Raw genomic sequence first — 288,358 nt, 5'->3', positions numbered from 1 at the left:
TAGTTTAAGACGGCCGCACTACTTGTCAGCTGAAAACAATGAGATGCCAGCTATAAAAGCATTATATTCCGTGTTTCCTATGTGTCATCTACTTTTTTGAATTCTCCACAGAAGTAATCTTTAAACTGTAGATTCTGGCATAGATAAGCCATGAAATTAGCATATAACATCTCTGAAATCGGCAGAGCAGAGAAGCAACAGAAAACAGAGGGCTGATAGTTTTTTAATTCCAGATATCTTAATCTTTGTTTTTAACTGTCCCATAAACCTATGTGTAACTGTTAAATAGAACAGGAATAGATTATGTGAAATTGTTTAATTGTAAATAATACCTATTTTTTTTCACTATAGATCTGTTCATTCAATACATTTATGGTTGTTTAAAAAATCTGTATTTGTTTTAAATTTTTTATTTTTTTAATATCACTCCTGAAGTGACAGGAAATCACTTTTTAAAAAAAATGCAAGTGCATTTCTTTGAACCCATCTAGGATTGGGGGCGGGAGGAGAAGGGGACGACAGAGGATGAGATGGCTGGATGGCATCACCGACTCGATGGACATGAGTTTGAGTGAACTCTGGGAGTTAGTGATGGACAGGGAGGCCTGGCGTGCTGTGATTCATGGGGTCGCAAAGAGTCGGACACGACTGAGCGACTGAACTGAACTGAACTGAACCTGTTGGTTCCCTTGATTTTTCTCTCAATGCACCTTTGTCTAAAATGGGCAACTACTGTTACTCAGGCTTTGTAAATGAGAAAATTAACATCTGGGCCTTGACTTAAATTTTACAGAAAGACTAGGAAACAGGAACAGAAGCCTGAAACTTCAGCCCAGCGACACGGAAGCCATAAAAAAGGAGGAAATCAGTGAACACATGACATAAAACAAACCTACCTACCAAACAGAAATAGAGAATAGATATGTGGTCACCAAGGGGGGGCAGGGGAAGGAATGGATCAGGAGTTTGGGGTTAGCAAATGCAAACTGCTGTTTTATATAGAATGGATAAACAGCAAGATCCTACTGTTTAGCACAGGGAGCTATATTCAATATCTTGTGATAAACCATAATGGAAAAGAATATGTACAATGGAGTCACTTTGCTGTATAGCAGAAATTAAGACAGCACTATAAAAATCAGGAGTAGTGATGGTGTACTCTAGTTGGGAGAGGGGTGGCTGATAAAAAGTAAACCTTACTGAAAAAAGCAAACTTTCCAAATTCTCCCTACACACTTCACAAACAGTGCTAAATATTAAGGAATGTTCTGTCTTATTAAGTCTGGTGATTTTCCCTAAGACTAACACGTTTTGTCTCCCTTACTAGAAAAAGGTAAAGATGCTTCAAGTTACTGATTATGAGGTGGAATTTGGATTCTGACAGTCTGGTTTTGAGGCTAGTTCACCAGTGATGAGACCTCGGGAAAATTACATAACATTTCTTATCAGGAAAAAGGGGGTGAGTCAGTAGAAGCTATCTTCTGGCTTGTTTTTCTCCCCCCCATTTATTTTTTACTGAAGGGTAACAGTCCTGGGTGTTCATTGGAAGGACTGATGCTGAAGCTGAAGCTCCAATACTTTGGCCACCTCTTGCGAAGAGTTGACTCACTGGAAAAGACTCTGATGCTGGGACAGATCGGGGGCAGGAGGAGAAGGGGACGACAGAGAATGAGATGGCTGGATGGCATCACTGATTCGATGGAGGTGAGTTTGAGAGAACTCCGGGAGTTGGTGATGGACAGGGAGGCCTGGCGTGCTGTGATTCATGGGGTCGCAAAGAGTCGGACACGACTGAGCAACTGAACTGAACTGAACTGAATTGCTTTCCTAAAAGATGATGCTATTAAAGTGCTGCACTCAATATGCCAGCAAACTTGGGAAACTCAGCAGTGGCCACAGGATTGGAAAAGGTCAGTTTTCATTCCAATCCCAAAGAAAGGCAATGCCAAAGAATGCTCAAACTACTGCACAATTGCCCTCATCTCACATGATAGCAAAGTAGTGCTCAAAATTCTCCAACTCAGGTTTCAACAGTACGTGAACCAAGAACTTACAGATGTTCAAGCTGGATTTAGAAAAGGCAGTATCAGACTTTATTTTTTTGGGCTCCAAAATCACTGCAGATGCTGATTGCAGCCATGAAATTTAAAGACGCTTACTCCTTGGAAGGAAAGTTATGACCAACCTTGATAATATATTAAAAAGCAGAGACATTACTTTGCCAACAAAGGTCCGTCTAGTCAAGGCTATGGTTTTTCCCGTGGTCATGTATGGATGTGAGAGTTGGACTGTGAAGAAAGCTGATCGCCGAAGAATTGATGCTTTTGAACTGTGGTGCTGGAGAAGACTCTTGAGAGTCCCTTGGACTGCAAGGAGATCCAACCAGTCCATTCTAAAGGAGATCAATCCTGGATGTTCATTGGAGGGACTGATGCTAAAGCTGAAACTGCAATACTTTGGCCACCTCATGCAACGAGTTGACTCACTGGAAAAGAGTCTGATGCTGGGAAGGATTGGGGGCGGGAGGAGAAGGGGACGACAGAGAATGAGATGGCTGGTTGGCATCACCGACTCGATGGACATGAGTTTGAGTGAACTCCAGGAGTTGGTGATGGACAGGGAGGCCTGGCGTGCTGTGATTCGTGGGGTCGCGGAGAGTCGGACACGACTGAGCGACTGAACTGAACTGAACTGAGGGGAACCTGAGATCAAGTTGTCAACATCCACTGGATCATCAAAGAAGCAAGTGAGTTCCAGAAAAACATCTACTTCTGCTTTACTGACTATGCCAAAGCTTTTGATAGTGTGGATCACAACAAACTGGAAAATACTTAAAGAGATAGGAATGCCAGATCACCTGACCTGCCTCCTGAGAAATCTGTATGCAGGTCAAGAAGCAATAGTTAGAACTAGACATGAAACAACAGACTGGTTCCAAGTCAAGAAAGGAGTACATCAAGGTTTTTTATTGTCACCCTACTTATTTAACTTATATGCAGAGTACATTATGAAAAATGCCAGGCTGGATGAAGCACAAGCTGGAATCAAGATTGCCGGGAGAAATATCAATAACCTCAGATATGCAGATGACACCACCCTTATGGCAGAAAGCGAAGAGGAACTGAAGAGTCTCTTGATGAAAATGAGAAGAGAGTGAGAAAGCTGGCTTAAAACTCAACATTCAGAAAACGAAGATCATGGCATCTGGTCCCATCATTTCATGGCAAATAGACAATGGAAACAGTGAGAGACTTTATTTTGGGGGGCTCCAAAATCACTGCAGATGGTGACTGCAGCCATGAAATTAAAAGACGCTTGCTCCTTGGAAGAAAAGCTATGACCAATCTAGACAGCATATTAAAAAGCAGAGACATTATTTTGCCAACAAAATTCCATCTAGTCAAAGCTATGGTTTTTCTAGTAGTCATGTATGGATGTGAGAGTTGGGCTATAAAGAAAGCTGAGCACCGAAGAATTGATGCTTTTAAACTGTGGCGTTGGAGAAGACTCCTGAGAGTTCCTTGGACTGCAACGGGATCCAACCAGTCCATCCTAAAGGAAATCAGTCCCGAGTATTCATTGGAAGGACTAATGTTGAAACTGAAATTCCAATACTTTGGCACCTGATTCGAATAACTGACTCATTGGGAAAGACCCTGATGCTGGGAAAGATTGAAAGCAGGAGAAGGGGATGATAGAGGATGAGACGTTTGGATGGCATCACCTACTGGATGGACATGAGTTTGAGCATATTTCGGGAGTTGGTGATGGACAGGGAAGCCTGGCGTGCTGCAGACACGGGGTCGCAAAAAGTCGGACACGGCTGAGCTACTGAACTGAGCTGAATTGCTTTACAATGCTGTGGTCTCTGCCGTACATCAACGTCAGTCATAACTATATGTATCCCCTCCCTGTTGATCGTTCCTCTGCCTCCGTCACCCCCACCCATTCCACCCCTGGTAGATTGTGATACAGTGTTCTGGCTTGTTTTGATGGTTAGATGAGACAGAAAGGACAAAAGCACTTGGCACATAGAAGTTAGCTAAACTGTGAAGTGGGGACTGTTGAACTGAAAAAGCTCTCCTTCCCCTTATAAAATCCATATAAACCTTTGAAGAATTTAAATCAAAGCAAATGAGGTGGGGGTAGGAGGACTCTTCCTACCCCAATAGGACTGTCCCGCTTCACCGCTGAAATTATTTTCTTGAATGCCCCCTACGCCGCCGATTACACGCTCTCGGCCCACCTGGGTGGGCCGGGGCGGGGAGCGGGAGTGAGAAACCGGCGGCCGCATTCAGCATCCCGGGACCTGGAACCCAGCCGCACACGTGGCCGGGGCGGGGACGGGGCGTGGCATGCAGGCATCGGGGCGGGAGCCCACAGGCTCGACTCGCAGTTCCGGATCCCGGCGATCAGGCGGGCCGAGCGGCGCGCAGGCTCCCCCTCCAGCCTCCAGGCTCCGCCTCCTCCTCCTTCTCCAGAGCTCCTCCCGGGCGCAGCGGGTGGCTGCAGGGCCCTGATTGTGGCCGCCCGAGCAATGAGAGCCGCCGGCCCGAGTGCGCGCCGGGCGCTGGCGCTGCTGCTGCTGCTGGCCGGAGCCGGGGTGTCGGCCGCCGCCGCGCCCCCTGCCCCGCCGCTCTTCAACGTGAGCCTGGACGCGGCCCCCCAGCTGCGCTGGCTGCCGCTGCTGCAGCACTACGACCGGGACTTCTTGCGCTCCGCAGTGGCCCATATCATCGGGTGAGCGCGGGCGAGGGGGCGCGGGCGCGGGCGGGAGTGTGGGGAAGCCCAGACACGTGCTGCCCAAACACTCTCCAATCCCCGGGCGTCTGGAGTGCGCAGCGGGGAGGGGCGCCCAGAACTGGCATTGGCCACTGCTCCAGGCCAGCAGCGTCGGGGTTGGGGGTGACCCGGCGCAGCGGGTTTGACTTTCAAGTCCGGTGTCACCAATGGCACCTCGTCCACCAGCCATTCTGGATCAAGGTGGCGCGCGGACTGTCACCCGGGCTGTCACCCCTGCTGCTCAGCTACAGAGTAGGGAACGCACCCCCACGCACTCCTAGAAAGCCTCGAGGGACCCCAGGCTCACTCTTTTGGGAACCACTCTCCGTCGCCCTCTTTCCCGCTCTTGGGTGTTCTTTTCTCTCCTGGACTCCGTGTTCGGGTGATGCTGGCTGGATCTGGATTGTCAGCTCTCTTGGTAAGGGAGACATCTAGAACTCATCCCGAGAACGAAAGCTTTAGGTACCCCCCAAGCACCCCCAGTACACACGCATAGTACCGACCTCCGAGCAGATCAGATACCCTCGTGGTTTTTCCTTTCTAGAGATTATGTCCCCCAGTGGGTCCTCGCATTGATCAGAAAAGTCGTCTGGGACTTGGAACTCTTCCTGCCGAAGCCCTTCACCGAAGAGATACGGGGCATGTGCGACGCCCTGGACTTCAACCTGGTCGACTGCATTCTTCTCAACCTGGCCTACGAGTTCAGCGCGTGAGTGCGCAGCGCTAGCGCTGATTAACTTGAGATTTAGCGGGGATTTCGGCGACATTTGAGTGGGAGGAGATGTACTTTCCGTGTGATAAAAAGAGGGTGGTGACCAGGCTCCCCAGAAACCTGCAGTGCTTCCTCTTTGCTTCTCTGGGTGAGTCTGAGCAGCAGATTATGAGCTTCAAGAAGAAAAGCACCTTCTCTGACCTCAACACTGAACTGTTCTTGGATCTGAAGCCCCCCTTTTCCCCTTCTCCAATCCGGGTAGTCTCCCACTTTCAAAACTCTGCTAACACGTAGTCTCCCAGGAAAGTTTTGAAATAATCCCCCACTCAAGTTAACCCAGTGACTGTCCAACCTTACAGTCAGGGGGTTGTCCCAGCATCCATTCGTTTCTCTGACTTTATCCCTCCATATTCATCATGGCTAGTGATTCTGACTCCTCTTTCTCAGCCCATTTCTTCCGGGGGTGGGAGCACAGGCTACACTGTTCTGGCTAGTAGGGCTAGCCAGTATTCGATACCTGCAGTGGGCATGATTAATGGTTGTGCTGCACAGGGGAAAGCAGTGCGGAGTGTGTGTTTGATCCCAGGCAGAGTGAGGGGGGAGCCTCAAGTCTGTGGGCTCAGTAACAGGTCTTGGAAGTAAGAGAGATTTGACTTGATTTTTGTCTTCAGGACTTACTGTTTTGCTACCAGACCAGCTTCATCTAGTAACATCTTTTAGATACTTATAACTTCTGCCTCCAAAAGATATTAAAAAAACATTTTTTTTTTCCCTTTGGATAATGAAACTTTACTGCTTCTTGGCATCTCCTAGAATACCTAGGCAGGATAGGTTAAGAAGCACTCTGACTGCCATCCTCTTCAGGGAAATGTTTTAAGACACAAATAGATACAAATATGTGAAAGTGCTTTTCAATTGACCTAAGTTAATTTTGTCATTCTTTGTCTCGTACCCCTATCTTTTTCCTATTCTGACATGTGACTTTCTCAATGAAAAAAATCAGTTATTTTCATTTTCCTCTTCTTTTGTTGGAGTCACTGTGTTCAAACCAACTAAAGAAAAGTTCTAGTAAAAAAATTCTAACTTTTGGATTTGATATTAAGGTATATACTGAATTGCCTGACAAGGAAAATCACCATCAGATTCCACTGGCATTAACAAAGGAAATGTTTTGTCCTCATTTCTGGTATAAGACTTTTTGAATAAGATTAAGCAAGACTGTGGTTGTTGTTGTTCAGTTGCTAAGTCATGTTAGACTCTTTGTGACCCCATGGACTGTAGCACGCCAGGCTCCTTTGTCTTCTGCTATCTCCTGGAGTTTGCTCAGACTTAAGTAAGACTAGCTACCTTTTATTGAGCCTACTAAGTACGAGGCCCTGGAGATGGTATTACATTTTGTAATGTGGAAACCAAGCCTCAAAGGGGACAATTTGCTGAAAGTTAGGTGCATGTTGAGTCATCAGAGCTGCTGGTAAAAGCACGTGTCCCCAGTGCACTACAGTGCATCTCCCAGAGCAGAGCCCAGCTCCCTAGTTGTCGCCTGTGCTTGGGGGCCTCTCATGAAAAAACATTTGGCATGACACAGAAGAACTGTTGCCTTCCCAGTTTTGAAAAATCACCTTTGACAGAAAGTCTACAAACTTTATCTACTTTCGGTGTTCTGTCAGTTCCCTTCTTGACATGAACTCTTTGAAGATCAGAAACCTTGATGGTGGTGTTGGTGGTTTAGTCGTTCAGTCGTGTCCAACTCTTTGTGACCCCACAAACTGTAGCCTGCCAGTCTCCTCTGTCCATGGGATTCTCTCAGCAAGAATACTGAAGTAGCCATCCCCTTCTCCAGGGGATCTTCCCAACCCAGGGATCAAACCTGCGTCTCTTTTTTCTCCTTCTTGGCACCAGTGCCAAGAAGGTGCCACCAGAAACCTTGGAAAAAATTAAAACCTGACCAAGCTTCCTTTTTTAAACAATAAAAAAGTAAAATTTGTTTTCTCTTAATTATAAAAGTACTGTGTAATCATTATGGAAAATTAATAAAAGAATAAAGAAAATTAACCACAATCCTGTTACTCAAAAATGACCATCCATCCTTCAGGATATTTCCTCTCAGTTTGTGTGTGTGTATCTTTCCCCACCCTAGAATTGAACATGATATAGTTAAATATTTTTTAAGTAACATTACATATTCTCAGGGAATATGGACATTTAGACATCTTAACAAACCTCTTCCTCTTTTCCTCAAAATACATCTCTCTGACTGGTAGTTCTTAAAAGATTCTTTTCTCTTGTTAGCTCTGTGCAGGGAGCCCTAAGGAGGACTGGAAAAGTGCTAAACCCCTAAACTGTTCACCCCTTTCTCAAGAAAAGAAAGTGAAACAATTTGTGAGGCAGAATAGTTTGCTGCCGTTGTACTTGTTCTGAGAAATTCGGAAGAGAGATGAGCTTCAACCAGCTTTGAATAGCATGTTAAATAGATACATACTTCCAAGCAGAGGAGCAGGCAAATTTAAGTGATCTCACTGAGCCCAGAATAGGTCCATTTCAGATTTAGATTAGGATGAAATTCTCATTCAGTGTGTTTTCAATATCATGTGTGCTGAGAGCAAAGATCTAGTAACACTGAAGAAGCACTAGAGCTGTGTCCAGTTGTCTTTTTCATCTTGAATTATGAATCCTTAGGATTACACAGCATATGTGTTCTTTATAAAAGGGGGGAAAAACACTTTGAGGACTTGTTTTTTAAATAAAAAGCTCGTTTCCTTTTTCTTGTTTTTGTTGTTCACTCATGTTGAACTTTTCCCTTTTCCCAGATTCTGCACCAGTATTGTGGCTCAGGACTCCAAAGGCCACATTTACCATGGCCGGAACCTGGATTATCCTTTTGGAAGTTTCTTGCGCAACTTGACTGTGGATGTACAGTTCATAAAGAATGGGCAGGTATAGTCCATACAGTGTAAGATTCAGAAATCAGACTTGCTAACCGGTTGGCCATCACTTAGATGGTCTGCAGCTTAAGTGTGTTATCAATTTAAGATACAAAAAACATCAACCTCCTGGAAAAACATAACTATGGAGAAATTTACATCAAGTATGCCTGTAGAAATGAGAGTCATTTATTATTATTGAGCACCTACTTATGGAGCTTAATCCCTTTTCCCTAGGGAAATCTCTAAGGAGGTATGATCAATTGTCTACTTGGTTTCTTTTTTTTTTTTTTTGCTGGACCATTCAGCGTGCAGAATCTTAGTTCCCTAACAGGGATGGAACCTGCACCCCCAGCACTGGAAGGCAGAATTTTAACCACTGGACCGCCACGGAAGTCCCAATTCTACTTATGATACTAAGTCAGTTCTTTGCTTTTCCATGTTCAGGCTGCTGCTAGAATAGGGAGGGGCTGGATAGCACAATGGGTGGGAACACCTGCTTTGAGGATCTAACAGGGCTGGGTTTGAATCTTACCTCTGTCTCTTCCTTTGTGAACTTGAGAAATTACTTATACCCATTTTGCAGATTACAGCTCAGAGAGGGTAATGACTACTTTATGGAGACAGTTAAAAAGGTTAAATGAAGTGATGTATGCAAAGCATAAGGTAGATGCTTGATAAATAGTGGCCAAATAATAAATAGTTCTTTACAACTATAATTGACCCATACTACTCTCTTGTTTTTCATATTTAAGAAATTATACTTAAATATTTTTATTTTCATCCTAGTTTCTTTAAAAGTACAACCAAATGTGTACTATTGTCACATTTCTGTGTAAATATCTAGGGATATAATAGTAATCAGTGTTTGCTGAATACCTAAAGCATATCATTGCCATGAAACAGAGCAGAGCATCCAAAAGTCAGATCTTGGCTTTGCAGGGGGGAACACTGTTTAAGAATTTTATTTTATTTGTTCTTTGCATTTAGAGGTTGAGTCACAAGTACTAGAAACTCATTTACTAAAAACTCATTTGCTTTTACAAACAATAATTGTTTGTCATAAACATTCAAACAGTACAGAAATTTAAGGTGAAAGTTTCTCCTTTTCCCAATTTCATTTCTTCAATTAAGCACTATTACCAATTTGATTTGTAGCTGAAGATTTACTTCAAAAATGGTTTCAAGTGGTAGCAATGACAGAATATCCATGAAAATAAATTCTGAAAGGACATCTGCCAAAATGTTAGTAATTATTACTGAATGAGGGGACACTAATTATTTTCATTTACTACTTTATGCTTTTCTCCATTCTTCTACAGTAAGAAAAAATTCTTAAAAATTGACATAAATGCAATAAAAATAATTCCAACTGATCCCTCTAGACTTACCCTAACCAACAGTTGTTTCTGTTACTCCTAGAGCTCCCATGGGAAACAGTCTTTTGGTTTGACTTTTCTCAGTGCTCAGGCTATTATTATCAAATTTAACTGTTTACACTTGGGTATTGTCTTTCTGATTAGGGCTCATGACCAATAAATTGTTTTACTAAATTAAGAACAGGTTATCTGGTTATCCTGAGACTTCCCTGGTGGTCGAGTAGCTAAAACTCCATGCTCCCAATGCAGGGGGCCAGGTTCGATCTCTGGTCAGGAACTATATCCTGCATGCTGCAACTGAAAAAAAAAAAAAAGATGCCACAACCAAAGATCCTGCATACTGCAACAAAGACCTGGCACAGCCAAATAAATAAATATTTAAAAATAAAAGAACAAGTTATCTGCCCAATAACAAGTTATCCACTGAATAATTAAGTTCTTACATCCCTTATGACTATACAGTGGAAGTGAGAAATAGATTTAAGGGGCTAGATATGATAGACAGAGTGCCTGATGAACTATGGATGGAGCTTTGTGACATTGTACAGGAGGCAGGAATCAAGACCATCCCCAAGAAAAAGAAATGCAAAAAAGCGAAATGGCTGTCTGAGGAGGGCTTACAAATAGCTGTAAAAAGAAGAGAAGCGAAAAGCAAAGGAGAAAAGGAAAGATAAACCCATTTGAATGCAGAGTTCCAAAGAATAGCAAGGAGAGATAAGAAAGCCTTCCTCAGCGATCAATGCAAAGAAATAGAGGAAAACAATAGAATGGAAAAGACAAGAAATCTCTTCAAGAAAATTAGAGATACCAAGGGAACATTTCATGCAGATAGGCTCAATAAAGGACAGAAATGGTATGGACATAACAGAAGCAGAAGATATTAAGAAGAGGTGGCAAGAATACACAGAAGAACTGTACAAAAAAGATCTTCATGACCCAGGTAACCACGATAGTGTGATCACTCACCTAGAGCCAGACTTCCTGGAATGTGAAGTCAAGTGGGCCTTAGGAAGCATCACTAAGAACAAAGCTAGTGGAGGTGATGGAATTCCAGTTGAGCTCTTTCAAATCCTAAAAGATGATGTTGTGAAAGTGTTGCACTCAATATGTCAGCAAACTTGGAAAACTCAGCAGTGATCACAGGACTGGAAAAGGTCAGTTTTCATTCCAATCCCAAAGAAAGGCAATGTGAAAGAATGCTCAAATTACCGCACAATTGAACTCATCTCACACGTTAGTAAAGTGATGCTCAAAATTCTCCAAGCCAGGTTCAGCAGTATATAACCTTCCAGATGTTCAAGCTGGTTTTCGAAAAGGCAGAGGAACCAGAGATCAAATTGCCAGCATCCACTGGATCATGGAAAAAGCAAGAGAGTTCCAGAAAAACATCTATTTCTGCTTTATTGACTATGCCAAAGCCTTTGACTGTGTGGATCACAGTAAACTGTGAAAAATTCTGAAAGAGATGGGAATACCAGACCACCTGACCTGCCTCTTGAGAAACCTGTATGCAGGTCAGGAAGCAACAGTTAGAACTGGACATGGAACAACAGACTGGTTCCAGATAGGAAAAGGAGTACGTCAAGGCTGTATATTGACACCCTGCTTATTTAACTTATATGCAGAGTACATCATGAGGAACGCTGGGCTGGAAGAAGCACAAGCTGGAATCAAGATTGCCAGGAGAAATATCAATAACCTCAGATATGCAGATGACACTACCCTTATGGCAGAAAGTGAAGAGGAACTCAAAAGCCTCTTGATGAAAGTGAAAGAGGAGAGTGAAAAAGTTGGCTTGAAGCTCAACATTCAGAAAACAAAGATCATGGCATCTGGTCCCATCACTTCATGGGAAATAGATGGGGAAACAGTGTCAGACTTTATTTTTGGGGGCTCCAAAATCACTGCAGATGCTGATTTCAGCCATGAAATTAAAAGATGCTTACTCCTTGGAAGGAAAGTTATGACCAACCTAGATAGCATATTAAAAAGCAGAGACATTACTTTGCCAACCAAGGTCCGTCTAGTCAAGGCTATGGTTTTTCCTGTGGTCATGTATGGATGTGAGAGTTGGACTGTGAAAAAAGCTGATTGCCAAACAATTGATGCTTTTGAACTGTGGTGTTGGAGAAAACTCTTGAGAGTCCCTTGGACTGCAAGGAGATCCAACCAGTCCATTCTGAAGGAGATCAGTCCTGAGTATTCATTGGAAGGACTGATGCTAAAACTGAAACTCCAATACTTTGGCCAGCTCATGCGAAGAGTTGACTCATTAGAGAAGACTCTGATGCTGGGAGGGATTGGGGGCAGGAGGAGAAGGGGACGACAGAGGATGAGATGGCTGAATGGCATCACCAACTCAATGGACATGAGTTTGAGTGAACTCCGGGAGTTGGTGATGGACAGGGAGGCCTGGTGTGCTGTGATTCATGGGGTCTCAAAGAGTTGGACACGACTGAGCGACTGAACTGAACTGGAGTCATGGTTTTAAAAGTATTTTCAGATACAGGACTTCCTTTGATCTTCATAGCAGCCCTGTGAAGCAGACTCAATACTTCCATTCTTATCTGCCTGATGAAAGGGCAGGGCCTTAGACAGTGACTTGCTCCAAGCAACAGGAGGAGATGAGGCAGAGGTGGGACCAAACCCAGGCCTTCAACCTTCAAGCAGTTTTCTCCACAAAACTCAGACTGTAAATTAGTCTCCTGCCCCAGCTAAGAGTTTATGCAAAATGACCTGTCACAGACAGTTGAAAGCATTCATGCATGCTCAATCACTAAGTCATCTCTGACTCTTTGCCACCCCATGGACTGCAGCCTGCCAGGCTACCCTGTCTATGGGATTTCCCAGGCAAGAATATTGGAGTGGGTTGCCATTTCTTCCTCCAAGGGATCTTCCCAACCCAGGGATTGAACCTGCATAGGCAGGTGGATTCTTTACCACTGAGCCACCTGGGAAGCCCAATTGAAAGCATAGAAATTTAGAAATAAAAGCAATTTTTCAGAGCTACAGGATATAATATCTTATAAATTCTGTCTTATAATTACATATTCTAAGATATCTGGGAAACTGCAAGTGATTTTGATTCTTATAACTTTAATTTTCTGAACTCTTCAAAAGTGACACGAATGTCAGTATATCATGAGAATGAAGTGAACATATGATTACTTTTTTCTTCCCATAGTTACATTTTGCAAGGGCTTTAATAATGAGTAGACTTGTTTCCATTTTACCTCCATGAATGGAAATGGGGAGAATTCATGGAAGGCCCTCATTGTGTCTTGGGTAAAAGGTCATTTAGAAAATTGAGGCCACTGCGTTTTCTCTTGTAATTTAGTCACTTTAAATTGTTTTACAGTTGAACAAGGTGGAAATATATGGCCAAATGAAAAGTTACTGGCATAAAATTCAGCTTTCTAGGAAAAAATGAAGCTATGCCAATTCATTTCTCAAAATACAAAAATATTAGTTCACCTTTATTGAACCATATGAGCTGGGCACTCTTCTAAGTACCTCTTCGAAAATTGAAATCTGGGGACTTCCCTAGTGGTTCCAGTGGTTAAGACTCTGTGCTTTCAGTGCAAGTAGTGTGAGTTCAATCCCTGGTCTGGAAGCTAAGATCCTATATGCTGCATGATGTGCCCCCCCCAAAAAAAAGAAAAATGAAATCTGGTGTCTGAAATAGCTGGTAGAGTGTCTTATTTTTTCCTCAAGGATATAGTAATGTCTTGCAGTCACTGGAGTTCATTTCTTTAATTTAAAGTGGGAGCAAAGCAAAAAAAAAAGAAACAATAGATAAAGTGGGGGTAATCCCTGTAACTCATGGAATAATCAGGGGATTAAGTGAAAGATGTATGTAAAATATTTTTTCCATAATTAAAATTTAAATTTGATTATTAGGAAACAGTCTCACTTGTTTCCCTTTACTTTGCAGAGTTTATAAGAGCTTGATATTAATTTCTTATAATTGCATCAACACAAGTTTTTAAATGGAACCCATTTGCTACCTCTAGGATGGAACTTCTTTTTTTCTGTATGGAGCAGTTTGATGAAGCTTATTGATCCCTTCTTAAAATAATGTTTTATAAATACATGAAATGTACAACATTGTGAACAAAACCAGTTATGTTGAAATACAGTTATTTCTGTATTATACTTTTCTTAACCCATTAGCTAGTAAAATTTAACAGTGGGTCTAATAACTCCACCATAAATGCAGAAGTGATAAGTATGAATGATATTTCAGATATGTATGTATGATGCCATTGTGTACATGAAAATACCTGCAATTTCTCCTGGTGGTGAAACCATAGGCACTCTATAAGTATATGAGTTCTTGCATTTATTGGTTACATAGGGAGTAAAATTTCAGTAGAAGTTAGTGAAAATAAAAATGTATCTTTTATTTTCTTCATCCAAGGTCACAGATCCACTGACTTCTGTCCCTGGGCCCTCAAAGTTAAATCTAAAAGGCTATTTCAGATATTAGGTTGGAACTTAAATAAAGAAATCCATGAAATTTGGGGGCAAAACAGGTATTTCAAAGTACTTTTGGTTGGAGTAGTGAGATAATGTCTTATCTCTTGATTTCAGATTGCCTACACAGGAACCACCTTTGTTGGCTATGTAGGATTATGGACGGGTCAGAGTCCACACAAGTTTACAGTTTCTGGTGATGAACGAGGTACTCAAAACAAACTCCCAAGCATTTTCAGCCCTATCCCTGTTCAGTTTTATCCAAGTAAGTCATTCACTCAACCAACAGAGCACATGGAACACCTTCCATGCTCCGTGCTTCCGTTTTAGTGGGGGACGTTGGGCAGCGTGCCTGTGAGCAATGAACGTGATTCTAGCTACTGATGCGTGCTCCCAAGAAAGTAAACCAGGAAGATGTGGCAGAGAATGAAGTCGGGTGTGGAGCAAGTACTACAGGGGCAGAGTCAGGGGAGGCTTGGCTTACATGACCCAGGTCTGCAGAAGCTGGGGGAGGAATTCCAGAAACAGGAGACTGTAATGGGGCTGCAGGATGGCGTAAGGGGGAGTATATTAGACATGGAGAAGGAGGCTGAGGCCAGGTGTAGGGTTGTGAGGAGGAGTTTGGGTTTTAAGCAAAATGGAAGCCTTAGGAAGAGTCTGGGGCTTCCCTGGTAGCTCAGTTGGTAAAGAATCCACCAGCAATGCAGGAGACCCCGGTTTGATCCCTGGGTTGGGAAGATCCCCTGGAGAAGGGAACAGCTACCCACTCCAGTAGTCCATGGGGCCACAAAGAGTCAGACACGACTGAGCGACTTTCACAGGAAGATTTTAGGCCGGGGTGAACAGATCCGTTTTGCTTTTACATTCTTAACTTTCATTTGGGTGCTCTATAGAGGTTAGATGGAGAAGGAAATGGCAACCCACTGTAGTACTCTTCCCTGGGAAATTCCATGGACTGAGGAGCCTGGTAGGCTACAGTCCATGGGATCGCAAAGAGTCGGACACAACTGAGTGACCCCACTTCACTTCACTTCATAGAGGCTAGATCGTCTAGGGTTAAGATGGAAACAGAAGACTGTCTGGAAATGATTGCAGTCATCAGAGGATTTAGTGATGGCATTATACAAGCAAATCTGGAAAGAGTTCTCTCATTAGACCCTCCCAGCAGTCCTGTTAGTTAGGCCGGGCTGATTTTATTAACTGAATCTATTATGCGAAAGAGGAAACTGAGGCTACAAGGTGAAAGGACAGCTAGGGAGAGATGGTTCTCAAATTGATCTCCTGGGTCCTTGCCTCATTGCTCACTGCCATGCCCCAAGGCTCAGGAGACACCAGTTAGTTACGCAACTTGTGGGAAACCCTGAGAAAACTCGGCTCTGTCCTTGGTCTCTGCCCTCAGGAATTTGCAGCTGAATAAAGGAGAAAGACATGTACCAGGAGTCTCTTTATTTCCGTTGATGTATTCTTACCTTTTTATATAAGCCTGACTGGGAAGCTGCTGGTTGAGGATATATCTGTGTCCATAATAGTTCTTTATCCTCTTATATTTCTTCATTTCCTTAAGTGTCAGCTGTGAATGAGACTAATTCTCAACCAGTGGTACCCAAACCACAGCATGACAGTTACTGAAGTTTTACAGAGAATGAACAAGAGGGGCTTTGCTTCCATCATTTTGTGGTTCAGATTGTTTAACTGATAGTTATGGTATGAGCAGGTTAAAAAAGTAAAAAACAAACCTCTTTTAAACCTTAACCTAATGAAAACTAGTTCTATCGTTAGCCTGCTAAGATTGAGTTAAAATGCCTGAATAATAAAATGTGCCTCTGGGTCAGCAATTCTAGTATGTGTCAACATTATCATTCCTTCCTTGGCAGATAAAGGCTGGTGGTGGGAGAATATGATTGCGGCCCTTTTTCAGAGACACTCACCGGTCAGCTGGGTCATCCGCACTGTGAGTATTTTTACTATTGAGCTCACCTCATCCTGAGGGCTTCCCTGGTGGTTCAGTGGTAAAGAATCCCGCCTGCCAATGCAGGAGATGCGAGTTCCATTCCTGGGTTGGGAAGATCCCCTGGAGAAGGAAATGGCAGCCCACTCCAGTATTCTTGCCTGGAGAATCCCATGGACGGAGGAGCCTGGAGGGCTACAGTCCATGAAGTTGCAAGAGTTGGACATGACTGACCAATTAAGCACGTGGCACGCACAGAGCATGAAGAGGGTGCACTCCAAGGTGCCTGGCGAGAGTTTGGTCAAGAAGGAGCATCTTTGTCATAGGCTCCAGTTTTCCACAGTAGCTGATTGTGATAAGAGACCAAGCTTTTCTAAGGATATAGATGTACCCTTCTTTTAGAATCTCCAACTGCAAATGCATTCATGTCCATCAGCAGGTATCTTAACGAGCAAAACAAATGTGTTAGAAGATAACTCTACACACAACAAAAGGAACATCTGGCTTTACATTACTTATTAGTCAGCAGAGTTCCAAGCCACGTATAAATTGTGGGCTGACCACAGAAAGCACATTTTTCTGGAGCACACCTCTGGCGAAAGGAGCTGGCCCTGCCTCCCTTTTAGGCTTTTGGGCCTTTCCTTGCCCTGCTGTAAATAATCAAGACTCTCTAGGCTTGAAATTTTCCTAAACTTTTTACTTGAATATTCCCTAAATATGTTGATAAACACTGCACCCTTCACATATTTTTAAGATGACCTCTAAAATATTTCATCTTAAGATTAAAAAGCTGCAAAAATCCAGTGTATCGGACATGTTGACGTTTAAAAATAAAACTATAATTTAAATCTTTCCAGGGGAATCTAAATAGCAAGAGTGTTTTTTTTTCCATTTTATAATTTATATACAATGAAATGCAGAAATATTAAGGGTTTTGTTCAGTGTGTTTTGGCAATTTTACAGACTCATTTATCCATCCATGTAACCACCAAACATACACAAAATATAGACCCTAACAACTAAAATAAAATGTACAGTGTAAGAGTTGTGAGTTAAGTTTTATTTGCAGCAAAATGAGTATGGCCAGGGAGTCATCATTTCAGATAGCTCTGAGAAACTGCTCCAAAGAGATGGAGGGAAGGTCAGTATAAGATATGATTTCAGTCAAGGGGGAGTGGGCTGTCAAGCATAAGGAGCAGATGCCATCATTGATGATTTTGATGCTTTTCTAGATATGGGGAAATGAAAGAATTGAGCTCATAAAATCTTCCCCTGGAAGTGACTATTGGAAGGCCCTGTTCTGCCGGTTTTTTCCAGAGCACAAAATGCCTCATTCCTGTTCTCTCCACCTTGAACTCCTTTCAGGGTGTGTCGAAGGTCAGCGACTGCGGTGGCTAGTGACCTGATCTTTGTAGAGGCGCACAGTGGGTGATAGCTTTTAGTGGGCAGATGTTTCCAAATGTCCCTGCAGATTTTCCCTCGTGCTCCTTTCTAGTCAACTTCCAACCTTCTCTGACTCCCCACCTCCTTGCCAGGCACCGCTCTGCCTTCTGTCAGTATAAGAAGTTTTGCCTGTTCTAGAATTCATATACCCAAAATCATAGTACATAGACTCCTTTTCTTTCACTCAGCATATTTTTCAGACTCATCCTTATTGGTTTCACTAGTTCATTCCTTTTTGTTATCGAAGGAGATTCAATTGTACGAGTATGCCACAATTTATCCATTTTATTGCTAATCAATGGAAATTGGGTCATTTCCAGTTTGGGGCTGCTGAGTTGGTTTGTTCTGAACTCAGCAAAATTATGTGTGAGGCAATAGGAGGTGATATCGTGATGGAATATGTTTTGGATTATGTTACCTATAACATCCCCCAAGTGCTAGCGAAGAATTCCTTGCCTCTAACAGAATTCTGTAAGAACAAAGCGAAAGAACATCAGTAAGAAATACTGACAGTAGCTGGACTTTCCTGGTGGTCCAGTGCTTATGAATAAGGCTGCTGTATAAATGCTTGTACCAGTCTTTTTGTAAACTTATATCCAGTTTAGTTGGTTACATAAGTACTTAAGAGTTGGGATTGTTGGGTCATAAGGTGGATGTATATTTAATTGAGGTAATGCTGTGTAATTCATATGCCATACTATTCATCCATTTTAAAGTATACAACTCACTAGTTTTTAGTATAATTCACAGTTATGCAACCATCACTACGGTCAGTTTTAGAACATCTTCATTCCCCTGAAGAGAAACCTGCACCCATTAGCAGTCACCGTCCATTTCCTCTGTTCCCTGAGATAGATACGGAGAAGGCAATGGCAACCCACTCCAGTACTCTTGCCTGGGGAATCCCATGGGTGGAGGAGCCTGGTAGGCTGCAGTCCATGGGGTCGCAGAGTCAGACATGACTGAGCGACTACACTTTTACTTTTCACTTTCATGCATTGGAGAAGGAAATGGCAACCCACTCCAGTGTTCTTGCATGGAGAATCCCAGGGACGGGGGAGCCTGGTGGGCTGCCCTCTGTGGGGTCGTGTAGAGTCGGACACGACTGAGCTACTGAACTGAACTGAGATAGATAAGGTTCCTATCTCTCCCTCAGTGTTCCACTAGGGTGAATAATAGCAGTCACCACTGCCTTCAGTATTTCTTTCTTTTTTTTTGTTTTGACCGTACCATGTGGCATGTGGGATCTTAGTTCCCTAGCCAGGGATCGAACCCATGGCCTCTGAATTGGAAGCACGGAGTCATAACCACTGGACCACCAGGAAAGTCCAGCTACTTTCAGTATTTCTTACTGATGTTCTTTTGCTTTGTTCTTACAGAATTCTGTTAGAGGCAATGAATTCTTCGCTAGCACTTGGGGGAAGATATAGGTAACATAATCCAAAAAATATTCCATCACGTATTCCATCACAATATCATCTCCTATTGCCTCACATATAATTTTGCTGAGTTCAGAACAAACCAACTCAAGTCTCACTACCCCACCCTGACAGCAAGCAATATGCATAAGGCTGGGAAAAGTCCGCAAAGCTTGCCGCGGTTAATGGTTTATGATGCTGAATGATGTCACCTTTGCGGACACCAGTGTTTTGAATTGTTCTTTTGTTTGCCCCTCTCCCTACCCTTGACACTGGGCTTTGGCACTATGCAGGAGGGTGAGATGGCTGTACTCTCTAAAAGTGATGAAATAGTGTTGGTGAAGGTGCAGGTGGGAGGGACTGGCCCTCTAGCCAGGACATTCTCCAGCAAGATCAGCTTGAGGAAGGAGTATATGTGGCAGCAGCAGATTTGGAAAGTGATCCCCTTAACCATCCGTGCTGTGGCCCTGAGGAAGTGTTCAGGAAGTCCAGTTCAGCATGCCACTCTAACACGGCATGCTATCTTTCCTCTCCAGCCCTTTGCCAATCTGTTCCTTTGAGCTGAAGCTCTTCCCCACCCCCACTCCCAACCCCACACAATCACTGCTTTCTCTGGTCTGACTTCTGTTTGTCGCTCTGACCTCAGCTCCTGTGACACCTCCCTTGGAGGTCTACTCAATGGCCTGGGTAAGGACCAGTCCCCTGCTGTGACTTCCGCAGCATCTCCTTCTCTGGTGTTGACACTCGTTACGTTGTGTTGCTATTGCCTGTTGACTTTACTTTCATCTATGGAAGCTTGGGGAGAATAAGGACTGGGTCCATCATATTGACAGCTCTCTTGCCACAGCAGCACAGTGCCTGGCACATAGTGTAGGTATTCAAGAAATGCCTGCTGAGAGAGCAAATCAGTGAAGAACATGGGGAGACCTTTGCAAGGGTGATCTGCCTTGAAATCATACAGCCTTTGTTTTGGTGAGCAGGGTCTCTCACCCAAGTGAAGTGAAGTGAAGTGAAAGTCGTTCAGTCGTGTCTGACTCTTTGCAACCCCATGGACTATACAGTTGATGGAATTCTCCAGGCCAGAATACTGGCGTGGGTAGCCTTTCCCTTCTCCAGGGGATCTTCCCAACCCAGGGATCGAACCCAGGTCTTCTGCATTGCAGGCGGATTTCTTTACCAGCTGAGCCACAAGGGAAGCCCTCTCACCCAAAATAACATGTCAAAGTTCTCTTCTTTTGTGAGAAAAATCCTCCTGCTGTTGCCTTTCCACTGGAGCTTCCTCCATCTCAGGAGCCCTGATGACAAGGGAATGAGGTCAGAGCAGTTCAAGATTATAGCCCTGGGTTCATAGAGCAGGAGTATGTGTTTTGGACCAATTGTCCATCAGCTGGTGTGGGTAAGTGACAACTATGATGATGCTAATGCAGGTTTGTCTTTCTGTTCAGGCTCTGAGTGAATCAGAAAACTTTGAAACAGCTGTTTACAAACTGGCCAAGACTCCGCTTATTGCTAATGTTTATTACATTGTTGGCGGTACATCCCCCAAGGAAGGAGTGGTCATCACAAGGAACAGAGGTGGCCCTGCAGACATATGGCCTCTAGATCCTTTAAATGGAGCGTGAGTAGAATTAAAGGCTCTGGTCATTTTGTATCAATAATGTTTTTTCTTTAATTGATGAACCTAGCTGCTGCTAAATCACTTCAGTCGTGTCTGACTCTGTGCAACCCCATAGACGGCAGCCCACCAGGCTCCTCTGTCTCTGGTATTCTCCAGGCAAGAACAGTGGAGTGGGTTGCCATTTCCTTCTCCAATGCATGAAAGTGAAAAGTGAAAGTGAAGTCGCTCAGTCGTGTCCGACTCTTCGCGATCGCATGGACTGTAGCCTACCAGGCTCCTCCGTCCATGGGATTTTCCAGGCAAGAGTTCTGGAGTGGGGTGCCATTGCCTTCTCCAATGAACCTAGAGATACTGTTTATATTTATATATGTTTTGTTTCTTTAGCTGTGTCCCAGTTGGCCTCAGGTAAGACAAGATGAAACTGCAATACTTTGGCCACCTCATGCAACGAGTTGACTCACTGGAAAAGATTCTGATGCTGGGAAATGTTGGGGGCGGGAGGAGAAGGGGACGACAGAGAATGAGATGGCTGGATGGCATCACCGACTCTGTGGACATGAGTTTGAGTGAATTCTGGGAGTTGGTGATGGACAGGGAGGCCTGGCGTGCTGTGATTCATGGGGTCGCGGAGAGTTGGACACGACTGAGCAACTGAACTGAACTGAAGACAAGATGATGTGCTTTGTTGCAGGTGGTTCCGAGTTGAGACAAATTATGACCACTGGAAGCCAGTGCCTAAAGGAGATGACCGAAGGTAGGCTCTGCACACTGCCTGGTTTGCAGTGTTTTCTTGTGGTCAGGAGAACATGCCCCTCCTGCTCCAGGAAGTGGAAGGACTACAGGTGCTGTCCCCTCCCAGAAGATGTGCCTGGGCCCCCCGGCCGGTGCCTTGGCCAGGATGGGAAAGTGTAGTATGTGGCAGAGAGCATGACAGGAAGCTGGTTGGGAGTTGGGAGGACAAGGTTGATTCTGGCCTCAGGGTCAGGAACCCTAGATTTCACCACTAACTCTGCTGATGACTCACTGGGTGGCCTCTTGAACTTCTGTTGACCCATCTTACCCCCCCCCCCGCCTTTTTATTTTTTATTTTAAAACTTTTTATTTTGTATTGGGGTAGAGCTGATTGACAATGTTGTGATAGCTTCAGGTGAATAGCAAAGGGACTCAGCTGTATGTATACATGTATCCATTCTCTCCTAAGCTCACTCCTATCCAGGCTGCCACATAACATTAAGCAGAGTTCCTTATGCTATACAGTAGGTCTTTGCTGTCTACCCATTTTAAATACAGCAGTGTGTACATGTCCGTCCCAAACTCCCTAACTATCCCTTCCTCCCCGGCAACCATAAGTTCTCTAAGTCTGTGAGTCTCTTTCTGTTGTTGACTCATCTTTAAAAGGAAATGATGGAACAAGATTCATGGTTTTCTGTGTAAGACTATTTTTGGAAGGAAAATATTTCCTATACTTACATAAACTGAGGAATTCCCTGGGGGTCCAGTGGTTAGAACTTGGCGCTGAAAGCCTATTCTGAAATCCTGTGGGGGAGCCTGGGTTTGATCCCTGTTTGGGAAACTAAGATTCTACACATGGCCAAAAAAACAAACATACAAACAACAATATAAATAAATAAAACTGGGTGCTTTAATTTCCCTTCTAATTTTGAAAAACTCTTTAATTATAATTCAGTGTGTCCCCAAAGAGCAAGTAGTCATATACTTTTCCTTGATTTTACTGGCCCATATGTTGGATGGCAACTGTTCAGGTCACAGCAAACATTTTCCCCAACCTGCTTCCTTGAGCAGATGGGGCCACTGGGCCAGGCTGTTGAATGCCTTCTTTTACCATGGTGGTCTGAGACAAGGCAGCACATATGCGTGGGGGCCAGTGTCTGTTTAGAGGAAAGGGAGATTCTGAGGTTAGGTTTGTTTTGAGCCTCCCAAATGAGAGCTGGAGGGACTCAGGGTTTCCTGAAGTGCCAGGTGACCTTTGATCATTGTCCTTACAGAACACCCGCCATCAAAGCCCTTAATGCCACGGGCCAGGCAAACCTCAGCCTGGAGACGCTCTTCCAGGTAACTTGTGTCACAGTGTCCAGCTTTTACCCAGGATGTTTGGTGTCTTTCTCAATAGTGATTAAAAAAATTCTCTGAAATCAAACATTGTTCAAACATTGTTAAAGTTTTACCTGGTTGAAAACATGTAAAAGAAAAGCCAGATGACATTTTCTGAACTTGTAGCCATGTAGATTAACATGTCCATCTTAACCTTTCTGCATGTTAAAAAAAAAAAGGCATAGTTGTAACGTATGTTCATTTGTTTAAAAGAAAAAATAAGAGAAAGGTTTAAAAACTATCACCCCAAGGTAAACCAAAGTTATTTTTTTCCTGTAGATATTCTGCATGTATTTCTCCTAACTTTTAATAGTTTTAAATTTATTGGTAGTATTATTTTATTGACGTATACTTGCTATAAAATACTATATAAGCTTCAGGTATACAACATAGTATTCTTGCCTGAAGAATCCCCATGGGGAGAGGTGCCTGGTGGGCTACACTCCATGGGGTTGCAAAGAATCAGACACGACTGAGCAACTAAGCACAGCACAACACAGCATACAACATCGTGTTTTTAAAGGTTATAGTCTATTTCTAGGCATCATAACATATTGGCTGTATTTCCTGTGTTTTATAGTATATCCTTGAATCTTATTTTATATAGTAGTTTGTATGTCCTAATTCCACACCCTTAATTTGCTCCACTCCTTCCTTCTGCCCACTAGTCTGTTCTCTTGTCTATAAGTCTGTTTCTGTTTTGCTATATACTTTCATTTTTAATTTTTAGATACAATGTATTAGTGATATCATACTATATTTTTCTTTCTCTGCCTTATTTCACTTAGCATAGTCCCCTCCAAGTCCACCCATGTTGTTGCAAATGGCAATATTTCATTCTTTTTTATGGTTAACTAGTATTCCACTGTGAGTGTGTGTGTGTATATATATATATATATATATATATATATATATAGTGTGTGTGTGTGTGTATATATATATATATATTCACATGGCAACCCACTCCAGTATTTTTGCCTGGAAAATCCCATGGACAGAGGAGAGGTCCGGGGGTTGCAAAGAATTGGACATGACTGAGTGCACACACACACATATATATTTATCACATCTTCTTCATTTGTTGATGGACACTTATGTTGCTTCTATATCATGGTAATTGTAAATAATGCTGCCATGAACATTGGAGTGCATGTATCCTTTTAAATTTTTAGTAGTCTTTTTTAAAATTAAATTTATGTATTTTTAACTGTCTTTTAATATGGTTTTTCCCATGCAGGTCTTATCAGTGTTTCCAGTTTATAACAAGTAAGTGGCCTGTTAAGCGTGCGTCATGCATCACCCCAGCACAGTAGACTCTCTCATGCACTTTTTGGCTCAGCAGGGACCTGAGGGCTCCCACAGAGCAGGTTTTCTAGGTGCTATGAACACAACAGTAACAAAGTCTATGTTCTCCTGGGACCAGCATTCTACTGGCAGGAGCAGGGAGGAGGCCGGGAGGGAAGATAAACTCATGTACCATGTCAGGCGGGAAGTCCATGGAGAAATCCAAAGGTAAGGAGGACAGAGTGATCTGGAAGAGGAGGGCATGACATGTTCATCCTAAATCCATCTGCTAGCTGGGGGCCACCCTCCCTGGTTGTGAGCGCCTTCATGTCTCTCTGAGGACTAAACTATAGACACCTTTGGCTTTCCTTTATCTCCCTGGGGAGTTTCTGCTGCCCTCATCCTCATTTCACAGATGAGTCAGTGCCTAAGTGAATGATTCTCTTTTAGCCTGTGCCCTTGACAGTAGCATTCTGTGAGCTATGGCTTCTCGGATCTACAGACTGGGATTTCACCCACCTCCTTTTCTGAGGTGAATCGCTGGGCCGTGTTGCTGCAGCCACAGGAGACTCTTAGTTAAACTTGAAGAGTAGCCCCCGCCAAACTTGCACAGGACTCTCTGAAGGTCCACTGTCACCCTCTTAGCGAGGCTAAATGGGCCGATAGCCCACTCCTCTGGGCCCCCTCCCTCTCCCAGTGATGCCTGATTGCCTTATCAATACCTCAGTCCAGCTCAGTGAGGCAGGGCTTAATTTACTAATATAAAAGAGGAAGCAAGTCAATGCAGAGTCCTGTCTCCTTCTTATACTTCCATTAATTCCCAAGCCCAGCATTTCCTACTTTCTCATCATCCTTGCTTCTTTCTCCAAGGCAAGAATATCAAAATGGTATTCCTCAAGAAATAGTCTAGTACAGATAAAATTTGTAAAGTGAGTTTTAGTTTCAAATACCCAATTGATTTTTTTCTTTGAAAGGATCCTCTCTTACACAAATGTAAAGCAGCAGTTTTCCTGATGGCCTCTAGAAGAACTTTTATAGTATTTGGGTGTTCTAATTCACTTTCACTTTTCACTTTCACACATTGGAGAAGGAAATGGCAACCCACTCCAGTGTTCTTGCCTGGAGAATCCCAGGGACGGGGGAGCCTGGTGGGCTTCCGTCTATGGGGTCACACAGAGTCGGACACAACTGAAGTGACTTAGCAGCAGCAGCAGCAAGATTCCTTAGGTACAATGACACTGTCTTTTTTTAAAAAAATTGTTGGAGTATAATTGCTTTACAGTGTTATGTTAGTCTCTACTGTACAGCAAAGTGAATCAGCTATATGTTTACAATCACATTTTAAAAACTGGTGTTACCCGTCTCACTTTGCACCACAACAGGAATATATCTCTTTGGAATTGTTTTTAAGTATGTCCAGATAAAAAGATAATTGCTAAAAATTTCCTGTAAACATATTCTCACAGCCAAAAACAGAAAAAACAAATTAGTATTTTCCCACTCTAACAAATGAGTTATTTGGGTCACAAGTGACCCAGTACTGTACTCATGAACTAGCTTGTTAAGGGCAGGGAGAGAAAAAACAAAAGACTCTCCTGTTGTGTAGCATGTATTGACTTCCGTGATGTAAATACCTACCCTGACCTACTTCAGGATTACAGTTGGCTCACAATCATAACCATTGATTCTCACCAGCCTCCTGGAGTCAGCTCCAACCCACTTCCACTAGGGCACAATATTGCCCTTTCAATATTCATTTTAAAAATGTATGAAAACCTATTTTTGTGTTCTTATAGTTTTTAAAAGTTATATAAATGATGTTTCTTTTAAAGATTAATAGTATAATCAAATAGTTTTAATATTTATTTTAATAAAGCAGTTTTCATACTATAAACAGCCCATATAATTTTAAATAGTTTCATCGTAGACAATCGAATGTAGTATAATTGAGTTAAAAATTCTTCAGTTGTTAGTTTTCTCTCATTAAAACTCTGAAATAAGTATTATTAGTACATTATTCCCTTCCCACCCCACTTTTTATTATTTTCCTTGGCCTAATTCCCAGAAGTAGGATTACTGAGTTAAAAGACTACAAATGTTTAAATGGCATCTGAAAAGGTTTGTCAAAAGAGATTTCTCAGAAATTCTAAAGTTTACCAAGAAGTATTTTTCTCTCCTGTGTAATTGAAAACCCAAAAGGAACTACATTTAAATGATAATTTTCCCTGAACCAGAAATAACACAGATTCCTGACTCTCAGGCCCTTTACATGTAATGATTACTATCAACTAAGGAATCAAGATTGCCGGGAGAAATATCAATAACTTCAGATATGCAGATGATACCACCCTTATGGCAGAAAGTGAAGAGGAACTCAAAAGCCTCTTAATGAAAGTGAAAGAGGAGAGTGAAAAAGTTGGCTTAAAGCTCAACATTCAGAAAACTAAGATCATGGCATCTGGTCCCATCACTTCATGGGAAATAGATGGGGAAACAGTAGAAATAGTGACAGACTTTATTTTGGGGGGCTCCAAAATCCCTGCAGATGGTGATTTCAGCCATAAGATTAAAAGACACTTACTCCTTGGAAGGAAAGTTATGACTAACCTAGATAGCATATTAAAAAGCAGAGACATTACTTTGCCAACCAAGGTCCGTCTAGTCAAGGCTATGGTTTTTCCCATGGTCATGTATGGATGTGAGAGTTGGACTGTGAAGAAAGCTGATCGCCGAAGAATTGATGCTTTTGAACTGTGGTGCTGGAGAAGACTCTTGAGAGTCCCTTGGACTGCAAGGAGATCCAACCAGTCCATCCTAAAGGAGATCAGTCCTGGGTGTTCATTGGAAGGACTGATGCTGAAGCTGAAACTCCAATACTTTGGCCACCTCATGCGAAGAGTTGACTCATTGGAAAAGACCCTGATGCTGGGAGGGACTGGGGGCAGGAGGAAAAGGGGCGGCAGAGGATGAGATGGCTGGATGGCATCACTGACTCTTTGGACATGAGTTTGGGTGAACTCCAGGAGTTAGTGATGGACAAGGAGGCCTGGTGTGCTGCGATTCATGGGGTCGCAAAGAGTTGGACACAACTGAGCAACTGAACTGAACTGAAGTCTATTTTATGTGTGAGGTTAATAGAAATGTCTGAACAGAAGGAGTTATCTCTATGCTTCCCCCTTGTGCTGTGCTACTAAACTACATGCCCCTGCAGTAGAACACCATCCTCTGCTGTCGCTATCAGCAGAGGAAATATTGCAACAGTGATGGAGAATAGAACTGTGACCAAATAAGTAACTGAGATCCTGTTCTGGGCACCTTTATTACTCTTGGATGACCTCTGCATGTGCTCACAGTGCTGTCTTCAGTCCGGTGTACGATTCAGCTGCAGAGTACCAGCACCTATCTGTAAATAGCCTGGCTCCAGATGCTTTGAGCATGAATCCCAGCTAGTGTCTGGGGCAAGAGGTAGATGAAAGGAATGAAGTGAAGTACATGAGTGTGTGTGCGTGCATACACGCAAGTTATTGGGATCACTTACTCTGCAGAATGTTGAATGAGTGACATTGTACTTTTCATCCTTAGATCTAGGCGAGTGGGCCCCTGGTCTTGATTCTTGAGCTCTAGGGACCCCACTGTGACCTTCCTCTGACTCTCCCATGATGTAAGGTAACCACTCAGAGTCTGACCCAAGTACCTAGGACCCTGGAATTCTTAGCCTGAACAGCACCAAAGCCATTTCCAGGGCCTGTGTGGTCTGCTTCCTGATGGTGGTCTCTTGAGGGCAGTGTGCAGACATTGTGGATGTCCTGTGTCTGGTGGGGGATGGCTGGGTGTTGCAGTTGAAGCCTGGATGTAACAGTGGAGTGTCCACGCATGTGCCACTTCTGGGCCAGGCAGAACGAGGCTGAAGGCCAAAGCCAGCTCTCCCTCCTGCCACGGAGGAACTCAGAGGGATCTGAGAATTTTAAATTTTAACTCAGCCTCCTACAGTGTTATCAGAATAGGAAAGAACATTTTGTGTGGTTGCTTGAATTATAACTTTTAATTATTCTGACATACGTGGATCTCTATTTGTGTTCTTGTCCCTGATCCCAAGGGTTAGGGGAAAGGCTTGGCATTTTTTTTTTCCTCTTTGGATATTAGAGAAAATGATGTGTATATTAAAATTCCTTTCTTTATTTTCAGCTACACAATCTATACTACCGTAATGAGTGCTGCCAACCCAGACAAGTACATGACTAGGATCAGGAACCCGTGTTAAAAGCAGAGGAGAGAGTTCACCTATATTATGAAGGTTTGCTAAAGTTTGTTTTTTTTTTCCCCAAGGGGTGGGGCTAGGGGCAGGTAGATATGTGTTGGTATTTCTCCTGGAAGACAGTGGCATCCTCAACATTTATACATACATAATGTTTTCTGACAGGTATCTGGTGTATGGTTGTCATTTGTGTCAGGTTATTGTTGCAATTGGGCTTTCCTGGTGACTCAGATGATAAAGAATCTGCCTGCAATGTGGGAGACCTGGGTTCAATAGCTGGGTCAGGAAGATTCCCTGGAGAAGGGAATGGCAACCCACTCCAGTATTCTTGCCTGGAAAATCCAATGGACAGAGGAGCCTGGTGGGCTACAGTCCATGGGGTTGCAAAGAGTCGGGTATGACTGAGATGACAGCACGTACTCATTGTCACAATTAGGTATTTATTTTTAATTGTTTGATTGAAAGCTAATCATCTGGTGCCCAGTGACCTTTGCCCTTCATTAAAACCCGCTTTCAGGGCAAAGTGTTACCTCTTCACTTACACAGAGCGGCAAATATCTGGAAGACTTGTGTCTCCAAAGGAACAGGGAGGCAAGCCCAGTTCCTTTGCAGACAGACTCTGAAGGACCAAGGACACTCAGAATTTGTTGTAGGCATCAGCGAGTCCATAGGTGAGAGGAAAGATGTGAGAAAGAAGCAGGAGTCCTTCCTACTGTCCCTACAGTTGAACCATCTTGGCAGCCACTGATGGACAGGACACCTTTTCTGATTGCAGGGATCTTCTGAAGTTTATAAACCTAGCCTGGTGTTTGGTCATTCACTTATGAGGATATTAAAATCAGTTTAAATTAAGCCTATTTTTTTTTCCTTACAGATGATTTTTTTAAATGAAATTTTTGAAGAGCTGCACTTTAAAAAATAAAGTGAAAAGATTATATTTTATGACCAATACAGGCTTCTTCCTCATTAAATTTTTCAACCTTGTGCAGTGGGAGCAGCAGGATCTGTCTGGAGCTTGTCATGGTAAAGTGGGTAATGGGCGTCCTTTCTTCAACGTTTGCCTTGACCTTCTCTGAGATTCTTCTGTGCTAGCTTGAACAACTCAAAGATAATTTTTTTGATCTCAGAGGGCAAGCCATATCCTCAGGCTTTATTCCCAGCTTCTCACCATTATTTATACCTATGTGGTCATATCTCAGCTTATAAAGAAACGAGCAGGAAAGATCTCCTTATTCATTAGGAAGTGTTTCTGGAAATATCTGCTAGCCTTAAATAAAATTAACAGCAACTATTTTTAAGCAAAGAGAAATTTATTAGGGAATAGCAGAGGAGTTAACAATTCAAGACAAGCAAACAATGGCAAACCATAGGCAAGTCTAAAAAACAAAGGGGAAGTTAGCTTTTATTGGAATGTAGGAGGAAATCGGGGAGCACTGTTTTGAATAAAAGTTCATTAGAAGAGAACAAGAGTTCCAGGTTGTTGCAGTTGCATTGGTTGCAAGCAATGGTCAGTTTGCTGTTACTGAGAAATGCAAAAAATCTTTCTTCCTGCTGGCTGTGTAACCATAGATAACAACTTTCTTTTCATGGCTTCCCCACTCTATTTGAAATCAAGTATGCTTTATCTGGGCTTCCCAGGTGACACTAGTGGTAAAGAACCTGCCTACCAATGCAAGAGACATAAGAGATGTGGGTTTGATCCTAGGTTGGGAAGATCCCACGGAGAAGGAAGTGGCAACCCACTCCAGGATCTTTGCCTGGAGAATCCTAAGGACAGAGGAGCCTTGCGGGCTACAGTCCATGGGGTTGCGAAGAGTCAGACATAACTGAAGCGACCTTAGCATGCTCACATGCTTTATTTGTTTTCACATTTCTCCCTTTTGATCAAGACCTTTCTCTGAAAGCACCACTGATGCAGCATCCAGTTGTTTGCTTTGGCTGAAATATTTTTGTCTGCGTCCCTCAGTGCCAGGAAGGACCTTTTCTAAGAGTTGTGCTGGGCGGAAAGAGCAAATAGCATTTGGAAACCACAGGGGCCACATTTGAGCAACAAGAAAGGGAAAGAGGAGCTCTCAGGCGTCTCCCATTCTTGAGTTACGTCTTGTCAAGGTTGTAAGCCTTGGAGTCTGAAAGCGAAGTACTGAGCTGACATCGTACTGTTTGGTGCATCATTCCTGCAGATATTTGCCAGCCAACAGGTACAAAGTCTTAAAATGGTTATGCAAGTCAAAATTAAAAGTGGAATGACAAATCCAGTTTGTATAACTGTCCTAAAGATTGAAGGACCATGGGGAATCAGGTGAAACTTGTTGTAACCAGTGTTCTTGTTCCCTGATTTTGTGTAATTGAGTTTCTACTTCCCCAGAGAAATGTATCCATGAGCAACAAGCAGTGCTTGTTCTGCTAGGAGGTAGCCAAGGGAAGTTTGGTTACCTAACACCACCTTAGCTAAGGAATTGCAGAATGAAGGAAACCTCAGCTAAAACTGGAGCAGAGACAGACCTGTAGGGGAACCACTCCCAACCAATGCATCGTTGATTACAGCAAGTCCCCTATATACGAACCTTCAATTCTCAAAGAGGCAAACATGCATCTTGTTCCAGCAAGGAACCAGAACCTTCGCCATCAGTGTCAGACATTAGTGAAATTGCAGCTTGCCCTCCATCTCCTATTGCTGACCATCATTCAGCTCTAACATCTCCCAACTCCTCTCCCTCCTCCAGTCAATAGCTTTCCTTGCCTGTTCACTTGATTTCCTTGCCAGCCCCTATATGCCAGCTGTTGTACTACTGTACTACTTTTCAAGGTACTGTAAGATTTAAAATGTTTTCTTTCTTTTGTGTGTTTGTTTTATGTATTATTTGTGTGTAAAGAACTATAAACCTCCTACAGTACAGTACTATATAGCTGATTGTGTTAGTTGGGTACCAAGGCTAACTTTGTTGGACATACGAACAAATTGGACTTACGAATACACTCTTGGAATGGAACTCATTTGTGTGTGGGGACTGTACTCCACACAGGAAGAGATATATGCTTACATCTCAGACTGGAAGGTGTTGCCTACTCTACTATCCAACAGGAAGAAGAAAACTCTGGCAACAGCCCAGCCAATCAGACCGTAGCTGTCCAACCAATGAGAAGTCTCCATTCTTTGGACTGCTAGCTTCCTCCAGTGAACTCTTTCACTGATTACACTGCCTCCCAAACCCCTTCTTTCCCCTATAAAAACAAACTCCTCTTCCTGTTCTCTGGATTTGCCTATGGTCTGCCATAGTTTGCGCATCCCAAGTTGTACTCCCGTGGCTATTCCCAAATAAACTTGCTCTTGCTGACAAAATAAATGGCTCTCCTGTTACTAAAGTTGACAGAAATCTAAACCTGTTGTTGAGCAGCTATTGCTCTGGCAGTGAAAAGTCAGCTCTGTTACCTAGGGTAATGGATAGATTTCTAATCATGTGCTCACTAATGTATACTCCAAACAAAGAAAGGAGGAAAGATCTGATGAGGCAAACCCAGAGTCTTGGACCCTGCCAGGCAGTTAACTTTGGGTTCTTTGATGTAGGCTTAATGGGTTGGTCCAGTTTCAGATCAGTTATAAATGGACAGTAGAACAACTAGATGTCCTAGTGAGCATTGTCCTCCCATTCACCAACTATCCTGACATTTATAAACCCAGAGATGATAACATCCTTCACAAACAAAGATGAAACCAGATGAGCACAAAGGACTCCAGCTGAAGTGTCGTTGTTTATTAGTGAATTTGTGGAAATGGAGCTATTGGCATTAGTCAACCAGGGGTCAGTGACGTTTTGAGAGCATTCTGGAAGGATTCCTCCAAGCCAAAAAGACCATTCTCTAACATGACAGCACAGGGTACATGACTTTAAGTTGTTTTTTTGGACAAACATTATAAAAGTAGGGGCTTGAGTGGGGCGGTTGCTGTAGGGTCGTGATTTTAAGTTTATCTAGGACGGTACTGTCATTGCTGTCATCAGTGTGGTGTTCAGGAGGAAACAGAACAGGGGAGGGAATTTTGACAGCAGTTTCACTCTGTAGGGAAGTTGAGTGAAATTAGTGCCATTAAGGATAAGTGAAAAATTGGTCACAGAACAGACTGAAGAGTCACTGCTGTCGTGTACAGACGAGTTTCTGATGGCAAAGCCAGCCATCAGAGGTTTCCCTCTAAGCAGCAGGTTGAGAAGTGTACATTAAGAGCACTGTCTTTCCAAGAAAGGGAGAAAAGACACAGTGGGGAAAAGGTATCCTGGCCTGGTCTGGTCATCTTGGGAAAGCTGTCTCCTTCAGCTGTCATCCGTTTCAATTCCTGGAAGTCTTTACTTCCAGTCATCAGTTGCTGTGCAGGTCCAATCAAGGTTTGGTGCTTTCTTTAGATGTGATATATGGATCCAAGGGTCTGTTCCCTGGATCTCAGCAGTATGCGGCTTGCTTAACAAGAGTTGGTAAGGGCCCTTCCAGCAAGATTGGAATTAAATTTTAAAAAATTCTAATTATTTTATTTCTTGGCTGTTCCACATAGCATGTGGGATCTTAGTTCCCTGACCAGGGATCAAAGTGAAGGGAGAGTGAAAGTCACTCAGTTATATCTGACTCTTTGCGACCCCATGGACTATACAGTACATGGAATTCTCCAGGCCAAAATAACTACAGTGGGTACCCTTTCCCTTTGCCAGGGGATCTTTCCAACCCAGTGATTGAACCCAGGTCTCCCGCATTGCAGGTGGATTCTTTACCAGCTGAGTCACAAGGGAAGCTCAAGCATACTGGAGTGGGTAGCCTATACCTTCTCCAGTGGATCTTCCCAACCCAGCAATCATAATGGGGTCTCCTGCAGTGCAGGCAGATTCTTTACCAACTGAACTATCAGAAAAGCCCAACCAGGGATCAAACCTGCACCCATTGCATTGAAAGCACTGAGTCTTAACCACTGGATTGCCTGGGAAGTCCCCAAGGGATGTCTTTGAAGATGTCTCTTCTAAGAGATGAAATCTCTGGGTTATAAGAGATGATACTGAAGACCTTTGTCTCCAGAGGGCATGCTGTGAAAAAGATTGTTCTACTAAATCATAGTTATTTTCAACAGTAAAATTTAGGTGTTTAATAAAGTATATGCCTATGTGATCAGTTCAGTTCAGTTCAGTCACTCAGTCGTGTCCGACTCTTTGCGACCCCCTGAATCATAGCACTCCAGGCCTCCCTGTCTATCACCAACTCCCGGAGATCTCTCAAACTCATGTCCATCAAGTCAGTGATGCCATCCAGCCATCTTATTCTCCATCGTCCCCTTTTCCTCCTGCCCCCAGCCCAGTGTGTCCAACTCTTTGCAACCCCTCCAAGTTCCTCTGTCCTTGGAATTTTCCAGGTGAGAATACTGGAGTGGGTTGCCATTTCCTACTCCAGAGCATCTTCCCAACCCAAGGATCAAACCCAAGTCTCTTGTGTCTCCTGCACCAGCAGGCAGATTCTTTACCACTGCACCATCTGGAAGTCCCTAAAATAATTGAGTATATATCCTCTTATTAGCTGTAAATCAAAAGAAGCAGGAGCTAGGAGCATTAGGCATCTGTGATTATCTCAAAGGGTGAGAGTTTATGGGTTGCAAAAGGGATAGACCTAAGATTTAGAAGGACCAAGGACAATGACTTTGGGCAGGATATTTGAAGAGTTTCTACAAATATTTGCCTTTTGAGTTAATAGTGCCGTTCATGCATCTGACTGGCCCTGGGGATTTTGACTGGTAAGCACAGTGAAAGTGTAGAACTGGCCAGAGCACAGACTTGTCCAAGCATCTGGCTGAAGTGAATTCCCTGGTCACTATGACGTTTGAGGTGGGGTTTGCTAGGTTAAAGTGAAAGTGTTAGTAGTTCAGTTGTGTCCAACTCTATAAGACCCCATGGACTATAGCTCACCAGGCTTCTCTGTTCAGAATTCTCCAGGCAAGAATACTGGAGTGTGTAGTCATTCCTTTCTTCAGGGGATCTTCCTGACCCAGGGATCGAACCCAGGTCTCCCACATTGCTGGCAGATTCTTTACTGCCTGAGCCACCAGGGAAGCCCTTTCTAGTAGAATCTTAGCCCCAGAAGAGATAGTGGCCTATCTACAGGGGTAAGCTTCAGTTCAGTGAGAAAGCATACAACTGTTGCCAAAACCTATTTATGTCCTTGAAGCTGGAGGAAATTCATTTGCTGAACCTCAGTCTACTAGGTAATTTAAAATGTTCTAGGTGACATGGGTAGGTTTTCCAGGTTTGTGTTTTGGGTGGGTGTGGCCAATAAAGTAGGTACTTTTAGTGGGTTTATTAATATTTTCCCAATATTGACTCATAAAGTTTATAATTTTATCAGTAGATCAATGATTCAATGCATATACAGTATGGTTGACCCTTGAGCAATGCAGGGGTTAGGGCAACAGACCCCCTGCAGCTGTATAACTTATAGTCAGCCCTCTGTATTCAAGATTCTACATTAGCCAAATACAGATCGTGTAGTACAGTAGTATGTATTTATTGAAAACAAATCCCAGTATAAGTGGACCCTTGCAGTTCAAGGATTGTGTTGTTCAAGGGTCAACTGTAGTCAGTAATGGGAATTTTACAGTCTCTGGCAGGACGGGATCATCATTTGGTCCAAACCAGAGCTTTTTCTTTTTACCGAACCAACAGTAACTAGAGTTCCAATATTGTTTTTCCTTTTCTGGAGCCAGTTGTTGGGTATCTCTAGCTAATCTGTCTAGATTATCATTTGGGGGAACATCTTTTTGGAACATGACAGAGGTTTGGTTGTTGGTTTCTGTGACAGCAGAGAATTTTTAGTGCAGATATCAGTGAGGTGGTTCCCTTTAGCTTCCAGAGAGTCAAATTTAAAATGCTCAGAAGTTTAGTAGTAGCCAGAGTGGCTGGTAGAAGCATAGCATCTAATAAATCTTGAATATATGGGACATTTTAAATTTTATCCCCATTCAGTTCAGTTCAGTTCAGTCGCTCAGACGTGTCCAACTCTTTGTGACTCCATGAATCACAGCACGCCCCATTAGATGTAAGGAAATCTCACTACTTCCATAACATTCCAAAGTCATGGGCTACTCCAAAGGAGTATCTACTGTCTATAGAAATATTAATATATATGGTTTTGCCCATGGCTGAAATATAGGATTGAGTAAGCATGTCATTCAGTCTGTAGTACTGAGGTAACCAAAGGCAAAGACAATGTCTTGATAACTTCAAAAGAGGTTACAATTGCATATCCAGCACAATATTTACCATTTTCATCCTTTAAATAAGAACCATCAGTAAGCCATGAAAAATCAACATTTGTTAAAGGGGTTTCTTGCAAGTCATATGGGGAGTCAAGAAACGGTCTATTAAGGACTTCCCTGGTGCTCCAGCAGTTGAGACTTCACACTTTATTGAAAGGGGCATGGGTTCGATCCCTGGTCAGGCAACTGAGATCCCACATGCCATGTGGCATGGCCAAAGAGAGAGAGAGAGAGGTGGTCTCTCGAAGTTAAATAGTCGTGAGGAGTGTTGTACATAGAGGATGAAGAAGCAGTGGCAAGGTTAGGCTTATTACAGTGAGCAAGAGTAATATGAGGTGTGGTCAACAGGAGAATTTCATAGGGAGTAAGATGTCTTGCTGACAGATGTTGGGTATGGTTGGAATTCAGAAGGGGTTTCAATAGTGTGGGGAACAAAGATAGTCAGAGAAGCACTCATGACTCTTTCTTGGTGGCCTTTACTGAAAGGGGAGTGGTAGGAAGGGCCCAGAGGCAAGGGGTACCACAGGGTCTAGCCGTTGACTGTGATAACCTATTGGTGATGGCCGTGTCAGTGTTTCTAAATAAGTACCCTGAGGGCATTTCCTTCCTTTTCATAGACTTCGAGGAAAAAGGAGAGTTGGTAATTAGAGTGTCCAAGGACAGAGAGATTCATTAAGCTTTCTATCAACATTTTAAAGCCTAGATTGTCCTGATCTTCCCAAATAATAGGATCAGGATGGAAACACTGGCAGACGTTATTTTCTTGATTCTCCAAAATGTGATTGCAGCCATGAAATTAAAAGACGCTTGCTTCTTGGAAGAAAAGAAATGAAAAATCTAGACAGCATATTAAAAAGCTGAGACATTACTTTGCCTACAAAGGCCCATATAGTCAAAGCTATGGTTTATCCAGTAGTCATGTATGGATATGAGAGTTAGACAATAAAAAAGGCTGAGCACCAAAGAACTGATGCCTTTAAAGTGTGGTGCTAGAGAAGACTCTTGAGAGTCCGTTGGACGGCAAGGAGATCAAACCAGTCAATCCTAAAGGAAATCAGCCCTGAATATTCATTGTAAGGACTGATGCTGAAGCCCCAATACTTTGGCCACCTAATGCAAAAAACTGACTTATTGGAAAAGACCCTGATGCTGGGAAAGATTGGAGGCGGGAGGAGATGGGGACAAAAGAGGATGAGATGGTTGAATGGCATCTCCAACTCAGTGAATGTGAGTTTGAGCAAGCTCCAGGAGATGGTGTGGAGAAGGCAATGGCAACCCACTCCAGTACTCTTGCCTGGAAAATCCCATAGACGAAGGAGCCTGGTAGGCTGAAGTCCATGGGGTCGCTAAGATTCGGACACGACTGAGCGACTTCACTTTCACTTTTCACTTTCATGCATTGGAAAAGGAAATGGCAACCCACTCCAGTGTTCTTGTCTGGAGAATCCCAGGGATGGGGGAGCCTGGTGGGCTGCCATCTATGGGATCATACAGAGTCGGACATGACTGAAGCAACTTAGCAGCAGCAGCAGCAGCCGGGAGATGGTGATGGACAGGGAAGCCTGGCGTGCTGCAGTCCATGGGGTCACAAAGAGTCGGGCACAACTGAGCAGTTGAACTGTAGTGTTTTTCAACAGTCCAACTCTCTTTGAGGCTAAGGGCTTTGACAGGTGGATACTGTCTTTCTCTGAGGAGTCCTGTGAGGGGAGCAGCGAAGCAAGTCATGTACATGTTACAATAGGTTAGAGCCTCTAGAGAGCATTACATCATCTAAATAAAAATAAGCCTTTAGGATTTGTGAGAAATCAGGACTTTTCATTAAACCTTAAATTACTGTTCAGATGTATTGTTGTCATTTCCAGTTAAAGGCAAAGAAATATTGATGGGCCTTATCCCTAGGGGTGCTAAAAAAGATCAGAAAGACTGATGCTGAAGCTCCAATGCTTTGGCCACCTGATTCGATAAGTCGACTCACCGGAAAAGACCGTGATGCTGGGAAAGATTGAGGGCATGAGGAAAAGGGGATGACAGAGGATGAGATGGTTGGATGGCATCATTGACTCAATGAACATGAGTTTGAGCAAACTCTGGGAGATAATAAAGGACAGGCAAGCCTGGTGTGCCACAGTTCATGGGGTTGCAAAGAGTCAGACACACCAGTGACTGAACAACAAATGATAACAACAAAAATCACTCACAGTGAAAAGGTTGCTTTCAGTAGGAATGGGAGCTGATAAGGTGTGAGGGCTGGGAACAAGGTGAAGAAGGATAACAATATTGTTTACAGTGTGGAGCTCTTGCACATATCTCTATCCACGGCCATGGGTTTCCCGATGGGTAACTAATTGCAGGACTAATGCGAGGGATTATAACCCCCTGGGCTTTATAATCCTCTGTGGTTGGTCTGATTCCCTGTAAGCCCTCCTTATTTGTTCAGTTCAGTTCAGTTCAGTCGCTCAGTCGTGTCCGACTCTTTGCGACCCCATGAATCACAGCACGCCAGGCCCCCCTGTCCATCACCAACTCCCGGAGTTCACTCAAACTCATGTACATCGAGTCAGTGATGCCATCCAGCCATCTCATTCTCGGTCGTCCCCTTCTCCTCCCGCCCTCAATCCTTCCCAGCATCAGACTCTTTTCCAGTGAGTCAACTCGTCGCATGAGGTGGCCAAAGTATATATATATATAGCATGTTGTGTTTTCCATATAACATGAAATATGAACATCTTTTCATGACAGGGGATATTGATCTACATTTTTTAAATGACTACATAGTATTCTCCTATTATACAATAACTTTAACCATTGTACAGTTTATGAACTTGTAAATTGTTTCCTGTTTTTCATGATCAAGAACAATATGGTAGCGAAAATCCTAATCACTTTTTATGTGGGCATGTAGCTTTATAAGATACTTCAAAGTGGGATTTCTGGACCAAAGGATTTACAGTTTACAAATTTGTAATTTAATAAGTTTCAATTAAAATTTAATCTAGTTTAATTTCAGAAAAGTAAGACAATTTATATTTCCACCAATATTGTAATGGAGAGGGCTCTTTTTCACATACTCTCAATAATATAGTATTTTACCCATCTTTTAACTTTTAGTCAATTTAGGGAAAATATTTTAACTGTAAACCACTAACAAAAAGTGAACCTATGTGAAAATATCAGACATAAGAGAATTCGAGGCAGAAAGGATTTGAAAGGGTAGAGTGATATTTTATTTTGATAAATTACCTTCTACCAAGAAAATAGCCATAAAACTTCAGTATTATATAATTTCCAGTGTCAATGTAGTATGGTTCAAACTAATATTTAATTGTAGAGTTTCAAAACATATAATGCAAAGATTCAGAAATGCAAAGATAAATTTCTCAACCTGTACTTATTATAGAAATCTTTAAAACATTTCTTTCAAAGATGCACAGATCAGGAAGAATAAATAAGGATAAAGAGGATTTGGACAACGTAATTAACAAGCTTGACCTACTAAATACAAGTAAGTAAACAGAGTATAATTTTTCTTTTTTTTACAAATTCCCATTTAGTAAAATATTTAGTACCTATTAGCACACACTGGAGAAGGCAATGGCAAGCCACTCCAGTACTATTGCCTAGAAAATCCCATGGATGGAGGAGCCTGGTAGGCTGCAGTCCGTGGGGTTGCTAAGGGTCAGACACGACTGAGCGACTTCACTTTCACTTTTCACTTTCACACATTGGAGAAGGAAATGGCCACCCACTCCAGTGTTCTTGCCTGGAGAATCCCAGGGACGGGGGAGCCTGGTGGGCTTCCGTCTATGGGGTCACACAGAGTCGGACATGACTGAAGTGACTTAGCAGCAGCAGCAGCAGCACACACAGAGAGGAAATGGCAACCCACTCCAGTGTTCTTGCCTGGAGAATCCCAGGGACGGGGGAGCCTGGTGGGCTTCTGTCTGTGGGGTCGCACAGAGTCGGACACGACTGAAGTGACTTAGCAGCAGCAGCAGCACACACAGAAGCATCTTAGATTTATTGAAAAAGTAAGTTTTCTGGGATTAATGATTGATATTTTAACATATGAATAGTTCAGGTTATAACCTTTGGGGAAAGGGTCTGTAGTAGGAATAAGCAAAAAAAGATAGGATATTCCAATCAGGTTTTGCAAACAAAGAAAAGCCAGCTACAAGGAAGAAAGGTTTGGCCTCCTGCGTGGCTCCAGCTGGGACTCCTTGAGCTCTGGGGCCCCCAGGCCCATCTGTCTTGTCAGCACTCTTCTATTTCTAGGTTAAGGAGCTCAGCCTTCTCAGATGTGACTTGAGAAACATAGCCTTCTAATCCAGGATTTAAGAAGACTTAGAAGTGCGGAGGAGGCAGGAGCGAGCAGCAGAGTACCGTCTCCAGGGGTTGGCCCTGGGTGTGAGCAAGATACCCCAACTGAGCAGCGTCCTCCTTCAAATCCTCCCACAGGCCTGATCTGACTGAGATCAAGGGCCGCGTGTTGCCAGGAGGCAGGGAGCCCTGGATGCTTGGCCAGGTCTGTGGACATCTTCACTTGCTTTCTGGGGGCAGGCATGACGGACTAGGCCTGCACCTGATTTATGGGACTCTAGATCTGGAAGAAGTCCGATCAGCCTGGGATCCCTGAGTCAGCTTTGAAGACAAGATGGGGACCATATCTTTGTGTTAAAGAGGTTTCTGCCTCATTGTAACTCATAGTAAAAAATACCAAAGAAGGTAAGAGCTTTCTTTCTAGCCTAATATACAGAAATGGTTGAGACCACGAGGGCAACAAACTTCCATTTCACATGGGAAATAGATGCAGGTTTGGCCTGGGGAGAGAGTCAGAGCAGGCCCCTTTGTTTGCTGTGTGTGTTTCGAAGTCTTCAAGTCCTGGATGATGAATCTTCCATTTCTTGGGTTTACTTAGCGGGCAGATAAACAATCACCTACATTTCAGGAAAAAAAAAAGATAATGTTGGGATTTCCCTGGTGGTCCAGTGGTTAAGACTTTGTGCTCCCATTGCAGAGGACACAGGTTCAATCCCTGGTCAGGGAACTAAGATCCCACATGGTGTGGAAAAAAAAAAAAAGATAATGTCAGCTATAGATAATACTAAGTTAGATCCTAGAAGGCAAGGACTCTCACCCATGCAGTGTAAATATGCCAGTTACCTGAGAAGGTGGCTCAGCTGGGGAATCACCAGAGAGGCATCTTTTAGTCATTTACTGAATGATACTGCTTTAACAGTCTGAGGCCATATCAAGCTCATTTTTCATCTTTGATCTTACACAGTTTTCACTGTTTCAGTTTTTGCCCTGAGAATTATTTTACTTCTATTCTGTGCACTTCCAAAACCCAAACATTTTAGTATACAGCGTGGCTCTATAGGCAAGTTACCAATGATCAAAGCAAGTTGTGACTCATTGGTGGAGTCAGTCATTGTTGAAGTCCCTTCCAGCTCTAAAACTACAGGTATCTAGGTGTATTTTGGTTGGTTTGGTCATAATGGCTTCTCACTTTACCTCATACTCAGAATCTGCTTTCATGACATCCCTTATATCTGGGAACCATTTTGAAGGTTAAAAAGATATAGCTTTTTTTCTTTATTTCTTTATTGTTAACCAACATAAGCTAGGGGAACCTTTCCTTTTGATATGCAAGGGGTGAAGATAACAACTCTTTGACCATCCTTGATATAATAACCTTCAAAAATAAAATTGAATGGGATAAAAGTAAGTGAGGGGAAAAATACAGAAGTGAAATCCACTCTTGATATTTAGTCAGTACATCTCACAGTGCTTCCTGAAGAAGGGCTAGAGAAAGATTCATCTATGTGGTGTAAAAATAAATCTGGCATAAAGTTTATTCAGTGACTTTTTAATGACTCTCCACTCTGTGTCAGGTACTGTGCTAAGTCCTGGAGATAAAAGTGATGAATTTGTTAACATACAGTCTTTACTCTCAAGGAACTCACAGTCTAATGGTAAAGATACAAAATAGAAAACTATAATATGGTGTTACAGTAATGAAAATGTTGACAAAAATTCAATTAATTATCAAGAAAAAAGTTCTTTTTTTTTTTTGAGCCTAAGTGAGGATTACAACCCAGGAAGCAGATTCTCAAAGCTCTGAGTACTGTTCTGCCTCTTGAAGGCACAGTCATATATATCTTGGAGACAAAGGATCATACAATCTGAATTATAGAATAAGTTTCCCATTACAAAGCAGTTTTAAAAATCAAGAGCCATTTGATCTTGCAACATCACTTTCCCATTATAGAAACTTCAGAATTGAGTAAATTAATCAAATGTAGTAAACAAATATGGTATATGCTAAAAGGGAAACATTTTATAGATTAGAGGAACATCTGAAGTCAGTGACAAGAATTATGAGGGGCCTGTTGTTGTTTGGTCACTAAGTTGTGTCTGACTCTTTGCAACCCCATTGACTGTAGCATGCCAAAAATTAAAAAAAAAAATTTTATATCAGCCTTTTATTGACCAAGGAATTGGATGATAGATCCAACCATTGGTTAAATTGTCTCCAGTGACTATCAGTTCAGTCGCTCAGTCGTGTCCGACTCTTTGCGATCCCATGAATTGCAGCACGCCAGGCCCCCCTGTCCATCACCAACTCCTGGAGTTCACCCAAACTCATATGCATCGAGTCGGTGATGCCATCCAGCCATCTCATCCTCTGTCGTCCCCTTCTCCTCCAGGCCCCAATCCCTCCCAGCATCAGGGTCTTTTCCAATGAGTCAACTCTTCGCATGAGGTGGCCAAAGTATTGGAGTTTCAGCTTCAACATCAGTCCTTCCAATGAACACCCAGGACTGATCTCCTCTAGGATGGACTGGTTGGATCTCCTTGCAGTCCAAGGGACTCTCAAGAGTCTTCTCCAGCACCACAGTTCAAAAGCATCAATTCTTTGGCACTCAGCTTTCTTCACAGTCCAACTCTCACATCCATACATGACCACTGGAAAAACCATAGCCATGACTAGAGAGACCTTTGTTGGCAAAGTAATGTCTCTGCTTTTTAATATGCTGTCTAGGTTGGTCATAACTTTCCTTCCAAGGAGTAAGCGTCTTTTAATTTCATGGCTGCAATCATCATCTGCAGTGACTATACTTTGTGACAACTTTAAAGAATTTTCCTTCCATCTGGATAGGAAGGATAGGATTTCCTCCCATCTCATCTTTTCCTTCCAAAAGGATAGCTAGAAGTAAAACAGTAACTTTAACTTTTAGTAGAGAGTTAGAAGGCAATGGCACCCCACTCCTGTACTCTTGCCTGGACAATCCCATGGACGGAGGAGCCTGGTGGCTGCAGTCCATGGGGTCACTAAGAGTCAGACACGACTGAGCGACTTCACTTTCACTTTTTACTTTCATGCATTGGAGAAGGAAATGGCAACCCACTCCAGTGTTCTTGCGTGGAGAATCCCAGGGACGGGGGAGCCTGGTGGGCTGCCATCTATGGGGTCACACAGAGTCGGACACGACTGAAGCGACTTAGCAGCAGCAGCAGTAGATATTTGGTAAATAGTCAACTGAACTAGTATGGCGGGTCTTACAAGCCTGGTCCAGATGCTAGGGTTAGCTATTTGCTACTGCTACCATCTTCTCATCCGAGGCTTGGTGATTCTTGAATTAGTTGAAGTCATGTGCTAGAAACAGGCTCAAAGTCCATTTGGGTGGAGGGGTCTTTTTAAAATGAGAGATTTGAAGGAATTCCCTGACCTTCCAGTGGTTAAGATTCAGTGCTTTCACTGCTGGGGCATGGGTTCTATCCCTGGTTGGGAACCTAACATCTTGCAAGCCACACAGTGCAACCAAAAAAAATAAAATGAGAGCTGTGAATCCATTAATGTCTAGCTGCTTATGGATTAGTTAATAATACCTGAAAAGGTTCTTGCCATCATGGCTACAAAGAATCTTTAATTTGGTGTCCTTTCCAATAAACAAAACCTTTATGTTATAATCCATGATCCTTAAGGTTTTCATATACTAGAAGCTTGCTGTAAGAAGAGTTGGTTACCATTTTTTAAGTGTCTCAATAATGCTCTATAAATAATGTAATAATATTTCTTTTCAACTGCTGTGGGTGAAAATTTCCAAAAATAATGTTTTTTTCACAAAACCATTTTCTTGGATGCCCAGTGGGTTAAAGAATGTATATGTTGGAGTAATGGCAAATGTGCTTCAATAGACACTATAAGGTTTTTTGGGGGAGGGGCGTTTTATCAGGTCTAAACCATATTGTGTGATGGAGTTAAAATTTTCCCTTTTTGTTGCCATACAGCATCTGTTTCTTTTCTTTCATGGTAGATTCCTGAGCCTGTAGAAAAAATTCTTATTTCCTTTGCAGGGTTAATGGAAAGCAGTGAACATTCTCGAGGCTGGGCAGAACCAGTGTTTAAAGTTGCTTCTTTGACTGTAGTATCAGTGAACTGATTTGCTTTAGCTTCCACAGTGTCAGATTTGGAATGCCCTGGTGTTTTCATAATGGCTCACTGTTCTGGCAGTTGTATAAGAATGAGCAACTCTGCGGCCTGTTTTCCATTTTTGCGGGGGAGTTGTGGGTTAAGCTTGGGTTAAGGAAATTAGTTCAGCTTTTTGTGCTGACTTTGTTTCTGGTCAATAAGAGCTCTTAGTTATGTCCATTGTGGGCTTTATTGCATAACCAGCTCAGTCATGTCCTGTTCACCCCTTAAGTAGGATCCATTTGTAAATCAAGATCAGCCTATCAATAGAAGCCTCTAAGTCATTTCTGGGAGCAAAAAAGATAACCTGTTAACAAAACACAGTTTGGTTGTTTTCTTCCTATAGTACTGGGAACAAAACTGTAAGGTTAAGGTTATTATATAGAATCAAGATAGTATGAGGTGCAGAAAACAACAGTACTTCATAAGAAGTTACATACAGAATGGTGCTAAATGTGGTGGGAGTTTAGAAGAGACTCAACTGAGTGTGGCATATCACCCGTTACTATTTCTCCAGTATCCTTATATGGGAGAGCCCTTGCTGAAATAGCCCACGTACAGGGCAGAAGTCCTTTTACTGCCGAGTCTAAGTTAGTTTTGGAGCGTAAAAACAAGTCATCTACAAGCATTTTTGTAAAAGTGTCAGAGTGGGACAGTAGCTATCTGTCAGTGACAAAAGGCTTAAAAAGCACCATTAAAGACCTGATTATAATGCAGTCTTCAAGGAAATTTGGCTATTTCTGTGACATTTGAAATTTTAAGATAATAACTAGAATTATGACTGACAACATACCAGGACACTTTAAATTTTAGGAACGTCCTATAATTTCTAGAACATTTATAGTAATAATGTTTACCCATAGAATATAACTTAAGAAGGTTTATTGTTACTCATTTGACAATGTTTTCCATGTAATTTAGCAGACCAAATAAACTTGATTAGTTTAATATCTCTCTTTGAGATTTTCAGGGGGTCCTTTGAAGGATCCCAAAGTCAATTAGAGGTCAAAAAAACTTCCTTTAGAATTTGAGAAAGTTTGTCAAAGATATCAAAAGGGTTTAAATGTTTGGCAAGTAGTATCATAAGTTACTATGAACAATATTTATTCATCTAACCAAAATGACAATAAAAGATTTCAAAGGCAAGTGCAGAAAGTTACTGGTAAAGAAATTTCACAATCTGTTATTAAAAGCAGATTAAGATTCAAGAAAACCTAGAGAAGAAACAAATTCTAGTTTTATCCTATTAAAAACAATCTAGAGAAAAAATGATCTAGACATTCACCGAATTTTCATCATTTAACTTATCAGACCTCTGAAGTTTCAAGTTGCCAAAAATATGGAGAAACCCTTTTTAGGTAGACATACCATAAAACATCAGTTCAGTTCAGTTCAGTCGCTCAGTCGTGTCCGACTCTTTGCGACCCCATGAATCACAGCACACCAGGCCTCCCTGTCCATCACCAACTCCTGGAGTTCACTCAAACTCATGTCCGTCGAGTCGGTGATGCCATCCAGCCATCTCATTCTCTGTTGTCCCCTTCTCCACCCACCCCTCAATCCTTCCCAGCATCAGAGTCTTTTCCAGTGAGTCAACTCGTCACATGAGGTGGCCCAAGTATTGCAGTTTCAGCTTTAGCATCAGTCCTTCCAATGAACACCCAGGATTGATTTCCTTTAGAATGGACTGGTTGGATCTCCTTGTAGTCCAAGGGACTCTCAACAGTCTTCTCCAACACCACATTCAAAAGCATCAATTCTTCGGTGCTCAGCTTTCTTCACAGTCCAACTCTCACTTCCATACATGACCACGGGAAAAACCATTGCCTTGACTAGACGGACCTTGGTTGGCAAAGTAATGTTTCTGCTTTTTCATATGCTATCTAGGTTGGTCATAACTTTCCTTCCAAGGAGTAAGCATCTTTTAATTTCATGGCTGCAATCAGCATCTGCAGTGATTTTGGAGCCCAAAAAAATAAAGTCTGACACTGTTTCCATTGTTTCCCCATCTATTTCCCATGAAGTGATGGGACCAGATGCCATGATCTTCGTTTTCTGAACGTTGAGCTTCAAGCCAACATTTTCACTCTCCTCTTTCACTTTCATCAAGAGGCCTTTGAGTTCCTCTTCACTTTCTGCCATAAGGGTGGTGTCATCTGCATATCTGAGGTTATTGATATTTCTCCCGGCAATCTTGAGTCCAGCTTGTGCTTCCTGCAGCCCAGCGTTCCTCATGATGTACTCTGCATATAAATTAAATAAGCAGGGTGACAATATACAGCCTTGACGCACTCCTTTTCCTATTTGGAACTAGTCTGTTGTTCCATGTCCAGTTCTAACTGTTGCTTCCTGACCTGCATACAGGTTTCTCAAGAGGCAGGTCAGGTGGTCTGGGATTCCCATCTCTTTCAGAATGTTCCACAGTTTATTGTGATCCACACAGTCAAAGGCTTTGGCATAGTCAATGAAGAAGAAATAGATGGTTTTCTGGAACTCTCTTGCTTTCTCCATGATCCAGTGGATGTTGGCAATTTGATCTCTGGTGCCTCTGCCTTTTCTAAAACCTGCTTGAACATCTGGAAGTTCACGGTTCACACACTGCTGAAGTCTGGCTTGGAGAATTTTGAGCATGACTTTACTAGCGTGTGAGATGAGTGCAATTGGTGAATGACTAGATTAGTGTGGTAGTTTGAGCATTCTTTGGCATTCCCTTTCTTTGGGATTGGAATGAAGACTGATCTTTTCCAGTCCTGTGGCCACTGCTGAGTTTTCCAAATTTGCTGGCATATTGAGTGCAGCACTTTCACAGCATCATCTTTCAGGATTTGAAAGAGCTCAATTGGAATTCCATCAGCTCCACTAGCTTTGTTCGTAGTGATGCTCTCTAAGGCCCACTTGACTTCACATTCCAAGATGTCTGACTCTAGGTGAGTGATCACGCCATCGTGATTATCTTCGTCATGAAGATCTTTTTTGTACAGTTCTTCTGTGTATTCTTGCCACCTCTTCTTAATATCTTCTGCTTCTGTTAGGTCCATACCATTTCTGTCCTTTATCGAGCCCATCTTTGCATGAAATGTTCCCTTGGAATCTCTAATTTTCTTGAAAAGATCTCTTGTTTTTCCTATTCTGTTGTTTTCCTCTATTCTCTTTGCATTGATCACTGAGGAAGGCTTTCTTATCTCTCCTTGCTATTCTTTGGAACTCTGCATTCACATGATTATATCTTTCCTTCTCTCCTTTGCTTTTCGCTTCTCTTCTTTTCACAGCTATTTGTAAGGCCTCCTCAGACAGCCATTTTGCTTTTTTGCATTTCTTTTCCATGGGGATGGTCTTGGTCCCTGTCTCCTGTACAATGTCACGAACCTCCTTCCAGAGTTCATCAGGTACTCTATCTATCAGATCTAGTCCCTTAAATCTATTTCTTACTTCCACTGTATAATCATAAGGGATTTGACTTAGGTCATATCTGAATGGTCTAGTGGTTTTCCCTACTTTCTTCAATTTCAGTCTGAATTTGGCAATAAGGAGTTCATGATCTGAGCCACAGTCAGCTCCTGGTCTTCTTTTTGCTAACTGTATAGAGCTTCTCCATCTTTGGCTGCAAAGAATATAATCAATCTGATCTCGGTGTTGACCATCTGGTGATGTCCATGTGTAGAGTCTTCTCTTGTGTTGTTGGAAGAGGGTGTTTGCTATGACCAGTGCGTTCTCTTGGCAAAATTCTATTAGCCTTTGTCCTGCTTCAACTCGTGCTCCAAGACCAAATTTGCCTGTTACTCCAGGTGTTTCTTGACTTCCTACTTTTGCATTCCAGTCCCCTATAATGAAAAGGACATCTTTTTAGGGTGTTAGTTCTAAAAGGTCTTGTAGTCTTCATAAAACCGTTCAACTTTGGCTTCTTCAGCGTTACTGGTTTGGAGCATAGACTTGGATTACTGTAATATTGAATGGTTTGCCTTGGAAATGAACAGAAATCATTCTGTCGTTTTTAAGATTGCATCCAAGTACTGCATTTCGGACTCTTTTGTTGACCATGATGGCTACTCCGTTTATTCCAAGGGATTCCTGCCCACAGTAGTAGATATAATGGTCATCTGAGTTAAATTCACCGTAAAACATAATTGTTCTTAAATAGTTTACTCAGAAATTTTTAATCTCATTTATCTCTTTCATTATTTGTGAAAATATAATCAGTCCATTAATTTTCTTGTTGACAGATTTTATAACATAGATAAATAAGCTCATTGACTTTCAGGAAACCTATGTGCAATGAAAGTGTTGTATTTAATGTTGTTTGTCTTAACTTTACAGTGAAAGCCACTCAGTCGTGTCCAACTCTTTGCGACCCCATGGACTATACAGTCCATGGAATTCTCCAGGCCAGAATACTGGAGTGGGTAGCCTTTTCCTTCTCCAGGAGATCTTCCCAACCCAGGGATAAAACCTAGGTCTCCCACATTGCAGGCAGATTCTTTACCAGCTGAGCCACAAGGGAAGCCCACTCAACTCTAAAGACATGTCTATATTAATTAAACTGTCAGTTTAAACTTGCTTTTTTTCAGCAAAGATCAATCCTAGATCACGTGATCCTTTAAAATTCTGAGTAAGTCTAAGTTACATTTAGAAATATTTGATTTGTAAGCACTTCTAAATCAATTAAATAAAGTTATTTTACAAATTAATTTTAATAGCACCATCCAGAGGTAGGGTTGTATTGTATTTATAACATATACACAATCATACGTATATCCAGATAGACACAGAGTCTGGTAGCTTTTTTGCTTGATTTTTAAAAAGCTTCCCACCCTCTTTTCCCCCTTTTAGTTTTAAATTCTACTTATTGAGCCAAAGCTGTGGTTTTAGGCAATGTGGGCTGTGTTTACATTTCAAAGACATGATAAGAGTTATAACTTTAAGCTTTCTCCTAGGATTAATTTTGTTCTCTTAGGGTCAGAATTTTGAAAAGATGTTTTATCATGGTGCTTTCTCTCTAGTTTCATAATGTCAGAGGCCCATCCTGGCCATTTAAGAGTTAAGTGCTTGCAAGCAGTGACTTTGCTCTAATTGTCCAGGAAGCCAGCTGGGGTTCTAGGAGTGACTGCCCATCGAAGCTGTTCAGCCTCTGAAGCATGGTTTCTCCTTATTCATTTGGTAGCCTATTTCAGATATAATCTGAACAATGGAGGGCAATGTGATGGATCGGATGTATGCTGCTTCTGACTCCCTAAGGAGTTACCCTTGGGTCCATTCGACTCTCTTACAAGTCTGGGTTTCTCCCTCCAGCAGTCTGAAACTGCCGTGGGTGCTCAGAGCACTGGGTGATCAGCCTTGCTGTGCCCTTGGTGAGCAGAATTTCCTTGATGATTGTAGTGGGATGTCCTGTAGGACCAGTATGAGTCATGAGAATTGATTCTCAGACACTTCTGCCAGCTTCTCAGTCACCTGAAGTCACATCATGGTTAGAAGAAGTAAAGTCCCCTTTCTTCAGAGCTGAGCACGTTCAGTCTCTCATTTCACCAGCAAACAATTTGTTCAGACCATATGAACATACTCTTTCCAATTTAAGCCAAATTTTTAAAGAGGACAGCCAACCCAGTTTACTCCAAAGTTCCTCCTAGGTGCCTGCCTAGGAATTTCCACTTAGGCTCCTGCCTAGGAAATAGACCAGTATCCCCTTAGGATTCCAAGTCCCAAAGAAACAGCTTGAATAATATTCAGGATGTCATTTAAAGCAATAATATCTGGCTATCAGGAGAATTCACCAAAATACCTGAGGAATACTAAGAAATGGACAAGGCTTAATGGGCCCGTGCTGGTACCAAGCACTGGTTCAGGGTAGACTCCAGATGTCACCTGCTGGATGTCTCTGAAGCTTGCTGGCTACCCCAAGAAAATGTCAAGGAAAATTCAGTTATCAAGTTAAGGAAAAAAAATCATTTTATTTTAGCCAAACTGAGGATTATAAACCAGGAAGCAGCTTTTCTGAAAGCTCTAAGAACTTGCTCCACTTGTTAGAAGTCAAAGGCATGGTTATATCCATTTTAGAAACAAAGAATCATACATCAAAATGACATTCTGATATTTTACATAAAGTTCAGCAAGGATACATAGTCCAGGTAAGCACAAGGATACAAAGTCCAGGTAAACACTAGGATACATAGTCCAGGTAAGCACAGTGGTGCAAAGTGAGCTGGGAAAGTGTGCTCTTCATTTAAGAAGTTACACTGTACTAAGAAGACAGAAAAAATATTGCTCTTGACAGTTCAGCGGGTACTCCCACCTCCCAAAAGAGGTCTGGTTCTTGTGGAGGCACACTCCACAGCAGGGAGGAGAGGAGGAGACCCAAAGCAACACAGAGAGAAGTTTGTATTCAATTTTTCTTGTACTGTCTTAAAATGTAAATTATATTTCATCAGAGATGTGACCAGGACACGCAGGAGTTCAGAGGAAGGGCATGTCAAACTGGCTTCTTTAAGGAAGATGATGCCTGAAGTGCATCTTTACTCATTACTTAAGAAACGAGTAAAACTAGTCAAGGGTCAGCTAGGAAGAACACACTCAGTAAAGGCAAAAAACATCCTAGGGGGACTTCTCTGGTGGTCCAGTGGCTAAGACTTTGCGCTATCAATGCAGGGAGTCTGGATTTGATCCTGGTCAGGGAGCTAGATGCTGCGTGTCACAACTCAAGAAACCGTTTGCCGAAACTTAAAAAAAAGCTTCTCCGTGGGGGTGGGGGGAATATTCTAGGTAAGAGCTGTGTTGAACAAAAGAGAAAAGGAGAAGGCTTTTGGGAAGATGAGTTCTATTTGCGTTGCATGGAGTCTGAGGCACCCCAAAGGTTTGCAGGAATCTGGGTTTGCAGGGCTGAGGTTTAGACTTAGTCTGAGATGGAGATGGAGATTTAAGAGGGAGGGAGTAAGAGTTGAAAATTGATTCAGTTATGTAGGGGGCATGTACAGAATGAGAAAGCAGACAGTTGAGAGTAGAATACAAATAAAATTGACATTTAAGGGATGGATAGAAGAAAATGAGCTCAAGAAGGAGAGAAAATAAATAAAATGAAATAAAATTCATATTTTATGGCAAGACAAGAAAAATTTCAATAAAAAAATTTTCTCTGCCCTTGCCTTCCTTTCTCCCCACACTGTGCATTGTGTACCTGCAGTATGCATCAGCCAGACCTCCTCCATTAACAGGAATGCCTGCTCGACCAAAAGAGCAGCATTCTCCTCGCACCAACAAGACGATTCCTTAAAGATAGTATTCCTTCTTAATCTGTAAGGGGCCACATGACCAACCACTCTACACTTGCAGATCTAGATTGTATCAACTGTCAATAATACATCATTTGATGTACAGCCCTCTGTCTCAAAAAAATGTACATAACAGTGCCTTGATTTCTCGCCAGTGGAACAGTTCTCAGAGTTTTCTGAGGTGCTCTTCCCTGACTATAATCCTCAAATTTGGCTCAAATAAAATTTTCCAGTTCTTTCTTAGAGTGACTGATTAATTTTTTGTCAACATACAAAAGAGTAGACTCATGGAGACCCATGGAGTAAAATTTAAATCAAGGCATGACTTAGGAGATGATGGCCTTGCTGTTCTGGCAAGGTCAGGGCTGAAAAGATGAAGCATTGGAGACATCAGCATAAAAAGTTTTGATCAATAGTGAGGATGAAAAAGATGGTGTTAAGAGGAATTAAGGAAGATAAGTGGTCGGCTCTCGATAAGTCTGGATGAGAAGAAAAGAGAGGTCGGGTTATAGCTGGAGGGACAGAGGAGGCCAAAGGATGGTGATGATGAATTGCTCTGAGATGAGGCTTCAGAATGTTTTTAGACTGAAAAGGAGAAGCTAGTAGGAAGGATGAAGACATGGAAGAGATGTGAGATGACACAGGGAGGAAGTTTTCAGGGGCAGGACATCTCGTGTGCTGGGGACGTGGGGAGGAGGGTGCTATCACGTGATAGCTTTATATGTATTTTTATGATGTGGGAGACAAGGCTCATAGATAGCTTACTCTACCTGAACTAACATTCTACCCAAATCTCCCTGTTGCAGGTTCCCTCTTCCTTTTGTCAGCAAACAATTCACTCTCCCTTGGACCTGTTACCTGCGTCCTGCAGAGACATCGCGCTTAAGTTATGGGAAGCGGCACCTCAACCCAACACCATTTTGCTTTCCAGAATGCAGAGAAAGGTATGTGCTTCCTACCTTCAGACTAACTGTGGAGACCTCAGTGGAAGCCTACATTGCATAGGGAGGGGCTTCTCAGGGTGGACAGGAAATCATTATATTGCTTCTTAGGCTGACTCTTGAAAATCAGCTTCTCCTCCTTGTGACATGACCAGAGGATACTCAGCTGAGTATCTTAGGGCTTGGTGGACTATATTTAATAGCATTAAAATTTTCTCAAGGAATCAGTGTTGTCCACTGAGGTTTACCCCAAACTCCACCTTTACAAGTGAATGAAATAAATTGGCAAAAAGGGAATGAAAGAGCATTTCAGGTAGAGGGTACCAAGGTCATGAAGTAGCAAGAAGAAAGGCATATTCAAAGAACTGAATGGCTGACGTGAATGAGATAGAGTATGGCATGGCATGAGGCTGCGGAGGTGAGCAAAGCCCAGATCACTCAGGAGCAGGTAGGATTTAAACTTTATTCTAAAGGCTTGAAGAACCATTCAAAACATATATAAGATTTACATACATACAAGACTCTTCTGGCTTCCATGAAGAAAGGATTGTGGCAGGGATTGAAGTGGGTGGTGTAAGAGTAGAAGGAAGAACAATTTAGAATCCGTATAGTCAAAGCTGTGGTTTTTCCAATAGTCATATATGGATTGGAGAAGGCAATGGCAACCCGCTGCAGTACTCTTGCCTGGAAAATCCCATGGACAGAGGAGCCTGGTGGGCTGCTGTCCATGGGGTCGTGAAGATTTGGACACGACTGAGCGACTTCACTTTCACTTTTCACTTTCGTGCATTGGAGAAGGAAATGGCAACCCACTCATGTTCTTGCCTGGAGAATCCCAGGGACAGGGGAGCCTGGTGGGCTGCCATCTATGGGATCATACAGAGTCGGACACGACTGAAGCAACTTAGCAGCAGCGTATATGGATGTGAGAGTTGAACCATAAAGAAGGCTGAGCACCAAAGAATTGATGCTTTCATACTGTGGTGCTAGAGAAGGCTCTTGAGAGTCCCTTGGACAGCAAGGAGATCAAGCCAATCAATCCTAAAGGAAATCAACCCTGAATATTCATTGGAAGCACTGATGCTGAAGCTGAAGCTCCAGTAGTTTGGCCACCTGATGTGAAGAACTGACTCATTGGAAAAGACCCTGATGCTGGGAAAGATAGAAGGCAGGAGAAGAAGGGGACGACAGAGGACGAGATAGTTGGATAGCATCATTGACTCAATGGACATGAGTTTGAGCAATCTCCAGGATATGGTGAAGGAAAGGGAAGCCTGGATACTGCAGTCCATGGAGTCACAAAGAGTTGGACACAACTGAGTGATTGAACAACAACAAAAGTCATCTAAGCAAGAAATGATAATGCTATGGTCCAGAGTTGGTGGCTATAGAGATGGAGAGAAGAGGATGAATTCCCACAATACTCAGGAGGTGGAATGGACAGAATCCACCTGATTACATGTGTGGGGTTGGGGAGAAGGATGAATCAAGATTGACATCCAGGGTACTTCCTGGTGGTCCAGTGATTAAGAATCCCCCTGCCAATGCAGCCTGGAGAAGGGAATGGCAACCCACTCCAGTATTCTTGCCTGGAGAATCCCATGGACAGAGTAGTCTGGCGGGCTACAGTGCCTGGGGTTGCAAAGAGTTGGACACAACTGAGCAACTACACTTTCTTCTTTCTGCCAATGCAGGGGATGCAGGTTTGATACCCTGGTCAAGGAGCTTGGATCCCACATGCTGCTACAGGGCAACTAAGCCTGTGCACTGCTTTGAAGATCCTGATAGCACGGCAGTTAAGAAAAAACAAACAAACAAGCAAAAAAAAAAATCAGTTTGAGCAACAAAATAAAGTATTAGCTGAGAACAGATTGACACGGAGGTTTCTAGATAGCATACCTGTGCTGTGCTGTGCTTAGTCATGTCCAACTCTTTGCAGCCCATGGACTGTGGCCTGCCAGGCTCCCATGTCCATGGAATTTTCCAGACAAGAATACTGGAGTGAGTTGCCATTTCCTACTCCAGGGATTGAACCCACATCTCTTTCTCTTGGGTCTCCTGCATCGACAGGCAGATTCTTTACCACTGAGCTACCTGGGAAATCCAGCATACTTGGGTTGATGATAATGCCAATTTCTGACATAAAAGTAATGGAGAAGAACCAAGCTCAGGTAGAATGAAAGTGATGATTTATACACATTGGGTTTGAGGTGCCCATGTAACATGTAGGTGGAAGTGCTTTGCATATTCAGATCTGGTTTTTGGAGACGTCAGTGGAGATCATGCCTTTGGAAGGCATCAGAGTATGGTTGATTGTTGAAGCCATGGGGGTCTCTGAATGAGAGTAAAGACAGAGCCATGAAGGATTCTAGTACTTAAGCATCAGGTCAAAGAGAATGAGGCAAACAGAGATGTAGAAGGAAGCAAGGGAAATGATGATAGCACCTTGTTTGTATGGGGCTTCCCAGGTGGCTCAACTGGTAATAAATCCGCCTGCAACACAGGAGACCTGGGTTCGATCCCTGGAGAAGGGAATGGCTACCCACTCCAGTATTCTGGCCTGAAGAATTCCATGGATTGTATAGTCCATGAGGTCACAAAGAGTCAGACAGGACTGAAGGACTTTCACTTTCACTTGTTACTATGAGCTTAAGTATCTTGATAAACTCATGGCCTCCTTTCTAGTTTGGCAACACATCCAAGGCTCATCTTGCATATTTTTGTCTCCAGATTAGAAATCACTATTTCTCGAGGGTTTGGGGTGTTCACTACCAGGTTGGTCATTACTTCCTATACTTTTTCAATGAACAGATCCAGAAAATATGCATTATTTTAATGGACAGTGTATACTTAGGATCCCAATAATTTTACCTAACAACTTTGATATTCTATCTCCTTTCTTTTTATTAAAAATCTTTTCCCCCTAATGATATCAGTAGGGTATTATTTACTTTGCCCTACAGTATATAAATCAGTTTCAGAAATATAATAACAGTACTATTACAACAATATGATTACTGAAAACTCTTTAAGACGTCTTTGCAGTTCTTTTTGCCCTTTGAGTATATCCACTTAGGCATATACAATTCCTGAATTTTCAAGTAATTTGAAAGAACTCCTTTCTACATGGTTATGCCACCAGCACGTGCAAGGTTAGATTCACTTAACCATTTGCTTTCTAAACATTGATTTTTTGTTTTGATTTAAAATTGTTTTATAATTTTATCAAACATTTATACAATTCCCATTCCAATTATCTGGTGCTACATAATAAACAGTCTCAAAACTTAGTGGCTTAAGACAACCATTTTATTCTGCTCATGATTTTGTGGATCAGAAATTTGCCAAGGGCCCGGCTGGGTGGTTTGCCTATGAGCCTCAGAACAGCTGTGACTGGAGGTTCAGCTTCTGGGGTGGTTCTTCACCTGGACCTCTGTCTCCCCATGTGGTTGCCTGGTCCTCAGTGTGGAATTTTTGCAGCCAGGTGTGTCTATAACTTTTCCCATAGGATGTACTCCACACAAGGCTGAGGAAGGGGAACCTAAGTATCTTATATTGCACTGTAGGGAAGGGATGATGGAGTAGAGGTCCTTAAACTATGCTGTACCTCACAGCGCCATCTCACTGAAAGGTAACCCAGGTTCTAGATGGAGGCCTGGGAGAGAGGACAAAGAGACACAGAGTTACTACCTGCCTTCCCTGCCCTGAGCAGCCGAAGCAGAGCTCAGGATATGTCTAGTCGGCAGCATTTGCCTTGAAATGCCTGAGGGAAGGCATTAGCAAACAACATTTTCATAGAAACTTGGAGGCCATGATATTCCTTAGTGTTACACACTTCAGCACAAGCAAGGATGATGCGTGGAGCTTGTTAGACCTGCAGGTTCCTGGTCCCTATAAGAGCTAGGGTGAGCAGCAGATGTCTGTGTGTTTGCCCTGAGTTCCTAAAGAGTTTCTTTAGGTAAGGACCACTTACTCTGAATGTTGTATTCACTATTCTGAATGGAGCTTCACAGAATTCAGTCTTCATCGCTTATTGTTTTGTGAGTGCATTTGATACATAGTGTATGACTTTTTTCCTCATAGAAAATCAAATTCAGTTCAGTTCAGTCGCTCAGTCCTGTCCGACTCTTTGCAATCCCATGGACTTCAGCATACCAGGCTTCCCTGTCCGTCACCAGCTTTGCTTAAATTCCTCTCAAGTTCTATTTTCACACTCACTGTTGGATCTCCTCTTAGGGATATCAGTAAGAATTCCATGAGCACTCTAATGCCAGTTAAATATATTAAATCAATCGGTCTGCTTTTCAGGAGGTTGACCTGAGTGAACCTGCCAGGTTTTCTTTGTAATCCAGCTTTATCCACAAAGGCTCCTTTCATCCCCCAGGGGCACATTCAGGTCCAGGAGTTTAAGCAGAGTCTAGTTACTCCTGCGGATAGCTGTCCTCTTCTCTGGCAGCAGTACTTGACTGGAGGTCTGAAAGGAAGAATGAAACCTACTCAAGCCATCCTGCAGTGCATGAGCACCCAGCCCAGGTCTTAAGTCCACAGACTGCCCTTCAGATTGGGCAGTCAGCACCACCCTGGATGTGAGGTGACGGGGATACGAGCCACAGGGATGGAGTGAATATGGGGACAGCAAGCACTGACCCCCTCCCGACATGATAGTATGTAGTCATGCATGTGTGTGTTTGTGTTCCCCCCACTCATCATCTAGTTCATCTCCTTTTCCAGATGAGGACTCTGAGGCCCAGAAAGTTGACTGGACTGAGGCTACATAGCTGGTCAGGGCATTTCTAGGCTCAGAATCAGACTCCTGACATCCTGTCTATTGCTGTTACGCGCAGTCATGTCCGACTCTTTACGATCCCATGGACTACGGCCCACTAGGCTCCTCTTTTCATGGAATTCTCCAGGCAAGAATACTGGAGTGGGTGGCCATGCCCTTCTCCAGAGTATCTTCCCAACCCAGGGATCAAACCCAAGTCTCCTGCATTGCAGGCAGATTCTTTACCATCTGAGCCACCTGGTATCAAAATATCCTCCCCACCCTGTGACCCCTGCATCACTCCATTTTTTTTCTGAATTTGAATGTATTTATTTTTTTATACAGTTTTCGAAGGTGAATTTCCATTTACAGTTATTACAGAATATTGGCTGTATTCCCTGTGTTGTACAATATATCCTTGTAGCTTATTATATACCTAATAGTTTGTACCTCATACTCCCCACCTCTATATTGCCCTTCCCCATTGTTCCCACTGGCGACAACTAGTTTGTTCTCTAAATCTATGAGTTTGCTCCCTTTTTGTTATATTCCCTAGTTTGTTGTATTCTTTAGATTCCACATATGTGATATCATACAGTATCTGCCTGTCTCTGACTTATTGCACTTAGCATAATGCCCTCCAAGTCCATCCAGGTTACACACACACATACACACACATAAACATGCGGCAAAACTTCATTCTCTGTTTATGGCTGAGTGATATCTGCATCTTCCCACTCTTCAAGTATACTGCAACCTTGCAGCCTCCCCAGTTTACATGTCCTCCTCAGAATCCAAGCTTTCCACCTCTACATGTATAAATGTTTTCATCAAACAGTGGGAATTCCAATAACCCTCAGTGATATGTGTGTAACTAACAGGGAAGACTGGAGGAGGGATGGGAGCCGGAAGGGATACTCGGGCTCCCTGGCCATCAGTGAAGCAAATCCTTCCTATTTGATGGCAAAATGCAGTGCTTTTCCCCATCTTGCCCCCCGCTGCCCTCAGCTCCCCGCTAGGCCCCAGGAGTCCTGTCTCACAAACTGGCTTTTCCATCTGTGTCACAGCCTTCAAGGCAGCGGCCCTGATCCAGAGGTGGTACCGACGCTACATGGCCCGCCTGGAGATGAGGCGGCACTGCACCTGGAGCATCTTCCAGTCAATCGAGTACGCCGGGCAGCAAGACCAGGTCAAGGTGCGCCGGGATATGGGACGGGACCACCTCCAGCTCTGCCTCTCATCCCCCGGGGCAGCAAGCCCCAGGGGTCCAGAAGGATGTGGATCACTCCTGGGTTCCCCTTCTGTCTCTAAAGCCATATCTGCTTGGGTTTCTCTGCAGCTCCACAATTTCTTCAGCTACCTTGTGGATCACTTCACTCCCAGCAGTCACAACGAGAGTGAGTATGAAATGCCACCCGGCAGGTCGTCTGGTCTGAGGATCAGAGACATCAGGGTGAGGTGCACGGGGATCGAAAATGTGCATCTAGTGACGGCCAGGGAATGAGCGAGGAGCTTCTCCTGGAAGCAGACCTGGAGACAAAAGTGTGAGCACAAGGAGTGTATTTGGTAAATACGGGAAGCCCTGGGAGGTGGAGGAGGGGCTCAGGAAAGGGGAGGCACACAAAGGAGTGGGTAACTAAACTGGCAGTTTGTCAGGGAAGTAATGCAGAACACAGCGCAGGAAGCCTCTAGCCTGAAGGCAGCGGGAATTGGAGTCTATATCAACTCCTGAGAGTCACTGGTGGGAGCTGCTGGGAGGGGCGGATGGGAAAGGTCATTCACGTGCGTCCGGCCTCTCTGCTGATCCAGGGGAAGCCCTCAGGAAGCGATGCTGGGACGGCCTTTGGAAATCAATCGCCCAAGAGTCTGAGGCATCTGCCGTACTAAGTACCCCAGAAATGCCTGTGAACTTCCACTTAAAAATTTCTTTTAAGAAAATTGGAGTACATTTACACAATGTAAATGTACATATGTAGTACATATACACAATGGGGTATTACTCAGCCATTAAAAAGAATACATTTGAATCAGTTCTAATGAGGTGGATGAAACTGGAGCCTATTATACAGAGTGAAGTAAATCAGAAAGAAAAACACCAATACAGTATACTAACGCATATATATGGAATTTAGAAAGATGGTAACAATAACCCTGTATAGGAGACAGCAGAAGAGACACAGGTTTATAGAACAGTCTTTTGGACTCTGTGGGAGAGGGCGAGGGTGGGATGATTTGGGAGAATGGCATTGAAACATGTATATTATCACATGTGAAATGAATCGCCCATCCAGGTACTATGCATGAGACAGGGTGCTGGGGCTGATGCACTGGGATGACCCAGAGGGATGGAAGGGGGAGGGATTTGGGAGGGGGGGTTCAGGATGGGGAACACATGTACACCCAGGGCAGATTCATGTCAATGTATGGCAAAACCAATACAATATTGTAAAGTAATTAGCTTCCAATTAAAATTTAAAAATAAATAAATAAATAATTAAAAGAAAATTAAATTAAATGTGCATTAATTTTTTTAAACACCATCCTTGTAGAGAAGGGGGACAAAAAGAAGCAAATGTAGAAAAATATGGGAAACCTATTGAAAATATGTTAATTTCCCCAGTACCCCTTTCCTCCTGCTTACCAACCTAAGCCCCTAAATCTCTGTACTTTCTAGGTCAGTCTTTTAAAATAAAAGTAAAATGGATTTGACATGATACCATAACCTTTCTCCTGCCCATCCTAGTTTCTCATGACCTTGCCTTCTCCTTTCTCCTCACCTGTGTTGGTGCCCTTGCCCAACCGGCTACGTCCCCTTCAAGTTCAGTCCAGGGAATGGACTCTGTATTGCCTGAGCCTGCAGGTCTGCTCTAAGCCAGCCCACCCTTTCTGTGCTGCCTAGGGGACTTCCTGAACCGCATGTTCACTGAGGAGCGATCCCTCCAGGACTCCGAAATGGAGAACTGTGGTGACTATGAATCCATCGAGGTACCAGACAGTTACACAGGGCCACGCCTCTCCTTCCCGCTCCTTCCTGACCATGCAACTGCCCTGGTGGAAGCTTTCAGATGGAAACAAGTAAGCTCATGCCAGGATCCTGGGTTACCAGCAATCCCATGGAAAGTGTAGAAGCTGAGTAGACACAATGCAAAGGGAAGAGCCCTGAATTTAGGGTGTTCGTGTCAGGGATCCACCAGAGAGATCCACTCGCCCTTTTCTTAGCCAGGACCTTGTGGTTGATCAGCCAGTTTTTATGTATTGAATACCCCTCCTCCTAATCATGTAATCTCTTTGTTCATTCATCTCACAGATATTGAGCACTGCCATGGGCAGGCACTGTTCCGGATACAGCACTGAACAGTGAACAAAACAGACACAAATCTCTGCCCACAGAGGGGTAACATTTTAGTGGGGAGACATAATAAATAACAAATTAGTAATATATATGTATAATATATCATATATACATTTTATATATATATATATATAAAATATGTAATATATTAGGTGGTAGAGCTATGTCAGAGCAAAAACTAAGTTCCAGGTGAGAGAGATGGCAGTTTTACAGAGTGATCTGGGAAGGCATTACTGAAAAGGTGATTTCTGAGCAAGGGTTGAACGTGGCGAGGGAGTGTGCCATGTGTACATCTGGGGAAAGAGTTTCAGGCAGAGGGAATAGATGGAAAGGCCCTGGGCAGGACCTCGCCTGGACTGCTCCAGACATCAGCAAGGCCATGGGGGCTGGAGAGGAGGGAACCAGGAAACAACTCTCAGGAGATGGAGATAGAGGGGTAAGTAGGGTAGACTCAATCTTCTGAAGGAGATGGGGAAACCATGAGCACAGAAATGATATAATCCAGCTTTCTTTTTAAAATAATCATACTGTTTGCTGAATAGAGTGTAGGGAGCAAGGGCTGAAACAGGGAGGTGGGTCAAGAGACTACTGTAATATAGTCCAAGCTTGAAAGCTGGGTGGTCGAGGTAGTGAGAAGCAGCCAGATTCTGGCTCTTAGGCCGGATTCCAATCCTTCCCCTTAGTTCACATGAAAATAATTCACTGCCAAAGCTGGGATGATCTTCCCAGTAATGTCAGGATCACTGATACCATCAGTGTATATGAACTTATTCATAAAACAATCATATGTTTCTCCCTAGCTAAAGGCAAGGAAGGGTTACACAGAGTAGGTAGGAAGAGGACATTGGTTCAGTATTTGAAGGATGATGAAAAACATCAACAATGGCAGAAGATGAGTGAAAAGAAACAATCTGTGCTGAGGTCCCAGGAGCAGTTTACTAGGGTCACTTAACGCAGTCTTGGGGTCATTCAGTGGTAAATTCGTCTTCCCTCACGAATATGTGTTATTTTGTCCCCTCCCTGATCTTCTTCCTAGTAGAGGCTCCATGCTCGCTACGTCTTGAATCTTTTGCATGAAGCCCGGAAACACCTGGTACAACTGCCAAACATCAGTCGGGTCTCCACTTGTTACAGCGAGGAAATCACAGTGTGTGGTAAGAGCCAGTCAGAAATGGCTTTATGTGCTAGACACGAACCAGAAAATTCTGCCTGTTGTGGGGGAGAGAGGGGAGGGCTAGAGGGGTCCTGATGGCCAGGTGGGCAGGCCAGCTTCATGCATTCACACTGAATATATTTACATATTTATTCCACAATTACTTAAACTGGGGGTGGGGAGGGCAGGTGCCATGAAGGAGAACTGTGGGCTAGAGGGCCCAGCCTCTTCTTGATTTTTCCAAGAGATTCAGATTTGGCCCCAAACGCATGCTGTCCATTCAGAACAGAATCCCAGCAAATTACTAGACCCTCACTTGTTAGAAGACAGTTTATTTATTGTACCTGAACAGGTCAAACCGGAGAAGGCAATGGCAAGCCACTCCAGTAATATTGCCTAGAAAATCCCATGGATGGAGGAGCCTGGTAGGCTGCAGTCCGTGGGGTCGCTAAGGGTCGGACACGACTGAGCGACTTCACTTTCACTTTTCACTTTCACACATTGGAGAAGGAAATGGCAACCCACTCCAGTGTTCTTGCCTGGAGAATCCCAGGGACGGGGGAGCCTGGTGGGCTTCCCTCTGTGGGGTCACAAAGAGTCGGACACGACTGAAGTGACTTAGCAGCAGCAGCAGCAGAACAGGTCAAAATGCCTGGCAAATGATTCCTTCCGTCTCTGTTTCCTCTTAGAGAGAAATCACGTTAATGACAACTTTCTCCATCTCCTTATATGATCAGTGATGTTACTGTCTATGGGGTCGCAGAGTCGGACACGACTGAAGTGACTTAGCAGCAGCAGCAGCATAGGGGAGACTATAACACGCAGGGGCTGTAAACTAGCACTTCCAGGGCCACATGTAGCCTGCAATATGTCTTGTCTGCTTCAAAATGTTCTTAAATTTCTAGTTTCCAATGTTTGAAAGTTGGGAGGATTTCATGTTAAAATCTAGATTTCCAACTGCTTGAAAAATCTTGTAACACTGACCCACATAAGTGAGTAACAGCTTCTTACTTAAGATGGGGCAAAAATCTCTCCAGTTCTTATCCAGGCTTTCAGCCCTACACCATTCTATCCCATTTCTGCTGTAGTAAAAATATGTCATTTAGTGTTTGTGATAGTCATAGAGAAATATCATGCTTTCTGCTTTCAATATTAACTAACCTTGCAACAGGGAAGCTAATATTTTGTTATTTAGTCATTAAGTCATGTCTGACTCTTTCTGACCCATGGGACTATATAGCCCACCAGGATCCTCTGTACATGAGATTTCCCAGGCAAGAATACTTGAGTGGGTAGCCATTTGCTTCTCCAGGGGATCTTCCTGGCCCAGGGATCAAACCCACGTCTTCTGCATTGGCAGGTGGATTCTTTACCACTTAACCACCTAGGAAGCAGCTAATTATTTGTCCCTGTCTTATATATGGAAAAATGAGTGACCATAAGTTTATCAGGTTTTCCTGGGTATTTTTATTTAAATTGAGTTACAGCTGACATAATATTGCATTAGTTTTAGGTATATAATGAGTGTTCTTTTATAGTGAAAATTAGAAACAATGGTGAAGATCATTCAAAACTGATATTTTTTTCTTTGTTAGGAGATTTGCACGGCCAGTTGGATGACTTAATATTTATATTTTATAAGGTATGAACCCTCAAATTATGTTCCTGTCTTGTTCTGAGGTTTAATTTAGAAGTTCACATACAGTATCTGTTAAAAAATGCTTAAATATTACTTGTATTTTAAAATATTTTAGAGTAATATTTGCTACTATGTAGCATATGCAGAATGTAAAAATGATTATTGCAGTATATTGTAGTGTATTTTTGTAGACTGTTTAAAAAATAGAAAATCTATGGGTAATAAAATCATTATTTGGAAAAAAGAAAATCAGGTACTAAATAGAGAAAATTATTTATTATCAAAGCAACTGAAATCTATTTTCATACCTATTTTTAGTTACCAAATGCTCTGTATAGTGATAAATATTCCACTAATGTAATTAACACAAAGTATTTTCTGATGTATTATCTTGTTAAATCCTGAGAAATGTATGGCAGCTAGTATTATTATTGCCAGTTAGAGACAGAGTGGCCAGAACTTAAAACGAGCCTTGGAATTACAAGTTGAGTGCCCTTGGCACAAACCACCTGACAACACTGTGCGTTTGGATAATGAGCACATTTATTTTGGTGAGCATGTTATAACCTCAGCCTGGCTAGAAAGGAAATATGAGACCAACAGAAAGTATTTCCAATATTTCCATCTTTTACTGACATTTCCCATTTGGAAAAGAGCCAGACAGCACAGCACTGGCTGTCAGACCTGATGTGACTGTCATATGCACAATGGCTTGACCCGATTTCCTATTTCCTTCCTCCCACTGTTTCTTCTTGGACTTGATTCCTCCTTGGGAAGAACGGCCTCCCATCACCAGAGCGGGTCTATGTGTTCAATGGCGACTTTGTGGACCGAGGGAAGGATTCAGTTGAGATCCTAATGGTACTCTTTGCCTTCATGTTGGTTTATCCAAAAGAGTTCCATCTTAACCGAGGAAACCATGAGGACCATATGGTGAACTTACGGTACAAACCAAAACATGCTTGGGGATTTGGTCTTTACTGGTTGCAACTGTGAAGTTATTTTTCCAGAGCTTCTTATTTGTTAGATGCATTTTAAAAGCAGCCTTCAAGTTTATAAAGTGGAATACACAATATATACCATTTTAAAAGATTTTCTTAAAAGTTTACACATTATCCTACTATTCTAATAAAACTATTACATTTGTTTTCACATGGCCAAATACTTTAATCATATAAATGGTAAGGGTTCACTATAGAAAAAGTATAAAATATAGATAAGCAAAAGAAAAAGTATCCCATATTTCTATACACAGATAATGTTATAATTTTAAACAGTTGGCAATTATTTTGCAATGTTTTTTCTATATATATTTTTTATTTATTTTTGATTGGAGGATAATTGCTTTACTATATTTTGTTGGTTCCTGCTATATATATCAACATGAATCAGCCATAGGTATACATATAGAATATGCATTTTTATAAAAATGCAATTGTGCCATATCACTAAATTTAATGTCTGTTTCTGCTTCTAACTCTAGATATGGTTTTACCAAGGAAGTGATGCATAAATATAAGGTATGAAGCTCCTAAAAGCAAAAGTTTCTTTCAGTGCAGATGAATCAAGTGAATTATTTAAAACTTAGTATCATGTTTTCAGATACACGGCAAGAAAATACTAAAACTACTGCAAGATGTGTTCTGCTGGCTTCCACTGGCCACGCTGGTTGATGAGAAAGTCCTGATTCTTCATGGCGGAGTGTCAGACAGGACTGACTTGGAGCTCTTGGCTAAACTAGACAGGCACAAGGTACTGACTGAGCACTAAAATAATGTGGATTTCTGTATAATGCCAGGCGTCACTGCCAGCGAACGTAAAACTGTTGTCATCTTGACTCCACGCTGACTCCAGCTGACTGATAAGGGATGTTAAGAGAATCCGTTAAATCTTTGAACAGAGGATTGGGACTCCACCGCTGGAGCAGGTGTACTGTGATCCATTAACATTGGTCATGGATGACGGTGGGGAATGGCAGCTGGCGCCATCTGTTGAAAGCCTTGAGTCCTAACCACTGGACCTGTCAGGGAACTCCCTAGAACCTTTGCTTTCTAATTTTCCACTTCCAAAATAAAACAGAAAAAAATAGAAACTATTGGGGTATAAGGTATTCTGTTTTTTACACTCCCTCTCCTCCTCCTTGTTTTTGTTAAGTTCCTTTAGGACATGCATTAATACCATCTCTGGTTATTTTGTATTTCTGCTAGCACTTTCCTTGCATATAGTAAGTGCTTAAAACATGGTTGTTGAGTTTAACTGCAGGAATTGAGACCCTGCAAACTGTGCAGTGCAGCCAAAAAAAGAAGCAAAGATTCTGTTTTCTTTTAATCATAGACTCTTACCCTTGAATCATATATTATAGCCTCTCTCCTCCAACTGCCCATCCACACAGGAATGAATCCCTGCTATGACATTCTTGAGCAGTTCCAAAAACAGAGAACTCATTCCACATAAGCCAGTCTACTTTGGGCAACTCTAATTGATGGACAGTAAGTTCTGTATATACAGATGAATTTGGTTCCAAGAACACATTCATAAGTCCAATTTGTTTGTGAATCCCACGTTAGCCTAGGTTCCCAACATAATCAGCTATACAGTACTGTACTGTAATAAGTTTATAGTACTTTTCACACAAATAATACATACATAAAAAACAGACACAAAAAACACTTTAAATCTTACAGAACAGTACCTTGAAAAGTATAGTAGTACAGTATAACAGCTGGCATACAGGGGCTGGCACACACGTCTTTGAAAGTTTGCAACCTGTAGGCTCATATTTGAAAGTTTGCAACCTATAGGTTCATATATACAGAGACTTACTGTAAAAATCTATGCTGTTGTTCAGTTGCCAAGTGGTGTCTGACTCTTTGCAACCCACCAGGCCTCTCTGTCCCTCCGCATCTCCCAAAGTTTGCCCAAATTCATGTCCATTGAATCGGTGATGTCATCCAACCATTTCATCCTCTGTCACTCTCTTCTCCTTCTGTTATGAGACATAAATGAAAGAGTGTGGCCTTAAAATCAGACGGACCTGAGTCAGAATCTGGAAACAAGCACTTCTTGGCTGGTATGGCAGCTTTGTGTACCAGGTTGTCCAGGCGCCAAGGCTTCTTATGTCCTGTTACTCTGCCATCCTTAGAGTGTCATCCCCATGCCCTCATGTGCGTTGCTCAAGATCGCTGGCCACCACACCTGCGTTCCAAGCAACACAGCAGAGGAATGAAGGGAAGAATACCCTACCCTTTAAAGACATAGTGAAGACGTTGCAAACATCTCTTCCACTCTCATCCCATTGGTCAGAACTTAGTGCATTCCTGTAGGCAGGATGTGGTGGCTCCATTGATCTCTGTGGGACCATCTTAACTCCAGTGTGATGGATCCATGGCTTAATTCTCTTCAACTTCACCAGGGAAATGGGTCATGAGTATCATCACCTCATAAGGTCGAGTCCAGCAATGTGATACAGAAATGCACGGTATGTGCTCAAAATAATAACACCTTCCATAAGTTGTTCAGGTACAAGGACCTTGCTATGTCCATTACAGACCCACACTTCCTAGAGTCGGCATTCTGAGAATGGTTAGGACTCCAATCTGATCCCCATTCACTGGCCTTAAGTCTTCAGGAAAATACTCTGGATAGCATCTTATGAGATCCACATCAGTGATCAGGGCCAACACTTGGGCTGGTCTTCTGGATGTTTATTCTCCCAAGATTTCTACAGGATACAGTCTCCAGGACAGCAGTGGCACAGGCGAACATCTGTGGGAAACATTAACTTGCTAGAAGTAAACTTATATAGAGCCGTGAAAGTAGCTTCCAATGATTCTACATACCTGACAGTATCTATGTTCCTTAATTGAACTCCTCCTGGATCTCAAACTATTTCTGAAACAATGGCAGTGTCTCTAGAGCAACATTTCATAGTTGCTCAACTGGTGCCTGCTTCTAAGGCCTGGGCTTCCCTCGTGGTTCAGCTGGTAAAGAATCTGCCCACAATGTGGGAAACCTGGGTTCGATCCCTAGGTTAGGAAGATCCCCTGGAGAAGGGAACAGGCTACCCACTCTAGTATTCTGGCCTGGAGAATTCCATGGACTGTATAATCCATGGGGGTTGCAAAGAGTCAGACACGATTGAGCAACTTTCACTTCTAAGGGCTACCTTCAGCTGGAAGTAGGGCAACCAGTGAGGCTTTATCCCAGGTTAAAGTAATCTCCTGACAAATTTTAGCCATAGTCTTTTTAAGAGTGTGATTCCTCTTCCATTTTGCCAGTAGATTGGGGTTGTCAAGAAGCATGTAATTTCCAAAGAAGGTTTAAAGCTCCAGATACTTCTTGAGATATTCTTGCTATAAAGGCCCTTTTATTGTCACTCAAAATGGACATAAGTAACACAAACCTAGGAATTATTTCTTTTAGGAGAGCTTTAACAACCTCATGCTCTTTCAGGCCAGCAAGGAAATGCTTCTATCCAACCAGTAAAAGTGTTCACAAATGACTAACAAGGGCCTAAGGTTTCCAGTGACTATTGGCATCACAGTGAAGTCACTGATCTTCTCCCAGTCCAGCACCTGGGGTCTGAACTCCTTTGATTAAAGGCAGTGTCCCAGTTTTAGGAATATTTTTAGCACACACCATGCATTTCTGTATCAGGTTTTGAATTGTCCTCCGCTTACTCCTTGGAAGGAAAGTTATGACCAACCTAGATAGCATATTAAAAAGCAGAGACATTACTTTGCCAACCAAGGTCCGTCTAGTCAAGGCTATGGTTTTTCCCGTGGTCATGTATGGATGTGAGAGTTGGACTGTGAAGAAAGCTGATCGCCGAAGAATCGATGCTTTTGAACTGTGGTGTTGGAGAAGACTCTTGAGAGTCCCTTGGACTGCAAGGAGATCCAACCAGTCCATTCTAAAGGAGATCAATCCTGGGTGTTCATTGGAAAGACTGATGCTAAAACTGAAATTCCAATACTTTGGCCACCTCATGCGACGAGTTGACTCACTGGAAAAGACTCTGATGCTGGGAAGGATTGGGGGCAGGAAGAGAAGGGGACGACAGAGAATGAGATGGGCTGGATGGCATCACCGACTTGACGGACATGAGTTTGAGTGAACTCCAGGAGTTGGTGATGGACAGGGAGGCCTGGCGTGCTGTGATTCATGGGGTCGCAAAGAGTCGGACACGACTGAGCGACTGAACTGAACTGAACTGATGCATGTTTGGTCCTGTGTTAAGTTTGCGAATCCACTAGCGGGTACCATCTCTCCCACAGTGGGTACTTGGGTGTGCATACTGTTATACCTTCTGTAAGGTGTTCAGGTACAAGGACCTTACTATATCCATTATAAACCCAGTTTTCCTAGAGTCAGCATCCTGAGAATGACCAGGACTCCAATCAGATCCCCATTCATTGGCCTTAAATCTTCAGGAAAATAGATAGCATCTTTCCAGATCTACATCAGCGACCAGAGCCAACTCTGGGGACCTAGGTGTTCCTGGCTGCTGGCTTTGCTGCTTGAACTGCTAGATTATTCCTTCCAGCAGTCACACAATCTGCTTTCTGATGTCCTGAACAGTGGACATTCATTCTTCTGGCTCCATGACAGTTTCTAATAAGGTTAAAATTTCTTCAGCAGGGTTAAGTTCCTTATTCCCTGCAATTAACAGTCCTCTCTCTAAATGGCCCTATAAGTATGGACCACCAAGAAAGCATACTTTAGAATCGGTGAAAACAGTTACTCTCTTATCCTTACATAGGTGGAGGGCTCTCATCAGGGCTGTTAGTTATCCCTTTCATGCAGAGATTCCTGGGGGAAGGGCTTCTGCTTCCAGGGTATTTTGGTGAGTTACCACCACATACCCAGCTTTGCATTCTTCCTGGTCCATAAAGCTGCCTCCATCTGTGAACATCTCAAGGTCTGGGTTCTCCAGTGGCTGGTCCATCAGGTTGGGATGGCTGGAATAGACTGGTTCAATTATCTGAATACAATCATGCATAAGCTCTTCAGTATTATTTGGGAGCAGAGTGGCAGGATGCAAGATGGAGGCTGCTTGCAGAGTAACAGGATTATCCAATAATATAGCCTGATACTTTCCACATCTTCCTGAAGTTAACCAATATCTTCCCCCTCTGTTCTAGGAGGAGAAATAAACAGTGAGGGGCATGCACTGTGGTAGGTTGTCCTAATATAAATTTCTCCACTTCTGGTAAAAGACCACAGGTCACTGCTACAGCCCAAAGACAAACTGGCCATCCCTTGAGTGAGTGAGTGAAGTCACTCAGTCGTGTCCGACATATTGACTGTGCTGTGTGGCATGTGGGATCTTAATTCCCTGACCAGGAATCGAACTCATGCCCCCTATAGTGGAAGTGTGGAGTTTCAACCACTGGACAGCCAGAAAGTCCCCCTGCAATTGTCTTTTGGTAGTAGGAATGGCAATCCTGACTAGAGCTTCCTCTGTCAGGGAGCAAGTCTGTACTTGTGAGAGTTCAAAACCCAAATATTTAGCAAAGGGCAGAAAAGTGTGACTTTTTCTTGAACACCTTATAGCCTCGTTCAACCAGGAAGTTGAGTCAAAACTGTGTTCTGGTCTGAGGTGCCCTTTGTCTTAGTAGCAATCAGAATATCATCCACAAGCTGGATCAAGGCTGCTTCACTAGCTGCTGCTGCTGCTAAGTCGCTTCAGTCGTGTCCGACTCTGTGCGACGCCATAGACGGCAGCCGACCAGGCTCCGCCATCCCTGGGATTCTCCAGGCAAGACACTGGAGTGGGTTGCCATTTCCTTCTCCAATGTGTGAAAGTGAAAAGTGAAAGTGAAGTCGCTCAGTCGTGTCTGACTAGTAGCGACCCCATGGACTGCAGCCCACCAGGCTCCTCCGTCCATGCGATTTTCTAGGCAAGAGTACTGGAGTGGCTTGCCATTTCCCTCAAATCTTTTGCCAGGATTTCTCCAAATATCGTGGGAGTATTTTAAAATCCCTGTGGGACTACTGTCCAGTGGTATTCCTGCTGAACTTCTGTATCTAGATCTTACTATGCAAATCTTAGGATTCAAAACTCATGGGTATACAAAAAAAAGGGAATCCAAGTCTAATGCAGTTCAGTTCAGTTCAGTCGCTCAGTCGTGTCCGACTCTTTGTGACCGCATGAATCACAGCACACCAGGCCTCCCTGTCCATCACCAACTCCCAGAGTTCACTCAAACTCATGTCCATCGAGTCGGTGATACCATCCAGCCATCTCATTCTCTGTCCTTTCTGTCGTCCCCTTCTCCTCCTGCCCCCAATCCCTCCCAGCATCAGAATCTTTTCCAGTGAGTCAACTTGTCACATGAGGTGGCCAAAGTATTGCAGTTTCAGCTTTAGCATCAATCCTTCCAATGAACACCCAGGACTGGTCTCCTTTATAATGGACTGGTTGGATCTCCTTGCAATCCAAGGGACTCTCAAGAGTCTTCTCCAACACCACAGTTCAAAAGCATCAATTCTTCTGCAGTAAGCCAACACAAATCTCCAGAAAAAGTAGTGAGCAGAGTGTATGAGTTAGGGACTCCTGGATGAATATCTTCTACAGTTTGATTAATATCCCTTAAGGTGTGCACAAACCGATATTCATCTGTGCCTGGTGTTCAGACAGTAAAACTGAAGTATTATAAGGTGACAGCAGGGATGTATTAAATCATGTTCCAGGGTTTCCAGGGGGAAGTGAATCAATTTTTCCCCCTTTTGAATGGACTCAACTTCCAGGTTGTTGCAGCCAAGAAATTTTTCCAAGGGTCCCTGTTACAGTCACCAAAAAGCTGAATCCCCAATTGCCATTAACAACTTAATTAGATACAGATGGACATGGACAAGACCAAAATGAAACCAAAACCCAGATGGGCCCCGAGCTTTTAACTTGGGTATGGAGGTCAGAACTGCCCATCAGTCTAGGTACAGATGAATTTCTTGAACAGGGTTACTCATCCAAAAGACATCTTCTCACTCCAAGATGTCTTCCAACTCCAAATCCCCTCCTAGCTACAAAACTAAGCACTGAATGTTGGCTGCACCTCGCCAGGTAACCCAGGGAATCCTCCCTGGAACAGACGGACTCACCCACAGGCTTTTAATACCAGCATCAGGCTGACCAACCATGGGCAGCAGGTCCTTCTGGATTTATCTCCTGGCTGGTGTGCCGTATTTGTTACCGAACCAGGTTCCCTCTGCCCTAGCTTTGCAGCCAAAATGCTGGGATGCCAGAGTTTACAGCAAAGAGAGGGTTTATTCACAAGGCAGCCAAGTGAGGAGGCTGAAGAATAAATCTCGAATCCTCTTCCCTGAAGGCATGGGTTCAGGGTATTTATGGGAGGAAGAAGCAGGACATCTGAGCTGTGAGAAGAGTTGGGGGGAAGAGGGTAAGGAAAAGTTGCAGTAATCGTGGTTCTGAGCAGGCGTAACCAGGCTGCAGGCTCTGCACCTTCAAAAGGGCACTAATGGAACCCTCAAGCATGCCTGGTTGAAGGGTCAGTGGTCCCATCCAGTCTTAATCAACTCAGCTGGAACTAGACACAGCCGATTCCAAGTTCCCAGAAAACAACTCGGGCAAACATCTTATTTAGGCCATGTGCTGCTTGGAGGACATGCATGTCTTCTGTAGTGACAATTAAACCAGCCTTGATTAGTGAAGGTAGGTTAACAGGTGAAATGGATTTCACTAACGCTTACCCACCGTTTTAGAAACCTAGAGAAGCAGGGGGTCTAGAGTCAGCTATCTAGATTCCATCCCAGTGCAGTCTTAGTATCTCTGTGCCTTGGGGTTCTTACTTGTACTATAAGTGAGGGCTTCCCAGGTGGCACAGTGGCAAAGAACCTGCCTGCTAATGCAGGACATGTGAGAGACTCGGGTGGGATCCCTGGGTCAGGAAGATTCCCTAGAGAAAGAAATGGCAACCCACTAGAGTATTCTTGCCTGGACAATCCCACAAAGGAGCCTGGTGGGTTGCAGACTCTGTGGGATCACAGAGTCGGACATGACTGAGTGAGCCCACATTCTATTAAGTGAGAATGCTATTGCATAGGGGTGTTCAGGCTAATCAGTGTATTCATAAAAGGGCCCTGGATAGCACCTATTTGGAAGAGGCTTGATATATATTAACACTATTATCCTTAAGAATAAAAGTCAGGGACACCTCTTGAAGCAGATAACATCCTTATAAAGTTACCTGAGGACCAGAAGGGGTGGGACTGGTGGACCGGCCCTGACTGTGAGGCGGCAACAGGGAGGGGAGGAGGTGGTTAGGAGTCCATTCACACTCTGTGGACTCGCACTCTCTTCGCCCAGGGCCAGAACTGCCTAGGAAGTAATTAGCACTTGTCCAGTGTTACAGAATAACCTCTGATCTTCTCTTCCATCAGGATCCCTCTTCAAATGTCAGTCAGGTACTGCCGAGCCACGTCAAGTACCCGTCTTTGTTCCCACCCGCAGTGAGTCTGCACGGGGACATGGCTTTCTTGTACTGCAGTCCTTAGATCTATTTGCAGAAGGTTCTCGCTCCTTGATTGCACACCTGAAGAGTTTTCTTTGTGAACCAGACGTTTCTCTTTATATCCCTATGGATGCCGTGGCACTGGGGCATGCTGGGAATGGCTGCTCTTGCCTTAGGCTGGATGCCCCAGGTCTGCTCTGTGGCCTGAGCCAGCTCTTTCTCATGATCAGAATTCCTCCTGCTTGTGTTCTCTACATTGTCAGCTTGGTCCAGTACCACGATGACTGAGGCAGGGAGAGGAACCACACCTGGTCCCTCTGGCAAGAAGAGCATCTTCCCGATTAGGTCCAGGTTGAAGTGAGGTGCTCCCATTCCCTCCCAGTTCCTTCCTCAGCAGGCACTTCCTGTGAATGGCCAGTTATAGCAGGTGTCGGGTTTTTCCCATTCCAGGCATCCTCAGTCAAGGGTGCACTTCCTCCCCTTTGGGTTCGCATCTGTGGAACAAGAGAGTCAATAAGGGCTTGCCTTCTGAGAGGTGCTCTGTCTAAAAATCACTAGGTTTCTAGAAACAGGTCAGCATTTCTCCAATTATTTGTGGTGAAGGACCAGGTTTCATAAATTTTTAATTTGTCGCAGACCAGTACTGTTGTAAAATACGATAAACGTGAATTACTAGAAAAATGAAATGCAAACCGAAAATATAAGCCCACTGATCATGTGTTTGAATGACAGCAATATCAAATTGTGATAAAAGCTTGGAAAGGCTTAGTCTCAGTTCTGTGCTGACCTTGTCACCATCGGGACAATCCATGGGGCCCAACTGACTTGATGCCAAAGTGCTGCTCTGCTGTCAAAGGGAGAACAGTTTCATTGAAGCATCTGTATCTTTTCTGACTACTTTTAGATTGTTTCCACCATGAGGTACAAAACAAGAAAGGAGAATAAGAAACAGGCGGAGGAGAAGGGAAAAGCCAACCAGACGGGTTCTGCTGGGAGACCCTCCCCGTGGTTTCTCCCCCAGAGCCGCTCTCTGCCCTCCTCGCCCCTCCGCCCCAGCACCCACAAGGCCCACAGAGCCGGGCGCTCCTCCAGCGTCCCCTGCGGCGTCCCCCTGGACCCCAAGGAGCTCTCCCGCCGGGTGCGGCGCTCCGTGGACCTGGAGCTGGAGAGGTGCCGGCAGCAAGCGGGCTTCCCGGCGATCAAGGAGAAGGAAGAGCCCTCGGCCTCGGAGTCAGAAGTGGACTCAGATGCCGAGGAGCAGCCGGAACCCACACCGGAGGAGTGGAGGCAGGTGGGTGTGGCCCGCGCCACTCTCTGCAAAAAGCAAGGGTTTCACAAAACCCAGCACATCTCCTCCTGCCTCTTTCCGTCCTCCTCCCTCTCTCTCCCTGAGATTAGAGCACCCAAATTGGTATTTTGCTTGTGTGCTAAATTGCTTCAGTCGTGTCTGACTTTGCGACCCTGCGGACTGGACTGTATGTAGCTGGCCAGACTGCTCTGTCTATGGGATTCTCCAGGCAAGAATACTGGAGTGGGTTGCCATGCCCACCTCCAGGGGATCTTCCCGACCTAGGGATCATACCCTTGTCTCTTGGGTCTCATGTATTGGTAGGCGGGTTTCTTTACCACTAGTGCCACCTGGGAAGCCTGGTATTTGCTTAGTGATGCCTATAGTCTGGAGTTTTATAAAGATGGGAGATGGGCAAGGTGGGCTCTATTGTCTGAGTAAGCTTGGTTTAGTGACTCAGCATCACAGAAGGGAGAAGGTAAGCCACAATTTATCGGATGCTGTTTTATGCATAGCTGACATATGTACCAGATGGCTGCTGCAGCTCAAGGCCAAAAGTGTCATATCAGCAGCTCCTGTCCTCTGCAGGCTGCATCCCATGGCCAGCCCAAGGGGCAAGGGGGAGTGGAAAAGTACATATTTAGCCAGGCACAGTGCCATGCCAAATACCCCAGTCTAAGAGTTCTGTTAGCAAGGAAGAGGGAGGAGAATGGATACTGAGGAGGAACGCACAGTGACTGCCAAAACAGATGACTTTGGCAGCCAAATGGGGGGCTATTTCAGGGCAAGACTGTGGCAGGGAGACTGTAATCTAGGTGGGAGATGCTGCTGCTGGTGATCTCATGTAGTAGAGTTAATAGGACTACTTGGACTCTTTTTTTCCAACCACTTTTGATCTACAAAAATAGCAACTTCTTATGCTTCATTGAATAAAGAAAAGAAAAGGAGAGAATCCAGAATTACTGAAGAGTTAAAATTAGCAGAACTTGCTGGCTGACTGGATGGAGGGTGGTGAGAAAGAGGAGGAATTGCAGGTGATTCTGAGGCTAGAAACCTCCAAGAAAGATGGTCAGTTTGGGTTACACTGAGTTATCAATCGGGACCTCAACATCCTCTTAGAACCGAAACTTTAAAATGCAAGTCTCTCCTTTCGCAAAACATACCTTTTTTTCTCTCCAGGTGGTGGATATACTGTGGAGTGACCCCATGGCTCAGGAGGGCTGCAGGGCCAACACCGTTCGAGGAGGTGGCTGTTATTTTGGGCCTAATGTGACAGAGCGGTTGCTACAGAAGTACAACCTGCAGTTCCTGATCCGCTCACACGAGTGCAAACCTGAAGGCTATGAATTCTGCCACAGTCGCAAGGTGGGTGGGTGGGTGTTTGCTACAGCACAGGAGTGGTCCTATTGGCCCTCCAGGGCATGGATGAGCTAAGGCCCTGGCTCCTCACAAACAGCTGAGCCTGGTATTTGTTACCCACTTGCTCAAAGCAACAAGGCCCTTTACTGTCATTTATCCTTGGCATTTGTAGCCTCTTTAAAACTCAAAATTTGATTGAGGCCACCACCTACCAATACATACCCTGAGAGGAAAGTAAAGAGCAGATAGAGCCCCATTTCATGGATGGAAATATGGCTGGGTATTTTCCCAGCCACCGTGCAATTCTTTGTCACACTGCCCACTGTCACAGGTCTCCAATTACATGACAGGGTCACAGGATCTCTGCACTGCACCCCAGGCAGGAATTCAGGATTGTTTGTCTTCTCGGAAGCATGATTAACATCCTGTCTAAATCTCTGGGCATCTCCAAATCTTTCATTGTTTGCTGGTCTAATACCACTAGGATGAGACTGTTCCCAGGAATACTAACCCTGCAGGAGAATTATATGTTTCCATGCAGAAAACAAAGCTTGAGGTCAACTAAGGTAAACAGTGTTTAACAGGAATGTTAAACAGTTGTATGCATTTCTTTTTTTTTTTTTAAGGTTTTTAAAATAACATTTATTTCTTAAAAGTTAACATGTGCATAACAGGAAACCAGAAAACACAAGAAGCAAAAAACAAAGTCATTCTTACTCACAAGCAGTTACCATCTGACATGTCCTTTTAGGTCTCATCTGTGTATTTTCACAGCTAGGCATCAATTTTAATGTAATTAAGATCATACAGTTATATATCATTCTGTTTCACACATAATGAATATTTACCATTTCAAAGTCCCAAAGCTATGAGTATTTTGATAAACAAGAAGACACTATACCAACTCAATCTGGAAGGGAAAAAAAATGTAATTTTGCCTTTCTTAGCAAAAAAAATTTCAAAGACAAAAATGGCAACAGGCCTCTAGGTAAACATATTGGCAGAGCTATGATTAAAATACTATATTCCCTTAATGTTCAATTAAAAATGAGACATAAAGCAAGAGAGTACACAAAGTATAATTCTTCTAAGAGGATTCATTATCTAAACTAAATAGTTGTATACATTTCTATATTACAGAACTTCTCAGAGCCTTTAATTTCCTATATTCACTGTGAATCCCCAAGAAGAGATACAGTGTCCAGCATTTCCCAATGTATGAACAACAGAAACTTTTTTCCACAGGGCATCTCAGGAGGCTCAACACTCCGCGGTAAACTTTGCTCTGAGGCTTAACGCCAGTGTTAATAGCTGATGTGCCTACTAGCTGTAATGGCCATCCCAGTTTATCAGGCCTAGCTTACCTTTAAGTTGGACCAAATAAAGTGTTATCTATGACCACTGCTATTTTTTATTGGGATAAAAATGTTAAGAAAACATGTTGTGGATGTCCTGTCAGAATTCAAGTTTATGAGTCACAACTCCTGCCCTGCTAGCATTAATGATTTAACATAAATAAACTGGGCTTCCCTGGTGGCTCAGACAGTAAAGAATCTGCCTGCAATGGAGGATTAAAATAGATATAGATATAGATGGGGCTTCCCTGGTGGCTCAGTGGTAAAGAATCTGCCTGCCAATGCAAGAGACCCAGGTTTGATTCCTGGGTTGTGAAGATCCCCTGGAGAAGGAAATGGCAACCCACTCTAGTATTCTTGCCTGGGAAATCCCATGGATGGAGGAGCCTGGAGGACTGCAGTCCATGGGTTGCAAAAGAGTCAGACATGACTTAGCAACTCGACAACAACAACAACACAGATGAAATCAAGAAGGAACAAAAGGAGTAACCACCTCCAAAATTGGGTTGGGACCTATGGGATTGAGGGTGAACAGTTCTTCAGTGAACCTGAATGCCCGTCTCTCTTCTGTTTTGATTTAGGTGTTAACCATCTTTTCTGCCTCCAACTACTACGAAGTTGGCAGCAACAGAGGAGCCTATGTCAAACTGGGGCCAGACTTGACCCCACACATCATGCAGTTTCAAGCTAACAAGGCAACCCACACACTTACCATGAGGCAAAGGCAAGACTTTTCAATGAATGATTTTCAGAAAGAGAATGATAGTGTTTGTGGAAACTGTGCAGTGCAAATGTTGTTAAATTTATCCAGATGCTAAGTAAAAATTTAGCTATGTCAGGACTAGGACCTAGAATAGACTTTAGAACAGGGGTTCTTCTTTTCCTCCAATACACTCTGCCTACCCATCATTAATGGAAGTGACATGTTTATTTCCTGCAGAAATTATTCTCAGTGGGTATGTGATATATTGTTATTCATAAATCCTGCCGTGTTTGATATAAATAATAAATATAAGGAAAACATATGATTATGATAACATACCACTTGCTGAGTGATTTCTACATGCCGGGCTTTCTTCTAGGTACTTTACATGAATTTACTTATTTAATCTTCACAATAATCTATGCATTAGGTACCATTTTTGTTGCTGTTTTGCAGATGGAGAAAATGAGGTACAGTGTATTGGGTGGGCCCAAAAGTTCATTTGGATTTTTCCATAACACATTATGGGACTTCTGCTCTAACCACTGTCCTACACTGGGAAGGATAGCAGCATTCCCCAGATCAGTCCTGTTTGTGCACAACAGGGAAAAGCAGGAGAGCAGTGGAAAGAAGTAAGAGATGGAGCTCTTGGGAAGTTGAGATGTTCAGAAAAAGAGGAGACAGTGTAGTAAAAACCCATGACTATCGATCCTAAAGGAAATCAACCCTGAATAGTCACTGAAAGGACTGATGCTATATTAAGTTCCAGTACTTTGGCCACCTGATGCAAAGAGCCAACTCGTTGGAAAATGCCTTGATGCTGGGAAAGATTGGGGGCTGGAAGAAAAGGGGATGACAGAGGATGAGATGGTTGGATGGTATCACCAACTCAATGGCCATGAGTCTGAGCAAACTCCAGGAGATAGTGAAGGACTGGGAAGCCTGGCGTGCTGCAGTCCATGGGGTCACAAAGAATCAGACACAACTGAGGGGCTGAACTGATTTCTTCTATACTGATTTTTTTTTTTTTTAATGTTCCCTGTCATCTCCTGTACCAGGATTAGCAGAGTGGAAGAGTCAGCTCTGAGAGCCCTACGGGAGAAGTTATTTGCTCATTCCTCAGATATTCTTGTTGAATTTAAGAAGCGTGATAAAGATGAAAGTGGTAAGACTAATCAAGTAAAATATTCCCAGAGGAAGAAAACTGGTCAAAAGACCTGTCTCAGTAATTAGCAAATAAATATTGGCTTAAGGATTAAATGACCAGAAGACCTCTTTGACCACTTCCTCCATTTTATTCAACTTGATCTCCTAGCTATCTTTTCTAAATTTTTTGATTCTAAGCTTTCAACAGAATGTAAACTTGGCTAAATATAAACAAAGATGGTGAAAAGAAATGGAGTCAGGGAAGGGTGATAAAGCCAGAACTAGGCAAAAAGCAATGGGGGACAGGTTAAAAGAGTGGATCCAAGACCAAAAAGCCCAATAATCATGTTTCTCATCAACAAGTGTGTGATCACCTGTTCTGTTACCCAAGCTGGAAATTTTGTCTTTTCTCAACTCAGTAGAATGTCTAATGGACTCTGACTACATGTAGCCCAGTTCAAAAAATAGCAGTAACAGTCCTAAAATCATAGCACTATCTTTTTATATACATAGAAATAACTAATGCTATGTATACATATGTGTGTATGTGAGTGTATATGTATATATATGACATTATATATATATATATATTTGAAATATAGACAATAGATAGTTTTTAAATATAAGTATATCCCAGGCAATATATGGGACATACTTATATTCTGTAGTCTGAGAACTGGATCTACTGGGCACCCTGTATTTTATCTGGCAACCCTACTTTCCAGCCAGCTCTTCCATAACCAACAAGAATAGTGACAGTACTCATCATTGCTGTTACCTACAGATAGTAAGGAGACTGTCAGGATAGGAGATTTATAGGTGATGAATCAACCAGTCAGCTCTTTCCTACAGGTCTAATCACCCTGAGCGACTGGGCTGCAGCCGTGGAGTCTGTGCTGCACCTGGGACTGCCCTGGCGGATGCTGAGGCCACAGCTGGTGAGCAGCTTGACGGATAACAAGCTGGTGTACAAGTCCTGGCTGGAGAACTTGGCCAAAGCAAAACTGAGCCAACAGGTAAGGGTGTAAAAATGGTCGATGAAAGCATATCGTGGATCAGGAAGCCCCTTGAGGAGAACTTTGAATCAGTAACAGCCAAATATTGAGAACCCCAAAGGGAAGATGAATGGAAACAACTCTCTGTTGAGTTCCTGTGTGTCAGGCTTTGTGTTAAGTGACCTATATATGTTGCCTCACAGTTTATTCTCAAAACCATCTCCAAGAAGTAGATATAATCAGCACCAACATACCCAAGAGAACACTGGGGTGAGATAATCTGCCTAGGATAACTTTGAACAGAGTTTCTAAGTTATGGAACTGGAACTCAGACCCAGATATATCCCCCATTTAAAAAGGTATTTGTTCAGTAAATACTTACATGTAACGTATGTGAGGCCTTGGGCCATGTACTTAAAAAAAAGAAGCTTTATTGCGATATAATTCATGTATCATGCAGTTCATTCATTTAAAGTGTAGAGTTCAGTGTTTTTCACTATATTTGAAGCTATGTGCAACCATCACCATCTTGGTGAATTTTACATTTTTTATCATGGGTAGGTGCTTCTTAAACCATCAGGTTATTTAGTAGGCTGGAGGGGGTTAGGGTAGAGGGATCATAAAACACCTTCAGTTCTTTCAGGAGTCTTGTTATCAGGGTTGATGGTGTGGTAATTATGTATGAGGAGAAATGTAAACATAAGAGACAGAAGGAAATTGAGATTTTTTTTCTTGCAGAACATACAGTCAAGTTTGCTGGAAACACTGTATCGCAACCGATCCAACCTGGAGACCATTTTTAGGATCATAGACAGTGATCACTCAGGTAAAGGCACACACCGTCCTGTTACTTCTGACATGTAGCAAGCATTTTACCCCCACCCTTGCATCTTTTAGAGTAAAATTAGTGGCGGTGCTAAAAACAGAAACTAGAATAGTATTTGAGCCACATGAGCGGTCCCTATGGATGCGGGGTTGGGCAAAAAAGAATGAAGACAAACTGAATGAGAACATCTTACAGGAAGAATTATATCAGCTGTAATATCCTGGAGAAGGAAATGGCAACCCACTTCAGTGTTCTTGCCTGGAGAATCCCAGGGATGGGGGAGCCTGGTGGGCTTCCGTCTATGGAGTCACACAGAGTCGGACATGACTGAAGTGACTTAGAAGCAGCAGCAGCAGCAATATCCTTTACAGGTCTATCAGAGATTGCCACAAAGGGATGAAGAGTGTCTAAAACAGAAAAGCTTTGGCACTCACTCCTAAAGTATTATTTAAATTTTTAAATAATTACAGGTTAACAAGGAGTTTACAAAATCTCCTTGGAAGTACAAGGAAGTCTTATATACCCTCACCCTATTTCCTCATTGTTCCAAAGGCCTTTTCAAGTATTATTACTTTTTTTGAGATGTAATTCACATACCATATAATTTACTCATTTACAATGTGCTTCTTTAGTAAATATACAAGCTTGTGGAACTATCATTCTAAAGAGAAACCCATACCCATTAACTGTCACTCCCCATTCCCTGGTCCTTCTCCCTGGCCATCATTAGTTTGCTTTCTTTATCTGTGCATTTGCCTATTCTGGACATTCCATAGAAATAGACTCATGACACATGGCCTTTTGTGTCCAGCTTCTTTCACTTAGCACATTTTCAAGGATTACCCATGTTGCAGCATGTATCAGTTTCTTTCTTTTTATACCTGAATAATATTCTATTGTATGAACATATCACATTTTGTTTATCCATTCATCTGTTGATAGACAGTTGGATTGTTTCCACTTTTTGGCTGTTATGAATAATATTGTTTTGAACAGTCATATACAACTTTGTGTGTGAACATACGTTTTCAGTTCTCTTGGATATATTCCCAGGAGTGCAATTGTTAGACCATATGGTAAAACTGTGTTTAACTTTTTGGGGAATTGCCAGACTGTTTTTCCACAGTGGCTATACCATTTTACATTCCTACTGACGATATATGAGGGTTCTAATTTCTCTATATCCTCACCAACACTTGTTTTTTTTTCATTAAAACTTTTTTTTTCATAGCCATCCTACCGGGTGTGAAATATCTCATTATAGTTTTGATTTGCATTTCCTTCATAACTAACAAAGTTGAACATTTTTTCATGTGCTTATTGGAAATGTATATATCTTCTGTGAGAAATGTCTATTCAAATCCTTTGCCCATTTTTTTAATTGGGTTAGCTTTTTATTGTTGAGTTGTAAGAGTTCTTTATATATTCTGGATATTAGCCCATTATCAGATGTAAGATTTGCAAATATTTTTTCTGATTTTATGGGTTATCTCTTCACTTTTTTGGTAGTGCCTTTGGTGTACAAAGGTTTTTAATTTTTTAAAAGTCCAGTTTATTCTTTTTATTTTGCTGTTTGTATTTTTTTGGTATCGTATCTAAGAAAATGTTATGTAAAGGTCACAAAGATTTGTACCTAAGTATTCCTCCAAGAGTCTTACAGTTTTAGCTTTTACAGTGGGGTCTTTGATCTGTTTGAGTTAATTTTTGTTTGCAGTGCAAGGTGGGGTCTCACTTCATTGTTTCCATGTGGATATCCAATTGTCCTCTACCATCTGTTGAAAAAATTATTTTTCCCCTGTTGAATGGTCTTGAAATCCTAGTAAAAAATTAACTGACCATAGATGTATAGATCCTTAGGCTTTTTATAAGCAGAATAAATTAGCATACGTTCGAGATGATTTAATGCAGGGTTTCTCAGCATGGCATTACTTAACATTTGTGCTTGAGTAATTCTTTGTTTTGGGGCGTACCCTATACATTTTAGGATGTTTAGTAACATCCCTGGCCTTTACCTATTAGATACCAGTAACACCCTACCCCCACTCCAGTCATGACCATCAAAATTGTCTCAAAACATTTCCAAATGTCCCTATAAGGAGAGCAGTCAAATTGCTTCTAGCTAAGAACCACTGATCAAGTGATTTAGTGTGATCCTCTTGGGAATTTAAAGTGGATGGCAGGCCTTGTGTGTCTTTGTTTAACAGTAGAGAACAGGCGTCCTTGAAAGGATATCAGAGGAAATGAGCACTGAAAACCAGAATGACTCACTGAAGTGACTTGCTCTCTCTTGTAAGGGTCCATCTCACTGGACGAGTTCAGGCATACTTGGAAGCTATTCAGCTCTCATATGAACATTGACATCACAGACGACTGCATCTGTGACCTTGCCCGGAGCATCGACTTCAACAAGGATGGCCACATTGACATCAATGAGTTCCTGGAGGCCTTCCGTCTTGTGGAGCAATCCTGCTCAGGGGGTGATGTCTCAGATTGCCCACAAGTCACAAACAGTAGTAACAGTGACTGCAGCAGCCGAGGTGCCCAGTAAGGCCAGCTTTGCCCCCATCGTCCAAGGTGCCTCAGAAGCAATGCCGAGCTCGTTGCTGGAATGTCTCCCTTATTCTCCATAAATTCATGGAACTTTATGCTGAGAATCTGCCTACCAATATGCAACAGAATCACCTGTATATTCAGGTGAATTCTACCAAAGAACTTTTACCAATCTTTCTCAAACTTTTCCAAAAGACTGAAGGGGGGACACTCCTAAAGATCATTCTATGAAACCACCATCACCCTGATACCAAAGTCAGACAGATACCACCAAAAAAGAAAATTACAGGCCAATATCTTTGATAACTATAGATATTTGTATTTATAATGCAAAATTTTTCAACAAAATATTATCAAACTGAATACAACACCACATAAAAATGATCATACACCATGACCAAGTAGGATTCATCCCAAGTTCACAAGGATGGTTCAGCATAAGCAAAATCAATGGGAAACACCACATCAACAAAAGAAAAGACAAAAACCACATGATCATCTCAAAAGATGCAGGAAAAGCATTTCACAGTTCAACATCCATTCATGATAAAAACTCTTGTCAGATTGGATTGGGGGAACATATTTCAACATAATAAAAGCTATTTATGACAAACCCACAGCCAATATAACACTCAACAGTGAAAAGCTGAAAGCCTTTCCTCTAAAACCTGGAACAAGACAAGAGTACCCACTCTCACCACTTCTATTGAACATCATATTGGAAGTCTGAGCAACAGCAATCAGACAATAAAGAGAAATAAATGGTATTCAAATTTGAAGGGGAGAGGTAAAACTGTCATTATAGGCAGACAACATGATATTATATAGAGAAAACCATAAAGATTCTACACAAATACTAGAATTGATAAATCAATCTGGCGAGGTAGCAAGATACAAAATTAACACACAGAAATCAGTTGCATTTTATACTAACAATGAAATATCAAAAAGGGAATGTAAGAAAAAATAATACCTTTAAAATTTATACTTAGGAATAAACCTGACCAAGGCAGTGAAAGCTTTATATGCTGAGAACTATAAAACATTAATAAAGAAAATTAAAGCTGATTCAAAGAAATGGAAAGATGTATCATGCTCTTGGACTAGAAAAATTAATAGTGTTAAAATGGCAATACTGCCCAAAGCAATCTACAGATTTAATGTGATCCCTATCAAATTACCCATGACATTTTTCATAGGACTAGAACAAATAATCCTAAAAATTAATATGGAACCATAAAAGAACCAGAACTGCTAAACCAATCCTAAAGAAAAAGAACAAAGCAAGAGGCGTAATTCTCCCAGACTACAGACAATACTACAGAGCTACCATAATCAAAACAGTGTGGACTTGGCACAAAAACAGACACACAGATCAATGGAACAGAATAGAGACCAGAAATAAACCACACACCTATGGTCAATTAATCATCAACAGAGGAGCAAGAACATAAAATAGGAAAAAGACAATCTCTTCAATAAGTGGTGCTGGCAAAGTTGGAGAATTACAACTTTGCATCAGTGAAGTTTGAATACACCCTAACAGTATGCACAAAAATAAACTCAAAATGCCTTAAGGACTTAAACCTAAGAAATGACACCATAAAACTCCTAGAAGCAATTGTAGGCATTCTCCGAAATAAATTGTACCAGTGTTTTCTTAGATCAGTCTCTCAAGGCAACAGAAATAAAAATGAAAATAAACAAATGGGACCTAATCAAACTTACAAGCTTTTGTACAGTAAAGGAAACCATAAACAGAATGAAAAGATACCGTGTAAAATGGGAGGAAAATCTGCAAATGATATGACCTACAAAGGTTTACTTTCCAAAATATACAAACTCATAAAACTCAACAACAATAAAACAAACCCAATCAAAAATGGGCAGAAGACCTAAATAGACATTTTTCCAAAGAAGACATATAGATGGCCAATAGGCACATGCTCAACATTGCTAATTATTAGAGAAATGCAAATCAAAACTATAATAAGGTACCACCTCACACCTGTCAGAATGACCATCATTAAAAAGTCTACAAATAACAAATGCTAGAGAGTGTGTAGAGAAAAGGGAACCCTCGTCCACTGTTGGTGGGAGTGTAAGTTGGTGCAGCCACTGTGGAAAACAATATTGAAGTTCCTCAGTAAGCTAAAAATAGAATTACTATGTGATCCAACAATGCTACTCCTGGGCATATATCCAGACAAAACTATAATTCAAAAAGATACATGCACCCCTATGTTCACAGGAGCCCTATTTACAATAGCCAAGACATGGAAACAACCTAAATGCCCATCAACAGATAGAGAAGATGCAATGTTTATACACAGTGGAATACTACGCCCATAAATTCCACTCCCAGTGGAATACTTCAGTCATAAAAAAGAACAAAATAATGCCATTTGCAGCAACATGGGTGGACCTAGAGATTATCGCACTAAGTACATAAGTCAGAAAGAGAAAAACAAATACCATGTGCTATCACTTATATGTAGACTCTAAATGAATATATCTACAAGACTGAAATAAACTCATAGATATAGAGAACAGACTTGTGGTTGTGCAGGTGGGTAGACAGGGGAGTGATGGACTGGGAATTTGGAGTTAGTAGATGCAAAATATGACATAAACAATGGATAAACAACAAGGTCCTACTGTATAGCACAGGGAACTATATTCAATATCCTGTAATAAACCATAGAACAGTAATAAATAAAAACAGTAATAAACCAGAAAAGAACAGTAAAAGGAATGTATATATACAACCGAGTCACTCTGCTGTACTGCAGAAATGAACATAACGTAAATCAACTCTGCTTCAATTTAAAAAGTATCACCTGTGTAGTGGGTATGGAGGATGAGATTATTTTTAAATATATAGGTCCTCAGCCCCATCTCAGGATTTTCACAAAGTAGCACCCAGGTGTAAGTATTCTGAAATTCTGAGGTCTACCCCAGTTGCTGCTGCTGCTGAGTCACTTCAGTCGTGTCCGACTCTGTGTGACCCCTAAGACGGAAGCCCACCAGGCTCCCCTGTCCCTGGGATTCTCCAGGCAAGAACACTGGAGTGGGTTGCCATTTCCTTCTCCAATGTGTGAAAGTGAAAAGTGAAAGTGAAGTCGCTCAGTCGTGTCCGACTGTTAGCGATCCCACGGACTGCAGCCTACCAGGCTCCTCCGTCCATGGGATTTTCTAGGCAACAGTACTGGAGTGGCTTGCCATTGCCTTCTCCGAGTTAAGAACCACTAATAATTCAACCCCTTCATTGTTTTCATTGTATACCTTTTATTTATTGTTTTTATAATGTCTTATTGATAAAGTTATAAGAAATTGTGTAATCCCATGACCAAAACATATGTATCCTTTTCCTTATTTTTTCTTGTTATAACTATAATGTTTATGTAGCTCAATGTTCTGCTCGTTTTATAAATTCACATCTGTGTTGTTACATAGTCTTCATGATTATTTATTTAATGGCTGCATAATTTCACATAGATGTAATATAATCTAGTCAGCCATTCGCCAATTGTTAAACATGTATTTCCAGTTTTTCGTTACTATAAATAACACTGGTTCAAAACTTTATGCATATGGCTTGTTTCATAAAAATCTTTCAAATTATACATCTTCTTAGGCTAGATTCCCAGGCAAGAGATCATTTTTGTCAGTGCAGCCAGGCTCCAATACTGCTTATCTAACTGGTTTACCCTGCAATAGAGAAGGATGATTATTTGGTAAGACATTACCTGCTGTTTGCAGTGGCATAACTAAGTATCAACATTCAGAAAACAAAGATCATGGCATCTGGTCCCATCACTTCATGGGAAATAGATGGAAAAACAGTGGAAACAGTGTCAGACTTTATTTTTTTGGGCTCCAAAATCACTGCAGATGCTGACTGCAGCCATGAAATTAAAAGACGCTTGCTCCTTGGAAGGAAAGTTATGACCAACCTTGATAGTATATTAAAAAGCAGACACATTACTTTGCCAACCAAGGTCCGTCTAGTCAAGGCAATGGTTTTTCCCATGGTCATGTATGGATGTGAGAGTTGGACTGTGAAGAAAGCTGATCGCCGAAGAATTGATGCTTTTGAACTGTGGTGCTGGAGAAGACTCTTGAGAGTCCCTTATACTGCAAGGAGATCCAACCAGTCCATTCTAAAGGAGATCAATCCTGGGTGTTCAATGGAGGGACTGATGCTAAAGCTGAAACTGCAATACTTTGGCCACCTCATGCGGCGAGTTGACTCACTGGAAAAGACTCTGATGCTGGGAAAGGTTGGGGGCAGGAGGAGAAGGGGACGACCGAGAGTGAGATGGCTGGATGGCATCACCGACTCTGTGGACATGAGTTTGAGTGTACTCCGGGAGTTGGTGATGGACAGGGAGGCCTGGAGTGCTGTGATTCATGGGGTCGTGGAGAGTCGGACACGACTGAGCGACTGAACTGAACTGAACTAAGTATGAGGAAAACAACAGAATAGGAAAAACAAGAGACCTCTTCAAGAAAATTAGAGATTCCAAGGGAACTTTTCATGCAAAGATGGGCTCGATAAAGGACAGAAATGGTATGGACCTAACAGAAGCAGAAGATATTAAGAAGAGGTGGCAGGAATACACAGAAGAACTGTACAAAAAAGATCTTCACGACCAAGATAGTCACGATAACGTGATCACTCACCTAGAGCCAGACATCTTGGAATGTGAAGTCAAGTGGGCCTTAGAAAGCATCACTACTAACAAAGCTAGTGGAGGTGATGGAATTCCAGTTGAGCTATTTCAAGTCTTGATAGATGATGCTGTGAAAGTGCTTCACTCAATATGCCAGCAGATTTGGAAAACTCAGCAGTGGCCACAGGACTGGAAGAGGTCAGTCTTCATTCCAATCCCAAAGAAAGGCAATGCCAAAGAATGCTCAAACTACCGCACAATTGCACTCATCTCACATGCTAGTAAAGTTATGCTCAAAATTCTCCAAGCCAGGCTTCAGCAGTATGTAAACCGTGAACTCCCAGATGTTCAAGCAGGTTTTAGAAAAGGCAGAGGCACCAGAGATCAAATTGCCAATATCCGCTGGATCATGGAGAAAGCAAGAGAGTTCCAGAAAAACATCTATTTCTGCTTCATTGACTATGCCAAAGCCTTTGACTGTGTGGATCACAATAAACTGTGGAACATTCTGAAAGAGATGGGAATCCCAGACCACCTGACCTGCCTCTTGAGAAACCTGTATGCAGGTCAGGAAGCAACAGTTAGAACTGTACATGGAACAACAGACTGGTTCCAAATAGGAAAAGGTGTACGTCAAGGTTGAATATTGTCACCTTGCTTATTTAACTTATATGCAGAGTACATCATGAGAAATGCTGGGCTGGAAGAAGCACAAGCTGGAATCAAGATTGCTGGGAGAAATATCAATAACCTCAGATATGCAGATGACACTACCCTTATGGCAGAAAGCGAAGAGGAACTCAAAAGCCTCTTGATGAAAGTGAAAGAGGAGAGTGAAAAGGTTGGCTTGAAGCTCAACATTCAGAAAACAAAGATCATGGCATCTGGTCCCATCACTTCATGAGAAATAGATGGGGAAACAGTGGAAACAGTGTCAGACTTTATTTTTTTGGGCTCCAAAATCACTGCAGATGCTGATTGCAGCCATGAAATTAAAAGACGCTTGCTCCTTGGAAGGAAAGTTATGACCAACCTTGATAGTATATTAAAAAGCAGAGACATTACTTTGCCAACCAAGGTCCGTCTAGTCAAGGCAATGGTTTTTCCCGTGGTCATGTATGGATGTGAGAGTTGGACTGTGAAGAAAGCTGATCGCCGAAGAATCGATGCTTTTGAACTGTGGTGTTGGAGAAGACTCTTGAGAGTCCCTTATACTGCAAGGAGATCCAACCAGTCCATTCTAAAGGAGATCAATCCTGGGTGTTCATTGGAGGGACTGATGCTAAAGCTGAAACTGCAATACTTTGGCCACCTCATGCGGCGAGTTGACTCACTGGAAAAGACTCTGATGCTGGGAAAGGTTGGGGGCGGGAGGAGAAGGGGACGACGGAGAATGAGATGGCTGGATGGCATCACCGACTCTGTGGACATGAGTTTGAGTGAACTCCGGGAGTTGGTGATGGACAGGGAGGCCTGGCATGCTGTGATTCATGGGATCGCGGAGAGTCGGACACGACTGAGCGACTGAACTGAACTGAACTGAACTGAACTAAGTATGAGAGGCCAATTCAGAAACCTAATAATTTTAGATTTAGAAGAGGAAACTGCCAGCCTTCCCCAGTGGTGACATCTTAGCCACCGTACATTATCAAAATCAAACTGACAAAACAACTGGGACCTACTTAAACTCAAAAGCTTTTGCATAGGAAAAGGAAACAATAAACAAAACAGAAAAGACAACCCATAGACTGGGAGAAAACATTTGCAAATGATGTGACTGATAAGGGATTAGTCTCCAAAATTTACAAACAGCTCACAGCATGCAGCAACCAAGACCCAGCACAGCCAAAAAAAAAACAAATAAAAATGACCATCATATAAAGAAAAGAATATACTAAGTCTTTTTCTATTTCAAGATTTTTGACATATCATCAAATTATAAATATTTTAGAAGTTTTTTAAAGCAATTATTAATACTACTGCTGTTGGACACAGAATTCACACACAGTTAGAATTCCTTAAACCTCTTAACAATCATTGCTTTAAAAGTGAACATTTATTTCTGTAGAAGTCAAAACCTTTTATCTATGCTTTAATGATTCAAACAAGGTTGTAAGTTTCTTAATCTCTGAGCAAGTGTCTTGAAATATTTCCAGACACAGACTTTAGACACTAACCTACAATCTCACCACCACTTTACAGGCAGGTATGTGCTGGAACGGGCTTCCCAGGTGGTGCTAGTAAAAAACCCGCCTGCCAGTGGAGGTTAGACGTAAGAGATGTGGGTTCGATCCCTGGGTCAGGAGGATCCCCTGGAGGAGGGCACAGCAACCCACTCTAGTATTCCTGCCTGGAGAATCCCATGGACAGAGAAGCCTGGCTAGCTGCAGTCCATAGGGTCACAAAGAGTCGGACACGACTGAAGCTACTTAGCACGTGCGCTGGAATGCTCCAGGCAGGAGGTCCCTGCTCCTAGAGGCCGCTTAGTCCTGTTTTCGGAGAGCTAATAGGTGTTAGTAAGTTTTCCTTGCGTCAAGCATCAGCCTCGTATGAGAATCTGGAGTCAGAAGACACTAGATTTTGATTCCCAGTTGTGGGACTTGGGTGGTCATCTGAGATCCCTGCTCCTGCTCTTTACCAGGTAGGTGGGGCAGGGGTGGGGTGGGGGATGGGGGTGGTGGTTAACATACCCACAGGTGTGTTGGGGTCTAGGGTTAATTAACACAAAATCAGAAACAGAACTGTCTTGACAGAACCCTCATCTTGGTCTGAAACTAAGGCACAGAGCTGAATCTCTTCATTATAAATCTTTATTTTCCCAGATGAAGATAATTTTAGGTGTGTATTTTTTAAACATTAGATTCATTGTTATATATATTGTAATATTAAACTATTTCAAAGGTACTCACTTGGATTTTTTCTTTTTTTTCCTTTTTTACCAAAGTTGTTGTTATGGTATCTTACATTTATAGCAAAGGATATTGATTTTTCAATTAGAGCACTGGGGTAATGTTGTTTTTTTAAATAGAGTCCAGAGTTTGAGAAACACCAGACTCTCAAAGTACAAACTCTGTTACCCAGCCTGTGTCCATCTCTATGGTCTAAAATCTGAGCTGCTTCCCAAACTCTTTCTAGCCACTTGGATCTCGTCCCCCAGTTATACCCTACTATTCACATATTGGCTTCCTGATCCACCCAACCCTCCCCATCTGTTGGCCTGGCCTCATTGTTCAAGACCCAGCTCAAATGCCTTCTCCTCTGTGAGGCCTTCCAGGGAGCCATCCTCTCCTCCATCCAGCTGGCCTGAGGTTCCTCCCACTAGAGATTGACTCACACTCTCACAATGACTGGCTTACATGCTGGCTTCACTGACTCCCCAGTAACATAAGGGAGGGTTCATATCCTATTCTCCCTGAGTCTCCAGCAACCTGGCCAGACACTCCACAGATAACATTTGTTACTATTAATAAGGGTCAAAAATTTCCTTCTTTCTAGGTTTGTTCACCACTAGGATACAAATGGCTTCCCAGGTGGTATAGTGGTGAAGAATCTGCCTGCCAATGCAGGAGATGCAAGAAACACTGGTTTGATCCCTTGGTTGGGAAGATCCCCTGGAGCAGGAAACAGCAACCCACTCCACTATTTCTTGCCTGGAAAATTCCACAGACAGAAGAACCTGGCAGTCTACAAGTCCATAGGGTCGCAAAGAGTCAGACACAACTGATCACAGACACACAAATTACAAACTCAGCATGAAATGTTTCTAGGAAGATTAACAGAAAAACCTGTATCACACAGAACCCAACCTAGTCATGGCAACAACAAAAAAAAGATCAAAATAAGCTGCACAGGTTTGTATTTAAATGATAATGTACTGATCTGAGCACACGGGGCAACTGTACCTTCATACATTGTGGGTAGAGGTGTAAACTGATGCAAAAAATATTTATTCTCTTTGTCCCAGTAATTTGACTTCAAGATTACCATCTTCGAAAACACTCTCGAGAGTATAAAAATCACAAGTTCACAGATGTTCTTGGCAGCATTGTTTGTAATAGCAAAAAAAAACATTTACAATCTACCCCAAAGTTCATTGATGAGGAATAGGGTGAAAAAAATTTATGAAATAGTAGGCAGCTATTAAAGAGAACTATCACCCATTAGCTGAGGCTACTCCTGGGGTGTGGGTTTTGTGGGACTTCCACTTTCTACTCACACAGTGCGCAAGGAAAGTTTTGAGTGAAATTCTGGAAACAAATTTAATTGCCAAGGCTACTTACTATTCAGTATCCTTTAAGATTTTTCTTCTGATTGTGAGATACTTTTGTAATTAAAAAATACAAAATTTAAAACCAAACTACAGTTTGATGTTCCTTCAATAAAGGGCCCCTAGGACCTGGATGGCATCACCGACTCGATGGACATGAGTTTGAGTGAACTCCGGGAGCTGGTGATGGACAGGGAGGCCTGGCGTGCTGTGATTCATGGGGTTGCAAAGAGTCGGACATGACTCAGTGATTGAACTGAACTGAACTGAGGACTTACTTGGCGGTCCAATAGTTAAGACTCAGTGCTTCCGCTGTGGGGAGGCGGAGGAGGGGTGGGGGACTAAGATCCCACTGGCAGCAGTGTTCAGTTCAGTCCAGTTCAGTCGCTCAGTCATGTCCGACTCTTTGCGACCCCATGAATCGCAGCACGCCAGGCCTCCCTGTCCATCACCAACTCCCGGAGTTCACTCAAACTCATGTCCATCGAGTCGGTAAGGCCATCCAGCCATCTCATTCTCTGTCGTCCCCTTCTCCTCCTGCCCCCAATCCCTCCCAGCATCAGAGTCTTTTCCAGTGAGTCAACTCTTCGCATGAAGTGGCCAAGGCAGCAGTGTAGTCAAGAGAAAAAAGAGGGGGGTGCCCTACACCTCAATAAATTGTATATTTAAAGCCACTAGATGTCACTCTGACCAAATGTTCTGTGTCACAAAACTGTAGAAAAAGCTGATCCCTCTGATGATCCCAACTAGCTAGAAATACAGATGTCATCTGGTCTCAGGGAAATGCTGACTTGGGGAAGAGCCCACTGAACTGCAGATGCCATACTCGGTGCCAAGTGGCAACAATCAGGAAAGGAGAGGCACAATCACCCAGGTAGAGGCAGGATGTCTGAGGGAGGCAGGACTGCACCTGGACCCTGACCTGGGACAGGGATCCTCCTGGCAGGGGCTGGTCACACCATGGCCACAGGCAGGCCCTGTCTTCCTCCTGGGCCATGAATTTATGTGTATTGGCTGCCTGGCCTTCACTACTGATTTTGCTTCCAAAATTTCTGCCTTCAGGCAATACTTTTCCAGCACTTAGGAAGGTATTTGGAGGGTTGGGGGAGGACTGGGAATCCAACCCCAATCTGATCAAACTTCTGGATCTATCTACTAAATTATAGGCACTACAGAGCCCAAGGGACAGTATGAAATACAAGAGCAATTTACAGTCAGCAAAACCCAGACAACTGGGGGCAGTATGTGACATATGACCTGGTTTCTTCAACAAATAAATTATAAAGAGACAGACAAAAAGAGATGAAGGGAAAACCCTCAGATTAGAAGAGACTTAAGAGCCATATCAAACAACTGCAACGTATAGAACTTATTTAGACCCCTAATCAAAAAAACTGTTTGGGGAAAAAAAGACAAAGATGTGTGAATACTGACTGGATTGTGCTTTTACTCGGTTGCTAATGGGAAATAGATGGAAAAACAGTGGAAACAGTGTCAGACTTTATTTTTTTGGGTTCCAAAATCACTGCAGATGCTGATTGCAGCCATGAAATTAAAAGACGCTTGCTCCTTGGAAGGAAAGTTATGACCAACCTTGATAGTATATTAAAAAGCAGAGACATTACTTTGCCAACCAAGGTCCGTCTGGTCAAGGCAATGGTTTTTCCCGTGGTCATGTATGGATGTGAGAGTTGGACTGTGAAGAAAGCTGATCGCCGAAGAATCGATGCTTTTGAACTGTGGTGTTGGAGAAGACTCTTGAGAGTCCCTTATACTGCAAGGAGATCCAACCATTCCATTCTAAAGGAGATCAATCCTGGATGTTCATTGGAGGGACTGATGCTAAAGCTGAAACTCCAATACTTTGGCCACCTCATGAGACGAGCTGACTCACTGGAAAAGACTCTGATGCTGGGAAAGGTTGGGGGCGGGAGGAGAAGGGGACGACGGAGAATGAGATGGCTGGATGGCATCACCGACTCTGTGGACATGAGTTTGAGTGTACTCCGGGAGTTGGTGATGGACAGGGAGGCCTGGCGTGCTGTGATTCATGGGGTCGCGGAGAGTCGGACACGACTGAGCGACTGAACTGAACTGAACTGAAGTTGTGTCCAACTCTTTGAGACCCCATGGACTGTCTCCTGCCAGGCTCCTCTGTCCATGGGATTCTCCAGGCAAGAATACTGGAGTAGATTACCATTCCCTTCTCCAGGGGATCTTCCCAACCCAGGGATCAAACCCGCAGCTCCTGCTTGGCAGGCGGATTCTTTACACTGAACCACCAGGGAAGCCCCACTGACTGGATATTTGATGATATTTATGTATTACTGTTAACTTTTTAGGTATGATAATGACACTGAGGTTATTTTGTTTTTAAGTCCTTAGAGAAACACACTGGAATATTTACTGGTATTTGTTTCAAGAGATGGGGCATTGTGTGGGGGTGTAGATAAAATCACATTGACCCTAAATTGATTCTTGTTTGAAGCTGGGTGATTACACGAGTTAATTATACGTTTGTGTTTTTTTTAAATAATTTTCTGTTTGAATGTTACTTTAAAGCATAAAGTTAAAAAAAATTAAAAAAAACAACAACATAAAGTTAGACATCAGTGTTAAGGTGGGAGGAATAAATGACATACTTGACAAAGCACTACTGGAGCCAGATGAGAACCAGAGCAGTCATGAAATTTCTGTGGATGAGGGTTAAACACAGTTTATCAGTTTTGTGGGATTTGGGAGGGGAAACCACCTAATCTCATTAAGCCTCTGTCCTCAAGTGTAAATGCGTATCACATCAGTATTTTCCAGGGGAGTCACAAGACTTAAATGAAAGGAACATATAAAAGAGTATTTTGAAACCCAAGACATACTACCAAGTGCTATTAATAGTTTATGTGATAACACTAATTCATTTAGGGCTTCCTTGGTGGCTCAGATGGTAAAAAATCTCCCGATCCTTGGGTCGGGAAGACCCCCTGGAGAAGGAAATGGCTACCCACTCCAGTATTCATGCCTGGAGAATCCATGAACAGAGGAACCTGGTGGGATACAGTGAGGTCACAAAGAGTTGGACTCGACAGACCCAGTATTTTCCAGGGGAGTCAGAAGACTTAAATGAAAGAAGCCTATAAAAGTATTTTTAAACCCATGACATATTACTTGAGTGCTACATGACATACTACTTGATTTACTATTAGTAGTTCATGTGATAACACTAATTCATTTATTCACACAGACATTCCATAAACATTTATGAAGAGCCAGATACTGTGTTAGGCACTGTGAATACAAAGACGGAACATGAGCCTTGCTTTGTCTAACTTCATGTTTATCAACCGTGGGTACACATTAAAAACACCAGTGCCTGGGCATCCACCCAGACCAATTAAGTCATAGTCTTGGTTATAGGGATTTGTTTGCTTGTTTAGAGCTTCACAAGTGATTGATTCAACTTCGAGGGTTGAGAACCAGTCTTCTCATCAATTTCGATGAGTAGTTCTAAGCAAACTTTTAAGCCTGGGTCTTAAAAAAAAAAGGCACAAATTAATTTATTTACAAAATGGAAGTAGAGCTACAGATGTAGAAAAACTTGTGGTTATCAGTGGGGAAAGGTGGGGAGAAGGATTAACTGGGAGACTGGGATTGACATACACACACTACTATATATAAAATAGATAACTAAAAAGGGCTTGTTGTATAGCACAAAGAAGTCTAATCAATACTCTGTAATGATCTATATGGGAAAAGAATTTAAAAATAAGTGGATCTATGTATCTGTTGTTGTTGTTTAGTCACTAAGTCATGTCGGACTCTTTTGTGACCCCACGGACTGTAGCCCACCAGGCTCCTCTGATGTATAACTAATTCACTTTGCTGTACAGCATAAACTAAGGCAACATTTTAAATCAGTTATACTCCAATAAAACAATTTAAAAAAAAAGAAACCCGGGTCTTGGTTTATGTAATTTTCAAGCAACTTTTAATAACTAAAGACACCCTCTAGCAGTTCAATCTCTGAAAGGACAAGGACTTGTCCAGCTGTGCACCAAATGGCCATCTGGCCATACCTGACTTCCCGGTGGTCGACAAAGTCACGCAATTTCAGGTGTTTGCCATGGAATTTTCCATTGTGTTTTTCTTCCATAGAGGGGATTTATCTTTTCTGATTAAAAAAGGTTTTGCTGTTGTTATTCAGTTGCTAATTCATGTCTGACTCTTTGCAACCCCATGGACTGCAGCACACCAGGCTTCTCTGTCCTTCACTTGATCTCCCAGAGATTGCTCAGATTTGTGTCCCTTGAGCTGGTGATAAAAAGTTTGAGATTGTGCAAGTTTCCCAGTTTCAGACATGAACAAAGGAGACTGGTCAGTGTTCTGACTCACATGTCAAGTCAGACTTTCCAGAGTTTGCACCCCTGAGTCATGCTGAGCCCTGAAACCACAGGGTGTGAAGGAAGAGAGCAGTAAGCCTGGCCACACCAGTCTACCCCACATGGAATTCCTCACAAACACTTCCTGTTTGACCTTCCAGTTTGTCCCAGAAGGTTCTCAAAAGAGAGAAATAGGATCCGCTGAAATGCTTAAGAAAGGTAAGAAAATCAGTTTGAGAGTAAAATTTCTGGAGAAACAAGTAAATTAATGCTCTGAAAGCAGAGGCCCAGATTCTCCAAGTCTCATTACTAGATGCATGAGTTATGTAAAACCACAGAAATATGGATTTAATTGCAGGAGATCTTATTTTACTTCTTCTCTCTACATATCCAAGTATCTTTTCTTCCTCAATGCATATCCTCAAATGCAAGCACCCGGGTGGGATCTTTCTGGGCACAGAGCAAGTCCAGAAGGAAGACAATATATGCTCTGAAACTATAGATACCAAGTGACACCCTAGCTCCACCCCTTACCCACTGTGTGACCTTGAATAAAATGCTTAAAGTTTCTGTCTCGGTAAAGTGGGGCTCATGATAGATAATACCTACTTCAGTAAAGTTCCTGGGAAGATTAAATGAGATTACGCGTAAATGAGATTGAGATAAAGAATGCTTAGCACAGCATCCGCTGCATAGTAAACTATGATTAAGTTTAACACACAATCTACCGCCAGAAATCCCTCAGACCAGTACTTCTTAAACTTTGTGCATATAATTATCTGGAGACTGCATATTCAGGGTACAAGTTTCAGTTTGGGAAGATGAAAAAGTTCTGGAGATGGATAGTTGCACAACAATGTGAATTACCTAATGCCACTGAACTGTACTTTTAAAAATGGTTAAAATGGCAAATTTTCTTCTGTACATTTTTGCCACAATTTAAAAGCACTTTCAGGGCCTGCCCTGGTGGCTCAGTGGTAAAGAATCCACCTGCCAATGCAGGAGACATGGGTTCAATCCCTGATCTGGGAAGGTCCCACATGCCTGGGAACAACTGAGCCCTGTATCACAACTATTGAACCTGTGCTCTAGAGCTTGGGAGCAGCAACTGCCGAGCCCACATGCCTCGACTACTGAAGCCCTTGCACCCCAGAGCCTGTGCTCTGCTACAAGGGAGCAACCCCCGCCCGCTGCAGCTAGACAAGGGCCCTCACAGTAGTGTCCGACTCTTTGCAACCCCGTGAACGGTAGCCCGCCAGGCTCCTCTGATCATAGAATTCTCCAGGCCAGAATACTGGAGTGGGTAGTCATTTCCTTCTCCAGGGGATCAAACCTGGGTCTCCCGCATTGCAGGCAGATTCTTTACTATCTGAGCCACCAGGGATGCCCAATGAAGACCCAGCACAGCCTAAATAAATAAATAGAACGCACTTTCAGTAGCACTTCGAGTAAGCTCCTAGATGAGGCTGATGATAGTTTGCGCACCACACTTTGAGTAGCAAGGTCCTCTGGGTATTGAACCACTACCATCAAATTGATATTACACTTTACAGTTAACATAAGGCATTTCTACATCCCTTGTCTCTGTGATCCCCAGAGTAACAACACACGATACTGTATTCAGAGTGAATGCAATTCTTCCTCTCCTGCAAGCAAAACCTTGATCTTGGGTCGTAGCCCTCTTATATCAAATCAGGGCTGTTTCTCTGTGTAAGCAGACAGGATCTTACTTGAGGGCATCTTCATTTTTTTCCCTGTATTTACTGCTCTTTTTAGGGAAATCTCCCAAGCAAATGCTTCCCGTATCACCTCAGCCTTTCCTTCCCCATTTACATTTATGGCTGGGGTAAAGACAGGTTCTCCAGCCTAAATGGGGCTTCCCAGGTGGCGCTAGTGGTAAAGAATCGACATGCCAATGCAGGAGATGCTGTAGGTTCCATCCCCAGGTCAGGAAGATTCCCTGGAGGAGGGCATCACAACCCACTCCAGTACTCTTGCCTAGAGAATCTCATGGACAGAGAAGCCTGGCAGGCTATAGTCCATGGGGTCACAAAGCGTCAGACATGACTGAAAGACTGAGCACCAGCCTAAACAGGGAGCATCTGCTTCACCCATTGGATGCTGGCCTTCCTCCCAGTCTGACTGGGGACATGTCAAACATCTCCTCTGCATTTACCATCTTACTGACAGGACACATGGAAAACTGCTTTGTCATGTCTGTTGAGCGTGGGACCTGACAGCATTCATTAGAATTCTAGTTTTTGTTCAGTCGTCTCTGCTATGTATCAGCAAGTGAAAACAGAACTGGATGTGCTCAGCTACAGTGTGTGCTTGGCATGACTGGCAGCCCAGAGCAACAATTTTCTAAACGTGCCTGCGTAAGCGAGTGAGAGCATATTTCCCTGCAGAGCTGCAAATGGAGCTCTGATTAGTGCGTTTGCTCACAGCTGTTTCTTGTACCAGGGGTTCACACGGCCTCAGACTGTGGGCCGTCACTATTGTGTATCTCTCCGCGGAGTGGTCTGCAGGAATCCTGCAGTAATGGGTCCATTTCCTTAGCCACTGGGAACAGGATCAAAGTCACTGGGCACAAGAACAAGGTCACCGGGCATCCTTAATTCCACTTGAAAAAGCTGTCCTGTCCACAATCTAATCCAAGAAGAAACTGCTGTAGAGGCCAAAGTGCCTGCCGCCAGCACCCCCAACAGTAGGATTCCCTCCAATCAGCAGCAGGAATTCTCAGGGATCTCCAGTCTCAAAAGGAGAGGAGGTAGGACAGATACCCCAGGGTTCAAGTCCCTGAGAACCTGGTTCTCCATGTTAGAATCATCTGGGGAGGCAACCATTTATTGATGCCAGAGCTTCATTCCAGATCAACATTAGTATAATCAGAATGTCTGGGGGTAGAAACTGGGCATCGACAACTGTTATAAAAAGTCAGTCTAGGGTTTTCCTGGTGGCTCAGTAGTGAAGAGTCCACCTTCCAATGCAGGGGACACGGGTTTGATCCCTGGTTTGGGGAGATCCCACATGCCACGGAGCCACTAAGCCCGTGTGCCCCAACTATTGAGCCTGTGCCCTAGACCCTGGGAGCCACAACTACTGAGCCCACACACCACAACGCCCATGTGTCCTAGAGCCTGAGAAGCCAGCACAATGAGAAGCCCGCACACCGCAACTAGGGAGTAGCCCTTGTTCGCCGCAACTAGAGAAAAGCCTGAGCAGCGACGAAGACTCAGTACAGCCAGAAATAAATAAATATTTTTTTAAAAAGGTCAGTCTAATGTGTGGCCATATTGAAAACCGCTACCTTAGGGGGTTTCTGTTTTTTCAGACTTTAGAGCAAAAATTATGATGACAAAGAGGCAGGAGCCTCTTATTACAAAACATAAGATTCTAATGTCTTTAATGACACAGTGGGAACACTGTGTCTGAGCACGGCAGTAGTTTGGGTGAATGTAATCATGGTGTAAGTGTGTTTACTCCAAGGGTGAGGATAATTCGCTCTTCAGTGAAGGCATAGAACCAAGGACCAGCTCCCACCTTGGGAAGCCCTGGCTGCTGACCCGGCCCCAACGGGAGGACCTTCAGGGAAGAGGCTTTGGTGGGCCTCATTCACACTGGCTGGATGCATTGAATTTTGAAATAAAAGGCATTGTAAACTACAAAAGAATTCCAAAAATTAATCTCTTTATCTGAGAGGCAAGTTTGGAATTAATCATTCCATGAAGTAGACAGCAAACATAGCAGAACTTGGAAAACTACTAACACATTCACCAAATTCTCTTAAAATGAATATGGATTAACACTTGATTTCTGGATTTCCTGGCCACTTTCATATACTCCCCTCTATCAGGAGGAGTATTTGGTTGGACATGCTTTAGAAAAATGACATCTCCAAAGATAAAAGTTTTATCTACAAAATTAGCATTCTAATTTTTAACAGATTTTAATACATGAAGAAACTGAGTCATCTGATACATGACACTTTCCTTTTGATTTCATTAATGACTGAAGTTTCCTCTTTCCTAAGGGAGAGTGAGGATCTGGTGATTTTAGCTTATCTCTTTTGGCTTCTCAATCACTCAACTAGTCAGGATTTCTAAAACACCACAGTGCATGCAGACACTCCTGCCACTTCCTGCTTCATCATCCTTTCAGAAGACTGAACTACCTATGGATCCACCAATGCACCATGTTCTCACTTCCATGTTTTTGCTCACACTGTCCCCTTTGCTTGGAATGTCTTTTCTGTCCTTCCCAATAAGCCTGGGTGAAATTTTGCCATTTGCAACAACATGGATGGACCTGGAGGGTATCATGCTTAGTGAAATAACAGAAAGACAAATACTCTATCACTTATATGTGGCATCTAAAACATAAAACAAATGAATGAATATAAAAAAACAGAAATAGACACAGATACAGAAAATAAATGAATGGTTACCAGTGGGGAGAAGGAAGAGCAAGATAGGGATAGGGGATAAAAGTAGTACAAACTACTTTGTATAAAATAAGATACAAGGATTTCCTCGAGAGGGAAATGGCTACCCATTCCAGTATTCTTGCCCAGAGAATCCCATGGACAGAGGAGGCTGGTGGGCTACAGTCCATGGGTTGCAAGAGTAGGATATGATTTAGTAACTAAACCACCACCACCCACAAGGAATATAGCCAATATTTTATAATAATTTTAAATGGAGTGTTATATAAAATATTGAATCACTATGTTGTATATTTTCAACTAATATATAAATCAACTAAAAAAAAAAAAGAACAAAAGGCACACTGAAAAAATGTGTTACATTCTATTCGAGGTGGCAGTCTGTGCTTCTTTGTGCTGAGAGCTTGTGAATCTTCAAAGGGAAAGCACACACTCCTTTGGGATGCCACACCTCAGGAAGTTGAGAGGTCCACCCCCTCAAATTTATTCCTGAAGGACCAAACTTTTGATCCCCACTGTTGAGAAGCCAAGAGTTAGTGCCTCAATTTTAGGAGATGCAGATAGGATAACAAGCAAGGTTCTCTCGTCGGTCAGCCACCCTTTTGCCAAGGCAGGAGGAACAAGCAGGGTCTTCTGACAACTGTGGTCCTGAGGAAGCAGATTGGAAAAGGTGAAACCTGTATCTTTCAAGACTGGTGGCTTCTTGGAAATGGCTGCTCTTCCTTGGAGGCTGCCACGTTTTGTGATCCTGGCTCTGGCAGGCCATGTTGGCTGTTAATTCGCCCCTCAAGTGAGTGGTGCCACATCTCTCGTGTTCTGTCTTTATCCACATTTTCTGTTCTTACAGCACACCACACCTTTCTTCTTTTTTCTGAATGTAAAATTTCCTCAAGGTTTAAAAACAAACAAGGTTCTCATATGGCTCCCAGACTATCCTGTTTGCTGCTGCTTGGTAAGGTGGTTGGGTCCCCATGATGATAGTCCAGAGGTTTCTTTGACTTTTCTCACTTATCACTATCTCTGTTCCAGATAAGATGAAAGAGAAGAGGGGATACTGCTTTAAAAGGGCTCAATCTGTTTCATCAAACTAGAGAAAAAGAGTGAATTCTGGGTTGCAGGCAATTACACTATTCACATAGTTTCATAGCTAGACATGGGAGGTCTCTGAGGCAAAGTTGTGAAGCTTGCATTTTATTTCATTCTGCATTGAGCTTAAAAGTACTAGAACCTTTTCACAGAACTAGGTTATATAGCCCAATAAAAGACAGCTCATTAGAAAGAAATACTGTGAAAGGAATTGGGTTTGGCAAAGTGATGCCTTCGCTAAGCTGTTGGTGTCCCACAGGTGATGTTATTCAAGACTGAATAACCAAGATTTTGATTTAAAAAAAAGTACTGCAGACCAATTTCAGGGAAGGTAATGGCAACCCACTCCAGTGTTCTTGCCTGGAGAATCCAGGGACAGGGGAGCCTGGTGGGCTGCCATCTATGGGGTCACACAGAGTCGGACACGACTGAAGTGACTTAGCAGCAGCAGACCAATTTACCTGGACCACATAAGTAAAACCTAGAGACATGGAGAGTACAGGAATTCTCCAAAAGGAACTAAATATTTATCCTACCAAAGAATGTCTTTTCTCTGGTACTGAGTTAGCAGGGACCTGGGCTCTGAGATAAGCAGAGCCCTGAGTGTTCTCTGAGGGAAATTGAACTGACCTTCAACAAGTGATGCCAGCACAGGCAGAGCTGAGCTTGGACTCAGGGGCTAGTGCTCCCTCCGCTTACCCAGCTCACAGCCTCTTGTCTCCACGATGAATGAGATGGCAGAACAAGACTTCCTCTGTCAAGGTATGATTCATACAAATGTCAATGGATTTATGTTAAGTCTTTTAAGCTGAAATTCTCAAGGTGTATCTTTCAGCCAAGCTACTAATACAGTTTGGTACTTTTCTAGTTGTTGCAATTATTTGTCCTGATTGTTCATTAGCAAAACCCTAGGTCTCCTGAATTATTCATATCTCAAGAACAACCACAGAAATGTACTCTGATCAGAGACAAGATCTTGTCTCTTGGCCCGGCCAAGAATGACGTATTGGCCCCTGTCCTAGTCCCATGCAAATGAGGGTCATGAGGACTCCCTGTTTTTTAATGTGCTGACACTACACGTCATTAGAATCCACGTATATAAATACCTTTCAGTTATCCAGGTAACCTGGAAACGAGGCGTCAAGGAAATCTCAACCATCTTGAACATTCCATTTTTCCTGGTGTACAAGGTAATAAATTTCCTTTCGATTATAAATTTTATTATTTTATCAAAAATATGGACAACTGGAAAGGCTGAGAATTAAAGAATTTAGTTTAATTTATTGACAATAACATTTTAATTCTGTTTTATAGTCATGTGGCCTATGTTTTTAATTCTTTAAATATTATCCCATGGACTCACATTTTATTTATTTTAAATGTGCTACTCTGATACTTGTTCCAGGTTGTATTAGGGTTTTAAAATAGTGAATGAAAACAAATTACAGAAAAAGAGCAATCACAAAAATCCTACATAAGTAGAATTTTAGACGTTATTCCTATTTCCCTCCTCCATATTTAGAGCAATGAATATATGGGAAAAAAGAGGAGCATCAATCAATAGTTTTAAGAGGGGAACATAAAGGAGGCAAGCTTGCCAGTAGGCAATAATAGTTACAAGAATTTGGTCTTGATATCATCCTCTTGAAGGCTCTCTCCCCATTTCAAATATTGTTTAACCTCGAAGATGGATTTTTTAAAATCAGTCATTGGCAGCTTGTTTTAAGACATATTCTCTTATGGCATTTCACAGATCTAAAGTTATTGGATATGTGTTGTCATTTTCTGTCTTGATTTATTTTAAAATTATATCTCCCTTTGTAAAAAGTATTCCAAATGACAGAATTAGTTTTTATAATAAACATTTACCAAGTGACCCCTCTTACAAAAATGAATCAATTAATATACTGTTGGTAAAAATTATAGCATTCTTATGGAGAAGGAAAACAATTATTTATCTTCAGAATGCCTCATCTCTCCTCTTCCTGCCAAACAACAATAAAGGGCATTTTGTATATCATTTAAAAGATGTTCTAATAACAGTGTAGCTTTTTTCTTGTTTTCAAGAAAAATGAAAATGATTGAAATAAAAGTTACTGTGATATAGTAGAAAACAGAAAACCATGAATCTATTAGAATTTACTGTCACATCAAATAAACCATCTATATCATAATATAGGAGTATAGACAAGACAAATACCCATTTCTAAGTAGATATTATATTAATATCTACCTATCAAAGTCACTGTAAGAATCAAATGAAATAATAACTGTATTTCAGAAACTGTGTTTTTATAAACAGCTAATAGACCAATCGGAGAAGGCAATGGCAAGCCACTCCAGTACTCTTGCCTAGAAAATCCCATGGATGGAGGAGCCTGGTAGGCTGCAGTCCGTGGGGTCGCTAAAGGTCGGACACGACTGAGCGACTTCACTTTCACACGTTGGAGAAGGAAATGGCAACCCACTCCAGTGTTCTTGCCTGGAGAATCCCAGGGACGGGGGAGCCTGGTGGGCTTCCGTCTATGGGGTCACACAGAGTCGGACACGACTGAAGTGACTTAGCAGCAGCAGCAGTAGCAGCAATAGACCAATATTCTTTTAAACTCACTAGGTAAATATTGCTAATAAGTATGAAATCCGCCTGCAATGCAGGAGACCCCAGTTTGATTCCTGGGTTAGGAAGATCCATTGGAGAAGGGATAAGCTACCCACTCTAGTGTTCTTGGGCTTCACTGGTGGCTCAGGAGGTAAAGAATCCGCTTGCAATGTGGGAGACCTGGGTTTTATCCCTGGGTTGGGAAGATCCCACGGAGAAGGAAGTGGCAACTAACTCCAGTATTCTGGCCTGGAGAATTCCATAGACAGAGGAGGCTGGCGGGCTACAGTCCGTGGAGTCACAAAATGTCACACAGGACTGAGCAACTTTCCCTTTATGAAATGTTATATACTGTACCTGAATGTGTGTGTATGATATAGATCTTGAATTAGAGCCACATACCATTCATAAGGGGCTTTCCTGGTAACTCAGACGGTAAAGCATCTGCCTACAATGTGGGAGACCCGGGTTCGATCCCTGGGTCGGAAAGATCCCCTGGAGAAGGAAATGGCAACCCACTCCAGTATTCTTGCCTGGAAAATCCCATGGACCGAGGAGCCTGGTAGGCTACAGTCCATGGGGTCACAAAGAGTCGGACACAACTAAGTGACTTCACTTTCACTTTCTTTCACTTTCACCATTCATAAGGCATGTGAATCACAATCTATATTCCAATTGTTTAACATACTTAGTGACTAAAACAACAACAACAAAATTATCTTCCAGAATCTCTAATCTATACATCCTTTGGTTCCTAATAGCATAAGCTTCAGTCAAGTTTCTTAAGAACGTGCCTGATCCAGGCTCAGGCTACATAAACAGGAAAGGGTTACATATTTTCTAAGTTAAGAATTAATACTCTTGTTTTACTTACAGATAGAGTCTAAAGATGAAAGTGGTGTTTCTGATCACTTTCCTTTTGGTCATGGCTCACTGCACACCAGTAAGTAACCTCTTAATGTTTATTTCTGCAAATCAGCCTTGGTTCACGCATTCTAAACTTTAATACTCAGTCTTCAAAAAAATAAAATCTATCACTGGAGTCAAAGTCACAGTCTCCCTTTTAAGTTTCTTTGGAGCTAAAAGTAGCTCTTCCAAGGTTATTTTTAAAAACCCTGTTAGAGGGCTTCCCTGCTGGCCCAGTGGCTAAGATTCCGAGCTCCCCCGGCAGGGGGCCTGGGTTCGATCCCTGGTCAGGGAATTAGATCCTACATTCCACAAAAGACCCACAGAAGCCAAAAAAATAAATAAAAATAAATATATTTTTTTTAAAAAACCTGTTAGAAAAACAAAAGAAGACTGTCAGAAAAGCAACAGATTTGAGTCAAACGTAGTAGGGAACCTTGCCTGGCCTCAGAGCACAGTGGTAGTTCTCAATCTTGGCTGCACTTTGGAATTGCTTGGGAAACTTTACAAAGTCCTAAGGCCTGGGTCCTGCCCTCCCAAGGCTGACTTAATTGGCCTGGGCGTGATGCAGGCATCAGGATTTTTATCATCTTCCCAGGTGACTGTTCCACTGGGCCGCCAAGGTTGAGAAGTGCTGGTGGAGGAAGGGGCGTTGACTGCTCTGGAGAAGCCCTTGATGAACTCTGAGACAATCGGAAGCCCCATGGTGGTTTACGAAGACTGCAGCTCAGGTTGTTAACTGTGAACAAAGCAGAAAGTGAACACAATGAGACAATTACAGGCTTACCTCGGAGATATGGCGAGTTCAGTTACAGACCACAATAAAGCAACTATCTCAAGAAAGCGGGTCATACGAATTTCTTAGCTTCCCAGTGCATATAAAAGTTATGTCTATATTATAACCTATTATGTATGTATGCAGCAGCGTTATGTCTGCAAAACAATGTGCACCTTAATTTTTTTTTGTTTGCTTAAATTTTTCCTTTTCTAAAATTTATCTTTAAACCATGTGCACTTTTATTGAAAAATAATTTATTGCTAAAAAACACTAACCATCATCTGAGCCTTTAGCAAGTCGGAGTTGTAACATTAAAGATCACTGAGCACAGATCACCATGACAAATATAATAATAATGAAAAAGCTTGAAACACTTGAGAATTACCAAACTGTGACTCAGAGACACGAAGTGAGCAAGTGCTAGTGGAAAAATGGACAGTAGACCTGCTCGTTACAGGGTTGCCACAAACCTTTGATTTGTTTTTAAAAATATGTACTATCTGTGAAGCACAATAAAACCACGTATGCTTATATTTGAGATAATATTTTTGGTACTAAAACAGATTAGTGACTGATGTTAACAGATACAATATTCATTTGCTTATTCTAAAAACAAATGTTTTTGAGATGGGCGATCATGCGAGGTGCCAGAACTACACAGATGACAAAACATAGTTCCTGCCTTTGGGAACTCAAAGTCCAAGCCTCCTAGTTAACTACTATTATCATTACATCTATTTCCTTAGTCTCCATATTCTGTCTCTCAATTTTCACAGGTACGAGAATTTTATCCTGGAATTCACCATGATTACGTCTTAAACTGGAAGGTAATTGTGTGTTTTTTTTTTTAAAAAAACAAAACACCTAAATTAGGAATATTTGTGGTCTCCTAGGAAAATGATTTAAAGAGAAAATATGTGAGACATTTTCAAGAAGTAGTATTTTCAGGAGCATAAAGTATGATTACAAGATTTTCTCTTAGAAAAGGGAACCCTCCTACACTGTTGATGGGAATGTAAATTAGTGCAGCCACTATGGAGAACAGTATGGAGGTCCCTCAGAAAATAAAGACTGAACTACCATATGATCCAGCAATTCCACTCCTGGGCATATATCCAGACAAAGCTATAATTTGAAAAGATATGTGCACCTCTATGTTTATAGCAGCACTATTTACAACAGCCAGGACATGGAAGCAACCTAAATATTCACTGATAGATGAATGGATAAAGAAGATGTAGTATATACACAATGGAGTATTAGTCATAAGAAAATGAAATATTAATAATGCCATTTGCAGCAACACAGATGAACCTAGAGATTATCATATCAAGTGAAGTAAGTCAAAGACAAATGATACCACTTATGTGTGGAGTCTAAAATACAACACAAATGAACTTATCTACAAAACAGAAATAGACTCATAGACATAAAGAACAGATCTGTAGCTGCCAAGGGAAAGTGGGATGGAGGAGAGATGGATAGTGAGTTTGGGATTAGCAGATGCAAACTATTACGTATAGAATGCGTGTGTTAGTCACTCAGTCGTGTCCAACTCTTTACGACCCCATGGACTGTAGCCCACCAAGCTCCTCTGTCCATGGAATTCTCCAGGCAAGAATACTGGAGAGGGCTGCCATTTTCTTCTCCAGGGGACCTTCCAAAACCAGGGATCAAAGTCGGGTCTCCCACACTGCAGGTAGATGCTTTACACTCTGAGCTACTAGGGAAGCCCACACATAAAATGGATAACAACAAAGTTCTACTATATGCACAGGGGACTACATTCAATATCCTTTATTGAAAAGAATATGAAAAAGAATATATATGCATAACCGAGTCAGTGTGCCATATAGCAGAAATTAATACAATACTGTAAATCAACTATATATGAAAAACATTAAAAAATATATTTTCTCCAAGGTAAAAATGAAAAAACTCTAAGGTGGGAAGCATAGGAACCAGCCTCACTGGCATTGCTAGGAATTCTGTGGACAGTTCCTGCCAGTTGGGAAAATCATCTCCAGAGAAACAGACCTCTCTAGGCCTGTGAAAATCAGAACATCAGCCTTGAGTTATCTCTTGTCTGAGTGAACACCACCATTCTCAGTGTGCAACTGATTTAGAGTCTTCTCTTTTGCAAATAAGGGGACAACATAAGTCATGAAACTGCTTTTACAAGTTTAGCGTAATCTGACTTCAATAATCTAGAACCCAGAAATCACCAGAATATTTTGTTTTTACAACTTAATATTATGTCTTTACTTTTCAGAGGATCCATCACAGAATGAGCCCATATCAACTATTCTTGTATCACATGGTAAAAACTCATTTAATCTAATATCTAAAAGTCCTCATTAAAAAGTTACATATGCGATTAATTCCTTTTAGAAGACTTTATCTCAACTGACAAATATCTTTTGTCCTTTTTTTTGCTAAGCAAGCTCAGAGATCAATTTTTACTTATTTTCAGGAATTATGTTTCGTATAGACTTTTTGATCTGTAGATGGCGGCTTCTTGGTATATTGCTTGCTTCTTCGCATCTCCCTGAAGATGCTTGGAACATCTTTGAAAGCTCAGGTTTCTGCTCAGAGAGAACTGCCAAAGCATGTAGTTCTCTGCTCCTCACCTGGCTACTTGACTGTCCTTTCCTTTCATAGGCAGGGATGAATCTCTATGTTTCTATGGATCCTTGTTGCTTTATTTTTTTATGTGAGGCTGCTAATCTCTGGAAAATTTTTGTACATTCTCTTCTCGGCTAACTCCTAACTCCATTCTCTTCATATGATTGTCCAATTAACATTACAATAAGCCCCTTTATTATTCACAGACCTTAAAGTAATTTTTGTAATTTCCTCTTGGAAGTAATTTTTTTTTTTTTGAGAACTTAAAAAAATATCTTTGAACTGAAAATTTCCTAACAAGTGTCAGATAACTGTTTTGGTTTTTCTTTCCCCCCTTACAGTACCTTCAGAGGCTTTATGAACTCTGCAATGCCTATGTAAGTTTTCATTCTTGATTTTTCTATCATTATCAGCACTTGAGAGAAGAGTGAAGGCTCAGGAAAATAAAGAGAAAGACACAGGAAATGTGAAATCAAATTTGATTGATTTGTCATCATAATACTGGCTAATTTCCCATTTATATCTTGTTTTTAATACAACTTTAAGTCACTTATTATGAATTAAGAATGTTCCACATACTAACAAAATTACTAATTAATGGAAGAACTAACACTTGTGAATTTGTTTGAAAAGCTTTAGAATTTTTTGAAAATGTTGAAGACAGTTATTAAGCCAAAGTCCTCTCAAATTTTCATTACATGTATCCTACTAATAATATCTGAGAAAGAACTTCAATTTTTAAAAAAATACATATATTCATATATATAAATATGTGAAACCATTTAATAATAATTTCTTAAACGTATTGTATTTCCTTCCTTCCACTTTTCAGCTCTAAAATGTCCATTTTATGTCAAAGTCACCATCTTATCTTTTAATCCCTTGAGCATTTTAATCATAGCTACTTTAAAGTTGGTGTCTAGTAATTACAACTATTTGGATCTCCTGAGGGTCTGCCTCTCTGCTCTAATTTTTTTTTTCGTTGTCAGTCCAGTCTTGTCCCCCCACTCCCTCTGATACTTCTTTTAAACCTGGTTGTTGTTGACTGAGCAGTTAACATTGTTTTTGAAAACTGTAGACAATTTGAGATTCTAGATGAAACTGCCTTCCTCCAAAGTATTTTTTTTCCCTAGACTGTGTAGACTATGGGTGCAACTTTCATAGGCCACCTTGATCCACACAGAGACCAAGTGATTAGAACAAGTCCCCCTGGTTCATTCTTACTCCCAGGGTGAGGTCTGAGTTCTAGCTGTTTAAAAGTCTCCTTCTCCCTGCATGCTAAATCATGTCCGACTCTTTGCAACCCCAGGAACATGTAGCCTGCCAGGCTCCTCTGTCCATGGGATTCTCCAGGCAAGAATACTGGAGTGTGTTGCCATGCCCTTCACTCCTTCTCCCCAGTAGCCCCTGAACTTGGAACTTTTGTCCCCTAGCCCTGTGAGTTTGTTAAAAGTCCTGCTCAGCTTCCACCCTTTCAGCCACTACTTTTGGGATTGCCAATTGCCTCAAAAGTAAAGTCAAATGCCTCCCTGGGATTCTTGCCTCCCCACAATCTCGAGTCCATAAAGCCTCACTTTCTTATAACTCTACTACCTTAAACATTTGCGGGGGAGGGGGGTCCAACTCTTCCAGTTGTTCTTTCCCAAGGGATTGGCTGGAACAACAGGTTGGAAAGTAGTTGATTTTCTTTGCAATGATCAAATACAAACAATGTGAAATTTCATTAACTCTCCTACACATACAGAGAACTAGAAGAAGCTGATAATTTTAATAAAACTAAAAAAAAAAAAAAATGGTACTGGTTGAAAATTCTCTTATCTATAATAAACTTAACAATGTTTTATTATTCGAGTAGTGGCTATGTAATATTTGTATGTTGAGTGCTTATAGATGCATTCTTGTGTCTTGATTTTTGTCTTATCAGAGGAAACCACCAGTGAACAGACAGACTACCACAGACTCCATGCTACCGTTCTCACCAGTGACAGAAATTGCTCCTCCTCTGACTCCTACTCCAGCAGGCCCCTATACCCCACCAAGCCCCTTTATCCCTGACAGACGGGGAGACATGTGATTCGTGAAGTTCCACAGAGACTTCCAAGCCAAACACAGCATTCTTCCTCCTGCACTGTTTATCACCACAACTGATGATCAAAGACATCATCTCTCTGCTTCTTGGACCACAGCGCACCCTTTTCAGTATCCTGGATAAAATGGCAATGCTTCATTAAAAAAATGCTTTTATCACTCCTATTATTTCTGAGTGGAATGTCATTTTCCATCATTATTGACATTTAAAGATAGATCAGGAAAATGAGCAGAGGAATTTCAGAAACAGGATCTCTTTCTCTGGGAAATCACAGGCCTATAGTTAAGAGCCAGAGGTTCTATGACAAAGGAAGGAAGGAAAAAGAATTTCGGGGAGGGGTATGCAGCCTGCAGTCTCTGCCAAACATGGGGAGGTGAGAGGTGACAGGACCATCCCCAGCCTACATCCAAACCCTTGAGAGACTTATGGGATGCTTTCCAGCAAGAGGAGATGGCGTTTTGATCCTTTTAACTGGGAGGGAAACTGATGAAGCCATGAAGAAATGCACTTAAAATTTCTTTATGTCTTATTTGAGAGGCAAAGTTACAAGTTTCTCCCTGATCTGTTTATACAGATGTACAAAACAAAAAGGAAGAAAGATTTTATGGATATGACTCATTCTCCATCTCTACAAATACCAGGCCGACTTTTCAGGAAAGAGAATGGTTACCTTGGCACCTCTGAATTAAGAACAATGATCACAGTTTATTAGTCCTTTCTGTTCCTCCACAGTGAAAAACCACTACATGACATTCACAGGGAACTCTGGTTTTGCTGGGAAGTTTTCCCTTACACGGGGTTGCAACAGGCTATACCTAGAAATCAAAGGAAACGAAGTCTGCATAGGAAAGGTGTGTGCGTATGCTGTGTCTCTGTCATGTCCGACTCTGCGGAGAGAGCCCGCCAGGCTCCTCTGTCCATGGGATTCTCCAGGCAAGAATACTAGAGTGGGTTGTCATGCCCTCCTCCAGGGGATCTTCCCAGACACTGGGATCGAACACTGGCAGGTGGTTTCTTTACCACTAGCGCCACCTGGGAAGCCTACAGGAGAGGACACAAAATCAAAGGAGTCAAAGTCTCAGACTTGAAAGACCTTAGAGACTACTGACTGAGTCAACATGAGCTGGGGCTTGTTAGAAATGCAGGTGAGATCAGGCTCCACCGGGGACAAACCCAAGCAGTATCTGCATTTAATCAGAAGCCCTGATTAAGTGCTCCTCCACAACATCACTGACGTATATTCAGCTGCCAGAATATCTGTCTATGCAAGAGAGCCATTCCATAGTCCTTTCTTGGCTAACTTTGATCTTGGAAAAAGTCATTCTTTGTATGGAATTAAAATTTGGTTCTAATCCAACTCTTTGTGGTCATGGTGGATAAATCCAGTCTGTTTTCTCAATGTTAACCTTTCAAATAAATAAAAATAATTTCCACAGTCCTGCATTCCTCCAAGCAAAACTTGCCCAGTCTTCCAACTATTCTGTGTGACATGGTTCGATTTTTCCCCACATCCAGGGAGTCTTTGCTAAATATTCTCTAGTTTTTATATTGTCCTCACCCTCAATGGTGGTTTTCAGAAATCCACATAATACCACTGATGTGATGTGGAAAAGGACAAAAATGGGATGATTGCTTCTGACATTCCAGAGCCTACACCTGTTAATATGATCCAGGGCTGTCTCTCTGGGTAACCAAAAAGTCCTTTCTATGCATTGCTAAAAACATGGCAGATGTCTTCTGTGCCTGGACCCTTGGACAGAAGGATGGAGCCTCACTTACATTTACTCCTGTTATCACTTATGTGATTAGACCCAGATCAGCATTCTCACACACAGATATTTCTAATCTAGTTATTTAAATGTATTCTCTAGTCTCTAAATGTAATACTCTAGTGTTTAAATGTATTGAAGTTCACTACTCAGTGTTACGCTCTTAGGCAGCCTGGATAGAAGGAGAGTTTTGGGGGAGAATGGATACATGTATATGTATGGTTGAGTCCCTTCACTGTCCACCTGAAACTATCACAACAGGGTTCAGTTCAGTTCAGTTCAGTCGCTCAGTCGTGTCCGACTCTCCGCGACCCCATGAATCACAGCATGCCAGGCCTCCCTGTCCATCACCAACTCCCGGAGTTCACTCAAACTCACGTCCACAGAGTCAGTGATGCCATCCAGCCATCTCATTCTCCATCGTCCCCTTCTCCTCCCGCCCCCAACCTTTCCCAGCATCAGAGTCTTTTCCAGTGAGTCAACTCGTCGCATGTGGTGGCCAAAGTATTGCAGTTTCAGCTTCAGCATCAGTCCCGCCAATGAACACCCAGGATCGATCTCCCTTAGAATGGACTGGTTGGATCTCCCTGCGGTACAAGGGACTCTCAAGAGTCTTCTCCAACACCACAGTTCAAAAGCATCAATTCTTCGGCGATCAGCTTTCTTCACAGTCCAACTCTCACATCCATACATGACCACGGGAAAAACCATTGCCTTGACTAGACGGACCTTGGCTGGCAAAGTAATGTCTCTGCTTTTTAATATACTATCAAGGTTGGTCATAACTTTCCTTCCAAGGAGTAAGCATCTTTTAATTTCATGGCTGCAATCAGCATCTGCAGTGATTTTGGAGCCCAAAAAAATAAAGTCTGACACGGTTTCCACTGTTTTTCCATCTATTTCCCATGAAGTGATGGGACCAGATGCCATGATCTTTGTTTTCTGAATGTTGAGCTTCAAGCCAACCTTTTCACTCTCCTCTTTCACTTTCATCAAGAGGCTTTTGAGTTCCTCTTCACTTTCTACTATAAAGGTAGTGTCATCTGCATATCTGAGATTATTGATATTTCTCCCTGCAATCTTGATTCCAGCTTGTGCTTCTTCAAGCCCAGCGTTCCTCAATACTTTTGTTTTTTATAAAAAAAAAAACAGTAAAAAATAAAAAGTTTAAAGTTTGAAAAAAAATTTTTAAAATAAGTATCTTTTTAAAAAGCAATAAATAAATTTGAGTTCAGTAGTTCAATATATGGTCTTAACTCTGTTTGCCTATCCATCCAAAAATTTTAAGTATCTCCTTAGTTTCAGGGGAAACAGATGAGAACAGGACATTCTGGGCTTCTGTCCTCATCTGATTCTCACTGCTTTGAAGCAGTATTTGCCATCCCTGGGAGGGTGCTATTAAATATAATGAAATATATTTGACAGTATAGCAGATACCCTAAGGGCTGTAAATTACAGTTTCATGAGCACTGAGAATGAACACAGGAAGGACTTAGTAAAGCAAATATTCACATGGCTAATAAAGGATATGTTACATGCATCTTGACAGCTGGGTCCTGTACGAAAAGGCTTATCCAGAACTACCCAGCCCCGGCTCCACTTCAGAATCATCTGGGGACTTTAAATACACCAAAGTCCCATTCCAAGCCTACTGAATTGATCATTTGTGGTTGGGTAAGGAACCAGAGCATCACCATTTTTCAGTTGCCTGGGGTGGTCCTAACCTGTAGTGGGGTTTGAGACCCACAGCTCTAAACAGATTCTCGGAAGCACAGAGGTCCCTCTGCTCTCAGAGATTTGGTCCAGGACCCCCCATGGATACTAAGACCTGGGAGTGCTCAAGTTCCTTACATAAAATGGCCTAGTATTTGCATATGACCTATACACATCCTTCCTCCCTGAATACTTTAAGTCATTTCTAGATTACTTATAATACGTGGTGGGTACTCAGTTGCTCAGTCCTGTGTAACCCTTTGGGACCACATGCACTGTAGCCCATCAGGCCCCTCTGTCCATGTAATTCTCCAGCCAAGAATACTGGAGTGGGTTGCCATTTCCTTCTCCAGGGGATCTTCCCCACCCAGGGATCTAACTCCAATCTCCTGCATTTGCAGGTGGATTCTTTACTACTGAGCCACCAGGGAAGCCCACTTACAATACCTACTACAACGTTAAGTACTATGTAAATAGTTTTTACACTGTATTTTTTTAGGAAATAATGGTAAGAAAAAGAAGTCTGCCTGTGTTCAGTACAGACACAACCATCCTTGGCCTAACTACATTAGTACAGGTCAAAAACAACCTAACATTTTCTTTCAACACTTAGATTGCTTTTGTTTAATGACCTCAAAGAGAACTACAGAGAATAAAACAATATTTAAAACACAAGTACATATAGAAAATATAAAGAAACTATAAATTCATTCCCTCTGTCTTCCACAAACATATACACTGTTCAGTTCAGTTCAGTTCAGTCGCTCAGTTGTGTCTGACTCTTTGCAACGCCATGAATCACAGCACGCTAGGCCTCCCTGTCCATCACCAACTCCCGGAGTTCACTCAAACTCATGTCCACAGAGTCGGTGATGCCATCCAGCCATCTCATTCTCTGTCGTCCCCTTCTCCTCCTGCCCCCAATCCCTCCCAGCATCAGAGTCTTTTCCAGTGAGTCAACTCGTCGCATCAGGTGGCCAAAGTACTGGAGTTTCAGCTTTAGCATCAGTCCTTCCAATGAACACCCAGGATTGATCTCCTTGAGAATGGACTGGTTGGATCTCCTTGCAGTCCAAGGGACTCTCAAGAGTCTTCTCCAGCCCCACAGTTCAAAAGCATCAATTCTTCGGCGATCAGCTTTCTTCACAGTCCAACTCTCACATCCATACATGACCACGGGAAAAACCATAGCCTTGACTAGATGGACCTTTGTTGGCAAAGTAATGTCTCTGCTTTTTATTATGTTGTCTAGGTTGGTCATAACTTTCCTTCCAAGGAGTAAGTGTCTTTAACACTCACCAAAACCCTGGTTTTTCTCTCCTGATAAACCTAGATAACCATGTCGATGACGCTGAGGACAACTGCCTGTATGGTGCCTACAGTACCCATGTGGACGTGTGGCACTGAGATTTCAGGCTAAGCTTAACTTCTGACAGAACATCAGAAGGATCATCTCGGTGGGAGGAATTGGGTCCTGATTATAGATTATGGATGCTTCAGAGGAGGCTCAGTAACAGCCAGGACCTGTTACAAAACTGTTCCCTTTGGAGGTGTCACTAACTCCACGCTCGTTGAAAAATCAGACCCTTCAACACTTGCACCTGTTGGAAAGCTGCCACAAACTTCTCAAATATCCAAACCAAGAAAATCCACTGTAACAATTCTATCCAAGGCAAACCATTCAATATCATGGTAATCCAAGTCTATGCCGACTGGTAATGCTGAAAAGCTGAAGTTGAACGGTTCTATGAAGACCTACAAGACCTTTTAGAACTAACACCCCAAAAAGATGTCCTTTTCATCATAGGGGACTGGAATGCAAAAGTAGGAAGTCAAGAAATACCTAGAGTAACAGGCAAATTTGGCCTTGGAGCACGGAATGAAGCAGAACAAAGGCTAATAGAGTTTTGTCAAGAGAACACACTGGTCATAGCAAACATCCTCTTCCAACAACACAAGAGAAGACTCTACACATGGACATCACCAGATGGTCAACAACGGAATCAGACTGATTATATTCTTCACAGCCAAAGATAGAGAAGCCCTATACAGTCAGCAAAAACAAGACCAGGAGCTGACTGTGGCTCAGATCATGAACTTCTTATGGCCAAATTCAGACTTAAATTGAAGAAAGTAGGGAAAACCACTAGACCATCCAGGTATGACCTAAATCAAATCCTTTACAATTATACAGTGGAAGTGAGAAATAGATTTAAGGGACTAAATCTGATAGAGTGCCTGATGAACTATGGATAGAGCTTCATGACATTGTACAGGAGATACGGATCAAAACCATCCCCAGGAAAAAGAAATGCAAAAAAGCAAAATGGCTGTCTGAGGAGAACTTACAAATAGCTGTGAAAAGAAGGGAAGCAGAAAGCAAAGGAGAAAAGGAAAGATATACCTGTTTGAATGCAAAGTTCCAAAGAATAGCAAAGGGAGATAAGAAAGCCTTCCTCAGTGATCACTGCAAAGAAATAGAGGAAAACAATAGAATGGGAAGGCTAGAGATCTCGTCAAGAAAATTAGAGATATCAAGGGAACATTTCATGCAAAGATGGGCTCAATAAAGGACTAAAATGGAATGGACCTAACATAAGCACAAGATATTAAGAAGAGGTGGGAAGAATACACAGAAGAACTGTACAAAAAAGATCTTCATGACCCAGATAATCATGATGGTGTGATCACTCACCTAGAGTCAGACATCCTGGAATGTGAAGTCAAGTGGGCCTTAGGAAGCATCACTAAGAACAAAGCTAGTGGAGGTGATGGAATTCCAGGTGAGCTATTTCAAATCCTGAAAGATGATGGTGTAAAAGTGTTGCACTCAATATGTCAGCAAATTTGGAAAACTCAGCACTGGCCACAGGACTGGAAAAGGTCAGTTTTCATTCCAACCCCAAAGAAAGGCAATGCCAAAGAATGCTCAAACTACTGAACAATTGCACTCATCTCACACGCTAGTAAAGTCATGCTCAAAATTCTCCAGGCCAGGCTTCAACAATACGTGAACCGTGAACTTCCAGATATTCAAGCTGGTTTTAGAAAAGGCAAAGGAACCAGAGATCAAATTGCCAACATGCTCTGGATCATCGAAAAAAGCAAAAGAGTTCCAGAAAAACATCTGGTTCTGCTTTATTGACTATGCCAAAATCTTTGACTGTGTGGATCACAATAAACTGGAAATTTCTGAAAGAAATGGGAATACCAGACCACCTGACCTGCCTCTTGAGAAACTTGTATGCAGGTCAGGAAGCAACAGTTAGAAGTGAACACGGAACAACAGACTGGTTCCAAATACGAAAAGGTCCCTCTAGTCAAGGCTATGGTATTTCCAGTAGTCATGCACGGATGTGAGAGTTGGACTATAAAGAAAGCTGAGAGCCCAAGGATTGATGCTTTTGAACTGTGGTGCTGGAGAAGACTCTTGAGAGTCCCTTGGACTGCAAGGAGATCCAACCAGTCCATCCTAAACGAAATCAGTCCTGAATATTCACTGGAAGGACTGACGTTGAAGCTAAAACTCCAATACTTCGGCCACCTGATGCAAAGAACTGACTCCTTGGAAAAGACCCTGATGCTGGGAAAGATTGAAGGCGGGAAGAGAAGGGAACGACAAAGCATGATGGTTGGATGGCATCACCGACTCAATGGGCATGAGTTTGAGTAAACTCTGGGAGTTGGTGTTGTACAGGGAAACCTGGCGTACTGCTGTCCATGAGGTCGCAAAGAGTCGGACACGACTGAGCGACGGAACTGAACAATTTTACCTCATCATTGAGCTCTCAGTGGTTCACGTTGTTCAGTTCAGTCGCTCAGTCGTGTCCGATTCTTTGCAACCCCATGAATCACAGCACGCCAGGCCTTCCTGTCCATCACCAACTCCCGGAGTTCACTCAACCTCGTGTATATCGAGTCAGTGATGCCATCCAACCATCTCATCCTCTGTCGTTCCCTTCTCCTCCTGCCCCCAAACCCTTTCAGCATCAGGGTCTTTTCCAATGAGTCAGCTCTTCGCATGATGTGACCAAAGTATTGGAGTTTCAGCTTTAGCATCAGTCCTTCCAATGAACACCCAGGATCGATCTCCTTTAGAATGGACTAGTTGGATCTCCTTGCAGTCCAAGGGACTCTCAAGAGTCTTCTCTGACACCACAGTCCAAAAGCATCAATTCTTCGGTGATCAGCTTTCTTCACAGTCCAACTCTCACATCCATACATGACCACGGGAAAAACCATAGCCTTGACTAGATGGTTGGTTGGCAAAGTAATGTCTCTGCTTTTTAATATGCTATCTAGGTTGGTCATAACTTTCCTTCCAAGGAGTAAGCGTCTTTTAATTTCATGGCTGCAATCACCATCTGCAGTGATTTTGGAGCCCAGAAAAATAAAGTCTGACACTGTTTCCACTGTTTCCCCATCTAGTTCCCATGAAGTGATGGGACCAGATGCCATGCATGATCTTCATCTTCTGAATGTTGCGCTTTAAGCCAACTTTTTCACTCTCCCCTTTCACTTTCATCAAGAGGCTTTTGAGTTCCTCTTCACTTTCTGCCATAAGGGTGGTGTCATCTGCATATCTGAGGTTATTGATATTTCTCCAGACAACCTTGATTCCAGCTTGTGCTTCTTCCAGCCCAGTGTTTCTCATGATGTACTCTGCATATAAGTTAAATAAGCAGGGTGACAATATACAACTTTGACATACTGCTTTTCTGATTTGGAACCAGTCTGTTGTTCCATGTCCAGTTCTAACTGTTGCTTCCTGAACTGCATATAGGTTTCTCAAGAGGCAGGTCAGGTGGTCTGGTATACCCATCTCTTTCAGAATTTTCCAGTTTATTGTGATCCACACAGTCAAAGGCTTTGGCATAGTCAATAAAGCAGAAATAGATGTGTTTCTGGAACTCTTTTGCTTTTTCCATGATCCAGCAGATGTTGGAAATTTGATCTCTGGTTCCTCTGCCTTTTCTAAAACCAGCTTGAACGTCTGGAAGTTCACAGTTCACGTATTGCTGTAGCCTGGCTTGGAGAATTTTGAGCATGACTTTACTAGCGTGTGAGATGAGTGCAATTGTGTGGTAGTTTGAGCATTCTTTGGCATTGGAATGAAAACTCTCTTCAAACACCCGGAGAAGAAAGTGGGCCCGACACCACTTACCTTCAGATTCTGAACACTCCGAATATACCCTTAATGCAAACTCTAGTCTACCATTTACAAGAGAAAGACTTCTCCGAACTACAAAAGCCAGGCAATAATATTTTGGATTCCAGAATGTCTGCGAAAATCATAAATATACGTACTACGGGATGAAGGCCAGAAGACACTCGGCAAGTTTACATGTTCCACACCTCTTTTAAGTGACGTCATTCTCTAGCTCCTGAGAATAACGAAAAAATCCGCAGGTTTTACGAAGGTGGAAGGCTGAATGACAGCCCACCAAAACTGTCCACATCCCAATCTCTGGAACCTGAGAACATGTTTAGTTCAGTTCAGCCGCTCAGTCGTGTCCGACTCTTTGTGACCCCCTGAACCGCAGCTCGCCAGGCCTCCCTGTCTGTCCATCACCAACTCCCGGTGTTCACCCAAACCCATGTCCATCGAGTGGGTGATGCCATCTAACCATCCCATCCTTCTTCATCTCCTTCTCCTCCTGCCCTCAGTCTTTCCCAGCATCAGGGTCTTTTCAAATGAGTCAGCTCTTTGCATCAGGTGGCCAAAGTATTAGAAGTCTCAGCTTCAACATCAGTCCCTCCAATGAACACCCAGGACTGATCTCCTTTAAGATGGACTGGTTGGATCTCCTTTCAGTCCAAGGGACCCTCAAGAGTCTTCTCCAACACCACAGCGAATATGTTACCTCATACAAAAAAAAAGAAATTTTGGCAGATGTGATTAAGGATTTGAGCCGGAGAGCAGTACTGCAAATTATCAAGACGGCCTTTTAATAGGAAAGGCCAGAGAAATCAGAAGTCAGCTGACACAAGATGCTAACACTGCTGGCTTCAAAATGAAAGAGAGGAGAACAGCAAGTAATTCACAGAGGTGGCAGAGAAAGAAGAGGAAAGTGGAGATTCTTCCCAGGAAAGAAAGGGAGCTGCTGCATCTCGACATTCGACCTGTAAAAACTGATTTTTCTGAACACTTTCAAAGCCGCGGCTACCTACTACATCATCAGAAACTAGTACTTTGAAGATCAGAAAACAAAACCGGCGGCAGCGCTGGGGTCTGACCTTCGCCTCTGCGCACACCCACAAACGGGCGGAGCTAATGACGGCAAACGCGACGCGCGCTTTACTCGCTAGCAGTACTGATGCGAAAAAACAGTTCATGGGAAAAGGATTCTGGGAAAGATTGAGAACGGGAGAAAAAAAAAGGAAACAACAAAAAAAGAAGACTGTGGAAGAGGATCAGCAACTCAACGACCTGTGAACTTAAGAAAATTCCAGGGAATAACTAATCACAGAAAAAGCTAAATGTACTACTAGAAAATCGCAAAACATCAACTTAATACTTATAACAGCCATCACGCCTTAGAAAAAAGTTGAAGATTCGTCACACAATTTCCAGTGAGTAACAAAAAGCCCAAAATTCTATCTTTAAACAAAAAGACCAGGGGAAAGCGCGAACGCAGTCCCCCACTACCACAAATTATGCAGTCGAGTTTCCCACATTTGGGGAAATCGCAGGGGTCAGCACATCCGGAGTGCAATGGATAAGCCTCGCCCTGGGAAAACCACCTTCGTGATCATGGTATCTCCCCTGCCAGGTAAGTATGAGTTGCTATCGCTGCTTGGTACCACACCATCAGATTCCAATCACTCTCTACGTAGGACGACTTTTCTCATGCAGTCTAGACCACTCCCCTTCTGAGGTATAAAGAGTTTCCAAGAGATAATTGCCACCAGCAGCATTTAACATCGGGAAATTGTCTAAACTCAGGAAATATATATGTTGCTTAAGCTCGACCAGCAGTCACTGCGCGCATCTACATATTCCACGCCCCTTTCGTGATCTCATTTAGCGCGCGTCCTGTTCCTAGCATTGTTAGTGGCGCAGTTCCAATAAAAACGTATAAAGGTAAAGACGCTGCACAAACTTAGACAATATAAATTAGCTTCTATCTTGAAAGCCTTGGGACAAGTGACGTCGATGTTGACATCTGGCGCGATTCAACAAGCCGCTGTCCATGTAACTAAAACACAAGTCGGGAAAGTTGAAACTTGACCAAAAAAAAAAACCCTACATTTGACAGTCCAGGCCTTGGGTCGATAAAAGTAGGTTGTCAGTTTAAAGCTTCAAGCCCAAGGACAAAACATGCTTTCTTTCAAACAAGCAGATCGCCCTTAACCTGAAAGGTCAGTTGCGTAAACACTCACTTTGACTCTGGCAAACTAGACGGACAAGCTCAGGCAAGCGCCCCCCTCCCTCGTATCTGTGCAGTCTCCAGAGCCTGCACAGCCGCAGTGATCACACTCCGCCAGTGGAAACCAACTTCGTGATCAGTGTCTCCCTTCCCAACCAAGAATAAAGTGCGTTTCCTTGTGTTCTTAAACCCTCTCGTGCTCAACGCTACAAGCACAGGGTCATCTGTTCTCTTTTACACAGACCTTTGAAATCCAGAACAAGACTGCAGGAGAATCCATCTTGCAAGAAAGAAACTTCCGAGCCCTCCTAGACTCATATTAGACTTCCAAAAGAGCAAATCCTGTCTCAGGCAGCAGTTAGTAATTCATGAAATAAATATCGTCCCCAGTCCTCTACCTCCTTCTGTTAGGAAACAGAGGTCTTGACCTTCCCCAATCAATAGAAATTGACTAGCGGCCCATGCTGCAGGAGCAGACAGAATAAACAACAGGTCCCCTTGATTGCTGGTTCCCCAGAGTAGGGGAGAAGCTTATTCCTTATATGGGGTGAGGGGAGGGGCATATGGCTGGGGGCAAAGGAGTGATTCAGGTGTTTTGCCCACTCCTTCGCGTGGTGCGGTGTCCAAGGTGAATGCTCAATACTCTGCTTTTGCTCCTAACACTCTGTTTTTGCTCCAGGCTCCTCGAAAGAGGAAGTTGGATTTTTTGATCTCTGCATCTTTTGGGTCCCAAAGTTGCCGCAACCGCGCATGCGCACAGTTATTTTTAGGCCCATAGAGTTTCTTTGTATTTTGTTGTTCCAGGATAGGTGTTTCCAGGTGCAAGCATTGAAACAAAGTGTCCCAGGTCTCAGCCTGACTACCTCTTCACTGTGAATTAGAATTGGAATTTACAGGTTTACCTAGCCTGAATTGTCTTTCCTGGGATTGCACTGAAGGAGGGAACAGAACAAGCTCTATTTTGAAAGCAGGACTCTATCCTGGACTCTGAGCTATATGCCCAGTATCTATGGAAACAACATACCAGCTGGAAAACCAGGCCCCTGGAAGCAAGAGCCCCAGGGCTCTCCATCGCCTAAAACAATACCCTAATTATCCGTGTAACCTAATAGACTCATACATTCTATTATGCTTACTGGGGTATGACCACAGGCCTATTGATAATTGTTCACTGTTAACTACCTAGGTTTAAGGCATACAATCACGGATTAACTTTGTATCTTTCTTTTTCCTTTGTTCAGACTAGTTTCAGGGAACCTTATACACTTAGGGTATATAAGGTTTTCACAAAAACTGGTCGGGATCCTTGGCTAAGAGGAGACTCTGCCTTGGGCCCGCCGGTGTAATAAACTGCACTCCACTATCTGTATTGTCCTTCTGAGTGAGTTTGTTTCCCGGATTGCGTGGCTACAACAGCACCAGTATGCTTTTGGTATTCTCCCTTTGGCCAGAATAAATTAGCCAGAGTTTTGTATCTTTAAAACAGGAAGAAATAGTGATTTTTAATAAAAATGAACCTGAATAACTGAGAACACAGAGGTGTCTGAAGTGGGCAGAGACACAAATATTAGATCAAGAAAGGAGCGAGCTCTGTTGTTGAAGGGAAAAGCCAATTCTGCCTCCCTGTTGGAACTGTTCTTTGACTTGCATTTCCTCACTTTTATTATTATAATCATACATAATGGCTTGCCTCAGAGAATCCTGCCCTCTCAGCCTAACTATTAAACTAAAGTGCCTTTGTTCAGGACCCTGTCCACCTGCTAGATGGCAAGAAGGAAGAAATTACCACATCCCCTGTCTGAGGCTTGCCATTCTAGGACATATGAGAAAGGATTAATGACCTTTTTACTTTGTTTCCTCACCTCCCCCATCTCTGTTCAGTAAAAGAACCTGAAACTCAGAGGACCCCCCCCACCCACCCAGAAGATGGTCATTTTGAAACATTAGTTTGGTATCTTCTCAGCGGGAAGCTTTCTGAGCTTTCCCAATAAAGTCATATTCCTTGCCTCAACACTTCCTCGCTCAGATTCACTGGCCTTTCCTACCAGGAGCAGAGCCAGCTTGGACTTGGTAATAAAGTGAGCTGCAACTATTCCTGAAATCTGACCTTTTGACAGTCTACTAGTTTGATTTTTTACAGACTATCTCCTCCAAAGTATTATGTAATATAGATATACATATGATACATACATACACCTACATACACATATATATAGATAAAATCTATATATATTTTGTTTTGTGACATAAAAGTTAAGATACTTGGAACTCTGGTTTGGGAACTACTCGTGTAAGGGGAAAAAGTGGTGCTAGACTGGGCTTCCCAGGTGGTGCTGGTGGTAAAGAACTTTCTTGCCCATAGAGGTAGACTTAAGAGATGTGGGTTCAGTCCCTGGGTTGCGAAGATCCCCTGGAGGAGGGCGTGGCAACCCACTCCAGTATTCTTGCAAGGAGAATCCAATGGACAGAGGAGCCTGGCAGGCTCCGGTCCACTGGATCGCACAGAGCTGGAAAGGACTGAGTGACTAACACACTATACTAAGACTTCGTGTATGCTAAGTTGCTTCAGTTGTGTTCAACTCTGTGCAACCCTATGTACTGTAGTCCGCCAGGCTTCTCTGTCCATGGATTCTCCAGGCAAGAATACTGAAGTGGGTTGCCAATCCCTTCTCTAGGGGATCTTTCCGACCCAGGGATCAAACCTGTGTCTCCATTACAGGCAGATTCTTTACCAACTGAACCACCAGATTACTGTTACCATCAGAAAAATTTTAAATGCAAAATGCCATTTTCATATTTGTGACTAACAGTGATTTCTTAAATAATAGAGTTGTTCAAGAGCCCATAGTCTTTCACGACTAGTCTCAATATTTTACAAAAAATTTCAGGGCCTTCCTGCCAAAGAATCCACCTGCCAATGCAGAAGACAGAGGTTCAATCCCTGGTCAGAGAACTAAGATCAAAAAAGCCATGGAACATCTAAGCCCATGCACCACAAATACTGAAGCTTGTACACCATTACTCCTGAAGCACCCTAGAGCTGGTGCACTGCAACAAAATATCACGCGAGCGTATGCTCTTCGGTTTTTGTCTCATCACAAAAAAGATTTGGAGTGACGGACTTTAAAGCCCCCTCAGCGTGTCAAGCTCTCGGGTCTTGGACCGACCATGTTATAGCTCTCAGGTCTCGAACAGACCATGCTATAGCTCTTAGACAAATCAGTGTTACAGCTCAGTGTTACAACTCTATTTTATTTAGAAGATACCGGGAAAATCCATCTTCGAGGTGCAAGGGCACGTCAATCCAAAGACGCGAAGAGAAGAGCAGCCCAGCGCATGGGGGAGAGAGAGAGAGCTAGCTTTGGCTCCTCTTTTTATATGCTTCTTTCCCCCTGGGCCTTTCCTATGTAAATTGGGCCAGCCAGGAGTGTTGTTTGTTTTACCTGAGGTCCTAACTCCGGTCACCGACCTTCCTTTGTTCTACTTTCACGGACTTCCCTGGTGGGTCAGATGGTAAAGTGTCTGCCCACAATGCGGGAGACCTGGGTTCGATCCCTGGGTTGGGAAGAGCTCCTGGAGAAGGAAATTGCAACCCACTCCAGTATCCTTGCCTGAAAAATCCCATGGATGGAGGAGCCTGGTAGGCTACAGTCCATGGGGTCCCAAAGAGTTGGACACGACTGAGCAGCTTCACTTCACTTCCCTTCCTTGTCTTTTGGCCACCGCCATTTTGGACTCCTTTTCCTTACTGTACCTACCTAACAAAAAGAAGCCACCACAATTTGAAGCCCGGGCATCACAATGAAGAGCCCCTGCTCACCGCAACTAGAGAAAGCCCACATGTAGCAATGAAGAGCCAGTGCAACCAAAAGTAAATAAATTAATTTAAATTAAAAATTTGTAAAGAAATTCATTGATTTTGGCCTAGTAATCAAATTATTTGTTTAAGACAGTCTGCCTCAGGTCAAGAAGGTCCTCCACTCTCTGGTAGCTCAAGCGGGTTAATTAAAGCATTAGCGTTATGATCCTTACAGAAGCCCTGAAGATCTGGATATCCTTTGAGGAGAGTCGTATTTGATTAGAAAAACATCAGGAAATATACATGTGTGTTAAATACTAACATAGGTTAGCATGGAGACAGCTTCTTTAGTCATTTTACAAAGGTTGAAAACCTCATGCCAAAACCAAAGTAGACATAATAATCTCATAGATAAATCTCATCTATGAACAAAATGTAAAACTCTTAACTAAACCTGCAAAATCTTTATGCACTGAAGCTAGTAGGGTATTGAAAGACATATGCAATAACTAAATAGGATACATACCAGGAACATAGGCCTGAAGTACACATAAGTATACTTTTTTTTTTTTTTGAAATTTAGAAACAAATTTTATTTAAGATATGAAATACGATTCCTAAAATATCAACCTCTCCGGAAAACCATGGCTACACAATAATACATTGCCTCTATCATGTTAGAACGTGCATTAGATTCAAATACAGAAACCATGAAACAAACCACCATCCTTCAACAACTTGAGCAAAGATAGAATGAATGCTTAAGGAACAACATAGATGGACTTGCAGAGGATGGGCTGTTTTACTTCAAACACCATAAAATAAAAGCACAAATGCATGGGTTTTTCGGGAATATACATTGACACTTTGGCACTAGGAATCGGGGCATTTTTCACATAGCATTAACACATATTAGAAAATTGTGTAGTGTCAAAGGGATAGAACCACCAGCATTCATGCAATGTTGTCAACTAGGCAATAAAATGTTCTACTGAATGTTTCTTCTTTGTCTACTGCATACACTGGTAGCAACTTTGAAATGAGGAAAGGAGCTTACACTCCTTTTATTTTCTGTTTAGGAGAAAACAGAAACCTAAACATAAGCCCTGTTAAACATTAACGATTTTAAAGAGTATCAATTATACAAGAAAAAAACTAAGGAAAAAAAAAGCGTTTACAGATACCAGAAGTAACAGCGAGTGGTCGGTAGACCCTCACAGGGCTTTGCGGTGGTACTCAGCAGAAGCCACTTTATAATCGCTGGCAGTGAACAGAGACGGAGCATTTTCTGCCAGGTATTTCAGGAAATCATGCAAATAGCCCAACAATAATGCAAGGCTCTTCTCATCAAGGGGCGTGTATGCCAACATTGCCCCAATTCTTACAAATAATCTCAGGAGGTGTGGTGCCCCATAAACCTGGGACATTGGCACATCAGGGTGAGCCAAGAGAATTTCGGCATACTGGGGCCTCTCAAATTTGTAGAGCAGCTGGGTGCCCAACATCACACTGAAGTACTCTTTTATCCCTCCCACCACCTCATTAACTGCATACTCCTTGTTGTCAACATTGCCTTGTGATATTTTGCAGTTGGCATATTCTTCCAAAATAACATCCACGTTTTTCTTGGCTGGGAGTTGGAATAGTTGTTTCTGCTTGGTGACTAAGTCCCAGTCCTCAACAAGCCATGGCTTTAATTCTCCTGGAATCTTCACCTTAACTTCCATTCTATTCTTAAAAGCATCCTCACTTTCAACTGTGGGGTCTGCCCGGGCCCTTTTCTTCCGAGGTGGCTGGGGTGCTTTGCTGGTGCTGCCATCATCTCCGTTCTCAGGGGTCTTCTATTTGTTCTTTCTGGTCTTCCTCACTGACACTGATGGGGAATTCTCAGCAGAGCGACCCCCCCATCTGCCTGGGGATGCTGCTTCCAGATTCTTCTGCTGGGGACCAGCTGTCTTCTTTCTAGAGGACCCTCTCATCTTACTTCTTTGCATATTGCTTCTAGTTGGTTTTTTGAAATTGTCTTCTTCAGCAGATTGGCATCCACGGGTTTGAGAACCCTGCTTTCTGGAACTCATTTAACCCTGTTTTTATTCCAACCAGCAATCCTCTTCTTTCCCTGCCAAGAACTCCTAGTGTTTTCCCAGATGGAATCTTATAGATCTTCTGGGATGGCTGTGGAGATGAGGTGAGAGACACACCCTTTCTAGAGTGTTAGGATAAGTCCGAAGTTATAATTTCAGAATTCAGTTCTAGCAGTAACCGCTGCTTCCAAGATTCTGTAATGAGGGATGTTCTGCAAAAAGGATCAGACCTGATCCTCACTACACAGCAAACTTAGTTTTTCTGATGGTAGTCTGAAACGAGGATCTAGTTCTTTCCGACAGACGACGTGTGATCACTGCCGACTCTCCAACCGCCATAGTCCACATAGGTATACAGTACATATATGCAGGATACTAATTCACTCTCTGGAAATCTCTGTTGGAGGAACTCCCCTTGCAGGTTGTGGATGAGTACATTTTTTGGTGCATTTCTGTGTGCCTACCAAGGGTAACATCGGAGCAAAGGCCAGCACAAGAGATGTGATGTAACTTGCTGCTGTTGCTTAGTCACTTCAGTTGTGTCTGACTCTCTGCAACCCTATGGACTGCAGCCTGCCAAACTCCTCTGTCCATGGGATTTTCTAGGCAAGAGTACTAGAGTGGGATGCCATGCCCTTCTCCAGGGGATCTTCCCGACCCACGGATCGAACCTGGGTCTTCTGCACTGCAGGAGATTCTTTACCGCTGAACCACCAGGGAAGCCCCGTGATATGACTTCAGTTCAGTCGCTCAGTCGTGTCCAACTCTCTGCGACCCCATGAATCACAGCACACCAGGCCTCCCTGTCCATCACCAACTCCCGGAGTTCACTCAAACTCATGTCCATAGAGTCGGTGATGCCATCCAGCCATCTCATTCTCTGCCGTCCCTGTCTCCTCCCAGCCCCAATCCCTCCCAGCATCAGACTCTTTTCCAGTGAGTTAACTCGTCTCATGAGGTGGCCAAAGTATTGGAGTTTCAGCTTTAGCATCAGTCCTTCCAATGAACACCCAGGATTGATCTCCTTTAGAATGGACTGGTTGGATCTCCTCGCAGTCCAAGGAACTCTCAAGAGTCTTCTCCAGCACCACAGTTCAAAAGCATCAATTCTTCAGTGATCAGCTTTCTTCACAGTCCAACTCTCACATTCATACATGACCACGGGAAAAACCATAGCCTTGACTAGACGGACCTTGTTTGGTCCACTCAATTAGAATTTGACATCTGCCATGTATTTTTCTCTGACAACAGTGGTAGTTTCAACTTGGAAAAAAATAAAACTGACACACAAAGCATTTCAAATGTTACTTGTCTGCAGGATTTGGTTCTGTTTCTTTGATGGGTTCTCTGCTGGTTAGGAATTCATTGTCCATTTGTGTACGGTACACCCGGGCCTCACCCGGCTTCTGACGTGCACGGCCCCCTCCAGCCTCCGTATAATTATGTGAAATCAGGAATGTGTGGTTGGCTGCAAAGCCAGGGGTAAGCAGTTCTCTTAAAAGCAAATCCTGAAAACAGACTGTCACTCCCCATCTGACATCATGTTTTGTAAGGCCTCCTGTCCAGAGAGCACACAAAGCCACGGGCATTTTGTGGGGTTAAGAGAAGACTTGGTCGTGTTACTCTTGGTGGAGCTTCCTGTCTATCTCACACAGCTCCAGCGGCAGCAGGTGAGTCTTGAGTCTGGAGGGAAACACCTACTCTCAGATTTATTGATTTATGGATCTGAGGCTTAGTGAACCTTTTGATATCAGTTAGAGGGGGAACTCCTTCTGGTGGATTGTGGCAACAGGAGATGGTCACTGGAGTAGAGCAGAGTGTTTGTATCCTGGGAGTGGGCAAAAGACCCACTGGGGAAGAAAAACATTTTAAGATTTTTATATTTTCAAATTCCATACTTTTAAACTTATTTTTCAGTGATTTCTGTAATGTACATAATAAATATGCAGCAGAACATGCTTAAGGATGGATGCATAATTAAATGATATCTATTTATATTTATATATACATAGTGCATGCTCAAAATTTTTTACTGATGAAATGTATGATAAAAAACAACAAGAAACAAGACCATGGTGGTAGAAGTCTGTGAGGCAAGCGGGCCTGATTTGCCTGCAAGGTTTCCAGTTCCCTCTCCCTAAAGTTCTCCCCGTGCAGTTTTGCTGAAGGGAGAAGGCAGAAATGGAATCAGCCAAGTTTGTGGCTGCGAAAGATTTCTCCATACATGTCTTTGTTATTCAAACTTGAAATGGTAAGACTGGGTCATTATATGTTTTCCCCTTTGCCAAACAGCTACAGGAGTGTATAGTTTAGTAGAAGCGCTGAAGGAACCAAAACAACCCCATACCTACAAGACGTTTTAAAAATTAGGATCTACTGGATAAAAGGGACATTTTACTTAGACTGTTTACTTTCCTAAAGTCATTCCAGCCGTGCTTTAAAAAAAATTTTAACAGAGCAGGTAATTTAAACATGTATTGATTATTTTGTAGCTTGTGTGTGTGCCTAGTCGCTCAGCCAAACCCAGCTCTTGGGACCCTACAGACTGTAGCCTGCCAGGCTCGTCTGTCCATGGGATTCTCCAGGCAAGGATAATGGAGTGGTTTTCCATTTCCTGCTCCAGGGGATCTTCCCGACCCAGGAGTCAAACCCAGGTCTCCAGGCAAGGATAATGGAGTGGGTTGCCATTTCCTGCTCCAGGGGATCTTCACAACCTAGGAATCAAACCCAGGTCTCCTGCATTTCAGGCAGTCTCTTTACCAACTGAGCTATGAGGGAAGCCCCTTGTAGCTTGTTGGGAAGATCAAACAGATAGCACAGTGCCTTGGCTGTAATGAGAACTTAGTGAGGATTAGTTTTATTATGATTGGTTTTTTAATTATTATTTAAAATTTTTTATCGCTATGACAGAGCTCCCCCAAGTGGCCTAACTTTCTTGAGGTGGTTCTCTAGATTTCTGGAAGCTATTTGGGACCCTGAGAAATGTATTCTTTGTGACACTTTCTCCAGGCAGTTCTGGCTTCACTTCTCATTGTCCCTGACCAGACACGAGTGCTTAATTCTTCTCTGACATGGAGCATTCTTAATAAGCAGATTGGGCCAGGTTGCTTTTCCTTCATAAGGGCCCAGTGTAACTGGCAGACCTGACAAGCCTTCAGTAAAAAGATACTAACTTTCATCTCTTTATCCCTATCACCTTTCGCAGTAAATGTTTATTGGATTGAACCAAATATTAGGAGAGGCAGTAACTTAAGTCAAAGGAATGATTGTTTAAAGGTGGAATGTCAGACGATGTCATAGGGAGGGACAGAGAGCTCATCTCTGTGGGTTAATATTTCTCAGAGAATCAGCTTAATCAGCCTCCATAAAGTCAGTCCAGCTGTCCTTCATTAATAGGGAAGGCTGAGTGATGAGTGGGGAATGGCCCCCTGGGGAGTGCTGGTCTGGGGTGTGTCAGAGGAAGACCCTAGATTCATGGGAAGATAAAAGTAGACAGTATCATTGTGCATGGCAGGCAGGTGGCTCCTAGGTGCAGAGGTATCCCAGCACCTGGAACTGTCCCGCACTAGAACCAAGGGGCTTGAAGAGCAAGTCTTGGGAGCAGTACAGTGGGCCTGTGTCTTAGCTTGGGCTCCTATAACAAAATACCCAATGGCACCCCACTCCAGTATCCTTGCCTGGAAACTCCCATGGACAGAGGAGCCTGGTGGGCTGCAGTCCATGGGGTCACGAAGAGTTGGACACGACTGAGCGTCTTCACTTTCACTTTTCACTTTCATGCATTGGAGAAGGAAATGGCAACCCACTCCAGTATTCTTGCCTGGAGAATCCCAGGGACGGGGGAGCCTGGTGGGCTTCCGTCTATGGGGTCACACAGAGTCGGACACGACTGAAGCGACTTACCAGCATAGACTGGGCAGATTGAGAATCAGGTGTGTGTTTCCCACTGTTGTGGAGGCTAGGCAGGGTCAGGAGCCAGCATGGTCAGGTTCTGGTGAGGGCTTTCTTCTTAGCTTGCAGGCAGCCACTTTCTTACTGTATCTTCACACGATAGAGACAAAAAGAAAGAGAAGCATGCAATCTCTCTGAGCTCTTAAGGGCACTAATCTTACCAAGGGCTTCCCTGGTGGCTAGGTGGTAAAGAACCTGCCTGCAGAGACCTGGGTTTGATCCCTGGGTCGGGAAGATTCCCTGGAGAAGAAAATTGCTGCCCACTCCAGTATTCTTGCCTGGGAAATCCCATGGACAGAGGAGCCTGGAAGGGTACAGTCCATGGGATTGTAAAGAGCTGGACATGACTGAACGAATAATACTCATCTTAACAACAGGATCCCAGCTTTATGGCTTCATCTAAACTTACTTATCTCCCAAAGGCCAACCTGTAACTATTATCACAGAACACAATGTTTGTCAGCTCCAAGGCTTCCAGGCAGACTGCCATGAATACAATAGGCACTTGCAAATGCCAGTGGCAGGCAGTTTGGCCATTGGTTTTGTGATTTTCCAAAATGGTGGACGACTCCTGGGAAAATTCCAAATAAAGTTCAATTTTGCCTGGATCTACACGATTGTGTAAATGGTAAAATATTTATGCATGCCCATTACCCTGTCCAACTCCAAAGAGCCAAGTAAAGAACAGGCGTGGGGATCAGAAAAAATCAGCTGGAATCAGACAGACATTCAAACCCTGCTGTACCACCTCCTTTGGTGTGATGTTGGAGAACTTATTAACCTTTCTAACCGTGACTTCCTCATGTACAAAATGTGGATATAAAATACCCTCCTGATGCAGTCACTGAAAGGATCAAATGAAATAATATGTGAAAAGCACACTACATGGGACCTGGAGTATAGAAATTTCTCAATAAAGGATTTTTGGGATGGGATGTCCCTGGTGGCTCAGTGGATAAGAATCTGCCTGCCAATGCAGGGGGCACGAATTCGATCCCTGGTCTGGGAAGATTCCACAAGTCGCGGAGCAACTAAGTATGCACACCACAGCTACTGAAGCCCATGTGCCCAGAGCCTGTGCTCCAGGAAGAAGAGAAGCCACTGCAAGGCGAAGTCCTCCCACTGCAACTAAAGAGTAGCCCCCTTGCAGAAACTAGAGAAAGCCGCACATAGCAAAAAGACCCAGTGCAACCAAAAATAAATAAAAAGGATTTTGAGGTGACAGGTAGGCAGGAAATAGGGAAGGGAAAAAAATCCATTTTCCTTTACTCATTTTAGGATCTCCAGTTGGAACCCTGGAAGACTGACAAAGACAGATAAACAAGAGAAAAACAAGCAGAAGTTTATTAACAAGTGCATTGCACATGTGCACAAGGGAGCCCCCAGCGATGAGAGACCTAAAAGGTGTTGTTAGAACTTGGGCTCATAGCCTATCTTGTGCTAACACAAAGGAAAGTGATCTGGGGCTTCTGAGTGGGAGGGGACAAGCTTTGCTTGTCAAGAAGCAGCCAGGATCTCAGCAGTGTCCAGTGCTTAACCAGAACCTAATTTTCCAGGACCCATGTGACCATTAAGTTGCTTTAAATATTTTTCAATTTTGAAAGATTCATCTTCTGATCTAGACAGCTGTGCAAGGCGCTGTTCAGGTCAAACTCACTCTGAGCTGCATCCAGTTTATGGATCCTCTTTATCCCATTTCCCTAGTGGCTCAGACAGTTAAGAATCTGCCTGCATGAGGGAAGACCCCGGTTCCATCCCTGGGTCAGGAAGATCCCCTGGAGAAGGGAATGGCAACCCACTCCAGTATTCTTGCCTGGAAAATTCCATGAACAGAAGAGCCTGGCAGGCTCCAGGCCATGGGGTTGTTGTAGGAAGGGGAGCCGCTCTCCAGGGGCGCAAGAGCGGGCTCTTGTCTAACACACGGAAAAGAATTGTCCAAGGAGACACGTGCTGACAAAGTAAGAGACTTTATTGGAAGAAGGCACCCGGGCAGAGAGCAGCAGGGTAAGGGAACCCAGGAGAGCTGCTCTGCCACGTGGCTCGCAGTCTCAGGTCTTATGGTGATGGGATTAGTTTCCAGGTTGTCTTTGGCCAATCATTCTGACTCAGAGTCCTTCCTGGTGGCGTACGCATCGCTTATTAGTTCCGTATTCCTTACCAGGACCTCCTGTCATAAAATGACTCATGTGAACGGTTACTAGAGAGCCTGGCCGGGGTGGGCAGTTTCAGTCAGTGTGCTTCCCCTAACAGGTCACAAAGAGTCGGACGTGACTGAGCAGCTAACACAGGGGATAAAGCAGTAAGCAATGGAGGCAGAAATCCACTCCTTTTATTTAGTCTCTTGAACAGACTATAAATTCTTCACAGCCAGGCCTCTATTTTATTTATCTCTTTTGGGGCTTCCCTGGTGGCTCAGCAGTAATCTACCTGCAGTGCAGGACACCCAGGTTCAATCCCTGGGTTGAAAGAGCCTCTGAAGGAGGAAATGGCAACCCACTCCGGTATTCTGGCCTGGAAAATCCCATGGACAGAGGAGCCTGGCGGGCTACAGTCCATGGGGTCGCAAAGAGTCGGACACGACTGAGCAACTAACATAACATTTGCTGTCCAGCTCAGAGCATGGTAATAATAATAAAAGCTAAAAACGTACAGAGGGCTGCCGTGTTCCTGTACTATTTAAAATGCATCATATGAACTTCCTCATTTGAATTTCATAATCACCCTTGAAATAGCTTTTAATATTATCTCCATTTTATCGATGAGAAAAATAAGGCACAAAGAGGTTAAATAATTTGTCCCAGGTCTCACAGCGAGCAAGTGTTTCAAAGTGAGGATTTCAAACCCCACCTGCTCTAGCACCTGTGCTCACGGTACATGGTCACTGTTAAATAAAGACTGATCAAGACTTCATCTGTGCATATATACACTCATGTTCATTTACATGAATAAAAAAGTTCCCCTTGTGCTTTCAGCCACTCAGCATGGCGCGGCACGTGAGTCTTCTGGTCTTTGTCCACGGAGTTCTCACATTTCAGATGGTGAGTAGCCACTGATGTCTTCACATTCTTTTCCCTTCCAGGTCTTCTAGATTTACCTATAGGAACACAAAGACACGTGACATCTAGATTTCTCATGCTCTGGACATAAGAGTGACTATATCAATTCTTCCCCCCGACCCCGCATTCTCCACCCTTTTGTATCCATCCTGTCTTTCAAAAAAGGATCTAAATTCATTTATGCTAAATTGAAAGCAGGAACTGGCAACCCACTCTAGTATTCTTGCCTGGAGAATTTCATGGACAGAGGAACTTGGCGGGCTATAGTCCATGGGGTTGCAAAGAGTCGGACACGACTGAGCAGCTAACAAGGGTAACTTGCATGTGTGCTCAGCTGCTTCAGTTGTGTCCCACTCTGTGCGACCCCATGGACTGTATATAACCTGCCAGGCTCCTCTGTCCATGGGATTCCCCAGACAAGAATACTAGAGTGGGCTGCCATGCCTTCCACCAGGGAATCTTTCCAACCCAGGGATTGAAACCGTGTCTCTTGTATCTCCTGCAATGCAGGTGGATTCTTAATCCGCTGAGTCACCAGGGAAGTCCTAAGGGTAATTTAGGTATCCATATGATGAAAGTGAAAGAGGAGAGTGAAAAAGTTGGCTTAAAGCTCAACATTCAGAAAACTAAGATCATGGCATCTGGTCCCATCACTTCATGGCAAATAGATGGGGAAATGGTGGCTGACTTTATTTTTCTGGGGTCCAAAATCACTGCCGATGGTGATGCAGCCATGAAATTAAAAGACGCTTACTCGTTGGAAGGAAAGTTATGACCAACTTAGACAGCATATTAAAAAGCAGAGACATTACTTTGTCAACAAAGGTCCATCTAGTCAAGGCTATGGTTTTTCCAGTGGTCATGTATGGATGTGAGAGTTGGACTATAAAGAAAGCTGAATGCTGAAGAATTGATGCTTTTGAACTGTGGTGCTGGAGAAGACTCTTGAGAGTCCCTTGGACTTCAGGGATATCCAACCAGTCCATTGTAAAGATCAGTCCTGGGCGTTCATTGGAAGGACTGATGTTGAAGCTGAGACTCCAATACTTTGGCCACCTGATGCGAAGAGCTGACTATTTGAAAAGACCCTGATGCTGGGAAAGATTGAGGGCAGGAGGAGAAGGGGATGACAGAGGATGAGATGGTTGGATGGCATCACCAACTCAATGGGCATGAATTTGGGTGAACTCCGGGAATTGGTGATGGACAGGGAGGCCTGGTGTGCTGCGATTCATGGGGTCGCAAAGAGTCAGATACGACTGAGAGACTGAAGTGAGATGAACTGAAATGTTCAGAAGTGATGTTTAAGTTACTGACTCCAAGGTGTGAAGAGAGACTAACTTGGATAAACAGAAGGTCTTTCTGCTCAATAATAGCTCTACAACACATTCTACCTAAAAATTATTTAAGTTTAGGTTTTTTCTGAAGCTCAGAGAAGAACCCATGGGCACAGAGGCAGAAGAAAAAGGCGAGCAACAGAGATCTGACTCAGTCTCCACTGTTGCTGCTTCCTTCCCGTGAAATATTTTTTCTCTCCAGCCTGCCCCAGAGCTGCCCTCCTCCCCATCCCCAAACCCTTAACTGTTAGTCATCCCTGGGAGTGTGGTTTGAAAAGCACTTCTCTGATCCTTCCTCCCCATTTCCAGTTTAGTCAAATCACCCCAGGCTCACTAGCACTCCCTGCAATTCTTTGTAGCACTTCTACCAGTCCTGACTGAATAATCCACGTTGTACTCAGTTGTTTGATGTGTGTCTTCCCTACTATAATTTATGTTCCCAAGGATGGGAACTCTGTCTTACTCAATACTATGACCCCCGAGCCTGGCAACATAGTGGGTACTCAATAAATGTGAGTCATGAGTGTTGAATGAACTTCCCAGTATTGATGGTGGTGTCCAGGGACTTGGTGAGCAAGTGTGAATCCTCTTCCTGTGCCTCTGTCTGCCTTCGGTAGGACCTGTCCTGGAAGCACCAATCTTGCAAGGAATGTGAGCATGACAGGAAGTGGACACCATCTGAAGCCTGGATGGGGTTCAAGTCCCCACTGCATCACTCACCAGGTTCTTGTCACCTCTGGCAAGCCTCCCAGTTTTGTCATTTTTAAAATGAACTGCCTTGAGAATCAAACATGATCACACACATGAAAGAGCTTTGTGTGCCATAAGGCACTTTGTGAACATTGCCCTCTGTGGGGATTCATTTATGTTGTGTGGCATGAAGCCAGGTCTGCTCAGAGACTAAAGGTCCTTGTGTGGAATTCCAGGTACCTTACAGGCAGGTAGGTAGAGTCAGGTGATAAGAAAGTGTCTTCTCAGTGCCCCAAATCATACTGAATTGGTGGTCACTAACATAAGGCTTGTTGAGAAGAAAACATCCTAAGAATAAAGGCAGAGTAAGGAAAAATCGTGAAAGACTGAAATTTAGTGACAATCTAGCTAGTACGTTTATTCCAGTTATTGCCACTTTGCCTTTGACTGTTTTATTTAAAAATTTTTTAAAATTTTTGGCTGTGCAGGGTCTTCGTGGCTGCGTAGGCTTTTCTCTAGTTGCAATGAGAGGGGTTAACTCTTTGTTGCGGAGCACAGGCTCTAGGGTGCACGGATTTCAGTAGTTGCAGCATGTGGGCTCAGAAATTATGATTCCTGGGCTCTAGAGCACTGGCTCAACAGCTGTGGCGCAGGGGCTTAGTTGCTCCGAGGCATCCACATGATCTTCAAGGACTTGGGATAGAACCCTTGTCTCCTGCAACAGCAGGTGAATTTTTTACCACTGAGCTACCAGGGGAGCCCTGCCTTTAACTGTTTTAGAACACTGGAGAGAGAGAAGTTAACTTGCACAAAAAACTGATAGTAATGTAATTACATCCTGTGCATAGTAAAGAGAGCTGCCTGGTAGGACACAATTGATTATTGCCTGTGGATATTGACCAGTTGGGCCCATTTTGCACCATCTGTAAATTAATTTCAGTTTCCCTTATCTGAGCAGAAATGTGTGGTATTGAGTTCTCTTTTAAACTGTTGTAACAGCTTGCCAGTGCCCCCATTAATTAATGAATTAAATATAATCCTTGACACTTGTTACTTTTATGTTTGTGTAAAAATCATGGCTACATTCTCTTTTTCTAGTGAAAGTGAAAGTCACTCGGTTGTGTCTGACTCTTTGTGACCCCGTGGACTATACAGTTTGATCCCTGGGTCCAGAAGATCCCCTGGAGAAGGAAATGGTTTCTCCCACTTCAGTGGGAAGGAGATACCCACTCCAGTATTTTTGCCCGGAGAATTCCATGGACAGAGGAGCCTGGTAGGCTGCAGTTCATGGGGTTACAAAGAGTTGAACATGACTGAAGCAACTTAGCACACACACACAAAATCTCTTACACAACACTCTGGACTTCCCTGGCGGTCCAGTGGTTAAAACTCCATGCATCCAGTGCAGGGGGTACGGGTCTGATCCCTGGTTGGGGAGCTAAAATCCCACGTGCTGCGTGTTGCGGCCAAAAAGTAAAAAGTATTTTAAAACAAAGACCACCACCATGTGAATCCATTAAATAACATTATAATAATGTTTACAAATGTTTTTAATGTTTACAAAGTCAGAACATTAAAGATCACCTTCAGCATCTTAAACACTGCTTATTCTGGTTTTGTTTTCTAATCAGTTCTCTTTCATCAGCCATGTATAAAATACTTTTTCCTTTTCTAGCATTTTTTGGATCATTTTCAAAGTTTTAAAATATATGTATCTGTAAAATATCTGGAAAGGAAGTCACAGACCAAAAGAACAAAAGGGTTCTAAGACAACTGCATTTTCCTGTTTACAGAAAGGGGTGCTTGGTTTGTCCAAAGAGAGCAGTGATAGCAGTCCTGGATACAGAAAAAGCTACTATATATTTCCAGTGCTGGTGAGTCAGGGGCATTTATGTTTCCTAAAAGAATTAAGTTACTTTGGATCAGCGTGTCTCAACAGTAGCACTATTGACTTTTGGGGCTGGATAATTCTTTGTTGCTGGGTTGTGCTGTGCATTGCAGGATGTTTAGCCTGTCCCCTCTGGATGCCACTAGCACCCTTATCCTCTATATGGGACAATCAACAATGTCTCCAGACATTGTCAAATGTCCCCTGGAGGGCAGAATTTCTCCCAGGCTAGAATCCTTGTTTTAGATCACTTACAAGAGGAGTCCGTATTGGAATTGTAGAAACAGCACACAGCTAATATTTGAGGGACCGGTAAAATTAAGGTGTCTAAATTTTTCAAACTTTTTGTGTACTGAACCCAGAGAGAAATGTTTTAGATTCAGCAAGAACATATTTTTTTTTCTTATAATATTCTTCTATCATATCAGAAAAATTCTGTACTGGGAATTTTAGTTCAGTAGATATAAAGTTGAAACTATTTTAATTCCAATATCATCCTGAAGGAAATCCTAAGTCTACAATAACAGCTACATCAAGAAAATATTCAGTCATTTAGGACATAATGACTAGGATGTTTGTAGGCCACCTAAAAAACTCTGTGGCTCCCTCAGCAAGAAAGACCAACAGAACTTGGGCTCAGTAAAAACTATGTGAGACTTCCCTGGTGGTCCTGTGGTTGAGAATAAGCCTTCCAATGCAGGGGACATGGGTTTGATCCCCTATGGGGAACTAAGATCCCACATGCCATGGGGCTACTAAGCCATGGGCTGCGACTACAGAAAGCCCACATGGTGCAATGAAGACCCAGCAGAGCCAAAATACAAAAAGAAAGAAAAAGTTTGACCTATTTGTATTTGCTTGTGGCACTTTACCATTCTAATAGGAAACTGGTGACAAAAAATAGGTCAATGGAGATGAGACAAGAAAGATACAAAATATTAGACCAAATTAAAGGACACTGATTGGTGAAAGGGTTTGTAGGATATAGCACAGTAGTGCCAAAAGGATTTCTTTGTTGAAAATGTCCTACCATTTGGACACACTAATAATAAAGGGGAGAAAAAATGAAAGGACAGAAAATATCTGGCCCACTGTAACTGTTTGGTCAAAGCATCAGCATGGACACGACTTGGGCCGTGTGTGGCAGGGACCAGGCTACAGCAGGGATCTAAGGACACTTTAGAACCTTTCTCCTTGGGGATGTTGACGTGGACCTGTCCTCGGGACTTGCTTCCTTATGCTCTATGTTTGTATCTCTGGGGACAGATGGCATTCAAAACCTAGGCAAAGCAGGCAAAGTCAAACCAGTTTCCCAGTTTAGCCCAACTTCAACCACACCTACCTGTTGCACGTCACCCCAGTCTCAGACACCCTCTTCATTTCCTGCAGAAGCCTTACATGCACTGTGTGTGTGTGTTAGTCACTAAGTCGTGTCTGACTCCTTGCGACCCCATGGACTATAGTCCTCCAGGCTCCTCTGACCATGGAATTTTCCAGGCAAGAAAACTGGAGTGGGTAGCCATTCCCTTCTCCAGGGTATCTTCCCGACCCAGGGATCGAACCCAGGTCTCCTTTATTGCAGGCAGATTCTTTGCCATTGAGCCAATTCTTGTGCACTGCTCCTTCCAAAAAAAAAAAAGTTCTTTCAGGCCAAATGGTCAATTAGCACAAAGCAGCCGCCTGTATATTCCAGCCAGAAAGTGTCTTCTCTAACTTGGTCTCTCTGTCCTCCTTACAGCCAATTCAAAGACCGATGGAGCGACCAGAGTATGCTTACAACAGGGAGGCAGCGCCCTTGCTAGCTTTGTGGCCATCCAGTATTTTTGGAGCTCCAGATGGAATTAGGCCCAGAGTCAGCACGGTGGCACGCATCCAGCTTCAGCCAGTGCCCGTCATTTCCAGACCGAGGGCGTCCACCCAGGCCCCTTCCTCATCTGGGAGCACAGCTGTGAGGGACCCTGTCCTCACACCCTCTGCCCAGCCCAAGACCTCGGAGGGGAACAGAGAGGCTTCTGCATCTGGGAACCTGGGGACCTACTGTGGCATGTCAGCCAGGTTTTCCCCGACACCCCAAGTTCTGACAACTCCAGGTCTCCCCACAAAGGGCGCACATCACAGCACCAGCTTCCCAACCTCCTCTCCAACTAAGGAGCCCCGAGGAGACATGTAAGCTGAAGTCTGGGAGAAGGCCAGGCCCCATATCTGTAGGGGCTGCTATCTGTGTGTGGAAGCTACTTTCAAGGGAAGTGTTCAAAGCTCAGGTGGTCCTGGTCAAAGTCAATCACCCCTGGGGATGTATCCTGTGAACCCATTTTTATTACAGGATTCACCTCAATCACCAACTCCTGTAGAAACGAAGTTCCATAAGGAAGTTCCATAGAACCAGGAAAGTGGCATAGTCTTTGAGGCAATTTCTCAGTTACCTAAAAATAAAACAACACAACTTTTAAACCATCTCTGAGCTATTTTTTTTTAAAGCCAATTGCAGGCAAAAGTGGGAAGCCATAGGAATCTGCCATCTGCTGCACTGTCCTATCTTTTTCTTTTTGCTTCTTTTTCCTGTCTGAGGGATTGGAATCTCCTGTTCTCAGATTGTCTCTACCACATCTGGAAACATTCTGACGTTGGTAATTTACAATTTTTATTCCTATAGTACTCTTTAGATTATTGAGATTATCTTGATGTCATTGTTTTCCAACATTTGAAATCTGACCTCCAAAGAAAAAGAGAAAGCCTGGATGATAACAAATGGAATAATTCCAAATTGCAGAATTCTTAAAAGCCTCAGAAAACTATGTACTGTTCCGGCAGGAAATTTTTTTTAAAATACATTAGTTTTCTCCTTGGTTAAATCAGAGTCTCCTTCAAGTGGAAATAGCTGTGTTGACAAAGTATCTTCAGAGAGTGAATTGGGGGACTTCCCTGGTGTTCCAGTGGCTAAGATTCCACACTCCCAAATGGAGGGAGCCCGGGTTGGATCCCTGGTCAAGGAACTAGATCCTGTGCGTGATCAGTTGCTCAGTTGTGTCTGACTCTGTAACCCCATAAACTGTAGCCTGCCAGGCTCCTCTTTCCATGAGATTTTCCAGGCAAGAATACCAGAGTGGGTTGCCATTTCTTTCTCCAGGGGATCTTCCTGACTCAGGGATCGAACCTGTGTCTCCTGTATCCCCTGCATTGGCAGGCAGATTTTTTATTGCTGAGCCACCTGGGAAGTCCTCTAGATAGGAAAATCTACCTAGATTCCACATGCCGCAACTAAAGATCACGCATGCAGCTAAGACCGAAGATCCCAAGGGCCACAACTGAGACCCAGTGCAGCCAAATAAATAAATATTTTTTAAAAACAACTGTATTTAAAAAACAGAGCGAGAGAGAGAGTGAATTAGTAGAGATGATAAAGGAATAGTGAACATGAGTTAGAAACTATGCATATGCCAACTATGCAGATGACTGTAATTGAAAAGCTGCAACAACTACTATACTTTGATTACGGTACAACTGACAGAGATTCACTCAAGAGATTTTAGTGGTGCTTGTGTACAACAAATGAAATACAAAACTTAGAGCCGACTCAAAGGAAGAAGCTTACCTATTCAATGAGACAGAAGTTGCTCTTCTGTTAGCTAACTTCTGTTGTCTAAACCAAAGATAAAATTATCCTCTTTAGCCAAGGTTGAAAGGACAAAGCACATGACTTGGTAGAAACCTTCCTATGAACTGATTGCACCAATCTTGAAACTGGAAGAAAGAAGAATGATGTTAACATTCACATCAAAAGTGAGGATTTGGTCATTAGAACTTAATAAATGATCAAGCAGATTTTTATAGGCTTAGAGCAGTGGTGTGCTGGCAAATGTTTAGTAACTGGCTTTCTAGGGGGATTAAACTCCAAATTGTGGCTTTTGCCCTGACATCACTGAACAGGGAGTTGGAAAGAGGTGGGTAGTACCACACCATATACAGTGTTGCCTCCATACAGATAGGTGTATGTGAGTGCGTTCTCAGTCACTTCAGTTGTGTCCAACTCTTTGCAACCACATGGACCAGAGCCCACCAGGCTCCTCTGTCCACGGAATTCTCCAGGCAAGAATACCGAGTGGGTTGCTATGCTCCCTCCAAGGGATCTTCCTGGCCCAGGGATTGAACCTGGGTCTCCTGCATTGCAGGCAGATTCTTTACCACTGAGCCACTGGGGAAGTCCCATACGGATAGATAGAATCGGCATAAACATCCTCAAGATCACAGATAATAGTATAGTAAAATAATTAGGAAGTGTTGGCTTGAGTTTGGAGTACTTATTACGTATGTTTTTAGCATAATTTATTTAATTGTAAGTTTATATAAGTCAATTTTTAGTAATAGCCATGTTTAAAAACTAGTTCATAAAATCCCTGAAAAATTAGCAAGCAGCTAAAGCACACCACCAGGCATGAAGATGAAATCAGAAGACAAAAGGAAGCAGACAAGGAAGTCTTGCCATACCAGAATGACTATATTATTGTGTTTCTAGATGTAACACAGGAACATTAAAAGAAGATGAAAAATGAAAGTGGGAAATAGACATCCTGGTGCTTACAGTTGTAAAGTGCCACAGGAAATTTTCTATACTGTACTGCAGGCAGGAAAGCATGTTCATTAATAAAGAATCCAGAGGAAGAAAGTGAAGAGAAATACTCAGACGGGGCTGTGCTGGAATGGGATGAAGAAATAGAAGGAAAGGAAGAAAAGAGTGCAGCTGGTGAAAAACAGAGCAACCTGAGAGATTTAATACGGCCTTTCTGTAATTTGGAATAAATTTTTGTATTTTGGGGTCTTAGATAACACAAAAGCTCTTGCAGTGAGAAACAAAATTTAGAAATTTAAGTTGATTCATTGCTTTAGAGACCTGCTGACTCCCAAGGGAGATTGAGAGGAGAAAACATCTTCAAAATCAAATTTAAGGAGCTGGGAAGCAACCGCTTTCTTCTTCCACAGCAATCTTCCACTCTGAAAATAGGTGAGCATTTGAAAAGGATCAGGATGCACCCCCTGCCCCCCATCTGCTAAGGATGCCACTTTGGCACAAGGATTATTTTGAGCTGAAGGCAATTGAGAATCAACTCTCTGCCTTCCCTTTACCTACCTGAAAGCAAGCTATACATTTCCCTTTAGGGTGGTGTGCCCCCCACCGTACGGGAAGAGAAGAGCATTCTTATCGTCAGAGACGGAGTCAGCACTGACGAGTTTACTTAAACAGACTTTACTAAAATAACCCTGTCTTCCATTTGTTGCTGTTCGTAGTGGTCGGTCGCTAAGTTGTGTCCAACTCTTTGTAATCCCATGGACTGCAGCACGCCAGGGTTCCCTGTCCTCCACTAACTCTCGGAGTTTCCTCAAGTTCATGTCCATTGAGTCAATGATGCTATCTAACCACCTTTTTGCCTTCAGTCTTTCCCAGCATCTTCCACTAGTTCTTCTATAAATTTCCTAGTCACTTCTCCATAATTTATCTTCCTTTGAACTTCAAATCCCCTTTCCTTTGTTAAAAATGGTATATAAGTCCCCAAGACTAGCCACTTTAACTTTTTTTCCTGTGCACATTAAAAAATCCAGTAAATTTAGGGACTTCCCTAGTGGTCCAGTGGTTAAGACTGTACACTCCCAACTCAGGGAGCATCTCTGGTCAGGGAATGAAGATCCTACATGCCATGCAGCAGAGCCAAAAACTTCTCAAAACCAATACATTTATATCTTATTCCTCTCCTGTTACCCTGTCTTTTGTCAGTTAAATTCACAGACTCAATTCACTAAACAAACCTAATAGGGTAATGAAAAGTTTTGCTACTCTACACATTAATGGTAACTCAGGGTCTTTCGAAGTTTGTCTAAAAGATTAACTGTGCTTGGGCCCAATCAGAGAAGCTGAGCCTACTGTTAATGGCCTGTGTATCCAGTTGCCTTTAATGGAGATAAAATAGCCATTAGGATCTTTTCCAATTCCTTGGGTATTAGATGAAAATTTTGCAATTAGTGTAGCAGGAGCTTTTGGTTTTGAAGTCCCTGAAGCCATAAGTTTGACTTTAAGCAGCTGTTTACTTTCTGAGGCGGTAGATTAGAAGATTTATGTCTGTTTCTTATGACCACTTGAAATTTTTATTTTTTTTGTTTTTAGCATCATTTGAAAGTGAATTTATTGTTCCCTCCCAAATGGTTTATCTTTCTCCAACACACACACACACACACACAAACACGAGAGAAAACTTAAAAAGTCAAAAAGAAGGAAATTCTGAGAACAAATGTTTTAAAAAATCAAGGAGTGCTTAAGTTTATTAAATGGCATTTTAGCCCATAGAGAACTTTTTGATTCAAGAAAGTAAAGTTAGTGGACAGCAAACACAAACGAACCATAAAGGTCCACATTACTTACTCCTTAACTAAGATGGGAAATTATTTATCAATATCTCTGCATTAACAAATATTAAATACATAACCAGAGGAAAATACTCATTATAATCAAAACAGATTTATCATGAATAAGCACTAGTGGATAATATAAATATTACTATTAATTTCACAAAATGCACAGGTTAATTAGCTACTTAAAAGGGCATTCCTTTGAACATTTTGGAAGAAAGAGGTCATTTGAAGGAAAGATAATGTATGTTCCATATAAGTTATGCATAAAACCAAGTAATTAGTCCAACCTCCCATCTGTCTAATAAGAAGGCGCCTGTGTCTGGCAGAGCCGGTGTGAGACGAAGAGACAATCCTTCCCAGCTGCCGGGATAATCAAGAGTTTTGGCCGGACCTTCGAGCACACACCGAGATAGTGAGGAGCCAGACGAAAAGCACAGACTATGGCGCTGAAACGGATTAATAAGGAACTTAGTGATTTGGCCCGTGACCCTCCAGCACAATGTTCTGCAGGTCCAGTTGGGGATGATATGTTTCATTGGCAAGCCACAATTATGGAACCTAATGACAGCCCATATCAAGGCGGTGTATTCTTTTTGACAATTCATTTTCCTACAGACTACCCCTTCAAACCACCTAAGGTTGCATTTACAAGAATTTATCATCCAAATATTAACAGTAATGGCAGCATTTGTCTCGATATTCTAAGATCACAGTGGTCTCCTGCTTTAACTATTTCTGAAGTTTTTTTATCCATTTGTTCACTGCTATGTGATCCAAACCCAGATGACCCCCTAGTGCCAGAGATTGCACGGATCTATAAAACAGACAGAGATAAGTACAACAGAATATCTCGGGAATGGTCTCAGAAGTATGCCATGTGATGCTACCTTAAAGTCAGAATAACCTGCATTATAGCTGGAATAAACTTTAAATTACTGTTCCTTTTTTGATTTTCTTATCCGGCTGCTCCCCTATCAGACCTCATCTTTTTTAATTTTATTTTTTGTTTACCTCCCTCCATTCATTCACATGCTCATCTGAGAAGACTTAAGTTCTTCCAGCTTTGGACAATAACTGCTTTTAGAAACTGTCAAGCAGTTACAAGAGAACAGTTGCCCAAGATTCTGAATTTAAAAAAAAAATGGAGCATGTGTATTATGTGGCCAATGTCTTCACTCTAACTTGGTTATGAGACTAAAACCATTCCTCACTGCTCTAACATGCTGAAGAATCACCTGAGAGGGAGGGAGATGGATGCTGAGTTGTCACATCAAAGGAAGCAGCATTATTCTAGCAGCATCCATTCTGTTTAAGCCTTCCACTGTTCGAGATTTGAGGTTACATGATATACTTTATGCTCATAACTGATGTGGCTGGAGAATTGGTATTGAATTTATAGCATCAGCAGAACAGAAAATGTGATGTATTTTATGCATGTCAATAAAGGAATGACCGGTTCTTGTTGTACAGAGAATGGAAATTGGAAGTCAAACACCCTTTGTATTCCAAAATAGGGTCTCAAAACATTTTGTAATTTTCATTTAAATTGTTAGGAGGCTTGGAGCTATTAGTTAATCTATCTTCCAATACACTGTTTAATACAGCACTGAAAAAATGATGCAAGTTGTCAATGGATGAGTGATCAACTAATAGCTCTGCTAGTAATTGATTTATTTTTCTTCAATAAAGTTGCATAAACCAATGGAAAAAAAAACCAAGCAATTATATGCCTGCTGCTGCTGCTTAGTCACTTCAGTCGTGTCCAGCTCTGTGTGACCCCATGGACTATAGCCTGCCAGGCTCCTCTGTCCATGGAATTCTCTAAGCGAGAATACTAGAGGGGTTTGCCATGCCCTCCTGCAGGGGATCTTCCAGTCTGCCCTCCTCCAGGCAGACTACAGTCCTTGTGGTTGCAAAGAGTCAGACACAATTGAGTGGTCTAGTGGTGATTGTGAGGGTGTGGCCCCATGATGGGATTAGTGCCCTTATAAGAAGAGACATCAGAGAGGCTTTCTCTCTCTCTCCTTCCCTCTTACTTTCTCTCCTTCCCTCTTCCTTTTCCTCTCCTTCTCTTCATGTGTAGACCAGGTCAGGATGGTGGCAGCTGCCTACAAGCCAAGAGAAAGAGCCTCAGAGGGAAACCTACCTTTATGGCATATTGATCTTAGATTTCTTGGCTTCCAGAAGTGAAAAAATAAAATTCTGTTGCTTAAGTCAGCTAGTCTGTGGTATTTTGTTTTGGTAAACTGAGCTGATGAAGACACGCAGACATTTGAAAGTATAGATGCAAGGGTTTGTACTGAAGTTTGCCTATTCTTTATGCTCCTTTAAGTATTGAATCTGCTTGCTCACCTACATTACATGTGTAGGATAAATGGGAAAACAAGTTGACACTAGTGCCCACCAGCTGTGGAACACAATGTTTCTAATGAACTCATTGTGCAGGTGAATTATTGCTTGCTAAGAAAGAACTGTCATGAAGGGGGCAATCTACCCCACCCCGTATCCCCCTTGTGTTCTTGCTGCTAGACTAGTAATAAAATGGACACAGGACAGATTGAGAGGAGAAAAAATTTTTAATTTGTGCAGAAAGAGGTCTCATAGAAATGGGATGAAAGGAAGTGGCCAAAGTGGGCAGCTTTTATACTTTTTAGACAAAAACTATAAATTTGTGAGGAATTGACAGGACAAAGAAATTGAGGTTTGGGATGCTCAATTAGCAAAGGATCTAAACAGAATTTGGGCTTAAGGTAGTAAACTGAAGAAGTAACGTATTTGTAATACAGGCCTCTCAGCCCTCATTCCGTGTCTCTGACTATTAGGGGTGTCCTTCTACTTCCAGATGTGGGGTGGGGGTCAGGGGGCACCTTTCACAGGAGAGAGTTAATTCCTGTTTCAGGGAGACACAGAACGTCTCCCATAGTACCTTCCTTATGTTGACCATTTCTTGCTGCTACTGCTGCTAAGTCACTTCAGTCGTGTCCGACTCTGTGCGACCTCATAGATGGAAGCCCACCAGGCTCCCCCATCCCTGGGATTCTCCAGGCAAGAACACTGGAGTGGGTTGCCATTTCCTTCTCCAATGTGTGAAAGTGAAAAGTGAAAGTGAAGTCACTCAGTCGTGTCCGACCCTTAGCGACCCCATAGACCACAGCCAACCAGGCTCCTCCATCCATGGGATTTTCTAGGCAATCGTACTGGAGTGGCTTGCCATTGCCTTCTCCGACCATTTCTTAGATAACTTTAATTCAAAATAAGCAATATGCCATTGAGGCCCATGTTGGTGACCTTCCCTGCTGCTGCTGCTGCTAAGTCACTTCAGTCGTGTCCAACTCTGTGCAACCCCATAGACGGCAGCCCCTCAGGCTCCCCCATCCCTGGGATTCTCCAGGCAAGAACACAGGAGTGGGTTGCCATTTCCTTCTCCAGTGCATGAAAGTGAAAGTGAAGTCACTCAGTTGTGTCCGACTCTTCGCGACCCCATGGACTGAAGCCCACTAGGCTCCTCCATCTGTGGGATTTTCCAGGCAAGAATACTAGAGTGGGGTGCCATTGCCTTCTCCGGGTGACCTACCCTGGGCCCCATCAAAACCAATGAGTAAAAAGTAAATTTAGGAAGATAACTGAAGTACTGTAATGAATTTTTCAACTAATCTTCAGATATTGGTAACTTTGCAGCACTTTATGCATGACAATCACAAAAAATACATTAAATAGAGATCATTTGATAGGGTTTAGCACTCAGAATATTTTTAAAGCTATAAGATGTGAATTTCATATAAGTGTGACCATTATATGAAACAATGGGAAGAGTGGGTTTTGTGCTTGAGTTACGTATCTGGTCTGTGATATAATTCATACCTAACATGAAATAGCCAACTTTTCAGTAGGATTTTTGACACTAATCCCCATCTCAGCAAACAGCTACAGAGACCTGAGAGAAAATTCAGTTTTACCCTGATAGTGTGTATGTCTTAAATACACACAACAGAGGCAACGTATTGCCTACCCAATCTCCTTTCACTGCCAGCCCTTGGTACCTGTCTTTCCTTCTTAACGTAACCTTTGTTTTGTTCAGTATATCCCATGCATACAAAGCTGTGGGCTTTCAGAAGCGTTCCCCACTTAGCCACACACCCCAGGGTGAGTTGCAATTAGTCCCTGCAATCACTGTGGTCTCGTTTCCTTTGCCGTTAATCGGTTCGCCCGTAAATGGGTCTGTGAGCCAGTTCTGGCTATGACACAGGAAGACACATATCGAGCTAAGGGTTCAAATGCCAATCCTGTTCAAATGCCATGCCTTCTCAATATCAGCAGTAGCTTGGGTTTTGACAGTCAATCAAACTCGTAACAGTAGACTTTATTCTAATACTTCATTTTTTTTAACTTTACAGAGAGATGAAGAGAGGAGTATTGAGTGCACAGTACCTTCAGGCCATCCACAAGTTGAGGGACTACCAACACACACAGCCTCTTGGCCCCTGTAACCTACCCGGGTCATGTATAGGAAGTTCCAGGTGCATGGATTCATTTGACTGGCTTCTCACCAGTTTCTCTCTGGATGCCAGCTGAGAGTTCTCCCTCTGCAGGCGCAATTCCACAGACCAGGGATTTCACAGAAAACAGGCAGATAGCTTCCAGCACAAAGTATTCCTCTCTAGCTTAACATGACAGTTGCCAAGGAAACAGTGTTGTGAGAAGGAAGATCCCAGGTAGGTCTAAATCTCTGTGGAGCTCCAGGCCTGATGTTAATTCTTGCTCATAGGCAACTGGTTGGGAGCTTCAAGGAAATGCTTCCAGGCTCTTAAGAAGGGACAAAGAAGAAGATAGTCTTATTCCTCCTCACGTTTTTGTGTCTGAAATTTGTGCTTAGAACTACATTTTCCTGGTACGTTGAATTTCCCAGCTCCACTCTAAGATATCCATTTTCACGACTTCTCCACTTTCTTCAAACCTGTTTTCCCAGTTCTTACTTGCAGCTGATATCTTGCTTTCCTACTTTATGGAGAAAATAAAAGCAGTTAGAGGAGAACTTCCACACACGTCCACCACCTCCACACACCAGAAGATCTCTACATCCTCTGCCTCCCCTCTTGTTACTGAGGATGTATTGTTTACCTTCGCTCTAAGGCCACCCTCCACTGGTGCTTTAGCTCCTGACCCCACTCATCTCTTCAAAGACATCACTTTAGCACCTGTAAACTCTTCTCTTTAGTTGGTTATTCCCATCTGCATACAGTTGTTAGTATTTCCTATCTGGAAAATCTTTTACACTGGACCCTACTCCTAGTCCAACTGTGGACTATTTCTCTACTCCCCATTAGAGCAAAACATCTCTACGTCTGTTATCTCCAATTCTTACTAGTGTTATTTTTCATAATTATTTGTAACTCAAGTTGCCTTAAATATTATTGCATGAACTCTATAATTTTTTTCATTAAATACTGTAGTTACTATGACTCAAGGTTATTAAGTTGTGAGAAAGAGTGCTTCAGTATGAGAAATACATCACTGAATAGTAGTGTATTGGATTAATTTTAGAATAGGATCAAACAAATTAAAGAAATGCTCATGTCCAAACTTGAACAAGGATGTTACTCCTTTGAATCGCTCAGTCATGTCTAACTCTTTGAGACTCCATGGACTGTAGCTGCCAGGTTCCTCTGTCCACAGAATTCTTCAGGCAAGAATGCTGGAGTGGGTTGCCATTCCCTTCTCCAGGGCATCTTCCCGACCCAGGGGTTGAACTCCGGTCTCCTGCATTGCAGGCTGATTCATTACCGTCTGAGCCACCAGGGAAGCCTTTGAATCTTATATCTACATATTTTTTCATAACTGATTTATTGCCTTGTCCTAATATGGGAGTATGTGAGAGATTATGATTGACAGCAAAGTATAGTATTATCTTAGCAACCCAATTATATGCTTTGTCATTTTTTTGAGCACAAGATGCTTTTTAACTGCTCAGAGGTTAACGCGTCTGGCTCCAATGCGGGAGATCCGGGTTCGATCCCTGGGTCGAGAAGATCCCCTGGATAAGGAAACGGTAACCCACTCCGGTATTCTTGCCTGGAGAATCCCATGGACTTGAGAAGCCCGGTAGGCTACAGTCCACGGGGTCGCAAAGAGTCGGACTCGACTGAGCGACGGGACGGAACGGATCAAGAAGAAAAATGTTAATTATACAAGATTAGAAAATTTAACTTATTTGACATGTCATGTATTAACTCTGAGTGCATTCTTAGTGGCTTCAGTCGTGCCCAACTCTTTGTGATCCTTTAGACTATAGTCCACCAGATTTCTCTGTCCATGGGATTCTCCAGGCAAGAACACTGGGATGGGTTGCCATGCACTCCTCCAGGGGATCTTCCTGACTGAGGGATTGAAGCTGTGTCTCCTGTCTCTCTTCCATTGCAGGCAGATTCTTTACTCGTTGAGCGATCAGGGAAGCCCATGTATTAACTGAGGTAGTTTAAAATGAGCTTTAAAATTCTGTTGTCTTTATCACATATTTATTAAATATCTTTATGAGATATTTTATCAGCTGCTTTAATCCATGAGTGATATCAGTTAGGTCATATGTTTATAGTATTTCTTTAAAAATTATTTGGCTGTGCTGCATAGCATGTGATATCTTAGTTCCCTGACCAGGGATAGAACTGATGCCCCCTGCATTTGGAAGCATAGAGTCTTGATTACTGGACTTCCAGGGAAGTCTTATAATTTTTCTGAAATAAAAAACAAACTTGAAATGTTATGTTTTCCCTTGTGAGAGTATATTGAACTGTGGCAATAACCTGCTGAAGTCAATGACAGCATTAGTCACTCAGTTGTGTTTGACTCTTTGCGACCCCATGGCCTCAAGCCCACCAGGCTCCTTTGTCCTTGGAAATCTCCAAGCAAGAATACTGGAGTGGGTAGCCATTCTCTCCCTGGTTGCTCAGAAGGTAAAGAATTAATCTGCAATGCAGGAGATCTGGGTTTGATCTTTGGATTGGAAAGATCCCCTGGAGAAAGTGAAGTCAGTAGAGCAAAACAATTCTTCCATTTTTTTTTAAAGAGATGGCTAAAATAAAGTGCTTATGATAAAAACCAGGATATGATAAAAAGCCAAAAAGTCTGCAGAAATGCAAGGGAACCACACACAAATCTAAATTTAAGCAGGTATAAAAGATCTTATCCTTTATAGAGTCCAAAGAACAACTACACAAGTACAGAATGGCTGAACCACAGCACTGATGGAAAATAGGCAGGGCAATGAGCTTGCAGTTACATTTTGTCTGCGGTTGTATTTCAAAACTCTACCAAAATCTTAGATTGAGTTGAAAACAGGATGTTTTGTGCTTGGCCTACATTTACTGAGCATTGTACTGGCCTTGCTTTACAAGGAATAAGCAGCTGTCACACAAGGAGTACTCAGAACATGGAGCTGATTGTTTGTTCCACTTAGTTTGGGCACTACGTACATAGACAGTTTCTCCCAGGAACACTAAAGAACACCTGAAGGATGGAAGATTTCTTGGAGTGCAGCCTCAGGGATACATATTTGCTGTTTAAGTCTGCATGACCCTAAAGACTCAAGCTATGATCAATGAACAGGGCCATGGGAAAACAGATTTCATCCCAATACATACAGCAGAAATTTGGGATGGTAAAAAGCACCAAAATTAGGAGACTTGAGAAAGGGAAGGGAACCAGTATTATGTACCATACAACATGGATGAGCTCTTTATTGCTGCATCATAAATTATCTCAAAACTCAGTGGCTTAAAACAGCACACACTTACCTCCTATGGTCTGCAGGTCAGGCTTTGGGCCATGACTTTGCAGGGCCTTTTCCTACAGGGTCTGTCAGAAGGCTGCAATCAGGTGGCAGCCAGAGATGGGGTCATCTCAAGATTCAGCTGGGGCAAGAATCGCTTGCAAGTTCACTTTGTGTTTGTTGGGCAGGACTAGGTTCTTTCTGGGCTACTGGACCAAAGGCCTTAGTTGGCTGTTGGTTGGAGGCTGCCCTCAGTTTCTTGCTAGGGGTGCCTTCTTCATCAGAGCAAATGCTTGGGAAAAGACTTCTCAGGTGGTGCTAAAGAACCTGCCAGCCAACACAAGAGACACAAGAGATGTGGATACGATCCCTGGATCGGGAAGATCTCCTGGAGAGGGGCATGGCAACCCACTCCAGTACTCTTGCCTGGAGAATCCCTGGATGGAGGAGCCTGGTGGGCTCTGGTCCATAAGGTAGCAAAGAGTCAGACACAACTGAAGTGACTTAGCGCGCACACACACACACACACACACAGGGGTTCATAGGGTAGCAAAGAGTCAGACACAACTGAAGTGACTTAGCACAGCACACACACACACACACACACACACACACACACACAGAGGGGTCCATAGGGTAGCAAAGAGTCAGACACAACTGAAGTGACTTAGCACAGCACACACACACACACACACAGTACCCTAAAAATGGAAGAAAATAGAAACGAGAACTTAGTAACTGAAACCAAAGTTGAGAGGTAGGTATTAAGGATGACTGAAATTTCTTGTTTGTGCAATAGGAAAAAAGGATGGCACCAGTCCCCCTGAAATGAGCATACAAGAGGACCAGGCTTAGGGAGGGAAGGAACATAAATTTGGTTTGTAACATGTTGTATCTGAGATAGCTTTGTGATACCACTTGGAGACAATGAAGTGGATGTCAGCTCTGAGAACAGAATTGGCCTGAAGACAAAAATTTGTGACAGTATGTCTGGATGGTGGTTGATAGCTTCACACTGTTATACTTAATACCGACCACTGTTACAGTTACTCTGACTTGTTTAATCACCCATTTTCGGGATCCCAGCCTGGAATAACATGAGGTTAAGAGATCAGTCAGTTCAGTTGCTCAGTTATGTCCGACTCTTTGGAACCACATGAACTGCAGCATGCCAGGCTTCCCTATCCATCACCAACTCCCAAAGCTTGCTCAAACTTATGTCCATTGAGTCGGTGATGCCATCCAACCATCTCATCCTCTGTCGTCCCCTTCTCCTGCCTTCAATCTTTCCCAGCATCAGGATCTTTTCCAGTGAGTCAGTTGTTTGTATCAGGTGGCCAAAGTATTGGAGTTTCAGCTTCAGCATCAGTCCTTACAATGAATATTCAGGACTGATTCCTAGGATGGACTGGTTGGATCTCCTTGCAGTCCATGGGACTCTCAGGAGTCTTCTCCAACATCACAGTTCAAAAGCATCAATTCTTTGGTGTTCAGCTTTCTTTATAGTCCAACTCTCACATCCATACATGACCACTGGAAAAACCATAGCTTTGACTAGATGGATCTTTGTCAGCAAAGTAATGTCTCTGCTTTTTAACATGCTGTCTAGGTTGGTCATAGCTTTTCTTCCAAGGAGCAAGTGTCTTTTAATTCCACCATCTACAGTGATTTTGGAGCCCAAGAAAATAGTCTCTCACTGTTTCCATTGTTTCCCCATCTATTTGTCATGAAGTGATGGGACCAGATACTGTGTTCTTAGTTTTCTGGATGTTGAGTTTTAAGGCCACAGGACTAGAAGAGGTCAGTTTTCATTCCAATCCCAAAGAAAGGCAATGCCAAAGAATGCTCAAACTACTGCACAATTGCACTCATCTCACCCCCATGTGGCTCAGCTGGTAAAGAATTCGCCAGCAATGCAGGAGACCTGGGTTTGATCCTTGGGTTGGGAAGATCCCCTGGAAAAGGGAAAGGCTACCCACTCCAGTATTCCGGCCTGGAGAATTTCATGGACTGTAAAGTCTTTGGGGTCGCAAAGAGTTGGACACTACTGAGCAACTTTCACTTTCACACGCTAGAAAAGTGATGCTCAAAAACAGTATGTGAACTGTGAACTTCCAGATGTTCAAGCTGGATTTAGAAAAGGCAGAGGAACTAGAGATCAAATTGCCAATATCCACTGGATCATCAAAAAAGCAAGAGTTCCATAAAAACATCTACTTCTGCTTTATTGACTATGTCAAAGCCTTTGACTTTGTAGATCACAACACACTGGAAAATTCTGAAAGAGATGGGAATACCAGACCACCTGACCTGCCTCCTGAGAAATCTGTATGCAGGTCAAAAAGCAACAGTTAGAACAGGACATGGAACAACAGACTTGTTCCAAATCGGGAAAGGAGCACGTCAAGGCTGTATACTGTCACCCTGCGTATTTAACTTGTATGCAGAGTACATCATGCAAAATGCTAGACTGGATGAAGCACAAGCTGGAATCAAGATTGCTGGGAGAAATATCAATAACCTCAGATATGCAGATGACACCAACCTTACAGCAGAAAGCAAAGAACAAAAGAGCGTCTTGATGAAAGTGAGAGGAGAGTGGAAAAAGTAGGCTTAAAATTCAACATTCAGAAGTTAAGAGATACTTGCTATTAAATTTATTACCTCCTTCCAAGTGCACTCATCATGTCCCCCCACCCTCAACACCTTGTTTTGAAGAGTTAAGTTTCAATAAAATAAAAGCATGCAGCATCCCATGATCTCCACATCCTGGTATCCATGCCTCTGTGTAATTCCTTCTCAAGAGTGGGCAGGATCTGACTTGCTTCGAGCCAATAGACTATGGCCAAGGTGGTGGATGCCACTCCTGTGATATATTTTATATAAGATTCCGTCTGCTGTGGCTAGACCTTTCCCTTGCTGTCTTGATGAAGTCAGCAAGCACGCTGAAGGAGCCCATGAGGCAGGGAACTACGGGTGACCACTAGTTACCGAGAACAGGCTTCAGTCAACTGCCAGCAAGAAACCGAAGCCCTAGTTCTATGACTGTAAGGACATGAACTCTACCAATCAACTGAATGAATTTTGGAAACCGATACTCCTCCAGTTGAGCCTGCAGATGAGAATACAGCCTTGCTGCCACCTTGACTGTAGCTTTGGGACAAAAGCAGAGGATCTAGTTAAGCTGTGCCCTGATTCATGACCCAGTGACTATGGAGATAGGAAGTGTTAAGTGACTAAAATTGCGGTAATCTGTCATGCAGAATAGAAACCTAGGTAATATTTAAGCTTTTACTCAGCTCATCCTACTTTTAAACATGGTAACCATTTTTGTTGCATAACACTTGCCTTCTTTTTTTGTTTCACAGGCTTTATTTATGCAATCTCATTTTGGATCTAGAACACAAGGGTGAGAAAAGGATCAGAAAGCCCACATCATGTCCACTGCAGCAACTAATTTACATCTCACCTTTCCCCTGGTATTTATTATTATTTCAGGGTATTAGCAACATGAAACCAGAGAGGTGAGAGAGCTTGTTAAGAGTCACAAAATGCTGAGCTTTACCTCTATAGATATCCCACTAAATTCAATACATTTAAATAAATCTAGAATTAAAAGCCAGAGTTAAAAAAAGACTAGCAAAGCAATTAATGCAACTCCTGTTTACATTCTAATAGGTAGAATAATGTAATTACAAAGTGGTCTCATGTTTTTGTAATAAGCAAAACCAAAGGTAATATATAACTGGAGAAAGGTTGCTGTGGAAAACTTTTTCAAACCAAGACTAGTCACGACTGCTTAGAGTGAATATGGAAAAACTTACGTCAAGACAAAAAAATGAGTTAATCCAAAGGAAGGGAAACCACATTTAAGATATCTATGTGTCATACCTCAATGTTTTTCCCTCTGCAAACAGTTATTTTCATTCTGAAAGGTTATAGAAAACCCTAAAGTTTCTGAGTTGTAGGCATAGAAGAAGTGCAAGAATAATTTTAGAGTTTCTAGAAGGGAAAGAAGTCACTAATCCATGAAAGGGACAATTTGATAAAGTAACCTGCATTAAAATGAAACCTTTCAAAGGATATTATTTTCTTTAGATATATATCTTCTATTTGGTTAGCAGGGCATATTCTTAACAAAGAAAACAGTTTGATTAGGTTCACTAGTAAAGAACTAGTCTACATTGACGATTTCTTTCATTAAAGCTATTGGAAAAGGCTTTTTTCATTTTTCAGAATTCCAGTAAGAAACCAGTTTGAAGGTCATAGCTTGCTGTTTTTCCCTTAATTCCAAGGCTCAAACTTGCTCTGGGTAAGATGATTTCATTGTTCATTTAATATATCTTAAGATCCTTCCCCAGGACTCAAGGCTGAGTCATCCAAAGGTTTAGTTCTTGGCTGTCTTCTCTCTATACTCACTCTCTGTAAGAACTTACCCTGATGGGTAGGCTTAAATTCCATCTATATCTTTTCCAGCCCTAATTAGCTCCAAACAGCCTACCAAACATCTATTTGAGGAAACATATCCACTTGGGTTTCAGATTTAGCAAGCGCAACACACAATTTTGGATCCCACACCAAACCTGCTCCCCCCACCTTCCCCCAGGAGTTATTCTTGTCTTGCTCCTCTACTCCCCAGACACGTGTAATTCACCAACCAGTCTTCTTGGATCTACCTGTAAAATGTACCCAAAATCCCACCATTTAGACCCTATCACCCCTACAGTGTAGTCTGAACTACATCCGTTTTTGCGTCAGTTCAGTTCAATTCAGTTCAGTCGCTCAGTCGTGTCCGACTCTCTGCGACCCCATGAATCACAGCACGCCAGGACTCCCTGTCCATCACCAACTCCCGGAGTTCACTCAAACTCATGTTCACAGAGTCGGTGATGCCATCCAGCCATCTCATTCTTGGTCGTCCCCTTCTCCTCCCGCCCCTAACCTTTCCCAGCATCAGAGTCTTTTCCAGTGAGTCAACTCATCGCCGGAGAAGGCAATGGCAAGCCACTCCAGTACTCTTGCCTAGAATATCCCATGGATGGAGGAGCCTGGTAGGCTGCAGTCCGTGGGGTCGCTAAGGGTCGGATACGACTGAGCGACTTCACTTTCAATTTTCACTTTCCCCTTTCCCACATTGGAGAAGGAAATGGCAACCCACTCCAGTGTTCTTGCCTGGAGAATCCCAGGGACAGGGGAGCCTGGTGGGCTTCCGTCTATGGGGTCACACAGAGTCGGACACGACTGAAGTGACTTAGCAGCAGCAGCAACTCGTCACATGAGGTGGCCAAAGTATTGGAGTTTCAGCTTCAGAATCAGTCCTTCCAATGAACACCCAGGATTGATCTCCTTTAGAATGGACTGGTTGGATCTCCTTGCAGTCCAAGGGACTCTCAAGTCTTCTCCAACACCACAGTTCAAAAGCATCAATTCTTTGGTGATCAGCTTTCTTCACAGTCCAACTCTCACATCCATACATGACCACGGGAAAAACCATAGCCTTGACTAGATGGACCTTGGTTGGCAAAGTAATGTCTCTGCTTTTTAATATACTATCAAGGTTGGTCATAACTTTCCTTCCAAGGAGTAAGCGTCTTTTAATTTCATGGCTGCAATCAGCATCTGCAGTGATTTTGGAGCCCCAAAAAATAAAGTCTGACACTGTTTCCACTGTTTTCCCATCTATTTCCCATGAAGTGATGGGACCAGGTGCCATGATCTTTGTTTTCTGAATGTTGAGCTTCAAGCCAAACTTTTCACTCTCCTCTTTCACTTTCAAGAGGCTTTTTAGTTCCTCTTCACTTTCTGCCATAAGGGTGGTATCATCTGCATATCTGAGGTTATTGATATTTCTCCCGGAAATCTTGATTCCAGCTTGTGCTTCTTCCAGGAGCCCAGTGTTCCTCATGATGTACTCTGCATATAAGTTAAATAAGCAAGGTGACAATATAAAGCCTTGACGTACTCCTTTTCCTATTTGGAACCAGTCTGTTGTTCCATGTACAGTTCTGTCTGTTGCTTCCTGACCTGCATACAGGTTTCTCAAGAGGCAGGTCAGGTGGTCTGGTATTCCCATCTCTTTCATAATTTTCCACAGTTTATTGTGATCCACACAGTCAAAGGCTTTGGCATAGTCAATGAAGCAGAAATAGATGTTTTTCTGGAACTCTCTTGCTTTCTCCATGATCCAGCGGATGTTGGCAATTTGATCTCTGGTGCCTCTGCCTTTTCTAAAACCTGCTTGAACAACTGGGAGTTCATGGCTCACATATTGCTGAAGCCACCGTTTTTGCTTAGATGAGGCCAATAGCCTCCCACCTAGTTCCCTGGCTTTCTCTCTTAACCTCTTTCCCAAAGACAATTCTTGACATAGTGGAGAAAGTAATCTATGAATACAAACCAGATCTAATCACTACTCTGGCTTCCCATCAGAGTGAAATACAAACTCCTTTCTAGAAGCTACAAAGCATTTGATACTTACGTACGTGTTTACTGTTGTTTACGCTGCCAGATATATGGGGAAGTTAAATGGGGGAAGGGACTTTGTCTCATTTATAAACTCAGTAAAAATTCATTAAATGAATGCATTTTGCTCTAACAGTAAAGCTTTTTGTTCTGATGAGCATTATGAGGCCCCTACCTCCCTGCAACAAAACTTTCAAGAACAGATTTGATTTTCTATCAGCATAAGTTCAAAGTAACTAAGTTGGTGATAGACAGGGAGGCCTGGCGTGCTGCAGTCCATGGGGTCGCAAAGAGTTGGACGTGACTGAACTGAACTTACACATTTAAAATGTGAGCTGTTACTTAACCTCTTGTTAATCTTGGATGATTATTCTTTTCTGACATGCCAGAGACATGCAACTGTACTTGAATAAAACTTAAGTATGTTTTGTGCTTTATGACTGCTCCACTGTTGTAGTTTCCAATACATGGGAATAGCCGCCCCCCACCTTTTTCTTTTTTTTTTGGCCGTGCCACATGGCATGCGGGATCTTAGTTCCCTGACCAAGGATTGAACCTGCGCCCGCTGCATTTGCAGTGTGGCATCTTAACCATTGAACCTCCAGGGAAGTCCAGAAATAAGCTTTAATGTGAAGGCTGACAAATGGGCAGAGGAAAGAACATATTCAAAATCAAAGTGAAGGATGAAAAAGCAGGTTATATGCCATGAGAGCTAATATATTGGTACAGTTCTAAAATATTCTTGAAGGAAGCGAAATTAGAGTGGTAGAGCACTGAGGGTCTTATCCTCCTGGCTAAGGACTCCAAAGAGTAGGCAACTGCAGTCTCTTTGGCTCCTGTTTTCATTTCAGGAAGCTTCAGTTCACTTCAGTCGCTCAGTCGTGTCTGACTCTTTGCAACCCCATGAATTGCAGCAGGCCAGGCCTCCCTGTCCATCACCAACTCCCAGAGTTCACCCAAACTCATGTCCATTGAGTTGGTGATGCCATCCAACCATCTCATCCTGTTGTCCCCTTCTCCTCCTGCCCTCAATCTTTCCCAGCATCAAGGGACTCTCAAGAGTCTTCTCCAACACTACAGTTCAAAAGCATCAATTCTTCGGTGCTCAGCTTTCTTTATAGTCCAACTCTCACATCCACACATGACTGCTGGAAAAACCACAGTCTTGACTAGACGACTACTGTGGTGAATATTGAGGATGGCCCGGAGAGGCAACAACCAACTGGAGGTGGAGACTGGGTTAGGAGGCTTCGGAAGCAATTCAGGTAAAAACAAACAAACAAACAAGACCCCCAAACTATGGCTATGTTAGGAAGGTGTCCTTTTGGGCTCTAGGCTGGACTGTGCAGCTTTGAGGGCTTCTTGCATGTTCTCTACTCCAAGCCAGCCTTAGTGACTGAATTCTGGCAAACTATCACTGATTTTGCAGATATTTCTTTCTGAAGATCTTTGGAATTCTGTTATTCTTGGAAGTTGTCTTCTTTCTCCTGACCCACTTTTCTTTATCCTTATAATATTGGCCTGAAAAGGTTACCACATGGTGTCAACTTTAGAAGAACGTCACACAGTGTAAGCTGGTCTGGTAATAATCACATGGTCCTCTGATGGCTGATACCATCTCCAGAGGCGTGGCAGTGTGGAAGAGGGGGATGTAGTGCCGTATTCACGGGTGCTCTGTAACACACAACCATCTCCCTTTTCAATACTTCCTTTAAAAGTTTGTGCCCCTTAGTGGATTCCTCAAATTATTCCTGAAACCAGGAGGTAGATGAAATATATTATGCCCCAACTCTCTCGCTGTCTTGCCTTTAAATAAGCCTGTCGTCATTGTTCAGTCACTAAGCCGTGTCTGATTCTTAGTGGCCCCATGGAGCACAGCACGCCAGGCTTCCCTGTCTCTCACCATCTCCCAGAGTTCACCCAAGTTCATGTCATTGAAATGGTGATGCCATACAACCATCTCATCTTCTGCTATCCTCTTCTCCTTTTGCCTTCAATCTTTCCCAGCATCAGGGTATTTTCCAATAAGTTGGCTGTTCATAACAGGTGGTCAACGTATTGGAGCTACTTTAAGTAAAAATCATTGTGAAGCAAGAACTCCATTGCTCAGTTTACAAACATCCAAACCCCACTTCATCTGTTTTTGTCCCAATTAAGTCCCCTCCAATCTCACGGAATCCCAATTATTAGATTTAAATGATAAGATTGCTGTTATCACACAGTTATAGCAAAGTCCTCTTAGTAAGAGAAGGACACTTCTCACTGCTTCCCCCGCCTCATCCTTTACAAAGAACAAAATACTACTCTCAAAATCTTAAAAAGGGAACCAAGACCAGGGATTAAGTGAACATAATATCTATTTTTATTACGAAAACATTAAATTTTGACACATTGCTTCATTGCTTTTTTAAAAATCTATGATCTGACTTAAACCTATTCAGCAAAAATGCCAATAAATTATATAAACCATAGTTTGGGTCTTTTTTAAAACTAGGAACATAATATGTTTTATAATAATCAAACAATAATACTAAATCTGAGTTGTATGAGCTGTTAATTTGTAATGTGTTTTAATGTTTAGCTAAAAATAAAACCAAAACCAAACACATGCTAATACACTGTTGGAAAAGTTTCTCAGAAACCTCCTCCTCTTCACTGCGTGTCTGCAGCCTTCTTCACTAAGGTACAGAACACCGCCGTGTCAAATATCAAGGCACTCACTCTGAACTGTCTTGTCCTGCTCACATTAGGAGTCATACTGGGTGAAGGCCTGATGATGTATTACCCCCAGACCATGCTATCTTGCCTTTAAGTAAATCCATTTCTTCAAAAGGAAATCATTAGCTAGGAACTCCAGTACTTAATTTAGAAACAGTGATTCCAACATACGTTAAATCAAATGTGTTAGTACTTAAAAGTCACAAATTCTGAAAAGTAAAAATAGCAGACAAACACAGAACTTCCATAAACAACCAATGAACTAAGGCAAATAGCATTGCCACCACACGCCTGAAAAAAAATGGTGTATTTTTGGTGTCTGTAGTTCTCTGCAAATTATATTTTGGGACAGTTTGGTTCAACAAAAGATGTATATTCTACATAAAGTTAGAGTAACAGGATTATCAACATGGGTGGCATCATTTAAAAAATACATCAATAGTTGCATTAGTGAATGTTTTCCACTTGGTTTCTAAATCTTTATTTTCTGTGGAGGCAAACCAAAGCACTGTCTTAAGACTCCATCTTCAAAGTTACAATACAGTCTCTATCATTCCTAGAGATTTTAAAGCTAGATATGACCCTATTCCTTGCCATCATCTTCATCTTCATCATCCTCATCATCTTGGTCTCCGGATTCAAGTTCATCCTCTTCTTCAACCTAAAGGGAAAATACACATTTAACATTATGAAGATCTGGTCACACCACATTCAACACAAAATGATACCTCAGTTCAGTTCAGTCACTCAGTCGTGTCCGACTCTCTGCAACCCCATGAATCACAGCACGCCAGGACTCCCTGTCCATCACCAACTCCCGGAGTTCACTCAAACTCATGTCCACAGAGTCGGTGATGCCATCCAGCCATCTCATTCTCGGTCGTCCCCTTCTCCTCCCGCCCCCAACCTTTCCCAGCATCAGAGTCTTTTCCGGTGAGTCAACTCGTCGCATGAGGTGGCCAAAGTATTGCAGTTTCAGCTTTAGCATCAGTCCCTCCAATGAACACCCAGGATTGATCTCCCTTAGAATGGACTAGTTGGATCTCCTTGCGGTACAAGGGACTCTCAAGAGTCTTCTCCAACACCACAGTTCAAAAGCATCTACTCTATGGATAAATTCTTTACTCTAGTAATTATAGTAGATTATGGGCCATCTGATTTCCTTGATTTAATATTCAAGGTTTCCTGTTATTTTTAATACGAGACAAGATACACAGGGTAACTTGCTGCCAGACGGCTATGACTCTCTACACATAAACCTGAAGCAACACAGCAAAATGGGGATGGTACATTCAGATGGTGAGAGTCCCTGGTACCACAGGAACAAATAAATCAAGTCACTTTCCAGGCTCAGATTCCGAAAGAGAAGAGTTAACAAAAGCTGGAAACTGCATCTAATCTGTGTCTTAAGTCAATTCACATACCTACAAATCTATGCCTGCAGTGTTGATATACAAAAGCATAACAACATTCCCATGACATAGGACAATGTTTAAATATACATCATAAAGAAACACATATAAACCATTTTTGGAAACATCGCAATCTTACTGGATGACCAAGTTCCTTGAGTTTATTCTTTAATGAAAATATTTTCTGATCTTGATCAGCCAACAGCACCAAGAGATCATCTTGTTCTTTTTTAGAATCTGTAATGTCCACCTCGAGCTTGTTCTTCTCATTTTGTAAGATGGCAATGGTACTGTTAGATGAATCCAGCTGCTCTTTAATAGCAGTTCTTTCCTCAGACAGAGCTTTAATTTCATTCTAAGAGAAGAAAGGTGAAAATGACAATCAAAAATTAGTATTCACTCTCTACGGTTTTAACAAATATATTCTTTCTATGACAGATCTCTGTACTCATGCAATCTCAAGAGTTTGGGGTTAGGTGTTTGGGGGGACAGGAGATTTAAAATACACACACACACACACAAAGTCATCCAGTAACACGAGAATTTATGTTAGGCTATACATGTATGGATGTGAGAGTTGGACTGTGAAGAAAGCTGATCACCAAAGAATTGATGCTTTTGAACTGTGGTGCTGGAGAAGACTCCTGAGAGTCCCTTGGACTGCAAGGAGATCCAACCAGTCCATTCTAAAGGAGATCAGTCCTCAGTGTTCATTGGAAGGACTGATGGTAAAGCTGAGGCTCCAATACTTTGGCCACCTCATGCGAAGAGCTGACTCACTAGAAAAGTCTCTGATGCTGGGAGGGACTAGGGGCAGGAGGAGAAGGGGACGACAGAGAATGAGATGGCTGGATGGCATCACTGACTCAATGGACATGAGTTTGAGTGAACTCCAGGAGTTGGTGATGGACAGAGAGGCCTGGCGTGCTGTGATTCATGGGGTCGCAAAGAGTCGGACATGACTGAGCGACTGAACTGAACTGAACTTATACATCAAAGATGATTGCTGTGAAAATCAGAGTTCGACAACAAAAAAATAGTTTTAATTACCCACTCCTCAAAAAATCCTACTATTTCAGATAATCAGAGGAATAAATAAAGACATTAACATCTTACAGCAGAAGCTTGGTAAGCACGAGTTAGGACTCAAATTAAAAAAAAAAAATTTATCCCAACTTCATATATACAATTAAATGGGAAAGAAAGATAGTTTCAAGTAAAATCCATAGCTTAAATATAAAATAATTTTACCATAAACCAAAAGGCAAAATCACACATTACCTTCCTCTTGCCTTGTTTTAATTCCTACCTATTTTTATTACTGTTACCTCATTCTTTACTGCATCCTATCTGTTTTGATTTTTCTGTCACACAATAGGCTGGCAGGATTTAAGGTGTCTGTGTTCTTTAGCCTATGGCTTGTGTATTAGCCAAAGCTATACTCCTTGTTTCCTACTGTGATTAGAGATTGAGAAGAAAACTTAACTCTTTTTTACTTTGACTAAATATATGCTTTTACTTTCAAGTATACTCATACACAATCTTATTTTACATATTTGATACTATTATTTGAAACAGCATTTAAAAATATTCATTTGTGCCACCTTTAGTCATCAAAATAGGAATGGACTTATTGTGAGGTAAGATTACATCCCATTAACTTTCTTCATAAATCGAAGAATCTGAGAAATTAAAAGAAATAAAATCAAATTCCCTGGAGTTCATTTCACATAATATACAATGAATAAAAAGTTTCACCAAACCAACCTTTAATTCTTTAGTTTCTTGTAATAATGCTGACAGTCTTCCTTCTACATCAGTAGTTTTTGTAGCTATTACAGTTTCACTCTCTCCTGGTACAGGAGCGGATTTTGCCTGAAAGTAAAAATTGGAAAAAAAAAAAGTTTCTTTAAAGTTATAATCAATATGGAATTGTGTTCGCAGCCCGCCGCCGCGCCGCCGTCGCTCTCCAACGCCAGCGCCGCCTCTAGCTCGCCGAGCTCCAGCCGAAGGAGAAGGGGGGTAAGTAAGGAGGTCTCTATACCATGGCTCGTACAAAGCAGACTGCCCGCAAATCGACCGGTGGTAAAGCACCGAGGAAGCAGCTCGCTACAAAAGCCGCTCGCAAGAGTACGCCCTCTACTGGAGGGGTGAAGAAACCTCATCGTTACAGGCCTGGTACTGTGGCACTCCGTGAAATTAGACGTTATCAGAAGTCCACTGAACTTCTGATTCGCAAACTTCCCTTCCAGCGTCTGGTGCGGGAAATTGCTCAGGACTTCAAAACAAATCTGCGCTTCCAGAGTGCAGCTACTGGTGCTTTGCAGGAGGCAAGTGAGGCCTATCTGGCTGGCCTTTTTGAAGACACCAACCTGTGTGCTATCCATGCCAAACGTGTAACAATTATGCCAAAAGACATCCAGCTAGCACGCCGCATACGTGGAGAACGTGCTTAAGAATCCACTATGATGGGAAACATTTCATTCTTTAAAAAAAAAAAAAATTCTCTTCTTCCTGCTATTGGTAGTTCTGAACGTTAGATATTTTTTTTCCATGGGGTCAAAAGGTACCTAAGTATATGATTGCAAGTGGAAAAATAAGGGACAGAAATCGGGTATTGGCAGTTTTTCCATTTTCATTTGTGTGTGAATTTTTAATATAAATGCGGGGACATAAAGCATTAATGAAAGTCAAAATGTTTCAGTGAACAAGTTTCAGCAGTTCAACTTTATAACAATTATAAATAAACCTGTTAAATTTTTCTGGACAATGCCAGCATTTGGATTTTTTTAAAACAAGTAAATTTCTTATTGACTGCAACTAAATGGGGTTTGTAGCATTTTTATCATACGGTAGATTCCATCCATTCACTATACTTTTCTAACTGAGTTGTCCTACATGCAAGTACATGTTTTTAATGTTGTCTGTCTTCTGTGCTGTTCCTGTAAGTTTGCTATTAAAATACATTAAACTATAAAAAAAAAAGTTATAATCAATATGAAATTCTAATGATGATTTTTCTTGCTATTTTGAAATTTTATTTCCAGTAACAGAAAAATCTAATTCTTTCAGTATTTACCCTCAATAACATGCTCTTCCTAAAAAGATGAGTTGCCCTTACAGTGGAGCAGGAGGCTGGGTCAGGAGGGGTGTAGTATAAGCTCTCATCAGAGTATAAGGAAGGTTGGTTTAAGCAGCCTCAAGGGCCAGGTCAGGCAAGTTATCAATGATGCAGTTCTAATGTAGCTACGGCATAGTGTTTAATATGCAGAGAATACTTTTCAGTCTTTTCTTCATAAAATTCCTATAAGTTAAGACTATACTATCATTTCAGAGAGACAGATGGGGAAATTGAGCTGAATGCCATTAACTGGTAAAATGCAAGTATTTTCTTAAGAGCTATAGGAAGTAATCCTAAATCAAAAATTTTCAGTCCTTTCCTCATCTTTTTTCTTCCAAAATACTGGGAAGTGGAGGTGTTGATCTCACAAATACCTTAAAAGGAGGAAAGGGCTTTGGAATTGGAAGAGGCAAAAGAATTTTGAGGTTCATGTTAGACAAAGTCTCAATTGCCTTGAACACTGTTGGTAGAAATATGAACATTAAAGGCAATACCAGTAAGGGCTCATGAACAAAGAGGAAGGCTGTAGAGAAAGTTTCTATGGTCTCAGAGAAAACATGGCATCATAAACAGAATGCTGGCAGAAATATGGATGTTAAGTTTTGGTGAGGTCTCAGATAGAGGTGGAGGCTTCACAGGTGGCTCAGTGGTAAAGAATCCACCTGCCAATACAGGAGACCCAGCTTAGATCCCTGGATTGGGAAGATCCCCTGGAGTAGGAAATGGCAACCCACTCCAGTATTCTTGCCTGGAAAATCTCATGGACAGGGTTGCCTGGCAGGCTGTAGTCCATGGGGTCGCGAAGAGCTGGACACGACTCAAGTGACTGAGCACACACATGCACACAAATAGAGATGAGGAACATGTTATTGGAAAGTAGAGAAAACGTGATCCTTGTTACAATGTGGCAAAGAACTTGGCTGACTTCTCTTTTAGTGTTGTGCAAAGCAGAACTTGTGAGTGATGAACTAGTCTAGCTGAGGAAATTTCTAAGCAAAGCATTAAAGGGGTGACCTGGTTTCTCCTTACTGCTTACAGTAAAATGTGAGACGATAAAGATGGATTGAAAGAGGAACTGCTAAGCAAAAGGGAGTCAGAACTTGATGATTTAGAAAACTCTCGGCCTATCCCTACTGCAATCAATGACAAAGCATATCCCAGTGAAACACCAAGTGTGTGGGTGCACAACCATTTGTGAAGAGGTTACTCGTGTGATACACGGACCCAATCAACCATCTCTGCAGACGCTGGAATAGAGATGCGGTTCCCCAGGAGGGATCCAGAAGAACCTTCTTGCTTGTTGGCTTGGAACCTTGAGAATTGCATGGGTCACCAATAAGGTTTTTGATAATTTTATACCAGCAGAAAACCTGCCAGCTTAGACTGAAAGATGGGGTGAAATATGAAATACCAACAGGGACTTCCTTCCCTGGTGATCCAGTGGCTAAGTGTCTGCCCTCCCAATACAGGGGTCCGGGTTCAGTGCCTGGTCAGAGAACTAGAGCCCACACACTGCAACTAAGACCTGGGGCAGCCAAATAAACAAATAAAATGCCAACAAAATGAACCATAACTAACTGATAAAACTGACCTGGCAAGTCTGACTATAATACACTGTTTGCATGGCCAAGAAGCCTATATGTCTGAAACTCTGGCTAATGAACAACCTGAATGGAAGGTGCTATCCAACAAATTTGCTTCTTTTCCATAGTGGCCGAGAAATAATGTCCTGAAACTGTATATACTACCTTTCGGAACAAACAAACAAAAAAATAAAAACTTACAAATGCTTCAGTTTTCTGTAACAGCTCCTGTTTTTCGGTCTGCAGTTTGGTAATCTCCACAGACTGTGAGTTTAACTGAGACTTTAAAGTTGCCAGTTCCTAAGGGACAAAAATAGTTGGGGTGTAACATTAAATAGTATTAATTTCATTAAGGAAATGTCTATTTACAGGAAGAAGTTATTTCCTTCCTTGGCCCTTCTCTCTAAAATCATCACTTTCAAGTTTTAAAATTTAAGTGAAAGAACTACTCTTGAACTTTGGGTTCAAGATGAGAGAATTAATGTGTACATTAAACATGTTCACCTCTGCCTCCTTGTAAGACCCAGTGTAAAAAATCACAAAGGGAGGATAGGAGGAGAAAAGGAAGAAAAGGTGGGAAGAAGGAAGGAGAGAGGGACTGAGAAATGACAGGCAGGAGGGAGAAACCCACAGGGACAGAGAATAAGAGAAGAGAAAATAGCACTAAACTGTGGAGTTTCAGAAAGCAAATGACAGTGGTAACCAACTGGCACACCTGAGAGAGCTGAAACAGAAGCTGACCTTTTAGAAAGCCAAGCCGCTGCCTGATTTACAATGCAGAATGACCGAAAGGCCTGGGAACTGGTACCACCAGATGTTTTGGAACTGTGAGTAAAACTGGGGTCAAAAACAGTGGGGTTGGAACTCCCCTGGTGGAAGAGTGGTTAAGAATCCGTCTTGCAATGCAGGGGACGTGGGTTTGATCCCTGGCCCAGGAACTAAGATCCAACATTCCACGGAGCAATGAAGTCCACACGCTGCAACTAAGACCCAATTCAGCGAAATAAGTAAAAACAACAACAATAATAAAAACCCAGCAGGGTTGGTTGAAAGTCTGCTTAGAAATAGAGCACTGAATCCCTGTCCTAACTCATGCCTCAGGTAACGTCACCTTTTCTTTGGTCTGAAGACTAGAGGTATATTATTTGGAATGGGCAAAATAAGATGGTTTTAGATGAGGGGGCCACCAAATACTGATGGAAGAAGCAGTAGTACTGTAGTGAAAGTGGTGGAATTAACTGAAAGTTTATGTATTAAGGTTGAAGCTTCCAAACTTCTTCCTCACTCCCCTCAAAACAAGTCCAGGAAAATGAAGCAATTCTAACAGCGGCTCTCCACCAAGGGCAATCTTCCCCCACGATATCTAGCAGTGTCTGGAGATACTAGGATGCTGTCATGTAAAAGGTTTTTTATTCTCTTATTATTTTCTATCATGAACATACAAGTCTTTTCTCTGTTTTGTTTCTTCGGTTATCAAAGTAAGTTATGTAAAAATTACAGACCATTTGGTCTTCTTTCTATACTCTGTTTTACTATATATTATTAAAAAACCCAAAACTGTTATTTAAAATATATCTTTGGGAAATATGAAAAGTAAAAATTTTTACTTGGGATTTATAGACTAAGAGTATATATTAATAACTTAATTTCTTTTCATTTTAATATTGTTTTAGATTTCATAAATCAGAACAGCGTATTAACTCTTCCTCATAAGAACAAAACATTATGGCCACATTATTGGAGAGTTGTAAATCATTATTGACAAATTATTATTATTTTTTAAAATGTTTCATTGTAGAATCCACTCTAGGGTACAGAGACATTACCAAAATAAGACATTTTGCTTGTCTCTGTCCAGGCATTCCCATCTGATCAGGCATGTCAGAGGGTGAGGACCAGCTGACTACTGGAGAAGGAAGTCAGTCCTAGGTTGGCCAAGCTGTTAATTTCTTTTTTTAGTATTACTTTTTTTTAAAGAAAAGAAACATATATTCCTTTTACAGAAAAGGAAGGAAGGAGAGGGGGATGGAAGGAAGAAAAGGCATATTTGCTTTTCTAAACAATATAAATTACTACAGCAGAAAAAGTTATTTTGCCTTATTTTTAGCTAGAGTCATCTAACTGAGATATATACAAGTTTACTTTCTGTTTTTCCCTTTTCCAATTCTAATAACCATCATTTTTCTGGATAGAATGATTTAAATGCCCAATTCATTTAACCGAGCAGTTACCAAGAAAATTAAGCACAAGATTTTGTATCTTCATATTTTCAGCTTATAAATATATTTAAAGTTTCCTTAATTGCTTATTGACAATCTACAAATAATCTGGGTAAGATGCTGAGATCTAATTAAAAAGAACACCACTGACAAATAAATATACAATAAAAAAGCAAAATACCATTACTGTACAATTAAAACAGCTTATGTATTTTCAAATGGCTGTTTTCACTTGATAGAGAAGTGAAGACGCCTGACAAAGCAGTTCTAGATTAATGCAGGGCCATTACACTATTATAATTAAAACAAGACAAAACAGAGCCTGAATCAAGCTGAAAAGTGACCTGTTTTAACTCTGCAATTTGTTCAGAATCTCCTGCTGTTGCTGAAGACTGTTCATTTGTGCCAGGTGATGGTTGGGAAGATTTCTACAAAGAGCAGAGAGATAAACTGTGAAATAAATTCAGTTTAAATAGTTAGGAAAAAATAAAACAAAACTGTATACATATAAGCTATGCCTGGTATATGTAAACCAAAAAATTCCACACTGACATGTAAAATTTTATGCGCAAAATAACATTTCAATATAGCACATCTTGTCAACAAATTTTCCATAGCTAATCAACTCATACCAAGTAATTTATTAAATCTAAGCACTTAACTAAGATAATATAAAGAAAAGAGCAATAAAATCAGGTATTTACTGAGTGATTTCCATGTATTAAAAGAGCTTCATATGGAGTACCTCATTTAATCTCACAGCAATGGGACAGATACCACCACTACCATTTTACAGCTCAGGAAACAAGCTTAAAGAGGTTAACTAAGTTGCTCAAATTCAGTTAGCTAGGATGTACTGATGCTTTAGACAGTCTGACTCCAGAGCTCAGGTTCTAAAACCTTAAAATGATCACTTTAGCTTAAGGGATCCAGAAATAGAAACAAGCAGGATAATAAGAATTATTTTTGACCTCGTTAAAAAATTTTATAACATTCACTTACCAAATTTTCAATCAAAGAGTCTTTTTCAGCCAGTTGACTTTGTAAAAGTTCCCGATTACTTTTTAATTCTTCTATCTCTTCTCGCAGCCTACTAATTTCTTCTGGCTGAACGCCATTCATCTGAGCCCCATCACTGTAAGGACCTTGATGCTGACTGTCTTTTCCTATTAGGCATAAAATTTGAGAAGTCAGCATGAAACTTTTCATTTTTTGAGCTGACAATTCAAGTATAAAATAAATACATAATTTTCTGAATAATTACTTTGGAGGCACTTTTGTATGCACATTTCTTCTTTGCCAAACAGTGCACTGACAAAAATAACGAACTGATGCTTTCAGGGTTTCTGGGAGGAAAAGCAGCATAGTCTTAAGACTAAACTGGCTCAGTGATCTAAAATTAAGAATCAAGAATTTCAATTCCAATTCTATCAATTAATATAAGAGAAAATAAAATCTTTTTAGAAATCTTTCTGTACGGCCTAAAAGAACTGACGTATTATTGTCATAAATAGAGGAAGTAAAAGTAATTTTCTTCTGAAAATTTTGGTCACCTTCATATAAATAAACTATATTTCTAAGTAGCTAGCATTCCAATCATAAACAGTATAGAATAAGACTATTTACAAGCATTTGAACCCTTAGCATGTGCCAGACACCAAACTAGAATTTTATATATATTATTTCATTTAATCTCACCTCCACTTCGCAGATTAAAAAAAAAAAAAAATGGAAAGGTTAGACCAGTCATTCAAAACTGGCTATACATTAGAATTACCTGGGTAGCTTGTAATAATCACTGATGCCTGGACCCAATCCCTGCTGCTGCTGCTGCTAAGTCACTTCAGTCGTGTCCGACTCTGTGCGACCCCATAGACAGCAGCCCACCAGGCTCCCCCGTCCCTGGGATTCTCCAGGCAAGAACACTGGAGTGGGTTGCCATTTCCTTCTCCAATGTGTGAAAGTGAAAAGTGAAAGTGAAGTCGCTCAGTAGTGTCCGACCCTTAGCGACCCCATGGACTGCAGCCTACCAGGCTCCTCTGTCCATGGGATTTTCCAGGCAAGAGTACTGGAGTGGCTTGCCATTGCCTTCTCCGGACCCAATCCCTAACTAATTTAATTAGAAACTTCAGTGGGGGGATCCTCAGTATCCGTATTTAAAAAAAATCTCAAGGGATCTCAACGTGTAGGTAGCTAAGGTTGAGAATCAATGGATAGCAAAGAGATTGGACTTCAAATTCTGACTTACACTTCTGTCACAGAGATTAAAGAAAGACGAGTCCACAAGAATAATCTCTTGGGGACACTACAATAGGAATGGCTAGCTACACTTACCGAGCTGTACTTTAAGAAGATTATATTGATCCTTGTGTTGCTGAATCTGAGATACTTGTTGTGTGACTGCTGTCTGGAGCTGTTCATTTTGACATTTTAATGTAGAAATCTGCTGCTTTAATTCCTCCAGTTGCAGATCCTGTGAAACAAAACATGATTCAAGTGTTTTAAATTCATACTAATGAGCATTAAGAACAAATTAAAAATTAGAGATTACTTTGGATGAGGATGTTAAAGTACTCAACATTGTCAAAATCATTCAATAATTAAGCAGTAACACATTAATATATGTACTAAGGCCAGTTAACATGTAGCAGAACTGTAAGATTTCAAGGCCCCACTACATGACACAACCTGCAATCTCACTGTGAGTTTTGGTTTGGGGGCAGCAGTGGGAGGTGGGTGGTGGTGTCAATTTTAAAAGCTTCATTTTATGGTCCATCAAACTAAAAAATGTACACCAAATTATTTAAGCTTAGCATATGTATGCACCTCTATTACTTTTAACACTAAAAGACAAGCAGGGGACTTCCCTGCTGGTCCAGCGGTTAGGACTTCACCTTTCAATGCAGGGGATGTGGGTTCCATCCCTGGTCAGGGAGCTAAGACCCTGTGCCTCTTGGCCAAAAAAACCAAAACATAAAACGAGAAGCAATACTGTAACAAATTCAGTAAAGACTTTAACAATAGTCCACATTTAAAAAAAAAAAGAATCATTGAACATTTAGAATTAAAAAAAAAGCTTTCACTTCTTACCACCTCCTGATTTAACTGGTTGGAATGTGATCTGTGTCTTTATTTTCTTCTAATTTTTTTCCAATCCAAGTTTTTTATTTTTTAAACTTATCATAATCAGTCCATACATCATTTTTTAACCTTTAATCTGCCTATTATTCAATCATAATTTCCTCATATTAATCAGGAGATACAATATAATTTATATTCAAAAACAACACGAAGGCTGCTCTCCATTTTTCTAAATGATAGTATCATTACAATAAATATTTTAGTCAATATAACTGTTTTCCTGAATTTTGGAAAATTTCCTTAGGATTGATTTCCAAATATAATTCAAAGTTTATATAAATATTTTATAGCTCTTGAGGCTTGTTGCCTAATTGCCAAATGGTATTCTAATTGGTGAGAATATTTAAAATTAACATTTCTAAAGAAGAGTCATTATAGTAATTGTGTCAAATCACTCTTTTCTTCTTCCAAATCAACCATATTTATCAGCTCCAAGTATAGGCTATAATACTGCCTTCCAAGTTCTTATTTCCCACTGCTGTAAAGATTACATTTTACCATCTGGAAATGACTGTGATTTTGTACTAAGATAGATGAAAAATTCTAATAACCATGAGCAGAGTAATGATTCAAATTTGGATCATTCAAAGATGATTCTAATTTACTAATTTGCTTATAAACTGGAAAGCTCAGACTGAATGCTAAATATACCTCCAGTATATTTTTGTTCTTTTTTAAGAGTTTCATTCCCAGCAGCATCCACTGTGGGGAAAAGAAAGTGGAGGCAGCTCTCATTTATAGGGCCCAACCCTAAAGCTCCTCCTTGCCACCCCAGCCTCAGCTGTGCAAGTGAGCAGCGGGTGGAGGGCAGTGCAGGAGAGGGATGGCGGACCTGCCTCACGCGAACCCGTCTTTCTTCATGACCTCGAACTTCAACACCAGTAATCTCACTTTACAGATCATACTGTAGCACTTTCTAGGATTCCATTCCAACAAAGGAACATGTGCCACAGTGAGGAGTTAAATGAGCAGAAAACCAAGAAACACAGCTTGAAGAAACGTAAAGAAGCTAAGGTGCTGAATACTGTGCAAGCGTGGGCTTCACTGGTATCCCGCAGAGAAAATGCCAGTTGATGATTTTGAAACTACAGTTTCAACTTATCATTACCCACTCTAATAAACCAGCTCCCCCTACTTTGTAGGGATGTTGTGAAAATGCTGTGAAAATTAAATGTGACAGTATTTAAATGCACTTAAGTGAGTACCCACAGCACAGGAAACAAAAACCAGCAGTCACTATCATCACTGTCAGCTCCCTCATTTCCACCCATCACCACCATATCCTTCCTTCCCTCCAGCCCTGCCTCTCAAATTTCCCTTTACATAGCCAAGAAAGATTCTATGTACGCATCAGTAACGTGTGTCTTCCTTCTCTCTCTTTTCGCTAAGCTTACTCATAGTTATCCTTTTAGGGGACTCAGCTTCTCTGTTTTCCCCAAGCTCCTACCTAGATAAATTAGGGAGCTCTCAGTGCTGCCATACACTTTGATTATCTCTACTACTAGACTTGCTAAACACATATTAAGCTCTCAGTTTGCTGAATACTCAGATGCTTTTGAATTATTTAGGTAAACGATGAGTTTTACTTTGTGTATCCTCTTGCATTTGGAAATGCCAAGAGAAATTCTTCCCTAAAGCAGAAAAGTATGAATGCTTAGTCATGTCCAACTCTTTGTGACTCCATGGACTATAGCCCACTAGATTCTTCTGTCCATGGGATTCCCTAGGCAAGAATATTGGAGTGGGTAGCCATTCCGTTCTCCAGGGGCTCTTCCCAACCCAATGACTGAACCTGGGTCTCCTGTGTTCCAGGTGGATTCATTACCATCGGAGTCACCAGGGGGTCCCCAGAAAAGTGTCTAGTAAACTTCTAGTATAACAGAGACTATATACAATTTATCAGTACGTACTTGCTCTCGAATCATATTTTTGTAGTGAGTCACAATACTGTCATGCTGCTCTAATGTTTTCTTCACCTCTTCTTCTTTTTTATCTTCTTCACTGGACTTATAAATAGCCTTAGTTATCACACCTATAAAAGAAGACATTTAAAAATACTGTTTTATTATCAAGACTTATCAGTAAAAACACATGGCCTAACTGCATGAGGCTTTGGGCTTCCTGGTGGCTCAGCAGTAAAGAACCTGCCTGCCAATCCAAAAGACATGGGTTCAGTCCCTTGGTTGGGAAGATTCCCTGGAGAAGGAAATGGCAACTCACTACAGTATTCTTTTCTGGGAAGTCCCATGGACAGACTACAGTCCATGGGGTTGCAAAAGAGTTGGACATGACTTTGCAACTAAACAACAACTGCATGAGAGACCAGAAGTCATCTTTCTAATCTTACTGAGTGCCAAAAGTCCTTCAATGGGCTACAGACCAAGAGCTAAAAAAAAGATACTTTTAGGCTTATCATATAATCTGCATGCATCCAGAATATACACATAAAATAAAATCATAGGTACTTTCTAATGAGTGTCAAGATGAACTCTTGTCGTCTTACCTTCAAGTTCTTTTACCAGTTTTGTAAACTCATGATCAAATATCATGTATTCCGGACTGGGGAAGTTTGGCTGGGGTTTCTGAGACGCTCTGGAATACAGCTCATGTTTGCTAATAAATCCTAGTTTCTCTATGAAATTCTCTTTGCCAATCCTCTTCTCTATCAGCTGTTTTAGTTTCTCTCTACAGAGATAAGTATATTGAGATGCTTAAAAAGTCAACAAAATAGAAAAGCCTGGTCTCATTATGCTTTGGCAGAAAAAAATTTATCATTATCTTTTGATGATATTAGCAAATTATTTTCCCCTTACTTACTTCATATAGGTCTCAAGAGAGTTATCGTTGAAGTAAATCGAAATGCCCAACAAGAGAGCACATAAGCCTTGGACCAACTGTTCCTCTTCTCCAAGATTTTCTGCAATTTGTCCTGTAAGCTGAAATCTTTGTTAAGAAAACTAACGGTTCACAGTATCAAGAATACTTGATTTCAAAATGTGAATCTGACATGCATTTCACATAAGTTTCAACAAGAAATTCTATACGCAATCCAAGAAAACATAAAACACTGTTATACATGTACAACCCCCCACTCCCGCCACACACACAGCTTAAGCAAGCATCATTATCATCTTAACCATTTAAAACTCTGCAACATAAAGAGAATGCAAACATTTGAGGCATGGAGCTACCTCTAACTGAGAAGAAGAAATAGAAAAGATAGAAAAGATAAATACTTACATGTACCTTACTAAAACATAAAGGATACAAATGGAACATTGGCTGAATTGTGAAGAAAGTGTGTCACTGCAATAGGGCAGTTGCTAAGCCAGGTACAAAGCAACATTAGTAATCCAACTCTTGTCTGTATTTTGCTTCCCTGCAATAAACAAGTTAGCAGAAATCTTTATATGCTTTTCAAACTTGAAGCTGCCCTAAGATCCTTCCCCATCTACATAAAAAGACACTTAACATCTTATAAAAGATGTGTCAGGAATCTGAATTTTAAAAATTGAACAAGAAAATGCACTCTTGTGTCCTCTTTGGACTGCACTTCCGAAACAGAGAGCAAAAATTAGACTTGATCCATGTTTATAAGCATACACCAGGTTATCTGAAATACTGTTAGTGGAAAACTTGATATGCTCAGGAAGAAATATATGATGTGGCTGCTTATAATTTATCAACCTTAAAACATTTTAGCATAAATTTGCTGGCAAATTTAATATTTTTCAATAGGAATTTAAAAAAAAACTAGTTTCTAATAATAACACAAATTCTACTTCCTTCAAAAAATATTAAAAAAAAACCCAAAGACATAATCTCCTGAATTGTTTAAATTCCATTAAAGAATATATTTCTGTAACAGGAAAATAAATAAAACACATTACAAACTCCTGAGAAATGCCAAATAATGAGAAATCACAAGCATAATGGAGAAGAAAAAGATTTATTTAAATTAGCTAAATGCCTCAAACCACTAACTATACTGCTGCTAAGTATGTTAAACAATATTGAAAACTAGCATGTCCATCAACATTACACTTTCCTAAATTTTCATACAACACAATTAAATCCCTTATATGAGCTATTTTCTTAGCTCATAATATTCAGTTCAGTCGCTCAGTCGTGTCCGACTCTTTGTGACTCCATGAACCGCAGCACATCAGGCCTCCCTGTCCATCACCAACTCCTGGAGTCTACCCAAACTCATTCCATTAAGTTGGTGATGCCATCCAACCATCTCATCCTCTGTCATCCCCTTCTCCTCCTGCCCTCAATCTTTCCCAGCATCACGGTCTTTTCAAATTAGTCAGCTCTTTGCATCAGGTGGCTATAATACTGCCCTTGCTCAAATTATATTACATAACGTGCATTTCTGTTTAAGCAAAACAAAACTTGCTTGAAAGAAAATAATGGAAATTAGCACAATAATGCAAAATACAATTATTTAAAAATCAAGACAAGGGATGGATTCAAAAGTAACTATTTCTATGTTTTGAAAAATTTCTATCACTCACCCAGACTATTCTAATTTCATGAACCTTAATGTCAACATCTTGGCCTTTCTATAATCTTTTTTCAAGTATATTTAATTAAATTCAAATTAGACCTCTTCAAATGCCAGGTAAGCTTTAATTAGCATGATTTAGTTTTTACATAAAGAGTTAGTTTTACTTTTTCCTTGCCTTTATGTCATTATTGTGTCCACAGTATATCTTCATGTAACCCAGGTAAACTGAAAGTAAAATTTATTATGGGAATATCATTTGCAGGTACCAATCATACTGACATTGTATAAACAAGGGCATCCTATCAAATCACTGACTGATGTCTGAGTAAACAAAAACGGAATTTGGTTCAATTTTGAAAAGTACATCCTTTGGGGTCTAGCTGAAGGTTAAAAAGAGCAAAGTCAAACAAAACTGGTTAGAACCAGTAGAAGATAGAATGGAACACCTTGTTTATTACAGCAACAATTCTGATTAGGAATGAGCCTAATCAAAACTGTATATATACACTACCATGTGTAAAATAGATAGCTAGTTGGAAGCTGCTGTATAGCGCAGGGAGCTCAGCTCAATGCTGAGATGACTGGGCGGGTGGGGCGGTGGGATGGGGGAAGTGAGAGGGATGCTCAGAGAAGGAGGGTATATGTATACATATGGCTGATTCAGGCTGTTGTACAGCAGAAATTAACACAATATTGTAAAACAATTATCCTCCAATTAAAAAAATTAAGAAAAAAAATAAACAGGAAAGAAATTCAATTAGAGTAGTCATGGAGGGCTCTTTTTATTTAGAAATGAAAGTTCTAAAGATGTTCGCATCAATAGGATCATAAGAATAATAACAAAATGTTAATTTTTTAATATATGTTATAGAAAAAATAATTCACTGCTATATCATGATGTCATTTAATTATAGTGAAGCTAACTGCTATTAAAATCTCTCTGTCCTGGACTTTCCTGGTGGTCCAGTGGCTAAGACTCCAACTACCAATGCAAGGGGCCCACGTTCAATCCCTGGTCAGGGAACTAGATCCCACATGCTGCAACTAAGGGTTCCTATGCCACAGCTGAAGATCCTGCCTGCCACAATGAAGATCGAAAAGTCTGTGCGCCTCACCTGAGATCCAGCACAGCCAAAAATAGAAAAAAATCTCTCTCACACTGTTATCAATTATCCCCCACTGTAAGAGACAACCAAAGTCAAATATTTCTACATGCTGACAACATGGATGTACTCATTCTACTACTGGAATTTTTTCCAGCTTGAAAAAATAAATAAAAGTATAATTAAAGGGAGCCTTAAAAAAGTGGGCTCTCCCTTTTTTAGTGGCCTCTGCTAAAACTGACCAAAAATCTTAGTTTGTTAACTAGTGAAAAATGCTCTCCTTTTTTAGGGGGGGGAAAAAGCTCTATCTAAACTAAAAATGTTTCAAAATACTGTTGGAACCTTTGTCTGAGAACACTTTTGCCTACCATTCACAAATTGCATGATGCATCTGAGTTACACATCTACTGAAAAAAAAAAGGCTGAGAATTATTTCAAATCTTGTTGAAGAGAACCTCGAACATTTCAGAAGAAATAAAGTATTATTCCTAAAAATACATTAATGATACAAAATATGTAAAGTTAACATTTTAAACAACTGGTGTTTAAGTATTAAAATATGGTTCAAGAGTATTATGATCAGATTTACTTCCCAGTGGTGGCGTCTGGAGACAGAGAATAGGAAAGGGACGAGATGGAACTTGTGGGATTATGATCACTATGCTGCATATTTTGTCTTGGGTGGTGGATATAGAAATATATTCAACCATGAAAATCATCAGACTGAACACTTAACGTCTGTGCATTTTACTGTATCTAAATTATACTTTCCAAAATTTCTCTTTTAAATGAATGACATGCACACTTATAAAATTCTTTACTTAGTATTGAAAATTCTGACAGCTAAAGCTGCCAAATCTGTGTGTGAGGTATTCAGTTCAGTTCAGTCGCTCAGTCGTGTCCGACTCTCCGCGACCCCATGAATCACAGCACGCCAGGCCTCCCTGTCCATCACCAACTCCCGGAATACACTCAAACTCATGTCCACAGAGTCGGTGATGCCATCCAGCCATCTCATTCTCCGTCGTCCCCTTCTCCTCCCGCCCCCAACCTTTCCCAGCATCAGAGTCTTTTCCAGTGAGTCAACTCATCGCATGAGGTGGCCAAAGTATTGCAGTTTCAGCTTTAGCATCAGTCCCTCCAATGAACATCCAGGATTGATCTCCTTTAGAATGGACTGGTTGGATCTCCTTGCAGTATAAGGGACCCTCAAGAGTCTTCTCCAACACCACAATGAGGTATTAACATACGTTAAATCATGCTCATGCACAAAGATACAACTCCCAATAGGACCTCAGTTATTAGTATCCACGCTGAGTAACTGAACACATGCCCAAATATGGAATTAAAACTACACACCTTTTTGGCCAAATATCCCAGAAAACAGATCAAACACAAATCACACTCTCCTCCAGCACACATCAAAAATGAATCCAAAATGGTAGTGTAGCATATACGTAACACCCAGAATAACTCAAGATGTTTAAACTCTTTCAAATTACAAATTTATACTTACTATTGTATAGAATAACTCAAGATGTTTAAACTCTTTCAAATTACAAATTTATACTTACTATTGTATATTTTCAATAACCTATATAATATAAAAGTCATCATATCTTTCATACGCTGATTAAAGCCAAAATTTTTAACTCTTAAATTTTACCACCTCTGAAATGGTTTCATTGGAAATAAAGCAGCAAGCTTGGGTGAAAAAAATCACACCAAAAACCCCAAACCAAGGAATTCCAGAAAGTGCAAGCATCCCCAGAGGAAGCACAAGGAGAGCTTCAGACGCTCACTCCCACAGTCCTTAGTAACACCGCTACAGTACCACCCAGAGAGAAACCGGAGAGTCACGGAAGAGATTAACTTGCTGACACATACAAGTGTGAGTAGGATATAACTTCAAACAAGCAGTTAAAAAAAACAATTAACAAAACCCAAGACAAAGAAAAAGGCTGGCTGTAGGAGGAAATGCCTAAGCCCAAACAAGTGATACATACCCGTCGGTTGATCTTATCGCCCTGCAAATTATACATTAAAGATTATTTGAAAATATTACTGCTTGAGAAAAATATATACCCAGAAAAATCCCTCAAATACAGTCTCTCTAGCAACCCAAGCCAACAGTTTGGAACAGGATAGATCTAATCTTTTATTATACCGACGAATGTACATTTTAAAGGAGAAAGGCTAATTTTATAGCACTGTGATTACTTAAAAGTGGGAAGACACCACTATCTTGAGGATTTCTCATTATGCATTTGTTAGAATTGCCATGTTAGAGCTAAGTATGTGGTGATGATGGTCAGACAGTTAATTACTATTTGGCTTAAGAAAAGCTGTTATACACCACTATATTTAAAATAAGTAACTAATAAGGACCTACTGGGAACTCTACAGGGAACTCTAACTCAATATTCTGTAAAAATCTTTATGTGAAAGAATCTAAAAAAGAATGGATATACTTTGCTGTATACCTGAAACTAACACAACATTGAAAATAAAATATACTCTAATACAAAATTTAAAAAAAGAAAAGCCGTTTCCCATATACAGCAACAAGAGAAAAACAAGTATTAAATAAATAAGACTATGAATATTTTGGAGTACTTCTAAAAAATCACTAAGATAAATAATAAAGATAAAGCAGGTTTTCAATCAAAGTACACTGATTCTAAGTAACAAAGGAAGAGTTCAATTCTTTTTTCACTAGCTAAGCTAATTTTTAAGCCTTCTTTTCTAACTCCCTATGGATGGTACTGATGTTTCTTTAAAAGCTCACAATAAAACAATTCAACAAGTGTGGCAAAATTAAAAACTGAGAAGCACCCCACATATCATGGGGAAGGAATAAGATAATACCACTGGATAGAGCAATTTTAGACTTATGGACATTTTCACTCTCCTTGAATGATTCTCCTTGAAAAACTTTACAGTTTTGCTTAAGCATCAACTTGAATCATTTAACAGCAAGGCTGGCACATGTGGGCAAATCATCTAAAAATAGTAAGGGATATTCCTAAATATCAATCCTTTAGCATTCACATTTCAATGAAGCTTCTATACTTTCATTAGGAGTCTAAAGGAATGCAAACATTTTACGTTTATTTACATCTTACTAGGTAAACTATACACCTTGGGGTTCTGAGGATTTGAGAGCTCACAAACATCAAGGGGTATACTGTTTAACTATATGAGCACTGGATTGGCATTTTAGTTTTGTTTTCTGAAAGGAAGATCAACTGCCCTGGGAAGAGAAAGAGCAAGGTACACAGCTATGAAACACTCTATTCCCTCTCATACACTGGCCCGAATTCAGCTATTGAGCAGTAAGAGAAATTGTGTGGATGACAGAAGAAGAAAACAAATGCCCCCCCGCAAAAAAACTCCACCACCTTTCTGTCCAGAACATGTGTTTTCATCCTGATGCAGACCTTATTCATTATTTGGCAAAACCATTCTGATAGTATTATTTCCTGCTTTCTCTCCACAAAACCATTTCTTGTAACAGTGAGCTAATGAGCAGAATTTGCCTTGTTCCCTTTCCATTTTCAATCCTTGTGTCACTGACATCAAAATGAAACCTTCCACCCCCTCCCTAGAGAAATCTTGCTGGTCACCTTACCTGTGAAAGAATGTTGGTGCACTGCTGCAACAAAGAAACTGGAGGATTGCCAATACTTGTAGCAAGTTGAACCCTGAGCAACTGTTCTTTCTGGGTAGCGTTTTCTTGCAAAGCATGGGCAAGGGCCACGGCAGCACACCAGTTTGAAAGCGAATCAGTAGAAAATAAACCTCCGCATAACAACTGACCAGCTGAGACCGTATTGCCTGTTGCTACAAAGGTGGCAGGCAGATAACAATGAGGTAAAAATGAATTATGTTGTTTTCACACACATAAAAATAGTATGAAATATACTTAAAAATCTGTTAATTAGCAGTATTAAGTAACACTTACAAAAGTTTGTTTTTACAAAATAAAATTTAAATGATGACAAAAAAGTATCTTGAAAAGTAGCAAAACAAAGAAATATTAGAACACTTAAGGCATCAAACTGATGATGGTATATTCCAGAAATTATGGCCTTAATTAAAAACTACACTTCTAAAACAAATTGAAAGGAAATGTTATATTTTAAACAAAACATTACATACTAATATTCTACATTTTAAATATCTACTACACATTTATTTTTTACTATTAAAAGATAATTATTTATTTTAAAAATTAGAATTAAATTATTTACCATCAATAGTGGAAGGCAGAAGCGTTGACACAATTTCTCCTTGTCCTTTCTGATTTTTATATAAGAAACACTGGAAACAGTAGAGAACAGCACAGCGTAATACAAATGGCTGCCTTTCATTAACCATGGACATGAGAAGTACTACGATGGCTGGTCTGTTGCATTTAAAAAGAAAAGAACAAAAAGAAATATTGCAGTCTACATACATAAATCAATAGCTAGTCATTTTAGTTGACTGAAAAGCCACAGCCAGAACACTAGCAAGTTAACTATTTGCATCTCCATTTCACAGAAAAGATATCTGCAGCTGAGAGAAATGAAGTGATCTGCTTGCTAAGGCACACGGCTAGGAAGTAATGAGTGAAAGTCGCTCAGTCGTGTCCAACTCTTTGCGACCCCGTAGACTATACAGTCCATGGAATTCTCCAGGTTAGAATACTGGAGTTGGTAGCCTTTCCCTTCTCCAGGGGATCTTCCCAACCCAGGGATCGAACCCAGGTCTCCCGCATTGCGGGCGGATTCTTTACAAGCTGAGCTATCAAGGCACACAGCTAGGAAGTAATACCTGAGTACAAATACACAAGTTCTGAAGACTGGAAACTCTTAAAATACCAACATATTTATCTTATCAGATAATTTCTTGTTTCAAAACACAGGACTGAACTCCTTAAAAGAATAAGACGTGCAGACAAGATACACTGATCCGTCTGCGGGATCTCAGGATTTCTCTCTTCCTACCTTGGTGGGTTTGAAGGTGCATTTACAGAAGCAAAGTAGTCTTGGTTTACTTGGCAGCCTCGAATAACTTCTGATACAGTATTAATGGTCTGTAATGAACATAAGTGGAGAAGAAAATTTAGAGAAAGCAAGTTGAAGGAAAAACCCTGTTTCCAAAAGAAGAAAATGTTACATTCTTTTGCTTTCTGCTTTTAAACAACAAAACTTAGATAACAAAAATGTCAGTTACAGCATTATAATCTTGTAACACTTCTGTGAGATTATATTTTAAAACACTAAGCGCCTCCAACTAAAAATAAACTTGACCACATGCATTTAAAATCTCAAAAAAACTAAAATTAATAATATCCTCTAAGAGAGAGAATCTATTTCTACAAAGCAAGAAAAAGGATGCTTAAAAATAAAATCAGAGAACAAATTTAAAATGTAACAAATTACAAATTCAATTTAAGGATGAGGCTGATAAAAACCTCCAAGTAAACAGAATAAAAAGACACTGGGTCCAGAAAGTCCAATGATCTATTAATAGAGTTCAAGACAAAGAAAAGAGGAAATTGTCAAGGAACACACAAAACTTCCTCAGAACTGACGTACTTATGTCTCTAGTTTGAAAGGGCCCAATGAGTGCTAAAATTTAGCAGGGTGGAGGGGTAGAGTCTGTAATACAGCACATCATCAGGAAATTTCAGAAACAAACCAGAAAGAAAGATTCTAGAGAAAGAAAGTAGGTTATCCAAAAAGACTCAAAATGGCTTCAGACTTCTTAGTAGCAACACTGGAATAATGTTCTGAAAGTTGAGTGTTAATAATTTCCAATTCTGAATTCCATACCTAACCAAACACTAGATTAATTCTGAAGGTGGAGGAATGACATGAAAAAGCTAAAACCAAATTATCCTGCCATTCACCCCCTTTCAGGAAGTTAAGTAAAATAAGATAATGAACCAAGGGGTGGTAGAAAATGACATAGCATCTAGATAACCAAGGAATCCCCTGGAGGCTCAGATGGTAAAGAATCCACCTGCAATGAGGGAGACCTGGGTTTGATCCCTGGGTTGGGAAGATCCCCTGGAGGATGGCATGGCAACCCATTCCAGTATTCTTGCCTGGAGATTCCCAATGGACAGAGGAGCCTGGTGGGCTACAGTCCATGGAGTCGCAAAGAGTCGGACTCAACTGAGCGAATAAGCATGGCAAAAGGATCATTAGAGAGAGAGTGAATCAAAGGATAGGGACTTCCCTGGTGGTCCAGGAGGTAAGACTTAATGTTTCCAATGCAGGGGGCCCAGGTTGAATCCCTGGTCAGAGAATTAGACTCCACATGCCACATACCACGAAGATGCAAATAAATAAATAAAAGGTAAGTCCCAGGGTAAGAGCTGTGTGACAGAAGAGAATAAGCAGCCCATATTGGAGCAGGAGGATAGAGGACTTTCAGAAGGTCTGAAGTGGGGAACATATTGTTAAGCTTATGACAGTGTTAATATGCATAGACAGAAAAATCAGTAAAATGAAAAAGAATATCATTGTAACTCAGGAAAGAAAAAGGGTTATTTAAAAAAAAAAGTACAGGGCTCTGGCTTAGCAAGAAACAGTATTGGAATAGTGAAAAAACTATAATTCTGATTATCAATTTAAAAATAAATTACTGGGGTGACAGGAGGAAGTAAATTGGGAGGGTTATACAGGGGGAAGTGAGGCTTAGATAGGAAGGGAGTCCAAAGATAGTTTTTCTTATAAAACTTTCACTATTATTTGTACTTTTAATGTACATGTGGTAATTTGAGAAAAGAAATTTACATAAACCTTTCTTTTCTTCAAACTAACTTCTTTTTCTTAATAGGCAGGAAACAGAAAATGCGATATGTCAAGGAAAAATAATTATTATTGTACGAATAAGACAAGTCTGACTTGACTAAGTCATACTGTTCTCAAAATTAAAAATATAAATCATTACTGTGCACTCCTGTTGAATATAATAAAATTAACAAGAAATCTTCTAAGCGTTAACATTATTTACGTGCTATTAAACTTGCAGAATGAATACACCTTTTGGAATTGCTACTGTCTTCATTATGCTAATTATACTTTTAGTGTCAATAAGGAATTTAATAGACAAGAATGATTAACAGTTGCTGTTTTTCATTCAGCTGATATCTAATTGTTCCTAGGCTTCCTGATTTCAGCTTCCACAGAGTGGCTTCTGCCATCACTTGGTTTACCTCAGTCAGGATATCAGCAGGAACTCCAGTGGCCATTAGGATAGTACAAAGCTGCTGCAGTAAGCCGCACTGGAACATAGCTTTTTGGCAGCTACTGGTAGCACCAGGAGGGTTGTTGGGAGATACTAGTACACGAACAAGCTGCGAAAGAAAGAGAACACAAAATCTGTCTTTTAGAGATTTGAAAAGTCTTGAGACAAATTTGATCTATATGAATAGAGAACCTGTGTAATGGATTCCCTGAACTGCTCAGCCAGATCTATAGCATGCAATGCTTTGACAGGATTTTACTCATACTTCTTTCAAAATTGGTGTGAAAGTGTTAGTCACTTAGTCATGTTCGACTCTTTGCCACCCCATGAACTGCAGCCTATCAGGCTCCTATATCCGTGAAATTCTCCAGGCAAGAATACTAGAGTGGGTTGCTATTCCCTTCTCCAGGGAATCTTCCTGATCCAGGGATCAAACCTAGGTCTCTCGCACTGCAGACAGATTCTTTACTGTCTGAGCCATCTCCTCTCAAACCCTGTCACTGCTTAATCACCTAAGTTTTTGTAATATCCTGTGCTTCATTTCCTCCTCAAGGGTATCTTCCCAACTCAGGGACTGAACCCACATCTCCTGCATCTCTTGCACTGGCAAGCGGATTCTTTACCATTGCGTCACCTGGGAAGTACCATCAAAGTCCTAGATGGCATCTTTTTCCAAGAGAAAGCTGTTTTAGCTGCATTGAAAATCTGTTGCTTTGTGTAGCCACCTTCATTAACTTGCTGCAGCTTCTACAATCAGCACTTGTTTCACTTGTGTTAATACTTCTGTGTTATGAAGAAGATGGCTTCTTTCCTTAAACCTCATGAACCAATTTCTGCTAGATTCAAACGTTTCTTCTGCAGCTTCCTTACCTTTCTCAGCCTTCATGGAATTGAAGATGGTGAGGCCTTTGTTCTAGAGTAGGCTCTGGCTTACGGGAATGTTATCACTGGTTTGGTCATTTATCCAGGCCACTAAAGCTTTCCCCACATTAGCAATAAGGCTGCTTCAGTTTCTCATCACTCGTGTATTCACTTACTCTCTCCTTCAGTAACTCTTCCTTGGGGTTTACAGTTTGGCTAACTGGTACAACAGGCCTAGGTTTCAGCCCATCTTCGCTTTCAATATGTCTTCCTTACTCAGCTTAATCATTTCTAGCTTTTGATTCAGAGCGAGAGACATCCGACTCTTCCTTTCACTTGAACACTTAGAGGCCACTTACAGGCCACTGTAAGGTTATTAACTGGTCTAATTTCAACACTTATGTCACAGCAGATAGGGAGACGCGAGGAGAGGGCGACAGGGAACGGTCAGTTAGAGGAGCTGTCAAACACACACATTTATCAATTAAGTTGTCCATTTTACATGGGTATGATTCGTGGTGCCACAGAATAATTACAACACTCATAGCAAAGACCACTGATCACAGATCACCATAACAAATAATAATGAAAAGGTTTGAAATACTGTGAGAATTACCAAAATGTGACACAGAGACATGAGGTGAGCAAGTGCTGGTGAACAAAAGCTGACAGACTTGCTTGACACAGGGTTGCCATAAACCTTCAATTTGTAAAAAGTGCAATTATCTGCAAAGCACAATAAAGTGAAACACAGTAAACTGAGGTATACCTATATTTAAAGCAAACACCAAATTATGTGTCATTTTTCCCATAAATATTTCTATATGCCTCCGATAAAAAGAATTTATAATCATCATGCCATTATTACACCTAACAAAATCAACAATAACTCCTTAAGTAAGTAAGTGTTAGTCGCTCAGTTGTGCCTGACTCTTTGCAACCTCATGGACTGCAGCCCACCAGGCTCCTCTCTCTATGAGATTTTCCAGGCAAGAATATTGGAGTGGGTTGCCATTTCCTTCTCCAGGGGATCTTCCCAACCCAGGGATTGAACCCGGGTATCCTGCACTGCAGGCAGATTCTTTATTGACTGAGCTACGAGGGAAACCCAATAATTCCTTAATGTCATCTAATAGCAGTTGGGTATCTTAACTGATAATATAAATAATCACATTTCTAGATAACAAAGAAGTAGGAGGGATGGTTGAAGAAAGAGGTAATACTTATAATGATAAGAAAATAAGTGAAGAACTAATAGTAATATTCAAATACATTACAAATATGCAAAGTATCACAATAAATTGATATGTATTTTCCCAGAGGGAATGACTAGGGGATGTTTGTAGATGTTATATCCAGGCAGATTTTGACTCATTATATAGATTAAGCTTTTTATAATTAGAACTATCCAACAACAAAAAGGAGTCTCTCATTAGGTAATGAGTTTTCTGAGAGTCAATGGCAGGATCGATCCAAAAAAATGGAATAGAAGGGATTCCTACAGGTAGAAATAGTCATGAAACTATCATTCCAGGAAAAAATTTAAATGTTTCACAACTAAAAAAATTTCAAAAAGAGGCTTTCTTCAAATTTAATTTGCGAAATTTAAATGAACGATCCTCAAGTGGATCAATTTCAATTTTTAGTGGCTTAGAATTCCATCATAATTATAACTGGGATGATGAATAATTCCAGTTAGGACGTATATATCCAAAAAGGATTGTTTATCACCATTTACAATGCATTTTCATTTGTTATATAACAGAGAACTTGAAATATAAGCAACCCTAAATATAAGCAATAAAAATATCAAGAAAGAGCCTTCTAATAGTTTGAAAAGCAGGAGATAACCTGTGGCCTGTGAAGCTATGAAATACATCAACTACTACGTCTTTGAATGGAGACTACATTACAGTGAATTAAGCTCAGTTTCTTTATTTTGAAGTTTATGTTCTTCAATAACTACTATCTAGTGTACTCACTTTCTAGAAGAATACTTAAAGAACTAACTTACTTCCATATATAACTAGAATACTGTTTTTCTGTTTATATGCAGCATTCTATTCTAAATTGTTTTTGGTAAAATAGTGCTTTACATTTTAACAAGTGACTTTCTCATTAACAATTACTTTTTGCAAAAGTTAATTCTTTAGGTAGTACCCTAAACTATAAAACATGAGTAAGCTCCTCAAGCAGTTTAGATTTTCACTCTGGAAGAAAATATATATGTAACTGCTACATCATGAGAACCCTTCATTTTCTCTAACCACATTTTGAAAATCATTTTTCTAGAGAAATTTCCTTTGTTAAGAAGGCAGTGTTGAGCAAAGATATCAACTTTACCACTGGAACACTATTTCTGAAACATTAAAAACTAACAGCCTTGAAATGTGTGATACTGAAATGTAAAAACAGAAACAACGAAGTTGGGAATATCAATAGAGTCTGCCCATGTTCTCCTGTAAAATATTTCCCTAACAGTTTTTAAGGCATATTCTAAATAGGTTAATTATAGTTTATTATCCAAACTGGGACACTTCTGAAGTGAAAGAGGACACGATTAATAATTACAAAATGAATAGTGACCTGGTAAACTGGGGCATATGGTCACCCTAATTATCAATCAACCCTATGTGGGAAACTCCCAGAGAAGGCAACAATATGCAGATTTTAATTACCAGTCTGATTAACCACCTAGTTCTGAGGAACACAACTTTAGAAACAGAGGGACATTCAAAGACCCACAAGAATCACTAGAAAGTAAGTTAGGAAACTGGTATAAACTTAAGGGTTTGGAGAAGGGGGATTCAATAAAGGGATAAATAAGTAAAATACTTAAAAAATGTCAAAATTTTCTGATTCAGAATTCATTTGGGATGCTACTGTCTTCACTTTTACTATCCATCACCACCAAGCTTTCACCACAGAGCTTAAATGAAATTCATGTGACTTGTTAATTTAATTTGTATTAAACATTAAACTCAAGATTATTAATTTTTGAGGGCAGGGACATCGTCATCCAATTCCAAGCATCCAGTGTCTGGCTCTCAGTAAATGTTTACTGAATGAATTTCTATGCTGAACTTAATATTCTGAATACTAAAATTTATGATATTAAACCTTAAATGAAGAAAGCAGATTTAAAAAATTCAATTCAACAGCTAACTTATTATTTTCTAGTGTAAAACCTATCAGGAAACTATATGTTTGGATGTGCTTTAAAATAACCCAACAGGGCAAGAGAGGGGAATAAAAAATGAAACAGTACTGTCAGATGTTAACAGTTGTTGAAACAAAGTGTATGTGTGGGAGGAAGGAAATCTCTATCTCTGAATGTAACTGCAAATCTCCATATCAGAACATTCTTACTTTTTTTTAAAGCCCACCTGAAACCAATTCAACATCCTGGATTGACCAGGACTGTTTTTGATAAAGGACTGTTGTCAAAATTATCACATTTATGTCTGAGGACAGTGTACCTGTAGCATTAGGTGCAGATTAGTCACTTTCTGTGCAGACCAGCCAGAATTTTCATCTCCAACTTCAAACCAAGGTTTCATACGCTGAATATATGAGCCTTCTTTAAAAAAATTTTGATTGGAATTGTTGTTTTTTAACAAGTTTTGGAGCAGAATCAGACAATCTTCCACTACTATACCTGGGGAAAGAATATAAAAAACAGGAATGTGAAGAGTGATAGAACCTGAAGGAAAACTCAATCCCCAAACATTTTTTAAAAACAAAAATCTCCATGCGCAGCCTCTCCTCAGCATGCACAGCAGTGAGCCTGTTCTTCCTCAGGTCCCCCAGGGATCTCCTGACTTCTCTTTTTGATTCGCCACTCATCTCAATAACTCACACAGTTTCTTCACATTCAGCTTACACATCATTCCTTCAGGAATGATTAGTAAGATCCAATGACTAGGTTAGGATCACCAGCCATATGCTCTCACAGTAGCCTGCTCCTTTTATTATTATGTAGCATCTGTCTTCTCCATTAGCTTATAATTCATGAAGACAGGAATTTGTGACTGTCCTACTCACCTCTGTATCCTCAGCAGATATAGAGATAAGACATCAGCCATATACAAGGGAAAGTGAAAGTGAAAGTTGCTCAGTCGGGTTTGACTCTTTGCGATCCCATGGACTATACAGTCCATGGAATTCTCCAGGCCAGAATACTGGAGTGGGTAGCCTTTCCCTTCTCCAGGGGATCTTTCCAACCCAGGGATTGAACCCAGGTCTCCCGCATTGGATTCTTTCCCGCATTGGTGGATTCTTTGCCAGCTGAGCCACAAGGGAAGCCCCATATACAAGGTAGGTCACTACTAAATATTTGTTAAATGAATCAATTATTGTAATCTCTAAGAAGCACTTGACATTGTTGTCTCAATGTCTCTTCCTTGAAACTTCCTCTTCTCTTGGTTTCTAAAACACTAATTACTCCCTCCCTGGTTTTCCTTACAGATGTCTGGTCACTCCTCAGGCTTCCTAGGCAAAGAGCTCTGTTTCCTCTGCAAAGCCTATGACGAAGGCTGGATGCTTATTGTGAGTAGGTTCCTCTGTGTATATACCCACACTTCTGTGTCTACTACTTGAGCTGCATGATTATAAGAATTAATTGCTTTTTAAAAAATTAAGACTATTTTTTTAGAGCATCTTCAGGTTTAAAGAAAATCTGAGCAACAAACACAGGGAACTCCCACACACTCTCTCCCTGCCAGTGTCTACTGCTCTTACTATTTAGCATTAGCGTGAGGTACATTTGTTAGACTGATGAATGAATACTGATACACTATTAACTCATGGTCATAGTTTACAGTAGGGCTCATTCTTTGTAAGTTCTACAGGTTTCAACACATGTATTAATTTTATGTACCCACCATTACAGTGTCACATAGAATAGATTCACTGCTCTAAAAATCCTGTGACCCACCTATTCATTCCTCTTTCTTTTCTTCAAGACTCACTCATGATAAAAACTCTTAGCAAAAATCAGAGTAAAAGGTGAAATATCAACATTCTCATTAAAGTCAGCAATTATTCTAACACTGTATTAAAGATTCTAGTGGGCTTCCCTGGTGGCTCAGATGGTAAAGAATCTGCCTTCAATGCGGGAGACCTGGGTTCGATCCCTGGGACAGGAAGATCCTCTGGAGAATGAAACAGCAACCCACTCCAGGATTCTTGCCTAGAGAATCCCAAGAACAGAGGAACCTGGCAGGCTATAGTCAACGGGGTCACAAGAGTTGGACACCACTTAGTGACTAAACCACCACCAAAGATCCTAGTCTGTGCGATGAGACAAAGAGGACAAGAAAACTGGTATAAGAAATGAAAGAAAGAAAAAAGGATTACACTGTTTGTAGAAGATGTCATATCTACACAGAAAGTCCGATGAGAACTAATGATTTAATAAGATAATTGGATACAAAAATCAATATATAAAAAATCAAATAGTTACCATTTGAAAATGTAATTGAAAAGAAAGATTTCATTCATATGTAACAAAAAGTATAAGATACCCAGGAATGAATCTAATAAAAAAAGGTATACAACTCTTGTGTTTAAAATTATAAACATTAGGAAGACTTGAATACATTAAAAGATATACCTGGGTTCATGGAGAGAAAAAAAATCAATGATGATTCTGTTTAATCTTTACACTCTCTATATTTTCAATAAACATCCCAACTGGGATTTTCAGATAACTTGAATAGATATTAAGTTTCACTTAAATGAAGAATAAAGAAAACAGACACTAAGACAAACTATGAAGAGGGCCAAGATAGGAAATTCTTTCAATATTCTAATAGATTATTTTGAAGCTTTAGTAATTAAGAAAGTATGGTTTAGTGTAGAACTAGACAAACACTAGTGAAATAGAACAGAGAACTCAGAAACAGACCTTCACATGTATGAAATTTGATCACAAATCTTATACCATCATTCGAAAGAAAATTCCTATGAATTAAATGCAAAAGACAAGTTTTTAAAGCCTTTAGTACAAGAAAGTGATGGAAACTCCCTTTATGACCATGAGATAGAGAAAGATTTCTTAAACAAAACCCAAAAGCATAAACTATAAAAAAATCTAACACGTGATTATATTAAAATTTTAAACTTTAATAGAAACACTATAAACAGACTAAGAGAAGATAACTAAAACATGTGTAATCAACAAATGATTAGTGTCCAGAATATACAAGAGCTTCCAAGTAATCAACTGGAAATGGAAAAATGATCTTACATAAAAACGGGCAAGAAGGTAATTCAGAGGGTTCACGGATACACAAAAATAGACAGTGACTATACTAAGATCATGGCAATCAGTTCCATCACTTCATGGTGTATAGACGGGGAGAAAGTGGAAACAGTGATGGACTTTATTTTCTTGGGCTCCAAAATCACTGCAGATGGTGACTGCAGCCACGAAATTAAAAGATGTTTGCTCCTTGGAAGAAAAGCTCTGACAAACCTAGACAGCATATTAAAAAGCATATAGTCAAAGCTATGGTTTTTCCAGTAATCATGTACGGATGTGAGAGTTGGACCATAAAAAATGCTCAGCGCCAAAGAATTGATGCTTTCAAACTGTGGTGCTGGAAAAGATTCTCAGAAGTCCCATGGACTGAAAGGTGATCAAACTAGTCAATTCTAAAGGAAATCAACCCTGAATACTCATTGGAAGAACTAAGCAAAAGCTCCAATACTTTGGCCACCTGATGTAAAGAGCTGACTCGTAGGAAAAGACCCTGATGCTGGGAAAGACTGAGGGCAGGAGAAGGGGTGACAGAGGATGAGATGGTTGGACGCATCAACTCAACAAACACGAGTTTGAGCAAACTCTGGGAGACAGTGAAAGACAAGAAGCCTGGCATGCTGCAGTCCATGGGGTCGCAGAGTCGGACATAACAGTGACTGAACAACAACATACCCATGAAAATATGCTTAACCTCATTATTAACTTAAGTAATGAAATAAAATCTCAGTAAGATAACTCACTCTCTTTGCATGTGTGCTCAGTCCGTGTCTGACTCTTTGCAACCCTGTGGACCACAGCCCACCAGGCTTCTCTATCTGTGGGAGAGAATACTGGAGTGGGTTGCCACTTCCTTCTCCAGGGAATCTGTGTCTCCTGCATTACAGGTGGATTCTTTACTCACTGAACCACTGGGGAAGCCCTAAGTAACTCATCCAATCTTTTCTGCTTATCTAATTTTGTTTCATCTATATTCTAATGACTCAAATCTTTATCGCCAGTGTGGCCCTGCCCTCCAGATTAGTAAACCTACTAATCTCAACCATACTATCATACTTGCCAACTTCAGTTCAGTGAATGCAAATATACCCATTTTTCTCCTCTGACTCTGGTGTTAGGTTTTTTCAATCAATTTCCCACTAAAAATATCTAAAAATGCTGAACTAACAAAAAAAGTCCAACAGCAATGAAGTGACAGTACAGCAGGCTAAAACTGACAAGAAAATGGGTATCTACACAGCTAGATAAGTACAAAAGTACCTTTTAGCTGGCAGTACATTTCTCGATTTTGATAAATCTAAACTTTTCATTTTGACAGTCTCATTGGGACAGAAGGAAAATAAATCAAAGCCAAGGGTATACAAAAGGTTGGCAAGGAATCTAACAGAAAACTCTTCACCTAATAAACCAAAACCTCAAAGGACATATCCCCAGGGGACATACAGTGAAAAGTTAACCAGTACTCATAGATTGGCCTGGGTTTGCATTGCCTGAATGGTCCAGGAAATATCAAGCCTTCAATCTGGAATAAGGTGTTCCCAGATAAACTGTAACCCCAGGGCTTGCCAGAGACAAACACATTTTCTATGCAAGAAATTACCTTCATCCTAGGATTCAAATTCCTGTAACTAATTCTCTTAAGTACGACACAAAACACAGTAAAAGAAAGCCATGTACACAAAAAACATTGTACCATGTGTAAAAACCAGTAGAGCAAAGTACCAGACCCACCAAGACTTAAAATACTAGGATTATCAGAGACCATAAAATAATTGTTTCTTACATTTAAAGAAATGAAAAGATAAACTGAAAGTATATGCAGAAAAAAGGAAGGTGTAAAAAACTACCTAGCAAATTTGCCAAAGTACCAGACAGAACTTATAGAAGAGAAAAATTTAAAACTCAATGATACATGCAAAAGCTGATCAAATACAGGTGAAGAGAGAACTGGTGAAACAGGAAACAGATCAGAAGAAATAATCCAGAAGAAAATCTGGAAAGATAAAAAACAGAAAACACAGAAGAGAAAGTACAATGGTAAGGTGAGACTCTAGTCAGATGACAGAGAACTGACTGAGTTTAGGAAGATTTCAAAAAACGTGACAAAGTAGTATTGGAAGAGATACAGCTGCGATTTCCAGAAATGAGGAGATACCAACAGATTCTGAAAGTCTAAGAAATATTAAGCAGGATAAATAAAGAGAAGTCCATACTCAACAAACCACAGAGGAAGAAAGAAAGACTATAAAGCATCCATCCTCCCACAGGAAAGCCTCTTTCAACATCTAACAAAACAACAAAAAAAGGCACACGTTCTTTCTCCCTTCAGAGAAAGTTAATTCAATTCCTTGAGAATTCAACAATTCAATTCCTTAACTTCCATTCCTGAGAAGTTAACAATTCAATGAGAGCAAAAGGAACCTTCTCAAATCAATCTCTTCATACTATACCTCCATCACTGTTCCCCTCCTCTGTAATAATGTCCAGTAGTCTCTCAAAGGCATTTTCAAAAGCAACAATTTTCTGGATTGCTCCATTGCTTCTTGTTAGAGCCTGTAGTAGTAAGACGCCCTTATGGAGAAGAAAGACAATGTTGAGTGGAATACAACTTTTTTAAGACTTATTTAAAGATTACTTTAAAAATCACAGAGATTTAGAAGTGGCAGTAATTTTACAAGTCCAACTCATTTGCTTTATAGACAGGGAAAAAAAGGATATAGAAGGTGAGCAATTTGCCTCCCAAAGCTATACAGATTTCAAAAGACAGACCCCCTGACTAGAATCCATGTCGAGCAATTCCTAATTCAGTTCTTTTTTTCACCATTCAATACAAATATACAACAATTCTTGCACATTCATCAGTCATTACATAGCTTTCACTGTGGTCTAAGAGAGCTGAACATGATTGTATCTATCTCAGTAATGCCTCTGTATGTAATACAATAGTAACAATAAGAAATTGTGAAATCAATAATATAAGTCAATAAACACTACCACATTCTAGCAGCGAAAGTTCAACTATTCTTATAATTATTCAGCCTGCAAATTCTCCAGATTTAATTCTAAAAGTTGACAGGTGAAAAAAATAAAAAGGATGAGAATTCATGTCTCATGAATAGCATGTCTAGTACAAAACAATTCTCTGTAGTCTTTACTTCTGATTTTTAGTTTTACTCAGTTCCTACTGAGCCAGATTTAGTTTATATATCTGCAACCACTTAATCATTCAAGAAAAACTCACTGTTAACCACTGCTGCTTATTTCACTATCGAACGAGACTTTCACAAGCTCACAGGGAGTCTAACAAACTGAGACTGAAGGTCTTTACCAACAGGCTCCCGAGAGATTTAAGCATGTCGGTAACTATCACCGAATGCAATGAGAAATATTAAAAAGAAAGAAAAGAAGGAAACGGAAGTTTGAAAAGAAGGAAACGGAAGTTTTAAAAGAAGGACGAAGACAGAAAAATTACAGAAGAGCGAGGGGAAGCAGTGTATTATTCCAGGCAGCCACATAGTGCCCCGAGTGACCACCAGGCATGCCAGTTAGCTTCTTCTGATTGCTATAGGGTATAATATGCTGTTTATTACGCAACGCTCAATAGTGAGTATGTGCAAAAAATTCAAATGGATTTGTTAAACCAAAGGAAGGATGGCTGTAAAACTCCAAAATCTAATAAACATTATAGCAAAAATATAACTTAATCCCTAACTGTAAAATTAATGAAAACCAACATAAATAGAGAATCATTTTATCTGTCTCAAATAAAAACAGGAAAAAAGGTTAGGAGCAGGAAAAAAGAAAAACAGTAAATAGTTAGAAATGCTATATTTAAAAACCAAGATAACGCAGTTATATACACACACAAATTATATCTGAAAATGAAAATAAATGATAATAATACTATAACGATACAGGAAGAGAGAATTTATTTATTAATTGGTTTGTATGTATGTAATAATTCTTTATTAATTGGTCTGTATCTTATTTGAACTGAGGATCAAGAAAGGAGCAGAACAAATTCGGGTTTAAGACACATAGTAGTATTTTAGTCAAGAAAAGACACTCAAAATTCCTAATAGGTACACAATTCTTAAAAGAATATTAAGGAATAAAAAAATGTCCTCAGAAACCAATACATTTTAAAGCAATTTTCCTCCAATTAAAAAAAAAATAAAAAAAAAAAGCCCTTCTCATGAGTTTCATTACTATATTATTTCATCACTTATAATACTGCATTCACATACATACTACAAAGTTTTAAATACAAAACTAAAAATACTGCCAATGTGGATAAGAAGTCAAGAGCATTTCAGTTTTGTCTTTGATTTGCCATGAACCAGTTGTGAGACCAAGAACAACTCAAATGGTATTCACTAGCACTTAAGATGGGGAAGGCACAAGGCCGGATGCCACAAATAAAAAGATGAATAAGACATCCCTCACAAAGAACAAGTCACTTGGTTTCTGTGCATCCTGGGCCACTGTATAAATATGGAGACTAAATCAGTTTGATTCTAAAGTTTAAAGATTTTTCCAATTGCCATCTAAAGTATTATGGTTTTGGTCACGTTGTAGATAACAGAAAAAAATGGTCAAGCAGCAAAACAGGATTGCATCAAAACAAAACAGTACTGGTCAATATAAAATACTCAAATGTATATGCAAATATTAAAGTAAATCAGAATGAAGAATTAACAACTCCAGAGCAAATCATGTGAGTTAACTAGAGATTACAAGGAAAATCCTTTGAAATATATTCAATCAATTAAGGGTGGAGAGTTCAAATGCAGCACTTTGTTAAATTTATGCAGTTCAATGTCTAGGGATGTTTCCTGTACTCTCTCTGGAGGCACAGTCTGGGATCAGTACAATCTTTCATAAAAAGATGGAAGAAATCCTAAACTTATAGAAGGCATAAATTCGAATAACAAAATCATTTGTCTAACCAAAATACTGAATAGGCAGAAAACAAAGAAATAATGGGGCCTTGTATATAATTTTAAAAGGTCTGAACCATTAACCCAATTTTCCAAATCTAATCTCTTATAACTCTGAAAAAGGTTCAACAAAGATTTCGTTTGCAAAAGAGAATAAAAGCTGCATATTCTTAGGCTTTTAAAAAAAATTTAACTTACATCATTACGTATAACTTCCCTGGAATCTGCTAATAAGTCCATCAATCTTGAAACACCTAGAACATATAACCATGTGTAAAACACTGGCAGATCAAAAATACCAATAGTGATTCAAATTATAAACAATTTATTAACACATCATTTCAGTTATAAAAGTGATCCCTATTTCTATTTTCTTGTTGTTTTATTTTTGTTTGTTTTTTATGATTCGCACTTAAAAAAAATTTTTTTTTGGCCTTGTCATGAGGCATGTGGGATCTTGGATCCCCGACCAGGGATAGAACCCACACCCCTTGCATTCAAAGTGCAGAGTCTTAACCACTAGACTGCCAGAGAAGTCTGTGACCCTCACTTTTAAATCAAAATAATATAAGGAAGATGAGTCACTTACCCATGGGACTGACTAAAATAATTTGCTGCACCTGAGGCCCTAGTTGTTTTAATAGAGAAGTAAGAAGCTTCACGCCAGGCCAGCGGACATGGAAATCAAACTCCTATAAGAATTCAAAATATTTAACATTTGTAATTCGTATTTTCAAGAAAAACTTTTTTTTCAATTAGTAGTATGGTACCAAAAACTATAAGCAAACAAAGAGAGTTTAGCAAACTTTAAAAAAGTAATTTAAGAAATAAAAAGAAAGGTTATAAATGATCAAACTGATTAAACTGTTACTGACTAGATATAATTATACTTTGTAAAAATGGAAATAAGCAGACAGTATTTGAAGAGATTATATAGGTCTTAAAACAAACGTGAATCTCTTGCAATGATACAACAAATTTCACTATCTTAAAAAGGAACGTATGCATTGCTTCCTCAATAACACCCAAAAAGACAACAAAAGAAGCACAAAAAGAAGGGCAACAAAAGGGCAAAAAAAGAAGTTCTTTACTTACCTCCAATAAAGATAAGAGAAGAGTGACATTTTCTTGCTGCTTAATGAAAATTTCTGTAAACTGGCTTCCCAAATCCTCACTCTGTCTTGTGGAGTTTTCTTCTGTAAAATTCAAAGATAAAGTACTGAACATGATGCTTTATTATTTTAAAGTATCTGTTTTGTTGAAAAAGCTAAGCAGAAACGATAATTTTCTTGGAACAGTGTGGCTGGAAGTGGTATCACGATTATGCTGGAAGGACATATCCTTAAAATTACTTTCAGTGTCATTTAAAGAAATTTTTATTCTTTAAATGTTTATGACATTCAAAGAAAATATATTTAGATCTCCACATTTTCTCAAGGTCATTTTTAGGTTAAACTTCTAGCTAGAGTACAAGGGAACTTACTGGGGCAATGGAAATATTCTATCTCAAACGTGATACTGGTTACACTACTATATACATTTGCCCAAACACACAGGACTATACAACCCCTAAGAATAAATTTTAATGTATGTAAATTATACTCCCAAATCCCCTCCCCGCAAAAGATTACTTATCACATAGTCCTTGCTGACTCTTAGTCTCTTAGTGTTATTGAGTTAAATAATTCAATTTTAAAGTTAAATCGATCATCTAAAGATTCTTCAGTATCTTTTTCAAAAAAATTAACATATACATCCTATAAAGTTATTTGGCAGTAAAACCAGAATTTGCATGCAATTTTTCATTCATTTTTTAAAAGATTTTATATTTGTCCTTAAGATTTAATTCTTAAGGTCACTAAAAACTGAAGCAACAATTGCCAAAGCAAATTAGCATTTGAAATCTGCCTACACTATAAATGCAATATAGAGATGGCAAATACACTACTCTCATCCCCTCACCTATTCCAGACACAGCTAGCTATTCCTTTTCCACATATTGCTCCAGGCAGTGACTATAAACAAGGAAGTTGGCAGTCAAGATCAAACATATTTATTATCCTTCAAATTGTTCTTTTTTCAAATGTTAGGTTTTAATATTAATATACTTTAGAAATAGAAAAAACACAGCAGACCAAAAAAGCAAGACAATCCAACAATGACAGTGATAATCTTTTAATTATTTGAAGAGAAAAGAAAAAGAAGAGACCAAAGTAGAAAACAAAAGTTTTCATATTCTAAGTTATTAATATAACCTTATTTTCTACAATATTGATTAATATGCTGGGTTCATCCTTCAGAAATCCTAAGAAATATTTCTTTTATCATCTTTTTTTATCAGTAGAAGAATTCACTGTTTCTGAACCTTAAAACTGTATTACTTACAATGTACTCTACTTTGGAAAGGACTAGTCTGGCTGTGCTGAGAAGATGCCAAGGGAAAGAGGGAAATAATAGGCAGTTCAATTAGCAGGTAACAATCAAGGTAAGCAGTGAAGGTGGAAAATAGAAGGAATCTATGGAATCTACCAAAAATCTATTAGAAAGTGAGTTTAGCAAAGTTTCTGAATAAAACGCCAATATACAAAATTAATGGCATTTCTATATACTGATGATAAAAAATTAGAAATTCAAATTTTAAAATAGCACCAGTTAAGAGTGCCAGAAAGTGAAGGTGAAAATAGAAGGAACAGGATTTGTTGGCATATTCCTTAGAGGAGTGTGAGAAGAGCAGAAAAATAAAAGGAAGAGTGATTCTAAGGTTTCAGCCTGAAGAAGTGGAAGGATGGCACTGCCACTTACTGAAGACTGCAAACACTGGAAGAAGCAAGCTGAGAGTATATAGAGAACCAGAGGTTTAGTTCTGAATGTGTTCAGTTTGAGGCACATAAAAACTTGAGTGGGGTTATCAATCAAGTGTATAAACAAAAGCATAACTGTCAGTGGACAGGTTTGGGTTGGACATATATATTAGAATGGTAAACAGGAAAATGACATTTATAGTCATAAGACTGGATGATAAAGGGCATCTACAAAAAACATAGCTAACATCAAAACTTAATGGTAAAAGATTGAATGATTTTCACTTAAGATGGGGAAAAAGGAAAGAAAATCCACTTGCACCAATTCTAATCAACATCATACGGGAGTTCTTAGTGTCACAGGGCAGAAAAAGAAAAAACGGTGTATGGGCTGAAAAGAAAGAAGTGAATTATATTTACAAATTACATGCTATGTAGAAAATCCTATGCAATCTACAAAAAATCTACTAGAGAGTTAGTTCAGCAAAGTTTCTGAATAAAACGCCAATATACAAAATTAATGGCATTTCTATATACTGATGATAAAAAATTAGAAATTCAAATTTAAAAAACAGTACCAATTAAGAGTGCCAGCAAGTATTAACGACTTAGGGGTAAATCTGATAAAGGGTGTATAAAATCTATATACATTTAGAACTCCAAAATGGTGATGAGAAAAATTAAGATTTAAATAATATACATACTGCGTTCCTGTATTATTGTTGTTGTTATTTAGTTGCTAAGTCATCTCTGACTCTCTTGCGACCCCATGGACTGTAGCCCACCAGGTTCCTCTGTCCATGGGATTTCCTAGGCGAGAACACTGGAATGGGTTGCCATTTCCTTCTACAGGGGATCCTCCCAATCCAGCATCTTCTGCATTTGCAGGCGGATTCTTTATCAATAAGCCACCAGGGAAGAGCTTTTGTATTAGAAGGCTCAAAATTGTTAAAATATCAGTTTACTCTCATATCAATCTGCAGATTTAATGGAATCCCAATCAAAATATCAGTAAGCTTTTTTTTTTAGGTAGAAATTGACAAACTGATTCTAAAATTTACATGGGAATGTTAAGGACCAAAAAGAGCCAAAATAATTTTGAGAAAGAACAAAGCTGGAGGACTTACACTGGTAAAGATTTACTATAAAGATAGAGTAACCAACAGGGGCTTCCCAGGTGGTGCAGGGGTAAAGAATTCACCTGCCAATACAGAAGACACAGAGACGCAAGTTAGATCCCTGGGTCAAGAAGATCCCCTGGAGTAGGAAAGGGCAGCCCACTCCAGTATTTTTGCCTGGAACATTCCATGGACAGAGGAGCCTGGCGGGCTACAGTCCAGGGGGTTGCAAAGAGTTGGACATGACTAAGCATATACATACGCACAGTAACCAATACCATGTCATGCAGGCAACATGAAAGACATAGAGACCAACAGAATAGTAAGTCTAGAAACAGACCCATTGGTTCACAGACCTAATCACAAGAGTTAAAACTATAAAACTTTGAAAAGAAAATATAGGAGAAAATTTTAGTGATTTTAGGTTTGGTAAAGATTTCATAAATAGGAAACAAAAGGCCCAAATTATATAAGAAAAATAATCAACAGACTGGAATTAATGAAAATTAAAAATTTTGCTCTTCAAAATACAACGTTAGGAAAATAAAAAGGCAAGTCAAAGACTGGGAGAAAGTATTTGTGAAATATATATCACAAGGAATTTTATCTAGAATATATACAGAAATCTAACAAATTGAAATATAAGAAGACAATCGAGTAAAAAAAAAAAAAGAACAAGGGATCTGAATAAACAAGTACCAAAGAGAGTAAAAAGGGCTTCCCTAATAGCTCAGTTGGTAAAGAATCCACCTGCAACGCAGGAGACCCTGGTTCAATTCCTCGGTCAGGAAGATCCGCTGGAGAAGGGATAGGCTACCCACTCCAATATTCTTGGGCTTCCCTTATGGCTCAGCTGGTAAAAAATCCGCCAACAATGTGGGAGACCTGGGTTCGATCTCTGGGTTGGAAAGATCCCCTGGAGATGGGAAAGGCTATCCACTCCAGTATTTTGGCCTACAGAATTCCATGAACTGTATAGTTCATGGGGTCACAAAGAGTTGGACACAACTGAGCGACTTTCACTTCACTTCACAGACAGTATGTGGGTGGCAAATAATCATATGAAAACCTGTCAATATAATTATTTATTATGAAAATATAAATTAAAACTACCATGAGATACTGTTTCACATCTATCAGAACAGCTACAAGTTAAAAAGATAGAAAGTACTGGACAGTATGTGGAGGAAAAAGAATTCTTACACACTGCCAGTGGGAATATTAAATGGTACAACTACTTTGAAAAACAGTTTGGTTATTTCTTGTAAAAGTAAACATACACCTACTCTATCACTTAGCTAATCTATCCCTAGGTATATTTACTCAACAGAAATGAAAATATATGTCCACAAAAAGACTTGTACATAGAAGCTTCATGGGTAACAGCTAAAAACTTGGACAAACAGTCCAAATGCTCATCAACAAGGGAAGGGATTAACATATTGTTATATATTCATATAACAGCAATAAAGATGGATTAAACTATTGATATACACTATGAATGAAACTCAGAATAATTATGAAAAGAATTATGAAAGAAGTCAGACCAAAATAAACCAAAAAAAGAGTATATATTGTATGATCTTATTTACATAAAAATTCCAGAAAAACACAAATAATCTACAGTAATCCCAGATCTATGATTAGATGGGGCTTGGAGAGGGAACTGATTACAAACAAGCACAAAGAAACTTGGATATGTTCATTATTTTGGTGGTAGTGATGGTTTCATGGGTTTATACATATGTTGATATTCATCAAACTGTACATTTACACATCTATTATATTTCAATTATAATTCAATAAAGTTGTGTGTGGGAGGAAAAAATCTAATTGAAGACATCAAATATTTGAATATATATATATGGATATCAGTGGAGAGGTCTGGGTTGGACATATATATTTGAGAGGCAGGCATACAGACTGTACTTGAAGTCATAAGCCTAGATGAGACCACCGAAGGAAAAAATAGAGAAGGAAAGAAATCCATGCCCTGGGACATTCCAATGTTAAAAGACTGGCGACAAAAGAAAGAAAACAACAAAGGAGACAAAGAAAGAGTAGCCCAGTGAGACAGGAAGAAAATCAGGGAGACTGAGAAATGAATGAAGAAGTGTTTCAAGGAGAAAGGAGCAATTACCTGTCAAACACTATCTCTGAACTTGACTGAGAAAGTAGCACTGTTAACACAGGCAGAATTTCTTTATGAACAGAATGGATAGGGTGTGTGTTGTAGTCAGACACTTTTCTGAAAGGCAGTAAAGTGAAAAGAAAGCTCACCAAGGTTTTAAGTCAGACTGATTAAACCCATATTCATCCATTTAGTCACATTACTTTGGGCAAACAGCCCAACTGTATCAAGCTTCAGATTTCTTACTTGTAAAATGGGAACAGTTTTCTTTTACACAGGGTTTCCCTTAAGGATCTGAAGTGACTGAAACATCTAGCACAGTGTTTGGTGAATAGTAAGTGCTCAATAACAGTAACAACAACATGACCATCATCATCCCTAACACAGGATTTCTCAACCTTGGCACTACTGACAATGACATTGTTGTGCAATGCTCCCCAAGCATTGCAAGATGTTTAGCAGCACCCCTGGCCTTTGCCCACAAGATGCCAACTGCAATTCATTACAGTTCCTCAAGATGGGACAACCAGACATGTCTCCAGACGTTGACAAATGTCCTTCAGGTGGCAGGAGGGGCCGGACTGCCCTTAAGAACCATAGTCCTAAGATTTGTAACACACTATATATCTACATGCATTGATATTATCAAGTTTTCTTTTTTTTGGTCAGTTCCTTGACCAGGGATCCAATCTGGGCCCTTGATAGTGAAAGTGTGGAGTCCTAATCACTGGACCACCAGGGAATTCCCTCAAGTTTCAAAATTATACAGAACATAACAATCTTCTTTTAATGATTAAAAAAATTTTCAGATTCTTATAAGGTTACTATTAATGAGTACTACACCAAGATGCAAAAGATGTCTAAGAAAAAGTATAACCTGTGATATTCCCAGAAACATGCTTATCTGTAAACAAATTCTGTCACTGATATTTTACTTTATATCTTTCTCATAAAAGTTGTATCCAATCTACTAAAATAAGTAGTTACTTGAGTTCATGATTGATTGGATGCCAAATAAACTTGCTGGATTTTAACATTAGTAAACAATTTTTTCCCCTTTTAGTTCAATTTTTTAGATAATGGTGGCTTCAGAAGAATTGCCTAGGGAAGCGGTCATTATTTCCATTGAAATATTTCCATTATTTCAGGGAAAACAGGTAGAGGATGGCATGAAGGGATGAAAAAAACTTTATTTGAAAGCTATCATCATGTTATTGCATAATTATTATGTCAAGGGTATTAAATTAAAGGGGCAAAGGCTTGATGCAACAAAGGCCTAATAAAATCATAAGGAAATCTAATACTCAAACATAACTAGCATGGACTCAAGGGACAGTATCTATCACTGATCTGCTTAAAAGATTTCCTGCTGTTCCTTTGGGAGCAGATAAAATCCTGTGCCCTGATTATTCACACATCTCTGAAAGTAAAATTTTGCATGGTACATTGTGGTTTTCAATACTCAAAGCTGAATTTACCTATGGAGTTGGAAAAAAACTCAGACTAGGTAAGTAGCAGGAACTGCACTCCCTTTCCATTTAATTTGCAAGGTGATGTGATGATGGGAAGGGAGATAATAAAGAAACTGGAAAAGATACAAGAATTTGGAAGCTAATAAAACCTTTTGAAAATCTCCCTCTTTAGAACCAGCTATGAAAAAGAGCCCTGATTCCCATGGTATGGTAAATGCCCTTTATCCCATAAAATTTCACAAGGTTTGCTGGGCTAATGAGCCTATCTTGTTTTTAGCTACCCTGGAACCCTAACAGACCATGGCGATGTGGGGGATGGTACCAAGAACAAATACTCAGCCAAATTCTATAGATAAAAAAGCAAAGAAAACTGTGCAAAAAGTGGCCCACACATGTCAAAAGAAAAACTCTCCACATACATGAGAAATGTATGTTGAAAAGGCAAGTAGCTTAACTGTCTCCCCCTTAGAACTGTTTCCTTCTAAGAGAGTATTAATACTACTGTAGCAATGCAATGACCTAATTGTGATTCTTTGTAGGGTTACTTTACATTTGCATATGTTCATATTTATTACATGGGAGCACACTTGGGTATATAAGTAATAAAATAATGCTTTTGAAATATAATTTATTTTAAAATGGTTTTTATGAGTATTGTGAATATAGTAGAGAATATAAACTCAACTACAGGGACAAGACACTAATGTACTGGATGAAGCAGGCCAGGTGTAAGACTATAAGGAGGATGGAGACTGTGCTCATCTAAGGAAAGAAGCAATTCCTCAGCTCCAGCTGACTGCCGCCACGGGACAGTGCAGCCCAGGTGTCATCAGTCTTCAGATTTTTTAAAAAGAGCAGTTCAAAGTCTAAAAAGTGATATCAAAGTACCCCATTTTTAATGTTAGCGACGTATTTATTATTTAAAATACTAAGTGGTCAAACAACCTTGCATTTAAGAACAGACAATGCCCTTGGCCCCAAAGACTGTGACCTCTAGAGAAGGGTTCAAAATAAAAGTCAATGGAATTTGGGGGACTTCCCTGGTGCTCCAGTAGTTAGGAGTCCATGCCTCCACTGCAGGGTGCATGGGTTTGATATTTGCCCAGGGAACTAAGATCCCACATTCCACAAAGTATGGCCAAAAAAAGATTGACATTTGGGAGAATATTCAAACTTATAAGTTAATCTTATAAGGAAGGGAGGAAAACCATATATAGATTTGATGGATTCTTCCTATGAAATATTTTTATGTGGATAAATGCAAATAACTAAGCTGTGGGTTTAAGTGTTGGTTAGTACTTCTCAAAATGCAGGATTGTGTGGCATGTGTTAACAGGTATCTCATGAAAGCAAGCACAGGTACACAAATATATCTGGATTAAAAAAAACTGAATAGGCTCCTTTTGGCAGAATTCTCAATATTTACTAATGTAAATTTTGTGACATTTCAGAGGGAGATACAGTATGTTATGCTTAACTACAGATATCTTTTAATACAGAGAACTCTAGAACTTTTGTGCATACTTTAAGGAACACAAGTTTAATCCAAGAAAAAGTTTAATTTAGTGCAAGCATTTAGCACAAGCTAATAACTTAGCAAGAAGTAGATTTAATACTATACATGCAATTTATTCTGTAGCTATACTCTATAAAATACTATAGCTTCAGTTCAGTTCAGTTCAGTTCAGTCGCTCAGTCGTGTCCAACTCTCCGCGACCCCATGAATCACAGCACGCCAGGCCTCCCTGTCCATCACCAACTCCCGGAGTTCACTCAAACTCATGTCCACAGAGTCGGTGATGCCATCCAGCCATCTCATTCTCCGTCGTCCCCTTCTCCTCCCGCCCTCAACCTTTCCCAGCATCAGAGTCTTTTCCAGTGAGTCAACTCGTCGCATGAGGTGGCCAAAGTATTGCAGTTTCAGCTTTAGCATCAGTCCCTCCAATGAACATCCAGGATTGATCTCCTCTAGAATGGACTGGTTGGATCTCCTTGCAGCTTAGCAGTATATAATTAAGATCTATGTTTTGAATTGAACTAGTAAAGTATGAGCCTGTTCCAAGGATCTATGGTTCCTTCCGATTTAATATTAACTAAAAAAGTGTTAGTGAGATGTACTCCACGTCCTTCAAGTTACAGGCGTAAGACAGCACTTCTAAATTTTAATGAAGAGTCCCACAAAAATTTGCTAAGCAATTAAAGTAACATACAAAGCTATTTTGATGTATAAGTTAGTCAAGCTAAAACTACAATACTAATTATATCTGACGATTGTAAAACAAAACTAGACTCATGAAATACTATATTTTTATAAGTAGGCAAAAGTATGAAACATGTAAACAATCCCTTTTCATCCAATATAATTATTTAAAAAATCCCAGAGTTAAGTCTATTTTTTTACATCCTATAGCTTGTGTACTATCTGGTGTACTTATTATAACTTGTAAAAGTAAATATCCCTTTGTTGTTTAGTTACTAAGTCATGTCTGACTCTGTTGCGACCCCATGGACTGTACCCCGCCAGGCTCCTCTGTCCATGGGATTCCCCAGGCAAGAATACTAGAGTAGGTTGCCATTTCCTTCTAAAGGGGATGTTCCCCCCCCAGGGATTGAACCCCAGTCTCCTGCATTGGCCGGCAGATTCTTTGCCACCAGGGAATCCCAAATAAATAATTAAGAACAAAATGACCCTTTGAAATTATTGTGAAAATAAACCTAAGACAGGCATATCAAATTAAAGATAGCTTTTTAAAAAGTCCATATAAACCTCTGGAAACATTTCACACATATTTATGTGGCTTTTAATTAAATGTGTATATATACATTTACTCTTCAAATGTATTTACAGTTGTGTTTTTTCCAGTTATATAAACAATATTAAAAAACATTCTAGACCTTCTCGTTGAAACTCCACATTAAGTTCATAATCTGTATTATGGAGGACAAAAGAGATATTCTAATAAAAGTAGTTCTAACTTAGAGTGAGGGAATACCAAGTAATCTTTTATTTATTTATTTATTTTTTTCCAAGTAACCTTTTACACTGTGGTCAATTAGTTAAACAAGCAGACCTATACTTTTAAACATCTGTCTGCTAGTTGTATAAACTAGTTGTATAAATTACAAGATTTAATAAAGAATCTAGTCAGAAAAAATGGCCACAATTTATTAAATCAGAAAACTATGGAATACAAAAAAAGGTATAAAAAAATTTCTGTTACCCTACTTAGTAGACAACATTATGTAAGTTATATATCTCTGGGGTTTCTCTTTAGTAAAGAGAAAAATATCACCTACCTCACAATTTGCTAACAGGATCAAATAAGATAATGGACATAAAAGTACTGTAAAATTTAAACTCTATACATAAGACAAAACAATAATAGTACTACTCAACAAGGACACAGCATTTTCGCAAGAGTCAAGGCATATTAATTAATTAGGCAGTCAAGATTATGTTTTGAAACAAGGGGTTTAAATTTCACAAAAGGTAATGTTATATAGCTTAATAAGTTAGTTTCTTTGTTAGTTTTTTGTTAGGTATAGGAAATTTTGTTATGTACCATTTTAAACCTACTTTAGATAAGGATTTTTTCTTCTTTCATTTTAAAAAGTCAAGGATCTCAGGAAAAATGGTAAAACAACATAAAATGTGGTTACTTTAAATTAACTATGAGGAAAGAAGAATCAGTGTTAAAAAGTAAATGGAAATTGAAACAGACCACCAGAAAAAAGGCAATATTGGTGAGTTTTATAAATTAATATTAAAAAGTGTCAGTAACCAGACATTATTGTGCATGCATAATTTTAAAGGGACAATATCAACATATAAGTATTCTCTGAACTGGAATACCTTCCAGTTCTTCTTGAATATAGGGAAAATTTATATGTATACATGTATATATATATATATATATATATACACATATTCAAATATTATTTTTATTTTTAAATAAACTGCCTCAAAAATTTACTCCCTGGAAATACATAAGAAGTAATTCAAATAGATTGTCCTACCAGAGAAAAAACTTTAATTTCGTTAAAATATGTACTAGAATATTTTCTGTGTCCTGGACAAGAAATAATTTAGTAGTCATAGAAATAATAACTAATAATATAAGATTATAAAATATTCCTTTTTAATGAAGGAATTCTTACATATTGAAATAAATCTGAAGATTTTTTTTTACCAGCCAGAAGAAACTCAGTGACAGTGTCCTTTTATATTATCAGAAATTATGCCTAAAAGCATCATGCATATTAAATGCAATCTTTTACCTTCAACATCATCTGAAAAGGTAGACAAAATAAATAAATGAAAAGTGGGTGATAAAGAAAATTTTTTTATGTAGTAGTATTCACAATAAAATAAATAAGAGCTTAAAAACATCAAATAAGCAATATAATTTTTTAAAGGAAGAGCTTCATACTCATTTTACTCAAATATCTTAGATATTCTAATAGATATAGCATGTACTATATATGTAGTTATGAGACATATTTACCAATAAATTGAGGGGTTATTAAAATAACTCCAATGAACTTGAATTCATTCTAAAATGAAGTTCATTATGTCACCCAAGAAATATCTTTTGATGAAACAGTAAAGAGAAAGTATCAATAATAGAATTGAAGACCCTATTTCTCAATATCTAGATTTCTAAAAACTGACTCAGGCTATTAGCCTAAATTCATATTTTAATCTTTCCTAGAAAAAATGACTCCACTATTTTAGTTTCTAGAATTGTTTACCCTGTTTCATCCAAAAAATCACTTTTTGGATGGTAAATTAAAAATAAGAAGCCCAAATACATTAATAGAAGCAAAAAAATGGACTTAAACATTACTAGATTATGAATTTATAACAAAGGAAAATCACCTAATTGATGCTAAACACAAAACATTTTGTGCTAAAAACACAAAAATTATCAAAAAGAAGAGCTAAAATTTCAATCTGAAACAACTAAGAAAAAATTTAATGTTTTCTAACAAGTGTGCTACTGCTGCTGCTAAGTCGCTTCAGTCGTGTCCGACTCTGCGACCCCATAGACGGCAGCCCACCAGGCTCCCCCGTCCCTGGGATTCTCCCAGCAAGAACACTGGAGTGGGCTGCCATTTCCTTCTCCATTTCTAACAAGTGTAACTGCATCTAATTTTCTCATCTGAGAAATGACTAGTGGAAATAAGTATCTTTTTCTTCAAAATGGTTGGACTGTATTTAAGTATTGTTATGTAACTGACAGCCTCTTTTTCAATGAGAACCAAATTATGTTTACTAAAGATTTTTTTACCCCTGAGAAATTAATAAAGTTGTGAGGTAGATATCATAGAGAAATAAAAATTTAAGAGAAAGGATATTCAACTCTAAGAAATTGTTATTATGCAACACAACCCAGTTTCAAATGTTATTACTGGTATTTTGTGAAATTAGTATCTATGTATATTTCTGTTCCACTTTTACTGTAACAAAATATGTGTAAACAATATTATCTACATTTCTTTATGACTTACCTACTCAGATTTTGGAGGACCCTATAATTTCAATATAAATTAGACTTATAATATGCATGAATATCACCCTTTAGATTGTCTGCTGCTGCTGCTGCTAAGTCACTTCAGTCGTGTCCAACTCTGTGTGACCCCATAGACTGAAGCCCACCAGGCTCCCCCATCCCTGGGATTCTCCAGGCAAGAACACTGGAGTGGGTTGCCATTTCCTTCTCCTGGAATAATGAAAAACCCTCCATGTCCTATTGCAACAGTCAATGTGAAATAAGGAAAGCACTCTTCAAGTGTCTGTTTGTACAATACATGGAATAAAATGTATGGACTTCCAGTCAAGTATTTCACATGCTGGGATTTCCCTGGTGGCTAAGAGGTCAGGATTCCAGGCTTTCATTGCCATGGCCTGGGTTCAATCCCCGGTTGGGGAACTGAGATACTGCAAACTGCATGGTGTGGCCAAAAAGCAAACACACAAAAACAAAAAACCTAAATATAAAAAAGTTAACATAAGACCTATGTTAGAAATTTAAGTAAATATCAGGAACAATTCCTCTAACTTCATACTGCTCACCATATAACATATAAATAAAAGTTTGATTTTTAATCAATAGCCAAAAATGATTATTTGAGAGATTACTAATATTCATTCTGCTTAACTAAAATCAATAAAGAGAGAAAAATATATTTTAAAAAGGAGAATCTAATTCCACCTCCAAATCACATACAGAGCAGTCATCTTAAAGATATTTTCTAATGTTTTCCCTTTATTGATTAGAACAAAAAAAGAAGAAAAAAAAAACCTTAAAAATAAATTTACAAAATAAAAGCAACCCTAAAACAGCAAAAATGGCACAATCCAGTTAATTTTATGTACAGAAAACATAGTAAAAGAAACTTACCTACTTCTTCCTCTTCATCATTAGATATTATATTATACAGTGTGTCCAAAGCATAACCTATTATTTCAGAATCCGAGCTGGAAGAAAGAAATTATTACACTTATACACTGCCGGTTAGAGTATAAGCTGTTATGACCATTTTAGACTTTTATTTAACAAGATTGTATAAAACATTAATCTCACTTCTGAAGACCTACCCTAAGAAAATACCACAGTGCAAACTGTAAAGACATATAAAGGTCTATTTTTTTTATAATTCTGAAAAATTAGAAGCAAGCTATATGTCCAACAATATTTTTCAAAAGTGTGGTAAATCCATATATAGCAGCAATTAAAAAATGTATTTTTAAAGAATGTTTAATGACATGGTAATTAAAACACCCCTGATTTAATGCCAGTAGGAAAAAAATGGAATACAACAATCGATGTGAAGAATGATCCCATCTATGAAAAACTATATATATATATTCACGTGTGTATGTATATATTTTAAGGAAACCTTATAAATCAATTTGGAAAAGAAATCCAACTTTAAAACAAGCAAAATCAGCACAAGCCAGGTAACTTTTTAAGTCTGCGTGTATGTTTACATATATGTTTTATAACACATATGTTATATAAACGTGTTATCTCTAGGTGGACCTCTAGAATTTGTTTCCTTGATCTGTATTTTATTTTCTTAAAAAAAAAACTTACAGTAAACATTTACGATTTATAACATCAGGAAGTATAAAATTTTTCCTTTTACTCATTTGCTTCAGGAAGTATAAGCTTTTTTTATCTTTTTTTTCTTTTGTTTCAGGAAGTATAATTTTTCTTTTTTTTTGTCTTGTGGCATGTGGGATCTTAGTTCCCTGACCAGAGACTGAAGCCATGCTCCCTGCATTGGAAGTGCAGTCTTTTAACCACTGGACTGCCAGGGAAGTCCAAGGAAGTGTATTTTTGTTGTTGATAAACAGATAAAATTTGAAAGCATGATGGAAGATGACGGCATTCAGAGTGAAAAGCAAGAATGAGACACAGGTCAGAAAGATTCAATAAACATAAAGAAGTGATGAGGAGTGAAAGCAAAAATGAGGGACAGAAGGTCACAACCAGAGGATGTAAGTATCAAATAAAATAGATCTCTAAAATTATTATTACCTGTTTTTGAGAAACTTAAGAGGGACATCTCTTAAGAGACTTTTGAGAAAGCAGGAACAGAAGGAAACTTCCTCAGAATGAAAATCTGACAACTAACATCATATGTTGGAGAAGGCAATGGCAACCCACTCCAGTACTCTTGCCTAGAAAATCCCATGGATGGAGGAGCCTGGTAGGCTGCAGTCCGTGGGGTTGCTAAGGGTCGGACACGACTGAGCGACTTCACTTTCACACATTGGAGAAGGAAATGGCAACCCACTGCAGTGTTCTTGCCTGGAGAATCCCAGGGACGGGGGAGCCTGGTGGGCTGCCGTCAATGGAGTCACACAGAGTCGGACACGACTGAAGTGACTTAGCAGTAGCAGCAGCAACATCATATGTAACGGTGAAAGACTAAATGCTTCACCCCTAAGATCAGTAACAAGATAATGATGTCTCCTCTAGCCACTTCTACCCAATACTGAACTAGAGGTTCTAGCTAGAGCATCTGGCAAGCAAAGGAAATAAAAAACATACAGATTAGAAAGGAAGAACTAAAACTATCCCATTCACTGATGACATGACCTTGTACATAGAAAATTCTAAGGAAACCACTAAAAACCTATTAGAAGTAGTAAATAAATTCAGCAAGGTTGAAGGACACATGCTTAACATAAAAAAAAAAAATCAACTGTACTTCTCTATACTAGCAATGAGCAATCAGACAATAAAATTTTAAAAATTCCGTTTAAATAACATAGAAAAGTTTTAAATACTTTGAAATAAATTTTACAAAAGTCCAAGACTTGTACACTGAAAACTACAAAACACTGTTGAAAGAAATTATCTAGAACTCAAATAAATGAAAAGATATTCTGTGTTCATGAATAGGAAGATGTAATGTTGTAAACATGGTAATATAACCCAACTTGACTTACAGATTCACACAATCCCTATAAAAATCCCAGCTACCAGCTGATCATAAACCTGTATGGGAATGCTGGGAATGCAATGTATCCAGAATAGCCAAAATAATCTTCAAAAAGAATGAAGTTGAAGGATTCACAATTTCTGATTTATAAAATTCCTATAAAATTATAGTAATCAAGACAATACTGGCATAAGGACAGACACAGATTAATAAAATAGATAAAGTCTAACATTTATTTCAATTTATTTCAGTTGATTTTTGGCAAGGGTGCAAAGACCGTTCAATGAGGAAGTACAGTGTCTTCAACAAATGGTTTGATGGACAATTAAACACCCACACGCAAAAAGCTGGATTTCAATTTCACACCTTATATAAAAATTAACTCAAAATTGGATACAAGATTTAAATCTGAAGAGTTAAAACTATAAAACTCTTAGATGAAAGCACAGGTACAAATATTCAAAACTCTGGATTAGGCAATGGTTTCTTAGATATGATACTAAAAGCATAAGCAAGAAAAGATAAAACAGATAAACTGGATTTTGTCAAAAGTAAAAACATTTGTCCTTCAAAGGACCCTGTTAAGAAAGTGAAAACAAAACTCAAAAAATGGGAAAATACATTTGCAAATCACATGTCTATTAAGGGATTTGTATCCAGAATAATATACAACTGAACAATAAAAAGAAAACTTAAAAAAAAAAACACAAGTAAACAAATTAAAATTAGGCAAAAGGCTCAGTCATTTCTCTAATAAAGACACACAAATGGTAAATAAACACATGGAAAGACACTCAACAATAATTAGGACTATGCAAAGCATAAGTCATTAGGTATGTGCAAAGGAAAACTACAAGATACACTCACTAGGATGGCCATTTTTAAAAAAAGCAATAAAAAGAGTTGGTGAAGAGAAACTGGACCTTTACACCTGCAGCTTAAGATGTAACATGGCGTAGCCCCCCCATGTAAGAGTTTGGCACTTTCTCAAAAAGTTAAACTACATGACCCAACAATTGCATTCTTTTGTATAAAATATACATACACACAAAACTCAGTACACAAATGCTCATAACAGCTTTATTTATAACAGTCAAAAAATGGAAATACCCCCAAATGTCTATCAACAGATGAATGGATACACAAATAGCGTGTGTGTGTGTGTGTGTGTGTGTGCGTGCGTGTGTGTGTGTGTGTGTTAGTCGCTCAGTTATGTCCTATTCTTTGTGACAGTTCCATGTCCCTGGAATTTCCCGGGCCAGAATACTAGAGTGGGTTGCTATTTCCTTCTCCAGGGGATCTTTCCTGGAATATTATTCAGCTATCAAGAGGGCTGAAATATATTAACACATGTTACAACATGGATGGACTTTGAAATACTACGCTAAGTGAAAGAAGCCAGACACAAAAGTCCCACATTTTATGATTCCATTTATATGAAATGTTCAAAACAGTCAAATTTATATGGACAAAAAGTAGATTAGTTGCTGCTAGGACTGTGAAGAAAGCTGATCGCCGAAGAATTGATGTTTTTGAACTGTGGTGCTGGAGAAGACTCTTGAGAGTCCCTTGGACTGCAAGGAGATCCAATCAGTCCATTCTAAATGAGATCAATCCTGGGTGTTCATTGGAAGGACTGATGTTAAAGCTGAAACTCCAATACTTTGGCCACCTCATGCGACGAGTTGACTCACTGGAAAAGACTGATGCTGGGAAGGATTGGGGGCGGGAGAAGGGGACGACAGAGAATAAGATGGCTGGATGGCATCACCGACTCGATGGACATGAGTTTGGGTGAACTCCAGGAGTTGGTGATGGACAGGGAGGCCTGGCGTGCTGTGATTCATGGCGTTGCAAAGAGTCGGACACGACTGAGCTACTGAACTGAACTGAGGCACTTGGAACGGGGATGGTAGGCGTTAGGCAATGACAACTAATGGATACTGGATTGTTTTTGAAGTAATGAAAATGTTTTGGAATTAGATAGTGGTGATAGTTATACAACTTTGTGAATATACTAAGACCATTGAAATGTACACTTAAAAAAACCCCAAAAACTATTGAGGTGACATGGTTTGGAAACATTAGTTTCCATCAGACAACTTTCAGGCCCCAAATGTGAGACTTGGGAGAATAAGTAGTCGCGCCTCAAGTTTTAAGAGAAAAGGACCCATGCAGAGATGGAGTTTCAAGAGATGCCAAGAAAGGGAACACAGCTCTGTGATGCAGCCAAGGATGAGGGGATAAGGATGAAGGGGATTCAGTTGAAGGATTCTTAGAGTATTAGTTAGATGGGCCAAGAACATAAGCATAAAAGAGTAATGAAGACGAGAAATGGAAAGAGATGGCTGCAGAATATATACCTTTGCAATCAATGAAGTTAAGAAAACACTCGTAGCATGTTTTGAGAACAGAAGATAACAGATAAATATAGGAGACAAATGGGAATGGAATTTGACACAAGAAAAGGAATAAAACACAAGAAAGTTCACAGAAGTTTGGCTTTGTTGTCCAAGAGGCATAATAAAATACCCATCAGCCTCTAACACCATCAATTATTAGTTCACACAGTCACAAATCTACATGGTATACCTTATTTCTATATGGTACACCTTATGATGCCTGGCACAGAGTAAATGTGCAATAAATGTTTTTTAAATGTATTTCTTAACCTTTATATCAAGACTATTATTTTCTACTGTGCCCTTAAAATGACAATAAGGGCCACTTTACATAAGGGGTAGCATTCTGTTTTCTGTAACAAGATAGTAGTTGTTTCATAACCAATTTTGTAAGACTCAATGAGAAATGCATGCATAAAGATACATGAAAAAATTAACATGTATGTTTAATCATCACACTAATTTTTTTGATCTAACATTTGTTTTCTCATAACTTAGAGTATTGTTTAAAGCAGATAGCAAACTTGGGTTACTTTATCAGTTTTCTGTTGACGCTGTAGGAAATTACTACAAATTCAGTGATTTATACAACACAAATATGTTATCTTACTATTCCAGAAGTCAGAGAGCTGAAATGGGTCTCAGTGGACTAAAGTCAGGGTCTCATCGGGGGTGCCTTCTTTTCTGATGCCTTTCAGGGAGAATCCATTTCCTTGCCTTTTCCAGGTCTAGAGGTCCCCTTTCACTTCTAAAACCAGCAAAGACAGATGGAGGTCTTTTCATTTTACCTCATTCTGACCTCCTCTTTTGCATTCCTCTTCAACTTTTGAGACGCCTTAGGATTACCCTTAGGCCCACCTGGATAATCCAACATAATTTCTCTATCTAAAAATCCATAACTTAATCGTATCTCCAAAGTCCCTTCTGCCATTTAACGTAACATTTATAGGTTGTGTTGAGAGAATAGAAACATCTTTGGGGGACCATTATTCTTCCTACTGCAGTTGTCCAGCTGGCATTAAAATAACAGATAGTCCTGCAGCTGCCCCCTCCAGTGTTAATAACAGATAGTTCTGGAATAACATCTGATGGATTTAATCAAACACGTTAGAATTAATTGGCTTTGGGGGGGCTTTCCTGGTGGTCCAATGGTTAAGACTCTGTGATCCCAATATAGGTGGCCCAGGTCCAATCCCTGGTCAGAGAGGTAGATTCTAAATGCAACTAAGAGTCCACATGCTGCAACAAAGAGCAAAGATCCCATGGGCTGTTAAGACACAGCACAGCCAAATGAATAAATAACAAAAACAAGAATTAGTTGGCTTTGAAAGGTGACAAATGTGAGTTACACTGAGGAGGATAGCAAAGATTCTATCTGGTATGAACAAGCAGCTGGGCATTGCCGAAATACAATTTTAATGGAGGTTATGAATTTTGACAGGCAGCATCAAAGTCTTTAAAAAGCTCACATGAAGGACTTCTTTGGTGGTTCAGTGGTTAAGAACTTGACGTATGATGCAGGGGACATGGGTTCAATCCCTAGTGGGGGAAATAAGCTCCCCCACGTGCTCAGAACCATGTGCTGGAACTACTGAGTCCACGAGCTCTGGAGCCTGTGTGCTGCAACTAGGGCCTGATGCAGGCAAATAAATAAAGAAATATATATACATATATATTTTAAATGCTTATATGCATTGCTTTGCTTGAGGAACTTGGACTTCACACTGCACTGAGCTGGTTAAATGCATTAAACAGGTGAGTAATAGATTTACATTGCAGACAGATAATTCTTGAAATGAATGGAAAGACAAAGAGGTCAGAAGCAAAGAGTAGAGTCTGAAGGTGGTAGGTAGTTTTAAATTATGTAAAAAAAAACACCAAAAAACCTCTCTGTTACAGCTCACTTCAAAAGGTGGACCCTAAGTCTCCTCTTCTTAAGTACAGGCTGTATTTATTAACTTGCTTCTAGTAAAGTAGGATGTAACGGGATTGACGATAGGTGACTTCTGAGACAAAGTCCTAAAAGGCATTATGGTTTTCTCTCTATTCTCCCTCTAAGATCACTTGCTCTGGGAGAAGCCAGTTCTCATATCATGAGGATGCTCAAGCAGTCCTTAACCAACAAGGTGAGATATTGAGGCCTCTTGCCTCAGGTGAGTGCGCCACCTTGGAATCAGATACTCCAGGCTGAATCAAGCCTTCAGATGACTCCCGTCCTGGCTGACATCTCGTGCATAACCTCATAAGAGACCTTGAGTCAGAACCACCTAGCTAAGCTACTTCTGAATTCCTGATCCACAGGAACTGTGCCATAATAAATATTTGTTATTTTGAGCCAGGAAGCTTTGAGGTAATTTATTACACAGCAATAGATAACTAATACAGTGGCTGTGAAAATGACTTAAGTGTGATTGATATTGACAGCCAAAACTAGGACTGACAATTGACAACTGAAATCAAGAGAATTCATGGATTCCAGCTTTTTTTTTTTCGGTCTGGATGGGCATAATCAGTTAAGGAGAGGGATGAGTTCAGCACAAAACCTCCAGTTTCTTATTTTAATGGAAAGGTGCTAACTGGGATGAACTTGGGTCAAAGGCAGCTGAAGTGGATAGGTAGGTGATGGGTTGTGGTGGAGTATTAGTAGGACAACCAGAGACATACTAACTTTTGAACATTTTGAATTTAAGATACCTGTGACGAGATCTTGATATGGTAGAAATGTAAACTGAGCAGCTAAAGTTTGTAAGATATATTTAACTAGAGATAAGATCTAAAGTTATTCGTGTACAGTTGCTAATTAAAACCAAAGATGTAGATGCTCTCTTAAAGAGAAACTCAAAGAGCAAAAACTAGGCTGAGTGACTTTTCTCTTAAGACTTCACTCTATTCGTATGAGTTTACTTCTCTCCCCTCAGAAAGACAAAGTCTAGATAACTAATATAACATATAATATGTATATTATAGAATAGTATGCTATAGTATATCTAAGTGAAAATCAATACATTAACTTGTTCAATTCAAACTCCAAATTTTAAACCTTTAATTGACAGTCACTTCATTCCATTTTTATATAATGGTAAGCTCTCAATCCCTGAAGGTTTAGATTATGTCTGTCCTAAATGCTTAGCACAATGGTTGGGTTCTAGTGTCCAATAACTGTTTACTGAATGACAACTGAAAGTAAAAACTTAGTAGCCTTAATCATTTCTGGAACAGTGACTCTAAAACAAATTAATTAAAATTTTTTAAAAAATTAGGGAGAAAAATCATTAAATAGAGACATACCGATCTGTTTGTAAAACATGGATAAGATGTTCCATAGCTTGAATACCCACTTCCAAGCGATATTTCTGCACAAAAGAAAAATGTTATTTAAGAAAGGAATATCCAACTTAATAACCTTAGTAACTGATAAAGTGTTACAGACCTTAGATAATGATTTGAGAGCTCGCACAGCATTTCTTCGATCATCCAGTAAAGTAGATGAAGCTACTCTGTCACAAAGCTTTTGAATCTGTCATGGAAAAATGAAATAACATAAATAGAATAAAAAGAAAGGAAAAAAGATACATAAAGTTTCCTCCAAAATTTATACCATTTAATTTGAGGGGAAAAAAAAAAAGGATGCCACTATTTAGGTAGTATTATAATCTTGTTACAGATATCAAATAGATATCTTTTTCACAGAGACTTGAAAAATGGACGTGGTAGAAGAGAAGTCAAATAAGGTTAATTCATATAAACTGAAAAATTAAAAGAAATTAGTAGAAGCAGAGCTTTGCAAACATACCTATTACAGGTCTTTGAACTACGAAGGATCCATTAGTGCTATGGTATATGATGTGTTAATAAAGTTAATAAACAAAAACTTTTAAAGTAATGATTGTTTACATCATAACGTCACCCTAATGTTTCCACTACGTATCTGAATGAGAAAAGTCAGAAACTGTTAATCAAAAATTTAGTTTTAAGTGTGCCTCAAAAATCTAGACGGGTGAAATGTTCTAAGCTTCTAATAAATTTTCAGGAATTAAAATCTAAACTGAATTTTAAAATAAACCTTGGAGCATTATTTATAATAGAAAAAAATTAGAAACAACTGTCCATCAAGAGAAGAAAAACTAAATAAATTATGGTATATTCACCAGTCAAATACTATGAAAACTACTCAAAAGATGTTAACTGTACTGACATAAAAATACTATGATTTAATAAATAATGAAAAAAAAAGAGCAAGTTGTAAAATTATGTAAATTGTGAGCTCACTGTAACAAAAGAACCAAACTGTGTGTGTATGTAAAACTGCACTAAAGAAGAATTTGGAAACTTAAAGCAACTATAAAACTTCTGAAAGAAAGCACTGGAGAAAATGCTTGTGGCCTTAAATTAGACACATATGCTAACAGTACAATCCATAAAAGAAGAACATAATAATTCGGACTTCATCACTCCTGTTCTTCAAAAGACACTGTTAAGAGAATGAAAAGATAAGCCATAGAAAGGCTGAAAAAACAAGGAAAATGTGATTAAGAACAGTTTTAAAAACCATTACACTCAGGTCCTTTATAGCTCCAACAGCTTTTTCCTATCTTATTATGCTATTATTCATTCTTTAATAGGTTTTTACTCGGATTCTATAAATGATTTTGGCATGACACAAATTTTGCATCCAATTTATCAAAATTAATGGTGTTTAAATACATATACTGTTTACCAGATTATGTTCTGTAGACTTCTAGTGTCCCAGAAGATATTAACAGACTTCCTATGATCACAACGCATGGGAAACATAAGGTTATATACAAAATTAGGTTTATGCAATGCAGAATTCCTAACTCTTTACTATATTGATTTGCATTTCTTCACACTACAGATGCAGTATGTTAACCAAGCCTAGCTTGACTTTTTTATTTTATTCATTCTCAGTTCAGTTCAGCTCAGTTGTGTCAGACTCTTTGCGACCCCATGAACCAGAGCACGCCAGGCCTCAATGTCCATCGCCAACTCCCAGAGTCTACCCAAACCCATGTCCACTGAGTCGGTGATGCCATCCAACCAGCTCAACCTCTGTCGTCCCCTTCTCCTCCTGCCCTCAATCTTTCCCAGCATCAGGGTCTTTTCAAATGAGTCAGCTCTTCGCATCAAGTGGCCAAAGTATTGGAGTTTCAGCTTCAACATCAGTCCTTCCGATGAACACCCAGGACTGATCTCCTTCCTTTACGATGGACTGGTTGGATCTCCTTGCAGTCCAAGGGACTCTCAAGAGTCTTCTCCAACACCACAGTTCAAAAGCATCAATTCTTCGATGATCAGCTTTCTTCACAGTCCAACTCTCACATCCACACACGACCAGTGAAAAAACCATAGCCTTGACTAAAGGGACCTTTGTTGGCAAAGTAATGTCTCAGCTTTTTAATATGCTGTCTAGGTTGGTCATAACTTTCCTTCCAAGGAGTAAGCGTCTTTTAATTTCATGGCTGCAATCAGCATCCGCAGTGATTTTGGAGCCCCCCAAAATAAAGTCTGACACTGTTTCCACTGTTTCCCCATCTATTTGCCATGAAGTGATGGGACCAGATGCCATGATCATTGTTTTCTGAATGTTGAGCTTTAAGCCAACCTTTTCACTCTCCTCTTTCACTTTCATCAAGAGGCTTTTGAGTTCCTCTTCACTTTCTGCCATAAGGGTGGTGTCATCTGCATATCTGAGGTTATTGATATTTCTTCCTACAGTCTTGATTCCAGCTTGTGCTTCTTCCAGCCCAGCATTCCTCATGATGTACTCTGCATATAAGTTAAATAAGCAGGGTGACAATATACAACCTTGACATACTCCTTTAACTATTTGGAACCAGTCTGTTGTTCCATGTCCAGTTCTAACTGTTGCTTCTTGACCTGCATATAGGTTTCTCAAGAGGCAGGTCAGGTGGTCTGGGATTCCCATCTCTTTCAGAATTTTCCACAGTTTATTGTGATCCACACAGTCAAAGGCTTGGGCATAGTCAATAAAGCAGAAATAGATGTTTTTTTGGAACTCTTTTGCTTTTTCCATGATCCAGCGGATGTTGGCAATTTGATCTCTGGTTCCTCTGCCTTTTCTAAAACCAGCTTGAACATCTGGAATTAACGGTTCACATATTGCTGAAGCCTGGCTTGGAGAATTTTGAGCATGACTTTACTAGCGTGTGAGATGAGTGCAATTGTGCGGTAGTTTGAGCATTCTTTGGCATTGCCTTTCTTTGGGATCGGAATGAAAACTGACCTTTTCCTGTCCTGTGGCCACTGCTGAGTTTTCCAAATGTGCTGACATATTGAGTGCAGCACTTTCACAGCTTCATCTTTTAAGATTTGAAATAGATCAACTGGAATTCCATCACCTCCATTAGGTTTGTTTGTAGTGATGCTTCCTAAGGCCCACTTACTTCACATTCCAGGATGACTGGCTCTCGGTGAGTGATCACACCATCATGATTATCTGGGTCGTGAAGTTCTTTTTTGTACAGTTCTTCTGTGTATTCTTGCCACCTCTTCTTAATATCTTCTGCTTCTGTTAGTTCCATACCATTTCTGTCCTTTAAGCCCATCTTTCGGAGAAGGCAATGGCAAGCCACTCCAGTACTCTTGCCTAGAAAATCCCATGGATGGAGGAGCCTGGTAGGCTGTAGTCCATGGGGTCGCTAAGGGTCGGACACGACTGAGCGACTTCACTTTCACTTTCACACATTGGCGAAGGAAATGGCAACCCACTCCAGTGTTCTTGCCTGGAGAATCCCAGGGACGGGGGAGCCTGGTGGGCTTACGTCTATGGAGTCACACAGAGTTGGACACGACTGAAGTGACTTAGCAGCAGCAGCAGCAGCAAGCCCATCTTTGCATGAAATGTTCCCTTGGTATCTCTAATTTTCTTGAAGAGATCTCTAGTCTTTCCCATTCTTTCCCTCCTCACATTTAGAAATTATTCCTACCTTAAATTGTATATACTTTGTAGTAATTACATTGACTTTCAAAAATGGAATAATAAAACTTTCTCTTTATTAAGTAACTGGTTGACAGTTTTTCTCATTTTTTTTTTACCATGAGATAAACTACACAAGTATCTTCTGAAAACATGAATCTCACTGTTCTCAGCTTAAAGAATTCCTAAAGCTAAAAAGTTTTCCTGAGTATGATTGTAAGATTAAATTGTTAGCTAGATTTCTTTTCTAATGAGTTCAAATTATATATCTTCAATTAACTTTGATTAATAAATAAAATCACTAGTTTTTTCAGAAAGTTGTAAAATGTAACTTAAAAACTAATCACTATTTTAAAGTGTACTATGTATATATAAAAATTCCTGAGTTTAGGTAAGTATGTCTCAAGGCTATTTTTACAATGACAAACATGCTGGGAGTTCCCTGATGGCCTAGTGGTTGGGATTCCAGGCTTTCACTGCTGTAGACCAGGTTCAATCCTTGGTTGGAGAACCGAGATTTTGCAAGCCACCTCACGCAGCCAAACAAAAGGAGAAGAAAAAAGACTATAAACATGCTTTTTATCTATTAAACTTGGGTTTTAGTGGCAAGGACATATTCTTCTCAACTGGTGATTTTAATCCGAACTTTCTCTCTAGTGCCTTAAGACAATTAAATCACCACACTGCAAAATCAATAAGTCAAAAACGAATATAAGAACAACTTATTTATCTAGAACCATAATTAAGCTAATTCAGATACCTTCTGTCAGCCACCAAAACGGCTTTTTCATTTTATTGATTTCTGATAGCAATCTAAAACTAATTACAACCTTCTCTGGCTTCTTAAAGAATATAATTATAAGCTTTCTTGCATTTAAACCTAAGTCCTCTCCAATATCAGATACAGGGATGCTTTAGGTGGTAGACGAAGAAATGAATATAAAAATCTTTGCACAGTACCTGGCACTACAAATGCTCAATAAATAACAAACTCAATTATTACTAAATTTCTATGATTCCTTTGTATTATTTTTCTATCCTATTATCCTTTTGACCGTCACTGACATCACATATGTTTCTAACAGATCATTCAAATTTTGCAGATTTTCTGTGAGAAATCTGATAATTAAGCTAGATAGTAATATGTCTATAACTCCAAATTACTCAGGCTTCAACTCAAGACTGAGTAAATGGACTTTGCAACTTCTACTTTTGCAATGAGAAAGCCTTATTACCTCGTAATAATATTTCACAGAGTTGAAGTTTCTGAATAAGTGATCTCTCCAAGATGAAGTGCTATGCTCCTACTTTTTACACACAATGGAAACCAAATGAAACGAAATTATTATGTATGTTTCAAACCTTACAGACTTAGCCATATTTTAGGTCAAACATAGGTCTGTATCTTTTAGGTGACATTTCAGTTCAGTCATTCACTCGTGTTCGACTTTTTGTGACCCCATGAACTGCAGCATGCCAGGCCTCCCTGTCCATCACCAACTCCCAGAGTTCACCCAAACCCACGTCCATTGAGTCGGTGATGCCATCCAACCAGCTCATCCTCTGTCGTCCCCTTCTCCTCGTGCCCTCAATCTTTCCCAGCATCAGGATCTTTCCCAATGAGTCAGCTCTTTGCACCAGGTGGCCAAAGTACTGGAGTTTCAGCTTCAAGATCAGTCCTTCCAATGAACACTCAGGACTGATCTCCTTTACGATGGACTGGTTGGATCTCCTTGCAGTCCAATGGACTCTCAAGAGTCTCCTCCAACACCACAGTTCAAAAGCATCAATTCTTTGGCACTCAGCTTTCTTCTCAGTCCAAACATCCATACATGACCACTGGTAAAACCATAGCCTTGACTAGACGGACCTTTGTGGACAAAGTAATGGCTCTGCTTTTCAATATGCTGTCTAGGTTGGTCACAACTTTCCTTTAATTTCATGGCTGCAATCACTATCTGCAGTGATTTTGGAGCCCAAAAAAATAAAGTCAGCCACTGTTTCCACTGTTTCCCCATCTATTTCCCATGAAGTGATGGGACCAGATGCCATGATCTTTGTTTCCTGAATGTTGAGCTTTAAGCCAACTTTTTCACTCTCCTCTTTCACTTTCAAGAGGCTCTTTAGTTCTTCACTTTCTGCCATAAGGGTGGTGTCATCTGCTTATCTGAGGTTATTGATATTTCTCCTGGAAATCTTGATTCCAGCTTGTGCTTCCTCCAGCCCAGAGTTTCTCATGATGTACTCTGCATAGAAGTTAAATAAGCATGGTGACAATATACAGCCTTGACATACTCCTTTTCCTATTTGAAACCAGTCTGTTGTTCCAGGTCCAGTTCTAACTGTTGCTTCCTGACCTGAATACAAATTTCTCAAGAGGCAGGTCAGGTGGTCTGATATTCCCATCTCTTTCAGAATTTTCCACACTTTATTGTAATCCACACAGTCAAATGCTTTGACATTTACCAAGAAAAAATTTTGTACCATAAATATACTTAACTCCTATTCAGAAACTGAATATTTCAAAGACCATTATTCTATTCATCCTGATTTGAAACACCAACTCAATGCAGTATAATTGTGTTCATTATCGATTCTTGCCTTGAGTTATTAGAACCCTCCGTGCTTTAGCTGGGCAAAAGGCTGTCCACCTAGACTACCTTCAAAGCTCTCCTTACAACCAGGCATAGAAAGTGACTACCTTCTGGCCAGTGAGGTGTACCTTCCAAGTCATGTCCTTAAAAGGAAGCTATATGCTAATTTCTCTTTCTCCTTCCCTCAGTCTGGGACTTGAACCTGATGCTAGTGAAGCATCTTCAACAAGACACTATCGGAGCGGATGGCAGAACAATATAAAAAGCAGCAGCTGGGCCCCCGGACCACCCTGAGGAGCATAACTAACCTACCCGAGGGATCACCTTCTAATGGGACTTTTATTGGAGAAATACACAAACTCTTATCCTGGCTAGACCTCTGTTATAGTAGCTGATCCGGTATTGGATCAGCTAAACTTATAAGACATTTTACAGGAGAGGAAACTAAGGTTCAGATGAAGAAATGCACCCCAAAGTACACTGCTAGTTCGTGGTATGGTCCAGATTCTAACTGAGCCATAGAGGTCTCACTCCAAAGCCCACGCTGTTTCTACTATTCTTAAACTGCCTTACACTTATCTTACACTGTGCAGGGAAATGTGAGCCTGAGCACCTGCTGCAAACTACAGGCACTGCAGATTTCTTCCTTGGAAACGGGAACATGGTGACACAGTTTCTGTGAAATGCTTCCACTAGCACTACACCCCACCAACAACCCTGATTAGCTTTGGCCTTAACTGCCCAGCCAGAGTACAGATGGAATAGCCCCTTCTTCCAAGGGAGTTGGAGCTTTACGTTGGGAAAGCTATAATCAGAAGCTATCAGGTGTTTAAGAAAAAGGCAGCACCATATGTAAGTACCTCAGAAATTAATACACTCACTTTTAAAGAATCTGGCTGAGATAATAAAGACAAACTGGAACAGAAGGAGGTTACAGAAAATATGTCAGCTCATTAAACAAACACAAAGTAAGGGTTTTTAAAAAAAGACATTAGGGTGGGGACAATGGGCAAAGAGCTGCAGAGATAGATAAGGCAAAAGGACACTTGAAAAACTGAATTTAAGAGGCCAAGAGGCTTGAGAAGAAAGAATAAAATGCCTGAAACAGCTACTGTTTAGAATTCAACTTCTAGCATTTTGTCCTTGGGCAATACATACACATGTACATTTAAAATTACAAGAACAACCACTCCAGCACCGCAATAGAAAAGGAACAAGACACAAGTACCTTCAATGTCCATTCCTGGAGGACTTTCATTTTTCACTTTACATACTTCTACAGCTTTTCCTTCAACAAGTATGTATTCAAACGTCTCTCTTATCATTAAAAAAAAAAAAGAATCAGAGAATCAAAAAGCATCAGTGAAGTTTGATATGAACCAGCAATCACTCTTCAATATCTAAGAATATTCTAGCTTTGGTAAGGTTAAAGGAATGACAGAGTCTGAAGAACTTGGTGCCATAATTTTGAAGTTGGTAATTCATTTATTCATTAAAAAAATGTTATAGAGTGCTGCTATCCTCATGGGAGCCATGGTCAGTGCAACCACAGAGTCGTGTTTGTGGCAAGGTAAATTCAGAAACTGGACTAAGCAAAGGCGTGAGGGATGAGTAAAACAGTGAGGGAGATGAAGAGGTACAGTTATAAAATAAGTCACAGGGATATAATGTACAGCATAGAGAATATAGTCAATAATATTGCAGTAGCTTTGTATGGGGACAGATGGTAACTAGACTTATAGTGGTGATCATTTTGTAATGTACAAAAATATCAAACCAATACATCGTACACCTGAAACTAATATTATAAATCAATTATACTTCAATAAAAAAGAAAGAAACTAAGACTATAAATTAGCAACTTCTGTAACAATTGGTTATATTTACGGTTAATTTTAAAAAACTGGGCTTGTATATTATATGTTCATGAGTACGTGTGTCTGTGTTGTCATTTTATTTTCCCTAGCAATCCATTTTTACTACGTTTTACAGCAGTATTGGTCTGTGATGAATTGGAAATCGGGGGGCAGGGGGAAACCAATCCACTGGTCCTTTACCACAATCAGTTTGAGAAATACTGCTAAATTGCTTAATATTTTGCTGGCGCCTGCAAAATTCTGTTTTGGGAAAACAGCAGTGGATCACTTCAGAAGGTATCTACTGAAATGAAACTATAAAAGGAGACAACACAACAAGTTAAAAACGAGGAAGAAATATACAGAAAACAGTTAAGTATGATGAAGGAAATGATTATAGAGAAATGACACAGAGACTGGAAGGACGACGCTGCTTTGGATAGCACAGCCAGTCAGAAGGCCCCAAGCCAGGCAGTGATTTGAATGTGGTGGACATGTGGGTTAAGGGTAACAAGAATGCAGCAAGCAGAAAAGCAGGGAAGCAGAGTGAAAGGGGACCTTACCATCAGAAGAAAAAATGACAGTATTTTAGAACTGAAGAATATGTTTATTCAGTGTCCCAAATGGGATCCTGAGGTGAGGGACTTCGTTGTCAGCAACTCACTCACTCTCTCAGAAACTGACCAATGAGGCCACTTAGTAATTTAAAGAAAAATGCATGAATTTACTAGTCAAAGGCTGTTATCCTAGTTGACACTCTTACCTACAAAGGAATTACAAGTTTAAATCCCACAGACTTTAATGCTACCTTGCTCCTTTTCAGGTAACATTTTGCTGCATTATTAATCATAAGAATGAGTTACAATACAGAAAATATGAATCTAGTCTACTTTTGTAAAAAGTCAAATATTTCCTTAGGCCTTTTAGCAAAGTACTCATCACAGCATACTACCAAGGCACAACATTTCAGATGACCATTCTGTAGACTTGAAACAAGTGACCTTCCCAGAATTTTACTGCCTGAATCAACAGAGATGTAAATGTGGTTGACCCTTGAACAACAGATCTGAACTGTGCAGGTCCACTTATATGTGGATTTTTTTCAACAGCAAATACTATAGATTTTCAATCAATTAAATCTGAGGATATGGAGGAACAGAGGATACACAGAGACAACTATAAATTATATGAGGGCTTTCCACTGTGTGTAAGGTTGAAGTGAAGTGAAGAGAAGTCGCTCAGTCGTGTCCGACTCTCTGCGACCCCATGGACGGTAGCCTACCAGGCTCCTCCATCCATGGGATTCTCCAGGCGAGAATACTGGAGTGGGTTGCCATTTCCTTCTCCAGGGGATCTTCCCAACCCAGGGATCGAACCCAGGTCTCCCGCATTGCAGGCAGACGCTTTAACCTCTGAGCTACCAGGGAAGCCCATAAGGTTGGTGTTGTTCAAAAATCAATGCACAGTCGATACATGTAAGGTTATAGAACAGAATACTGGTAACAACCAAAAAAGACACTTCAGCCTATTTATTTGAAACAAAGAAACTTTTAATTAAAAAAAAAAAAACACACACAACTCTTGCTGTGGGGACCCAACTATGTTCATTAATTAGTAAATAGAAATATTCTAATACCTACTGCTAAAATTAAAAAAAAATCAAATATCTGTGAATATAACTATCTCAGTTTATAAATAAACTCATTTATGTGATAAACACTGGTACATGCAAAGCAAACACTCTGGAAGGATGTACACAAAACTTCCTTAGAGATTACTCCTGGTAACGGGAAGTAAGATTGTGGAGAGAGGAAGAAAGGGGCAGTTTGAGCCTATATATTGATTTGGATTATTTATAATAAGCATGTTTTCGACCAGTGCTTCAATAACAGAAACATTTTAAGACAATCCAGAATATATCAGCCTTTGCTCTTATTCTAGTACTTGCTTTAACAGATCACCTGACCGACTCACTGTTCATCTGCTTTCTGAACACAACTGGTGCTTGTAATTCCTGATAGTTATGCTCTACAGTTATCACGGACACTGAATTGGCAGATACTGAACCACTTTACCGGAGAAGGCAATGGCAAGCCACTCCAGTGCTCTTGCCTGGAAAATCCCATGGACGGAGGAGCCTGGTAGGCTGCAGTCCATGGGGTCGCAAAGAGCCCGACACGACTCAGCGACTTCACTTTCAGGCGCTAGAGAAGGAAATGGCAGCCCACTCCAGTGTTCTTGCTTGGAGAATCCCAGGGACGGCGGAGCCTGGTGGGCTGCCGTCTATGGGGTCGCACAGAGTCGGACACGACTGAAGCGACTTAGCAGCAGCAGAACCACTGTACCTAAGGGGAATACAGGCCTAGGATCTTATGAGCCTCTGGTAACATTTTCATCATTGGATCCAATATATAACCTTGTTTAATGTGTGCTTCTGTTTAAAGACATCTTGCTCAATATATATCTTGATTCATTAACACTGAACTCACAGCTAAAAGTGCTATTACTCATGCCTGAGGGAAGCTAATCTAAGAAATGTATTTTCTCCATAAGGCACATCACAACTTCCTTATCCTTCGAAACACTAGGTAAGAGCTCAGCATTATACTTGGGGCCAGTTTTAACTGTGAAATTAACAAAAAGCACAAAAATGCGAAACACATGACACTAAACAGACTGAAAAAGACACGTGTTTACAGCATGGGGATGGGATTTAAAACCATCAAGCTCTGCAGCAACTAGCTGAAGCTGAACACTAGCTACACTCTCAAGGCAGGATATGCAGGCTTCAGTTCCATCCCAGGCCTCTCTGCTCTCTTTTCTAACCTGACCTGCTTCACTGAATAATGATGTTACCCACCTGACACTGCTGGGATTTGATATTGTGATTCTTGCATTAAACAGAGTACTATGTATTAACAACAACAACAAAAAACAGTTCTAACAAGAAAACATACATAAGAGTAAAATTTAACCCACAGTTTTATTTAAAAGGATTGAAAGGAGTAATAAGAAGGAAAAACTTCAGAGACAGAAGTATTTCAACTAATTCATACTATGCTAACTAGGTACTAGATTTTCTCAGAGATAAATACAATGATGAATTAGACATGGATTGAAAAAGAGTCAGACAAAATAGAACAATTGACCACTCACTCTTGTTATCAAGATAAAGTCTCTTAGAATAGGGTACGTAGTTAAGAAAACTAAAAATCCGGTGTCTTAAGTAATTTCTAATAAAGTAGCTTTATGTTTTAATATGCAAAGATCTCCAAGACATACCAGAGAAAAAGACAGCTGCAGAACACTACAGTGTATCATTTATGAAAAAGAGATAAACATGCTCATACAAATATATAATTCCGTACTGCATGATTATTTATAAGCTTGTGGAAGGATTTATACCAAAATAAGAATAGTAGCTATTTAAGGAAACAGAACTGAAATTGGAGATGGTAGTCAAAGAGGACTTAAACTTTACTAATATTGTTTGCCATTTTGTATAATAAAATAAAAAAGCTAATTAGTAAAATAATACGTATAACATCATGTAGCTCATGGAGGTGATTATGTATCAGGACTCTTGCCTGATGAGATTGTCATGTGAGATTCACAAGTTCACTTGTCAAGAAAAATATGAAAAGGGCAAAAAATTCCATTAATAACTGGTAAAGTGGGCATAGTCAGAATTACCACCTCATAACCTATGGCACAGTGGTAAAGAATCTGCCTGCTAATGCAAATGCAGGAGATGTGGGTTCAATCCTTGGATCAGGAAAATACGCTGGAGTAGGAAATAGCAACCCACTTCAGTATTCTTGCCTGGAAAATTCCATGGACAGAGGATCCTAGTGGGCTACAGTCCATGGGATTGTAAGAGTTGGACACAGCATGAAAGCACAGCATAATCTAAATTTGTTTGTTTTGTTTACTAATAGTGCAAATTTGTTTACTAATAGTTTTTTTTACTCAGTGACACACTAAAGAGACCAAAAAAGAAGCACAAGGAAAAGGATGAATAGGGAAGAAAAATTTGAGATGAGGAATATGAAAATAAGAAATCACTGAGAATTAAGAAGGGAAAAAGAGAAGGTACCATAAAACTAGGATGCTGAGGTATGTTTAAAGGACTCTGACATAAAGCAGTTTACAATATTTTTTCACAATTCCTAACAGAAATTCATATTTTCTAGTATTCAGTAACTACTGCGAAAATGAAAGTCAGTAATGCCAATTTAAAAAAATCAAATTCAACCATTCAATCATTTATTCAACTACTTATCAAGCACCTAACACCAACTTTTTTCTTTTCTTTAAAAAAAATTTTTTTTGGCTGTTATGCATATAGGATCTTAGTTCCTCAACCAGGGATGGAATCTGTACCCCCTGCACTGGAAGCGCAGAGTTTTAACTACGAGACTGACAGGGAAATCCCCCAACTTATTTGATATAACTTTGCCTTCATGAGGTTTAAAACATAGTTATAACTTCTTTGGAGAGAACTTCCCTAACTATGACTACAGGACTAAAATAATTCATGCTAATCAACAGTCAATTTGACTTATGTTCTTTTAATGAAACAAAAAGTTACTGGTTTTGATTACAGAAAGAGCCAGAAATTTGTTTTAAATCAAATTCTATCACTGAGAAGATTTTACAAAAAAAAAAAAGCAAGAGCCAGACTTATCTTCAGATGATCTGAACTGTTTCAATCTTAAAGGGGGGTGAGGGTATTATGAAGTCAAACATCAGTCTCTTTTCAGATCAATCCATAAACCTAACACAATCTATTTCCATTACAATTACTAAGTTAGCCAACATAATATACTGCTTCATCTATTCTCCATGCTTTCTTTAAGAAATTACCTGTTTTCCAAAAGTACACACTTTTAAGCAAGGCATCATACTGAAACTTGTCTAACAAATAACATATCACAAATGCTAGCACTTCAAAGTCTAACAGTATGTAAGTTTCAAATTGGAAACTAAAATTATAAATTTTAATTATAAAAATTTGTGACTTTTTATACACAGAAAGTTTATGGCATTTCTGCCTGAGGTATAAAAATATAAGCATGTAGATATAAGGATATCTACAACAGAAAAACCAGACAAAGCAGGATAAATAATAAGAGGTACATGTACAAAAAGAAAGACAAATTTACATAAGAAATTCTTATATTCTCTCCTAAAAGATAATTCAAGTGATTACAATTATAAATCATAAAACATCAAGAATTATTTAGTCTTTTAGGTTACCCAAAGGGCAAGAGTTCATGAATTCTATAAAGCTGACGATAACGAAGGACTTCTATTTTAAATGCAGCATTCCTTTAAAAAATATATCCTCTAGGAACATTTTATCCAATATGTTTCTTGGAACACTAGACCTACATGGTTTCCAGGAGGGGGAAAAAGGACATGATCAATTAGATTGGGCAAACACAACTTATTTTCTAACTCCATCTTGAAAATATTCGAAAATGTAACATACTATTTAATAAACCTTGTACAAATATCAGTTTTTTGTTTTGTTTTTGACCATCACACAGTACATGAATTTAGTAACAAAATCCTTTCAACTACAGCTACTCACATTCTTTGGGACACCCTTTGATATGTAAATTTTAAATGATACAAACACTCTACATAATTAACCTTCAAGAAAGCCATGTAGTTTTCAATAGGCACTATTTTTAAAGAATATGAGACACCTTTGGTTCCCCTGTAGCTCAGTTGGTAAAGACTCTGCCTGCAGTACAGGAGACCCTGGTTTGATTCCTGGGTCGGGAAGATCCCCTGGAGAAGGAAATGGCAACCCACTGCAGTACTCTTGCCTGGAAAATCCCATGGACAGAGGAGCCTGGCGGGCTACAGTCCATGGGATTGCAAGGGTTGGACATGACTTAGCGCCTAAACCAAACCAGTGATCAAAACACAAATCATTATGGCTTTCTCTGACACTGTTATTGTAAGAGAGCTAAGAGAGAAAACACATACCAGTTCCAACATTGACTGAGTTATTAATGTAGAATATGAACCACGAATCCAGATATAGGCGTGTCAGGCTACACATTTTATAGTAATGTGGTATATAATATGCTCGACTAAACCAAAACTATGTCGAAATTTAAGTGCACATTCCTTAATAACAATTTTTATTAAAAGAAACTACAGCTGTGTCCATATAGCCCTTTTGCTTTTCAAGTCAGCTGATCAAAGTCTGATCTAAAAAAAGACACTTTAGCAGTACAGTAATTCTAGATATCTTTTCTAGACCTTTGCAGCTTTCATGTTTTGGGACACAATTTGAGAAGAGAACCCCACCCCTATGATTTATCATCATAAATTGTTAACATTTTTCTTGGAATCTGCAAGAAACTCACCTTAAAAAAAAAAGGTATTAGTTGGAAGGTAGATGGAAAATTAAGCATGCCTGAGCTCTCAAAAGGGCTTCCCAGTTTGAACTAGTAGTAAATAATCTGTCTGCCAATGCAGGAGACTTAAGAGACGAAGGTTCAATTCCTGGGTCAGGAAGATCCCCTGGAGGAGGGCACTGCAACCCACTCTAGTATTCTTGCCTGGAGAATTCCAGGGACAGAGAAGCCTGGTGGGTTACCAGTCCGTTAGGTCACAAGGAGTTGGACAGGACTGAGGTGACATAGCACTTAGCAAGAGCACTCAAACAAATGAGTAGGATATTTACTATAATCAGTATTTATCTGGACCTAGCTAAGTATGCCAAAGCTAAGGAGGCTTTAATCATCAGAAATCAGTTATTGCCTTTCTCTCCGTTCCGTTCCATCGCTCAGTCGTGTCCGACTCTATGCGACCCCGTGGACTGTAGCCTACCAGGCTTCTCCGTCCATGGGATTCTCCAGGCAAGAATACTGGAGTGGGTTACCGTTTCCTTCTCCAGGGGATCTTCCCGACCCAGGGATCGAACCCAGGTCTCCCGTATTGGAGGCAGACGCTTTAACCTCTGAGCCACCAGGGAAGCCTTTCTCTACTGAAGTAAAAAAGAGAAATCAAATTAAAAAGTATTTGACTATATGAAATATGAAAGGTTTAATGTGAATGAAACTCCAGACTTAAAATATTTCAAGCTTTACAGAATTATTGACCATCACATGATATAAACACAAATATTTACTACTTTGTTTCTAGAGAACATCTTAATACCAGTCCAAAGTTACTGTTAACTGAGCATGAAAAGCTAGGTACCATACAATCAATAATACAACTCAAACATTTAGAAGAAATTTGAGTTAAAGACAAGCAGGAAAGCAGTCAAAGCACAGCATATCTGAAAAATCCCTGAAGTAAAAAGTTTGACATAATGAATTTCAATCATTTCAGAACTTTGATTCATATAGTCTTTAAAAAGCATTGTTTTAACACCTAGTAATCTGCAGTTGCTATGATTATAGCTGTGATTTCTTTCATAATACCGTAATAAATGATTTAACAAATATTGAGTACTACTATGGAAAAACAGATTAAAATATATATGAACACTGCACCAAAGATGTTTAAGATGGGGCAGATATAAAGGGTAGAAAGTCTAAGAAATGCACAATCTAGTTAATCTGAAGATTAATCAGAAGAGAAATATTCAGTTCAGTTCAGTTTAGTTCAGTCGCTCAGTCGTGTCCGACTCTCCGCGACCCCATGAATCACAGCAAGCCAGGCCTCCCTATCCATCACCAACTCCCGGAGTTCACTCAAACTCATGCCCACAGAGTCGGTGATGCCATCCAGCCATCTCATTCTCTGTCGTCCCCTTCTCCTCCCGCCCCCAACCTTTCCCAGCATCAGAGTCTTTTCCAGTGAGTCAACTCGTCGCATGAGAGAAATATTATCTGCAGTTTAATGGATGGAAAAATAAGGGGTGCAAATTAGGGAAGGGATCCATGATGGATTTGAAGAAGAGGTAGAACTTAAGACAATGAAAAGAGGCTTTCCACTGGAAAAGATGAGAAAAGCAAAAAAGAAGGGAAACCACAATGGAAATAATATAATTTTGCAGAAATGGACAAAACTACAAAATACTGATAGAGCAGAAGTTAGAAATTCTAAGCTCTGGCAACTAGAATATCCAGGTCACATCAAATCACCACTTAAAAGATCTAATATTATACCAACAGTCTACCGATGGTCTATAAATACTCCTAAATTAGTGTCTTATGACCCTGTATACCAGTTACTCTTCCTGATGGAATGAGATGGTGAAATAAATTTTATTCACACCGAGTAAATAGTGTAACAGTAACTCAGAGTAAACTATTAATTCTCATCAGAAGACACTGGTTTTCCAATTTTGAATATACACGCTCAAGGTTAGGCAAGAACAAAGGCCCCCCACTTCCCTTTCAGTTTATATATACACGATACACAAGTGATTCCAGTTTCACTTTGGAATCATGATATAAAAGCTATGTTGTTCCATTCACTACGGCAAGATCAAAGTGCTCTAGTCTCAGCTCTGCATTACTGTGCAAGTGGCTTCAGTGCTTTGCGCTCAGTCTCCTAACTTGTAAAATGATGGGGTTCCACCTGAATGATCTGCAAAGGGCCTTTCAACTTTAAAATCCTATACTCAATTAGTTGTACACCATATTTTCTTGAGAGGACATTGTGACAAGACTGACTATAACAAAACAAAGAAAATATTCTTTCCCTGAAAACATGTAATAAGGGACTTCCCTGGCAGTTCAGGGGTTACCACCCCAAGCTCCTAAGGCAGGGGATACAGGTTTAGTTTCTGGCGTGGGTACTAAGATCACAAATGTTGCATGGCACAGCCAAAAAAGAAAAAAAAAAGGAGTAATAAAAACTTAGCTTTTATTGAACACATACTAAGTGCTAGGTTCTTTCCATTTTTTATTTCACTTAATCTTCATTACACCTATCAGAGTAGGCATTTTTCTGATTTTACTCATAGGGTATTAGTCATCTCTTGCCTGTTCAATCCAATGAGAGGTGGAAGGCAAGGATTCAAATCAAGTTCTAATAAACCACACTTTAAAACCTGGTGTCTAAAACAAAAATATCAGACGGATAAAATACATGAACAAAAGCTGAAGAGGTGGGCTGTGACCATGGTAACCTGGAGAGAGCATGTGTATGTGTATGTGTGCGCGCAAGTGTGTGTGCATGTGACCGTGTGTGGTATCTCCCGACTTTCAAATGAAGGAAAGCAGATTCACCAGCTTTCAGCTTCTGCTTTAAACAGTTCTAACTCAGATGACGTTAACTTTAATAATTACATAAATTTCCAAAATTCCCAGATAGGTATTAAAATACAAACATCAGGAATAAAGTCTAGGCTTTGATGGAAGGCAAGCTTTGGTTGAATCCTGCAGGGCTCCATTACTAGCAGTGTGACTTAGGACAAGTGACTTCACCTCTCTAAGCCTCAAGTTTTCATTTGTAAAGTGAAGATACTATCACCTATCCTGCAAGGTGGTTGGGGATCTAAGGAGAATGAGAATGTAAACTACAAAGAACACAGCACCCAGCACAAGGTAAGAGCCTGACAAATGAAAGCTATTATTGAACCTTCAAGATCCTAGTAACACAGAACATAGGATCAACATTCATAGACAACCCAGTAGTGTCTACGAATATTAACCACAGTTTACTTTTACAACGTCATACTTTGTCACTTTTTTGTAGACCTAAAATTATCCTCAAACCAATAGTTAAAAAAAGGTCATACACTTATTCCTAACAGACACTAACCAAACTTCGAGATTTACCCTAAACCTAAAATCGAACCAACTTATCAAAAACTGTGTTGAGTAGCACAATTTTTTTAAAGTGACGCTGCAAATCCTGTAACCACGAGTTCAGACTTCTGAATGGGGAGAATAGAAGGAACGCGTGTTCCCAAAGCATTTTGAGCGCGGAAGATCCCCACAACGTCCAAGAGAGTATTTCCCAAATAGTGGGCGAGGCTGAAAAACGAGGTCCGAACTAATAACACCTGGAAGAACGACCTGCCTCCAGTTGAAGGGGCAGGGGCAGGTGGCTTTGTGACCCAAACTATCGTATTATTCTTAGCCACTTGCCCTGGTCAACTGCTGGGTTTTAAACCTTCCTGCAGTCTTCCTCAAAGCCCCATTCCAGACGGCGAGGGAGGTGGACTTGAGGTTAATCACCGCCAGTGAAGACACTGGCGAAACGGGAGGGACAGGCCCGCGGCCCCGAAGGGCGTGGGAGGCAGGTCGGGCCACTTCTGCCCAGGTCGGATGACTTTCCCGGCGGTACCACCGCGGACCACCAAGCGGCCTGCGGAGCTCCGGGGCGCGGCCGCTGTCAGCAGGGCCAAGCCGCCTCGCTGGGGGTTGCGCTGCGGGTGTGAGGGGATAACTCGCGGGTTTCATGAGAGGAAGAGAGGCACGGGGGCAAAAGGGGAGGCGGCATGTAGACTCCCGGCCCACGGTGACGCGCAGGGGGGTGACCTCCGGGCCCCTATGTCCTCCGTCCCGGTTTCTGCCCGGACCCTTCCCAAGTCCCGGACCCGCCGCTCCTCTCACCGTCTCGGCTTCTGTGTGCTGGGGTCCGGCACTCTGACCCCCCATAACCCCGCGGAGGAAATTCATCTTGCCGCTCAGCCACGGGCTCTACCGGCCTTTTCGGGAAAGAAGAGATAACTTCCCCTGTCCTCCGCAGGGCCTGACCCCCAAGCCTGCACTTTGCACTCCCCGGCCGCCACCGCCACAGCCTACTCGGCGGCCGCTCCAGCCCCCTAAGCCCGGAAACAGCGTCCGCCACCAGCTGAGAAGCGCATGCGCGGCGACGTGGCATTACGTGGCGGCTCGAAGGGCGAAGGCAAAGGGGGAAAGCAGGCGAGAGGAGGCTGGTAGCCCGGGTCCTCGCAAGCCCCGCCCACTGCGCAGGCTCCTCCCTCCCCCTCAAGAACACACCTCCCACTCCCGCCTTCGGCTGGTGCCTCCTGCTGGCCCCAACCACCCACGTGGTCCGAGCCCGGCCTTGCCGGCAGGGGACCTTACAGATTGTGTACGCATTTTGGCTTGCAAGGTGTTTAATTGTTGCCGGGCGGGACTTTCAGCAAGCTGTCAAGTCTGGGGTTGTATTTTGTTGAGTCGAAAGTGAAATTTTCCTTCGGCCGACGTGACAGGTAAGGGGTCCCGGCCTCTGGGAGGGTTCATTTGGTTTTGCGGTATAGCAGTACGAGCTTTGTGGCCTTCTCATCCCCACAAATTGCATTTCTTTACAGGGCTTTGTTTGGTGAAAAAAAGGGTACTTGAGCCCCCTCATTCCATTGCCACGGGAGGGCGCATTTCTCAGCTTTTGCTCTTCGAACCTGCTAAAAGGAATTCCTGAATCTAAACACCAGGTACACCGCTATTTTCTAGGGGTGTGAGGAGAAAACCATTCCAACCCTGCATTTGTCTTACTAGAGAAAATACGTTGATCTGCAGTGTCAGTTTGGCAGCAGGGAACATGATGTTTTCTTATTAACGCTCAACTCCTACATTTTCAGCGTGCGTGTGTGCGGGGGCGGTGGGTAGTTAGCATGAAAAATATTCCTTTTTCAAATCGGTATGCCTTGTTTCTTTCGTAATGAGAGTGCCAGATACACATGCTTATGGAGTAATCTTGTCAATGTCTTGAACGTAAAAGTGCAGAGCCTAGTTATAACTGATTAATACACCTCTCCCCTTGGATGCCCCACAGGTCTCAGAGTCCCCGGCCTTCCTTAAAAAAAAAAAAAAATCAGTATGCTTCGTTCATGTGTCCTGCCACACTCATTAGTACCACTAGCCAAATAATTGCCTAAGTTGGAAGGAGGAAGCTGGGAGGAATCTGAAACTCTGGATTTCACCCCCACATGTCCAGTAGTCAAATCCTGTCATGCCTATTTATAGACTATTTCTCAAATAGGTCTCTGCTCTCCATGCTCTCTGCCTCTGACATGGTTTATGTACTCATCATTTTTCACCAAGATTACGGGCAATAGCTTCCTAACTAGTTTGTCAGCATTTAAGCCTTGGGTTTCTTCCAGTCACCCAGGTCCACTCTTGGGTGAGTCTGACAATGACAAAACATCTGTCCACATTAGTCCTCTTCTGAAAATCCTCTGGTTGTCACCCATTCACCACAAAATAAAATCCAAACTCCTTAGCTTGATGTATAGGCCTGTTCTGGCTTTTGCCTGTTTTTTCAGCTCCTGCCTCCCCCACATACTCTGGATATATGCCTGGATATGTCCTTCCCCTCCCTCCGCTTCATCAAGGAAACTCCTGCTAGTTCCTTAAAATTTAACTTTGGTATCTTCAGAAAGCTCTCCCTGAAATCTAGATACATGTGTATATGCTGTTCCTTTGCAGTTGTTGATATGTGGGAAGCTCTCAATAAATGCCTGTTGAGCCAGACAGTTAATGGCAGACTGTGTTATTCATTTTTATATCTCTGTGGCTTAGCATTGTCCCATAAAGGGTGATATTGATAGACACACGAAAACATTAAAGGATATATGAATATAATGATGAGGAGGAAGGTCCTTTTTTCCATCTGTAAGGTGGATTCGCAGATAACACATATCACAAAGGCTATGATGCAGTTTCCTTTGCTAGTGCCAAGGTTTTAAGCTTATGTGAGTTGGAGAACAGTGGGGATCATACTGCCAAAAATATTGTACACTAAGCATTATCCTCTGTTTTAAAACTGGACACTTGACAGTTTGCTTTAGACATTTTCCACCAGGGCATTTCCTTGCAGCCTAAAAAAAGTAACCAATAAATGCTTAGCATTTTTATTACCAAGCAATATCTGCAAAGAACTTCATCTAGTCCTTAAGTCTCACCCCTCCCTGAGCCTCTCCTCATCTCTAGGGGTAAAGCTCTGAGATGGAGTGGGGCTCATAGATGTCTATTACATGTGTTATTTGGTAATGAAAAGCAGCGCCTTCACATTTTAGCAGAATCGTTTTAAGGCACCATCCTTTCCAAAATGCCCTGCTTTGTTTTAAATTTCAGTGAGTATAGCAGATGCTCAAGAACCATTTCTTTTTTTTTTTCCGGTATTAAAATTTAAACTTTATTAATGAAGATAATATGAAACTAAAAGTTCAAAATAGACCCATAGACATAGAAAACAAACTTATGGTTACCAAAGGGGAAAGAGAGGAGGGGTAAATTAGGAGTTTGGGATAAAATATACACACTAATATATATAAACTAGATAATCAACAATGTCATAATACATAGCACAGGGAACTATACTCGATATTTTGTAATAATCTATAATGGAAAAGAACCTGAAAGAGAATATCAGTTCAGTTCAGTTCAGTTCAGTAGCTCAGTCATGTCCGACTCTTTGTGACCCCATGAATCACAGCACGCCAGGCCTCCCTGTCCATCACCAACTCCCAGAGTTCACTCAGACTCATGTCCATAGAGTCGGTAATGCCATCCAGCCATCTCATTCTCTGTCGTCTCCTTCTCCTCCTGCCCCCAATCCTTCCCAGCATCAGAGTCTTTTCCAGCCAGTCAACTCATCATGAGGTGGCCAAAGTATTGGAGTTTCAGCTTTAGCATCAGTCCTTCCAATGAACACCCAGGATTGATCTCCTTTAGAATGGACTGGTTGGATCTCCTTGCAGTCCAAGGGACTCTCAAGAGTCTTCTCCAGCACTACAGTTCAAAAGCATCAATTCTTCGGCGATCAGTTTTCTTCACAGTCCAACTCTCACATCCATACATGACCACTGGAAAAACCATAGCCTTGACTGCTGCTGCTGCTGCTAAGTCACTTCAGTGTTGTGCGACTCTGTGTGACCCCATAGACGGAAGCCCACTAGACAGACCTTTGTTGGCAAAGCAGTGTCTCTGCTTTTTAATATACTGTCTAGGTTGGTCATAACTTTTCTTCCAAGAAGTAAGCGTCTTTTAATTTCATGGCTGCATAATCAGCATCTGCAGTGATTTTGGAGCCCCAAAAAACAAAGTCTGACACTGTTTCCACTGTTTCCCCATCTAGTTCCCATGAAGTGATGGGACCAGATGCCATGATCTTTGTTTCCTGAATGTTGAGCTTCAAGCCAACGTTTTCACTCTCCTCTTTCACTTTCATCAAGAGGCCTTTGAGTTCCTCTTCACTTTCTGCCATAAGGGTGGTGTCATCTGCATATCTGAGGTTATTGATATTTCTCCTGGCAATCTTGATTCCAGCTTGTTCTTCTTCCAGCCCAGCGATCCTCATGATGTACCCTGCATATAAGTTAAATAAGCAGGGTGACAATATACAACCTTGATATACTCCTTTTCCTATTTGGAACCAGTCTGTTGTTCCATGTACAGTTCTAACTGGTGCTTCCTGACCTGCATACAGGTTTCTCAAGAGGCAGGTCAGGTGGTCTGGTATTCCCATCTCTTTCAGAATTTTCCACAGTTTATTGTGATCCACACAGTCAAAGGTGTACAAGTAAACAGTTGAAAATGATGTGCTGACAAGCAGGAACATCTCACTCCTCCAAGTATAAGTATAAGGAGAAAGGTAGCTGGGAAGCATCCTTGAGGGGTGATCCTTAACTGAATCTTAAAGGGAAATTTGTACTTCATCAAGCAGACAAGCCAAAGAATTTCCAGGACCAGCACATATTGAACCAGCACAGATATTGAACAACTCTTCTCAGGAATTAATGAAGCTGAGGTTCTTTGTGTCACAGCACAGAAGGAATTCACCAACTGAACTTGAGTCCTTTTGCCCGCAGCACAAGAAAGCCAATTTACTATCACCAGTTGTGAAGGAAGGCACAGTAATTATCTGAAAGAGCAAATAACACATTTTCTGTTAGTTTCAGTCTTCGAGCAAAGGAGGTTCAAGAAAGGCCAAGGTGGGAAATGCCAAGATACCCTTTCATTGGACGGGCATGGCCTGGCGGCAGGTGGAAGCTGACTGAAAAAGCACAAGGATGGAAGCACGAGTAACATCCAGTAGCTGATGCAGTAGGTCAGTCAGAGTCTGCAAGCTGGAGCCAAGGTGAGTGGCTGACAAACAGAAAGTCGAATCCAGCAGAAGTCCTGAACGCGGATGTGAGGGATCAAGTCGAAAGAAGGGTCTTTTTGACAGCTTCCAGGTTCCTTACTCGGTCAGCTGGGTAGACAGTGGCACATCCACCAGTACCAAAGGAGCAATTCTGTGAGGAAAAATAAGTTCAGTATTGCATAACCGGAGGCTGAGGTGCCTACACAATGTCGGGAAGGCAGATGGAACGGGACCCCAAGAGGCCAGGGGTAGAGTTAGAAGTCACTCCATCTCTCAAAGCAACCAGGCATGAAAGGCGGCAGGTGAGAGAGGGGCCCCGAAGGGTCCCAGGAGACTCCAGACTAGTGGAAGGTTCGACCCGACAGACGTGGAGGCTTCACCGTTGCGCAGCGAACTCCAGAGGCGACAGCCACAGAGCCTCGCGGTCCTTCCGCCCGTTGAGCCTCGTCGCATTTGCCACGGCCAGGCCGTGCGGGCCCCCACCATTTCTTAAATAAAGGAAAAGAAAACATGAAAAAATTGTGACTGCCTGACTTATGCCATTTACTTCTCACTTTTATAAATCTAAATATTCAATGGAAGAATGCCACGAATCATTAAAATACATACAATTCATGGCTCAACTGGTTAAGAATCTGCCTGGGTTTGATCCCTGGGTTGGAAAGATTCCCTGGAGAAGGGAAAGGCTACCCACTCCAGTGCTCTGGCATGGAGAATTCCATGGACTGTATAATCCATGGGGCTGCAAAGAGTCGGACACGACTGAGTGACTTTTGAGATTTCAAAATGTTAACTTGGGTAAAGTGATTTTTCTGAGAAGAGAACAACTAACAAAACTCATTGATTTGAAATTCATTTTTAGATTTGCTTGCTTCTAATCCCCTAGCTCGGTGACTGTCTTCAGTGGCCCACTTTCCTCATCCTTTCTTATTTTCTATAGCAGACTCAACAATAACAGTGAAATATCATTGCACAAGATTGGTTGAGGGTGGTGGTAATGCAGTGGAGTTTTGTCCATACCTGCTACGGAGGATGAGTAGAGGTAATAATTTGTGTTTAAAATGTATCAATTTCATACAGGTTTTTAAAGACTAGTTATTGGAAAAGTCAGGGTTCAAAAATATTGTTGATAACATTTTGGATTAAATTTTATCTATTAACCAAACAACACACAGCAAAATAAATTGATGATGAAGCAGTAATTGACATTCAGGACCAATTAATAATAACAGTATCAAATACACTTGTGCTGTTTCTTTGCTAGACTGTTCAAAGGACTTTACAAGAACTAAATTGCTTAATTCTCCCAACAACCTTATGAAGTGAATAATGTTATTAACCCCATTTTTCCCGTGACAAAACAGGGGCAGAGAGTAACTTGCCTGATGTCATATAGGTAGAAAGTGGCAGAGGTGGAACATAAATTGGTAATCTGACTCCAAAGCCTGTGCTGTTATGTACTACCCTGTCTGACCTCTCTAGACTCAAGACAATAATCATGCACTAAATAGAGAGGTGGTCTACAAGTCCCTGTGTAATCTGGCCTCTCTATTTTCTCCCTGACTTCACTCACTTCCTGCTTTATTCCCTTCACTCCAGCAACACTGGCTTCCTTAGGTTTCTGAAACTTGATTTCCCCTCATGGCCTTTGTGCTTGTCTTTGCTGTGTTTTGGATGCCTGCTCCTCTACCCACATAGAGAAATGCCTCACTCCCTTCAACTTATTTAAGTCTGCTCAGCTGTTAACTTGGGCTTCCCTGGTGGCTCAGATGGTAAAGAATCTACCTGTAATGCAGGAGAGCTGGGTTTGATCCATGGGTAGGGAATTTCCTCTGGAGAAGGGCATGGCAACCCCTCCATTATTCTTGCCTGGAGAACTCCATGGACAGAGGAGCCTGGCGGACTACAGTCTGTGGGGTTGCATAGAGTCAGACACAACTGTGCATAGACGCACACATAAATATTACTTGGGTCTCTCCTGACTGTTCTAAGTTGCCATCTCCCCATACTCCTTCTTCCTCTGCTCTGCTTATGTTCCTCTGTAGTCCTTATCAGTCTTACTTTATTCTTCCATATATATATATATATATATCATTTTTCCATATTTCATCAGATCTAAGATGCCTTCAAGTGTACCTCAGAGAAAGAAAAAAGATTGTTATTGTTATTCATTTGCTAAGTCACGTCCAATTCTTTTCGACCTCATGGTCTATGGCATGCCAGGCTCCTCTGTCCTCCACTGTCTCCCAGAGTTTGCCCAAATTCATGTCCATCGAGTCAGTGATGCTATCTAACCATCTCATCCCACCTCCTTCTCCTTTGCTTTCAATCTTTCCCAGCATCAGGGTCTTTTCCAATAAGTCAGCTCTTCACATCAGGAGCTTCAGCTTCAGCTGTAGTCCTTCCAGTGAATATTCAGGGTTGATTTCTTTAGGATTGACTGGTTTGATCTCCTTGCAGTCCAAGGGACTCTAAAGAATCTTCTCCAGCACCACAGTTCAAAAGCATCAGTTCTTTGGTGCTCAACCTTCTTTATGGACCAACTCTCACATCCATACCTAACTATTAAAAAAAAAAACATAGCTTTGACTGTAAGATGCCACCTATCAAAAAATGCATCCCAATTTTAGGTTTCATAAAATGTGAAGAAATGTTCATCATAGGATTAATGGAATATAGTATTTATTTTACATCTTTATTTTGTTTATTGTATATTTCTCCACTATCACCTGAATGTAAACCCACAGAGGTAGGGATTTTAAACGCGCCCTTTTGTAAATTGCTCTCTCTTCAGTAGCTCTCCCTGGTGGCTCAGATGGTAAGGAATCCGCCTGCAATGTAAGAGACCCGGGTTTGATCCCTGGGTTGAGAAGATCTCCTGGAGAAGGGAATGGCAACCCACTCCAGTATTCTTGCCTGGAGAATTCCAGGGACAGAGGAACCTGGCAGGGTACTTTCATGGGGTCACAAAGAGTCGAGACATGACTGAGCGACTAACACTTTCAGGTTCTGTCTTCAGTGCTTAAATTAAGCACAGTATATGACACATGGTCAGCATTTAGTAGCTCTTTAAGGGATGAAAGAACTCCTCAAATGAGGAAATTCCCACCTTCATCTTGTATGCATGGAAGCAGAAATTCTGAAGTGTTGCTATGTTGCATGGCACCCAGACTTCCTCAACAGAGTCTGAGAAAATTTTCCTCAGAAAATTTGATTAACTAAATTTAGTTTATGAATATTTTGTTTGCTTTCATAATTAACACTTAGTCATATATAAAGATAAATGTCGAAGAAAAGAGTTAAATTTTTGGGATCAGACAGCAGCCCATTGGGAGAACCATTTCAACCTCCCAGTGGCAAGCTCACTTTGGCTTGAAATTTACCACACTAATGCAATTATTGTCATCATGGTTGTCTCCTCCTTCTTTAAGACAGGTAATATATTCACGCGGTTAAAATATAAGTGAAAAAAGTGTACTTAGCAAAAAGTTTCCCTACTACTCCTTGGCCACCCAGGCAAATATAAACAATTCTTGTTTATCCTTCCAGATACACATATATGTATACGTACTCTCTTTTAATAACACAAATGAGTGTAGCACATTGTATAAACTGTTCTGCACCTTACATTTCCTGTTTAACAATTCTTGGAAATTGTTGCATACAAGAAGTATTCTTTATCCTTTCTTATTGTGTTCTGTGAAATGCTTTTAAAATATTTTTTGAAGCCCTAGGAATTCCTTGGAAGAGGGGGTGTGCAAGAAAGAGGGTTCTGGGGCCCCATCCTGCTCCATTTGATGGATTTCATTTGTTTATACTTCCTGTGTTATTTGGAAGAAAAGGGGCTAAAATGTTGGATAGCCACCTCTCTTAAGAGATGTGAAACGTGACCAAGGCAAGGACCTGAATGGTCAAGTAGTTTCACATGCTCTAGAGTCCAGGATGCAAATTCCTGCTCTACCTGTTTTGAGAAGGATAATAATATCCTCCTCATGTGGTTGTTAGAATTTTATTACATAATAGCTTTAATGTGCTTAGTACTTTAGTGCATGAAACAGAGTAAATACTCAACAAAGGTCAGAGTGGAGACCTAGGTATCTTTGGTGCATATCGTCAATTTCTTAACAACTGGGCATTTAAAGATATTACCCTAAAATAGTAAGTACTCACTTAAAACTATTGGCTCATGTTACAGAAAAGTCCGTTACTTCAGACATGACTTGCCCTGGGGAACATCCAGATAATCTCTCAAGGATCTGGACTTTGATTATTTTATCCGGACTCTGCTCTTTATGTTGGTTTCTTTCTCTGACTCTGTGCAAGGGCAAGTTTGCTGTCAGTTCCTGCAGTCCTGTAACTTCCCAGAACCAAGATTATAGAGGAAGACTCCTTACCTCTCTCCTTAGAATCCCAGCCAAAGTCCTCTTATTACTCCCTGGACCTTACTGGGGCATGTACCTTTGTGTTGGGCGAGTTCCTATAGTCCAGTGTGTGAGATGTTCTGACTGGCCTTGGTTTACATGCCCACCTCTAAAACAAGCAGTGGGCATATGGCATAAGAACAGGGAAATAGGGACTTTCTTCAAAGGGAAGCTGGACTACTGTGCCAGCAGAAAGTTTATCAGGATAGGAAAAACAATAGATGCTTGCTACATCCCTGATGGACTTGACTGCTTGCCAGTTCTGTTTTGTTTTTTTCCTGCAGTGCAACTAGCACTAGCTAGCATTAAGTACTGTTGCTCTACAAAATGTTCAAAAGATCATGTTGCATTACTTTATAAAAGTAATTTTACATTGCTTTGTATTTATATCTGCAAGCAAATCTATATCTATACCCACTTTTTACAAGAGTACAGTCCAGATGTGTTTCCATTCTTTGGAAAATATAAGAGAAGTGCTTACTTAATAAAACACTTAAATTAGGAAATCCCATTTTCAGTTCCAAAGGACTTTTTGTAAGACTGAAATTTTTAGGTTAATTAATTTATTTCTGGCTGTGCTGCGTCTTCACTGCTGCAGGTGGAGGGCTACTCTAGTTGTGGTGTGTTGGCTTCTCATTGCAGCAGCTTCTCTTGTATTGGAGCACAGGCTCAGTAGCTGTGGCTCTCGGGCTCTAAGTAGGTGAGCTGGGTAGTTGTGTCATGCAGGCCTAGTTGCTCCACAGCATGTGGGATCCTCGCTGACCAGGGATCAAACCCATGTCCCTTGCCTTGGCAGGCAGATTCTTAACTTCTGGATCACCAGGGAAGTCCTATAAGAGCGTTTATTGAGGGATAAATTGATCAGCTCCAGGCCCAGGCACTCTTGTCTCCTGTAGAGAATTTGACTGTCCATCTCTCCACACCCACTGTGCTCCTCCACTCCCTGCAGCTAGCTGAACAGGCAAGTCCTGAATAGCCAGAATGGTGTTGAAGATTTTACTGCCGCATTCCACAGCTAAGCTAAGTCTTTTGAAGTTTCAATTACTGGGTGATGCTAAGACTTCCTGGGAGTTTAAGGTAACTTCTCGTGAAGTCATTGCCATGTTCATTAGCAATCCATGACTAGGCAGTTGCAGCTGACTGTCTCACCTGCCTGAGTCTGTGGTCAGATGAGTACAAGAGCAGGGGACTCTGTCAATGTAGATTGGGCCTCCAGGGCCAGCAGGGTGGTAACTGACTTGGACCAGAGCATTTCAAAGCCAGCCCAGATCTCCAAGGTCTCCTCTCTCCCCAGTTCCAGTTCTTTAATGATGTTGACTATAAGCAACCAACACACTACATGAATAATTGGGTTAAGCTCAATAAGTTACAGATATTAGATGGAGGGTCCAGAACTGGCATACAGTTTGAGGAAAGAAGAGGGAGTTGGCTATGGATGTAATTGTCTGCCAGCAGCTCGAGAGTCCATGGGCAGAGGAATAGAAGACAGAAGATTATGAGCACAGAGAGGCCGAGGACAGAAGCCTTCTCTCTGGTTCGACTGTTCCTGATGCTGCCTTGCCCAGGATCTCAAATACCACACTAGTCATGGGTAATATAAAGAAATAGAAGAGCTCCAGCTTATTCTCCCACTCCCTTCTTCTTGGACTTTCCAGGAGGTGCTAGTGGTAAAGAACCCACCTGCCAATGCAGGAGATGTAAGAGATGTGGGTTCAATCCCTGAGTTGGGAAGATCTGCTGGAGGAGGGCATGGCAACCCACTCCAGTATTCTTCTTGGAGAATCCCATGGGCAGAGGGGCCTGGTGGGCTACAGTTCATAGGGTCGAAAAGAGTCGACTTAGCATGCATGCACGCATGAACCCTCTCCCTACCTCTAATACCCCAACCTGTGTGTACAAGGCCTTTCCAGGGCAGGGCCACAGTTGGTGAGACCCAAGGTGACCCAGACCCAAGTCCTTAAACTGCTTCCTCTCTCCCAGGTATGTGCATGATGACTCCTAGATAGCAACCAGTCTTCTTGTGCAGGTGCTGCTGTCTAGACGTGGTTCAGGTTTCTATGTGTGTGCGTGCTAGGGAGCTTCAGCTGTGTCCAGCTCTTTGTGACCACGTGGACTATAGCCTGCCAGGCCCCTCTGTCCATAGGATTCTCCAGGCAAGAATACTGGAGTGGGTTGCCCTCCTCCAGGGGATCTTCTCAACTCCAGGATCGAACTGCAGTTTCTTATGTCTCCTGCATTGGCAGGCAGGTTCTTTACACTTCTGGCACCTGGGAAGCAAAATGACTATACTTGTATTTGGGTACTTATTTCATGGTATAGTAAATACCAAGATCTTTGTTTTTTTAAAAACAAAATTCCTAACCATTGAAAACATATCAATGAAACTACAAATTTAACCCATTTCATTTTAATAGAATGAGTGATTCTAAGTTCTGCTGTATCCCGCATATCTGATGGGCTGGTTAAGCCTGAATTCAGCACCTTTCTGTACCTTTCACTTTTCTGTTTGGGGCTTTTGGAGTCTTGGTCTTGGTAGGTACTCGGCTCTGGCCAGAGACTTGGGCTCCTTGTTTTTTATTTTTCCTTGCCAAATTTAGGAGGGATGGTCCTTCTTGTGGGTTGACTCCTGACCTCCCTGGCAGAATGAGCCTCTTTATCTGTAGAACTTTTCTCCTCTAATTCATACTCAGCCCCTCCCTTTTTGAGGGTGGGGAGGGGTGGGAGATGGAATTGCAAGAGCTGATTGATAAGGAAGGGGCTGAGAGGGGGTTAGTGGGGCTTCTGTGAGGGAGAGAGTCACAGAAGAGGAAGGGGAGAGAGTGGAGAAAGAGATCCAAGAAACTGAATGAAACTGCTGACTAATATCTGCAGCTAGAGTATTACACCCACATAAATACAGTGTTTTTTTTCTTCAGTACTTAAAAATAGCTCAGTATAGCAGAATACTGAAAACAGATGTGCTTGGTTTCCTGAGCTACTGATTCAGCAAACGTTTGAGTGTCTGTCCTCTCTGCCAGGCCCTGCTATAGCTTCTTTCCCACTATAGGTTCCTTCTGGAGTGCTGAAATTCTTATTTGTGTTTTCACAGAGAGTGAAGCCTGGGCTTCAGCATGGTATAGAGTAGAAAGGAATGTTTTGTTTGCAAACCTAAACAGAATTAGATCCTACCTCTTTGGAATGGTGTAGTCTTGGGCAAATTAGACTTAACTTCGCTGTCTTGGTTTTGATTACCTACTGCCTTGCAAAAGAAAACCAAAGAATGCCTTAAAGCAAATTGTCTGGGATCTCAGCTGGTACCTTTATGCTAAGCCATGCTTGGCTCGAAGTGTTGTCTTTGTTAAAAGCTGGTTGTGGTTGTATCCTTATCTGGGAAGAAAGAAGGAGAAAGGTCAAGCTCAAAAGTTATCTGTGGACAAGTTAGCTATCCATCCTCTACTTTTTTACTCATGTAACTTTTATTCTGAATTAATTTTAGAATTGAGAAAAGGTTGCAAAAATTGACAAAGAGTTCCTAAATATTTTCACCCAGATTCCTCAAATGTTAACATTTTTATCACAATTACTTTATCATTTTTTTCTCTCTAAATTATGCATTTCCCCCTAAACCATCTGGGAAAGAATTTTTAAGCATGATGTCCCTTTATTTTTTAGTACCTAATTCCTAACAACAAGAACGTTTTCTTAAATAACACAATGCAGTGATCAAATCCAGGAAATGAACACTGATATCAATGTAACTATCTAATACACAGACCTTATTCAAATTTTGCAAGGAGTCCCAATTATTTTCCTTTCTGGCCCAATATCCAAACCAGGATCACACATTGCATTTAGATGTTATGTGTCTATAGTCATCTTTAATCTGGAATGGTTCTCTGTCTGTGTCTTTTGTGATTTGATATTTGGAAGAGTACAGGTTCAGTCAGTTACTTTGCAGCACACTGCTCAACTGGAGTTTGTCGAATCTTCCCTATTAAGTTCAGATGGTGCATCTTTGGCATCTTCTCACAGTGCATCATCTCAGGAGATACATAACATATACTTGCCCCACTATTAGTGATATTAATTTTGATCCTTTGTTTAAGGTGTTGTCTGCCTCTCTACTGTACATTTAACTATTTTTCCCTTTGATATTAATGTGTATCATTTGAAGAATGTGTTTTAATATTGCTAAATATCCTGTTTGTCCTCAAACTTTCACCCTCCGTTTTTAGAATCCATTGATAATTGTTCAGTTCAGTTCAGTCGCTCAGTCGTGTCCGACTCTCCGCGACCCCATGAATCACAGCACGCCAGGCCTCCCAGCCATCACCAACTCCCGGAGTACACTCAAACTCATGTCCACAGAGTCGGTGATGCCATCCAGCCATCTCATTCTCTGTCGTCCCCTTCTCCTCCCGCCCCCAACCTAGTAGTTGCCAGTCTGTTGTTTAGGGGCTTCCCAGGTGGCACTAATGGTAAAGAATCCTCCTGCCAATGCAGGAGATGCAGGAGATACGGGTTTGATCCCTGGGTTGGGATGATCCCCTGGAGGAGGAAATGAGTCGGACACGACTGAACACACACAGTCTGCTGTTTGCATAAAACCTTTCCTGGAAGCTCCATCTTTCAACCTCTACCTATTTTGCTAAGAACCGCATCCTTGTGCATGCAAAGTTGGTTCAGTCATGTCCGACTCTTTGCAACACTATGGACTGTAGCCCACTAGGCCTCTCTGTCCATAGGATTTCCCAGGAAAGAATACTGGAGTGGGTTGCCGTGCCCTTCTCCAGGGGATCTTCCCAAGGCAGGGATCAAACGTATGTCTTTTGCTTCTCCTGCATTGGCAGATGGGTTCTTTACCACTAGTGCCACCAGGGAAGCCCCTTAAGAACTGCATCCAACCTTAATTGGATCCCAAGAGAGCCTGGGAAATGCATTATTATATTATTTTTTTGGTATAAGCATATTGCTTTCCCCAGGAAAATTGGGGTTCTCTTAGTAAAGAGGGGAGAATAAAAACTTACTAGAACTTGCCAACCCAATAGCATCATTTATAAGAATTAACTTTTCTTTTTTGTTTTTAAATTTTGGCAGCACCATGGGGCATGTGGAATCTTAGTTCTTAGTTCCCTGGCCAGAGATCAAACCAGAACCCCCTGCATTGGAAGCACAGAATCATAAGGATTAAATTAAATGGTCTTTGTAAAACATCTACCAAGGAACCTGTAATTCTTATTGTTGATACTTTAAAATATCCCTCCCCAACTTATGGGAACAGAGATTTGTTTGTTTTTTTGATCACTTGTGGTCACATAGCTAATAAATAACAGAACAGGTCTACAAACCCTAGTCTGGTTCCTGCACCATAGTTTCCTTTTGCTGGTTTTAAACATTCTGTAGTCTCTTAAATCTTCTCAGCTATATGACTAAAACTACCTCTATAGTATTTTAATATACAAAACTCTATATTAATCTATACAACTCTTATGGAATGGTTCTATTCACTAGATGAAGATAACATTATGTGTGTGTTAAATAAATAAAAACCTGACTTAATTTCTTTATATTTGGGCATGTTCCTTTTTGTGTAGTCCCAGGCAATTGTTCTTTTTTGGTGCAATGGCTATTTATTCTCCCAGGAATCATAATCTGGAAAAACTTGGGAGGGAAAAATGGTTAGAGAATAAGTGTGTTTGCTCAGCATTATAAATAAATACAACCACATGTTTTATTGATTCTTTGTAGTTTTTAAAATATTTAACAGAAAGAATTGTAAAACTCTTTTGTCTCCTGCCAACAATAAGAATTGGAATTTTAAAATTCCCTTGTCACAGAATCAGTATGAAAGAACATGAAATTTTAATACCAACTGGCAGCAGAAAACCTCACTTCATTTAACTTAGAATTTTACACTGAACATCATGGAGGAGAATAATATCAGTACATGACAGAAATAAAATATGATGGCAGAAAAATGATAAATCAGGATACACAAAATTGTATATGAAAACTGAGAGTGTTAGTCGCTTAGTTGTGTCCACCTCTTTGTGACCACTTGAACTGTAGCCTACCAGGCTCCTCGGTCCATGGAATTCTCCAGGCAAGAATACTGGAGTGTGTTGCCATTTCCTTCTCCAGGGGATCTTCCCAACCCAGGGATCAAACTTGGGTCTCCCTCATTACAGGTCGATTCTTTACCATCTCAGCTACCGGGGAAACTAACAGCTAAGTTTAAAATATATGGGGAATTCCCTTGTGGCCCAGTGGTTAGGATTCTACACTTCCACTTCATGGGGCACAGGTTCGATCCCAGGTCGGGGAATTAAGATCCAGCATGCTGATCCTGCAAGCTGTATGACATAGCCAAAAAAATAAAAAATATAAAATAAACAAATAAAATTGAGTAAATATTTCAAATGTATGCATAGAAAGAAACCTGGAAAGAATTGTAGGATGTGAATTCAGAGTGCTTGTATTTTGGTGGAAGGATATGGGTTGTGTGTTTTTCTTTCAACTGTTCCATAATTTCTACTGGATACATTTTTCTTTAAACGAACATGCCCCGCCCCCCGACTAAATAATCACAAACAATAGCAAGATTAGAAAAGATATTAAGTAGAAACATTTTCAGAAGGGAAACATCAGGAGCCCCAGACAAAACTGTTAGTTTGCTTTGGAGGAGAGACCCAAGGGGTTGCAATTTGCAGCTGATGCCTGAATTTCATTTTATCCATCTTGGTACCATCTCTTTTCCTCCCTCTCATCCATTCTTTCTTTACTTCTTTTCTCTTTTACTGTAAGATAGGTGAAGAGATTGAATAAGGAAATGGCAGCCCACTCCAGTATTCTTGCCTGGAGAATCCCATGGACAGAAGAGCCTAGTGGGGTCCATGGGGTCACAAGTCAGACACAACTGAAGTGCCTTAGCACACAGATGAAGAGATTAATTATAAGAAAGAGAGCTTCATACAGTAGAAAGAACATTACAGTTTGAAGTCAGACAGACTTAGATTTAAATCCTGGCATTCATTCCACAAACATTAATTGAGCAATGAGTATGCCATGTCCTGCTATAGGCATCGGAGATTCAGCAAAGATTAAAACAGATAAAAATGTTCATCTTTGTGAAACATGTTCTAGTGGGGGTAGACAGTGTGCTTTAAAAGGTCCTGGAAAGACCCTTGGATGAAAAAATATCTTCCCAACAATTGTTTATAATGCATAAAAGTACGCCATGAAGGACTCAGCCTTTTGGATCCACAAACATCTTTTCAAATGCAAATATTGGTGGAAAAAGTACATCATCATCACGCTTAACTGCCCTTCATTATGTTAGTATGAATTAATTCTGTCGTATACCTCAGGAGCTAAATGAAAGCCATGCTTTGTAAGAATGACCATTTTAATTGAAGAAGGGGAGACCTAAGTGGGTTTCAGAATGAGCAGTAGGAAGGTCCTGTGTATCAAGAGGCAATTTAAGAAGGGCAAGACAGAGGAAAAAAGGACAATGCGGGGATAAAAAGAGAACGGTGGTAGAGAACAATGGTAGAATTCCAGGAATAAGCTTCATTCTTAACATATATGAGTTTGTCTTGGGGAAAGCTGTGGAAGTCTTCCCAGGTTTAGATACCTCCCCCTTCCTCCTTCCCTCTCTAGCCACGTTTTTCTTTTTAAAGAGTGTCTTAGGACCGGGACATTTCTGAGGTATATACCTGTGACCTTCTTTAATCCTCACATTGACAAATACTCCTAGAATGTGTAATCTCTCTCATGAAATGGTTAAGATAGCAATAAAAGAATGAATGAATACCTTTTCTAAGAAGGAGTAAGAATCAGTAACAGTCCCCCGGGGGTGGAATGGAGGTCCTCTACTCATTCAGGAGCTTGCCTCTTCCTCAACATCTTTTTAAAATTTATTTATTTTTTAATTGAGGGATAATTGCTTTACAGAATATTGTCATCTTCTGTCAAACATCAGCATGAATCAGCCATAGGTATACGTATGTCCCCTGCTTCTGCAACCTCCCTCCCCATCCCACCCCTCTAGGTTGATATAGAGCCCCTGTTTGAGTTTCCTGAGTCATACAGCAAATTCCCACTGGCTATCTATTTTACATCTGGTGAGGGAAGTTTCCACGTTACTCTCTCCGTATATCTCAGCCTCTCCTCCCCTCTCACCCGTGTCCATAAATCTGTTCTCTTTGTCTATTTCTCCATTGCTGCCCTGCAAATAGATTCATCGATACCATCTTTCTAGATTCCATATATATGCGTTGCTGCTGCTGCTGCTGCTAAGTCGCTACAGTCGTGTCCGACTCTGTGTGACCCCATAGACAGCAGCCCACTAGGCTCCCCCGTCCCTGGGATTCTCCAGGCAAGAACACTGGAGTGGGTTGCCATTTCCTTCTCCAATGCATGAAAGTGGAAAGTGAAAGTGAAGTCACTCAGTCGTGTCCAACACTTAGTAACCCCACGGACTGCAGCCTACCAGGCTCCACCATCCATGGGATTTTCCAGGCAAGAGTACTGGAGTGGGGCGCCATTGCCTTCTCCGTATATATGCGTTAGTATATGACATTTATCTTTCTCTTTCTGACTTACTTCACTCTGTATAATAGACTGTGGTTTCATCCACCTCATTAGAACTGACTCAAATGCATTCCTTTTTGCCTCACCATTTTTAAATGACCGTTCATTTCCTGTCAGAGACCTCTGGGTCTCTGAGGATTACAAGGTTTAAAACCCGTAGCTCCTGAGGTTCGTACGTACATCTCTGTCTCCAAATCCCCCGTCCTCTCTCCGATTCACTTTTCTCCTCAGCCATGGTGGTGCTTATATTCCTGTTATATTGAGATTGCATCACTTAAGGTTGTAAAGAAGTTCCCTGAGAGCCTGGAGGCCATCCTGAATCTTGCAAAGGAACTCAGCTCAAGAAGGGTCTCTTGTAAGGATAGAGGGGAATCTTCAAAGAAATCTTTAGGAACTCCAGGCTGGCCTCATGAGAACCCAAGAGTCGACAGGCAGGTAGTGTGTGTGTGGTGGAGATGTATGTGTTTCTATCTGTGTCAGGCTTTTTGGTCTCATCGTCTTGTCTGTGCTTTTCTCAGTGAGTCTGTTCCATTCTCCTGCTTTCTCTGCCGACTCACTGCCTGTCGGCTGCCAAGCTTGCAAATGGATTTGGCGAGTGCCTGGAACCCAGCCCATATTCAGTGTAACTTTACAACTCAACTTCTCATTGTCATTGCCTACGTTCTTTTTTATCTTGGCTTACAGTGTAGTGAGAGCAGGGGGTGGGAAGACAGATTTGCTGCATCCTGTTGTGAAGACCCTTTAGGCTGTTAGGTTTTACCTGAGTGTAGTGGGAGTTGGTATTAGTTCCTAATGACAGCAGTTACTGGGCTTCCCTGATAGCTTATTTGGCAAAGAATCTGCCTGCAATGCAGGAGACCCCGGTTTGATTCCTGGGTTGGGAAGATCCCCTGGAGAAGGGATAGGCTAACCATTCCAGCAGTTACTACCAGCAAGTTCTTGTGCTAAGCAGTTTACATATATTGTCTCCTAAGAGTCTCAACCTCCTTACTTTCATCTCCTTTGTGCAAAAGGAAACTAACTGTTGAAGGAGAGAGATTAAGTAACTTGCAGAAGTCACAGAGCTCAACTGCTGGGTTTTGAGCTGAGATTTTACAGAAGGCAGAGTTTGTGCCCTTTTCTGGTTTTCCACATCTCTCCCTGGGCGTGTCACTGACTGCTCCTGACCATTGCCATAGCTTAATCAGGCTACTTCCCCTAAGTAAGCTTTCCCTCTTTGGAGAAGGAGATACTTTGTGAGAAGCGGAACGCTCACCAATGGGTTACAGATGTCCATCCTGTGTTTCCCAGTTGTTTCCAGTCTGAAGCAAAGCTGTGATCTTGCCAGAACTTATGTAGGCAAGAAGAGGCTGCTCTCTTGGTTTCTCATATTGAGTCACCTACCAACTTAAGAAATAGTCCAAACACCCTACACTTTGGCTTTTATATAAGTTATAAATTATCGTTAATGTTCAATAATAGTTTAGTGCTTAGTATCTGGTATGTGGTGGTATGTTCAGTAAGCTTTTTTCCCACATTACACTGAAGTAGCCAACTTTATCTTATATCCTCTCATAAAATTGAAACCAAGCATCATTAGAGCTGGTTTGTTACTACCCAAGGGTCTTAATCCATTTGAGCCACTGTAATAGAATACCATAGACTGGAGAAATTTATTTCTCCCAGTTCTGAAGACTGAGCCCAAGACCAAGGCACTGGCAGATTTCATGTCTGCTGAGGATCCACTTCCTGGTTCATAAACTTTTGTCTTTTTGCTGTGTCCTCACAAGGCAGAAGTGACAAGGGAGGTTTCTTAGGCCTCCAGTTTGAGGGCATTATGATCTAATCACTTCTCAAAGGCCCGATTTGTTCAGTTCAGTTCAGTTCAGTTCAGTCAGTCAGTCATGTCCGACTCTCCGCGACCCCATGAATCACAGCACGCCAGGCCTCCCTGTCCATCACCAACTCCCGGAGTTCACTCAAACTCATGTCCACAGAGTCGGTGATGCCATCCAGCCATCTCATTCTCGGTCGTCCCCTTCTCCTCCCGCCCCCAGCCTTCCCCAGCATCAGAGTCTTTTCCAGTGAGTCAACTCGTCGCATGAGGTGGCCAAAGTATTGCAGTTTCAGCTTTAGCATCAGTCCTTCCAATGAACACCCAGGATCGATCTCCCTTAGAATGGACTGGTTGGATCTCCTTGCGGTACAAGGGACTCTCAAGAGTCTTCTCCAACACCACAGTTCAAAAGCATCAATTCTTCGGTGATCAGCTTTCTTCACAGTCCAACTCTCACATCCATACATGACCACGGGAAAAACCATAACCTTGACTAGACGGACCTTGGTTGGCAAAGTAATGTCTCTGCTTTTTAATATGCTATCAAGATTGGTCATAACTTTCCTTCCAAGGAGTAAGCGTCTTTTAATTTCATGGCTGCAATCAGCATCTGCAGTGATTTTGGAGCCCAAAAAAACAAAGTCTGACACTGTTTCCACTGTTTTTCCATCTATTTCCCATGAAGTGATGGGACCAGATGCCTTAGGGGGACACAAATATTCCGACTTTAGCACCAAGTTGCAGTTGAAGGTGAGTTGATGGAATTGAATCATGATTAACAGGTTAGCAATGTTTCTGATAGATGATTTTGTGGGGGGGGAGGAATACACTTTTGAAGTAAAAATTAGCCGCAAACTTTCAGATTTTATACTTGAAGAAGATCCCAGTGGAGAGAGGTCAGCAGGACCATAATGTCATCATTGTGTTCCCACGATGTACCTCTTTAGGTCTCTCACAGATTACTTCTGCCACCAACGTGGTGGCCTCTAGGAGGCACTGTTTCCCCTCCATGGCTGTGGACCCATCACTGGCTATGAATCAGATCTACAGCTGAGCCTCACTCAAGCTGGGTTCTATCTGCTAGGAGCTAACCACAGGAAAGTAAACGCCCATAGTAGGAGTGATGCCTATTTTTATAATCTGGTTTATGAGGAGAGTGTATTGATCCTGTCTTCTAGCTCTTGAACTATTGATGCAGATTGAGCCCTTTTACTCCCAGCATTGAAGAATCATTTACGAGACTTGGTGCTTGGGGTCTGGCAGAACAAAATGCAATGTCCTTTATCAGAGTCAGAGACATGGCAAAGGAGAGGCCTGACAGTCTTCCTTAGAACCACCCTCACCGTGCCTGGTTTAGCATTGAGGCTGCTTCCTTTCAGACAACACCTTTCCCCAGCAGGGAGTAGCTACTCCAGCACTCAGCACTGTCCTAACTCATTTTGTAAATGCCCACCCCACATAATCTATCATAGAGGGTCTGTTTGTTGCATATGCATTTGAATTTACTATGAAATAAATATCTATATGAATTGGCCAAAAAGCAGATATTAAGAATAACAACTAAGAAAATCAATTAGCCAATTCATTTCATTGGGATGGGATTATGTTTACATCTTCATTCTCAAGATTCAATCTTTAAAATTGAATAATAGATTCTACTTTTATTAAATCCAATTCTGCTCTGAATAAATGTCATAAAATTTGAATGATACAAATTTATTTTAATTTTATAAAATTTACATTTGGCAAGACTAAGGTCAGTCAACATTTTTATACATTGATGTGTTAAATCCTAGGATTCTAATAAAGCTATCCAATAGGTGGCTCAGATGGTAGGTAAAAAATCTATCTATCTGCAATGCAGAAGAGCTGGGTTTGATCCCTGGGTGTGGAGGTTGCCTGTAGAAGGGAATGGCAACCCGCTCCAGTATTCTTGCCTGAAGAATTCCGTGGACAGAGGAGCCTGGTGGGCTGCGGTCCATGGGGTTGCAGAGTTGGAAATGACTGAGTAACTGACACTTTTACTTTCTCTTCAGGATTCTAGTAAAGCTAACCAAGAGAAGAAATGTGAATGGTATCCTCATTCATCAATTTGATGATTATTTGAAATTTTATAGATCTTATCTCAAGTTCATTCCTTCTCCCTCACCTGGTCATGAATGTGCGGGACTGAAGGACCATGTGTCATGCCCACCTATTTTTTATTATGCTCTTCTCCCATCAAACACGTTTCTATGTTTATAGTTGGTTATTTATGCTTTTGCATTTCCCTTTTGTTATTAAGGTTGTTAGCTTTCAGTTCTCCCTGCTGGCAGGATAGTCCTTTGCACTCTGATTTGCTATTTATGATCTAACGTGGACCCTTAGTAGTGGCTAACTTTTATTGAGCAAGTACTGTGTTCCAGGCATTGTTCTAAGGACTTTGCAGGTATTAGCTAAAAGAATCCTCATAACTACTCTTAGATGGTTAGCAGCGTACCTACTATTATCATGCCACTTTGTGGTTATTTGGCCAAAGTCACACAGCCAGAAAGAAGCACAGCTTGGGATTCAAACCCACTGGGGCTACAGAGTCTATGACACTATGCAAGAACATTCAATACTGCCTCAATATTCAGATGTATTAGACTAGCGGAAGTCCAAGAGTTAGTAGAATCTTAGTAGAGTTTCCAAAGGACTCACCTGTGAATGATTATCTTGCTACGTACATACCCTCTCTGAGACTATTTCCTCAACTATAAAATAGAATAATAGAGCCAACCTGATGTGACCACTTGAGGATTAAATGATTAAGATGTGTGTGTTATGTTATATATTAGTATGTACATGTGCATATGTGAAGAATCTTAAATAGGACCCGGCATGTAGCAAGTACTCATTATGCTAAGCACTCTTCCTGGGCTCAGTAAGTTACAGCTGTTCTGACAATAGTCCACTGGTTTCAAGGCTAGTAAGGCTTTCTGATATCCAGTGGTCTAGGTACTGAGAAGCCCTTACACTCATTCCTCCTTCATAGCCCTTTCCCACAGCTCCTTTACCCTCTCCCAACACTTTTTTTTCTTTTTAATAATTTTATTTATTTGGTTTTGGCTGTGCTGGATCTTCGTTGCTGTGTGGGCTTTCTCTAGTTGTGGCAAGCGGGGGCTACTCATAGTTGCCGTGCACCAGCTTCTTATTACAGTGGCTTCTCTTGTTGCAGAGAATGGGCACCCGGGCTTCAGTAGTTGCAGCGTGTGGGCTCAGTAGTTGTGACTCAGGGATTTAGTTGCTCCAACTCAGAAAACTAAGTCCATGGCCTCTGGTCCCGTCACTTCATGGCAAATAGATGGGGAAACAATGGAAACAGTGAGAGACTATTTTTTGGGGCTCCAAAATCACTGCAGATGGTGACTGCAGCCATAAAATTAAAAGATGCTTATTCCTTGGAAGAAAAGCTATGACAAACCTAGACAGCATATTAAATAGCAGAGACATTATTTTGCCAATGAAGGTCTGTCTAGTCAAAGCTATGGTTTTTCCAGTAGTTGTGTATGGATGTAAGAGTTGGACTATGAAGAAAACTGAGCACCGAAGAATTGATGCTTTTGAACTGTGGTGTTCGAGGAGACTCTTGAGTCCCTTGGACTACAAGGAAGTCAAACCAGTCAATCCTAAAGGAAATCAGTCCTGAATATTTATCGGAAGGACTGTTGCTGAAGCTGGAACTTCAGTTCTTTGGCCACCTGATGAGAAGAACTGACTCACTGGAAAAGACCCTGATGCTGGGAAAGATTGAAGGCAGAAGGAGAAGGGCATGACAGAGGGTGAGATGGTTGGATGGCATCACCAACTCAATGGACATGAGTTTGAGCAAGCTCCGGGAGCTGATGGCCAGGGAAGCCTGGCATGCTGCAGTCCATGGGGTCCCAAAGAGTTGGACATGACTGAGCAACTGAACTGAACTGAAGGAATGTGAGATCTTCCTGGACTAGGGATTGAACCTGTGTCTCTTACATTGGCAGGCAGATTCTTTAACCACTGAGTCACCAGAGAAGCCCTTTATGTTTTTATTATGATTATTATTGAAGTATAGTTAATTAACAATGTTGTGTTTCAGATGTACAGCAAAATGATTCTGTTACATATATACATATTCTTTTTCAGATTCTTTTCGTTAGAGATTATTACAAGTTGTTGAATATAGTTCTCTGCTATATTGCAGGTCCTCGTTCACCCTCTACCAGCTCTGGAGGACACTGCCAGTGCTCAGATGTGAACTGTCATAGGTGACTGTAGAAAAACATTTCCAGCGTCCCTCGGGACCTGCTCCATATGCGCCCCCCCTTCTTTCCTGGCCAGCTTGCCCCCACTTTGACTCTTTCTTGGGAGACCCCTCTCCGCAGGCCCAGTGGGGGTGGGAAGTGCTCTCAGGCAGTCCTGCTCAGCACAAGCCTTTTGTTTTCTAAATAAGCTTTACAGCTAATCCCTGCTGGGGAACTGACTGGAAACAAGCCTAGGAAAATCTATAAGAAATTACAAAAGTGATTTAATTTGGCTCTAGTCCATAATCTTGACTTCCATTGAAATGGTAAACTAGAACCTCCTTCAGGCTCTGCCTCTGTGCTTTTGCTTTTGAGAATAAAACAGATCTTGTTTTCTCTTGGTGGGCTTTTACCTCCTAGGTAGCCTGAAGGTGCAGCTCAGGCTGGTGTGGGTGTTCTGTTTCCACAGGTGGGCAATTTGCATTTTTGAGAAACTACAGGTGGGGACCTCAGGCAGTTAAATGTACCCTCCCCTCCGTGGAGATTATCCCTTCTGGGCATATCCTCGCTAAATTGGACACTGAGTTTAGGAAATCTCAGGGTAGGGCTCGGAGAAGGCAATGGCAACCCACTCCAATACTCTTGCCTAGCAAATCCCATGGACAGAGGAGCCTGGTAGGCTACAGTCCGTGGGGTCGCAAAGAGTCGGACACGACTGAGTGACTTCACTTTCACTTTTCACTTTCGTGCATTGGAGAAGGAAATGGCAACCCACTCCAGTGTTCTTGCCTGGAGACTCCCAGGGATGGCGGAGCCTGGTGGTGGGTTGCATGGAGTCGGACATGACTGAAGTGATTTAGCAGCAGCAGTAGCAGCAGGGCAGGGCTAGAGATTAAAAATAAATAAATAAAAAATAAAAATTCTTAGAAAAATTACAGAGGGCATTTAGCCTAAGAACCAAAGTATATTTATCAAGAGAAGCAATTCCTGTGATAGACAAGAGACATTACCATAAAATGAAATTATGTTTAGGTTAGAGTAGATCTTCTAATCCACCTCATAATAAAAAAAAATGAAATGACCTTGAAAACATTTTATGAGTCAAATGAATAGTGAAAGTGGGGAAGGAATTATGAATGCAACGTAAGATATTAGGCCAGCTACCTAAGATATTAAAGGCACACCTTGCCTTCTGTCTTTCTCCTGCTCCTTCCTTTGTTCTTACTGGAGCCTGTGTGATATTTTTAAGAAGGAAACCATTTCTGCTTTCTCTCTTGGCTAACATAAGTCAGTACTTCCCCATTGCTTTCAGATAAAATTTAAAATGTTTGATTTATAAAAGTCCTTGAGGCTTCAAATTTGTCTTATCATTACCCCAACTTCCTAAACTCCAGCTTCTGTAAATAACTTTCAGTTCCTAACTGTTCTTACTTCCAGGAATTTGCCCCTGGTTACCCTCTACCTAGGCCACTTCCCATCCGCAAAGTTGGCTATTCTCTTTCAGTTTCAGTGCCCCACCCCCCAGAATCTGCCTCTCTTACAGATTCCCTGTTGTATAGTTCAGCAGACCTCGGTCTACGGAAGGCCAAGAATCCAGCTTTGTCTGTTTCAGATCCAGGTTAGTGTTTGACTCATGTGTGAAAGTTGCTCAGTCGTGTCTGACTCTTTGTGAGCCCATGGAACTCTCCAGGCCAGAATACTGGAGTGAGTAGCCATTCCCTTCTCCAGGGGATCTTCCCAACCCAGGGATCGAACCCAGGTCTCCCGCTGCAGGTGGATTCTTTACCAGCGGAGCCACAAGGGAAGCCCAAGAATACTGTAGTGGTTCAGTTCAGTCCAGTCGCTCAGTCATGTCTGACTCTTTGCGACCCCATGAATCACAGCACGCCAGGCCTCCCTGTCCATCACCAACTCCCGGAGTTCACTCAAACTCATGTCCATCGAGTCGGTGATGCCATCCAGCCGGTTAGCCTATCCCTTCTCCAACGGATCTTCCCGACCCAGGAATCGAAGCAGGGTCTCCTGCGTTGCAGGCAGATTGTTCACCAGCTGAGCTATCAGGGAAGACTTGTAGACAGTAAATAGTTGTTGAATGGAAGGATGGCCAGGGGGAGAGGCTACCAGTGGAAGCTGCGTAATTGGTAAGTGTCCTGGATGGGAGGATGGACAGGTGTAGTTTGTGGACGAGGGACTGCTCCCTCATACTGTGTCAGATCTCTGAGTGTCTCGTCCTCATGACTGGTCCATAAATTGCTTGAAACCCAGAGAAACTGGCTTCTGCTAACTGAACCTTGCACCAGCCTGAAGTCTGTTCATTTGTTAATGTGTAAGAAGATGTAGTAACTGTCGGGAGGAAGAGACGACATGTCAGCACTTTTTCTTCCCACAGGAAGTTACACGGAAGCCAGATTACACTTAGAAGCTTGCTAGTGGGAGCCTTCTTCCTTCCTTCCTTCTGTAAGCATTTACTTGTTAAGTGCCTGCTCCACTGGAACAGAAGCTTGCGAGTGATTTTAAGGACAGTCCTTCAGCAGAGGAAGTTAGGAGACTGCTCTCTGTGCTGTGGAGGCAGCAGCATAGCGGTGGAGTGGCGCCAGCCCAGGGCTGCAGGAATCACCCCCAGACTGGGCCCTGGGTGCCTTTCTGTTATCCTTTCAATGTTGACCAACCGCCCTTCTCACTGACTCCTTCTGTTTACATCTAAAGTCTGGTTAGGTCCAGATTTACCTCATGGAAGCGCTTAGAAGTCTCTTCTGGGCCATTGACACATCTCTGCTGATTCTCATGCCAATCTCATTTCCAAACTCCAGCATGGGCCTGGTGGGCAGGGATGTCCAGGGCAGTAATCACCTTGCTTGTAGCTTCCAAATATACTTCTGCTGTGCTGTGCTGTGCTTAGTCAGTCAGTTGTGTCCAGCTCTTTACGACCCTACGGACTGTAGCCCTCCAGGCTCCTCCGTCCATGGGATTCTCCAAGCATAAATACTGGAGTAGGTTGCCATGCCCCTCTCCAGGGGATCTTCCCAACCCAGGTCTCCCGCATCGCAGGCGGATTCGTTACCATATGAGCCACCAGAGAAGTCCATACATCTGCTGATATAACCATAAATAATGCTTGTACTTATAGCAGGGCCTATTAGAGATTTACAGTTGAGTATTTGCAGTGAAATATTGGATTGTCAGGTTGTCAAGGAGAAAGAATTGCTCTCTACTCTTAGGTTCAGTTGGGGTGCCTTTGAATTCAACTGACAAAGGACAGTTAAGGAAAAATACAAAATTTAATCACGTTTTTATTAATGTGTATATAGGAGTTCACAGAGACTGACTCTGGGGGAAGCTAGGATTTGGGGATTGTATACCATCTTAATGGAGGAAAGGGAAGGGGAGAAGGGCATTTGCAGGAAAACAAGAGACTTATTAAGAGAAGGGAGAGGGAGAAAGGGCCTGTATTGGGAAACAGACGAGTTTTTGGAAAGGTAAACGGGCCCTGAGAAGTATCACGGGAGGTGGTGGCGGTGTCCGACTCTTTGCGACCCCATGGACTATAGCACTCCAGGCTCCTCTGTCCCCCACTATGCCCCAGAGTTCGTTCACATTCGTGTCCATTGAGTTGGTGATGCCATCCAACCATCTCATCCTCTGCCACCCCCTTCTCCTTTTGCCTTCACTCTTACCCATCATCAGGGTCTTTTCCACTGAGATGGCTCTTTGCATCAGGTGGCCAAAGTATTGGATGCAGCTTGAGCTTCAGCATCTGTCCTTCCAATGAATATTCAGGACTGGTTTCCTTTAGGATTGACTGGTTTGATCTCCTTGTAGTCCAAGGGACACTCAAGAGTTTTCTCCAACACCACAGTTAGAAAGCAGTTCTTGGGCTCTCAGCCTTCTTTATGGTCCAACTCATATCCATACGTGACTATTGGAAAGACCATACCTTTGACTATATGGACCTTTGTCAGCAAAGTGATGCCTCTGTTTTTTAATGTGTTGTCTAGGTTTGTCATAGCTTTCCTTCTAAGGAGCAAGCATCTTTGCATTTCATGGCTGCAGTCACTGTCAGCAGTGATTTTGGAGACTAAGAAAATAGAATCAGTTACTGCTTCCACTTTTTCTCCTTCTGCTGCTGCTGCTTGCGCTGCTGCTAAGTTGCTTCCGTCATGTCCGACTCTGCGACCCCATAGAGGGCAGCCCACCAGGCTCCCCTGTCCTGGGGATTCTCCAGGCAAGAATACTGGAATGGCTTGCCATTTCCTTCTCCATTTCCCCTTCTCTTTGCCAGGAAGTCATGAGACCAGATGCCATGATCTTAGTTTTCTGACTGTTGAATTTTAAGCCAGCTTTTTCACTCTTCTCTTCACCCTCATCAAAAGGCTCTTTAATTCCTCTTCACTTTCTGCCACTAAAGTGGTATCATCTCCTTATCTGAAGTTGTTCATATTTCTCCTGGCAATCTTGATTCCAGCTTGTGCTTCATCCAGCCCGGCATTTCGAATGCTGTACTCTGCATAGAAGTGAAATAAGCAGGGTGACAATATACAGCATTGTTGCACTCTTTTCCCAGTTTTGAACCAGTCAGTTGTTTCATGTCCAGTTCTGTTGCTTTTTGACCTGCATACAGGTTTGGCAGGAGACAGGTAACATGGGAGATATGGTAGTTTTTGTAATAATGTCTGTGTAGGTGTGGTGTGGTGACTTCTCATGATCTCTGGTGATAAGAATGTTATTTGGTTGACTTCTGACAGTTGGGTTCTTTGAGTTCTTTGGGGGAGGCTCTGCTCTTACACAGATAAGAGATTTCAAGAACTCAAATGCCTTCTGCTCAAAATAAGTGTTATGCTACAGTGACATATCTGGACCTTTCTTTTTTACTGTAGAATATTCCCGTGGGTAGAAGATAATTGGGTGAAATTCTTCTCCCAAATTATATCAGTATTTGTATTTGAGCCCAGAAACCTTCAAACAAGTGACTAGATTATAAAACAAATAGAAACAAACATAGTGACCAGGATATTATTTACCGGATCCAGATGACACTGTTGTTCCAAGTGTAAAATAGTGTTTACTCAACAAGATTCCTTTTAGCAAATTAAGAGGAGTAAGAAAACAATTTGATTCAAACCACATGGTTTAAAATGACTAGTCTAATTCTAGTTAATCTTTCCCTGGTTTTAAGTGTGGAATTAATAAACTCTAATAGTATATTTTCAGCACCCTTTTCACTTTTTATGATAGTAAAAAATAATCTTGGTCATTCAAGAAATATTTATTGTACAAGCATTCTCCTACTTGCTGGGAGTTTTATTTTAGCTTGATTTTTGTGATATGCCAAAGACGGACATGGAAACTAAATACAGGATTAAAAAGACCAGAGCTTGCTACCCTAAGGGAGAAGAAGTGAATGAAAACTGTGAGGAAGTATTCTTGCCTGGAGAATCCCAGGGAAGGGGGAGCCTGGTAGGCTTCCGTCTATGGGGTCACACAGAGTCGGACACGACTGAAGTGACTTAGCAGCAGCAGCAGCAGCAGCCACCAAAAGAGAAAGGGAAAAGTGTAGGCCAAGAAAGGCAAAAGCCAGCCACCAAAAGAGAAAGGGAAAAATGCAGGCTGAGCGGTCAGCTCTTGAGAGGTTAGAATTGGTAAATTATGGCTAAAGCTGGAGAAAAGATCCAATACCTACAAAATAAGGTAGCAGACCTTATCTTTTTGGGAAGTAGGACACAGAAGAAGAAATATCCTTTATCGGTTGGGTTGACAGAACGACCTTATCTCTTTGGAACTTAGAAATCCAAAGAGTAATGAGGCTTTCTAGAATAGTGATGCCAAGTTAAAGAAGTTCGACCTGAGCTGAAAAGTGCTAATTAGAAAATATAGGGTTGAGGAGATAAGCTGTTATACAAATAATATGCTTTCTGATTAGTTGTATTTAATATATTATATGCTGTCTAGACATTTTTTGATTTAGTTCTTATAACAATCTCATAAAGTACTAGTATTTTGACTTTCCAGAAGAGGGAATAAATTATGTTAACCTTTTATTGATGGATATTTATTTTTTTCATGCTGAATTAAACATTCATATGTTTAAAACATCCATTCATGTCCTTAAGTACTCCTGTTTTTATGTTGATTTCTTTGCATATCTTAATGGATAATACAAGTTTACTTTTCCATATTTGCTATGCTTATAACTAGAAAAAGCATACATATTTAAACGGAAGGAAATAAAAGTGCTAACATTTGTATTCAGTGGTATAATTATGGCTGATGTGTAGTCTTGCTTCCCATTTTCTACATTTTTGTGTTGAGTATGTATTACTGAAAATGAAAATAATGAATAAACTAAACGAATTGGTGATATGAGGGAATATTCATGAGATCTTCCCTAAAAGCAAGAGCTACAAGAGAACAGGCAGATAAAATCTGAAATATAATAGTTTCAAAATCAATATAGTATGCTGTGGCTCATAAACTAATTAGAATCAAATCCTATAAACACTTTATAAGACATGCACATAGGCCTAGTGTTACAGGAGGCTGGCTGGGTGGTCCAATTTGTAGGAGAAAGTAAGAAAGGACAGTGGGAGGGCCAAGCTGAAACAGTGGATAGGAACGACCCAGCCTTCAGAGTCAGCTGTGCACTGATGCGTGGTTTTGAACAAGTTCTGTCTTCTGTAAATGGAAATGACTCCTACCATGCAGCTCTGTGCTGAGAACGGCACCAACGGCACTGGGCTCAAAAAGAGAAGAGGAATTAGAGACAGCAAGTATAGAAAACTCTTTTTTGAGGAATTTTACTCTAAGGAGAAGCAGAGAAATGGGATGGCAGCTAGAGGGCAATGTGGTAGGAAAGTTTGTTATTGCTTTCAAGTCCATTTATTGGGGCTTCCCTGGTGGCTCAGCAGTAAAGAATCCACCTGCAATACAGGAGACACAGGAAACACGGGTGTGATCCCTGGGTCAGGGAGATTTTTGGAGGAGGGCATGGGAACCCACTCTAGAATTCTTGCTGGGAGAACCCCGTAGACAGAGGAGCCTGGTGGGCTGTGGTCCATGGGGTTGAAAAGAGTCAGACACGAGTGAATCAACTGAGCAGAGCGGCATGTGCTGATGGGAATGATCCAGTGGAGAGAAAGACTGGTGATGTTGGGAAACTTCAGGAGTGATGCTCTTGAGTACGTGAGAAGGGAGGATTGGCCTTAGGTGGGAGCACAGGGTAGGCAAAGCAGCAGGTGGGACAGAAGAGTGGGTGGGTGCAGATGCTGGCAGCTGGGAGAATTTGCAAGTGACTCCGTCACTCTTGACTGTTGTGCAATTAAGTCTCTCTAGCAGACAGCACCACTAAAGAACGTGTATTTGGGGGAAGTGGGAGAAGCTGGCAACTTGAGGATGACAGAGAAGCTGTGATATATAGTCTTTTAGGAGAGTAAATTGATAGGAAATGTTGCATGATTACAGTGGCTGTGGTGGTAGGGTCCCTAAGGGCCCACTGGAAGTCAGTGGGCTGGAATTTAAAGTGAGATCAGCCAGTGTTGTGTTTTCCTCCAGCACTGGAACTGGGCTAACGTCATGGTGTCAGCAGGACTGCTTCCTTCCAGAGGCACCAGGGGAGAGTCAGGTTTTTTGCCTGTGCCAGTTTCTAGAAGCTACTTGCTCTTCTTGGCTCATGGGTCCCTTCCTCCATCTTCAAAACCGCCGTATAGCACTGTTGAAGTTCCTTCCCGACTCTGCTTCCTTTGTCCTTCCTTTCTGACAGAGGCCCTCTTGCTTCCCTCTCTAGGGGACTGTTGGGATTACTTTGGGCCCAGCCAGGCCCACCCACTGCCTCCCCATCCCCAAATCCTTAATCAATCACATCTGGTGAATCCCTTTTTTGCCATGTAAAATAACATATTCACATGTCTGTGGATTAGGACTCAGACATCCTTCAGGGGGCCATTATTCTGTCTCCCATCATTAGTGAAATTGAATATGTTTTCATATGATTATTAGCTTTTTGTATTTCTTCTTTTGTGAGTTACCCATTCCTGACATTTTTTTCTATTAGCTGTTAGTCTTTATCATTCATTTGTAAGAAGTCTTTCTCTCTTAAGGATATAAACCCTGACAGTGCAGCATCTTGCATTATTTCCCCTTAGTTCATTGCTTGCTTTTCAACTTTGTTTACCAAATATTATCCTACTTACAAAAGAATTACTTTTACAAAGTTTATCTTATGGAAAATGTCAAACAAAAGTAGAGAGGTTATTATATTAAATCTCCACATATTTATCATCAAGCTTAAATAATGATCAACTCAAAGCTAACCTTATTTTATTTGTATTCTTACCTACTTCCCCTATGTTATTTGTTATATTCAGTACCAGATATAATTTCATTTTGTCCATAAATATTTCAGCAAAATACATTAACTTTATGATATTAATTTTCTTAAATTATTTTCACTAAGGTTTCTGGTTTTGGTGCTGCCTATGAAAAAGCCCTATCCACTTGTCTTTTTAAGGAGGATGAAAATAAAGTCTGAATGCAAGTTTTTTACCTTTTAAGGGAGTCATATTTCTTTTTTCTTAACTTTTTCTTAGAAGTGACCATTTTCCGACTACTTAAACACGTCTATTTGAGCACCTACCATGTGGAAAATGCTGTGAATTCAACTTCATGTTACCCTTTGCATGCATGTGAAGAGGGAACTGTGTAAAAGGATTACAATTATAAAATTAGCAGCCTGCCCATTGGTGTCTGCATTCCTGATTTAGTCCTCTTTCCATGATGACACTGATGACTGGGGACAACTGCTAGAAGGCTGGCAATTGTTGGCCATGCCTGCATTATTTATACTTTTCAGTGTTTTATGCCAAAGCCACTGGGCACTGGCAAGTAAAAACAAATACGAAACGGAGGGGAAGACCGGATCCCTTTCTTCACAGTCTGCTGCTTGGTAACCCCCTTTCTGTTCTCAAAGGCATGAGCCCCATGGTCCTTTGTTTAACACAGCCCACTCCATGATGGATTGTTGGCAACCAGAGATGGAATTAGAGAGCCATTGACTTCCACGTCAAAAAAGAAGAAATACAACCAGTACAGTTATTAATTAGGACCGGGTAAGACTGAGTAACGGAGAAGGCACTGGAGACCCACTCTAGTACTCTCGCCTGGAAAATCCCATGGATGGAGGAGCCTGGTAGGCTGCAGTCCATGGGGACACTAAGAGTCGGACACGACTGAGCGACTTCCCTTTCACTTTTCACTTTCTTGCATTGGAGAAGGAAATGGCAACCCACTCCAGTGTTCTTGCCTGGAGAATCCCAGGGACGGGGGAGCCTGGTGGGCTGCCATCTGTGGGGTCGCACAGAGTCAGACACGACTGACATGATTTAGCAGTAGAAGACTGAGTAATCCAGGTGATATCTTAGAGTTCCTGACGTAAAAGGGGGGTAGTGGGGCAGGAGTTCAGTGTGTGCTTGTCATAGCCTAGCAACTCCACAGCCAAAACAAACACAGCTCAAACTTTACCACCATAAATACCAACCGATTTGTTTGACAGCCTCTAACATCCTACTCTTAACTCCTTGCGATCTGGTTTTGTGAAAATTCTTTTGAAGGTTACCAGGAGGATTCTGGACATCATTTCAGTCTCTGTGCTGTGTATCCTTTCTTTGGTAAGTGACTATTAAGAGGCCCTTTGTTTGAACTTCTTGTCCTCTTATCCTCTGCAATGCTAAGTGATTCTGTTCTACCCATGTTTCCTGTGAGTCTTTGACTACTATGGTAGCTGCTTCCTCTCCCTTCATCCCTTAATTGCACTTCCACTTCAGGCTGTGAGAGTCATCTGTGCTTCTGTCTTACAACTCACTCTTTAACTTCAACTCTTTGGCTCCCAAATCTCTCTTTCAAGCTCAACTTATTCCCTGAGCTCCTGACCCATGTTTCTGGCTAATTTCTGGGGATATCCAGGTTGATTTGGCTCACCTTGGACTTCTTAGCTCAACTCCTGCCTTAAACTTTAGGTCCTGGGGACTTTCCTGGTGGTTCAGTGATTTAAGACTCCTCAATTCTGCTGCAGGGGGCCCGGGTTCAATCCCTGGTTGGGGAACTAAGATCCTGCATGCCATATGGCACAGCCAAAAAAAAGCCAAAACCAAACAAACTTGAGACCTTGGACACTAGCACCCAACACCTCCAGGCTTGGACTCAACTTCTTTAGGAGATGATCATGGTAGCAACTGAGAAGGATAACAATTAGACAGATCTTAGAATTGAGTCTTACTGCTATTCCTGGGTAGGCCTGAATTGAGCCTGTGGTACCTGGCAAGGGCTACCGTTATACAACCTTTCCTCCTGGGCACCAGAATACTGCTTGTCTTTTCTTCCAAGAATTTCACTTTCCCTCTAGATCTGAAGCCTGTTTTACTGAGTCTCTGAAAGTGCTGATGAGTGTTACCACGTTCCTTCCCAATCAAATCTTGTTTTGTGTTTTCCCAGCCCCATGAGTGCTGTGTTCTAACCTCCATGGGCCAAGCCTCCTGGAAACTGGGCCTTAAGCCATAGGGCTATTCTGGCTGTTCCTAAGTCTTGACTGTTACCCCTTCTCAAAGTCTGGCCTTCTTCTTTTTTTTTTTTTAATTTTTATTTTTATTGGAGGCTAATTATTTTACAATATTATATTGGTTGGTTTTGTCATACATTGACATGCATCTGCCCCGGGTGTACATGAGTTTCCCCTCCCGAACCCCCCTCCCACCTCCCTCCTCCCCTTATCCTCCCTCTGGGTCATCCCCGCATACCAGCCCCGAGCATCCTGTAACATGCATCGACCCTGAACTGGCGATTCGTTTCACATATGATAATATACATGTTTCAATGCCATTCTCCCAAACCATCCCACCCTCACCCTCTCCCACAGAGTCCCAAAGACTGTTCTATACATCTGTGTCTCTTTTGCTGTCTCATATACAGGGTTATCATTTCCATCTTTCTAAATTCCATATATATGCGTTAGTATATTGTATTGGTGTTTTTCTTTCTGGCTTACTTCACTCTGTATAATAGGCTCTAGTTTCATCCACCTCATTAGAACTGGTTCAAATGCATTCTTTTTAATGGCTGAGTAGCAATACTTTGGCCACCTCATGCGACGAGTTGACTCACTGGAAAAGACTCTGATGCTGGGAAAGGTTGGGGGCGGGAGGAGAAGGGGACGACGGAGAATGAGATGGCTGGATGGCATCACCGACTCTGTGGACGTGAGTTTGAGTGAACTCCGGGAGTTGGTGATGGACAGGGAGGCCTGGCGTGCTGTGATTCATGGGGTCGCGGAGAGTCGGACACGACTGAGCGACTGAACTGAACTGAACTGAATACTGGGGAGGGTTGGGGGCTGGAGGAGAAGGGGACGACCAAGAATGAGATGGCTGGATGGCATCACCGACTCTGTGGACATGAGTTTGAGTGAACTCCGGGAGTTGGTGATGGACAGGGAGGCCTGGCGTGCTGTGATTCATGGGTTCGCGGAGAGTCGGACACGGCTGAGCGACTGAACTGAACTGAATACTCCATTGTGTATATGTACCAAAGCTTTCTTATCCATTCATCTGCAGATGGACATCTAGGTTGCTTCTATGTCCTGGCTATTATAAACAGTGCTGCAATGAACAGTCTGGCCTTCTTTTGTGTCCTGCTATCCTAGCTGCCTCCATTGCTTCATTACTTCCTGCTCATACTTTCTGAAAATCCCTCCAGCTGTTATTTCTGGATGTGGTACTTCACACTTCAGCTCATCCTACCTTCTAGTGTCATCTTAAATTCTTCATGGAACTTGGTGAGGTATAAAGATATACTTACCTTCAAAATAGATTTTCTTTTTTTATAATTATTAATTTTCTTATCATTATTTTTATTATTTATTCCCAACCACAGCATATAAAAGGTTGGAGGGCCTGGCTTTGCCAGTGTCCCGTAAAGGTAAGTAAGCACTCTTGATATATGTGCTTATTTATTCAAGTTGTACCTAAAATACTTTCAAGCACTCATCTTATCATGTTACTACGTGGGAAAATGCCTGTAGTTACCTCTCACCCCAGGCCATAGTCTGCACTTACTGGTGTGCTGTTGGAGGTCTTCCAAGAACACACTCTAGTATTTTTTTCATTCATTTTTTTTTTCATTGACACACGGTTTATTGAGATATCTTTATTGAGATATGGTTGACATACAACATTTTGTACTTTTGTACAGTGTGAGGATCTAACTCATTAGCATTATTATTTTTTAATTTCTTGCTTTTTAATTAAAGGATAATTGCTTTACAATATTATGTTGGTTTCTGTGATACATCAACCCGAATCAGCCATAGGTATACATATTTCCACTCTCTCTTGAACCTCTCCCCCACCTCCCACCTCGTCCGACCAATACAACGCTTTAGTATTATTAGTAGGGGGGTTCTCTTTCTTCCTCTTCCTTTTCTTCTTCTCTACCTCCCCTTCTAATTGTCTAAATAATTATTGATCACTCAGAGAGGCAGGTCAGTAAATGAAGATATGAAGCTGGTGGCAGTGGAGGTTACAGAGACTGGAGGGAGGCACTCCATCCCAAGGGAACAGACAGCATCTACTGCTCTCTCCATTGTTTCTGTGTGGACTGTGGGTCCAGTGTTGTCAAACTGTTATCTTTTTCAAGAGAATTTGGGCATCTGTTTCAGTTAGGGCCCCACGCTTCCACTGTAGGAGACACAGGTTCCATCCCTGGTCAGGGAACTAAGATCCCGTATGCCACGCAGCCAAAAAAAAATTTAAAAATTAGCAACCAATTAAAAAGTCTGTTAAACCCTGTGACACTAAGCAGAACAGCTGTGAGTTGGATCTAGCCTGTGGGTTCCTAGTTTGCGCTTTTACTCTCCAGAAATCTCCTCCAAGCCCGTCCATGTTCCCTGATACCTTGTGTTTTCCTGGCTCTTCCTTTTGTTCTTCATGTCCCACTAGCTGGACTGCCCAACCCCATTCTCTCCACTGATCCAAATCCCAACTCCTACCTGATCTTGAAGGTCAAACTCAAAGTCTGCTGTGTGGCATACTTGGCTTTTCAGCAGCAAGCAGGAAAATCCAGAATCAGCAATGGGTTGACAGGTGGTCTAGACAGCAAATCCTGGGAGGTCATCCGAGGCAGGGATCACATTCCCAGTCTACATGTCCAGGGAACAGGGAGCCAGGGGACAAGGGGTTCAGTGACTTAGGTGAAGAAGTCTGAGCAAGTCCTAGACACAGGACACAGAAGACTGGAATGAAGCTTGATAATAGTTCCAAGACAACAGCTTTTAAAAATAAAACAGGATTCTCTAGTTTTTGAAGGGAAAGAAAAAAGGAAGGGCAACTAACCTAGTTTGTCCTAGGTATGTCTCAAAGTCATACTGCAGTTTAGAGAGATCAGATAGCTTATTCATGTCATGCTGCTGCTACTGCTAAGTCACTTCAGTCGTGTCCGACTCTGTGTGACCCCATAGACGGAAGCCCACCAGGCTCCCCCGTCCCTGGGATTCTCCAGGCAAGAACACTGGAGTGGGTTGCCATTTCCTTCTCCAATGTGTGAAAGTGAAAAGTGAAAGTGAAGTCGCTCAGTCGTGTCCGACCCTTAGCGACCCCACGGACTGCAGCCTACCAGGCTCCTCCATCCATGGGATTTTCTAGGCAATAGTACTAGAGTGGCTTGCCATTGCCTTATTCATGTCATACAGCTAATAAAACGCAGGGCGAGAGTTTAGGTTTTCTGTTCCTTGGAGCTTGAGCTTCAGCATCCGTCCTTCCAATGAGTTTTCAGGGTTGATTTCCTTGAGGATTGACTGGTTTGATCTCTTTGCTGTCCAAGGGACTCCTCAAGAATCTTCTCCAGAACCACAATTTGAAAGCCTCAGTCCTTGGGTTCTCAACCTTCTTTATGGTCCAACTCTCAAATCCGTACATGACTACTGGAAAAACCATAGCTTTGACTATATGGACCTTTGCTGGCAAAGTGGTATCTACACTGTCTAGGTTTGTCATAACTTGCGTTCCAAGGAGCAAGTTGCAGTCACTGTCCGCAGTGATTTTGGAGCTCAAGAAAATAAAATCTGTCACTGCTTCCACTTTTTCTGCTTCTATTTGCTATGAAGTTATAGGACCAGGTGCCATGATCTTAAGTTTTTTTGGGGGGGCGCTGTGCTGGTTCTTAGTTGCTGTGCAGGCTTTTCTCTAGTTGCAGCGAGCGGGGATTACTCTCGAGTTGTGGTTTGCCAGCTTCTCATTGCAGTGGCTTCTGTTGCCGTGGAGCCCAGGCTCTGGCACATGAAGGCTTCAGTAGTGGTGGTTCCCAGGCTCTAGAGCACAGGCTCAATAACTGTGGCACACGGGCTTAGTTCCTCTGTGACATGTGGACTCTTCCTCGATCAGGGACTGAACCCGTGCCTCCTGCATTGGCAGGCAGATACTTTACCACTGAGCCACCAGAGAAGCCCTTAAGTTTTCTGAATGTTGAGTTTCAAGCCAGCATTTTCACTCTCCTCTTTCACCCTCATCCAGAGGCTCTTTAGTTCCTCTTAGGGAGGCTCTGAAAGCAGGGGTGGGGAATGTGCGTCTTGGGCTGTGCTGTCTTTGCCAAAATATCACAGAGCAACTGGGGTGTGAGGTCAGTGTCTTGGTTTGAGACCAACCAGAACAGAAGTATTAAAAATGAAGGCTCTGCAATGTTTAAATACATGCAACAAACAGAAACCAATGAATATGCTTCCTTCACTAGATACTGCTTTCCTGTGCCCATAAAATGAGCAGTGATGATTAGTCCTCAGCCCAGAAATCTCCAAAAATGATCTGAAATATGTATCCCTAAGCCAACTGGCAGAAACCAGTCACTTCTATGGGTTTCTTTGACTAAATGTCATTCTAGCTTCCTCTGTGATTCCTTTTTAAGACCCCACATTTTATAGCAAAGGTCATCATACCCCTTCCTAGTCCAAGAGAAAGAAAAAGAACTGCTTTTAAATATTTAAAATCTCTATATTTTCTCAGTTTGTGCAGAAAAATAGGGAAGAAATGCAGAGTTTTTTTGTGGAAATTAAGCCCAGCTTTTCTCAGACCTCTGTGTATGTCATCTTTGCCCATCATAGAAGTAGGTTCTGGGATGAAAGTATTTGTGCAAATACTTTTTCTGGGATTTATATACAGTGGAAAAGCTTAAAGGTAAAGTTTCTTTAAATGCTATTTACCCTGACCCCTCCTTTTTGAGATACTGTGTTCAGCCTTGAAGCTGATGTTGAGGTAACACCAGACTACCTATTCTTGCCAATACATGTCACCGTTGCTTCAGCGTCATACTTGCTCTTCCTTCTGCCTGGGACAGCTGTTGTCAACCATTGCACTTTCTTCCCTGGCTCATTCTTTTGTTGTTGTTGCTTAGTTGCTAAGTTGTGTCTGACTCTTTGTGACCCCATGGTCTGTAGCCTTCCAGGCTCCTCTGTTGGTGGTGTTTCCCAGGCAAGAATACTGGATTAGGTAGCCATTTCCTTCTCCAGGGGGTCTTCTGACCCAGGGATCAAACCCACATCTCTTTTGCAGGCTGATTCTTTACCACTGAGATACCTGGGAAGCATGGCTCATTCTTACTTCAAGATTCAGCTCAGGTGTCATCTCCAGGAATTCTGAGCCTCCAGGTTGATGTCATTGCCCCTTCTGTTTGTTCTCACTGCACCCTGAGCAAACCTCCGTCTTAAACCTTAGTATAGACACTCCTTGAAAGCAAACTATTAATAAAAACGATGACTTATATAACTGTCCTTTTATTTTTCTTTAAGAAAACCATAATATTGGCCAATTTCCAAGCTTTAGGTTTAGTTAAATCCTTAATGGAAAACATGTGGCTTTGTGAAATGCACAGTATCATTATTATTTTGTCTCCTTTTAAACAGAAACAATCTAGATGAAGATTCTAAGTCCTTAAGCACACCATGATGCTGAGCAAATATGGACTGGTGTACACATTGTGAAAAATTGCCTCATCCGCTTTTGTGTCTTTAGTGTGTTCCTTCCTTTACTAACCCCTTATGGTCTCTGTTGAGGCTTCCCTGGTGGCTCAGACGGTAAAGAATCTGCCTGCAATGCAGGAGATCCAGGTTCAGTTCCTGGGTCAGGAAGATCCCCTGGAGAAGGGAATGGCTACCCACTCCATATCCTTGCCTGGAGAATTCCATGGACAGGGGAGCCTGGCAGGGTCTCAGAGTCGGACACGACTGAGTGACTAATCCTTTCACTTTTCACTATGGTCTCTGTTAAACTAGATTTTCTTTCTTCTGATTTCTAAAAAAGTAGTTCCTTGTTTATGCTGTTTACTGCCACTTTAGGGATTTTTGTTTCCAAGATTACCCCAAAGGAAACAATTTCCACTTTAACAACCATATATGAAAACCATGTACCTGTCACCCAGTGAAGGCTGATATCCAGGCCATGAGCATTTGTCCTAACAGTAATCATAATAGTTTATATCTGTACCAGAAGGTCTATGAGATAGGAATTGCAATTGTGCCTTTTTACAGATTCAGAGAACTTAATAACTTTTCCAGCACGCAAGTTATAAACGCAGAGCTGGGTTTAAGAACAAAACTCCACCAGATTCCAGAACTTATGTTTTAAAATTTTTAACTGTTTGATTTTGCAATAAAATAAGGATAGATTAATAGAGAGTTGCAAAGAAACGTGTGGGGAGGTCCTGTCCTGTGCAACCGTCACCCCATCTCCCCCATTTTGACATCCTGTATCACTGTAATCAACATCAAAACCAGGAGATAGTTCAGCACCCCTTAGTGTGGTATCCCCCAATTTGACATCCTGTATCACTGTAGTCAACATCAAAACCAGGAGATAGTTTAGCATCCCTTCATGTGGTAAGCTGCTGCTGCTGCTGTGTCACTTCAGTCGTGTCCGACTCTGTGTGACCCCATAGACAGAAGCCCACCAGGGTCCCCCGTCCCTGGGATTCTCCAGGCAAGAACACTGGAGTGGGTTGCCATTTCCTTCTCCAATGTGTGAAAGTGAAAAGTGAAAGTGAAGTCGCTCAGTCGTGTCCGACCCTTAGCAACCCCACGGACTGCAGCCTACCAGGCTCCTCCATCCATGGGATTTTCTAGGCAAGAGTACTGGAGTGGCTCATAGAATTTTAGTTAAATATGGCTTTTGAATGAGAATAGCTTCTTTATATTGTAAAGCCTTCTTTTAAATAAACAACTCATTATTACCATGATACACACTGAAGAAGAATGTGGTTTAGATCATTAGTTCTTAACCTTTTAGGTTAGATATATTTTAGAAGGCAATGCAACGTGGACCTTCCAGGCAAAAAAGATGCATGCATGCAAATGTACAAAATCATGGTTTCCTGAACATCCTTTATCTCCACCCCTCAAAATGTGCTGAGACTCAGATTAAAAACTTCTGGTTTACGAGCAACATTTAAGGAAGTCGCTTTTACTTAATCTGAAACAGCCTTTCTTAGTGCCTTTTTATCTTTTCCCAACTCTGCTTATAGAGGAGCCTCCAAACTCTCTTATTACTCTTTTGTTGACATTTAAAGGGGAGAATCCCAGGGACAGGGGAGCCTGGTGGGCTGCCGTCTATGGGGTCGCACAGAGTCGGACACGACTGAAGCGACTTAGCAGCAGCAGCAAAGGGCTGAAAGTTCCTTGGGTTTTCTACAACTCTTGATGGCTTAGGGAAGAACTGTTTCCAACATTATTGCTCTTATGAACACTATCTGGGTCTGCTTTCGTGTGCATAGAAGTCCTTTGGTCAGTAACTTTTAAGTTGTCTTTCCCTTTTCAGGTCACCACCAGAACTTGGGTAATCTGGGGTCCTGGCTCTGGAGTTAGGGATCAAGTCTGGGATCTCTGAAGCCCAGCTATATACGAGAATGTCACTGAGAGCTTCTGTTTTGAGCCAGCTGCCAGGACCCTGGAAGTGTATTTCCACAGCCAGGGCTCACCCAGAGAGTGCGAGTTAACAAGTCAGATGTCAGAGCTGCAACCTGGAAGGAGGAGGGTAGATATCTATATAGATAAAAGTCAGGCTGATTGTCTGACCAGAACAGTAGGACAAATCTTTGATTATGAGGAAGATTCTTGCCTTAATCATAAACCTCTTATATGTTTCCTGCTGAGGTAAAGCTCAGAGGCGTATTCTGCTGCCGGAAGCCAGAGTTCAGAGAGCCAAGAACCCACAAGGAAGTGGTCACACCTGGAAATGTGTGGGTGAAATTAAGGGCTGATGCTGACACTTTGCATGAGGAATTGGCTGTATTTTGCACTCAGTTGGCTAAGGCAGAAGAAAGCCAAAATACTTTCACTGTGTATCAGCTACCTGGTTTTTTATGATGATCTTTTTCCAATCAGAAGAAGTTTCCCACCAACTCTACCACTTTTTTAAGTTTTCTGTCTGCTGATGAATGCATTTTATTTTGCATACAGTTGGCTTTTTACTGCCCTGAATAATTATGTAGCCTGGTTGCTGAAAGAGACTAGTTGAATAAATAGCTTTCAAAGGTATGGTATCTATTTCCTCCTCCTGAATTTGTCTACTTAAGACGAAGTCTTTTACCATGGTTTCTTTGCACTGTCAAACCAAGTATTTGACCCAAGAGGAGAATGAAGATTGGAAGGAGGGAGGGTGGTCCTGGGCTGGTGTCTGTTTCTAACTTTGTGAAGTGCTGTGTTGGGGTCTTCTGTTGTTGAAGGTATGCCTCAGTTTTATAACAGGAATCAGACTCTTATACCTACCATGCCAGACACTGTGCTAAACACTATAAATAATCCTCCCAACAACCCTAAAGTTGGCTCTTTTATTTTTTGGCCATGCTATGTGGCATTCAGTATCTTAGTTCCCTGACCAGGGACTGAACCCATGCTTCCAGCAGTGGAAGCACAGAGTCTTGACCCCTGGACTACCAGGGAAATCCCCTGAAGTTGGCTATTTATCCATGAGGAAACTAAAGGTCAAAGAAATAAACTAACTTGACCAGTGTCACAAAACTAGTAGGTGAAGAAAAAGGGATTTGATCCCATGTGTTTCATCCTTCTGTATTTAAGTGGAGGATTGGGTCCTCAGCTCTGGCTTCTCATGGTACAACCTCTCTCTTCCCCTCATCCCTCCATGAGGAAATCTGGCTCAGGGATAGGAACTGACACTCAATCCGTTGGAGACTGATTAATGACCCCAGAATGCCTTTTCACAGAATCAGATATGCCTTTCCAATAAACAGAATATCCACCGACCAGGGACCCTCCTCTGGGTCGGAGTGCTTAGTGAGAACTAGATAACCTCGAAAGAAAAAAGTGAAACTGAAAGTTGCTCAGTCACGTCCAACTCTTTGCAACCCCATGAACTATAAAGTCCATGGAATTCTCCAGGCCAGAATACTGGAGTGGGAAGCCATTCCCTTCTCCAGGGGATCTTCCCAACCCAGGGATCGAACCCGGGTCTCCTATATTGCAGGCAGATTCTTAAATGTCTGAGCCAAAGGCCTGAAGAATTAAACACAGCCTGTAGCCCTGAGATGGCTAAATGTCTTCCACATATAGTCTACCCTGAATAGTGCAAGATAAACACTGAGGAAGCTTCTTTCCAAAGTCATCATTTTCTGGACTCCAGGCAACTGAGGGCAGATGACTCTTCTTTTATTTATATTATCTTTAGTTGTTAGGATTATTGTATCTCTTAGATCACTTAGCTTGAGGCGATTTTAGCTGTCATCATAACTTTCTGATTCTTGGATAGAATTCAGGGTGGCTTACTTTTGTAATCCCAAGCCTATTTCTTTAGGTGTTGATTTATGACGGAGAAGGCAATGGCAAGCCACTCCAGTACTCTTGCCTAGAAAATCCCATGGATGGAGGAGCCTGGTAGGCTGCAGTCCGTGGGGTCGCTAAGGGTCGGACACGACTGAGCGACTTCACTTTCACTTTTCACTTTCACACATTGGAGAAGGAAATGGCAACCCACTCCAGTGTTCTTGCCTGGAGAATCCCAGGGACGGGGGAGCCTGGTGGGCTTCTGTCTATGGGGTCACACAGAGTCGGACACGACTGAAGTGACTTAGCAGCAGCAGCAGCAGCAGCAGTTGATTTATGATGAGATTATCGTCTCTAAATTCTGAAGACGTTATCTCAAGAGTTTGCAACCTTTATTCTGTCAAGCTTGGTAGCTTTTAGAATCTCTTCTACTTGAAGATTTTCGTGATCAAAACCAGCTACATGGCTGAAAATCCACCATCTATAGCAGTCATTTATTTACATTTTATACTGAACAACAAATGGGCAGGCTGCACAAGTTTTTTATGCACTTTATGGATGTGTGACACTTTCACATACAATGCCTGAATGGAGAGGAAGAACATCTCTTCAGTCCTAGCCTGTCCCAGTCTCACAAAGATAATGGATGGAACGATTTCAGGAGAAATGAACATTTTGTTCTTTCTTCAGGCCATAATAGTCTTTTTCCTCTTCTGCCTTAAAAGGAATGGGGTTTATCCTACTCACCAAAGTAGGTTTCTCTTTGCATCAAAAAGCTTTGTAAAGGAGCCAGCTGCACCAAGAGAGTCCTGAAATTCTTGAGAAACCAGTTTTCAATTAGGAAGGCTTGATCCAAGGCTAATGGGGTTCATCATTTAGTGGCACTAAATTAGCCATGGGGGACTCTGGGGTCTCTTTCTAAATTGGCCACTTTTAGCTTTGTGCAGCTTGCCTGCTTTGTGAACTGCTTCTGAAACTGCAATGAGGTAATGTTTTGAAAGTGTTTTGAAAACCATAAAATGCTATATACAACTCTTAAGTTGTTCCTTCAAACCAAAGCAGTGAGCAGTGAAAAATGAATCAGCTGAAAGCAATTGGTGCATTTACTTTTTCATGAGCCAGACATGAAGTGCTGATGTTTATTGAGCATTTACCATGTGCCAGGCCTGGTATAAATGTTTTGCTTTTATTAACAGATCTAATCTTTATAGTGTTGTAATAAGGTCGATACCATTGCTGTTGTTTAGTCGCTAAGTCGTATCTGACTCTTTTGTGACCCCATGGACTGTAGCCCTCCAGGCTCCCACGTCCATGGGATTTTCCAGACAAGAATACTGGAGCAGGTTGCCATTTCCTTCTTCAGGGAGTCTTCCTGACTCAGGGCTCGAATCTGTGTCTCCTGCATTGGCAGGTGGATTCTTTACCACTGAGTCACAAGGGAAGACCATAAGGTGGTTATTTGTGGCCCATTTTACAGATGAGAAACACTGAAACACAGAAAAGTTAAGCATCCTGTCCAGGGTCATATAGAGGAAATACACTCGGGTCATACATTTAGTAAGTGATGAGATGAAGCTGGGATGCAAATCCAGGCAGCCTGGCTCCAGATCCCAGACTATACTGCTGGCAGTCTAATCCTTCCTTACTAACTGAATTGGTAGCAGGTCCAAGACATTTGTTATGTATGTCTCAAAAGGTTAAATGTTATGTAAATCTTGAAAGGTTAAAATTGTGATGAGTAAAGACACTAAGAAAAATGAGAATCCTTTAAGGATTTGGATTGATTCCCTTATAATGCCTAGTCTTCATAGTTTTAGGTTCTATCTTACTTACATAGAAATCTAGAATAAGTGTGTGGTCCTTAAACATGCTTGTAAAGTCATCTATTAAACACTCACTTTATCAGCAAAACTGTGGTAATGGAATTGTTTGATCTTCAAAGACCAGTAAGATTGAAGTGAGAGGGTGTAAAGGAAAAACTTTATAAAGTATAATGTCAGTGAAGTATTTTATGCTGAAGTCTATTATAAAAATCAGCATCAATTAATATAATTCTAATAATTTTACTCTTCTAAAAAATTCACCTGCTGATGGTGATTGGATCTCTTTTCCTTTTTTTGTAAAAAAAAACAACAACCCCAAACTGGCCTCACTTGCCCTCTGCAATGGCCCACACTCTGTCTGTGGACTGTGCTTCTCTCTGAATCTGAATAAATCCATTTCTTACTTAAAAAAACAAAAACAACCAAAAGTATCAACTATATTTTTTAACTTAAGATTGATTCATATGTTAACATAAAAATATATTCTTAAATATTTAAATCTATAGCTTTTGATGTATATGTGTCAAGGATATGTGTCATAGTTAACCATTCACTATTATCAGATATTTAAGATGCCTCCAGTTTTTAAATGATAATAAATAATATCACAGTGAATTTCTTGGTGCATGTCTTAAGAGGAATAAATACCCAGAAGTAGAATTATTGACCCAAAAAGTATAGACATCTGAAAGCTTTTGGTATGTCTTGCTAAATTTCTTTTTTTAGAAGGATGAATTGATATTTACTTGCGACAAAAATGTACAAGGTATCTTTTTTTTTGAAAATTGGATGTTTTCATTTAAAAACACTTGCCAGTTTATGATTTGCATTGTTTCCATTTAACAGCTCTTCATATATGTTTAATGCTAAGTCCTTTTTTTTTTCTATAAATGGGACATACTTTGCATGTCTATTGGTTAGGTTTTCATACTGATTTCTTATGAAGTTTATTAGTCCTTTTGATTCAAATTTGTAGCAGAAATATGTTATTCAGTTCAGTCACTCAGTCGTGTCCGATTCTTTGAGACCCAATGAGTAGCAGCATGCCAGGCCTCCCTGTCCATCACCAACTCCCGGAGTTCACTCAGACTCATGTGCATCAGGTCAGTGATGCCATCCAGCCATCTCATCCTCTGGGGTCCCCTTCTCCTCCTGTGCCCAATCCCTCCCAGCATCAGAGTCTTTTCCAGTAAGTCAACTCTTCGCATGAGGTGGCCAAAGTGTTGGTTTCAGCTTCAGCATCAGTCCTTCCAATGAACACTCAGGACTGATCTCCTTTAGAATGGACTGGTTGGATCTCCTTGCAGTCCAAGGGACTCTCAAGAGTCTTCTCCAACACCACAGTTCAAAAGCATCAATTCTTCGGTGCTCAGCTTTCTTCACAGTCCAACTCTCACATCCATACATGACCACAGGAAAAACCATAGCCTTGACTAGACGGACCTTGGTTGGCAAAGTAATGTGTCTGCTTTTTAATATGCTGTCTAGGTTGGTCATAACTTTCCTTTCAAGGAGTAAGTGTCTTTTAATTTCGTGGCTGCAATCACCATCTGCAGTGATTTTGGAGTCCCAAAAAAACAAAGTCTGACACTGTTTCCACTGTTTCCCCATCTATTTCCCATGAAGTGATGGGACCAGATGCCATGATCTTAGTTTTCTGAATGTTGAGTTATTACATAGCTTATATTTATTTTGATTCCATCCTCATAATTTTCTTTGTAATTTAGCTTAAAGTCTCTAAGCTTAGGATGTCATTTTTCACCTATGTAACCATTGAAAAGAATTAAGTACTAATCATATAAAGTGATGTCTAGTTACATTGTTAAGAAAAAAAGATAATGTCTTGCAAAACAATGTTAATTATGATCCCATCTCTCCTTCTTTCTATCCCCCCATCCCCCTCTCCCTCCACACACACACATATACACGTTTATTTATTTATGAATTGATGTTGAATGTCTCCTTTGTGGCTCAGAGATGGCATTGGTCAAAACAGACAAAATCTGAGTCCTTATGGAACTTGGGTTTATTGGAGAGGCCATACACCAAAGGATTGGGAATTCCCTGTTGGTCCAGTGGTTATGAGTCTGCACTGTCACTGCTAAGTACTTGGATTTGATCCCTGGTCGGGGAAGTCAGATCCCACAAGCCACGGGCGAAAAAAAATCACCAAAAATAAATAGAATGTCAGGTAGTGGTAAGTGCTATTAACAGAAGCAGAGCAGGGTGAGGGATGGAGAGTGACGGGGCTCCTTTAGATTCAGTGGTCAGAAATCTTTCTAAGGTGGCATTACGATCAGAAAGTATTGAATAAAGTAGCTAGTGTAATATTTTATATACCCATATGGATAGAAGAAACCCAAAGTTCTGTATTCCCCTTCTCACTGAATATTAATGGTGGTTCTTTTGTCACTCAGACAAATCCAGCAAAGGAACCTATCCTAAACTTTTCCCTTACCTCCCGTACCTAGTTAATCATCACATTTCTGCCACTTATATATTTCTAAATTTTTTTTCTACTTGTCATTGTCTTCTCTTAGGCCCTTGTCACTTTTTGTTTTCTTTCAATTTTTGAAAAGATATAGTAGTTCATTTTTATGCACCAAATGGGCGCAATTAAAATCTATAATACACGAGAACTAACTTGGTGTGGCTTCCACTGGTCAAATGGGGGTATTGTGAGCATGAAAATAAACATTAATAGTAGTGGATTATCAAGTAGGAATCTGGGAGTTCACACTGATATAAACAAAAGAATTTTAAAAAATGAGAAAGAAGAAAAGTTCTTCCCTATAGTAGAAATGCAGCTGACCAATGTGGAGAGAATGATAGAATTAGAAAAATCACAATAGGTAGCCACTATTTCAAAAACTGACTTGGCGAAGAGTCGTCAATGGCTGGTAAAACTGGGTGAAAGTATGATGATAAATGGGATATATATATGATCTCAAAGTAGTTGGCTACACAAGATACTTACTGATTACAAAGGGAAAAATAGTAATTGTATAGTGGAGAATTCCTTCAGACACTGCATGAATCAAGCAAAGCAAACATCACTGGTAATAGGACACATGGACATCATGTGTCTCCATCATGCACTGAGGACAGAACAGTACTTCTCTGGTATTTTTGCCAAAAATGCATAACCTAGATCTAAATACCATGAAACAACATATGTTACGAAATGCAGGGGCATTCTTCAAAATAATTGTCCTGCACTCTTTAAACATATCAAGGACATGGGACTTCCCTGGTGGTCCAGTGGCTAAGACTCTGTGTCCCCAATGCAGGGGGAGATTTGATCACTGGTTGGGGAACTAGATCCCACATGCTTCAACTAAGACTCGGCACAGCCAAATAAATATTTTTTAAAAATAATAAAAATATCAAGGTCATGAAAGAAGACTGAGAAACTACCTTAGACTACAGAAGACTAAGGTGACATATGATAACTAGATTCATTTGTAATCCTAAATTGCATCCTGGTTAGAAAACAATTTTTCCTTTTGATACTAGTCAGACAGTTGATGAAATCTGAATGTCTATAAATTATAGGCTTCCCTGGTGGCTCAAATGGTAAAGAATCTGCCTGCAATGTAGGAGACCCATGTTCAGTCCCTGGGTTGGGAAGATCCTCTCGAGAAGGAAACAGCAACCCACTCCAGTATTCTTGCCTGGAGAATTCCATGGACAGAGGAGACTGACAGACTACAGACTGTGGGGTCGCAAAGAGTCAGACATGACTGAGCGACTGTCACTCACTCAGATTATAGTAGTGCATAAATGTTATTTCCTGATTTCGATAACTGTATTGTGGATATAGAAGGAAATGTCCTAGTCTTTTAAGAAATAACACTAAAGTGTTTAGGGTAAAGCATGTCCAAAGAAAATTTAAACCTGAACCTCTTCTAGATGTTTTTTTATGGATAGAGGTCATGACAATCTATCAATTGTCTGATCCATAATAACCACTTGCAGGTTTCTTTGATGCTCCTGGATTTGTTCGTTCAGGAGCCACCACTGAGTGCCAGGGTGTAAGCACAGTACTAGTATGCGCAGGATGAGGCAGGAGCAATTGAAATGTCAGTTCCTCAGGGAATTGACAAACTATAGGAGACAAGCCAAAGAGAATTAATGAGAATGAGAAAGCAAATGTAGTAAATACTAACATTTGGGGAATGTAGGTGACGGGTATCCATTTGTTATTTTCGCAAATTTTCAGATCTATGAAATTATTTCAAAATAAAAAGTTAAAAAGGTAAAAACTATTAGAAAGATGAAATTAAAAGACAGTAAAAAGATTTCAGTAGTAGACTTTTATAGACAACTTACAAAACTTGTCCCTATATTAGACCACAAAGGAAAATAACAAATTCTACAAAGCACAGAAATGTGCACGCCATACTCACAGACTACAAGCACTAAAGCAAGTAAAAGTAAAGTGTTTAAAAATCCAGACTGCTTCAGTTCAGTCGCTCAGTCGTGTCCGACTCTTTGCAACCCCGTGAATCACAGCACGCCAGGCCTCCCTGTCCATCACCAACTCCCAGAGTTCACTCAAACTCACGTCCATCAAGTTGGTGATGCCATCCAGCCATCTCATTCTCTGTTATCCCCTTCTCCTCCTGCCCCCAATCCCTCCTAGCATCAGAGTCTTTTCCAGTGAGTCAACTCTTCGCATGAGGTGGCCAAAGTATTGGAGTTTCATCCTTAGCATCAGTTCTTCCAATGAACACCCAGGACTG

General features: G+C 41.1%; 6 protein-coding genes, 1 long non-coding RNA gene, 1 other non-coding gene and 2 pseudogenes across 17 annotated transcripts; 7 read left to right on the top strand and 3 right to left on the bottom strand.

Annotated features, from left to right (window-relative positions):
* Positions 1-4,397: 4,397 nt before the first annotated feature.
* Positions 4,398-31,711, top strand: NAAA (N-acylethanolamine acid amidase). Of its 5 annotated transcripts, none has more exons than XM_088836397.1 (11): positions 4,399-4,740; positions 5,327-5,491; positions 8,302-8,428; positions 14,388-14,478; positions 16,145-16,221; positions 20,525-20,697; positions 21,389-21,451; positions 22,704-22,770; positions 24,047-24,075; positions 28,279-28,387; positions 31,431-31,707. In XM_088836397.1, exons 1-10 carry the CDS (start codon positions 4,538-4,540, stop codon positions 28,352-28,354), a joined length of 1,071 nt encoding a protein of 356 aa, XP_088692523.1. In that variant the 5' UTR covers positions 4,399-4,537; the 3' UTR covers positions 28,355-28,387; positions 31,431-31,707. The 5 variants fall into 5 exon arrangements, 2 of the variants coding, with proteins under 2 accessions (XP_088692523.1, XP_088692522.1); XM_088836396.1 differs by having other exon boundaries at positions 4,400-4,740; positions 29,223-31,711; XR_016037459.1 differs by lacking the exon at positions 22,704-22,770 and having other exon boundaries at positions 4,398-4,740; positions 29,223-31,711.
* Positions 29,253-86,237, top strand: PPEF2 (protein phosphatase with EF-hand domain 2). Its single transcript, XM_088836399.1, is given in 17 exon segments — positions 29,253-29,371; positions 52,160-52,297; positions 58,127-58,254; positions 58,399-58,456; positions 59,959-60,134; positions 61,448-61,565; positions 63,160-63,206; positions 63,981-64,147; positions 64,687-64,723; positions 64,806-64,955; positions 73,581-73,967; positions 75,144-75,329; positions 77,260-77,402; positions 78,440-78,546; positions 79,380-79,543; positions 80,261-80,348; positions 82,643-86,237. Coding segments are annotated over 16 exon segments (2,265 nt in total). The 5' UTR covers positions 29,253-29,371; positions 52,160-52,242; the 3' UTR covers positions 82,897-86,237.
* Positions 86,238-96,297: 10,060 nt separating this feature from the next.
* On the top strand, positions 96,298-111,179 carry LOC148777883 (endotoxic shock protective protein U9-ORF-like). The gene is made up of 7 exons (XM_088836398.1): positions 96,298-96,433; positions 102,858-102,934; positions 105,220-105,286; positions 106,804-106,854; positions 108,300-108,347; positions 108,994-109,029; positions 110,577-111,179. The coding sequence occupies exons 3-7, from the start codon at positions 105,233-105,235 to the stop codon at positions 110,724-110,726; spliced, it is 339 nt and encodes a 112-aa protein (XP_088692524.1). The 5' UTR covers positions 96,298-96,433; positions 102,858-102,934; positions 105,220-105,232; the 3' UTR covers positions 110,727-111,179.
* A 9,661-nt stretch (positions 111,180-120,840) lies between these two features.
* LOC129562234 (U1 spliceosomal RNA) lies at positions 120,841-121,004 on the bottom strand. The gene has a single exon (XR_008687153.1). It is a non-coding gene; the product is annotated as a U1 spliceosomal RNA (small nuclear RNA).
* A 5,602-nt stretch (positions 121,005-126,606) lies between these two features.
* Positions 126,607-127,386, bottom strand: LOC129561855 (mortality factor 4-like protein 2; annotated as a pseudogene).
* A 1,631-nt stretch (positions 127,387-129,017) lies between these two features.
* Positions 129,018-140,568, top strand: LOC148777882 (uncharacterized). The gene is made up of 4 exons (XM_088836095.1): positions 129,018-129,146; positions 134,400-134,465; positions 138,304-138,384; positions 140,137-140,568. The coding sequence occupies exons 1-4, from the start codon at positions 129,018-129,020 to the stop codon at positions 140,566-140,568; spliced, it is 708 nt and encodes a 235-aa protein (XP_088692221.1).
* Positions 140,569-145,082: 4,514 nt separating this feature from the next.
* Positions 145,083-146,242, top strand: LOC148777881 (ubiquitin-conjugating enzyme E2 D3 pseudogene; annotated as a pseudogene).
* A 15,962-nt stretch (positions 146,243-162,204) lies between these two features.
* On the bottom strand, positions 162,205-238,674 carry USO1 (USO1 vesicle transport factor). Of its 4 annotated transcripts, XM_055434822.2 has the most exons (26): positions 238,470-238,674; positions 219,951-220,037; positions 219,809-219,873; positions 212,066-212,142; positions 209,940-209,951; positions 199,235-199,335; positions 198,729-198,831; positions 198,338-198,393; positions 195,650-195,770; positions 190,417-190,595; positions 186,045-186,185; positions 183,823-183,911; positions 183,085-183,239; positions 182,463-182,674; positions 180,838-180,858; positions 176,484-176,594; positions 176,033-176,151; positions 175,719-175,900; positions 175,126-175,247; positions 172,409-172,547; positions 171,077-171,240; positions 170,419-170,502; positions 168,057-168,155; positions 164,919-165,026; positions 163,291-163,506; positions 162,205-162,400 (listed from the first exon to the last, which is right to left on the bottom strand). In XM_055434822.2, the coding sequence occupies exons 1-26, from the start codon at positions 238,533-238,535 to the stop codon at positions 162,323-162,325; spliced, it is 2,907 nt and encodes a 968-aa protein (XP_055290797.2). In that variant the 5' UTR covers positions 238,536-238,674; the 3' UTR covers positions 162,205-162,322. The 4 variants fall into 4 exon arrangements, with proteins under 4 accessions (XP_055290797.2, XP_055290799.2, XP_055290798.2 ...); XM_055434824.2 differs by lacking the exon at positions 180,838-180,858; XM_055434823.2 differs by lacking the exon at positions 209,940-209,951.
* On the top strand, positions 165,078-166,109 carry LOC148777880 (histone H3.3A-like). Its single transcript, XM_088836392.1, has one exon. The coding sequence runs from the start codon at positions 165,197-165,199 to the stop codon at positions 165,605-165,607; it is 411 nt and encodes a 136-aa protein (XP_088692518.1). The 5' UTR covers positions 165,078-165,196; the 3' UTR covers positions 165,608-166,109.
* A 157-nt stretch (positions 238,675-238,831) lies between the features above and the next one.
* On the top strand, positions 238,832-275,415 carry LOC129561945 (uncharacterized). 3 transcript variants are annotated; one of them, XR_008687083.2, is made up of 3 exons: positions 238,832-239,074; positions 239,174-239,293; positions 273,590-275,415. It is a non-coding gene; the product is annotated as an uncharacterized LOC129561945 (long non-coding RNA). The 3 variants fall into 3 exon arrangements; XR_016037458.1 differs by lacking the exon at positions 273,590-275,415 and adding an exon at positions 261,956-263,527; XR_008687085.2 differs by lacking the exon at positions 273,590-275,415 and adding an exon at positions 248,823-249,512.
* Positions 275,416-288,358: the final 12,943 nt, after the last annotated feature.

This window comes from Moschus berezovskii, chromosome 5 (genome assembly GCF_049115385.1).
Source record: "Moschus berezovskii isolate FMDL1 chromosome 5, NW_MosBer_1.0, whole genome shotgun sequence".
NCBI lineage: Eukaryota > Metazoa > Chordata > Mammalia > Artiodactyla > Moschidae > Moschus > Moschus berezovskii.
Note: the sequence above shows the minus strand (reverse complement) of the source record. Positions and strands in the feature narration are given on the sequence as shown.

What these genes read in the sequence shown, in the direction of transcription:
- NAAA (XM_088836396.1), top strand. Translation starts at nt 4,538, where the DNA reads ATGAGAGCCGCCGGCCCGAGTGCGCGCCGGGCGCTGGCGCTGCTGCTG. An exon ending in GCAGTGGCCCATATCATCGG is followed by an intron (nt 4,741 to 5,326) that starts GTGAGCGCGGGC and finishes TTTCCTTTCTAG; the next exon opens with AGATTATGTCCCCCAGTGGG. An exon ending in AGTTCATAAAGAATGGGCAG is followed by an intron (nt 8,429 to 14,387) that starts GTATAGTCCATA and finishes TCTTGATTTCAG; the next exon opens with ATTGCCTACACAGGAACCAC.
- LOC148777883 (XM_088836398.1), top strand. Translation starts at nt 105,233, where the DNA reads ATGAAAGTGGTGTTTCTGATCACTTTCCTTTTGGTCATGGCTCACTGC. An exon ending in AACTATTCTTGTATCACATG is followed by an intron (nt 108,348 to 108,993) that starts GTAAAAACTCAT and finishes CCCCCCTTACAG; the next exon opens with TACCTTCAGAGGCTTTATGA. An exon ending in ATGAACTCTGCAATGCCTAT is followed by an intron (nt 109,030 to 110,576) that starts GTAAGTTTTCAT and finishes TTGTCTTATCAG; the next exon opens with AGGAAACCACCAGTGAACAG.
- LOC148777882 (XM_088836095.1), top strand. Translation starts at nt 129,018, where the DNA reads ATGTTTTGTAAGGCCTCCTGTCCAGAGAGCACACAAAGCCACGGGCAT. An exon ending in GAGTTCTCACATTTCAGATG is followed by an intron (nt 134,466 to 138,303) that starts GTGAGTAGCCAC and finishes TCCTGTTTACAG; the next exon opens with AAAGGGGTGCTTGGTTTGTC. An exon ending in ACTATATATTTCCAGTGCTG is followed by an intron (nt 138,385 to 140,136) that starts GTGAGTCAGGGG and finishes TCCTCCTTACAG; the next exon opens with CCAATTCAAAGACCGATGGA.
- LOC148777880 (XM_088836392.1), top strand. Translation starts at nt 165,197, where the DNA reads ATGGCTCGTACAAAGCAGACTGCCCGCAAATCGACCGGTGGTAAAGCA.
- USO1 (XM_055434822.2), bottom strand. Translation starts at nt 238,535, where the DNA reads ATGAATTTCCTCCGCGGGGTTATGGGGGGTCAGAGTGCCGGACCCCAG. An exon ending in GGGAAGTTATACGTAATGAT is followed by an intron (nt 195,771 to 198,337) that starts GTAAGTTAAATT and finishes CTTCTCCATAAG; the next exon opens with GGCGTCTTACTACTACAGGC. An exon ending in TCTTCTTAAAGTACAGCTCG is followed by an intron (nt 171,241 to 172,408) that starts GTAAGTGTAGCT and finishes TATGCCTAATAG; the next exon opens with GAAAAGACAGTCAGCATCAA.